General features: G+C 44.8%; 7 protein-coding genes across 13 annotated transcripts; 3 read left to right on the top strand and 4 right to left on the bottom strand.

The window, feature by feature from the left end:
* Positions 1 to 10211: 10211 nt before the first annotated feature.
* On the top strand, positions 10212 to 62992 carry SMG7 (SMG7 nonsense mediated mRNA decay factor). Of its 5 annotated transcripts, none has more exons than XM_054833341.1 (24): positions 10212 to 10595; positions 31535 to 31566; positions 32842 to 32959; positions 34017 to 34149; positions 36483 to 36654; positions 37455 to 37526; positions 38338 to 38488; positions 38836 to 38971; positions 41094 to 41256; positions 42323 to 42479; positions 45390 to 45460; positions 45797 to 45857; positions 46525 to 46644; positions 46890 to 47325; positions 51031 to 51175; positions 52379 to 52519; positions 52637 to 52767; positions 53494 to 53859; positions 55401 to 55550; positions 57715 to 57795; positions 58385 to 58544; positions 59883 to 60053; positions 60158 to 60309; positions 60828 to 62992. In XM_054833341.1, exons 1-24 carry the CDS (start codon positions 10567 to 10569, stop codon positions 60939 to 60941), a joined length of 3462 nt encoding a protein of 1153 aa, XP_054689316.1. In that variant the 5' UTR covers positions 10212 to 10566; the 3' UTR covers positions 60942 to 62992. The 5 variants fall into 5 exon arrangements, with proteins under 5 accessions (XP_054689316.1, XP_054689314.1, XP_054689315.1 ...); XM_054833339.1 differs by adding an exon at positions 18264 to 18412 and having other exon boundaries at positions 52379 to 52767; XM_054833340.1 differs by having other exon boundaries at positions 42323 to 42476; positions 52379 to 52767.
* A 1010-nt stretch (positions 62993 to 64002) lies between these two features.
* Positions 64003 to 74662, bottom strand: NCF2 (neutrophil cytosolic factor 2). 3 transcript variants are annotated; one of them, XM_054833343.1, is made up of 15 exons: positions 74360 to 74654; positions 73802 to 73884; positions 73385 to 73493; positions 73026 to 73160; positions 72563 to 72670; positions 71533 to 71592; positions 70307 to 70350; positions 69950 to 70091; positions 69578 to 69640; positions 69111 to 69189; positions 67540 to 67583; positions 66639 to 66790; positions 66449 to 66560; positions 66054 to 66216; positions 64003 to 64242 (listed from the first exon to the last, which is right to left on the bottom strand). In XM_054833343.1, exons 1-15 carry the CDS (start codon positions 74531 to 74533, stop codon positions 64145 to 64147), a joined length of 1566 nt encoding a protein of 521 aa, XP_054689318.1. In that variant the 5' UTR covers positions 74534 to 74654; the 3' UTR covers positions 64003 to 64144. The 3 variants fall into 3 exon arrangements, with proteins under 3 accessions (XP_054689318.1, XP_054689319.1, XP_054689321.1); XM_054833344.1 differs by having other exon boundaries at positions 72563 to 72667; XM_054833346.1 differs by lacking the exon at positions 72563 to 72670 and having other exon boundaries at positions 74360 to 74662.
* Positions 74663 to 78389: 3727 nt separating this feature from the next.
* On the bottom strand, positions 78390 to 83321 carry ARPC5 (actin related protein 2/3 complex subunit 5). The gene is made up of 4 exons (XM_054834246.1): positions 83130 to 83321; positions 82178 to 82250; positions 80199 to 80375; positions 78390 to 79676 (listed from the first exon to the last, which is right to left on the bottom strand). The coding sequence occupies exons 1-4, from the start codon at positions 83270 to 83272 to the stop codon at positions 79614 to 79616; spliced, it is 456 nt and encodes a 151-aa protein (XP_054690221.1). The 5' UTR covers positions 83273 to 83321; the 3' UTR covers positions 78390 to 79613.
* A 2932-nt stretch (positions 83322 to 86253) lies between these two features.
* On the bottom strand, positions 86254 to 87273 carry APOBEC4 (apolipoprotein B mRNA editing enzyme catalytic polypeptide like 4). The gene has a single exon (XM_054833722.1). The coding sequence runs from the start codon at positions 87271 to 87273 to the stop codon at positions 86254 to 86256; it is 1020 nt and encodes a 339-aa protein (XP_054689697.1).
* Positions 87274 to 122283: 35010 nt separating this feature from the next.
* Positions 122284 to 204152, top strand: RGL1 (ral guanine nucleotide dissociation stimulator like 1). The gene is made up of 19 exons (XM_054832965.1): positions 122284 to 122490; positions 123463 to 123573; positions 151093 to 151301; positions 162583 to 162660; positions 177191 to 177375; positions 181814 to 181938; positions 182629 to 182844; positions 186611 to 186714; positions 187876 to 187960; positions 190243 to 190332; positions 192190 to 192276; positions 193375 to 193407; positions 194909 to 195030; positions 195870 to 195959; positions 197883 to 198069; positions 199612 to 199642; positions 199835 to 200040; positions 201238 to 201352; positions 202003 to 204152. The coding sequence occupies exons 1-19, from the start codon at positions 122464 to 122466 to the stop codon at positions 202188 to 202190; spliced, it is 2289 nt and encodes a 762-aa protein (XP_054688940.1). The 5' UTR covers positions 122284 to 122463; the 3' UTR covers positions 202191 to 204152.
* A 2894-nt stretch (positions 204153 to 207046) lies between these two features.
* COLGALT2 (collagen beta(1-O)galactosyltransferase 2) lies at positions 207047 to 260574 on the bottom strand. The gene is made up of 12 exons (XM_054832960.1): positions 260001 to 260574; positions 226646 to 226756; positions 225049 to 225166; positions 224160 to 224294; positions 219594 to 219798; positions 214854 to 214973; positions 214303 to 214379; positions 212249 to 212355; positions 211331 to 211463; positions 209833 to 209960; positions 209179 to 209385; positions 207047 to 208720 (listed from the first exon to the last, which is right to left on the bottom strand). The coding sequence occupies exons 1-12, from the start codon at positions 260270 to 260272 to the stop codon at positions 208444 to 208446; spliced, it is 1890 nt and encodes a 629-aa protein (XP_054688935.1). The 5' UTR covers positions 260273 to 260574; the 3' UTR covers positions 207047 to 208443.
* Positions 260575 to 264859: 4285 nt separating this feature from the next.
* TSEN15 (tRNA splicing endonuclease subunit 15) lies at positions 264860 to 276764 on the top strand. Its single transcript, XM_054832961.1, has 4 exons — positions 264860 to 264957; positions 265747 to 265828; positions 267071 to 267206; positions 276330 to 276764. Exons 1-4 carry the CDS (start codon positions 264940 to 264942, stop codon positions 276532 to 276534), a joined length of 441 nt encoding a protein of 146 aa, XP_054688936.1. The 5' UTR covers positions 264860 to 264939; the 3' UTR covers positions 276535 to 276764.
* Positions 276765 to 277629: the final 865 nt, after the last annotated feature.

Below are 277629 nucleotides of genomic sequence, written 5' to 3'. Positions count from 1 at the left end.
GTGTATGAACATACACATGTGCACAGGAACACACATCCACCTCCACAGGCACAAATATGAGCACACGCAGTTGCAGAGACGTGCACCTACCCTCCCCACATGCACATACATATGGGCACACATCCACATCCCTCTATATGCACACACACGTGCGCAAAACTTCACACGTGCACACACAGAGATGCATCTCCCCCCTCCAGAGATGGCTGGGGAGATGTGGCCTGCACACAGGCACCCCTGTGCACGTACACGTGCGCACAGAGGGGCTGTGGCCCCCCCCCCAGGCAGCAGTGACACGTTGGCATCCCCAGGGCTGAGGAGGTGTAACACACACCCACTTGCACACACAGCTCGGTGTTCAAGAGCAGCCACGCTCTGCGTGTCCCCCCCCGGTCCTGCTCAGATGACCCCAGAGACCCCAGCACCCGCAGCCCCGGCCCAGGACCCACATGGGTCTCCCAGCTGCCCCATCCCCAGTGCAGCACCACTGCAACACCCTTCTCTGGGGGTCCACAAGGGAACAAGTTTGTGGGGCTCCAGCTTCACCCAGCACCCCCATTTCACTGTCTGAAGGAAGCGAAGATCACATTGATGCTGTGGGTGTACAGAAAACCAGTCTTCATGGCAAGGTAAACCGGTACCAGCCTGACTGACTAACGCTCTTCATTTCTCGTTTGTATGATTGCAGCGTTGCTGTTCTCCGCTGAAGAAGCTCCTCTCTCCAAGAAAGGGCCGGCAGAGCCCTCTCTGCTCACAGCCACTGCAGGCAGAGCTGCTGGCAGCTGCCTTCAACCACCTCCCAAAGGCTGTCTCTGGCCTGTCGCTGCTCTCCGGCTCCTACACACAGCCTTTCCTCCCAGCAGGGAGTTATTTGCCACCAACAGGTTTCCCTTTCTCTTCCTTCATCTGTCCTCCTCCTTCTGTCCTTAAGGGGCAACGATCGCAGGGCTCCGCAGCCACCGTTATCTCCTCTCTGCCTTCCTGGGGCAGTGGCTTTCAGCTCTGCCTGCAGCAGCAGGGTGCATTTCTCGCTGTCCTGCTAAGAAGAATTATTTCCAGTCCTTTGCTTGAAAACTTTTGCCCTGCCAGCTCAGCTGGGTGCTGGGATGCTCATCGGTCCTATCTTTGAGCAATATGAAGGAGTAACACCCCCAGATGAGGAACCCAAGAAGATATTGAGTCCATTTGCTCAGGGAACCGTTAAATCCTGGCTGTGGTTGTACCCTCGGGAGCACGCGACAGCAAATGCTGGTCTCTCTCATCGCATAGGAGTGTGGTAACAAACCCTGGCGGGTTTTAATGCTAACTTTTAATTCAGACTAAGCTGGCATTGAGGGAGAAGGATGGTGAGACAGCCGGTGTGCTCGGCCCCTGCTCCTGGTCTCTCCCCTTCATCCAGATCCCTAAGGAGATGTGGGATATATTAATGGGGTGCTGCTCTTTGCCAACAAGCCATCTCAAAACCCTCTGGTGTTTGAGTACTCACAGCACCCTTTGAATAGGTTTTGCAGAATTTAAGCAAACCATACAGCGCACGCAGCATGGAAAGGTGAAAGCAGTTTACATGCATTAGTCAGAGGTTCTTACAGCCAGGAAAAAAATAAAAATAAAAAAACACTAGGAAAATATGCTCAAGTAAGAGAAAAAAATGGTGTTAAGATTGTAAATGTCTGTCTACAGGCAAAAATCCTCCAGGGAATCCTTTTTTCTCACCAGTGGAAATCCAGGCGGGGAGCTTCCTACAAATCCCAAATTATTAGGGTTCTCAGAGGTTGCTCTCGGTGTCAGTCTCAGAGCCAAACAAACCCCACGACAACGTGCTGGTAGGTGACACGGACGTGACAGATCAGCTGCAGGGTGGGCTGAGCCGGGGGATGCGGTGGGATCACAAACGGCAGCCCAACCACCGCCCTGCTGGGGTGGTACAGGTGCTGCCCCGACCCCTGCCAAAAACGGGCTCGGTGGCAACGTGACCTGGGTGCAAGTCTGAATGAGGTCAGCCATCAAATTAGATGTGCACCGTGGCCTCTAATCCATGCGAAGGCCTAATGATCTCCAAAAAACATTGGTGTCACATTTGCTTGCTCAGCTCAGAAAGGCCAGGGGAAGCAGATCCATCTTTCTCCATCGGCTCCGCGGGGAAATGGTGATAAATAAATGAATAAATAATGTCAGGTCAGGAAAGGTACGGTGCATTTTTTTGTTTTCTTGGAAAATGGTGCTCTACCTTCTTACTAGCTCTGTGCGCGCATTTGATGATTCAATGGGATGAGATTTTGGGGGTTGTGCTGGGATTTTTTTATGCTGCTCCTCTGAGCTTACCCCAAAAGGGAGAGATTTGCTGCTTTAGGAATAACTGTGGCTCGCTGCAGTTTAACACTGGTGCTGTGCTCAGTACAACTCTGCCTCTAAAACCACAGGCTTTAATTAGCATTCATAAGCCTTGGGGTGACAGCAGGGAAAGAGGACATTCTTCAAACCTCTCTCGGTCACACGTGTGTGCTGACCGACCGGTCCTCTGTGTGCATGTATCTCTCTCTCTCTCTCTCTCTGTTTTCACAAAATTTGTTCTCCAATTTTGTTAAAAATTAGCCAACAGGTTCAAAAGCTGGAGTCTAATACATCGAGGGACAGAAACCTCTTTTCCTTTGGAAACCGAACCGAGTTGCTGTGGTTTTGGTGCTGAACCTCAAGACGGTTCTGGGTAAGCTGGTTTCCATGCTAGCCAGGTGAGGATAACGGTGGTTGTTTTCCACTGTGGATGCTCCAGCGTCCTCTACCAGAGGGAGCAATCGTTGCTCATGTAAAGCAACGGAGCAAGCTGCAAGCCGCCACAGTTCCTGCACAAAGGCTGACCTTGGGCTCCTCTCAGCTCAGCCATCTCCCCTGGTGATGGGCCCAGAGCTCCTCGGCTCACCCCGCTGTACGTCAGCGTGGGTTTTGGATGAGAACGGCATTGCAACGCTACCGGTTTGGCTCAAGCCCAGAGCTGTGGGAGGTCTTGTCGATGGGGAACATGGTGCTTCTCTCCTGCACGTCCCCACCTAAGGTGGTGTCCTAGCCCCTTCCCTTGGGGTGGTATGAAATGTGGAGCTTTGCCCTTCACAAGAAGAGTCCTTCACTAACTCCTTTCGTATAGAAGAAACTGAAGCTCAGGTGAGACGCTTGAAAATAATTTTTTTGTTAATCCTAACCCTATTCCTCACTAATTTTGCCTAGGAAATTTTGCAGGGAGACATATTTTCCCTTCAGCCTTCCACAGGTTGCACCACCCACAGCCATAGGAGCATCAGGGGATGCTGTTGCAGGAGAAGGCACCAGAGAAACACCCACGTGGCCGAGCTCTTCCGCTGCCTGGTGATCCCCAGCACAACCCACCGGGCCCCTCAGCTCCTGGCATGCACGGCCAAATCTCTCTGCCTGCTCCATTTCATGCTGGGGTTTGATCTTAAACACCGGATAATGAAAGGTTGAGGTGGCCTGTCCAGACGTGGGTTACGCGCTGCGGCCGTGGCAGGGATGAAGTCTGGCCAGCGCTGCCTGTACCTCTTCCTCTGCTTTCCTGCTGCGTGCCGGAGTGGGTAAGTGATGTGGTAAATCAGCTGTCACTTAGCAACGCTGCCGGTTCGGGAGCGGCGGCGGGTTTTGGCGCGGGAGTGATGCCCGCCAGGCTGTGCGGTGGATCAACCGGCCCGAGGTTCCTCACCTCCAACACAGACTATGTGCACGAGAGGAGTTTATTTCACCTTTTTCCCCCAATATTTTCCAACCCAGCCTTTATTTGCTTTTCCTTTTGCTGCTTTCCCTAAACGTGTAGGTGCAGATTTCCCACTGGTGAAGAAAACAGCCCCAGCCGTAGGAGCCAGATGCTCCCTGCCAGCCCCCACTATGATTGCCGTGCTGCGCAATCGGAGCGCCCTGAGACCCCCCAGCCAATTTGGGCTCCAACCCAGCCCATGGTGGCAAACAGCCATCTGCCATCTGTAGAGCTGGTACAGCAGGACAGACAGAGGGCAGAAGGATGATTAGCTTGGTTTTATCCTCCGAGGAAGAAAACAGCACAGAGAACGGCAGCGACTTGCCCACCCTGACACAGGGAGCTTGTAGCACCACGGCAAAATCGCTGCCCGCGGGACTTGAGAAGCGAGGCTGGACCTGTTCCACACCTGAGGCATCGCCTGTGGTTCACCTCGAGGGTACTTCTGCACGTGGATCTCCCCGGCTCTTCACCACCTGGACAGCCAGGCCCCACGAGCAGTGGGGATGTGCAGCAGAAGGCGGGAGGATCATGCCTGTGTGCGCTGGGGTGAGGGATGGGGGTTCCTTGGTCCTCCCCGCACCGCCTTTCACCTGGTCTCTCCCCTTGTGCTCGGCAGGAGGAATGGAAACCTTCCAGCTGAAGGCTTTTAAACTGACAGTTTGCAAACTCTGTAAACCAACCCAAATCTATTGAGGAAAGGGGAAGTTCCTGCCGGGGGGGTGCAGCAAGAGTGGGCTGCTCTGCAAGGGCAGGCAAGCCGAAGCCGAGCTTAAGAGCATCTCCTAAGCAGAGGGTGGAGGCCTGGAGGAGGTTCCTCACGTCTCTTCCAGCTCCTCTCCTCGCGGGCTGTGGGGGGGCCTGGCGTATGGGAAATGATCCTGAGCTTGGGCACCCTCTCTCTGGTGCTGGACCCAGCAAGCACAAATCATATCGAGTCCTTTGGTCGTGTTTCCCAAAGCCAAGCGATTGCGAGGTCCAGTCAAGGAGTTAGAGGGGCTTAAACCAGTCGTGAACCCACGCCGGCACAATTCAGAGCCTTTGCTGTCTAGAGCTAACAAGGGGGTTCAGTTCCGCTCCCCTCGTGCTGGGCCTGTAAATTAAGAAATTTTTGTAATGCAACAACACACATATTTTTAAAAAGGCCTTTTCTTCAGAATTAAGGAGCAAAAGATCTTGAATTAGGGAGTCAGTCACTTCACAGCTCAGTTGGAATAAATCCCCTGGTTCCCACAAAAGCAGGTTTTCCATTTACACCCATTTTTGAGATATAATCTGAACGTATCTAGACAAAACTCAGGCCTGCAAAGCCAGCCCCTGGGAGGGAAAGGATTTGCAAACATAAGGAAGCCAGACTGGCCTGGGAGCCTGGGCCAGGCTGGACAAGCCGTCCTGAACCAGTCAATCACGGAGAAACTGCACCGGGCAGTAAGCGGGAGCACGCGGGCAAGGCTCAGGGGTAGCTGCTATGGCGTCAGCCTGGTTGAGCTGGAGGGAGCTGCCGAACCTGCGGCGACCAGGTCTGAGGTCAGATGGGATGGGACAGCCTGGCCCAAAGGGAGAAACCTTCCATTTCTGATGACCCGAGGTATGAGTAGACATTCAAACGAGGAAGGAGTGAGCAGGGCTCTTCAGCCGGTGAAAGAGATGACTTATAACCGAGGTCTGAGAATTCATGAGTATCCTGGGGAGCATGGCCAGGGACCAGCCGGTCACCACCTCTTCCAGTTCAAGACCTTTTTTTCAGGGCATGGTTCATCATGTCCTGGAAGAAGCTGCCAAAAGGCACCATGGGATAAAGCTCCCATGGGCTCCTGGGGACGTGTTGAGGTTGTGGACCTAACACCCTGGTGCGGTGGCCTCTGCGAACCATCCCCAGGCGCTGCGCAGAGTTTCTAGGACACTGGACTGACTTTTCAAGATATCTCCTCGGGAAGGTCAGCTTGGTAACAGATTTCTCTCTCGCCCATATTCAGCAGCTGAGTGTTGGCCACAGATGCAATTAGCTCCACAGGCATTTTAATGTCTCTAATTCCGTCTGAGGTTACAGCTCAGCCGTGCAGGATGGATCGATCTGCACAATCACGATCTGAGCTGGGTTATGCAGGATGGGGGCGCGAGGCGGAAGCACTCAGTGTGGCTCCGCAGGAACGGCTGCTTTCTTGTTCCTTTCCAAGAGGGATTTAGCTTTTATTTAGTGCCAAAGGGTACTTCTTTCCAGAACGTGCGGCACTTACTGTCAGAGAATGAAAAGTAAATCCATTAGATACTTTATGAATTATAAGGATTGAAAGGGATTTCTTTAAGAGATGCAGCCTATTTTACATTTTTTTTCTTTGTCCTGAATGATAGTTGCAAGGGAATAATGAAGACTTGACAAACCTTTGTACAGTCAAAAATCCTGAAGTTTTGCATATACGCTATATTTGGAGAAATGAGGTTACAATTAGGATAAGATGATGCTTTTGCTGCTAACAATTAGAAATCTAAGTAGTATAACCTGGCATGGCAACAAATAAAATTTAATCACGGTAACATAATTACTGAGAGGGACCAACGCAAGGCAAAATTAAGACTGTTTAGGTATCTTCATACTTTGTTTCTTCCTTCAAGTTCTTCAATTGCTTTCGAGTGCTAATTTCCCGCATTCACAATATTTAGATTGAAATAATCACCAAATCTGCAGAGGATCTGGGTTTTTATCATTCAGTTGTTGAGCTGTACTCTCAACTTTCCTTCATCCCAGGTTTTCAGCCTAAGCAGCAGCAAAACGTGATGTCTCAAAGACCTAAAAGCCAAGGTTTGACAGTGATACAGACGGCTGTCAGGTGACCACATCTGTACGTGGAAGCAGGGGGAGAGTTTATACACACAAAAGGGAGACCTTGGACTCTGCAACACGCACAGGATATTCCCGGACAATTAAAGATGCTAGTGTTAATGAAGAAGGATGGGAGCAATCTCCAGATTTGGTCCACCTCTCCATTCTTGTCTTAAACAACCTTGAGTAAATCTCCTCTGCTCCTCTGACTATCTGCTAAGTCGCTCTCCTCTTAGAGCAGGCTGGATCAGTGTTTTGAGGATAACCGTGTCAAAGGTCTGTGAAACGCTGAGCTCCTACAGAGGCTGTAAAACAGATTATGAGACTTTTCCTCCACAGAGTAGAGCAGCTTCGCCCCTGGGCATTTTGGTTGCGTTGCTGGCCGAGGGCCAGGGTTATTCACTGGGTTCAGAGGGTCTCTGGTCTGCTGTCCTCACCTGGGGATGCTCTGTAATTAATAAAATGGTACTGACCCATTAATGATAAAAATGATATGTGTTGACCTCTACAAGAAATCTGCTTCTTTGAAGACAAGACTTTCATCACAAATCTCTTGGAATAAAACTAAGGGGAGATTGACTTGTGGCTCCTCCTTAAATGGAAGGAAATTGGACCCCTTGCTGTATGTGCATCAAAAGGTTTGGAGTAGAATTTAATAAAAAAAAAAAAAAGAGCAGCACAATCAGCAGCAACACCAAATCCTCAAAAATGCCACATGGGAGAAACTGAGGCAAAATCTGGAGGTGCGGGGATGCAAAGAAGGTCTGCGAGAGGCAGGAGGAGTAGGCCGGGGAGAGAAACTCATGGACACATTGTCCTAATGGACAGATCCGTTCCAACAGCACAGAAACTCACAGGGAAGTGAAAGACTCCACAATCCAGAGGAAAAGACCTGAAAAGCAGAGAAAAACCTGCACAGGGTCTGACATCCTTTGCTTCTGTGGCTGGAAGATATTCAAGAGGAGTGAGAAAAGGCGAAGGGAGGCTTTGTGGCTGGGCAGGTTGCCCTGACGGGCCACAGCTTCTCTTGTATAGCTGCCCCGAGGTATGGCTCCACCTAGCAATTCATATTGGCATTAAACGGGTTAAATAACACCGGCAACAACACCCATCAGATTCTCTTGAAAATACTGGGGCTGCCTATTCCCCACTGCCCAAGAGTCAGAAGCCAGTTCTGCCCCATGCAAACCTCTCGAGTCTTTTGGGGTGGCTCTGGAAGGGGACTGGACTCAGACAGGACCAAACAAGACAGCCGCTGAGTCAACGCTGCCCGCTCCTTGCTTCTGCCTGATGCAGTATGAGCACCGCACCTCAAGGGAGCACTTTGCGGCCTCCTGGATGAGACCTCTGTTTCTTGGCTGAAGAGGTACTGCAGAAAGCCAGAACATGCCACCCCCTCCCTGGCCAAAATGCCAAAATCAAGCTTCTGCCTTCAAATTTCCTCTCTCCTATCCAGATGCAAATGCAGAGGTCATGGAGAGGCAGCCCTGGAAACTCCTGTTTGCACAGATCCAACCTGTCGAGCTCAGTAGCACGCTGGTAGTCACAGAGAACAGCCTGTGCTCCAGTGACTTTGTCCAAGGTCCATCACGGTGCTAAAGCAGGCTGTAAGAAAAAAAGCTTTTATTTTAAGCAATAACAGTGCAGGTAGCAAAAAAGCACAGGTTCCACAGGGGGCATGAAACAGAGGATGTGCCAGAGTGCTCCTTGCAGTTTGGTGGCTACCTTATAGTCGGGCAGTATGATATCATTCTGCCTGGGAGGAAGCCTCTGGTGGGGGATCGTCTCCAGAAAAAAATTTTAAAAAAAAGCAGAAAAAGGTGGGAAAGTGAGAGTTTGTTTGGCCAAGGCTAAAGAAGGAAATCCCTGGAACAGTCCCTGGGAGAAGAGTGATGGAGAAGCCAGGAAAATCCCAAGTCAGCTCTATGGGAGGCGGGGAGGCTCACAGGGAGCCTGCGTTCCTCTAAGGTTTTGGCTTTTGCTGCTGCTTAAGCTGATGTAAGCTGCTCTTAGGGCACCACTCCACTGCTGTGGGGTTCCGCAAACATGGCATTAGAGAAGGATCCGGCTGCAAACAGGGGGTGGGAGTGAGTGGCTGGCGGAAGGGGAAGCAGCATCGGCTTGAGGTCCTTCTGCTTTCAAAACTTGGCTTATTCAATTTCTCCATAAGGAGGAGGAATGGATGGAAAACCACGTGAAGAGTAGAAGCAAGCTCAAGGTATCTGCGCAGTAGTACGTACTGCCTGGGGTGTCTCCTCCAAGACGCAGGGTGCCCTAAGCGTGCCAGCTCAGGAACCAGGTGATGAGGCTCTAGATCACGCTGGCAACGTGAAGGGTCCAGGGAGAGTCCTGGACAACGTGCCCTGAGAGATGCAGCGTAGAAGAGCTGCATTTGTGCATTGATACAAGAGCGAGACTCTCAGAGTCCCTCTGGTAGCTGTGCAGATTCAACCTGTCTGGTTTAGCCCAAGACAGGCTCCAGGCAGGCAGGAGCAGCCCCAGTTTGCCCAGCACTGAACCAGTTTGGTCCTGCTCTGCAACAGAGAGACGGGATGAAGGCAAAGCCCCGAGCCCTGCTGCGGTGCCTGCCCGCGGCGCTGCGCAGCGTTCGATGGGAGGTTTGGCAGCACGGCTCGCTGCCCAGCCCCGGCTTGCACTGAAACCAGGAAACCCGATTCTGCAGCCCTGAGCGGCTTGTTTAAATACGTGGGGCCCTGAAAATCATTTCCCTAAACACCTTCTCGTTTCAACCTGAAAAAACACAAGGGATTTATTTTCCAAACACGATCTTTCATTTTGTCCTTGGGGTCACTTACGTGCTCAAATAACACAATTTGCATTAGCCAGCCTCCTCAGCGCTCATCTGATCCCACATTGTCATCTGCCTCATTTCTTCAGCCTGGTCCACGCGGTCGAACGGCCACTGAACGCAGTGGGACTTTTCCTGCCCAAAAAAGCAAGTCTGAGCATAAAACGAGTCACCAAGTCAGCACAGGAGGCGGCACCGCGTGGTGTAAATAGTGTAGAAAGTGTAAATATTTAGATGGGACTGGGCTGCGAGCGGTTTTGGGTAACGGAGGGCTGTTTGAGATACTTTGGGGTGTCCCTCGGGGCCAGACACCTGAGCAGCCGAACCCTGGGAACCCTTCAGTGCGGGCAAGGACAAGGCAGCCTGGTTTACGTGGGCAGTCCAGGCCTACTAGCGTTGCTCCCACGGAAACCTTTTCCGTCAGGGAAGAGGGAGGCTGCTGCCACCGCCCTCGCGCTGAGGGACTGGGGCTCCCCCAGAGCGCCGTGGGGTGGGCCGCCGCCTCTCGGCACGCCGACCCTCTCGCCTCCCCCCGTTCCGTGGAGGGGGATCTGATAAACCGAGGTGCCGCTGCGAGGGGCCCGGGGCGGCAGAAACCCCGTAAGGCGGCGGCTGCAGGCCCAGGCCCGGGCCCGGCCCCGGCCCCGGCGGGCGGGAAGGCGCCGCGGTTGCCGTGACGACGCCCCGCTGCCCCCCTCGGTTGCTATGGCAGCGGGCGAGCCAATCGGTGCGCGCCGCCGCGGGTCGGCGGGGAGGAAGGCGCGGGGGAAGGGTTTGCCGGTAGCGCCGCCGGAAGTGCCGGTGGGGGCGGGGCCGGGCCCGGAAGCGCGGCCGGCGCGGCGGGAGGGTCAGGGCACCTCAGCGGGGCGGCAGGAGGACGGGCGAGTGAGCGGCGGCGGCGGCGGCGGCTGACCGGGGCCGCTGAGGTTGCCCGGACCAAGCGCTGCCGGGGCCGGCAGGGCGCGGGCGGTCTTTGCCCGGCCGGAGCGCAGAGCGGGGACACTCCCGCCCCTTCCTTCCTGCCGCCCCTCCCCCGCGGCGGCAGGCCCTGCACGGGAAGATGGCGGCGGCGGCCGGAGGCGGCAGCGGCACCAGCAGCAGCAGTGGCGGCGGCGCGGGGGCGGCGGGCCGGCCCGGGCTGTGAGACCCGCGGCGGGACGGGGCGGCGAGCGGCGGAGGATGAGCCTGCTGTGTGCGCAGTATCTCCGGTGAGAGCCGGCCGGGAAGCGGCCGCGGGGCGGGCGGGCGGGGCGGGGGGAGAGGTCGCCGCTCTGCCCTGAGGCGAGGCCGCGGCCATCGGCCCCGGAGGCGGCGGGGAGGACGCGGTCCCCTCAGGTGTGAGGAGGCCTCACAGCGGCAGCGAGGAGCTCGGGACTGTGAGGGGAGTGCGGCCGGGGAGGGGTGAGGGGGACCCGGCCGCCACGTTACCGAGCCCCGCACCGCCGGCGGGGGAGCGGAGGCCGAGGCGGAACGGAGCCGCGTACCCGCAGGCAGGCGGCCCGGGTTGCCGCTTAGCTGAGGACGGCCCAGCGCGGCGAGGACTCCCCAGCAAGGTCAAGCCGGTACTTCGGAGCGGCGGGGAGGGCAGGGGAGCCCACCGGCTTCCCCGCCGGGATTTTCCATCCCCTTTCAAGTAGGTGCCGTGATAACCCGCCGCTGCGGAGCGACTGCGAGCTTTGACCCCGGCGGTGAAGCGAAACCTGGGCTCGCAGCCCCGTGAGGTGCTGTGGGAGAACGGGAGTAGCAGGAGTTGTGTCTCACCCCGCGGCCTGCTGAAAAGTCCTCTGCCGAGGCTTGCACGGTTGATGGGTTTTGGGGACAGTCAGCTGTTTGGGAGGGTTTGGGAGAGAAGCCAGTCTGCTAAGGTTGTTGCTTCTTCGAAACACTTCGCTTGAACGGAAACGCTCCCGAGTCCCTGAAGTCGAGAGCGCTAGATGCTGCACGTTGATATGAGCAGAACTTACATTGAGGTGGGGTGAACTGATCTTTTTGGGTACAAAACGCTCTTTCGCTAGTGATTTTTGGAGAGGAACGTTGCGAGGTACATACGGCTTCCTAGTAGCTGTAAAATGCTGAGTACCGTGTGGTCCGTGATGTGTTGTGTGTCTGTCCCCCCCCCAACCCTGCCAAGGCACCTCATGGAAAAGCTGTAGATATGCCAAAAGGACATGCGCACTTTTTCTGAAGAGTTCAGGCCTTGGGGAGGATTTCTAAGGGGTGAATTTAAGGAGGTTTTTACATTTCCAAGACACTTTCTATCCAGGGTTCTGAAACACTTCAGCTGTCTCCCCTTACTGATTCTCCAAATCCTCTTCCTCATCTTGTATTGCATCTCTGTCTGCCTCTGCCTCCTTCTGGTAGTCCAGATCCTGTCTCAAGTTTATCTTTTAAAAAAAGAAAGTAATTTTTTTCTCTAATAGCAAGTTTATGAGCCTTTTTCTCTTCCAGGCTGCTAACCTATGCTGTCTCAGAAACTTCTTCATTTGTTCTTTCCTGTTCCATTATCGAAAAAAGCTCTTAAATGCCGTATTATTAGCTCTCCTCTACCAGTAAAAGACTTGCTTTTATATTTTAGTATATGTCCTAATAATGTTGTAACCTCTTGCTCCCCTCTCCCTCCCCGTGACTACGAGTCTTCGGGTGCCTTGCGTCGTTACAAGGCCGTACTGCTGAAGTCACGCTTGTCCTGCCCCAGTCACCTTCCTGCACCACCGGCCTCTTTCTTAGCATTCTGTATTCTGCTGCACCAAGCTGGAGGTCCTCCTTGCTTGTAAGCATGTGGGCAGTAATAACCTGTTTCTCCTTTATCACTTTTTCCTGACTGCTTTGTTCATGTTGTGCCTAACACAACGGGACTGAAACATCTGGGCACTAATGTATTACAAGTAATGACTCCCAAGAACCTTGTCTCCTAAAAAAAACCCCAACAGGACACTTTTCAAGCACTTTGTAGTTGGTAATCTTCACCTTCTCTCTTTAAAGAACATTTGGTTTGTTCCTCTGTGTAGAAGGTAAGCTTGGGGACGGTTTCCTTAAAAGCTGAAATGCTTTTTACATCTACAGTGTGTATATTTAAATTGTTTGATTTGCATAGGGCAGAAATTGAGCTGCAGATTACTGCAGCCCAAGCTCATAAAGAGAACTGGGAATAGAGCCTCAGACTCTCAGACCAGTTCTGTTAGTCCTTTGCCTTAAGGAGGAGGGCATCCTCCTCCTTACGCTAGCATTAGAAGCTCAATCTCAGTGTAACGATGAAGGAATAAATAGACAAAAGTATAATGATATGAAAGGGCAACTTCACAAAACATTGTGCCAAATGAAGATGTGGAGCAATTAGTCACTGCTAATCTTCATCATCTTAAAACTGAGAAGAGACAGAAAAGTTTTTGTGAGAAATCTTTCTGTGTGTATTTGAAGTTTAGACAGAAGAGAGCTGCATTTCTGAGGTGACCATGCAATGGTTGAATAACTAGTGAAATAATGACTCTGCAAGAATTGAGACGCTGCAAAAATGAGCAGGGAAGAAAGGACTTTTAGCTGGGCTGCCTTAACTCCTCCACTACCAGTTTCTCTCTGTCTGTATAAATGTAGATGAACTAACTGTTTTAAAACGCTGACCTTAAAAGATTGTGCCCCTTCGATCAAAGTGTGAGAACTGAGAAACACCTGAGACTCCTACAGAAGTCTTCCAGAATGAACAAAGAAGGTCAGACTTCATACACCGAGTCTTTCAAAAGTTGCAGGAGAGTCCGTTTTCAAGTGATCTTCATACGTTGTAAGAAAGCGTTGGGATTTTTGCTTTCCTAGTCTTATTCTTTTCAAGGTCACCTTTCAAGAGTACGGGAGTGTCTTCTGTCCCACCTAGTTTCCTAGATACTTCTCTCGGCTCATTGTTTGAGTCACTTCTCAAAGATTTGCATTACATCTGGTCAGGTGAGTAGACCTTTCAGAAGGTTCTTTCAAACAGCTCTTAGGAACAAGAGGCATGGTTCACATCTCTCTGTTCAGGTGAATGTGTTCGTCTCATCTGGCTGAAAACTTGTATCCATATCATTTGTGCTGCTTTGGGAATCTACAAGTACTCTCTGTAAATCAAATTAATATCGTGGGGCAGTCGTCTTACAGTAAATGTTTCATGTGTCCTGCTAGGTACAGAAGACAATGCTTATAGGCAAAGTGTCGCTACCAATAAGATTTCTAATGTAATATCACAGAAACTTCAGAGCACATCCGTTTTATTAGACAAGTATCAAGCTTAAATCCACCTAGTCCACTTCTGTTCGCTTTAAAGAGATGATCTTCATTGCCAATTTTATATGTTAATGTTCAAACCGTAGTTAACATGGATTCAAAAGTTTAGCAGTTTGACTGAGATTTGACTGTCTCACTTGCACTTCACAAAGATGTGAACTCTAGTTACTAGTTAAATGTGGCATTACCCTGGTAAATTGTGGCTTTCAGCATTCTGTAAACATAGAATAAAAAGTGCTTGAATTACAGGGCTTGAACACCGCTTAGAAATTCTAGTGATGACAAACCAGTAGGTAGTTTCCTGTACTCTTATGATGAGGCTATAACCAACTTCATTAAAGGTTTGACTGCTTTAATAATTTAAATTGTGGCTCTCTTTTCAAAGACTCATCAGTAGCTCCATTAACTTCTGCATCTGCTGTGTCTCTTCGTGGTTGCTCCTTTGCTGTCTGCCGGTCCGTGACGCACCTCTTGCAGTGTTTCTTCACTGTTAGTGGAGGAGGGTAGAGCGGAGGTAATTTCGTGCTGCAGTCTGTGTGTGTGAGCATGTTCTGGTACCATTTCCTGATCGGGATGACGCAGAGTTGATGTTTGTCAGTGCTAGAAAGGCACAAACCAGAACACTGTTTGAAACCCAGGATGAATCTCAACAGGACAGGCAGAGTAAGTTATTTCATTATCTTGAGGGTACATGAAGGAAAAAGTTAGTAAATGTAACTTCAATGTTAATAGAGAATCATATAATGCGTGCTTGGAGTCCATAGGATTACAAGGTAACTCAGGCTGGAGGTGACCTCGGGAGGTCCCTGTCCAACCTCCTGCTGAAAGCAGGGGCAGCTCTGGGGTCAGACCAGGTTGCTCACGGCTTGATCCACTCAGGTCTATAAGCCTCCAAGGACAGAGACAGCTCAGACTTTTGGGGCAGCCTGTGCTACTCCTTGACTGTCCTCATGGTGGAAAAGATTTTCTTTACATCCAGTCTCAACCTCTCATATTTTAACTTACACCCATTGTCTCTCGTGCCACTGCGGAGAGCCTGGCTCTGTCTTCTCAGTTCCCTCCCCACAGGCGGGAGGCTGCTGTGGGTGCCCTGAAGCCTTCCCTGCCCCAGGCTGACCGAGCCCCACTCCTGTTCCTCCAGCCCCCAATGCAAGTGCTACAGCCCCAACCGCCCTGGGGGCCTCCACTGACCTCGCTCCAGTTGATCCGCATCTTTCTTGATTTGTCTTGATATCCGAACAAGACCAGTCAGTCTTGGAAAGTGTTCCCTCCAGCTTTTTTATGTTCTGAAATGATTAATGCTACTTTCATACGTTGTTTACTCTTGAATTTTAAACAGGGAAGGAGTGGTGGAGAGATCAAATGCTATGTTGGCCTTTCGGGAGCCACCTCTTAGCACAGTGTTTTCTTTGGGAGAACATAAAAGGAGGACGTTCCTTCTTCTTTTCTTTTTCCTCCATACAGTGTGTTTCTAGCATTTGATAACTAGAACTGCTGCCGATATTTAATATGAGCAACACTTATCCCTCTTCGAGGGTGAGGGTAATGGTTTAAAAAGGCAAGTTAGATTGATGATTACTACTTACTACTGATCAACAAGCTTTTTGTGGTGACCTATGAAGTAAAAAGAATTACAATTTTAAGTGTTAAACAATTCCTCTCTGAGCTTTCTGCTGAAGGAATCTATCTTACTGAGAGCCCAAAACATGCACCGTACCCCTTGGGTCTCTGGGCTCTCCTACTGTCGTGGAGATTGGGTGATTTGGTTTACTGAGCATCTTCCTGCCACCCAGGGACAATCTGTGCTGAAGTCACAAATTGACTGGGTGTACTATCATAGCTCTGATTTTTTTTTTTTAAAAGCCTAGATTCCAGAGGAAACAAGGCTTGTGTGAATCTACTGCTTATCACTTTCTCAAATGACTTTGACAAATTTTAACCATCTTCTACAGGGGGATAGAAGTTTCAAAGTTGATTGTTGCCATTGACTTTATGAAAGTTAGCTGGTTGGAATAGCGATCCAAATGAGCACGCCTGTTGAGAGAGAAGCAGGCAGAGCTCAGCTGGTGTAATTCAGCACATGCAGAGCTTCACATCAGCCGTGGCATGTGCACTTTTCTGTGCGTGGAGTTTGAGTTTGCTCCTCTGGATGGAGTTTGAGTGCAGTTGGTGCAGTATGTTAAAAGCGTGGATAGATACACACCCTTAGTAACGAGGAGTTGAATGCCTATGCAGTTTAGCAGGTGGTGGGCATGTTTTTCTGCTGGAAGGTGACTATGTGTGAATGCGTGCTGGAGGGAAGAGGGCTGCAATAGTCCGAGAACTTGACCCTTCTTGCTTAGTACTTAGCGAAAGCTTGACCGTATAAACAAAGGGTGTGTTTTAACCTTGAACTGCTTCCCACCGATGTGTCCCACTCTTCCTTTCACCCTTTCCTGCTCTGGCCCTGATTTGATGGTCTAAGTTTATGGCCAGGTCTTCAGTGAACTGGACTGGGGAACTACGCTAGGTTAAAACTGCTATTGGTTTGTTTGTTTGTTTGTTTTACCCAGGGAGTTTAGCCTGAGTTGGTTTCCTGATCCCATTCATCATGTTACCACACATGGGCTGACAAAAGGGGTGAGGTTGTGTGCAGCAGGAATGAGGCACTAATAGTAAGGGCAGGGTGGACTGTTTCTTCTAGTGATAGTGCTCATTATCCTTAAAGTGCTCACTGACCCGTGACACTAGTAAATAATGCCACATTTCCTAGAACATACAACCCTTGAATGCCCTCGCATAGCTGGCATCACTGTCGCAATTACTGCACTTTCTTTGTGCTCTGCTTTGAGGTTACTTGCAAAATTGTTCTAGTGACCTAGAAGTGCAGGTTAGTGTAAGTAAAGTTACAGCTGTATTTATTTATTTATCTTCGATGGCAGGGATGATTCTTGTAGCCATTAGTTCTTGTTCTAACCTGCATATTCCTGTGTAGTTTGATCTTTATTGAAAAGGAGAAGGATCTATTGTGGCAGTGAAACCAGGTGATGCTTATATGAAGTTTTGATGCGGCACTTAAGCTGCACCAAAGCATTTTGAGAAGGCTGCCCCCTTCCCTGAATATAGGGGTTTGGAGGCGTTTTGCTGAATTTTTTCATATCAGTGCATGGTAGGAAGATACATTTGCTGGGTGAATGCTTAGCTATTTTATTTAAGTACTCAATATAAAGTATATCGTGACATTCAAGCTACTCGAAGATCTCTTTCTTCTGTCCTAAGAGTCCATCTTCCATATAGCGGTTTCATAACATGTAACCCTAGCCTGTTCCAGTGAGATGGTTTTTGCCTCCAAATAAGCTGATCTGGGCATGGAATTGTATCACTAACTTTACCTCAAGCAACTTAAAAGCTTTATTTAAATCAATCTATATGGAACGTGAAGCTGCCCTGCTCTTAAATTTGCCACGTTGGCTATTGCACACATTTTCAGAAGTTTTGATGCTTCCCACTTGAGAAGAAAAGGCTGGCTGCAGTCACTGCTCAGGATCACTTGGGCGATGGGAGAAGACAGTGACTTGATGGATAGATGCCTTGGTGTCTTCCCTGCCCTGTTCAGCCGGCAAAAATCAGTGTGGAAGAGGAGTAATTGCAGTTCAAGTGCATGGTGGCCGGGGAGGGAGGAGAGGATAGTTTGCTAGTGTCTGATGTTGTTTGATGAGGAGCTGCTGGAGTTGTGGAGGTTTAAGGGTCCTTCTTCACTGCCACTGGATCTTCACAGCAGCAGCGGAGATCCACTAGTAGGAGCAGACTCCTTGGAGTAAGGAGTGGTGGAGAAGCAGTGAAGGAATGCAGCTATAATGGATAAGGAGTATACGTGGGAGGACATAAGTTATTGCTTTTGTTACTTTGAACTTGAGGCTTGTCCTCATCTCACTTGAAAACTGCACAGCTGCTGTCAACCAGGAGAGGAATAAAACAACAAATTTGTTTCTTTAAAATGATTAGCAGAATTGTATACCTTGGTCCTGTACTTTTTATTATATTACTAGGGAGGTCATGGATTTCAGTGGTGTTTGGTGCTCAGGGAGGGATATGGCATCTGAACTCCATTTCTCCGTCTTCCTGCAGCAAAAAGAACAGAGGGCTAATATTATTTATTGTGGAGTGACACATGGAATCATGGAGCTGACTCGTGGGCTGTAGTTTCTCACTATTTCACCCAGGAGGGAGGGCAGGTGGGTTGTTTGGTTTTTTTTTTTTTGTATGTGCCTCTTGAGCACTCGTGTTGTTGCATGCAGTATCTTGTTGAATGTAGCTTTACAGTTGTACTGGTTTCATCATCAGCTTCCAACGATGCAGCCGTGCTCAGAGTCCTGCCTTTAGGCCATGTTTCTAGACTTGTCTGGCCACCGCTTTTCTTCCCATTTGAATATAAGAAAAACTTCTGATCGTAAGCTTGGGGACTTCCTAGACAACCAAATGAGGGGGGAATGGCTTAAGCAGTGTTTTGATACTGTGTATTTCAATTCCTCTGAGATAAATCAGCAGCTACCCATTCAGATCAATGTAATGCTGTGAGTTGAGGTGGAATAAGAGCTTCTTGAGTAACATTAGGCCTGCTTTCTCTTCTTTCTGTATTCCGGTAGGACTTTTCTCGGATTATTCACACTGGCTTCTGCACTCAAGGGATTATCATAAGGAACCAGAAGGCTGAGGAGTCTCTTGGGATTGTTACAGAGCCGTGGGCGACAGACTGAATTTCACTGATGGGACTCAAATCAGAGATACCCTTGAGGTACTTCGGAGTCCTGCTAGAGTTAATTTTCTTTTCCAGCTTTAGGGGGGGAAAAAACCCCCTCATTTTTCTGAAAGTGCTTATGATGTCTCTAACACATCAGCAGTCTGTTTCTCATATTTTAATTTCATTGTCTGTGGTGTTGAAAGTATCCTCTAGTGCTCAGCTCTATTGAACATTTTTCTGCTTCATCTAATATTGGTATGTGTAAGCTGATTTTTATTTTATTTCCTCCCCCTTGCGCTCTGAAGCATTGTCTGTTTTGAATCTGCGGGCCCCACTTGTCATATGGCTGAATTATCTCAGAGAGCTGCTCTCTAGCTGTTAGGAAGTGAGAAATTAATTCTGAATGTATTTCCAGTGAAACCTTTAAGATTAATTCTGCCAAATAAACTTGGGGAAAATTTCTTGAATTAAAGAACCTTAGGCAGAGATTAGACTTTTTGTTTGGATGCAGTAAACCAGACCTTTTGGGCATTGAGAGTCTTTATTCAAGGCTGGCTTTGGTGTTTCTTGGTGCCTTGATTTAATGAGGCCTTGATAGTTGTTCCTGTTTGATCAGGCTACAGCAAAGAGCAGTTTGTTTGGAGGCAGCCTGTTCTAGGGCCCCCTGGACTCCCCAGTGGTCTGTGCTACGTTATTTATCGCAGTTTGACTTCCCTACACGTGTTGTCAGGAATAGAAAGAAATGAATTTTTGATAAATCTGTTGGGAAGGCCATTTTCCCCCCTTTTTGTTTTATGATAATCCTATAAATTCTGCTACTGTATTTTCTGTTGCAGTGAAATTGCTTTGCTGTGTCCTGTCTTGGTCTCAACGTGATTTGAAGAAAGCATGTGGATTTTGCTATGTGTCAAACAGCTGCGACCGTGTGATAATCTTTTTTTAAACCAGAGTTTCCTATAGCCAGCAAGGAACCTTTGACAGACTCTAGCTTCAGTTCCTTCTGCAGTCAGTACTGGTTTTGGCAGTGCCTTTGAGCGTTCGTACTCTTAATTTGAGGTAGACCTGAGCCTTTAAGAGGGGTCTCTAGGGTAGTCTTTCCAGACTAGCCTAATAATAACAACTAAAAATAGAAATGCTAATCATCTGCACCTAGGAAGAGGGGGAGAAAGAAGGATGGGATGAGACTTTTGTCTGTTGAATAGATGCTAGTTGTCTGTCTTGAAGTAGTGTCGATACTTGTTGAGGACAATGCCATGCAAAACTTCTGAGCATAGAAGCTTGATATAGCCAGCTATTTGCCAGAAAAAGCCGATCTACTAGTGAGTCTGTTTTTTTGTGAATGGCAATAAGACTAGTGTCCAAAGGGTTTAAGCCACACTTTTTAATATTAAAGAAAAACCCCAAACCACCAAGAGCGTATAAAAACATGAAAGCCGGAGCAGGCCTTAGAGCTCCAACGTCCAGCCGCAGTCACTAGTAAAATAGAGGAAATGTTATTTCAATATGAAGAAAATGGTGAGGTTTCTATATGGGTTAATGATTATAAATTAAATTATTAAAAGATGCGGAGTGAATTTGCAATAAAAATCTAGAAGGTGTTTCAGTTTCACTTAATACCATCAGTATGCACGAAGTTGAACATATATCTGATATCTTTAACTAGAAAAGAAGTGATACACTGCCTAATATGCATTGTGAGCATTCATTTGAATTAATACAGAAGGCCTTAATTTAGGAGCATGTTGCATAGATTATTCTAGGGCACGAACCTCTGGCAGATTTTCCACCCAGTGTGTATGTACCCATACTATTTTATTTTAGATATTTATTTGATTTTGAGGTAAGCTATAGGACTTATGGGGTTTGGGGCAAAGACAGTTGTAGGGGATTGTGGCTTGCCAGGTAGGTGTGCAGTCCAGCTTCAGCCGAAGTACTCATCTTCTCCTGATTTTTTTGATATCAAAGACTAAAATAACCTCTAAAGCTTGAAACTATCTGGAAAGATACTTCCAGTATCTTTCTAATGAAGGTGTCAAATGCTTGCTGATGCTGCTTGTGCAACTACAGACTATTTTGGTAGCTTCCATCATAGGTGGCTAGGCAGAAGTGAGGGCTAAAAAAAGTGATGTGTCTATCTGTAACTTTCTTATATACTCAGAATTTTGGGATAGTCTCTCAAAATCAGGTAAACTTCTGCACGCTTTGCTTTAAAGATGGTTATACAATTGTATTTTATATCATGTGTAAGTGATTCTGTTAATTCCTAAAATAATTCTCTGAGGACCACAGAACTAGAAACTGCTATGCTGGAGTGGCCCAAGAGTCCTTAGGAATGCCAGATCAGAAAGATGTGAAGATCTTTGGGCCTTTAAGGACTCAGCTGCGGGAAATTTTATCTGTATGGTTGAAAGTGCTGTTGAACATATGGATTTCAGATTTTGGGGTTAGAGCAGCGTGATTCATGTAGTTTCCATGCTTTATTGTAAAATGCTGAAATACAGTGCCAAAATTATTCTATTTTAAAATTTGTTTTGGACATGCTGATATACTATACAAAACATTTGATGACGAGATCCAAGCTGTTGTGGTTGCAAAGTGAAATGCCAGGGCTGAGTTGGCTTGTGCAACCTGAGTAATGCACAAGTGTTGAGTTAATAACCGGTAATTGTGTAGTCACATGCTGAATCTTTTCCCAGCATCGTCCCTCCTTGCTTAATATGCGGTCAAGATTCAGAAAATGTCTTCTCAGTCTAACCAGGTGAGGATGATCCCTGCCTCCTCACCACCTTATGAAGTTAGTGGTGGATTGAGCAAGGCTGGTGATGTTTGCTGAGGGATTTGGTGGGAGGAAGGAGCCAGAGTGGGTGAACCCAAGGCATACTGCAGTTCTTTAAGGCAAGATGTAGTGCCATGCGGAAATGGTTTAGCAAGGTGGCTGGGATGGGCTGCTTTGGGGTATGGAGGTGTCTGCCTCTGGAGGACTTTGAAAACAAGCAAGGCGAATGTTTGTTAGGAATAACATCAGAGTGAGGGAATGGGCTACGTAAGCTTTTGAGGTCCTTTCCAGCCTTAAAATTTGATCTTCAGGCTGGATGTGTTAGTCCATTGCTAGGCAGCCTGTTCCTCAGCTGTTGCAGAAGGTAAAATGAATGTCATGAGAACAAGTCTGGCCTGACTCTTGAGAGGGAGACTGCAGTCTGGAAAACTGTGTTTGGGTTTATGTTCAGTAAAGACGTGCTAAACCCAAAAAATTTTCCATACATTATTCCTAACGCAGATACTGATTTGTAGTTGGCTGAAGATCATGCGAACTTCTTTTAAAACAGTCCTTTTTAGTTCTGCAGCTAAGGTATTGAGATTTAAATTTGAAATAAAATTATCTTTATAAAAATGTTTAATCCCCAAAGGCAGGATTAACCTTGGAAGTTATAAACTTGCTCAGACACTTGCCCCATACCAATTCATTAGTTTTTAAAACGGGAAAGGTAGGTTACTGGTTAACTGCCAGTACCTGATAGCACTCTGCAGGGCAATGGCCGCGGCGTCTGCGTTGGGAGGCAGTTTGGACCTGCTGCGAGCAGAGCTGCAGAGGTCAGCTGGACTCGGCTGAGTGAGCTGCACCACTTCAGCCAAGTTGGTTTTCCTCCAGGCTTGTTTGTGTTCAACAGGGCTCAAAAGCTTCAAGCTGCACCCTTCCTAGAGAGGGGCCGTTCTCGTAGTAGCATATCCATGCTGCTTCACTCCCGAGCTAATAAAATGTGCTAGATCTGAGCTGGTTGGATTGGTCATAGGTTTTTCCTTCAGCTGAACACAGAGTAATTTTTATGTGTTCCAGGAGTATGTGTGTTTTGGTGGTGGACTCTCAGGTTTGGTAGCTGATAGCCCATCTGGATGAGCTGCTCCTGAACTTTAGAGAACCAACAGGAGAGGAGTATGGGAGAGTTGTGTGTTGATAAACCAGAAGCTGAATCTGAGCTTCAGTAACAAGCTCTCCTTCCCATAGCTCCATGCAGCTCAAACAGGTATCCTTGGTACCTTGTGTCACATTCATGCTTTTGTTGAAATACGTAGTAAATATTGCTGGTTGTGTTTGAGGCAAGAATGTAAAGATCATGCTCTCCCTTTCCATTAGAAATGACTGTATTTGATAGAGCTGCATTAAACTTGTGGTGTTAGAGGATTCCGCCTCTTTCTTACTTCCATATTTTTTCAGGAAAAATTACTCAAATATTCTCTCGTTGAAAAGTAAGTATTTTTCAGAGCAGCGCTGCCTGTGTGTTTCTGATAGAGTATGGGGTAATGAGACTCCCGTAAACTATTGGCAATGATGCACTGAGTACCCATTTAATTATCACAAATGGACGACATAACTCTCCCTGACTGGTGTTCAGCCTTTGTGCCATTGCTGTGCTTTCAGAGCGCATTCAGTTTCAAGGTGGAGAATTGAAAATAATTTTTAAGGTGCAGCTTGCAATTAGGACCATACTCGGATGTAATCTGAGTTATTTGTCATGGCTTGTCTAAACCATGCAGTGTCCTTTCGCACTGAAAAATCTCTTAGTTATGAAAAGCTATTTTAAAACTGCTGGGTATGTCACATTTGTGCATAGATACGTGTTTTGTGTGATGTTTACATGATTGTGAGTTTATAAAATGAATGGGGTAGGGCAAAAACCAGCTTTGTACAGTTGTTGAATGACCGCAATGAATAATTTAAATATCGATAATTTTGCTTTAGGCCTTATGTTTTTGAAGGTCTTGACTATCTGGGCATAGATCTCAGTACTAGTGCTTGGAGAGCACATGTTCAAAATGCTGAACTCCACTGTCTCTGTTGTAGTTAACTTACTACAGGCACAGTATGAGGGGTTACTTGCGCTTTATTTTTGCCACCTCTGATGGCGATGTCTAATATATTTGCTCTTTCTCCATCTGCTGCTTAGCAAGGAAGACAGTGTCTTGAATTCCCAATCACTGAGTTGTCTTTAATGGTAATTCTTCCATCCACGTGAGTGGTTTTCAGCTTGGCTGAGTGTAAGGATCAGAAGGGGGTCCACAGAAAACACTGAACATCAGTGAGCTATCCTGGTTTTATATCCCAAGCTATTAGTGGAGGCTAGAGGCAGCAGGAAGCTGCTCGAGCTGACAGTCCGGACGTAGAGGGCTGCAGGTATTGCCCTCTTCATGCAAAGTGGGGTGGACTTTCCAAGGGGAAACGTGTGTCACCTTTGTAACCAGGTCCTAGCTGCAGGTGCTCTGCTCTCCAGCTCCGCAGGCAGGCGCGAGGGCATATTTTATCCGTGTTGCAAGTGTGTGGCACTAAACTGACTGTGTGATTACCAGCCCTTGAAATGAAGGCTGTACGCTTGCCTGGGAGATCCTGTACAATGTCCAGGGAGGGTAGGCATGTGCTGCCTGACCTTAGCTGATCTGGCTTCTGCGAGGCTGACTTAAACAGCATAACTTTCTGGAGCAGATGTGATGATATCTATCCGAACCAGATCTCGATGCTCAGATTTCTGCGTTTTCCATAATTCTGGACATGGTTTTCATAATGCAAAAGCTGTTTAAAGAAGTTAAATAATGTTCACTTATTTTAACATCTATTATCTGCTGTTTCCAGTTCTTAAGTTTTTACCAAGTCAGGAACTGTGTATGTAACAAATGAGTAGTGGTGTTACTATTTATCACAACTGAAACCTGATATTCTGTGCACTCTAATCAGGGTGGATTTGAAAGAGCAAAAGATAGTAATATTACAAGGGCATAATTTGTTGGGATTTTTGTTTTGTTTTTTGTTTCAAAAGTAATTCTGTTGCTTTTCCTTGCTCAGTCTCAAAACCTTGTGGGAATTGCCATGGGAAGTAAGGCGGTTCAGATGCAAACTCTTACATCCCGCTTAGCACCGTCATTGTAAGAACTAACAACTCTTCTGTGTGCTTACCAAAAGTTCTTTCTTGTGGGCAGCGAGCGAGCAGAGCTTTATGATTTTTCTCTCTGAGATCTGTACCTTTTCAAGGGAGCAGGCTGTCAGTGCTTGAGTGGATTGCAAGACAAGCTTGAAGAAGTTTTTGTGCCTTTGTACCTTTAAGATTAGTCAAGCTAGTTTTTAAAAACTAAAGCAAAGGATAGTGTAAAGTTTAAGGAGATACACAGATTATGTATTCTATGATAAACATTTTGCCATTGACTTGTTCTCAGGTCAACTGCAAGGGTGATATTGGCTGACAGCATACAGTAAATGTGTTACTGTATGGATACTGAGAAGGAAACAGAGTATTCCATAAGCGTATTTGTTTGTTAACTGTTTCCTATTAGAAACTTTCATTTAAAGGTATTCCTTAAAATATGAGGACATCCGTGTCTTGAAGTGCCATGCATATTAAGTATCCATTTGTTCTTTCCTGAGTGTGCCTTTTTTATAGTTATTAAATAATTTTTAATCCTTTGTTAATTTGCTCTTAATTTTTCTGTATCGAAAGCACTTTCAGCACCCGTGGAGCTACGCTGTCAGCTCCTAGAAGGTAAATGGAGTAAAGGTGACTGGAATTCTTGTGCTTTTCTTTCGTGGCCAACATCCATATAGAGGTTAGGTTTTTTTCCCTAATGGCTCCAGTAAAATTACATATAAGTAGTAGGTCAAGATGAAAGCTAAAGAACAGCATAGAGAGTATTTTAAAAATATCTTTACAAACCAAAGCCTATGGAAAACACAGTTGAGCTTTCCTGAGGTAGTCTTAATACTGTGCATTTATTCCAAGCTATTTTTGTGTGAATTGATTGTAGTTTGCAGGTTACTCTCTTAACTTAAATTTTAAAACTCTAAGGAATAGACACAGGCATATTGTTGATCCTGAATGACTGCCTACAGACCAGATCCTGTTTCTGAGGCATTTAACTCATATTTGCAGCACTACTCTTCCAACAAGGCTCAGACTCGCTCCTGTGCTTGATGTGAGCTCTAGGCTGTAACGAGAGGGAGAGTGGAGACTTTGATGGAGGCAGTTTAACGCTACAAGCCTCAGCAGGGTAGGAGACTTGTATTTCCCTCCTGTAGATTAAATCAGAGAGTAAGCACGTATAAACTTCCCTTAGGGTAGCTTTTACCTGTTGGGCACATCTTTTTCAAATTTTGAGACAAAGGAACTGACTTCCATGAAACTGGAGGAAAAAAATGAGTTTGAATGAAGCTGACTGCGAGGGTACTTTTACTCTTATCCAGGGAGGAGGATTGTCAGTTCTGATCAAACTTGGAAAGAGTTGCTTTTGGTAGTTGATTTTTGAGGATGATTGTTCTGACGTGCTTCTAATAGAGCCTGTACTAGGAGAAAGGGGGAAGGTGGGATTAAAAAAACATCCTATTCTGTGTCCTCATTTCTCACCATCCCTCTCAGCTGAGGTGGGGACAAGAAGGTAATAGAGCAGAATTCCCTGTGGAGAGGGTTTGGATTCAGGTGGTGATTGCCTTGGCTTTAGCATCTGCTTGCAGAGGTGGTTTTTCTACTTGTACGGTTACACTGATGCTGAATTAATTCTTTGTGTGGCTTTAATTTACAGCTATAATCTGATAAAACCACTGGTCAAAGAAATTAGCTGTACCCTGACTTCAGCTGCCTGTAACAGGAATAATAAGCTTTAAACTAGTTAACATGTAAAATTGACAATAAGGTGGTACTGTTAAAGGTGTTTTTCATTGCCGTATCTGTGACTGCCCTTTCAGTCTGAAAGGCACATGGAGCATTTAACTCCATGACTCACTGCCCGAAGATCTCTTGCTATGTCATTAAGAGCTGACATCACCAAAACCTACCTTGCTCCCGAAGCAAGTGATTCTAACACTTTATGAAAACTACGGTCATTTAAATTAGGTGGCAACACTTGCAAGTTTGAAACATTAAGGACTTGTTCAATAAAGTTAAAACTACTTAAAGTTGTTAAACTGTACATATCTGATGCGCAAGTGAGTAGGTAAAGTCTATACAGAAATAAATAAGTAAAATCTAGATCAGACCCAGCTCTTTCTGGATGTGAGCCTTGCCATGTATTGGAATGATTAGAATAATAATTTGTTTTAAGTGTTAAGTGTATTTGACTTTCTTTTTAGTATGCTAGCATAGGAATTTACCTTCCCTATCCAAAATAAAAGGTTTCCTACATTTATTCTACATACATTCTATGTCTTCTTACTCCCTTTCAGGAGAAGGAAAACTTCTTGGCTGTGTCTTTCAGCCTTCCCATCAGTCACCTCCTGCTAAGTCTTGCTAGGCTGCGGGCACTTGTCATTGTGGTACAATTTCTGCATGTACCTCTGGGGAAGAGAAGTGCAGGAATATAAATTCCTGCTTGAAGTGAAACTACTGTGACCATTTAATATGTTTTTTTTTAGTTTGTAGAGTATTCACAGAACAAGTGATTGGATTCTGATTGCTTTTATTAAGCCCAGCTGCCTGGACTTGTTACCCATTACCCATTTTAGTACTCTAAATCCTCAATTCCTTATCGGGGGTTTATGCTACTGAGATTCGGTAAGGGAACTGATATAGCTGCTGATGCTTCAGGGCTGCCAGGGGAAAACCGAGTGGAGTTCCCCTTTAGGCATGGTGGAAAGCAGAGTGTTGTGTTCAGTGGTTGTTTTTTTCCATGTTTTTTGTAGAACTGTTGTGCCATAGCAGATCATGCCGGGCTCATCCTTGCTGTGTAAATGAGAGGAGTGTGGTGTAAGTGAAGCTTGACTTTGACCTGTTGGACTTTCTCAAATAGCGGATATTAGCTGGGTAACACAAGACTGCTGCTTTGAAAACTTGGGCTTAATTTTATTTGCTTTTCTGTGCTTGATAGTGAAGCTTGTTAGCAAAACTGTGCTTCTGTGGAACTGATATTGCCCTCTTACGGATGTGGTATATGCAGAACTGAAAAGCTGTTATTATGCATGCTTTGAATTATAACAGAACTGAAGAATACATATTGAAACAGAGATGAGCTGTTTGAGGGGCAACAGTAAAATAGATCCATCTTTAGTGACATGTGAATAGAGTTCGAAGTTGGGTGGCAATAAGAGGATTAGAAAACTTAATTTATGAGAATCAATGTTTTAGCCTGTGAGAGAGAACTGATGGTTCAGAGTATGGATTTAAGCCTTTGGTTTTCCAAGTGGCTGTGTACAAGGGCAGTGATCCGGAGCTCTGCATGGCAGCTGGGTGTGCTGTGGGGAGGGCTTGGGTTGGTGTTTCAGGGAAAAAAAAAACAAAACCAAAAACCTTCTGGACTACCACTGAGCACTAGAATAGTTAACCAGGGAGGTTGTATGATCTTTTTTTGTAGGATTTTACAAGCAAATTAAGCAAACTTGTCCTGGTGTAAAAGCGTAAGTGGGACTATGTGATCTTTCGACGTACCTTTCAGCCTCTCAATGTGATGGTTTAAACACTTGAAAACGTATATGGGAGAGACGTTCTGATATTTGTGGGGCTTCCTTTCTGTAGTGTGTACCAGCTTAAGGGGAACAACTTGTTTTCTTTTTCTGCTTAGGGAAAACTTAATTGATCAAGAATGGTAAAAACTTGAAAGTGGAAAAACAAAATGTGTCTGTCTTGTCTTCCTTTGCTAAATCCGGTGGTTCATTCCAGGCTAAACATAGTATCTGAGTTCCCCTGAGTTACAGCAAAACTGGACTTTAGATACTGCCAAGTTCTTAAGAGAAGAAGTTTCCTTTTGCTGTTTGTGGGTACTTAAATTTTCATATGTGTTATGCTTTCAGAACTTCAAAAGAAAGTCCTGACTACTGTCTTTTAAAATTTTGAGACTTTTCAAGTATTTGAATAAAATGAAAAATTCCTTTAGCTGTCAAACTATCTCACTGAATTGGGTGGAAAGCTTTTGTATTTGAGTTTTGAGTTGAACTAAAGCATGGGCTGTATTTATATTTGGTTAGGAAATTATAAAGAATAGCTATCACAATATATCAGGATGATATATCATCTAACAGATGCTTGAAATATAATTTTTGAACTATAGTTTGTGTGTGTTTGGCTTTGGACCAACAAACTCAGGGAAACTTGACTTGACGACTGAAGTGCTGAGGCCAGCTGGGCAAGGAGGCACTTGAGAATGTTCTTGAAATGATAAAATGTGTAAGCAAGTCATACCAAGTTTGCTGGCAGGCAACATATTTTTGCATCAGAATGAGTCATTCTAATGCAAATTCAATATGAGGCTGTGCAAGAAGATCTATGGACGAAAAGGCTTGTTAAAAGATGCTTGACGATACGAGGAGCCATCAGAAACTCTTGCTGTTATCAGTGAACTCCAGTTTGTGCCCACTAGGAGTCTCTGAGCGCCAGCAAAGGCTCTCCAGTAAAGTCTGTCCAAGGAACAGGCAATGCATCTTTTCTCTCGACATGGTATTAGTTTGCCCCTGGTGCAGAACAAGTTTGCTAACCAGACTGCCCTCTCTTATCCTGGCTTAGCTATGGTAGATGCAGTTGTTTTAAATAAAAGTTGGGTTTAGGTGGAAATGAGAAACAGAGCATGCTAACGTTAGACCTGCTTTACTAATTCCTTTTGCCCCTAGGAAGTGTTGAAATAACTTCTATACGTTTTACTAAAAATTATAGTGATAATCCCCTCAGTGTAGCTTGTTGCAAGCTTATAAAATATAAAAGGCAGTTTCCTTTACAGCTAGTGAAGAGATCGACACTGAAGGCTCTCATTCTGTGAGCCTGTGAGCGTTGCCTTCCAAAAAAGATGTTACAATTTTTTTTTTTTTTTTTAAAAAGTTCAGGTCTGGCCATATTGTTAGGGCATTTACAGAGCATCTGTCAGCAGTTGCACTGATGTAAGAGTTGAGGTTCTCCATCTAAATTCTCCAGGCAACAGCTGGTCAAAACTTTATGAAAAGAAAGCCTTTATAGTGGTGCTATTTCTCCTTCCCCCTTAAAAGATTAGTACTTAATATAGTGGAAGGTAGTTCTGCACAAGTAATTTTCAGAGGAGCCGTTCTTGGCTTTTAAAGGGCAGAGCCTTTTTGCCTGGAGGAGAATTTTGGGCTCGTATTTGCCGGAGCAGCGCTGCATGTCCTGCTCAGGCTGAGCCTCTCGGTAGGATTCATGGCTTTGGCAAGGCAGAGCGTGTTCTCAGCTCAAAGAAAAAGTTTGCACAACTGGCAGGTGTTTAAAGCGCGAGCCAACCTGTATTAACTTGGCTGGCCGTTCAAAAAAGAGAGACTTCAGCACCTGAGCAAGTCAGCTTTTCCCTCTGAGCAGTGGCATTTCTAGCTGCCAAGTCATAGCATTGCAGAATTTGCTCAGCTTTCTTTGCTTGACTAGACTTGCAGGTCAGCATCGCAGAGGCTCCTGAGGCACAGCAGGCAGAGGAGATTGCTGTCCTTCGTTGGCTCTTCGTAGCTGTGTGTGGGAAAAGATCTGCTCTTTCCCATCCTGCTAGCTGCAGCGATGGGGAGAGCATCGCTGAGGTGCCTTTTCTTATCCCATGTGGACGAGGCATGCGTGTTTCTTGGGCTTTCAGCTTTCTCGTGACACAATATCTAAAATTTTCCTTGCTTCTCTGTCGGTAATAATAGGTTATCTCTTCTTCCAGTGTACCCTGTTGTTAGGAGTTGAAAAAATGTATTAAAACCTTCTTGAAAGAAAGAAAATTTAAAAACCATATCTTTTTAATAGTTTAAACTTGTGAAGCAGGTGAGGAAGGTACAGATTTACTCTGGCTCCAGTTAAGATGTTCTTAACTTTTTAATTAAAGCCCTTAGAGCATCATATTGCTTCTTGGATGGTACATGGTGGTGACTATGGTGAGTTGCTATAGATAATTCTTACATTTAAGAAATATAAATTTTGTGAAGGGGCTTTGTGAATCTTCCTAGTGAAGCAATGGCACTATTATGATATCTTTTTAATCCTGATGTGGATCTCAAAACCTTCCCTATAATTTGCGACCAGTAGGTAGAACCCAGAACAACCTGAAAAACTGTTTTTACAGTCACCACAACTTCACATTGGGAAGGGAGAGTATATGCTTGTTTCTGAAGCCTCTTTAGGGATTAGGTGGTGCTTTCTCCTGGCTCTCCATTCTTTCCTAAGCTGGCATTTGACTTTCATGTTAGTCACAGTGCGACTTTCATCTAGTTAGTGGTTTGGGGTTTTTTGCTGAGGGAGGCAGGTGGGAGTGGGTATTTCATGTGCTAGGAGGATTCCAGGTCTGGTATGGAAAGCTTGTGCTCTTTGCAAAGATATGTAAACCTTTGAGTGTAGCAAAAGGAAAGGGACGTGTTCCACCAAACCCCAGCCAAACCAGGCAGCCTTGTGTCCTGCCCCGTGTTAATTCTGTGTCGGTCAGGCAGACCAGCAGTGCTGCCCGTCTCTCTTATGTACCACTCACACAGTGCTTAGCTGTAGCATCTCGATTGCCTGCTCCATCCAGCCATTGATGGCCATTCGTAAATATTTATTTAATGAGGACTGTGTCCTGGTGTTGCTCTATTTGAGAAACTATTTGCCAGCCTCCACCAGCAGCAGGGATTTGCAGAGCAAAGGAGCGATAGCTGGTCACCTGTAGTTGCCATTTGTTCTATATGTTCTTTCTTTTCAAGAAAAACCTGATCAAACCATGGATTTAGGGAGGCCATGCAAGGAAGAAAGGTAATTGGGGAAGCCATAGTCTTTATCACCTGTCCTTAAGGAAAGCTAGCGCAGCACAGAGGGGCAGGAGGGCTGTAGCAATGTGCTGGCTGGCACCAATGGGAATTTGCTTTGCTCTGACTGTGGTGGCTACTGGATTTCACGTATGACAAAGTTAATACCAAATTCCCAGTTACAGGTAAGCAGGTATCACTAATGTTGGCAAGATGCTGCTGCCGGGTAAAGCTTAAAATACAGTGTAAGTGTTTTTTAGTTTGTCTTTTTTCTGAAAGAGACTTAAACTAAGCAGGGAAAAGTGAACAGCTGACTTTTGTTATGGTATGAATTAGAAGAAATCGTACTGTGGAACAACAGTAGCTCAAATCCATGCTGCATGGGGTAAACTATAGCGGTGTAGGTTGTAGGCAGCCTCTACGGAGCTGGCCCCACTTTCTCTGCTCACGCTTGCATGAATGTGCTTTAGCATAATTCAATTATTTTGATCAGTCTCTTTCTAATTTATTGTTTTATTGCTTTCTTACAGGCAGGCAGAAGTCCTGAAGGCTGACATGACAGGTAATTGCCTGTATTTACAGTTGATCTATACTTGGTTCCTGGTTTTGTTTTCCTTTTGTGTTCCTTATGCTTATCATTCCTAAGAATTCTCTGGAAAGTGTGTGACGTTATGATAAAGGTTTGTCCTCTGTATATATAGAACATTTTAACAACTGTGCCCCTCTCTCCTACGTATAAAATACATGTATTTTTAAAGTTGACTTTGGGTGTTTTAAAGCATTTGGAGGTCATGCCCCTACTCCTCTCCCAGAGATTCCTGTCCAGACTACCTCAGGAACTGCTGGTCTTGGGATCGGCAAAAGGATCTAGATGGTTTTGAGAAACCTGGGTGATGGAAACATTGATCTGAACACTACCACATGTTGTGAAAGTGCAGCCTGTGGATGCTATAAAATGCTACAAGCTATGTTTTAAGCTGTATGTATTTATGGAAAATGGAAATGGTTTATAGTAACATATCAGCCACACAGTACAAGCAGCTTGCGTAATGAACCGATGCGCAGCCTTGCTTACCACCTTGGTGTAGTACACATAGCAGGTTGGTTTAGTCACCGCAGGAACATTTTAACTGCCTGGATCTGTCTGACCCAGCAGGAGTAGCTACACCATCAGCAGAACGGTTTCCCTGGGGTGAGGCCCATCCCTTGTGCTCTCACTGCCCCAGCTCAGGTGATTTTACAAGGCATGGGAAATTGGACTCTGTAACTCGAGATAGCAGGGAGCAGTGTTTGCATTTGCTCTCTGTGATGGAAAGCAGATGGCTACTAAAGAGTTAGAAAATGGCAAGCATGCAGCAATACTTGCCCACAATGTTTTCCTAAATACCAACAGCATTGGCTCCAGGGACTGTCCTGTTTAGCATCCCTTGATGGATTTCTTTTCTGCTAATTTTTTCAGGCTACTCTGGAAATTTTTCTAAATTCATCCAGTGGCAAAGAAGTTCTGCAACTTAATGACTTGCGGAGAATCACCTCCTTCTGTTTTTTTTTTTTTTTTTTTTTAACTTGCCAGCTGCTGACTTTGCTCATCTCTAGTTATGGTGTTGTAGGAGACTGATCAGTTAATCAGCGATCAGTCAATCCCCAATCCATCTGTAGTTCTTGTATTTCACTGTTCTGATGAATCTGTGATAAAAGCGGGTGTTCGGCATTGGATATCTTACACTGTGCTGTGTTCTTTCATTTGGGAGGTGAGTGAAAAATCAGTTAGACTAACTCTGTAAGTTTGAGTATTACAAAAACTGTTGTATCTCTGTTTTTTCTTTTTGTTGCTCAGATTCGAAGCTGGGTCCAGCAGAAGTCTGGACATCCAGACAGGCTTTACAGGACTTATATCAGAAAATGCTAGTGACCGATTTGGAATATGCTTTAGATAAAAAAGTGGAGCAGGACCTGTAAGTATCTCAATAAATTTGTACATATATATGTAATCTGGGCTGATGAGCAGGAAACCCTGAGACTTACAGAAAAGCAATTGTCCTATGAAATGGGTGTCTTATTTCCTTTAAAATGAGAGCTGTGCTGTGGGTGAAACATGAGAATGCACTGCAGTCGATGAAGAGCATTCAGTTAGGTTAGTATTTTACCTCTGGCCATTAGTAACAGCCATATCGTGCAGGAGTGGGTTTTGGTGAGCAAGATGGAAGGGAGGGAGCTAAGAAACATCAATTTTCTGTGCTGTCAGGGAAGGGCTGAAGCTTGGGGTTTCCAGAAAGGAGGAAATTTGCCTGGTGTCACCTGGAGCTTTGAGCAAGGTCTAACAGGAGTTGAGTAGGTGCCAAAGACCGTCATGTTAAGCCCTCTGAGGTGGGGCTGGGCAGGGGGAGGAATATCAGGAGAAACCTCTTCTTAATGTGCCATGAGCACCCCCGTATCAGGGGAAGATCCTGCTGGGTTTTCTGCGTGCCCTGAGTCTGTCGCTTCTTACTTAAGATGCGGACATGGGTTGTAACAGGTTTAGTTAACGGAAGCATGCGTGCCCCGAGTCTGTCGCTTCTTACTTAAGATGCGGACATGGGTTGTAACAGGTTTAGTTAACGGAAGCATGCGGTTCTTCCAGCACTCTTGAGGGAAGCCAGATGAGTAGGTTGGCTGAGTTGTCCTGTCCATGCCTCCAGATGCTGAATGATTTTTAACTCAAATTTCTATCCCCCCCATCCTATTTTCAGAAGAGCACGCTATGCTGCCTAAAACAAAACAATTACAAGCAAATATTAATGCTGTTACACTGTTAGCTCTACAGTATCAGGATTGGTTTCTCTGGTTATGAGAGGTGGGAAAAGGTAATGCTTCCATATTTAACATTATTCGTAATCTAAATGTTGCCTGAGTTTGAATGTACTTCATTTTCATGTCTGATGCTACGTAATTAAACGGTTCTTTCCTCTTGCTTATGCTGTCTGTATTGACAGTTCCAGAGTAAAAAAGGGAAAACGCTTATTTTGTTTTCAGTTGGAATCATGCCTTTAAAAATCAAATCACGACGCTACAGGGTCAGGCGAAAAATAGAGCAAATCCAAATCGGAGCGAAGTTCAGGCGAACCTTTCTCTGTTCTTAGAGGCAGCTAGTGGCTTCTACACACAGGTGAGTTGCAAAAGATGTGTTGGCTGTGGTATATTTGCATAGTCTGGAAGCAAGTGTGCTTCAGCATTATGCTGCTGGTGTGTGGGTCCTTTACAAAGCTTCAGCTGTCAGGCCTGTGCTGCTCCAGCAGCTGCTCATGAGAGATGAGTTCTGATCTCATACCAGCACGAAGAACTAGTATTAATGTCTTTGAGGAAGAGCAGGAGGATTGGTTTTACGTGGGTAAAATCTGTTCTTTCCCCTTAGCACAGGAAACTATTGCTGTTATGGATCAACCAGTGTACCTTGCTAACACCGATGCTCTCAGTAGAACGTGTCTACAAAGCTGAGGATGTGCTTTCAATTAGCTGCCTTGCTATATTTTTGCTCAAGACTCACAGGCTTTACAAGCGCATCTTCAGTCTTAATTCTACGTTTTGTCAACAATTATTTAGAATTGCAAACTTCAGCTACAGGAGCTTTTCTTCCCCTTAAAGTTGTATTGTTGAGCGCTCTTGAGCTAAGTATCTTTTGTGACATTTTCAGTTAATTGCAAAATGGGTGTGATTTATTCCTTACTGCCAGTTTTTTGCCCATACTCTCTTTACAATGTTAGGTTTCAGCTTGTGGATTACAGAGTATAAGGGTCAGTGTGTGATAATGGCCTTAATGAAGATAACTTGCCTTTCTTTCCTTTTTTTTCCCCTCGTTTGGCGTATGCTTCAGCAACGTTGTCACTGCTGAATCCTCTATCTCAAGTAGCAGTCTGCCTATACTTTCTGTCTTGGCTAGTTTGCACCGACTTCAGGGTACAACACGCACAGTAGGTCATTCTTACTGTATCAATTCCTAGTTTGATTCTGAACATCTGCAAGGCAACCCCAGTTTTTTTCCCAGAATCTGTGTGATTATCTTTTTTTATCCCTTCGATGTTGTTTTTTGGAAAGCTTCTTATTTGAAGCAGCCAGTTTGACAGGTTCTGGCATGGTTGCCAAGGCTTTTGTACCATCTCCACCATTTGTCTTGCAAAAGCCTTGTTCTCCCCTGCAGTGCATCAGGGAATTTTGCTCTTTTTGTGTATGACACCACAGACTGGGTCGTCTTTCTCTGTTTGCTGTGATGTTAATCGTCCTGTTTTTAGTGTAAAGATTTTGCTCAGGCAAGGTACCTGCTCTCCAACTGTGAGGTCTGTGTAGATGACATCTTTGAAGGAGAGCACGAATTCTCCTAATTCAGCATGTTGGAAAATGTCAAGTTTCTCTCTTTTATCCAGCTTTCATCTGTGAGATCCCTCTCATTTGGGGATTTTTATCTACTGTATAAAAGATAGAGCAAAAGGGGAGGGAGGTGTAACACAAACCTTTTTCTGCAGCAAGCGAAAGCACCGCATCGTGTGTTTAGGCGTTGACAGAGTGTGCTTCTCTGTCAGCCCTGGGCTTTCTGTATGCCTTTATCTGGAAGCGGAACGCTGCTGCAGGTCTGTTTTATTTGGAGACTGAGTGTGTTCCCAGCTGGGAGAAAGTCTGTCAATTCTTACTTGCGTTTTTAACCCTGTAAGGCAGTGGAACAAACACTTTCCATCACTACGCGGTGACTATTATTTTCCAGAGTGTTTGCTGGAGTCCATTAGGAAAAACTTCAAAAGCGCTAATTAGAATGGCAAAGTTCAGGCATTCCTTGAATTGGCTTTCAAGGTATTTGATCAAGCAGCTGATGCCTTGTTCTTTGACAGTCTCACTGTTAGCTTAGCACAAATATTTACTGACAACTCAGCTATTGAACTGTCGGCCACCCTTGGCTTGCGTTGCCTACAAACTTGGTTTTGTTCAGGCTTATATCTAAAGTTTAAGCCAGGGTAGTGCTGTTGCTTATGTTGGAACAAGCTGCTTCGGAGGATGAGTGGCATTTCTTTCTCTTATTTTCAGAGAATGGTGTCACTTCATCTAGATATAAAAAAGACTGTGTTCTTCTTAAGAGTGGTATTTTACAAAAAAAAAAGAAAGGCAGCAAGATGTTTAGACCTCTGATAGTCAGTCTCCACTGATGCGTGCTTGGTAATTTAAGTATCGTGGGAATCGAGTTGCTTACTGGTTTGGGATGCACAGGTCTTTCTTACAGAAGAGAAGTAAAACTTATTTTCATGGTTCTGGGCTGAGTAATGCAGCATGGAGGTGAATGACTTCCTTATGGAGAATGTAATTTAAAGTCTCACTTTCAGTAACTTAGGCTTGTTCACTTCAAATATATTTAGCTAATCCGTGCCTCTAAGTGATGTTCTGTTAGTTTGGTCTGTTGTTTCAGCGCTTTACTGATTACCGTCTCTAGCTGCTACTAAACTAGACTTGTTTTTTTAGTTATTACAGGAATTGTGCACAGTTTTTAATGTAGACTTGCCATGTCGTGTAAAGTCTTCCCAGCTGGGAATCATTAGCAATAAACAGACGCACACCAGCGCCATAGTGAAGCCGCAGTCTAGCTCCTGCTCTTACATCTGCCAGCACTGCCTTGTCCACCTTGGAGATATCGGTGAGTTTTTGAAGGAAAAAGAGATGGGACAGTGAGTTCTACTTGTGTTTAGTCCTCACGGAGAGAGCTGAACTCCAAATTAGTAGCTGATTGTATGTTTGCTGGTTGCTGCAGGGGGAGAGGTCTGGAAAGTAATGCTGTTAGACTTCTCTAATGTGCGTTACACGTTAACACATGGCGACAGTTAATCACTAGCTTTCTAGTGATTTGCTAGAATCTGTCTTCTGGCATACTAATCATGTTATAGCTGGTAGGCATAGTGAAATGTTGAAACCGGTAACTATTAGAAAAGCTTGTTGCGGCAGGCTAGCAGACTTCTCCATTTCAGAACTTTACTTTTAAATCTTATATACAAAGGCAACAGTTAGAAATCCAGCCTTTCATAAACAAGGTTTCTTTTTTTACATTAAGTTCAACAGGTTTATTTCTTTGTTGATTAGAGTAGAACTATCTGTTGTAGAAAGTTTTTTCACAAGAATCCACGATTGCTTTTGTAATAACCTAAAACCAGATTTAGTTGCTGATTGTGCAAAGAAGTACGAAAAATATTTGTAGCTCTCTGGATGTGATGCTATTGGCACAGCAACTTCATAAATAAGAACTGATAAGCTGTGCCAATAGGATCTGACGAAAAACAAACACCTTAAAATTCAACGTTTTGAATTCGTGTAACTGTATGTACTTCTGATACTTGTTTCTAAAATAATAGTTAAATGCTCTTCAGATAAACTGGGTTGTATTAAAGTAAGAGCAAGAGTTGAATTTTTTGTCTTAATTTGGGTTTGGTTTTGTTTTCTTAGCTCGCTATAGGAATCAGACCAGCCAGGCAGAGTCTTACTACAGACATGCAGCTCAGCTTGTCCCTTCTAATGGTGAGTCTGGGATACCTTTTAGGTTCATAATTCCAAAGGAAGATTTGGAGTATTGCTTTTCTTGTGTGGCAGCTGGAAACCTGGGATTTTTATATCAACTTCCCTCCCCAAATACCCAAAACAGTCTGTGCAACAAAGCCTGACCCATTGGTACATCATTTAGATAATAGCTATTTGCCTAATCTGTGTCACTTGTCTCCTTTTTGTGAAGATTAAGATTGCAATTTAAGGGCTTCTTTAGTTCAGGGATCTAGCTTCTTAGCTCTTGGCTTACAGCGGTCAAAAATGTAGGGATGATAATAGAAGAATACATAATTTTTGAGCCAGGCTACAGAAACCAGTGATTCAATTTTTTTAGCCCGTTATATTCTAACTGAAAAATTCTCCATATTCTAACTATAGAAATTTTTACTCTATAGGCAAAAAATATGAACAACTGTTGACACTTAGATTTGCCTCATGAGATAAAACTGGGCTAGATTTTGTCCAAATAGATGAAGATAAATACATTGGTGGTGAAAGCTTGGTTTTGACAGTATCTTCTTATTTAGACAAAAATCTTATGACGTATTTAAAAATTCCACACCAAACCAAACCCAACAACAAAAACTGCAAAAAAACCTGCACCACAAATTTGGAAGCTTTTTCATTTGAGTGGTACTGATATGAGGCTGGAGGAAAAGGGTCGCAGATGAACCTGAACCTTGTCTGTTGAAGGACTTAGGACTTTGTGCTCCCTTTTCAAGTGAACATACTTATTCTGAAATCTAGCACGCTTTGCTCCATGACAACTTGTCTTTTTTTCCCTTAGGTCAGCCTTATAATCAGTTGGCTATCCTAGCTTCCTCCAAAGGAGACCACTTGACCACAATTTTCTACTACTGCAGAAGCATTGCTGTGAAGTTTCCTTTCCCAGCTGCCTCCACTAACCTACAAAAAGCACTTTCTAAAGCACTGGAAAGGTAAGACTAAGCGTAATGTATTTCTAGTTGGATAAGATGGAGGAGACTTCTTCCAAATGTACCTCCCTTGCCAGAAGTTTCATATTTGGTAGTAGAAACAGAAGTTCCTCAACCCCCTTCCAGTCAGAGCATCCTTACACATGTATGGAACAAAGAATATTTTGTGTCTGGGATGCTCCTGAGTGTGACTAGCGAATGCGGGGAATAAGTATATTGTGCCAGCATGAAAAAGTAGCTTTGCGTGAACTTTCCTCCTCTCTTGGAACTCCATAGAATAAGTTTGTAGTGTTTGTGCAACTGCATCTAATTCCAAAGACTGAAGTCGGGTGTTTCTGTTCTGAATGTAGTCGTGATGAGGTGAAGACTCGATGGAGCGTGTCTGACTTCATCAAGGCGTTTATTAAATTCCATGGCCATGTGTACCTGAGTAAGAGCTTGGAGAAGCTGAGCCCTCTTCGAGAAAAGCTGGAAGAACAGTTCAAGGTTAGTTCTAACAACATATTAATTAGTGTATTGAGGAGAGTATTTTTAGCAGCCGAGTTCTGAAATGACAGTCCAATAATAACTTTTTCACATGTTAAAATACAGGAAGCTCGAGTAGCCAGTTATGGAAGGTTTGCATCACAGCTAACACTGGATAGTTCTGTTGACTTCTGCAAATTGGGTTGGTTTTTTTCCTCCTATTTGACATGTGCTGCGTTACTGGTGGAAATACAGGAGAAATCAGTGACTATAGTTGATTTTCTGCTCTTTAACCTGGATGATTCTTGGATACCTGTGAAAAGCACTTGATTCATCTGGGAATTCTTGGCTCAGTTGCCTGAGGAATTTTGAGAGCTTCATTTTTGGATGGCGTTCACTCACTCCCGCTGGTTATTAAGGTTGCTTTTAATCTTCCTCAGACAACTTGCCTCTCCTGTCAGCGGTTTGCCTTTAAAAACAATGTTCCGGTACACCCTTAATTTGTGTAGACTAGAACTATCCAGAACACATTTCCTCTAGAAAATCCAGGAGTACCCATTAATTGTGCAGCCAGTTCATTAAGTTGGACGATATAGCCAAGATTGAAACAAAGAGAATTTTGTAAGGTACAGGGTGGTACAGTTGCAAAGTGGACATTATATTAACTGTAACGTGCCTTTTTGAAACTGCTCTGCTTCAGCATCTTCATTTGTGGAAAATGAGCAGGCAGTATGGATATGTTGCACAGAGCAAATGTAGTAGCTTTTCCAAATTAAGGAGGAGGGAGGTGGTCTTAGCAATGTAAAGAATTACAAATGTTCCTTATTTTGCATTTTTGCAAAATATGTTTGCATTTTTGCACTGAATTGGACTGCTAGAGCTAGGTCCACGCATTCCTTAAAATGAAACACACACACACAAACCCCACAACTTGTTGTGAATTGTGTGAGCTTTGAATGTGAGCTGCTTGAAGGCTGGGAGTTAAAGTAATGTTGTTTCAAAATTAAATAATTGTGTATCTCTTTCTCTGTGTGATGTTGGCTGTTGAACAAGTACCGCTTTTTCCACAATGCTTATAATCAATAATTATGAGCATTGCTCAGGCATGTGGAACAGTCTTATTTTTCTGAACTGATCCAGGGTGTTAGAAGAGAGCTAATTGAGCCCTGCTTTGTTGCTTAGATTACTTTTTTGTTTATATTATGCAACATAAGGCTTAATTTACTAGAGAGCAACTCTTCTGACTTAAATGGCTTGAATGTGGATGTGAAATTGGCTGTATGGTGGATAATCACTTTAACTGTGTGACTGATTTTACCTCTGGATGAGGAGAGCAGTCGTAGGGTTAGGAGTGTTCAGCCAGGCACACGATTCTGCTGCCGACAGCTCTGCCGGTTCGAGTTGTTGGCTGTAGAGTGCTTCATGCCCTTAACTAAAAATCAAGGTTGAACATGGAGCTCAAACCTTTTCTCCTGATGCTTACACTGGTTAATCCACTTGTCTCCCTGACTGTTGTGCATGAAGATAAGTTGGTTGTGGTTTAGGATATCTCTTTTTTTTTTTTCCACAATGCTCGGAACACCTGTTCCGAGAAAGGTGTCTTTTACAGCATAGTTACCAAAATGCATTTGTAAATAGCTCGCTCTATTTTAGTTCACCATGGCATTCCATGACCCATGAAGACAGATGTGGAATTAGTCTTTAATACATAACCACACAGTAGTTAAATTTTCCTGGAGTTTTTTAAAATGTCACCTTCTCCGTGCTGTTTCTTCAAAAGACTGAAAACTACAGTGAACGTGCATGCCTCTGCAATTCTTGCAGTTGCATTGCAATGCTGTCATTGCATGTGAAAGTCACCTTTGCTCTGAAAGAGAACCATATCCAAGGGGGTCTTGATTTGTTGTGCGTATAAGTTGGTGTATGAGCAAAAATCTTGGGCTTAACAGTGGACACCTGCCCACGTTCCCCTGGGAAGCCCAGTGCTGTGCTAATAGGGATGGCCTGGAAATAAAATCTAGAACAAATGCTGCCTTAAGGGCAGAAACATTAGTCAAGCAGTGAAGCAGCGACTACTAATCCTTTGAAGTGTGTGCCATACCATGTAAAAATACGTAACATCGTGCATGTGTCTTTGTTGCAGAGGTTGTTATTCCAAAAGGCCTTCAATTCTCAGCAGTTAGTACATATTACTGTTATCAATCTCTTTCAACTACATCACCTGCGAGACTTCAGCAATGAAACGGAGCAGCACAGCTATAGCCAGGATGAGCAGCTCTGCTGGACACAGTTACTGGCTCTCTTCAGTGAGTATGAAAACTAATTGATTTTTGTATTTCTCTTTCATACGGAATCCTTTAGTAATTTGCTGTCAGCATCTAGCTCAATGGTGGTGTGAGAGAAGTGATGAGAAGGGACGTTACGGGAGAAAGTTGAGAGGAGATGGTTGCACAGGATCGTTTACGTCTAGCGGTGCTGGCTAACACTGGATTTATGTGCCCTGGACTTACTTCCATTTGAAGCCTTACAGAACTCTGCATCTTTTTCCTGGTTCTGAAAGAACATTTGAACTTGGGTGCACGGTTGGATCTGATTTGGCAGTGGATAGGACCCCGCCTGGGGGGCTGCAGTGTGGTTTGAGTTGCTTTGAATGGAGCTGGTTCTGCTTCAACAGGGCTGAACTAGGACCTCGGCGGCTTCTGTGCTCTTGATAACATCAACTAGGAGATAAGTGGGAATTCATAGCATTTTAGATTGTAACCACGTAATGCTGATTTGCTTAACCTGATCTGGCCCATGATCGGCTTGGCCTTGTTTGTAAACACCTAAACTTTTGAATAGCAGCATTTTTCCAGGTTCCAGCTTGGAGCTGATTCTGGAAGCACCATGGTCACACCGGTGTGGTTAGCTTCTCAGCTTGTGTACCCTAACAGCTCTGAGCTGGGTGCCTGCCTGCAGAGCTACCTCCTGTGGATTTGTGTGCCTGCTGACCTGGGAAAGCGGAGAAAATGCAGATAGATAGTTGAGTTGATAATTTCTAATAAATAAATGAATGAATAATTTTGGAATGGGTTTGTCTCACCAGATTTTGTTAACTTACTGAAATGATTTGCCATGACGCTTAAAAAGGAGAGGGTGGGGAAAAACCCACCAATGTTCTGCTTCACGCTAGAAAACTCTTTATTGAAGAAAAATGTTCTGATCTGCTGGTGGGTTTTTTAAGATCAAGTAATTGGACTGCATTGTTCTAAAGAACTAGTCCTTCAAAATAGGGTTTTATGGGTGGGATGTGTTTGATTAGGTTATTTAGTCAGCTATAAAGTGTCATTCCCACATTGTTTGGGTTTTGTTTTTTCCCTGCTCTGTTTCTAGTGTCCTTTCTTGGAGTTCTGTGCAAGTGTCCTTTACAAAATGACTACCAGGAGGACTCTGGGGCTGCATATCCTCTTCCAGCTGTGAAGGTTTCAATGGACTGGCTGAAACTTAGGCCCAGTGTTTTCCAGGAGGCAGTGGTTGATGAAAGACGGTAGTGAGTGTTAATCTTTCTTTTGATACATTTAATTGCATAAAGTAATAATAACCGATGATACACAAATTAGTAATGGGAAAAATGATCCTATAACTCATTATTACAGGCATCAGAATGATAGAGAATGTATGTGCTAAAAAGTTCATAAAACTTGTGGGCTACATGAGCAAATTCACAGTTTTAATTGGCTTTAGGTTTGCATGTAACTTTTTTTTTTTTTTTTGGGTTAAGATCAGAGGAATCTACTTCATAAGGTCTGACTCAAGCATAACTGAGTGTACCCTTAGTCTAATCTGTTGTAACGATTTCTCAGATTTATTGAAGTAGGTGGCAGGAGAATACTTGCCTTAGTTCCATGCGCTGAGCCGTTTCTTGGGCAGTGCTGGAATCCAGTTTCCCTGGCTGCTCATTCAGGAATTAAATTGAATTTAGTAGAGTGGGTCTCTAAATGTCAGCACAGGCATTACTGTTCTGGACTGTTGCTCTAATTTTTCACTTCTGCCTTTAATCTCTTAAATTTAGGCTTAAATAGTCCAAAATTCACCAAGTTTTTTTTATAGCCTGTTAACTTTTCCTGAGTTATAGCTATTCAGTAAAGTGTTTCTGACCTGTAAAATGTTTTTTCAGATCAGAGTGACTGTTACTGACATGGTTGGATGAGTGTTTTTCGTAGGCTTGGCACTGTAAGGAAAACAGCGTGCTTAGCTGATCTTGTGTGATGTGCCACAGTGGTTTCAGCGCTCTCTTGGCAGTGTGTGCTGTAAGACGCGATTCTAGCCAAGGCTCACGTTTTCTGTACGTTGATGTATGGGGAGCAGGGGTTTCTATAACCTTGGTTTCTAAGTGAGTAATAAGACTCACTCAAATGTGTGCAAAAGCCCCTGGAGCTTTTGGGAACTTCAATTCCAGAGTTCCTGAAGGCAAGATTAAGGACAATAAAGAGTTCACAAATTGTTTTGAGATGGTAATAAGTATTACTGTATGCATATTCTGAAGGATGACTTTATACCAGTATTTTAATAGGGGACATTACTACTTGATATCAAGTAGTCCTTGCAGAGAGGAGACACAGGCAGTACTTTATGGAGTATCAGAATGAATCTTCAGGTGTGAATGTATATTTGAGTTAGCCAGAGCAGGTCCTTCTGCCCGTAAAACTATCAAGCTCTCTAAAGATGATGCCTGGTTTTTAAATCTGTGGTGTGATAACAGGATGTTCTCAGGTACTCGCCATACAAAGGAGTTGTGAAGTGGGCAGCAAACAGCTTAAAATGCACAGCTGAACTTGAAAAGAATGTTAAGTACTGCTAAGATTTGTCAAAATGGGCATTAGTTAGTAGCCATTACATGTGTTGGCTCTAAGAGATTGAAGTGACTATCCATCATCCCCATTATTTGTAAGGATGAGAGTTTTCGTTTCTTTTGGAAGTTCTTAATGAAAATCATTCTTTGCAGACTACACACACACATGCCTGCCTTTATTGGCCTCTGTTTAATAACCTGATATCTGTTTTACTCTGAATTCATACTTAATTGTGCTCTTGGTTCAAGAAATAATCCTTATTCCTTTTTAAACTTTCAGTTGTCCCCACTCTATGCTTATCATTTTCCTGTGGATAATTAATCATATCCCAAACTGTACAAATGGCTGAAATAGGAAGGAAACGTGTTTACCTGGAAAAATAGATGAATCTGAAGGCAAGAACTGAGGACAGAAATGACTATAGCAATGCTAGTGTGTACTCTTTGAAAATGAGTTCTCCAAACCTGCCCTGTGGAAGCCACATTAGGTCTAGGTTTTTACACGTGTGACTACATCACTCTTCTTTAGAGATCTCTTATTATGAAATCTCATTATTTTAAATGTTTATGGGAAGATTGCAGTTTACTGTAGGTTGCAGCAGACTTGCGCTCTCCCTTTTTTTCCTCCTGTTCCTTACCAGTCATGGGAAGGAGCTTAGTTTAGAGAATAAGTGTACACATAATGTTTCCAGTCCCTGCGGCGATGCAGGAAAGCGGCTGACCTCAGGCTTTCAGGTGCACGTTGTATTCTCCAATCCAGGTGCTGATGATGACTGAAAGCCTTGCTGAGGGAGGATGGAGATTCATTTCACAAACACCAAGCACAGTGGGCACCTGAATATAGTTTGCCTGTTGCCTCCAAGGAATTCGTGCCTGTCACAAAAGCAAAAGCAGGATGCTTAGACTTTTGGCTTGGAGCTTTTAAAAAATAGGAGAAAGCAGCCTGTTGGTGGCAGTTAAATGTTAACCACCTATGAAGTGATCGTTGCGATTTTTAAATTATTTGCTCCAGGGCCTTTGTAAAGAATTTCCAGTCCTTGCTTGTACCGGTATTGTGAGTGCAAGGCAGGGAGAGTGCCAGTTAACCTCTAGTTTAATGGTCTTACTCGATGCAGCCCTTACTTAGACCTTCTTGCAAAGGTAACTGTTTCAGTGCTACAGTACTGTGTTAAAGTCTGCAGAACAGAAGTACTTCTGTACAGCTGTATCTTAATAATTGGTTTAACTTCCCAACTGAGTAATTTACTGTGCCTTGAGAACAGTCAGCTTTGGACTGGAAAACATGAATTGCAAATGGGTGCTCTGAATGTTTGCTCGTGCAGTAGGTTTGTCTAGTTAAATTCATAGCAGGCTTTCTGGATAAGGAACACTATGCTGTGAGAGTCTGGCTTCCTTGGTAACTTCAGACTGGCTTTTTAAAAATACTAATTTTTTTCAAGAAAGTGGTCTTTTCCCTGACACTTGAGAGAAACTTTACCTTTTCGTGGGAATCAGAGGATTAATGGAAACTGTGACTGTGTAACAGAGTTCAGTGTTTTCTTGGTAAAGCGAATAGATTCTGTGTTTTGTAGTTATCACTTATGGTTTGTCTGTTTTTCTGATTTGTAGCATATGGCCCTGGCTGATTTCTCTTCTGAACAGCTTCCAGCCTCATGAAGAAGATCTATCCAATAATAACGGTAAGGATGCTTCTAGTCTGTGCTGTTAAGAGCCGGGAACGATGCACGTTTTTCCTGATGTTCTGGGGAATTGCAGTTGAAGAGCAAATAAGGGAGCAAGTTGTCTTCTAGTATTAGTGTATGTGAATACTTTGCAAATGCTGCTTTCTCTTGCTGAGCAGACTTTGCTCTACTTTATCGTTCCTGAGCTGCTCGAATTGCAGGGTGTACCAGTACAGATGAGCACGTTAATAGAAGGCTTTACTATGTATAGTGACCTTGCTGAGGTTATCTGCTTATGATACTGTACTCAATGCTTTTATGCTTTCCTTACACTGTTTACTGTCTATTCACCAGCAACCCCCCTTCCAGAAGAATTTGAGTTGCAAGGATTCTTGGCTCTGAGGCCCTCATTCAGGTGGGTGACAGCTGAAGGAGACTGTACTCTTGCTGATGTCACTACTTTGATAGACATTGACCTGTTCTCTATGATATCTTATTTATGAATACTTACTACTGCATGTATTGATGTAGGTATCTCTTCACAACAACTGTAATAGAGAATGTAGTAAAACTCTAAGGAAAGTCATGAGCTTATAATATTGCTCATGAATTTTTTTTTTTTGTTTTTCTTCTGTAGTCTTCAGAGTAGTAAATTGAAAGGGAAAAATTTAAGAAGTGAGGAAAGGAATACTTTCACATGAAAGCTGCTTGATGTGTTTTTGCTTTGCTGGTTTTTACCCTGTTTTTAACTGTATCCCTGTACCTAACATCATGCACAAATGCTGACTAAATATTGGATTTATTCGTTCGACTATTATTTTTGTGATTTTGATTATCACACAGATGAGTTTTGGCCTTTTGTTTTTAAAAAAACCCAAACCTCTTTTATGTAGATGCATCTTACCAGAAGAGAATTCCATCTGTAAATCAGACATTTGTACCAGTCATTTTCTGAATAGTATCTGGTGAAATTTCACAGCTTATAATAGAGGAATGCTGACCAGTTGTATTCCTAAAGAAATATGGTGTTGCAGAGGCTAATTGTGTAACTAACATTATTCCCTCTCCTATGCCAATACTAGGAACTTGGATTTTTCCAAAGGCCACCAGGCAATTACAGGAGATAAGGAAGGGCAGCAGTGTCGGATACGGCAACAGCGTCTGATCTTCACAGGCAAATGGATTGCTGATAACCAGCCAAGGTAATTGCAAATAGCTTCTCTCTGTTTCACTTGCTGCTCTAAGCTTCAGTAATGCAGGTGCCAGAGTTGAACATTATTTTTCTCACTATTCAACACAGCAGTTAGATATAATGTGAATACAAGATGCTGACAGCGCTAGTAACATGTTCTGTGGGTCATCATGCCATTGCTTCATAGACTGATTGTGATAAGGAATGTATTTGGAGTAAGGTGTTTGCTTTTCAACTCCTTTCTGTCTTTTTCAGGTTGATTCAGTGTGAAAATGAGGTAGGAAAGCTGCTGTTTTTGACAGAAATCCCAGAACTATTACTAGAGGACCCTAGTGAAGCCAAAGAGAGTCTCGCCTTGCAGGAAACATCTATTGCAGAGCCGCTATCTACAGATGGGAGCCCTGGACTCAAATCAGTTCTGTCTTCTGGCAGAAGCCTAAACAACAACTGTGATGCAGGAGAAAAACCAATGGTCACGTTCAAAGAGAACATCAAGCCACGGGAAATGAATAGAGAGCAAGGGCGAATCTATCCCCCTAAAGATGTAGGTAGGGAAAGACGGGACTATAGCAAAGGAATAGTAGCCAATAAGAATGATGGAAAGAAGGATAACAATAAAAGAAAGAATGAGACCAAGAAATGCGGCTTGGATAAGATGCAGGAAGCAGGAAAGCAAAACGTGGCAGTTCAGGTAAGCCTTTAGACCAAAGGGATACTGCATCTTAGGCTGTACAATGTTTGTGTCAGGGCTTGTGTAGAGTACAGTAGAGTCGAGGTCTCGCTATGTGCCCTGCAAGTACAGCTAATGCACACCAAAACCAGAAAAACATCTATTTCAAAGACCAGGTATTAGTGATCTGTGGGTCTCTGCCCTTTTTCTTGATGCTGTCTCAATTTGTTGGGGAGGAAAAAGGTAGGGAGCAATGAAAGGTGATTTGGCTCTGTTAACTGTCTTCTAAAACAGACTTCTACCCGTCGTTCCACAAATTATTCGGGCTACCGAGGCAGTTCACATGGCCAGGTCTGAGTCATGCTCTCACCCATGCTGTGATCTGTTGTGAAGGAACTGGGTGCTCTGCATTTTTGGTTCAGTTGACTTCTGCACAGTCAATAAAAGGAACACACTGCAAAAGCACCCGGTTGTTTATGTGGAGTAAGATCCTCTGTACTGTGCGTGCAGTCAGTTGACCCTCTGTAGAAGTAAGGAAAGCCACACTGCTCTTAAACCATAATTGTGTGCTCAGATGCTTGCTCAAAACGTTGGTTTTCACAACAGCTGCTCTTTTATCAGTTGTATTTTTCGAGGGGCATGCTTTTTTCCTCTATTTTTGTGAGCATTGTGTACAAAAATGCTCACCGCCTAAGTAGATAGTGAATTCACTGGTCTGGCTTCCATCAAGCTGTAGTAAATAAAGGTGTAGAGTTACAGGGTTGACCTGATCTGTACGTGGATAGTTTGGCTGCATCTCAGTCATTCCCTGATGACATCTGGAGGCATTTAACAATAGTGATGGAGACTCTATTATTTCCCTAGAGAAAGTGCGTCAGTTCTTCACCGTTCTTGCAAATAGAAATTATCTCCTAATGCACTTCATCTCCCTTGCCTCTGTGTAAGCCCATTACTGCTTCCCAGGACAAGTCTGCAGATAACTTAGCTCTTCATCTTTGCAACTGCTCTGAAGGCCTGTGTAATTGAGGTCTTGTTTTCCCTAGGCTAGACAAACCAGCTCTTTCAGTCTGTCCGGCTTGTGGTGTTAGGACCCTTGGATTGTTCTTGTTCTCCTCCCGATTATTTGCTGTTAAGCATCATCGTTATGAAATGGAAGGTCTGAACTGGGAGCGTTAGGCAGTTGGTTTTGCAGGGGGTCCTACCAAGGGGAGCAGCCTATAGAAACCATGTGGCAATCGTTCATGACTCACTGAACAAGAGTCTGGTATCTGAAAAACATCTTAGGTGGGTGAGTTAGAATACTAGGTTTCTTATTTATTTGTTGAACACGTCTGGAATGTAGTTGCAGGCCTGAGCACAACTCCCAATTTCAGTGTTCGTGCCCTTGTCTTGCAAAATAAGGACTTGAGGCTGATAAAAGCCACTGGATCTTCTGAGAAGTATCTGTAGATTTTTTTGGATAGGAAAGATATTTTAACTTTAACCCAGCTAATTTATCAGAAAGTTGCTCGTCTTAGTCTCAAGACATAACAAACCCAGGAAGAACTTAGTTCAAACCTGGCAGTAGCAGAACCTGTTCAGATGTTGGTCACTCTTCATCTCTTGTTGAGTAGAAATTAATTTTGACTTTTTAGTTATGACAACTATTACAATGAAATGCCTTTTGTTTTATATAGTTTGGTGGACTTACTTATCCAGACCTACTCCAGGAGATGGGGAAGGTTTGTTTCCCCCAGATAGGGAGAAACCAGTGTGGGTTTGGCATCGACTGGTGGTCTTTTAACGCTCTGCTTTGGCCTTCCTTGACATTTCAGGCTTTATCTTGTCCATAGCTCATTGCCTTCTAAAGCTTAAATGCTGCACACGTTGCAGCTCCTACTTTACTTGCATAAAACATTCTTAACGTTTTTCTTATTTGTCCTGTTTCCCAGATAAGTGGAAAACTTGCACGCTGAGACAGGATCATGAAAATGTGACATAGGTTGAATCTCTGCTCTTTAGGGAAAATAACGTTAGGTGCTGAGGAAGGTTTTGTGCAGGCTTGCTCAAGTTCTAACATAGTCTTAAGAGGTCACTGTGATGAGATGGTGCTTCTCCCAAGCGCCGTGTAGGAACCCTTGAGACCACTGGGCAGGTAAAGATTCGGTCGTATTGACGCTTTTGAGGTGAGCTCAGGTAGAAACAGGGGAAGCAATTGAAGTTTGGTTGTCTTGATTAATCTGTTTTAGTTATTTAGCTTTTAATAGTTAATGATAAATCATGTGGTGGATCTTTTGAAAGCCACTTTTGGAAATGTTTTATAGCAGCTTCAAGTTTATGATGGACTAGAGCTCATATTTTGATACCCCATGGCAGGAAGAGTGTGTCTGAATTTTCGACATTGATACAAAAGAATGCATAGCTCTCGGTATGGGTTTTAAAAATATTTGGCTCATTGTGGAGACAAAAGGGACAGCACTATATAAGTTGAGTATACTGGATGTGATGAAGGGCAAAGGTGTGGGCACTGAATAGATGCAGTGTGAGCAGGGGTTGCATCATTTATGGTGCTTAGCATCAGCCAGAACCTTGAGGTGGAGTTCCCTCAACTTTTTCTAGCGGGAGATCAAAAATACACCCAAGTCTTACAATCTACTTTTTTAAACACACACACACAAAAAAAGAAATTACAGTCCCATAATTTCTAAATGGGGAAATCCAGAATTATTTGAAAAAGAACTTAAGTGTTTGAATGCGTCTACCCCTTCACCACTGTATTTTGGCAGAAAAGACCTGCCCTTTAACTCCTTTTAACTCAGCAGCACTAAATGTTGAAATAAACCCCACACAATTTTGGTTTGTTTGGTTTAGATTTTTTTTAAGTTGGTCCCTGATAAAACCCCTTTCTTTCAATCACCTTTGAAGCTTGGCATCAGGTCTGCTCCTGGGCCCTTTCTGTATTGCCCGGGTTCCTTGCTTGCTGTCTTTTTCCTGCCTGCTCCATCTTGCATTCCAGGCAGTTCTGCCGAGCTGAACAGAAAGGGAAAGTAGTCTTCCCCTCTGTCTTCCTCTCCAGGAAGACCCAGACCGCAGCAGACTCAGAATCAGGTAAACATTACATTACATTCTTCTCTCTGCCTTTAACTGGTGCAGCTCTTTTAACAGAACATACAGCAGTTACACAGTAAACTGAAAGAGGTTAAGCTCTACTTCTATTTGTCTTGTGTGCTCTCTGTCAAAAGAATTTCCTGGTATGCAGGAGTTTATGCGTACACTGCACCATGTGGATTAGGCTGAAGGAGCTCCCTAGGAAGAATGTGGTAGCGTTTGTTTTTTAAGGTGCTGCAGGTAAGAAGTATGAGTTAGGTTGAAGCAGTGCCCTAGGAGAAGCGTAATAGCATCTGTGCTTTTTGTTTTGTTCTTAAGGCACTGCAGGCGAGCAGCATGGTAAGTTCTGTGTATGGTCTGAGGATATTATGTCTGCTTCCCATCCTCTCGCTAGAGGAGGAGCCTGTTGCAGTCTTCTGGGTAGATATCCTTAGAGTGCGTTTGGGAGGCAAGGAGTGCTAACCTGCCTGAGGTCAGTGAGGAGGGAACTGGGTTTCTGTGTTCCAAACCTCTCCCAGTTACTCAGGGAAAAGAAAATAATCTCTCAGACAATCTGGGAGTTCATTTTTCAGCTTGAGACATGATGTGGGTAATGACAGACAAAGTTATCTAATTTCTTCTTGCTTTCTTTTGCATTAGGTGAAATCCCAGACGGAGATGAGGAAGACTCCCGTGTCTGAAGCCAGGAAAACACCTGTAACTCAGACTCCAAGTCAGGCCAGCAGTTCTCAGTTCATCCCCATTCATCACCCAGGAGCCTTCCCTCCCCTTCCTAGCCGGCCAGGTAATTTGCGTCGTTCTTTTGAAGTGTGATTTACTGTTGGCTGCAAGGAAAATCCTGTTATAGCCTCTGAAGGTAGGAGCTGTTTTAATGAACATGCGTTTTCATGTTGAGAATCTTCCAAAGTAGTAAAGAAGGGGCATAGCAGAGCTGAAATGAGAAAAATAAGATTCCTTATGCTTTGGAATCAAGGTCTGTCATGAAATCTGCCACCTTCCTTCTTGGTTAGTGGGTGTGAGATCAAGGAACTTCACAGTAGGCTGTTTCTGTAGTTAGTCAAAACATGACAAAGTCTTCTGCTAGCTCAGGAGGAAGCGTCCTCTGTGCATAGGGCTCCATTACAAAAGATCAATCGCACTGCTTTCTTCTTTAAAGCTCAGTTTCTTTTGTAGTGATGCTCATGTTTTAAGCTGTAATTTGTGCGGTCTTATTTGCAGTTGTTGCCGCATTATGTGGTCCCATTTTGTTGTGGAATGTTCCTGTCATACCTTGCTGCCCATGTTTGCTCACAAAATAGCTGGCAGCTGTATCTTCCCTGCAGCTATTACGTGTAGTTGCTCAGTATAAGATGGAGGGACATCTTTCCTGTCCCAAAGTCAGCATAAAATCTGGCCTCAGAGACAAAGAATTAAAGCTTGCCTTCCAAACCTGGCTTTTCAGCATGAACTACAGGAAGGAAATTGATCTTGTGGCTATGAGGATTTGTTTGCTTACCATCTGTCTCTTTACCTAAATTAATCCAGAGACTGGTGATCCTCTGGGAGGAGGCAGTAGACTTACTGATTGCTTCTGTCCATTGCTCCAGAAGTTTAGTCCCCAAAAATTTGTGTTTGAGGGGGTGGGAACTTTTGGGGTTAAAGCATCAAAAAACCCAGAATGGTGAAGGAAAAAGGTAGTTGGGGGCAAAAAAAAAAAAAAAAAGGTGGGAGAGGGGGAATCCTGTGACTGACTCAGATACTGCCCTGGCTGATTCCTACCAGTGCCTGCAAATATTGCAAGAACGCTTGAGAGCAAACTCTGAATCCCCTTGCAAAGGTGAGAAAGGACGTTATAGTGCACGTGTGCAAACTGTACTATGGTGTTTCCTGTCCTCGTGGTCTAAATGAGCAAAATAGGAAGAAAATAAGAACAACCACTGAATGTTTTCTGGAGGGAGCTATCTGCTCCGCCAAATTGCGAATAGAGGTGCGTTTTTATCTTTTCCAGGGTTTCCACCTCCAACCTATGTTGTCCCCCCTCCTGTGGCTTTCTCCATGAGCACAGGGTACACCTTCCCAGGTGGTGTTTCTGTCCCAGGAACCTTCCTCCAGCCCACAGCTCACTCACCTGCAGGAAACCAGGTGCAAGGTGGGAAACAGTCCCACATTCCTTACAGCCAGCAACGGCCCTCCGGACCGGGGCCAATGACCCAGGGACCTCAGCAAACGCCACCTCCTTCCCAGCAACCCCTCTCATCTTTACCAGCTCAGGCAACAGCACAGTCCGCAAGCCAGTTACAGGTCCAAGCTCTGGCCCAGCAACAGCAGCAACAGTCCCCCACGAAAGCTGTGCAGGGCCTGGGGAAGAGCCCGCCACACCACTCCGGATTCCAGCAGGTAAACCTCACTAATGCAATTGTGCTAAGCTTCATTTAAAAAATAAATGGCAACGTTCCTGGATTAGCTTTTAAAAAGTGTCGTTAAAGACTTTAATGTGGAATTTTGATCTGTGAACTTCTGGGCAAATTTGAAAAAGAACTGAAGTTTAGTGGATATGAACATACGATCCTCTAACTAAGAGGAAAGTGTCTACAGGAATGGGTTTTCTGTGTGTTTCTGTTAACAGGCAAGATGTGAAGGTGGTATTTCTGATCGGGTATTTCTCTTTTAGACCTTTGTCATTTTCTCGTTCAAGTAACGAGGACTGAGTCCAAACCTTCACGCTCTCCTTTTGGCTAACTGGGCTGCAGTGTCAGTTCCCTCACAGCAATAAGTTCCGTGCTCACATCATGTTGGAGAAAATCTCCCTTCTGGCACGTCTGCATTTGATGGAGAGTCCCTCTTGGTGCTCTGGGCAGCAAAATGCTGGCTCAGTACCTTAATAAAAGTGGTTATAGGGTACTGGATTCGAGTACGGGTTATGCTTGGCTGTTGGCATAGAGCTTGTCTAGGGAGTATTAGATGCTTATCAAGATTGTCAGTTTTGGTGAATAACATAGTAAATCAGAATGTTTGTGGAACATCTATAACACGCAAACCAGACTGACAATTGGAATGGAGTTAGGCATTCGGTTAACATTAATTGTTCCTACCCACTGGTGAAATCATGCATCTCTGCCTCAGTATCCGCAGACAGACTCGTCAAAGCAGCTCTGGAACCCGCCTCAAGTCCAAGGCTCACTGGGGAAGATCATGCCCGTAAAGCAGTCCTATTACCTGCAGGCCCAGGACCCTCTAAAATTATTTGAACAGTCGTTACAGCCTCCTGTCATGCAACAGCAACCTCTGGAGAAAAAAATGAAGCCTTTCCCAATGGAGCCATATAACCAGAACCCCTCAGAAGTCAAGGTGCCAGAATATTACTGGGACTCTTCCTATGGCATGGCTGACAACAGGGTGATGGCACAGCAGTCTAACATGGACCGCAGGGGAAAACGGCAAGGAGTCTTCCGCCCAGAGCAGGATGCTGTCTCCAGGATGACCTTTGAGGTAAAAGATCCATGCTAGAAGTGGTGAAAACCAATGAGGCTCTGATATTCCTGACAAATCTAGGAGTTTCCATGTTTCAGGAATGCCCTGTAGCCCCAAGTAGGTCAATGTGAGCTTATTTAGTTGGGAGCTCGGTATCAGTGAATGGGATTCCAGCAGGCAGGGATGAATCTTCCATTTTAGTTGACTGTGTGTGGGATCTGGCTGAAGATTCGGTTTCAAGTATGTGTAAGTCTCTTGTTCAGCGTAGATGTGACATTGATCTCTGCACTGGGTCTGTCGGGTTGAGAAACATGGCAGCTGATAGTTTTGGGGAAAATTCTTGTCTGGCAACTGATGAAAACCATAAAAGCCATCCAAATAATTGCAGTTGAATTATTAGCCTTTATATGAACTTTTAACACCCCTATAGTATCTTGTGTGTGTTGGACGGCTGAGGCTACAATAGATTGAGGCTGGAAATAGAGGATGGTAGGAGCGGTCTTGTCTTGGATTTATTTTTTTTGTTTTTCCCACAAATCCCACCACTCAGCAAAAGAGCTGAACGATTTCCTTAGCTCTTGGTTGCACTAATGGAATACTTTGCTTCTATTCATGCAGTTGTGCTTCATGTTGCTGTTTATAAAACCCACAATCGTTGTTATTTATTAACAGTCCTGGAGTTGTTTGTGAGTGATTTGGTGATGTTTGTAAGGAAACTTAAACAGAGGCCTCTCTAAACCTTTGGTCAGATGTGCCTCTGTAAATGCACTGAGGATTTTCAGGTCAGCTAAGATCACTTGGCTTATCCTTCAGAGAGAAAAGCCAGACAATATACCGGAGTTTGCCTCTACCTTGATGTCAGGTTGTGGTTTTTAGATGGAGACAGGGTCAAAGCCTTGTCGTCATCCCTAAAAGGGAAACCTTGCCTTGGTGCAGGCACAGTGCAGTACGGACAGAAGCTGTGCCCATGATGCTTGTGTTTAAACATGCCTCACACAAGTCAAGATGTCAAGTGTGACCAGCGCTTTGCAGGGTTTTTTTGGTCCAGTGGTCTGGTCAGCTGTACGTTGGTGTAGCAGCCAGTAGCAGTGGAAATAAGTCTCGTGTGATTTGAACTCCACAAATAGAGGAGGGAAGAAGATGCAAATGTAATTTTACTTGAAACCTAAATTACTCGCAGGTCAGCTATAGAAGAATAATTGTAAGATTTTGTGTTCCTTGTCCTTGGATGTGAAAACAGGTTCAGTATTTGGCATGGATTGCAATGGGAAGCACACGCTCCACTAATTACAGCTAGCTGCCCGTCACTTTGATGATGCAGTGCTCCTCCCAGTACGCCTTAGACCACGTGGCTAGTTCTGTTTTCTGCTCAGCGTTTTCTCTCTGTGTACCTCAATGCACTTCTGCTGCACTGCTTCTCACCTCGCACTTCTGCATGCCGCCTTCTGCCTTCCTCTTACTGTTTTCTCTCGTCCTGTTGTGGCTTAGCCTCTCCTCGCCATCTCTTGCTGTTCCCTTTCTGCCTTCTGTTGTCTCACTGTGCTCATTTCTGTCACTAGGACCCCAAGAGCTCCCCTCTGCTTCCTCCGGACCTGTTAAAGAGTCTGGCTGCCTTGGAGGAGGAGGAAGAGCTGATTTTCTCTAATCCTCCTGATCTTTACCCAGCTCTGCTGGGGCCTCTCGCCTCTCTTCCTGGACGAAGCCTCTTTGTATGTATTTGATGTAATACTGCTGCTTCTCACTCTTAACTGGCATCTCTTTCTTCTGTGAAATGATAAGAAAAGGGAAATTCCTTTCTCTCCCCCATCCCTCCTGTCCACTTCCCTGCCTCCCCCTTGAGCTAGTCTTCATGCCAGAGCTTAGACCAGCTGAAGGCCCACGGCATAGCTCTTGGGCCGAGTCCAGGCCTGCTAATTTGTTCAGAAATCAGAATAACAGTGGGGGGTTTTGCAAGTACAGTCCACAGGAGAGATGTTGATGCATCATTTAATGTACTCGCTCTTCTGCAGTGGTATGGGCTTAGTAATAAAGGCAGCGGGGAGCAGAGATTCAGCGGTGGGAAGTCATCAGAGCAAGTGTGGCTTATTATAATCTGCATATCCAGATTCCATAAAGGCAAGGGGAAGCTGTCCTACTGAATGCAGAAGATAATGTAAAAGAGCAAGGTGGCTTTGGAAGAAAATTGGAAACAACTAGCTAAATAATAAGTGACTCCTATATAAATCTCTCAGTCTGTCAAAAATGACTGTATTTCTATTCCTTTTCCTACAGTTATGTATTAAAACCTTCCGAGTTCACTAGCTGGAGGGTCTTAGAGCTGCTGAATTTGTAAATTGCCCCTGAAAACACAGTGCGCCTTTCTAGTATGGCTACCAGCATGTTCATTAAATACTAGTATTTCAGATTAGTAGCAGTAACAAAGAAGACTTATTTGTTGCTCTACTCAAAATCTCTGATGAAGTCTACTCCTCAATTATTTTACATGCCATCCCAAGGAGTCAGTAGCAAAATAGATACCCATTTCTGTCTCATTAGATAGCTTTGCTAAGAAACTAATAGCTGCTTCTTCAGCAGCTTCCTTTGAACCTCCTACTGTTGCTGTCTGCTGACAAATGGAAGGAAATTCTTCTCTGTGCAAGCTGTGTGGATATGCAGAGCGTGAATTTTGTCTGCCTTTTAAAACGTGCTTTCAAAGTAATGAGTTGTCACTTTGAAAATCTAACAAGCTAGGAGCTGCTTGCCAAGAAAATGAGGCTGCTTGTCTTAGGTTTACAGGATAAAAGCAAAGATATTCCAGATATTTGGACCATGTTAAAGAGAGGGATGCTAGTTCAGGTTTTTGTCATTTGAACAATAAATTTAAAAACATCTGACGTGCTGAGCTGGTATGAGTGCAAGAGGGCTTTTATCTGGAACAGGACTACAGCCTTCATTTTGGATCACACACAGTTTTACTTATGGCTTCGCTAATTCTATGGCTTGGTGATCCCGATCCTAAATTTGGTGGTGCTCGTTCTCCGCCAGCTGAGCTTTATAATTTTTCTTTGGTTTCTGTATCGATGATAACTGATCCTATTTCTTCCCTAAATAGGCTTGTTTCAGAGACACTGTTTTTCACTGCTTAATCATAGTAAGAACCGAAGAGAAAGCTGAGAAATATTACGCTGGAAATAACAGCTGTATGAGAGGGGTTGGCATAGATGATGGAAAAGGTCATGGTCCATAATATCTTAACATGGAACCCCAGGGAAATTTTGGAGCCTCTGTTTTAAACACTGGGGTATTTTTTTTTCTTCCTCTCTACAGTCATTTATAATGAAAATGAGAGAGTGCTAAATGAAACTTGGACTATTTAACCCAATTAAAAAATCACAGCACTTGACTGCTCTTACTGTCTAAGAATGTCTGTACAGCAGGAATGCTCTCAAAATTGAAAAATATTCTGTCAGTAGCAACATACAAGAGTCTAATCATGTTTGAAGGAGGCCCCTGATGGCTGGGAAGGATCCTGTCTCATTTGTACAAGGCGTTACACAGCCACAGGGTTGGGGGTTTTGTTTGGGTTTTTTTGGCAGGAATCTCCCCTCTAGATGTATCGGACAGAGTATTACACTTAGGATTTGAAAAGCTGTTCTGGCAGTGTGGTTTGCCTGAGACTCTCAGCTGTTGTGATGATTTTTTTTAAGATAATAATTACAATTATTAGAGAAACTACTGATTTTCTGCTTTTGTTAGTTTGCTCCCCTTGTCCTCCGAAGTGCTGGGGCTAAAATGCAAGGAAAGTTTTAAATGGGACCACAACCACCTTGGAAGTTTCTGATAGCATACTTCACTGAACACTAACTGCTCTTTTTCCCTTTTTGGTTTCTGAAGAAGTCTCTGCTGGAAAAACCATCAGAATTGATGTCTCAGTCATCCTCTTTCCTGTCCCTCAGTGGCTTTTCTCTTAATCAGGTAAGCGATGACCAGACTCTGCAGCCCTTTGCTGTTTGAGCTTGCCATTACACTAGATAATGTGGCAGAAGTATGGGGATATCCTTTAGTTTAAACCAGTGGAAAACCTGGGAGAAATCCATCTGGGCGCTGAATTTCAGTTTGTATCAGCAAGATTATATTTGTCTTTATCGGTTGTCTTCCCAAATTCATCCTGGCTATAGTTCTGCAGGCGTACTGTTGAATCTTGCTGAGTTCACGGGCTCCTTGCTCTTAGCGGAATTGTGGAGTTGACTGAAAAGGTGCATCTCAAAGTGTTACAGTGTGTAGGATTTCTTTTCTGAGCAACGGATTAGCCGTTCTCTTCCAAAGAACTGAGCAGGGTCTTGATCCAGTTTTCGTGAGCATGGGGAATTTAAAGATTTTGTGAAGGCTTTGCAGTCCGGCCAGGAGAAACCTGTCCTGATTCAGAATGTGATGGACTTTATGCTAAATAAAACAGTCAAAGAAGATGGGGCTAAGGAGTGAAAAAGGAGTTAGGACAATATTTTGATCGATAATTGTTTCCTTTGTACAGTCTCAGTGTTTGAAATAAACACAATTTTTGCAGGAAAGATATCCGAGTAACAGCATGTTCAATGAGGTATATGGGAAAAACATGAATACCAGCACAAAAACAGAAGTCACCCCTTCAGTTGCCCATCAGGAGACTTCACTATATTCTCTCTTTGAAGGGACTCCATGGTCTCCATCCCTTCCAGCCAGCTCAGGTAATCCTGGTATGATTTTTCTTGTGATTTAAAAGGATTTGAGTTAATTCTGAACCCTACTTACTGCAAGGTAAATGTAACTGGAAATTAGAAAAAAAAAAACCCCTGCTTGACAGTGTCTGAAGGTTTCTGGTTTTCTTTATATATCTTCAGAAATATGAGGGGATTCTGTAATTAATATAGCGTAAGAACCCGGATTTTAATTGAAGTAGTTGAGCAGGATAAAAGTTGTAGGAGGTATTAAATCCTGAAATCTCTTTAACTTGGATTCTGGACAAGCATTTGGGAATAGGGCTTTATCTCAAAAATCTGCGTATTTTCAGTGTTGTTTCTTTGAAAAAAGTGGGAACAACTGGATTTCATAATGTAGATATTTGAAAGAAAGAAACTATATGATTGAAGAGTACATAGACGAATATATGACAGTTTGGGGTTTTTTTTACTGTAAAGCAGCCTGTGCAGCAAACTTGCTTTTTCCTTCGTAATTTTCTTAAAGGCAAAAACATTATAGTTATGTCATGATTTTACTCTAAAAATCCAGAAGAGTGTGAGGGAAGGAATTGGTTGAATCTAAGAAACAAGTGGATTTTAAATACCATCTGCACTGGATGAGATTTTTTTGGTCACACTTAAGACTTTTGCAACCAATCAGGAATAACTGTTGTGGGTGAGCTGGAAGGAGTTGCAAAGTGCTTTTACTCTAGCAGGATTTATGGCTCACGTGGTTTCAGCTTTCTCTCCCTTCACGTCCTCATTCAAGAGCGTGTAGACTCCTGCAGCCCTGCTGTGTCGTCTTCAGGCATCGTTCTGTCCTGCCCTCAGAGAGGCTTTTCCATCCTTGCGGTCCTCTTCTGCTCAGTATTGGGTTCTGGTCTGAATTGCTTCGAGATGCGTACAAGTGTAGAACATTCACAGACTTGAGAGTTAAAGTGGTAAACTTGCAAACTCCCTGGAGTCTAACTTTTTTTTTTATTGGCTTGTCAAACTTGGAGACAGATTATTATTATTTTTTTAGTTTGAGAAAAGATATTCAAGAAACATGGGGAAAGCTTAGTTTGGCTAGCCAGCCTTCTTGAGGTTTTCTGGATTTTCATTTTCTGGCAAGCACGTGCGCACGTTAAACACAGTCATTCTGTTCTTGTATACACACAAAAGTGTTTTTTTCACTCAGAACTTGGGAATTTGCATTACGCTCATGTGACCGAGGGAATAAAAACTGACCTTCAGCATTGGAGAGAACTGGGTGATGGCAGAATTCGCAGCAGCACTGAGAAATTCAAAATTGGGAGGCTCCTGCCATTTCTGTTGACCTTTTTCCTCTTGCCTTGTAATCACCAGATCATTCGACACCAGCCAGCCAGTCTCCTCACTCCTCCAACCCCAGCAGCTTGCCAAGCTCCCCTCCAACCCATAACCACAATTCTGTTCCCTTCTCCAACTTCGGACCTATTGGGACTCCAGACAACAGAGACAGGAGAGTCGCAGACCGCTGGAAAACAGATAAGCCAGGCAAGCGCTGGGCTCCGGGCTTGCGTGAAGCCGGTTGTTGGCATCGTTTTTGTTTTGCGATGGTTTTGTTACGTTCCTTTGAACTTGTCTTTCTGCTGTTTTAGCAATGGGCGGGTTTGGTCTGGATTATCTCCCAGCAACATCGTCGTCTTCGGAGAGCAGCTGGCACCAGCCCAGCGCTCCCAGTGGCACCTGGGCAGCCCAAGGTCCCCCCGCTATGGAGGACTCCTCGGCTGTGCTTATGGAGAGCCTGAAGGTATGTTTGACTGGAACTCTGCTCAGGAACGCGTGCTGGTCTGTGGGGCTGCCAGATCCGGCGATGGGCTTTAGCCTGTTGCAAGCATCAGAGTTCAGCATCAGAAACCGAAGGTTTTTTCCCCACAGATTCGCTTACGCAGGCAGTGTGGGAGGTGTGACCGGTGCTGGAAGATGTCACCGTTTTCCAGTTCTTGCTGTTCTAGAATATTTTGCGGAACAAGACCAGGCTGGCAGAACTGGAAGAAATTATAACATTTGCTTTGACTAGTCTAAATTAGTAATCGTTAATGTGGGATGCGTTTTTATGGTAATGAGGATTCTGGAGGAGGAGGAGCTCCTTCCAGGGGAGCCTCTCTTTAGAAGGCCGCCTTTGAAGTCTGGCTAACTTTCGTGATAAGCCAGGTAATGAGTGATAAAGAGAAGAGGGAGAATGTAGAAAACTGTCTCCGCTTCCTCATATGTAAGAGGAGGGCTGTCTGATACAAGGCGGTACTAGTGTTGGCTGTTTGTTTTTAGTCCATCTGGTCCAGTTCCATGATGCACCCTGGACCCTCAGCCCTGGAGCAGCTGTTAATGCAGCAGAAGCAGAAGCAGCAACGCGGACAAGGCACCATGAACCCGCCGCATTGAGAAAGAGGTGGCAACCCTTGCAAACGAAGGCTCCATAAACCATGGCATGTTGGGTTTGCAGGACTGGCCCACACAGTCCTGTGCAGGTGGCAGCCCTCTCTTCTGTTCCTTGCTGTCAGGAGGGCGTAAGTGCTCCACCGACCCGCTGAGTGTGCACAAAACGTCTGCAGTGCAAGAAAACAACATCAGGAACTCTCCCATCCCTGGGCCCTCTGGAGGGAGAGAGGAACTGCTGTTTGTCTCGCTCAGTAACCCGATATCACCGCCTCTCACCTTCTCCATCGTGCATGTCCCCAGCCACATGGGAAGTAAAAGCTGAGAACGAAGGGCAGATGGGAGAAGCCAATGAGAACTTCTCAATCCTTTTCCTCTCTTTGGGGAGATAAAATAGGAATCCATTAATGATTGCTTTGCTGACTGAGAATGTAGTTGAAATTACTCCTAAACATCTTTATTACTATCTCAGTAGTAAGATCACACTGAATTCTTCCGTACACAGACGTGCTTCGTAGTCAGTGTGTAGCAATGAAAGCCCCAGTCGCTGCTCCGGTCAGAGGTGGTTGGTGGTGAGGTGGGGCTCTATCTCCTGGGCTAGCGAAGGAGTTTCATGAAGGAGAGTTTGGCACTTGACACCACTTCACCACTCGCCCGAAGGCTTTGGCCAGGCCACGGGTGGGTTAGAGACTCCAGCATGAAATGCCCTCCTCTCAGTAGGTGTTTGAGCTACAATCGGTGACGTGGGGCATCGCAGCACTCTGCTGGACAAGCAAGTTAACTGCTATGGGGTTTTAAATTAATGTTCGATTCCTGTACATTTTACTGTAGCATAGTGGCTAGCCCCACAAAGGGCGGGCTAGTCTGTGCATTCACAGCCTGACTCATTTTAATAGGTAGGTAGAAAGCTTTCAATGGTTTTTTGGTTTGGTTTTTTGTTTTGGGGTTTTTTTCTTTCTCTCTCCATCCCCTCATCTTCGCTGGACGCTAGTAGTTTCATTATCAACGTGCGACATCTCGCAGAAAATAATCAGGGGTCCAGCAGGGCTGGGTAAAGCCGACAGTCGGCCTGGACGGCGCGGAGTGTCCGCACCCCCGCAGGCACGCGTCAGCTCTGCAGAAACCCGTCCCTGTCCCCCTGCCCCCAGCTGCAGCCCCAAACTTTCAGTTCCAGAATGAAATTCAAGGCACCCGTGGACACACGTGTGTAACGCGCACACGGAAGAAAGCATAGTGCTGTTCATAGATGAAAAGGTGCAGAAGGGAAAAGGAAAATGTTTTATTTGCTATTTATTAGGGGGGAAAGGAAGACTGGAAGCTTCGTTAAAGAAAAGGACGGCATTTTTGTTAGGTTTCCCAGGGAAGTTACGGAAACGATCTCAATGTCCGTTTGCTGTGTTTAGCAGTAGGGGTTTGTGTGATGGTTCAGGATCTCTGAGCTGGAAGTCAGCTGCAGAGCAAAGCACACGCAGGAGCCGAAGTGACACTGGAGTCTGGGCAGCCCCAGAGAATACCGAAAGGGAAGACGGAGGAGACACAGTACCCCTCCGGGGGGGACGAGCAGCTCCCCCACAGTCTCCACCTTAGCAACATCACTGTTCTTTGTTGCATTTTGAAGCTGTATTTCCTTTAAAAAGTCCAAAAAGTGAAGTTCCCACCCAGTGGTAAGATGAACCAAACCCCTCTGTACTTCTCTCCAGTCCCCCGGTTTGTGTATCGAGCTGTGCACCCAGGCAGCTGCGACATTCCAGTCTTTGAACCGTCACTGACTCTTGCACCCTAGACGAGCTAACCAGGTTCGCCATCTCGCTCCCGGCAGTGCCAGGGTCCCAGCCGCAGCGTTCCACTTGTGCATGAGCATCCGGCCTCAGGAATGCGTCCGACTCTCGGCTGGGACTCCCCTCCCGTCCTCCGATGCCTGGGGGAGCAAGGGAAGGGGCCCCCAACAGAAACTGGTTTGTGTCGTAAGCTTTTTTTGTGTTTTTTGTCTGTCTGTGCAAGAACTGCAGCTGCTGAAATCAGCTTTGCCTTTAATTAAACCATGTTCTCTCCATCCAGGTCTGTGTGTCGCGTTTATTTCCTGTGTAACTCAGCTGCAGGCTTTTAAAAATGCGTTATTTTTCTGGAGAAGTCAGAAGGTTTGAAGTTGATTTCACACACACACCCCCACTGGAAAGAGAACTAAATAAATCGCAGAGATTCTGGCTTGGGCTCAGTGCAAATAATTGGATGGTGGTTTTGTGTGGCCTGCGTGCAATGCGTTTTACGTACCGAACCAAAAAATCTGGGCTGGGAGAAGCTTGCAAAGCCCTTCTTCAGTTGCAGACTGGAGCATTTGAACCTGGAACTGCACAGGCAATGGGAGCTGGAGGAGACGGATCCTTCTGCCTGTAAATCGGGGTGCTGGGCTGTTTGCAGCCAGTTTCTAAACAGCATGCTCCCCAATGTGTCCCACTATGGAGATGCTCTGCTTTTTAAATGACAGGTGTTTATTTATATCCAAACAACTCTTCAGAATAAGTTCCTTTAAAAATAAATAGGAGATTCCGGGGAAGGTGAAATACTGTGATAGGGCTGTGGGCAGAGGGGAGCAAACCTCTTGGCTAGGGAAGAGGAAATCCAAGTTGTGTAGGCTTTTCTGTAGGGAACAGCTGAAGGACCTGCTGCGATTCCAGATTCCAACCTACTGTCTCCTCTGACTGCTGCGAAAAAGCTTTGAGATACGGCCCCCAAAGGTGAAAAAGACTGAATATTTGTATTGTTGGGGGGGTTTAAAGGCGCTGCGGTTTTGAAGTGGATTGTCAATTGGAGCAGGGGGCGAACCCGCGTGGTGTCTCTTCAAGCTCTTGGGGTTGGCAGAAGTGTTTTAAGGAAGCAAGTGGTGTTGGAAGTTCAGCCTTTCCCGAACGGCAGTTCCCCTTCTGGATCTGTTGGCAGGGCTGTAAATGCAAGCGGCACTGCCTGCTCCTGGGCTTTCCCGGCTGCTGGCACGTCTGTACAAAAGCTTTGGTCGAGGTAGGGAAGTCTCTTGGTAAGCACAGGGGTTTTTAGAGAACAATGCAAAAGGTAACATAAAAAATAAAGCCTTTAATACAAGTAGCAATAATATTTTAAGTCTGTTTTCAGATGCAGTGGTTAATATGGAAACTTATTAATTGCAACAGTTGAATTCTTAATTTCTTTCCACGACTCCTCAGGCTCTTTTGAAATCACATCTCCGGGTTTTTAGTGTTAGACACTTGAACAAAAGCGGATGGGAAGATGCCGATCTTCCCGTTGCACTGGCCTTCTAACCAGTCTTCGTTCACTGCAAGGTAAAATCAACACCATTTTTGTCACCCTAGGGATGTGCAGCGGCATAACCACCCCCACGTGCTACAGACAGAGATCGCCATTTTAAGGTTTTTTTCCTGCTGAAAAACCTTTTAGCCACGCTGAAGCCTGGCGGAGAGGAAAGTGGAGGAAAGGGGCTGAGGAGGGATGAGGCGGAGAACAAAGCTGCGAGGCAAGAAAGAACCCACTGCCAAAGGAAGGTGGGAAAAGTAGATCAAAATAGAGACCAAGGGACTCCGAAACTGCCTTGAATAGAACAAAGTGAGTGTGGAGAGCAAGGAAATGATCTGAAAGGTGCCAGCTAAAGTGTATTTTCACCTGCTGTTCTGTGTTCATATCAAAAAATACCCTAAAATGCTAGCCTGGGTTGAGTAAAGTTTAGGAGCTCTGAAAACTCTTGCTGTGGGCAACCAATGAGGTGAGAACCAACTTTTTAATGGGAAACACTGCTTGGCCAGGAGAAGTAGGATTTTGGGGTGGAGCGGGAGTCATCAATGTTGTATGGTGCTTGTGTCACCGGTGGTTGCTGTAGCACAAATTGGTGATGGAGCTACATCTATAGCAAAACACCATAATTTGTCCTCCCGCCTGTGCGTTCTGCACAGGCTTGAAAGGATCCCGCTCAAAACCACGTACTGGTCTTGCTGAGATTTAGGCTGCGTTTAAGCCTCAAGCCTCACAGAAGCACTAAAGGCTAATATCCCAGAGGATTGAGGCTAACGGAAGATTGTACCCTTCAAAAGAAATCAGAGAAAGGTGCCAGGTGAGAGGAACGGGAGAAAAAGCATCCGGGGAGGTAACTGCCTTCCTGCCTAAGGTAAGGCGGGGTGCGGCGGCCAAAAGGAGACATCTCCTTTACAAAACAAACTGCCATCAGTAAAGTTAAACACAGCTCAAGTGAAACTCTCCTGTTTTGAAACGGTGGGGAAGGGGGTGGCAGAATCGGGGCCGTGATGACAATACGTTGGAGGAAGCGTGTGTGACACGGAGGCTTGGGTGGGAAGCCCCAGGAAGAGCTCTGCCTGCGCTGCCGCGCACAGGGCAGTGGCAGTGGGCGAAAGCAGCCCTGCAGACTCTGTCCTGCTCCTCTCGGGGCTCTGGAGAACTGCCTGGTGAGCTGAAACCCCTGTCCTGCATCAGGAGCGTGCAAAGCAACGTCTCAGTAGGTTGGATTTTTTTTTTTAAAACCTTCGTGGGGATGGAGCAAATTTGCCCCTGAATTTGGAAACTGGAAGCTCAGTGACACAGCTCTTAGCGATGCGAGGGAGAGGAACTCTCCTACGTGTCCTTAGGTTGTCCTTTCCCAGGCTTCCACTGCCACCTCACGCACTCTCTGCAAGCTGCTTTTCTAACCTGGCTTGCACAGCGTCGGCATTCAGCGCAAGCTGCCTCGGAAGCGCCCTGCGGCAGAAACCCGAGCAGCCCGTTTTCCATCCGAAGGCGGCAAAGCGCAACGTGCAGGAGAAGTTTGCTGTCGGCGAAGGCCGCCTGAGCTAGGCGGCTGCTCTGCAGGTCCCCAGCATGAAGCAATTTGCTTTAGAAGACGGGAGGATTCGGGCAGAGAGATCAAAGTCCCTAGTGAAGCTCGTAGGCTCCCACCAAGGAATGTGCATCTGGTGTCTGACCAAATACCCAGAGTTTTGGCCTGACTGGCAGACGCTGGGAACCCACAGCTTCCACGGAGCTGAGCAGCAGCTGCCGCAGGCGCTCGGCACCTCGAGGTCAGGCCCGTGCTCTCGCCAGAGCCGGGAGGTCCCTGCCCTGCCGCAGAAGGAGCACGATTACCTTTGGATAAAACGAGTATCACGTCTCCTGCCTGAAACTCCAGGTCTTCGGGCTGGGTGGCTTCATAACTGTACTGCGCTACGACTTGGGTTGGTCCGATCTCCTCTGGCGTTGCCTCCTGTGGTGCCTCCTCGGGCTTGCTGTCCAGTAAAACCCCCTCTCCCTAGGGCAGGAAATAAGCCCGTAAGGACACCTTTTGGCTTCTTTTTCTTCGTACCAGGCTATGTGAGACAAGCTCTGCTTCTCCTTTTCGCCCCTCTTTGCTCCGCTGCCTTTCTCTGGCTTTGAGAGCCACAAGCCTGCGCTTGCAGCAAGGAAAGCAAAGGCAACGTCTGCTGAGGTCCCTCACCGGGAGCGGGCAGAAGAGGTGGCTGCCACCGCTACCTGTCACTGACCTCCGTGATGTCGCACCAGACTGTCAGACTGTTGTCCCTGCTCTGGCTCCAAGCCGCCTCCAGGTTCTCCGCGCTCAGAGCCACCAGCGCTTGGCTCCCCGCAGGCTTGTACCTGGGTGCGGGGAGGACGCGGGGTAAGGGTGGGAGCCCTGACAATGGCTCCAGCTTCCCGCAGCAGGCAGCGCCTCACCTCAGCTGCGTGTGTTCCGGCTGGAGGTCCAGTTTCTTGCAAACCAGGTCCAGGAGCTCCGCGTAGGAGAGATCTGGCTCGAGTTGTAGGGCGACCGTGTACTTGTAATGCACCTTGAGGATGCGAGGGCTGGAGGCGGCTGCTTCGGCCTCCTGCGGGCAACAAACTGGTTGTCAGCTCGTGTGGTGAGGACAGGGAGAGGGACCGGGACGTGGGAACTGCAGTCGCCTGAGTCAGATCTGAGCTGCGGGACGTCAGCTGGCTGCTGGTCAGGGAGATGTCTCTGCTAGCACACGCAGCCTTTGGCACTTTGCTCAGGGCAGGACAGCCGTCGTGCTGCCCAGCTGTGGCTGGACGTGTGGCCGGTTGGCAGCCCTGGGCTTGTCCCAGGAGAGAGCGGGGGAATGGATTAGGCACTCAGTGACCATTTTGGGGCTTTGGGCAACTGAATTCGAGGTGTGTCTGCTCCCCAGACCCCTCATTCTTTTTTTTCTTTTCCTTTTTTTTTTTGAGTTGGGATTGTGTTTTCCCATCTCTCTCCCCGGTGTGACCTCCTGATGTGCTGACCCTGCCCGGAGGCACATGCATTACAGCCAAGCTCTCTCCTGTTTCTCCCTTCTCAAGTGCCACAGGTCAACCTGGATGAAACGTGTACAAGGGCTCTGCCACCAGCCCCAGGTCCTGCCGGGAGCGGATCTGGAGAAGCCCTGGTCACCCAGTTGGGTCCTGATGACGTGCTGGCCCCTCGCCCTGCTGTTCCGCTTTGGAGAAGCTCCTGAAGGATGAAAACCTGAACTGCTCCCAGGGCCGTGGTGCTGGCCGGGCATGGCAGTGCCTTTCAACATGCCCTAAATGCGGGTTTGTAACACAGACCTCGGGGTCTGTGTTCGCAAGGAGTTACCTTGGCTGCTTCTCTTGGCTGCGTCGCAGTAGCAGGAGCATGGTCTGTGGAGGAAGAAAGGTGGGACTGGGTAAGCGTTGCTGCTCTGCGCCTAAATACGCGTTCAGATCTCCCACAGCCCTTCTCCTCGACACCCATCGCTGTCTGCAGCAACGCCAACCAGCCCTGCAGCCAGCGGTGGTCCCTTGAACAGAAGCAGCATCAGCTGCGATGGGATTTGTCTGTAAGATTTAGATACAACTACCAAGCAGAGGTTTGGGCTCTGTGCCTTCCCTCCTGCAGGGATGGGAGCTTTAGAGGTGGGATGTCTTTCCTGGGTGGATTTAAAAAAATTTAAAAAAAAAAAACCAAACGTGAGCTGCTGGTTTTAGTGTCTTTGCTCTTCTGGTCTCCCCAGGTCCACACTGAAAACCAGAGGCAATCCCTGTCCTTCACTGGGTTGTAAAGCTAAATTCAGACCTCCAGGTAGGGTGATTCGATGCAGGTTTGTTGGTCTCTGCGCAAGGATCTGCTCTACTTTTTGACATGACTGTGCTTGTTATGGGAAGAGACAGAGCTAGGCTGTTGAATACAGTCCCGCTGCTAGATCTGCGATGGCTTTTGGTGCTGTAAAGATGCTCTCTGAGGTTGTTGGATCCCTCAGATGTTTGTCCTTAACTCCCGTGGCCCACAGCCATTTTCTTTATCAGCTTTATCAGCAGACTCCATATGAGGCTGCCTTGCTTGGGACATGAGCCCTGTCCTATTTTTTTTCTTTTTTTTGGCAGATTACCAAACGATAGTAGGAATAAACTGCAGCAGGTTAACACCCAGGTAAAATATCTGCAGGGTGATATTTTCTACCCCAAAGGGTTTTGTCCTGCAGCAGTGTGGAGCTTGCAGCTCAGCCACAGGCTCCAGCTCCGAGCACCCGTGATGTTTTCTAGAGAGGGTAACTCGCCATGCTTCCTCCCAGCTCTGCGTTTCAGCTCACTTTCTCACATGCCCAGGACACGCACACCCCCCCAGCTTTAAACCGCAATTTTGGACGGTGCAGAGGAGCCCTCCCGCAGCAGCGCCCCGTTTCAGCTCCCCGGCGTCCTGAGCCAGCTGTGCTTGGGGCCTGGGACACCGAGGAGCATCGTCCAGGAATCCCCTTCCCAGGGCAACCGCAGCTCCTCCACACCTAGCCCGGCTCACAGCAGCACCAAAACCATTGCAGGTGCCCTGCTCGAAGGAGAAGCCTGTAAGGAACCTTCTACTCCAAGACAAGCTGGTTCACTTGCCCCATTCCTATCCCCAGGCCCTTTTCCTCATTAGTCGCTGTGCTAATTAAGATCGTGGAGGGACTTGCTTTCCTCAGGGACCCGCGCGCTCTGCTTTACTCCGCCCTCAGCACTGCAGTTGCCATCTCTGCCTCCTGCTCTAATGCCCCTCCAGCCTCGACTGCCAACGGGCCCGGGAACGAGATGGAGATGAACCCCGGCTCTGGTCTCAAAGCGTGAGGACGTGGCACCCAGGAGACCGTCTCAAACCTGCTGCTGGGGTTTTGTCCCTGAAGCACCCCCATCCCTTGGGCTCCCCTCACTGACCTGGCACTGGCCGCCGCGGCTTTTCCGGAGCGGTGGAGCTGGGTGGCTCTGGGATCTCGGTTTCAAGAGGAACTTCTTCCTGTGCCAGACAGGGAGAGGGCAGTGCTGTCAATGCCACCCTTCCTAAGGGAGCTGGGGTGCTGCTGCCTCGTGGAGCCTCCCCTCAACCCCTTGTTTTCCCAAGGTCTGTATGGGGTCTTGAACTGCGGAGGGGTGACTTCACTACTCCTTCATCTCCCCAGCTTTGTCAACCACCACCCGGGGGGCCACCAGCACAGCATCTGCCCAGGTTTTGCAGGTCTCTGAGCTCACGGTGAGGTGACCATGATCCAGAAGAACCAACCCCAGCGTTATGAGGGACAGGGAGCTGCAGGTATGGGTCCTGCTGGAAGGCCCAGAATAGGTGGTGGGTGAACATGTGGGCATCCGCTCTCCCCAGGACACCATCTCCTCGTGGACCTCCTCACCTGGATGTGCAGCTTGTTCTGGAGCTCCACAGGCTCGAGGTAGTTGCAGGGGACGATCCCTTTCTGTGGGGGAAGGAGAGACAAATGGGGATTCCTTGACAAGGAGGCAACCCACTGCTGGAGGATGCAGCGGAGCTTGTCCTGGCCCTGCCCTGGATCCGGGAGAGTCCCTGAGGCTCAAAGCCTGGTTAGTTACTGCAAGTTGGGTGGGTTTCACTGAACTCTGTGGCCTAAGGCAGGGTGGACATAAGGAACTTAAGTCAGAAACTCATTTAGTTGCTGATGGCAAGGCTTTGCTCTCCAAGTCCTCTGCAGAACCTCACAGCATCCACCCTGTCACCCACCCCCTCCTGCCGAGCTCGCCCCTGGTACCTTTCCATTGAACATCACCGTCGCCCAGTTGTCCTTCTCTTTCTTCAGGACAAAGACAATGTTTCCTGGCAGGACCTGCAGCTCCTCAGTGGTCTCGGGGATGAACTCGTACAGGACGCGGTGCGGCTGCCCTTCAAGGGCCCTGGGTGCGGGAGCGGTGGCCAGGTCAGGAAGGTGGGTGACATTTTTGTTTTACTTCGTAGGGAAAACCCAGACCTCTGTCTCCTCGCTTCTGTGATCCCTTCCCCGTCCCGCCTGAGCTTTGGGTGCTGGCTGGACGCTCAGCTGCAATGGTGCAGGATGGGGTTGGACCTGCTGTATGGGTTAGCAGCACTGTCAATCCTTCATCCAACCTACCTGAGGATTTCTGGGTTCTTGGGCCTGGGTGGAGGACCAGAGGCCTGCCAACGAGAAGACAAAAAGAAAATTATCAGTAATCTGGAGTGAAGATTTCAGTTGCTTTGCAGAAATGTCCTGCAGCCTTGTACCACACCTGCCATCACCCCTACACGGTTCCTTCCTCCCTGGACTGGGGTCAGGTCAGATGATTTGAACCTAAAGGGAGATTTTTGCTGCTTTGCAGCTGGCTGTAGTAGGTTCTCAGCGCTCTGCCACCCTGATGCATAAAGCAACTAAATGCCTTTTGTGCCGTTAGGAGTATCACTGGCTTTGCTCCTTCAAACGAGCGGTTTCCAAATTCTTCTACTTGCGGTTGGTTTTCAGAGGCACAATCCTGTTTTCACTTGTGATTTTGGTTTCAGCTCGCAGAAGGTTGAGATCATGGATTTGAGATCAGCTGGTGTAAGCAGTAAGTTGTGCTTCCCCGTTACCTTCCCAGTATCATGCTTGTAAAATCCCTAGCTGTCGCCGTCGTGCTTTATGGTCTCTCCTGCCTAAGTAATTTAAGGTCTCTGGTGGACTTCTCAAGCCTCTTAAGAAGTTACTTGAAATAGTCCTGACTGCTGCAGCGAGGTGTCGACTCTTGGCTGCGTTGAGAAGAGTGTATTTTATCTTGCGTAACGGTGCCGTAGGCTGCAGCAGCTGCGCTTCCTCTTGAAAAGCTCCTGTAAAAACTCTCAGGAGCCTTGTGACAGGGAAAGATGCTGCTACGTCATCAGGAAAACAGCAATGAAAATGTGAAGGGCTTCAGGAACTGGGAGGACGATGGACAATTAAAGCAAAACCACTCTTGCTTCTCCGATGGCTTCAGCTGAGTCAGGTGAACCCAATGAATCTTACAGGGAGGATCTGAGACCGCTCCCTGCCGAAAGCCATCACCCCACAGCAACGGTGGGGGCAGAGGACGTGCCGCCGGGCCGCGACTTCCCTGTTCAGGGAACCGGGTTAACCTCAACCACAAACGTAGGTGGGTTTGGGCCACGCTCTCCAATGATGGAGTGAGCAGCTGATACGTGGGGGCAGTGTCCGCCTCCTCCCCGCGGCAGTGGCAGGAAGTTTATGGTGGCAATGCTGCTGTTCACTCCCCACTCTGAGCCAGAGCCCTCGGCTCGCTGTGGGATGATACCCATCCCCACGTCCTCCTGAACTTTCGCCAAGGATGCTGTGCGTCGGTGGTGCCTTACCTGTGGTTGGAGTGGAGCAAATCCTGAAAAATCATCCCTGTCCACCACGGATGCCACCACCTAGAGCCAAAGACAGACGGGCAGTGACTTAGGGCTCATAGACCTCTCCAGAGCTCTTGATGTCCACCCTCCTCCTTTGCTGTTGGCCAAGCCAAGCTCCTCAGGATGCTTCAGGTTCTAGAGGGGCTGTGGTTTTAGGCTAAGCATCTTTGACTTTGGTGCTTCTGGCACCAAAACTCACCTCTCAGCTGTGGCAAGGTCTCAGCTCTTAGCCTCACCTTTACTGCAGTTATAGTCACTATAATCTAAAAGTTTCCCTTTATGTTTTAATCACAAATGTTGAAGGGAGTTGAAGAGTCCAACTCAAGCCCCTACCTCCAATAGACAGCTTTAAGCATCGTTCAGAAAGTTCATAAATGCTCGTGTGCAAGTTTCTGGGGATCCCCTGACACCCGAGGAGCTGCTTGGCTCTCGATCAATGGATTCCCCAGTGCCTGCAGAGCCGATGGGTTGCTCTCCAGAGAGCACTGCCTCCCAGGACCTGCGCCCAAGGGTGGCATCCCAGCGCTTGGATTTTGCAAACTCATGAGAGAAAGGCTTGCTCGCTTATCTGAGCTGATATTTTGCAAATGGAGCAGGGGAAGAACTGGAGGTCATTTGTGGATGTCAGATATTAAATAGCTTCTTTTCCCCTCCCTGAAAAAGTCTTGGCTCGAGTTGAAGCTCCAGTGGGATCCTTCCAGCTTGTTGCTGACTGACTGTGCCTCACGTCTCACTAAAGAGAGAAACTAAAAATAGGCCATGCTCTGCAGAAACATGCTTTTAGCTCCTCTGTTCCTGCAGCCTCCCTGTTTCCCATGAGACCCCGACATGCCATCCCTCCCTCCACGCCTGGGGGGATCCCCAAGGCATGGACCAGCTCCGTATCTCCGGCCGCCCACCAGACAGCAGCTCAGAGGGGCGGTGAGAGGGTGGTCAGCAGCTCTCTTCAACCCACAGGCTTGGCCTGAATAAGTTATTTCTTTCTTACCATAGCTTTTCCCAGGTAGTCCTTCTTCTCCAGCTGAGCCACTTGCTTTTCATTTGGTCTAAACAGCTTCCCCGTGGGAATGGCCACCAGCTCGTAGAGCTTCTGCTTCTGTAGCACAGAGAAGTCAGCGCTCTTCAGAGGTGAGAGCAGGGACTGCTTAATGTCCCCTTCCTTCTACTTGTGGGGTTAACGTCTCACTCCATAAAGTCAAAACGCCACTATGACAGCCCGACCCCAGCCCTGACATGGTCCATTTAACCCGGTCTTAACTGCCTGCCCAGTGACCCAAAGCTCTTCCCACCAACTCGAGTCTCATTACACCACCCACATTTTGCTCAGCCCACTGCATTTTCCTCCTGCTCTGCTAAAGCTATAGCTGAAAGGTGGTTTCTCTCTCACTGGGTTTTTTCTTGTCAGACTGCTGTGAGCAAACACGGCAGCTGTAAGACCTGCTCCTCCTTACCAGGATGGCTTCCATCGCCCTGTCGATCTTGTTGTGCTGGGGCTCGCTCTTCATGCTCATGGCCAGTGTCAGGTGCTCCTCAGCTTTCTTCCAGTCCTCCATCGTGGCGTACACCAACGCGATGTTATAGAGTATCTGCCAGAGGGATGGGAGCAAGGAAATGAGCTCTTAGAGCTCACTGGACCCTTGCCAGGAGCATGGTGAAGGAGGGGACAACAGGGTGGTGGCACCACGCAGAGCACTGCACCAGCTTGCTTGGTTTTTTTGCAAGGCACGAAGAGAGGTTGGCTGTCGTCTTAGATTTCTTGAGACGGTGAACAACCCTTTGGGATCAAAACTGCCAGTCAAGTCTTTCTTACCTCACAAGCAAAGAGCCTGTACCGCAGCCCCAGGATCTTGTAGTCGATGAGCTGGTTACCTCGCAGCTGGGCCAGCGCCTCTTTGAAATCCTCGATGGCCTTTTCATGGCTGTGGAGCAGAGGACAAGGGTGTCACCACCACCTGGTACCACTTGCAGGTGCCCCTAAGTTTTTACTTAAACTTGTTTGAGTCTCTCCTATCTCCTCGTAGTGTTTTCAGACACCCCAGGGGGAGGAGAGATGCTCTGAGGCTGGTGTTAATCCCAAGACTGAGCTGCTGATGAGCAGGAGCCTGTTTTACCTCAAGGGGTTGCAATTTGGCCCCTGGGGCTGTACCAACCCACCTGGGGCTGTCCTCAGCCGAAGGCTGACATCTCCGCAAGCGGCAAAACCGAAGCATTAAAGCCCTCCACTCACTTTTGTCTCCGGTAAAACACAGTTCCTCGCTGGAAATAAGCCACTGCCAGGTGCTTGTCGCAGCCGATGCTCCGGGTGAATGCCTGCACGGAGGTAGGAGTGGGGCAAAAAGGGGGTGAGAAGGGAAGACCTTTAAAAAACCAAGGGTGTAAAGCGGTTAACCTTGTCCTGCTTTAGCCAAGGGGCTCTGGGGACTACATCTCCCTACAGCGTTGGGCACTGGGTGCTGGAGTCTGTACCATGCTGCTAATGTTTTTGAGCTGGAACCATCTGCCACCGCTCGCTCGGCAGCTTAGTGCCCTGTGGTCACTTCTGGGAGGGAGAAAGCGCAAGCAGCAAGCCATGCGCCTCTTCTGCTGCTTCGCCTCTGATTCACCGAGAAAACAAGTTCAGCAGGAACAGCCCAGGGGTGTCACGCTTCATCCCAGCTTTAAAAGTCCCGAATCCTTCCCTTAGTCAGACCGTGGCCCTGATTTCCTCCCTTTCCCACCGCGTCCATCTGTCTGGCAGGTCTGCATGCAAAGTCACGGGCGCCTGCGAGCAGGGGCTGTACCTTACCTCCTCCGCCTCGGCCAGCTTCCCCAGAACAAGGTGGATGCAGCCGATGTTAAAGCAGATTTTGGCAGGGGGGTTCTGGACGGCCGTGAAGGCATCCAGGGCTGCCCTCCACTCCTTCCCGTCTGCCGCACACACCCCTTCTTGCCACAGCCGGATTGTCTCCACCAGGGACATGGCAGAGCGGGAGCAGGATGCAGGGTACCCGGCCGCGTCGTGGGTCTCGTCCCTCTCCTTGTCCTTCCTTGCGGCGCTGCTCAGCCTCTCTTCTAGCTCCCTTCTGCCTGTACTTCTGCCTTCCCCGCTGCCCGTGTCGCAAACCTGGCAGGAAGTGGCCTCACTCACGTCAGTGAAACGCGGCCCCGGGATGGGGAAGTGGGGCAGAGGCTGCCACCACTGCAGTGGGTTGCCAGGCTGAGCTGCCACGGGTTGCGTGCCAGGTCCTCTCCGGCAGCGGCTCTTCACCTCTTCGGCTTTTGTTTCTCTGGGTTTTTCATGAAAAGCCGTGGATTTTGTCAGCTGGGTGGTTGATCAGGTCAAACGTGGGGGTGCAAAGCCAAAGGGCAAGCGCTGCAGCCGAGCCCCCCATGCCCTCCGAAGCGTGTCCTTTGATGGAGATGCTAAATGGTTCCTGCAGGCATCTCCTGGCAGGCATGGCTGCCTGCAGCTGGGCTGGGGCTACCCTGCCTGCCCAAGCAGGGTGGTAACTCACGCTCACCCCGACATCACTTCTGTCGCGGTGTTTTATGGCCAATGGAGGGTAACCTGGCTCTGGAGCGCTGCTGGGAGGACGGGGACAATGAGCACGTGGCAGCCACAAAGGTGGTGATGGCAGGGGTCTGACCTGCTGACTCAGAAGTTTGGGAGCTGGTGCTCCACACGTGGTTTTTAAGTAGTTTTGGAATTACTTTGCCTCTGCCTCATCTACCAGTGATGCGATGCATATTTTGTAAGAGCTTAAAATGTGTCAGCAAGACTTGGCCCTCGTGTGTTTACTCACACTTCCCCAGTAAATTACATAAAGCCAACAACGGGAGGGAGACGGTGGAGGAAGACCTCTGTTTGACTTCTGCTGGGGAAGAAACCCAAGCCGCTGCAGAGCAAGGACTTAGTTTTCAATCAAAAGTAGGACCGAGCACATCACCAAACCTCGGGCTCTCGTTGGTTCTGCAGTTGCAAGAGTGCCCTCAGCATCCCTTTGCACCCAGCCAGCTCCCACGGGCTTCCCACGGGAGCACGGAGGAGACTCTGACCTCCAGAAAAGCAGAGGGAAATGCAGCCAGCCAAAGTGCTGCTGAAGGACGGGGTGGGAATAACAACATGGTGAGCATGAAAACACCCCTCTGAGATGCCTCTTCTCATTCTTTTGAGGAATGGAAGACCCTGTCTTGCAGGAAATGGTTCACGTTATTGTAAGGATAACTTTGTGCTCGTTTAATTTTCTGAATTGGGGCACTGCTGGGTCAGGTTGATCCCAAAACTGCTATAAAGGGAGCTGGAGGAGGATGCAAGTGGTGTTTGTTGGGTTTTTTTTTTTTCCTTGCATTTCACAGAAAGATGGGATCTGAAAGATGCAAGCACAGCAAATGTTCAGAGCAGCTGTCCTTCTGCTTGTTTATTTTTAATGTCAACATTCCAGCAATTTCAAAGCTTCATTTGAAATTGTCCTTCTAGTAAGAGTGAGTCTTTTGTTCCCCTTTCTCTTACCAAGTTGGTTTAGTAGGCAAACTTGTTTCTTCTACCATAACGTCCAAGAGGAAGTGAGTAACAGAGATGGTGACGTCTCCCGTGGGAGATTCTTGGAATCCAGCACAAATGCAGATCACCAAGAGACGGATAAGAAATACGTAGAAATGCCCCAAATCCAGCTAAGGTGCAGGAGTAATTTTTAAGTTTGTACAGCAACAGTATGCGAGAATTCATCATAATTTCTGAAGAGACCCCAAAAAAAGACTGATCTGGGCACTAGAAAATATTACACATGGAGAAAGACCGAGGGGATTGGTCTTGTTTGGGAGATCTGTAACACAGGAGGAGCGGAGGAGACTGAGCGTGTCCAGCTCCCTCCCCGGAGGGCAGGTCTGAGCGCTCTCTCTGCACAGGACCTGAGGTTTTGGCTCACTCCCTAAACGGTGGCAGGGAGCGAGGCAGGAGCCTGCGGGAACTTTGGCCAAGTGATGGATGACTCAGAGCCCAAGGCTTGGCGGGGGCTGCAGCTCCGGGCAGCGGGAGGACAGCAGTTTCTCTCGGCTGTTACAAAAGCAGGATGTGACTGATAAGGTGCCGTTGCCACACGCTCTGGCCAAAGCCAGAGGCAGTGGTGGGAGGTTTGCGAACGAGCCTCAGAAGCCCTGAGCCTTCCTAGCAGAGCTCTGCAAATGCTGTACACCTTTGAGTAGGTCTCATCTGCATGTGGAGTATTTTCATGGAAGGCTTCCTTCTCATAATAAGGGAAATGTTTTTTGCAAAGTTGGTTAGGGATTTTTTTTTCTTCCCTGCCCATCTTTCTCTGTTTTCATCTTAGAAACCTGTTGTGCCGTATTATTCAAAGGACTAAAACACCCCCTCTGCCTGGGTGCGTGCAAATGGCCGCTCTGCTGGGGTGAGTGGGGTTCGGGGCCAGGAGCTGAGGACGACCTCCACCAGCCCCAAGTGCTGCGAGACGGCTGCTAGCTGGAGGTGACGTCCATGGCAAGCTCCCCTCTGTCATACGGGCCGGTCCCATTCCTGGGCTTCACTGCTGGAGCTCTTGCCTATGCCACGCTGGTGGATTTTGGCTGTGCCAGGAACCGTGTGCCTGCCGTACCAAGCTCAGGCTCTGCTTTGCGGTGGGATCGCGTGCCTTCTCCCGCAGAGCTGGTGCCTGAGGATCTAAGGCTGCTCTGGACTCGCTCAGCCGGGGGTGCTTGCTCCCCGTTGTGGGATTTATATGGTCCGTGAAATCGAGCAAGGCAGGATTTGGAGGAAAAAACCTAGATGGACTTTTTACCTTCCTATCAGTTAATGGAAGAGGTGCCTTCCTGCAAATTTTGCACTACTACCCCCTTGTTGGTGCATGTCTCTTAGCACATCCCTGAACGCAGATGCAGAAGACATGTATGTTTTTATGTAAATGTTTCTAAATACATCATAGCCTAGCCCAAGGGGAAAACAGAGAACCTTAAGGTCATGCTTCTTGTTGCCTTCGTTTACCTAATGCCACCTAGAGGCAGCTGACCTGCTTCGACATTGGTTGTTTTGGAAAATGTTTTTCACTTATCTGGGATTACAGCTTTTTTTTTTTTAAAAATGAGGATCCAAAAAAAGGTTACTACTGAAGCTGTTGGCTTACCGATTGCCGAGTGAAGGCAGTGCATCAGGAACGCTTTGGTTTGAGCCGTCTGAAGGCACTACCTCTGCTTTTGCAAAGCAATGACATGGGTAACGAACAGGAGCTGTCCTTCAGATGTCGGAGTGCTTGACATCAGGTTTCTGTATGCTCAGGCTCTTCAGAAGTTCAAGCCAAGTACGTGTGCCATTAGCGATGATGTATGCACACAGTCATTCCACCCACAGGAGAAGCCCAGGACTGTATCTGTGCTTATATTATTATTAAAACCAACGATTACACATTTAGTCTCTTGGAGCTGGGGCAGGCAGAGACACAAACAAAAGCCCAACTGTGAAACCAGGAGCTTTGCTCCACAGAACTGCCCTGCGAGGCCATTACCCTTTTCCTTCTTTTGTTCTTGAGAAAGCATCTAGCATTAATGGTGGTGACGATCCTGTGCTCTGGCTACAATTTTAGCCTGCGCAGAGACATCTGTAGTAGTTCTGGTTTGGAACATTTCTTGTTTAAATATGTAGCTGAAATAATCTCAGATTTTCTAGTTGGATGAAGCTGCGCAGGTATTGCCACTACATACAGGTACAAGTAACTGCTAGAAAGCAAGCCTACTGAGAAAAACAATAGTGGGGAGAAGTTTTATGACTTTTCTACTGTTCATCCTGGAATAGCAGCCTGCGGCAACTTCAAAGGCATTTCAGACATGGAGTAAATATTCAGTGACGATTTATTGTCTGGTCTTTATTATTATTACAAAAAAAGCGGATATCAAAAACCAGCAAAGATTTCACAAGTTCCCCAACAATTTTACACAACTGAACTGCAGTAAAATGATGAACGTAAAACACACGTATTTCAGTCCTGGCCCTGAACCTTCAACGGTGATCTGTGGTCCGGGATGCCCTGGGCTTTCCTAATTCTTTTTTAAGTACTCCTCTTTATTTTGGAACCTGATTCACCCACTAGCTAACACGCTGTGACACAATACAACAGGAATGTGAACTGTCTGGTATCCTTTAAGACCGTATATATCTAGAAAACAAAATATGGGAGCTTTGCAAGGATGGCACTGATACCAGTATGCATTTCTCAGATTACCCCAGGCAGCCACTATGTTGTGCTTGACAAAAATCAAATCACTTTCAAGTTGCTGAAATGCGATTTGTTGTATGAAAGCTGCTGCTTCTTCTTCTCTTCAGGATCTTTGCTTCCCAAAATAAAAAAAACCAGTTCACTGGGCTGGGCTCCAGCATAAATGGACCATCAACTTTTTAGATTCTACCATCCAAACTGCATGACAGACAACTTCATCTCATTGTGACTTTCCCGCTGCGGACCCAGCATTTGACTGATGATGAGGAACCGGAACAGGCCGCGAGATGTGAGTTAAGGAAAATGCTCAGCTCTCTGGAATGATAATCAGGGTCGGAAGGGAGCCTTTGCTTTCTGTCCTATTCATGGCTGTAGATTCAGAGGTTGACCAAAGGAAACATGGTCCAGTTACCTGTATTAATAGCTGCCCCACTTCTCAAATATAGATCTTGCATTGAAATACTGCCTGGCTAGTGAAAAGAATTAAGACATTGCCCTACGTCCCTCAGCATTTGCTCAGAAAGTCAGGTCCAAATCTGCCACAATTGTACACAAATGCAAATCACCCTAAACATCAAGTTGTATATGTTGCTATACGTGTCACTGAAATGTTCGCGAGTACCAAGTATTCCTGTTAGAAATAAAATTGCACCTTCATAATTTTCCAGAATTGAACAAAAAAAAGAGATCACGATATGCATTATTTGTCAGGTATGAAAGAAGTAGCGAGAAGGCAAGCTGAGAGACAGGCGCTGCCCACAGGGCAGCAATGGCGTTTGGTTGGGTTTTGTACCAGCATTTCCCACGCTGTGGATGGCAGACAACCACTCACTGCTGGATTTAAACCGTTTTCCTGGCAGTCAAAACGCGGACAATGGACCCCACTCCTCCAGCAGCCAGGGCCTGGGAAGAGAAACGTGGTAATTAACACCAGGTCAAGGTAGCTACAGGCTGATCGGAAAGGCTTCCCAACTGTATTTCAGATGAGCGTCTCCTCGCTGTTTACGTTAAAAACAAAACAGTGGCACTCAGGGTGCTAGGAAAGGATGATCGCATTTGCTCTAAAGACAGCTATCTAATGAGCTTTTATTTCCCTGCATAACCAAGTTGCAAACTTTGCTTTCCTCTAGGAAGAAAATTCTACTTCCACCTGCCTGAATCATGACTGAACCATTTCGTATGTCTCAGTCTAACAGAAAATCAAATTTTAACTGTAGAACCTTTACCCAAGGAATCAGAATAAGCAGGCAGATGATGTGACTCAGCTGTGAGCTTTCAGGACTGTACCCTCCTCATGGTGTTAAATACGGCATTTCAGTTTTACCAGACAGAAAGCTGGCTCTTACCAGGCTCAGTGAGCATGCCTTGGACCCAAAAACCTGCTACCGCGGATAACCTAGGCAAGCGCACACCCTATAAACGCACCTTCTCGTGCCACTGCAGCAGCACAGCACTGCTGTTGTCAGAGGGGCTCTCAAAGCCTTTGTAGATGTACTTCATTAGCAGGTCAACACCGTTCTTGTCCAGCGACTGCACTGCCTTCTCGATATCGTTGGCTTTGAAAGAGATGAGGACCTTCAGGACAATACTTTCTGCACGATCCTGTCAACAAATAAGGAAGGCAGAGAAAACATTCATTCTCCTATAAGGTGCGTTGAAGTATTATTTGTCTCTCCAACAAACAAAACTAGATATTTTTTTTAAACAACTGTAAAATCTGTTTGAATAGGGCCGTTTGTGCACAAATCTTACGATAATAATGTGTAAGTCCTCCCAATGATAAAAAGCTTAAAAGAGTTTAACGTGTTTATCCTGCTCTAAGTTTTCTGCCTCTCTGCTTGTGTTTGCAATTCTCCACCTATTAAATGAGGTTACAGCTAGAGACTAAATTTTCGTATCCAAACTCAAGGTCTGGCAAGTTCCAAAAGAACTATAAGAATTAAGTACTTGTCTGGCCTCCCTTGCCACCGGAGCCTTTTCCATGCCTTTGTACTGTTTAATGAGACAACACTATTCTATTCCATGGAAATGCCATTGGCCAGCCTGGAAGAGGTGACTGCTGGAAGCCGCATGTTTTCCAGTCAACTTGTGTCCCAGGCACACAGGATGCAAACTGGCAGCATTAATATTTTGCATTAATAACTACTTGCAAGTTGATCTGGAAGTGATTTCAGGCCCAGGAATGTGTATGGCGTGATTACAGCGGCAGATTAGCCATGTAATCAGCAAAAAGCAGCTCTTCCTGTTCATCCATCGCTAACTGAGGGAAGGTGAAAGAAAAAGGTCTCGGGTTTGTTGGGAATTTGAATAATTCCATTACACAAATACTTCAAGCAGCTTCCTTCTTCAGAAATGATGGATGATAGTTTTTCTTGTTGAATTTAATATCCCATAGCTGCTTGGCTTAGCGAGACTCCTCACATGAAGAACTGTAAGTAAAACCATAAAAGTTCCAGGAGACCAACTAAAAATGAAAGCAAACGTATTAAAATTCAGTCACTCTGTCCTTTTCAATTCCACTGCCTTCAAAGTGTATTCTCCAATCTATCAATACAGAGCTAACAGAAACAAGTCATTAATGTGAGGACAAAGCTGTTCACTCTCTAATACAGCACTATCCGTAACAAACAGCTGGTTCTCAAAACCCTGTGAAACTCCTCAGGAAAGGTGAAAAAAAATCGCCGCTGGTGAGGACAGCCTGGTGCCAGAGCAGCACAGAAACGTGCCCGGGGGACATTTCTCCCCCTTAAGCAGGGAGAACAGATCTCTCTGCACGCGCTCGCCAGCTGGGCAGTTCCACGTCTTATCTGCCTCTTCCTCTCGTCACTGCAATTGTGAGCCATTCAAGGTTTATTCTGGGGATATTCAGAAATACATGCATGCAGCAGGCTCCTATATTCTGTCACAGGGGGAGTGCTTGTGTTTTCTGAGGTTTTAACAGCTTAATTTTGATTGGATGCAATAACCATTGGTTCTTCCTTTTTTGTAGGTTCACAGTCTGGCTGCACTAGCAGAGTTTCATTAGTCAGAGGTGACTACTGAAGTTGTGGTTCCTTGATCGCTCAGTACCGACTACATCTACGTGCTGCTTCCCATCAGACACGGGCACCGGGTGATGCGTGGAGTTAGCCAGGGCACAAACCATACGACTAATGGGGGTAGGAGAACACACAAAACCTGAACTAGCACCAACCTAAAGGTATGTGGACAGATGACATCAGAACTAAGGTATTTTGAACAAGGTTAAAACAGAGGTCATAGATGTTTCGACATCAGGGAATACCCTAAAAGCAGCTTCCTTGGCTTCCTCAAAGCACACCTGGCAGGGTTGGCGGGGTAGGGGCTACAGAAAGAAGAAAGGATTTTTAAGGAGTAACCCATAAATGAATTATTTGTTATTTCACCTTCACTGCCTGGTTCTTTGTGTTGATAGGAGGGTTCTTCAGAGCCGCCTGTAGTGCAGCCATCATGTTCCCTGTGCCAGACAGTTAAGGACCAGACACCAAGTCTTTGTAAAGCAACAGAACCAGCTCCAGGACAGTGATACTGGTAGCTGGCTTGTGCATGACTGAAGATACTTAAGGTTCAGTGGATGGAACAATTCCCTCAACAGATAGCACAGATTGCAGTGTAAGGTAGCACTTAGCAGGCCATTTGAGGAAGAAGCAGCACCAGCAGGAAGCTGTACAGTTCCAGTATTGGAGAATACTTCTTAGGCCCTTTGTTGAATGAGGATCCAAATAACAGAAATTATTCTCCATCACCTCTGTAATTTGTAGCCCTCGAGGACAGGCCTCACCTCCCACCAGCCATCGGGAAAGCCGGCAGTGGCAGCGGGCACACGGAGCCTTCCTTTCCGCCACAAGAAACTCCCGTCCCCCCCCATAAAGGCACCTCCCAGACACCGCCGCCTCTGCTGTGAGGGGAAGGAAGTGGGGGCCCCCTTCCTCCTGCCGGCCCCGGGCCCCCTTCCTCCTGTCGGCCCCGGGCCCCCTTCCTCCTGTCGGCCCCGGGCCCCCTTCCTCCTGTCGGCCCCGGGCCCCCTTCCTCCTGCCGGCCCCCGGGCCCCCTTCCTCCTGCCGGCCCCCGGCCCGCTTCCTCCTGTCAGCCCCTTCCTCCTGTCAGCCCCTTCCTCCTGTCAGCCCCTCCACCCATCAGCCCCTTTCCGCCCTCCTGTCAGGACCGGGCCGGGTCGCGGCTCTCGGGCCCTCGGCGGCAGCGCCGGGCACGGATGTTCCCATAAAAGGCAGCCCCGGCGGCAGCCGCCGCGCCCGGTCCCCGCCCGTCCCGCACCCTTCCCCCCCCGCCGCGGCCGCTCCTGACGGGACTCTTTTCCGTCCGGCGGCGGAAGGATATTGTCGCAGGCACGAGTCCACCTCGCCCTCATCGGGTCCCGCTTGCCCGTCGCCTCCTTCTTCCTCATCCACGAACTTGTTCTCGTCGTACTCGTCCACATCCACCCGGCGGAACCGCGCCGACGACACCGTGTGTTTCGCCATGCCGACCGGCTCGCCCCCGCCCGCCGCTCCGCTCCGCGCAGCCGCCCCCGCCCGCCTGGCCCTGCGCGCACGCGCGAGCCGGGACGTTTCCCTCTGCGCATGCGCGTCGAGTAAAGCCCTCCCTCCCGCGACGCCAGGGGGCGCAAGAGGCAGCTGAGTGGGCGGAACGGTGCGGGAGGCGAGCTGCTATTGGTCGGCCGGGAGTTGTGTAAGCCCTCGAAGTGCGTGTGTTTGGGGTAGTTGGTTGCCACGGTGACCGGTGCGGGCATTACCGCCTGGGCGTCCGTGGGCACACAGCGCCCTCGGCTCTGGCGAGGCAGCCCGGTAGCTGCGGTTGTGTGGCCTCCTTGCAGAGGCCCCGACAGCGAGTTCTCCCGTGGACTGCAGACTGTACGCCATGTGGCACAGGATCAACTTTAGAGTTTTCAGACGGGTATGAGCAAGGCAGGGCCCCGCTGCCCTCAGAGGCCTGGTGGGGACACAAAACGGGGGCGATGCCATGTAGTGCCCATATAACGTACGCCCCGTGAGCGATGGGCTTGGGTCTGGGCTTGGTGGAAATTCCAAGCTCAAACGCCGCTTCGTTACTACAAAAAGTACAAAGCATGGCGTTGGGTTTACGTTTCTGGGTAAAAGAAAGTAATCGCCCCGCTACGACAGCGCAGGTGGCTACTTGCGATGGTGTTAGTTAACGTTTTATCAGAAAGTGCAGAATGAGTGTGATCTAATTCAAGAAAGCTCTTCTTAAAAAAGCTCCTTGGCCTTGTAACGGTAACGGGCCTAGTGAGTTCTAGGACATTTCGGCCTCTGTTAGGTTGTAAGAGACTCAGAAAAAAGTTTGAGTGTCCAAGTGGGATCACCTCTGCTGAAGTGAAGGGTGCTTAAGGTCACCCTGGGAAGTAGCCTTTTTTTTTTTTTTTTTGTTCCTTTACTCAGGTACATAATAGCTGTGACCACAGAAGGAGTGAAAAAAGCAGCAGAAGCACTGACTTGTATAAAATCAGCCATTGTGTTTATTCACAATTGTTAGCTGGGAAGGAACCCCTGTTTTCTGGGAAGCAACATGTTCTTGACTTCAGTTGCCCCATTCTTTAAAACCTTTAGTAAAATAACAAATACACTGAATCACAAAGTGGAAACACTGCTTTAAATGATAGGATTTTTTTTTTCCTTTTCCAGTTATCCTCGGACTGTGTAGATCTGTGTTATCTATATTAAGCTATTACATATTTCTTACTATTTAGAAAATCACATGGCTTTGAGTTTCCTCTGAATAGAAGGCAGCAGCCTTAGAAAAAAAAATACACACACATACATGTGTATATAACCCCCCCTATTATTAAGGAAACAAGTGGTGGGAAAACTTTATTCGTATATCAGCCTTACCTGCAGAACCACCTTCTCAACAGAGGAGAAATTTAGGCTATGTCATGTGTTCCACCAAAGTTGCCTCAGCTGGGAAATGGGTTGGGTTTGCGTGGCAAGGTTTTGGTAGCAGGGGGGCTACAGGGGTGGCTTCTGTGAGAAGCTGCCAGAAGCTCCCCCTGTGTCTGACAGAGCCAATGCCAGCCGGCTCCAACACGGACCCGCCGCTGGCCAAGGCCAAGCCAATCAGCGCCTCTGGGATAACATAGTTAAGAAGGAAAAAAACAGTTAGAGCTTTTGCAGCTGGAGAGAGGAGTGAGAAGGTGTAAGAAACTCTGCAGACACCAAGGTCAGTGAAGAAGGAGGGGCAGGAGGAGCTCCAGGCGCCGGAGCAGAGATCCCCCTGCAGCCCGTGGTGAAGGCCATGGTGAAGCAGGCTGTCCCCCTGGACCCCCCCCCCCCATGGAGGAAGGATGAGGGGGTGTAGAGATTCCACCTGCAGCCCGTGGAGGACCCCACGCCGGAGCAGGTGGAGGCACCTGAAGGAGGCTGTGGCCTGTGGAAAGCCCACGCTGGAGCAGGCTCCTGGCAGGACCTGTGGACCCGTGGAGAGAGGAGCCCATGCCAGAGCAGGTTTGCTGGCAGGACTTGTGACCCACGCTGGAGCAGTTTGCTCCTGAAGGTCTGCACCCCGTGGGAGAGACTCACGTTGGAGCAGTTCGTGAAGGACTGTAGCCTGTGGGAGAGACTCACGCTGGAGCAGTTCGTGAAGGACTGTAGCCTGTGGGAGAGACTCATGCTGGAGCATTTCGTGAAGGACTGTAGCCTGTGGGAGAGACTCACGTTGGAGCAGTTTGTGAAGGACTGTCTCCTGTGAGAGGGACTCCATGCTGGAGCAGGGGAACGATGAGAGGAGTCCTCCCCCTGAGGATGAAGTAGCAGCAGAAACACCGTGTGCTGAACTGACCGTAACCCCCATTCCCCGTCCCCCTGTGCCGCTGAGGGGGGGTGGAGGTTGAAGCCGGGAGTGAAGTGAGCCCGGGAAGATGGGAGGGGTGGGGGGAGGTGTTTTAAGATTTGATTTTATTTCTCATTCCTCTACTCTGTTTTGCCTAGTAATAAATTAGATGAATTCCCTAAGTTCAGTCTAGTTTGCTCGTGACGATAATTAGTGAGTGATCTCTCCCTGTCCTTATCTCGACCCACAAGCATTTCGTTATGCCTTTTCTCCCCTGTCTAATGAAGGAGGGGAGTGAGAGAGCGGCTCTGGTGGGCACCTGGCCCCAGCCAGGGTCAACCCACCACAGGAAGCTACAATCAGGCTGTAGTTGTGGTTGTAGCTTGTGAACTGTTTACATTTTTCTGGTAGAAATTGGCTTGAGGGCAACAAATAAATTAATCACAGGAGGCAATCAGAAGATGCCGAGGTTTTGGGTTTACTGCTATGGGTTTATGTTTGAAAGGTATGGGACTAAAATAAAAGCGTGTTCATAGTTATTTGAGATCCACAGTTATTCTGTGGGCTGACTTTTGTAGGAGGTGACTTTATTGGTGGGGTTTTTTGCCATTTGTGATCTCAGTTTTACAGCCTGAAAGCAGTTCGATTTGTATCATTTTCAGAGTAGGTGCCTGCCGCCTGGAAACATTTCAGAATTACGAGTTTCATTGAATGATTCCTTTGGCATTTTTAAATGCCTTACGATATTTATAGGTCTGGGGTATAGCTGTTGCTTCGGAAAGGGCAGAAACATTTCTGGGAAAAGGACCAAGTGGCTTGGAGACATGGGAGGTAGCAGACTGCCTTTCATCGCTTGGAGAGGCTGCTGGGAGGCTGGGCTAGGAGAAGAAAAGGCTAAGTTCTGCCCAGCAGGCTTTCCCTGCATTGCTTGTGGAAAAGCTTTCCTAAAATACGGTCTAATTGCCGTTAAGTTGTTAATTTGATGTGGATTTTGTCCATCCGCTAAGGTTCTTGACGGTGGAGCTGGGTGATAAAGGGTTGATGCTGGGATGCCGTATACAAAATTGCAGAGGAGGTAATGCCACATCCCCCCGGGCAGTCTCTGCAGAGTCACCCGAGGCCCCAGGCTGGAGAGGCTCCACAAAGCTTCGCGGTTCCATGCGGCAGCAGGGAAACCGTCCTCGGTGTGATAAAGCTGAGAGAAATAGATGCAGAGCGTGATTTCTGGATACTTCAGCAAGCAACTGTAGATTTTACTTATGCAACAGTGGTGAGCCTCGTTACAAGGAGAGTAATTTGAAAAGAGGATGATGTATCCAATGTTTTCATAGGCATCTGTAACTGCATCCAGATAACCGCCCACCTCAAACAACATAGATTCTGGATGGTTGCCTTGCTCAGTACAGTTTGTAGCGTGGCCTTTTTGGACTACTCTGCCTGAGAAGCTCCTCAACTCATAGAAGAGAAGGTGTTTCTTTGGGAGAGATTCTGTTGATCTGTATGGGAAGCCAAAGACCCTGTGAAATTCTGCGTAAGGGACTCTCGCTTCTTCACCAGTCCGTATGTGGTAGGGACACTTAGCGCAGATGTGGTTCTGTCTCTGCCAGAAATAGGGCTTTACCACAGTCCCCCGATTTGTCAGATATTCTCGGAAAATTGTTTTCTCTCCCGGATTCATGTTCTGTTGAAAAATCTCCCCATTTATGTGCTATATAGCTGACAGTCCTGAATGAAAAAGGAAAGTAATGTTTTCATTTAACCCTTCAATTTGTGTGGCATTTAAACTGCAAAAAAGAATGGGAGGTAGTCCCTTAAAAAATGTAACAAAACTGGTAGCAGGACATAGAAATGTTGTTGATGACACAGAGAACAAAGCTCTCTTGCAGCCTGGGAGCATTTTTAGTTTTCACAAACTAGCCGTTTTGCTAAAAACTTGAGTAAAAAGTATTTCTCTGGCTTCTGCCCTCTTACCTTAGACAGGAGAAAGTGCATAATAAAACCAGCCATGCTTTTCAGGAATCGATTAGCAGATGAGCCTTATGCAATCTGGCAAAACAAACAAGTAAACACCAACAAAAAAAAGAGGGATAATTACCATCGCAGCAGTTCCAGCTCAGGGTAACAGTAAATATTTATCTGATTTCCTTCACTGGCTTTTTAGGATTGGTTCAGAGATCCCACTTTAGTGACTATTGCAAGCTTTCTTTTCAAAATTAGGTGGCGCAGAAGAAAGTCCCTGTTGCCTCCTCGGTTTTGGCAGTTTGGCTGTAGAAGGATCTTTCCCAAGTGCAGTAACTTTGCTCCGGCTGTAATGGTGACGGCAGGCAGGCTCCTTTAGGTGTTTACAGGTGCCAAGTGCTAGGAGACGAGAATATAAATAGGATTTTCTTTTGTGCAGCCAGCCACCTGTGGTAGTTAAGCTTGTGTTCTTTGCCTGTCACTAGTTGTTTCCTATCTCAAGTGATTAAGTTTCCTTTGTTTCTTTAGTGCTGTTTTGAGACAAGGTTTTTATAGCTGAAAGATGGATGTGGTTCTAACAAACAGGTTACTGAATTTGTTTCCAGGTGATTGTTATTTCTGTGTGTATCTGTCTGTTGTGCCAGCTGGGCAGAAAGCTCCAGTTGTGCTGCTGCTCTCCTACGCAGGCAACAGCGCTGTCCCTCCTTTAAGAAGTTTGTGCGTGTCCCTCACCGAGGCTGTAGTTCAAGCGAGCAGCGGGCCGTTTCATGAGCTAAATCATGCCTGCTTTGCTTGGGCAGGGTTCCACATGAGTGCAAACACAAGTTTTGTGTAGATGAACAACTTTTGGCTCAAGCACTGAGGCAGATAATTATTTTTCTTCACTGTTGCTCTAATTGAGCCACTCATCATCGCTGGATCCGGTTTAATTCTGTTACTGCCTTTCTGACTATGAACAACTTTTCCATCTGCATATTTTATTACAGCTTGCTTCTGCATTCCACATGGTTTTGCCCTCTGACTGTCAGGATTTCATTTTCGTCTTAAGTTACTAATTTGATTCATTTGCTTTGTTTTCCACTCCTGACTCTATGCCAGCTTCCATGTATTTTCCTGTGTTAGAGCTCTTTCCTGATCCAGGCTATTGTGCTGTTCTCATTCAGATTACTTCTAAAGATTGGCTTCCTCGCATCGCAAATGCTCCATTTGTCATTTTGGAGGTTTCTGTACATTTTTTGATGTTCAGTTGTACTCTGTACTGTGCATTGCAACATAATCGTGGCAGTGGTGTGTCCTGGAAAATGAAAAATACGTTTGCTACCTGCCATAAAAAAAGAGCAGGTCTGAAGAAGGGAGTGCTTTTCTTTGTAGAGGCATGTTATGGAAAGTTATTGCCACCCCGCCAATTCTCCTGTAGGTTGCCAATATTATTAAAGACAATTTAAAAAGCTGCAAATTTGGGGCGAGGTTTCGATTCCTTCTGTCACTGCCGGTACTTTCGCAGAGCTGGAGAGGCCGCATGATGGCAATGTTGTACACCGGAGACGTATCCCGTTCTATGCTTGTTGATGGAGGCAACGGCTTGAACTTTGTTTCAGTGCGTTTGAAGGGATGCCACTTAGAGAGACATGAAATTTCGTATCTCTCTTTAAAACTTGCCTTTTTTTGTTTGTCAGTATGGCCTGATCAAAACCCAGCAAATATTCAGTCCTCTCAATTAATAGTGTCACATCCTTCCAGGGCAGGAATCAAATCCCAAACTACCCGGTTTGATGGATGAATTGGAAGAGCGTTCCCACAAGCCGAGCGCGTTGCTGTGTGCGCTGCACCGGCTTTTGGCTCCTTTGCTAGCGCTGTCCCCGTGAACCTGCTGGGGCTGGCAGTGACAAGGGCTGCTCGCTCCGCCTCTGCGGGCTCCAGCCTTCCCGCCAGCCTGAATCCTCTGCCAGCTCTAACGAGCAGAGAGGGCCAGGGGAGCAGAATCCCAGTGAGTATGTGAATATAAATGGCAGAGGCTTCTCATTTGCCACGTACGTCAGTCCCGTAACTGATCATTTTGGGGGTACAAAGAGGGACAGTGTTTACAAAAAGTGCAAGTCGAGCAAAATGGAAGGAAGCTGACCACTCATCGTGTTCTCAGAATGGACCCATCTCTGGTTTATGAGAAAGCAGAAAGTTCTTTATTCCTTCCTTTTTTTGCACGATTTTTTTCTAAAGTAGGAAAAAAGGTGCAAACGTGTTACACAGGATCTCTTAAACGGATGTATGGATGCACATACACATGGATGCGTGTGTATGTATACGTGCGTGTGGATTAAGCAGCTAATAGGAGCACTCATCATTCAGCTCTCTTGCAGAAAAGGTCTGTTCACATGCACAATTTTATTCAGTAATACTGAACAGCTCAGTAGCATTTGTCATCTTCAAGGTAGTTCATAAATCTGACCAAGTGGTTAAAATATAGACTGGTCTAAATGGCTCTTTTTCTGGTATCTCTGTTGTCTAGTGTCACTTAGATCCTGTGCAGGGGAAATTGTTAAAGTGGCTTCTGACTTTCAGGGTGCCTAATTTGTCACAGTGATCCTGATGCATCTGCAGAGGTAGTAAATGCTGCAGTCTTTAGCTGAAGTTAGTAGTTTATATAAGTCTGAAATTTGGAACTCAGATGGTTTCAGGCTGGAAGATAAAAAATGAAGGCACTCAAAATCACTTCTCCCTTTTTGGTAATTTTTGTCTTGATTTCAGTGTTTGCAATCCTGATTGAGGGAGAGGAAGAATTTTACCTAATCAGGTACCTAGTTTGGTTCTGTAGTTCATTATAAGATGGCTCTCCTCGTCCCCCTCATCAGTTGTGAATTGCTTTGAGATCTTCAAAATACATGGTGGACTGCAGCGTTGTATGGTGACGTGTAGCTCATTCCTTAATTCTCTTTGTCCTTTAAACACAACACCCCAATCAAAATAGTCAATGCCCTGCTATAAAAGCAAGATATCCAACCTGCTCTTGTGCTTTGTCTGGTTGTCCCATGTTTTTGAGCAGAAAACTTGCCCGTATCTTCTCTGATATTTATCTTTTTCATCACCCAGCCCTTCCTGAGCCCACAGGCTGTTCCACAATCTGAGAAGAAATGCTTGATTTTAAATATCCTGTATGGACCTAAGGGTGGGTCTTTTAACACTGGAAGCTGTTAGGAAAAATACCATCTTCATCTATCGATTTCATTGCGTGAAAACATCATCCTGATAGAAAAGATCATGTCTAATGGATGTGATTAGGAACTCAAAATACATGTTAAGGAATTAAACAGATCCATGTGTCCCCCCCACTTATATTTAAAATTATAATTATATCCCAGGCTCTCCCAACTATATTTGGAGGGGACAGGGATATAATTATAATTTTAAGAAATTGTTTCCCTTATTACTAAAATGCTGGCATCTTTGGGGCAGAGGGCAGTAGCTGTTTAATAGCACTCCCCAACAAGGTATAAACGTTCACAGGAGGAGCTGGAGAGGAATGCTTTATCCAGTTAAAACCGCTGGGGAAACTTATGTGGTCAGTACGTAATTACTCAGGTTGGAAGCTAGCCAGGATGCAAACCCTATGTTCTGCTCCTAGGGAAAAAAAAGTGTAATGATCAGGCCTGTAATTTTTTTTAATCCAAATATTAGCTAAAACCTGGTATCTCTTCAGGCTAAAAAAACATACAGAAATTCTGCTCCATCCCAACGTGGCCAGTTTGGAGCTGATACTGGTTTTACTGATTTAAACGTGGGATACTGAGATTTATGAAGATATCTTTTGGAAGCAAAGTCGCACACGTTGATTAGGCAAAAGCTATTTTTTCTGCTGTGTGATTATACGGAAGTATGATGACTTTTTTTATTCCCCAAACTAAAACATGGTCTACTTCCATAGTCTAGTACAAGTGTAGCTCTCTTTATGTGAGGGGATCTGGTGCTTCCCCCCAAAGCACTGCACTCAGTACAAGAATGGTTCCTTTTTTTGCTGCTGAAATATGAGTGCTGAAATTCTGTTGCATTTCTTAGTACGGCTTGGTTCAAAATAATCTCTGTTGGAAAGCATTTTACACATGACTTCATTCAGTAAGAAGTTTATCTGAGTTCAAAGTACAGAGGAGTCACGTGGTCCTTAAACAGCCAGAGACTTGACGTTCTTGTGCACTCCTAAGATTTTAAAAATAAGAAGCAAAGGAAGTGAAGGAAGAAGCAGAACACTCTCTGAAACTGCTAAGAAACACGTCCACGCAGACAATTTAAACCTGAGGTGTTGTGGCATGACTTGCCTCCCTGCTCAACAATCTCAAGTTCATTTAACACGTGCGTTTGGGATATCTAGTACTGCAGGAACGCTGGCTCACAGCTCCGGAGCGGAGCCCTGGTATTTTGCATTCTGCCACTGGGCTGTAAAGATTAGCGAGGATTTAGGTCCCGAGTTTGGAACAATTCCTGCTTGAGCTCGTGTGAAAGTCAGATCTTCACAAAGCTGTTCCACCAAACTTTCCTCACCTGTCTTGTCCGGCCTCAAAGTGATTTAAATTATCACCTCGCTTCCAGAGATTTTTCCAGGGCTCCACTAAATTCTTTTGTTTGTTTCCCTTTCTCTATCTTTATGTCTAAAAATAAGTATTTTTCCCTTGTCTGTCTATTCAGAGTGGAATTTAAAACCACAAAGTTTGGTTAGTTTTAAACCTTCCATCCACTGATAAATTTATGATGCCTCTGATAACGAACAGCGTAATGAATCGTAGCTTGCCTTCCGCTCCCTTTACATTGGCACGTGCATCAGCTAATGGTGATCATGAAAATTAAATGCAGAGCGTTCTGCTATATCTAACCTAACTGTAATCCTGGAGAACTCAGTAAGAAACCGTGTTTGATGGGCAGCAGGCCTCCTGAAGTCTGTAAGGTACTACAGAGTTCTCTGTAGTATTTATTCCCACCTACTTGCCTGAAAATTACTGCTGGGGGTTTTTTTTTGGCATCAGTTATCATCTCACCCCTAATACCACTCTCTGTTAGCTGGGCAGGACAGGAGGCTGGCTGCAACGACTTTCAAACCGTGTGGGTCCTTTGCAGCTGATGGAGGTAGCCAAGCCGAGCAGGTAGCAGATGAGTTACGCTAACAAATTTTCCTTAGTGGGAGCACTTTCTTCTGTCTCTGCGTGCTGATTTTCCAGAAGTTAGTAGGAACCTGACATACTCGGCGTGTTGGTGACCTCAGTTCGTTTCTCGGCTGGGTTTGATGGGTTCAAGGGAGTCAATGAGTTCAGAAATCACACAGGATGGAGCGGGAAGGGAGCAGAAAGAAAGCAGGATTGCATAAGCTTTGTTTCTTTAGGATTTGAGGCTAATAACCCTACAGAGGGAGTGTATATTAAAAAAAAAAAAAAAAAAAAACAGAGGCGGCCTATTTTGTATCAGTTGAGTCAGAAGGTCTTAGCATGAATTGCCTGAAGTGCTTAAGAAAGCTGAAAATAGAAAAATAATGGAAACTTTGGAGATTCTTGTTGAAGATCTTATTTGTTGAGTACTATAGCACTACAGAGGTGAGCTCGCTACAGAATTGTTCTTTATGCCAGAAATTCCCCTACTATGTTTGTGAACTTTAGGTGGGGTAAACTTTATGCTGTGGAAGTTAAATTGAACGTGTTTGAAAATGTAAGGTGATTAGAGCCGAATGGCATGTCCACAGAGGTGTAACGGCCTGAGACTGTAACATGCAGAGGGCCAGCAAGCGATACTGGGTATTTCTGCATTTCAGCTATGTCATTTCTGGTTTTGCTGTATTGGAGGAATTGAGATTTAGGCCCCCTGGCCTTGGCATCAAGCAGGGGAAAATCTTTTACATGTTGTGGATGAATCATGCAGACTGCGATAAAGGGCAGGGGATCTTTTAGCTCGTGTGCTATTAGTCGTAGCAGCTACAACAGGCAGTAGAATAAACGGCCAAGGAAAAGAGTTACAACTAGAAACTGCATGGTCTCGAATCAGGAAGACCAGACAGGCTTACCCGACATCTCCAGCACTCCTTGTACTTCAGCGTTGGTTCTCTCCAGAATCCATTGCACTAATGATATGATTTATTACTGGTTTTAATTAGGTAGGTGCTGGTGACCTGCATGCGGCCATTAAAGAGAATTTCGCTGTTGAATGAGACCAAGCTTAACAAAAATAGATATACAATATGCTAGGCTGGTCCGTGAACCACTTACCCTCTGGTTCATTTAGTTTAAATAGTATATGTGGATCACCATTCAGCGAGATTATAAAACTATTGAGGCAAACAGCCTCAACTGATACTCAAGTGTTTTCTTGTCAAAGAATCGTGCTGTTCCTTTTAATGGCTTTCACTCGTAGACAGGAAGACATCCAAAAGAGCCCTTGAAAGATTTTCTGGGCTTGGAGACACATATTTGAATCTAAGGCCACTTGAGAAGGCATCATGAAAAATGGGAACCTAAAAACACAGAGTGAAGCAATTATACTCGTATTTATTTCAGACTTGGATTTTATTTGCTTGTGAGAATTCTAGGCAATGACCTGCTGCTACAAAGTTTAAATTAACAAATGTGAGGGCTCTTGCTAATGTCACCGGGACTGTTTACATGGATAAAGTTAAGCAGATGTATAAATCTTTGCAGGGTACGGGACTAAAACAGTAACAGCTGGCCAAAGATGATTTAGTCATTGTGTGAGGGAGGGTACGGGCTGCTGAGGGTGATGGTTAATATTGTGTGAAACTGGTCAAATTGGTACCTGCTGTTACTCTCACGGATATGAATTTAGATCAATATGTGGTTGGATGAAAAAAACGTAAATAGGGGTTAGAAAAAAGATATGTCAAATGGCAGCTACAAATGCCTTATTTCTTCATGCACGCCCCAAATAAATTAGGATCCAAGATTTGCACTGGTATCATTGCCAACCTTCAGCACTTCATGAGGCCGGTGTGAAAGTTAAGCTCCATTTAGTGAATGAAAGGGCTCATCTGCCTTCCAACACCAAATCTTCCAAACTTTGAAAAAGTTTTCAGAGTTTGTAAAGGTGAAAAGCACTGAGGTTGTTCAGCAGTAATCTGGTTTTGTTAGCTGGGTTCCTGTCTCGAGGGCTAAATATGAACATTGCTATCCAAGACTGAGATCGTCTGTACTTTGTATATATTTGTACGTCTCTCTTTCAGGTAGGACAAAGTGTTTACACTACATCCGTGATGCGAGGACATTAAGGTGTCCAAGGTAATTCTGCATTAGCTGTGCCTTGTTTGTGTGGCTTATACCCACGTGTTTCCTCTTCCACCTCACTGATTGTGTTTTGCCATCACTTTTTCCCTTTTGTCTTGGTTTCATCTGCAGCAGTGCAAACAATCCGATAACCTGAAGCACTGGCATAATTTCCTACCTTGCTTTCCCTCTAACAGAAAATGCAGTTTTAACTGGCTTCGGTGGAGGTCTAGCTTGTGCAAGTAACTGCTGGTATCGCTTTTTTGTTGGAAAGAGGAATCATTTTATTTCCTAACAGTGAGGATACTAAACCTGCCTTCTTGTTTTTGCAGATGTAGGTGAGAGGAAGGATGCTGTCCGTGTCAGGGAGGTTTGCATAGGTTTGCATGTAGAGGTTTGCGTGTAGAAGATGCCTCACCTTGCAGCGTGAAGCTTGGTATAACTCTCCTGTCACATGCCCCCTGCTGCTCTGGGTTTTCTGGTCATCCATCTTTTATTGCTTTGTCTTCCCAGCCACATCGTGCTCTTCTCCAGGGCTTTTGGAGTCCTTTAGCTGATCCACAGTATCCTGCTGTCATCATCATCTTATTTACATTTCTTTTCTCCTCTTGTCAGAGAGATGATTCTTTTGGTGCCTTCCTGGAATCACAGCAGTGCTCAAAAGTTCTTTTCCAGATCTGCGGGGTGACTGTCCTGGGACCTTTGTTGTCCCCTTTGTCAGGACTCAGTCAAGCGTTTTTGCTCATGACTTCTTCCAGCCCAGTGGAAGGAAGGGGAAGTTCATATCTATATTTCCTCTCTGACTTTTACTCTGTTGGTTCTATTTGTAGGCACGTGATACTGATAGATTTCTTGGCATTTTGCTCATCCTTTCTTGAGTAAGTTATGGTTTACACACTCTGACATGGGTGCACGATCAGAACCACGTATTCGTGTCCTCAGGTTTCAGGGAACCATGGGGGTACAGTAAATGGGAGAGGTTTGCTTTATTCTCCCATATAATAATCTCCATAAAGGCTGTTGTGTCTTCAATTTATGAAGCTCAGAACATATATATGTCTGTCTTTTGTGCTAGAAAAATACCATCCTTGTGTATGCATTCTCCTAGGGAATATAAAATGAAATTGCAGCAATTGAATCTAATATAACGGTTTTCATGAATTTGCACACAGCTCTTTGACTGGAGATTGCTGAATAATACGTGCTATTGGCATTAAAGGCAGAGTGGAAACTTAACATGTTAGTTATCAGTATCCTAATTTCTGGCCATGCAGCAAATGTTCTGAAATGAGTGTGAATTTTGCCGGACAGAGATTGGCAGTGGTGTGTGTTAGTTTGGTTTTGGGGGGGTTTTATGGTTGTTTGGGGTCTTTTTCTTTGTTTGTTTTCCTGGTTGTTATGTAAAGATGAATTGCTGAAAGTTTGGTTAGTGGTTTGCCAATTTTTGTATATAGTCCATATGTTCCAGTAGGTTACTCCTGTGCTTGCATATGGGAAAAATCTGGCCCGATTTTGATTATATTCACAGGCTTAAAAAGTGTAACTAACTAGATCATAAAAATGAAAACAATATATTTCATTGTTAACTGATCAAAAAGTCCATCTGTCACATTGTTTCCAATGAATATTGAAGAGAAGGCAAGAATGTTATTATGTTATTTAAAAAAAAAGAAAAAAAAAAAGATTGCAATTGTCTGAATTGGACAGAGGTAAAACCAGAGAAAATGAAAGACAAATGCTTGCTGGCTTCGGAATATTGTCCATCTTGAATAAGGCACGAAACTGTTTAGTCAAGAATAAGCTGTAAGTGCCATAGAGCAGGGAAAGCCAGCAGTCTTCCTTCTTATCTCATGCTCTTTGTATAACCTTGAGATACACACCGTCGCACCCATTCGGATAAATTAGGGAATTGCATTCATCCTCCTCCTGACACCTGTCTCTTCAAGACCCATTTCAACAGTTTTCCTATGCTCTTCCTACTCCCCTCTTCCTGAAATGTGAGTTCTCTCCTCCTGATGACTCTTGGACTGGGTATCGCTTCCCTTGGACATTAAAATTGGGCAGTCTCCTCATCAGTCGTATTCGAGGCATGAGGGAGATACTGCAATCTCTTGTGTTGAAATGCAGATTTGTCCCGTAGCAGCAAGCAGTCTGTGAGGTGAACGGCAAATAAGGAACACTTAAATGTCCGAGGCAGGGTGACCAGTTTAAATTTTAGGACAGCAAAAAGTATAAGTAAAATTTATAGATGAAGTAACCCAGGATTTTTCTTGCTTTTTGATTATTTTTTTTTAAAATCCCATTCTATTGAGTGAGGTCGCAATACAGATTCTAGGTTGAGAAATTCTTCCATAACACTTTATAAACCGTTATCAGTATGCGTTGTTTGTCAAACAATTGGACAGATTTCCTTTTGACCTACGAAAAAGCCAGTGAACTTGCCAAGAGCCTGTGTTTGTAGATAGAAAATATGAAGGACCAAAACATAAGTTTAGAGATGGAAGGAGAAGGGATCTTGTCTTTTTATTTTTTTTAAGGCAGAATGCTACAGCTGAGTTCGGTTCCATTTAACTATCAGTTTTTACAGGAGTGAAAAATGACGCAGATCTACAAAACTGGCTGCAATTCACATGGACCACATGAAGCAAGTAGAAATAAATTTAACAAAAAATTATTGAAAACAGTTACTGAATGGCTGCTAGTACTATGCTGCTTCATCTTCTTTCTTTCCGTTTAAAGTGAAGATGATTCTTGGGACTCAAAGAGCTGTATTTCATTCCTAGAAAATATCACTTCTGAAAATAATTTGAGATTTAGGATCAAATGATTACTGTGTACACAGATTTGCTTCAGCGAAGATCAGTAGAGGTAGGCCAGTTTCCAGAAGCAAAGGGCCAGAGAAAGTTTTACCAACTACTTGCGTAAATGTCATGAGACAGGCAGAAATGTTTTAATTTTTGTATGAACTATGAACAGTGTACATGTAGAATATTGCACCAATATTCAGCCCAATTCTGATCTCACTTCCACTTGTCTAATTTAGGGCCCTTCTTTTGAAATAAAGGGAGTTGCACTAGCATAAAAACCCGTTTGAGCTGTGACTCCACTCTCTTAATGGTATAAACCAGGCAAATCAAAATTAGTTAATGCAATAAGGGATGACTGAACCTATCGAGTCCTCCTTCCGAACTAGCTGCCTGGTGATTCAGATCAAACAGACTGACAAATGCTGGCTGTATGTCAACAAGAAGAAAGAGGAGGCCAGAATTCTTTGGGAATACCCAGAGATGCCTGGGGATATTTTAACTGTGGGCTTTGAGCCTGGGCATCCCAAACAGCCTCTATCTACGTCCTTTGTGACTTTTGGGGTTATTTATAAGAACAGTCATCAGAGAACCAATACATAGGACTGTTTGGTGGGGCTGAGTGTTGTTGCAGTCCAGTTCCATCTCGAATCTAGTCATTGAAACAGTAGAAGAGTGGAGAAAGAGTCACAAATATTTCTCTATTTAGATGAGCTATGTTCTTTCACTATGCAGAGATGAGTGTTCGCTAAATAACACAATTTAAGATCTGCTGGTGTCTAATAGAATAAGACTTTTTATAGTGCAGGAAAATCTGCTTTCAATTTCTATTGTTAGACATTATTTTAGTCAATGAAAACAAAGTGTGCTTGGGAAGCTGCCTAGAAGACATGTGATTTCAGGGTATTGCTATTTTCCTTTTTATGAGAAAAGAACCAGCTTTTTTCTTTTATGTCATGGTTGGATAAAGTGATGTATTCAGTATGGATGATGGGAATTCACTCAGACTCCTTTGATATGTGTAGGGCAGCTCTACATGCTTGCCGATTGAATAGGGGAAGCTATTTCTGTGTACAGCACTGAAGTCTCTTATTTGGTCTGATTAAAACTCATATAAACTACCTAAATTCTGTTTGTCATATCAAGGTCCAGTAAAAACTGCAATAGGAATATCTGATTTCTAGATGTGTGCATTGTGCAATTTAAGCTGTTTTTTGTCAGAATCATTTAGGAGAGAACGAGGTGTTTCCCGGTATAATTGATGGTATTAAGACAATGGGAAGTTTGAGTTTCACGTTATTTTGTGTTAGTTGCACTGTTGATTAGCTTGTGAGGAAGGGGAAAAGTAGAACAGGAAAATGGATGAAAACAAAGAGAAAAACGTGAGAATATCACTAGCTATGGAGTACGTTGCATTTACGGGATAGCGGACTTCCTCCTTCTTCCTTCTCTACGCCCTTCTCCCTTTTGCCAGTGTTAAACTGCAAGAATTGCATGACCTCATTTTGTTGCCTATCAGTTGAGGTTTCCTGTGTTCTCAGCTTGGTGTCATGTTTAGTGGTGGTGGGCGAACCTCAGAAGGTTCAGATTGCAGATGTAGATCAGATAAGTAGTGAAGTTATCTCTTCAAATCAAACCTGATGGGTCTGCAGCCTGGTCCTTCCTGCTTCTGGTTATGTTGAAAATACCTCAAAGCCCCTGTTTTGATATTTCTGTCTAGATATTTCAGACACTCCAGGAGGTTTAATGCTTGCTAGTCTTTTAGATGGATGAACTTGAGGGAGAGGAATGTCTTGTTTTCTTTATTCTGAATGTGACTAAAGATTATCTTCAAAGTATTGTTGCCCTGTTCTGCTATATGACCCTTGTTTCAGGACTTCTAAAACACTTTTATTAATACCAGTGAAATAGACTGTGCAGTTCTCTGAGCTAGCTAAATCTCTGACGTCACTGTACCAGTAGTATTTAGTGTAACAGAATCAGAACCCTTTATGTTCAGTGTATAGAGCAAGAAACTGAGGTACAGGTGAGTTACTGACTGAGCCAGGAAAAGAATCCAGATTTTCTATTTCAGCAGAAAGACTAACTTTCCCCAGAGAAGCAGTTTCTTCCAGTGCCCTGATAGTTGTGTGTGCCAGCTGTTCCCATTACAAGCCAGATGTGCTGTAGCATAAGCCAGATGTACACATTATTGGTAGCCTTCTCACGTCCCCCTAGAGTTGGCCCTTATAGAAACAGATCAAAGAACTCTGTCTAGATCAGCATCACATCTGCAAAAAAAAAAAAAAAAAAAAAAAAAGAGACCAGTTTCAGACAGTTGGAGAATCCCAGACTTGCCTGGAACTCACTGAATTACACAGTACCATCAGTGGGCAGGTCCTGCCCAGAAGCTGAGGGTCCGCCAGCCCATTTGGTGGTTGTTCTAACGAGTGTACTGCAGCTGTGATCCTTATTCATATCGATGTTGAATTTCTGTGTGAAGCTTCCTGCTCCTGCTTCTTGCAGCTGTGCCTTTGAATGGAGTCAAACTGCATAGGTGAAAGCAAGACATATTTTTTTCATATATATATATATATACACACTTGTGTGTTTGCTTTTAATGAACATGTTTCTTTACACAGTTTATTATATTTAGATGTTTTGGATTTTTTGTTTTGTATTGCTGCTTATGTACAAAATAACAGACTAATTCTTTCCAGGTATTGCTCTGCTGACTCCTGAGAGCATGTTTACAACGCCCTGTGAGATGATCTAGAGGAATCGCTCTGTCCTATACAATAGCTGTGTATGTGGCCGATTGCTGAATGTGTGGTGAAAAGACGGTCAATGTGGTGTAAACACATTACCCATCTCCCAGCGCAAACTGGAGGGCTGGATCTCATCATAGTTTTGGGTGAGCTGGGAGAGACGAGCTGCTGATTTCCTAGTCTATTCACCACAGTCCCAAAGGATGTGGTCTTTTGGGAATGTACCTCAAGGACTCCATTTCCTTGCATACAATATTTTTTTCTTTCTAAGTGACACCAAAGTGTTCTCCTGATTATACCCCACTCTGCTTTCAAGACTCATTGGCAGAAGCTCTGCAGAAAAGGAGGCTCTGATCTTTGCTGCCTGCCTCCTTGTGTCTGGCTGATACATTAGCAAGGTGGATAAAAACTCTGAGTGGAGGACTCTGGCCTTAGGAGGCATGAATTCAGGTCCTAAGTTAGCATTTGGGCTTAGACCTCCCTCTGACACTGCACTGCATAATGTACATGGAACAGTAGCCTGAAAAATAAATTTTTAAATCAACATTTCTTCAACTGTTAGCTCCTAATTGCCATTCAGGTAGCACTGTGGAGATCTTACAGGGACAGGAGTGCCAACTGAACCTACTGGCTAGAGCAAAGAACTGCAAGTCAACATTTTTAGGATTTATTCCTGGCTCTTGCGCAGAGACAGTCCTTCCCAGTATTTTAACTGCCAGCGGTTCAGTTCCTGCTCTGTAATATTCATCCTTGTAACATTTCTTCCTTGCTTTTTAGAGAACTGTGGGATGTTCAGTTCAGTAAAAATCCATGAAATGTGAGGAGACCTGATAAAGGATGTAACAAAAGTGCTAAACATTACAAAAAACCAAGTTGTAATGTCTGAAACTGTGCTGGAGTTAACAGTGGGTCCTTTGTGCTCGTATGGTTTGCCTACAAGGTCAGATCATAATTGAAGGTAATTCATTGTTCTGTACAAGCCTTTGATGCGCTTCAGTATGAAGGCTGTAGGGTAAAACCATATCCTTCGAAAAGAGAAATTGAAACAGATTGGATTGGGAAAAATGTACATCTGGTATAGTCATGCCTCTTGCAAAGAGCTCAGGCTTTTATATCCCGGAGTGGGAGAAAAATCTTACTGTGATATCGGAAATGCTTAAAGAACTGCAATTTTCAGTTGGTTTTCAAATAAAGGTTTTCAAATGCTTTAGCAGGGCTGTGTCTGGATTTCTCATCAGATCTTAAGAATACCTTGGGTAATTCTTAATAGCACTTGCAAAGACAATGCAAGATGGCTTGTATGTGTTTGTTGGGTGTTGGTGCTTTGATCTCTGATTTTTATATATTTTTATGTGTGTTTATATATATATATAGGTGAAGGGTTAAAGTTTGACAGCTGTGGCTGCTACCTAATGGACCTCTTCTTTCTCTCTCTATTTTATGTACAAGTGCTTGACAACTGAATTTTTAAAATGCCACGTCTCCATTTTGATACCAGTTTGGAATACCACAGATGAAATATTCTGCTGCCTCTGAGGTTCTCAGTTTGCACGGTGTGTTGTATCACTTGCTGTGCACAGGACACAGGGAGATTTTTGCTCTGTAGTACTGTAACTCATTGTCTCACTTTCCATGATCGAAGTTTTTATTCTTGCCCTGAATATAGGTTAGATGCATTAAAAAAAAAAAAAAAGTTGTGTTTACTTCTTGTATTCTCCAACCCAAGTTTTTTGAGAAGGGCATTTTTTTACCCATACTCCTGTGCAGGTGATAATTTTCTTTTTTCCATTCTACTCTTCTAGGGTGATTTTTTTTTCCCCCCTTCTCCCTCTGAATTTAGCAGGAGAAGGGGCACTCTAAACATCTGTATTTTTTTGCCACTAAGAAAGAATACAATTAAAATTATGTTGTTAAACAATGAAAGTAAAGTAAAAATACAGGACAATAAAACTTGCTTTTAAAATATGAACAGAAAATAGAACTCCGCACAGGAAGAATGTAGCTGTTTTCTGGTTTGGGCCAGGTGTCATACTGAGTCATGGAAAACCTGGATTTCCACCCAACATATGGTTTGTGTTGTGATAGCAAAACATAGTCCTTTACATGGAAGAAAACCTGCTGGTTTAGTTGCTTTTAATATTTTAAAAATAATTTAATATCTTTGTAGTACCTTCAGTCTAATGGCTTCAAAGTTCTCCACAGATGTGGAACTAAACTTCTTGGGGCAGGAAGAGTCCTGATGTATTTATTTATAAAGTGTCTGACACAGGATTAGCTCTTGGTTTTGCTGTATGGATTCCATCATGACACGTATAAGAAGCAAGTGTATTTTCTTGGTGACCGTGAATGGGAAACCCATAAAGAGATTTCTTCCTTTGTGGGGATGTGGTCACAGCTTCTTGCAGACAGATGGATCTCTGGGATGACATACATACTTGGTCTGGTTTGGAAGAGGGAAGGGATGGTAGAAGAAGGACCATAACCTGCTCTGAAGTAACTGAGGTTTCATACTGTCCTGTGTGAGGAAAGAAAGAGGTGTCTAAAAAATCAGTCTTAGTTTTATTTCAAAACTTGATTTTGGTTCAAACAAACTTGTTCTCACATTTCACATAAATGAGAAGTCACCTGCATCCTGCAGGATTTTTTTAGGTTTTTTTTTTTAAATTGCCATTCACATTTCTATTAATTCCATCAAAACAAATTTATTTCAGCAGTTTACTGTTTCTGGAGTCGTGAGCGCTAGTGAGCCTCTGGCCAGGGACAAAGGTGGTGGGAATCTAGGGAGAATTCTGCTGGAAAGCCTCTCATTTTTGGGGCAAGATGTTTCAAACCCAAGGTATTTCAAATCAACCATGTTGACTCAATAGGTGACAGATTTTCTGATTAAAAAAAACCTTAACATCTGAAAAATTTTAGACCAGTGCTCTGTGTTATCCATGTCTTAAACATAGGTAAACACAGAAAACTCTTCCTAAAATCACGCAAGCTTCTGAAAATTATGTGAGGCACTGGCAAAGCCTTGACTCCCAATCCTCAGCAATCGATTATATTAACTTCCTGTTGTACTGGCCTCCTTTCAACCCAAGCAGCTTGCCAGTATTTTGAGTTCTTACAGGCTTCTGTAAAAGTTCTGTAAAAGCTTTGTGAAGGTCTTTATTTTGACTTTTGGTTGTTTCCAGAATCAACTGCATCTTAGATTGTCTTCATCTCTTTTAGTCGATATTGTATCGTATCCCTTTCATGCCTAAGATACTTTTTTCGTGTTGGGGTTTTTTTTTGGTTTTGGGTTTGTTTGGGGTTTTTTTGGCTACAGTTGTAGAATCAAACCATCTCTTCTTAAAGGTTTCCAAATTTTACTTTGCTCCGAAACTTAATCTCATTTTGCAAGGATGTTTTCAAATTCTCTCTAATCTCAAAGCAATTTTATTTATTGGCCTAAGCAAGTGAGGTTTAGGTGAGTATGCCTTCTTTTAGCCTGTATTTCAACTGAATCTTGAATAGCTTTGCAGCTATCAGCTCGACCTAGCAAAACAGTAGAGCTTTCCCAGGTAGTAATGCAAGTATCATAAAAATCAGCACTTGGATAGAGAAGAGAACTTCTTTCATGACCCCGCTGTGAGAAGGGCTTCCAATAGGGGCTCCAAAAGATTTTCCTCCACTTTCCTCTGGCATGCCAGTTGGCATGGACATGCTGCTTGGGCAGTCGGTGGTGGTGGGGACCAGCTACAACATAAGCTGGTTTTTGCCCGGGGTTCGTAAGAAGGTGGGTAGGATTAGGGTGTTTGTAGGGGTGTTGGGTTATGCGGAGGAAGGGATGAAAGGACTTAGGTCACAGAGCAATGGGAAGCTAGGCTTCATTCATTCTTTTGCTCACAAAACTGATTTGTTTCAGGTCTGCGTTATGGGGTTTCAAGATAATCCAAGTCTCTGAGTTTCTCTGTATCTGTTCCAAAACTCCACATACAAGGTTTTCTGAGATCTGTTGAATATGCCCTGCTATGTGTTTTTAGGCACTCTCAACCATGGAGGCCAGACCTAACGAAGCCTGGTTTTCCTCCAGTTTGTGTTTTGTGATTGATTCTGGATTCTAAGACACTGCTCAGAATGAAGTGTTTCCCAAGGTTGGGTCCATTTTTATCAATGAGATGCTAGAAGGGCCTTTCCTCCTTTCCAGATGTAGAAGATTTCCATCAACCGTACAGCAGTTTAAATTTCTGTTCGACTTGGCTTGAATCCACTGGTTTAAGGGGGAGGCTGGCAGGCAATGTGATTGCAGGAACACAAGGGAAATCAAGCTGAAAAAGAAAGAGTATACTGATCTAATTCCTTCAGTGTTGTTTTACAGAGTTAGCCAGCTGAGCCCTCAGAGTAAGGCTGATCCTTCCCACCATCTCATCAGGTTCTGGCTGCTGTGGTTAGGGCTTTTATGACTTGCTACTAACTTATAAACCTCTGGTGTTAGAGTTTCTTCTTCAACACGTACATAATGCATTCTAGCTTCAGGTCTAATGAAGAATCGGTTTGCTGTTGTCACATCCTCTCAATTCCTTGTTCAATAAATGTTGGGTATTTGGGTAGATTATATGTGGCAAACAAACACTGTTTGCTGCACCTCAGGGAAAGGTCAGTATTGCTTATCCTGGGGGCCTTCTAGAGCTACTGTTGTGTAGGTGCTCTCTTGGTTTTAACGGCACCTTTCTTTGCAGTGGAAACATGATAAACTGTGAAAATTCCTCTATGGTCTTCGCTAAATATTGTTCAAGATACTGTTTACCCTACTCTGGGGTGTATTGTTGCTGGCCTGAATACTTAGATCAAAGGAGGCTGTAAAACAATTCCTCAAATAATTGAGCAGGAAAAGGTAAAACAGTGACCCAGATAAGAAACATTTTCACAAGCACAATAAGCATAATAAAGTCCTGAAGAGGGACTCCACAGCCCCCCAGTGTCTGTCTCCCACAGAGACTAATTAAGTTTTGCTGTGGATTCTCTTTTTTTAGCATACCTGTTTAATATCTGTATTTAATCTGGGTGTTGTACTCTGTTCTTGTATAAGCATAGGAGACCAACAAAGATTATGGAGGACAGGTTAGCACAGGTAGAAGATTTGTTGACATATGGGAGATGGCTAGCACTGTATTCTGATCCTGGAACTAGTCATAACTTGACTGTGATACATGTCATGACTTTTTTTCTTAAGTCTTTTGATTAAACATGTAGGAACAGGCAAGTTATATGCCCTGCATGCTACACGCAGGGCACTTTGTTTTAATGTAGTTTTATGTTCATCAACATTTGTATAATTAGTTGAATAGTATTTTGGAATATTTGTTACGATTCTCCTCTTCTAAATACTGTTGGAAGAACTGCTTTCCTCGTCCCTCAACTGCAGACTGCACCGGACGAATTTGTCGTTTGTCCACTGAGTAGGCTGAGAGCTGGCAACAAGGTTACAGTGAAGGAAATCCAGGGTAATTTAAGAAAAGGAAGCATGGAGAGAAAGAATGGGACCCATCCTGCCATTTGGATGCAAGCAGTGCGAGTGTCGTGACGACACAGCCTCAGGAAAAGGACAGACCTTCGAATTGTAAAGTCTATCACCTAAGAGGTGCAACACCGCTCTCTCCTCTCCTTCTTTCCCCCTCAGTAAACCATTAGTAGTACACCAGACTATTGTAAAGGGTTAGTTAGTATTAGCTAGATGTGATTAGTGATGAGAGGCAATTAAAAAGGTCACCTTTCCTTAAAAGGAAGAAAGGAGCAAAGCTGAAAAAAAGAGAAAATGCAAGGCCGGAGTGTTATCCAGTATCAGTGTAGTAAAAAACAAATATATATCCTTGTCTGAACCCAATTATCAGCCTTGCCTGACTTCCCTGGAGATTTAACTGTTGGGTCTCTTCCAGAACTCAGCTATGATCTCAGATGCTTTGCATTTTGAGATTTCAATGTAAGGAAGTTAGCAAGTAATAGATGGATTTTCAAATTAAAGCCCAAGGAGAGGTCTGATTTAGAATACCAGGACTTCATGGCTGTAATCCTTGGATGCAGTGTTGGCTTTCCCTACACATGTAAATGGACATTGTGTTTCTCAGGAAAAAAATAATGTCCATCAAAATAATCTTGAAGCCTGGGGAGATGTGGTGATTGCTGCATACTTAGTATTGCTTTCTACAGAGTGGAAAGGGATTTAAGGTAAATCTCTTGGTGTTCAGATTAAACTGGACCATATCCTTCTGTGTCTGGATGACACCTGTTAGCATTACAGCCACATAATTATCAATCCCATATGGCAAGCTCCTCCTTCCCTGATATGAGGATGACATAACTACAAGACTTAAAAAGTAATAATGTTTGCATTATCTTCATTTTTTAGATGTTAAAGGAATTATTGGGTGAGCCATACTGAGGTGTTGGAATATAGAAAATTATTTGTAGGTAAATGAAAGGCAAGACTTTTCAGGGAGTAAACAGGAGGGAGGTTCTTCAAGCAAAATGCTAAATGAGATGAAATCATTACGTAAGGCAAGATTGCTGCCTGGGTCACTTGTATTCGGACGCATCTGGCCTAGAAAATGTGTGCTCGAGCCTCAACACATTCATCAGGTGATGATATAGAACGTATATCTGTTGCTTTGCATTACTGCAGCTATTTGTGAGTAGTGGAGACTGTGTCTAGGTTCAGAACGTTGCAGCAAGTGCTGCTCCAGCCCATTGCCCAGGTCATTACTGCAGAGTCTTTACAACAGCTCCATTTTCTTCATTTAAGTTGTTGTTCTGGTTACCACTTGATATGAAGCTTTTCCACAGCTTTGGTGGTAGCTGGATCAGGTCGTTAATGAGTTCAGTGTTATTGTGAGAGACTGAATGCATTCATTTAAAAAAATAAGCTGAAAATAACATCTTACAAAAGTCATCGTGCGTTTCTTTGTCAATGATTCTTTGTTGGTTTCAGCCTCTGTTTCTTTTTGTAAGGATTTGTTCCTAGGCCACCAGGCCTGAATGGAGACTAGGAAGTTACTCCAGCTGTTTTCCTCGTGTTGGCACTCTGTGCTGAACAGGAATTGCTGAGCAAAGAACATCATTTCCCCAGAGAGGTTTGCTCGGGTAGCACAAAGGCAGTCTGGATTTTTTTTAATTAAAAGTTCCTGCCAAATACTATCATCAAGGGTTGGGGGAAGGAAGGAGTGAAAGAAATACATGACGTCTGGAGTCCAGTTGGAAGGGCAAGAAACCTGCCTGGGAAAGCAAAAGAGTAGTGTTTTTCTCTGCCCAACTCTTGCTTTTTAAACATATAACCACTTATCCAGAAAAGAGGACTGGGATTTATTTTTTTTCCCACTTCTGTGAATCTTGGTTCTGATTATTGCTTCTCCAACAAAGTTGGAGGGATTGTGCAACTTTGCACTTGGTTTTGGACTAGCTAGTGGAACAGAAAATAAGCAGAATTCCTTCTCTTAAGTGGGCGCCAAATTATCAACTGGCACATCACGCCACATTATGGTGATAAATGCACGTCTGGTCGTGGTTTGCAGTAAGCTTAAACTCTCTATATTTTTCTTTTTTTTAAAAAAAGATCATACAGCTATGGCTTCTTTGCTTTCTTTTTGCTTTGCTTAAGAAAACAAGCCATAAAGAATAATTAACACATATCTGAGGAAAGAGGAATATCTAGAGTAATTTCATTTCTTGCTTGCAGCTTAAATCCAGGTTACATCTGTACTGACTGAAACATACTGCCACCTGATGCTTTCTGGTGCTGGATGGGAAATGCATCAGGTGGTTGGTTCCAGCCCTCAGTGCACTGGTGACCACTTTATAAACTCCTTTATTGTATTTGACACTTTCTGGTATTCTTGCTGGCAGCATTACTAAAAAAATTGCCTTGCAGTTTGAATAGCCCTCTCTAGCAAGGCAGTCTCAGGTAAGAAATCCTCTGTGGATGAAAAGACTGTCTGTTTTAGCTCATTCTTTGAGGATGCTGCAAAATCCCTTTAATGTGGAAGGCAGCTGTGGTTATTGCCAAATTGCCTGTGTAGTGACAGTTTAGTTGTGGACAAGTATGGAGAAGTTATAGGAGAAGTTCCTCCATGGATCCTATCAGTGTTCAGCTTATAACCCAAAGTGAAAGAATTTAATATTCCTTTGACTTTTTTTTTTGTGTGTTTTAGTGTTTTTTAATACGACTGCATAATTATTAATTATCTGCTCTAGGTTTTGATTTCCAATCCATCTCCCTGAGCACAGTAACATATTGCACAATTAATTTGCTGTTTATAATATTCCCTTGAAAAGAGTATCTTCCATCCTGTTTATTGGTGTGTTTCCAACTGATCTCTGGAGAACAAAACAGTTGGCTTCTGCTCGAACTTTTGTGTTACAACCTTCAACCTTGGCCAAGTTGGAAGTTTTTACTTGTTTTTTACTGAGGAGAAAGTATGTTTGACTTCAGCTAGATCTTTGTCTATGTAAAAACTTCAAAATACGTCTGTAGTAATGTCATCCCGATACAATGGATAGGGTTTGAGTTTGCTAAGTAATGCTCCGTTGCCAGTAAGCTGCACAAAACTGATCTACAGTCTGGCTTGCTTGTTGGTAGGTTTTCTGAGCTTTTCTCTAACACAGTTGGGTTTTTATGTTCGTGTATTAATTATTAAGAAGGCATATATAAGCTGAAGGACACTGCTGAGCTTGTGGAGATCTCAGAAGTGGATTGGATGCGAGGCTTCATGTACCTAAAGCATTTGTGTACTATGTTCAGCTGTCACCGTGGTGGATACTTTGAAAATACCTAAGCCAAATATCTTGTTAATGTACCCATCACCAAACACAGTAAATGAAGTTTTTTGTTTGTTTGTTTGTAATTTTATTGGAGGCAGACAATGGGATTTCTCCAAGTGGTACACAGAATCATTTGTTCTTGTTACGTCGTTACTGTCATGTCACCGTACCATTCCTACTTTTATATAGACAAATTTTTTCTGATATAACATTCTAGACCTGGATTTTCTCTAAAATTTTCCACTATACTGGTGTCTGAATACAAGAGGATTTCCCCTTCACAGGGTTTTGTTTATGTTTTTATTTTGCTTTTTGGACTTTGTCTAATTCTTCGGTAAAGATCATCTGGAAGAGAATTGGGGGAACTGTCAAAACACGGGCCATTTCCTGTCATTGTCTAGAATCTCAAGCATTGTGGACTTCCATCTCCTTCCTGTCTTTTTGTTTCTGGGTTGATAATGTTGTCTTTAAATAAGTTCAAATAAAAATAGATGTAATAGAGCTGGAAATAGAAACTAGTATCCTTAAATGAATGTCTCTGCTGTCTGAGCACAATGTGCCAATAATAATAAAACAACGTAATCCCAGAGGGTTCTGAAGTGTTTACAGCCTGTGGTTCTAATCCTGTCACCTTTCCTTTGCTAGTGAATCCACTGAAGTCACTAGCAGCACTTCTTCAAGGAAGTGATATATGGACTAGGGCAGCAGCCAAGTAGCAAGAGCACATGTAGTAAGAGGGATTTCTCTTTAGCTGAGGATGCTGGGGCATACTGCTCCCCAAAGTTCACAGAATTTTTTAATCTAAATTTGTTCAAGTGGGTTGTACTCTATTATTCTACATCAGAGTGGCATCGGTTGGCATGACTGTTGGATATTGGACTCCGTTTCCATCGTATGATCTATTTTTGCATTGTAACAGTGCCTAAAGGTCACGGCTGGGGTTTGTATCATCTTGTCCTGGAACATTTGCAGGTGGGTAGAAGTCTGTCTCAAAGAATGTAATGAAAATGAAAAGGCAGAACATAGGTAGAGCGAACAATGGGAAGGATGTAGGGCAAAGTATGAAGGTAAATACCAGCGACAGCATTTCTAGATTATTAGTGATACGCATCAATTGCAGGCTGTAGATCATTTAAACTTTTGTTAGTAGAGGAAATGTTGCTTGTGTCCCACGGGATCTTTATGTCACCGTTGGGAACTGCAGATGCATTTTTGGCATCAGAATAAAGGTGCATCTCAAAGCTGGGTTTATCAGTTTGAAAAGATTACCAAGCGTATCTTGGTAGCATATAAAAGAAAAAGCCTAGCAGTGAACTTTACCACTGGAGGCTTCTGGCAGGCATTGATCTATGAGAAGAAGCATCATCAGAGGTGAGAAGCTTCTAAGAGATGAAAACAAGGAGATTCAGAAGAGAGATCAAGTTCTGAGGGATCTTAAATGTGAATATTAAATAACTGAATGAGAAGGAAAGTCAGTGCTGCATCTGGAGGGTAGGAATATGGGCTTTGGAAAGCTCAGAGTTTGCAATAGGTGGAAGACAGGAGTCTTAACAGCATAAAGGGAAAAAGGTTGGAGCTGACTTATGCTGGTAAAAGTATCTTTGTCTCCTCTAACAAAATAGGTCACTTCCAGAAACATGTTTAGTACCCATTTTCTTAATCTAGAGGTGTCCTGATCGAGGAAGTCTTAGCACTGCACTTACATCTGCAGTGCAGTCAAGAGTGAGAAGCAGCTGTGCTGTCTAGGTTACTGGTTTAGGCCACTGCAATAGCTGTACTTACTCAATGCCAGAGAAAGCAGAAATCTAAGCGAGCTAGGAAGGGGGCTTGGACATATGTAACCATGGCATTGGTTGTCAGTGGCTGGCACTGCATCTAATGAACATGACTGAGCATCTTCCTTACCTGTGTAATGATCATACTCAATTGTTATGTTTCACCAAAGAGTGAGGAACACAATGGACATTAAAAGTAACTGTATTGCTATCTGCATTTCTAAACTGCCTTTCCATTGTTTTCAAACAGGCACTGAATAACTCCTTCAAGAACGTGTGTCTTTGGAGATGTATTGGACAGACCAGCTCAGCTGAGAAGCCTGTGGAGTCTCCACAAAGCCTGCAGAAGGCAAGTCACTGGTGTACAAACTGTTGTGTCTGACTAAAGGGATATTTTAGAGATGGAGGAGGTAAAAACAAACAGAAAAACAACTCAAAAACCCCCAAACCTCAACCTCACCAAACCTGGATTTTATTGCACTACACTCAAAAGATATTCTTTTTAATTTAGAGATTTCTGTGTTCAAGCCTGTGGTAGTTAGTAAAGCCCTGAAATTGTAATTGTTCCTCCCTGCAAATCTAAACAGCGCTCAAAAGAAAGCTGTGGAGTAGGAATCTGGTTTAATGGTGCCTACTTGGCTCTGTAGCAGGGCTATAAGAGGGTAATGAAATCTTTGTAGGATTTTGTGAAATCAGATAGAATGATTGTAGCATTAAAGAATACAAGAGACCCATAGATAAGCTGAATTCTTGCTTCACTTCAATTATTTCCCTTGTAACCCAATGAAGAGAAAAAAGAGATGACAACTCTGGCTTCCTGTTGCTTGAGCACTTGGGAAAAAGGTAGGGTCAGTAGCCCAAGCCAACTGGAAAATGAGATTCTTTTTCATGTCTTCGCTCTGAGCTGAATTGAAGCCCATGTTCTGTTTTCTGTTATGCTAGTGGGAATCCTTTGTTGGCTCGGATTAACAGCATTGCGATCCGAGACCGGAGAATTGCACAGAGTGCCCATCTTACACGAAAGCTTGGTTTAGATCTGGCTGAGAAATCTGTCCGTGGTGTTCAACAGTCTTCAGCATCCAGAAGAGCTCTCTTGTATGACCGGCATTCAGCAGGCTTCTTAAAACGGGATCTAGGAATTTCTGAGTATTTTGAAGTATGTCCCACAATAAAGTGGGACATAGCTTTTAAGTTTAATATGAGTCATTTAGATTAAAAAAGCAAATAAGATAAACTATGATAGTAATACAAGGATTTATGATTAATTTATCCCTGTTATTTTAATGACCTCTTAGAGGTTAAGAGAGTTGTGTTTGTGCACAACGTTCAGAAATGCCAACTTGGTTTTGGGGTTCACAATTCACAGGATTGCTTTATGCAGATTTTCCTCATGTTGTAAGTCTAAGATATGGAGTTACTTTTGTACATTTTAATAGCGCTCTCTAACATATAATGCTGTTGAAAACGTGATTACTAGGATTCGTGGTAGGAACAGCATTTAAATTGAACCTCTTCATTTACTCTTTCTGGAAACTATGTATGCATGAAGTGAATAAGTCAAAATTAAGACACACCATCTGATTATAACTCAATGGGTGGGAGGGACAAAGTCCTTCGGCCTTGAACTAGTTAGATATAAATACAGAGCTAGCTGGCAAAGGTCTGTTCAGAGGAACGGGAGGCCCCAGATTGAGTGGGAAGTACTGCCAGTATCCTAAATAATAGACACTCCAATATAATTATTAAGCCCAGAGTCCTCTGAGGAGTGCTTGGATTAAAGGATACCAGAGTGATACAGACTTCTAGGGGAGGAAATATAATTCTTTTTTAAAAGGAAAAATGAAAAAGATTCTTAAGTGATGTGTTGGGTTTGCATGGCAAGGTTTTGGTAGCGGGGGGGCTACAGGGGTGGCTTCTGTGAGAAGCTGCCAGAAGCTTCCCCTGTGTCTGACAGAGCCAATGCCAGCCGGCTCTAAGACGGGCCCGGCGCTGGCCAAGGCCAAGCCAATCAGCGCCTCTGTGATAACATAGTTAAGAAGGAAAAAACCAGTTAGAGAGAGAGAGAGCTTTTGCAGCCGGAGAGAGGAGTGAGAAGGTGTAAGAAACTCTGCAGACACCAAGGTCAGTGCAGATGGAGGGGCAGGAGGAGCTCCAGGCGCCGGAGCAGAGATCCCCCTGCAGCCCGTGGTGAAGGCCATGGTGAAGCAGGCTGTCCCCCTGCAGCCCATGGAGGAAGGATGAGGGGGTGTAGAGATTCCACCTGCAGCCCATGGAGGACCCCACGACGGAGCAGGTGGAGGCACCTGAAGGAGGCTGCGGCCCGTGGGAAGCCCACACTGGAGCAAGTTCCTGGCAGGACCGGTAGACCCGTGAAGAGGGAAGCCCACGCCAGGGCAGGTTTGCTGGCAGGACTTGTGACCTCGTGGGGGACCCCACGCTGGAGCAGTCTGCTCCTGAAGGTCTGCACCCCGTGAGAGGGACTCCATGCTGGAGCAGGGGAACGATGAGAGGAGTCCTCCCCCTGAGGAGGAAGTAGCAGCAGAAACACCGTGTGATGAACTGACCGTAACCCCCACTCCCCGTCCCCCTGTGCCGCTGAGGGGGGGAAGGTTGAAGCCGGGAGTGAAGTGAGCCCGGGAAGATGGGAGGGGTGGGGGGAGGTGTTTTAAGATTTGATTTTATTTCTCATTCCTCTACTCTGTTTTGCTTCGTAATAAATTAGATGAATTCCCTAAGTTCAGTCTAGTTTGCTCGTGACGATAATTAGTGAGTGATCTCTCCCTGTCCTTATCTCGACCTGTAAGCATTTCATTATGCCTTTTCTCCCCTGTTTGGTGAATGAGGGGAGTGAGAGAGCGGCTCTGGTGGGCACCTGGCCTCCAGCCAGGGTCAACCCACCACAAGTGAAAATTAAGGAGATGAAACTCCTCATAGGCAACAGAGATTTATACTGTCTAAGCGTACTGTAAGGGGGCCATAAAAGGTATACGTGCAGTATATCTGTAACCAAAGCAAAACGAAACAGAGAAGAAGGGAACAAGACAGTTATGTTTGTAAATGGGAAGTTTTGAAAGGTCATTTAATCAAAGAGTTAAATTTCTGGTTCTGGAAACTGAAGCTTGCTAGAAAAGAACATGAACTGTGGCAAGTAATTTGGGAATGAAGGGGAGGATTGAGTATCAGCTAGCCAATAATATAAATAACACATTTGTAAATGTATTGAACAGAAGAAGCTTCTTACGGAGAATTAGCCTGTTTATGGAGACAAGAGAGCAATTAGGGAAAATTAGAATTTTGCGAAATCAACCCAATACATGTTTGTGCCATGATCAATGTAATTATTAAGCCTTACTTAGGTGCAAACAAAAGATCTGAAACACAGAGAAGGCAATCTTTTGAGTGACACTTGTACGAGAGCCATTTGATTCACAAATCAGGACAGGGGTTTTCTTTTCCTTAATTCAGTTGATGCAAACAAAATGACCCATTTTTATCACAATGTCTGTAAGATTTTTTTTTTCCCATGTTTGTTGGACTTATTTTATGATGCTGTCTAGGAGCTGTGGCAGAAAACCTTGTGGTTACAATACTGATGATACTAAACTCATGTACCTCACAGGATTTCAGGTATAACTCCACGCCTAAACTATCAGCTGAGCAAGATGTGGGCTGTGGTGGTGCAGGGTCTGCAGCAGGAGCTGTCCCTTTACACTGCTTTTCATGCATCTTGTGACATGCAGATTTTGGTATGAAGCTTAAAGGTTTCGGCATTTTGGTCTGCTCTTGTATGGCGCTGTTATTTTTGTCACTGTTCTTATAGGTCTATAATGCTTGCTGGATATATTAACCTTCTCTTTTTGGTCTTCTGTAACTTTTTGTTGGAGAAGGGAGTAATAATTTTTATTAGTTTTGCGTAGGCAGCGGGGTTGATTCTGGTCTCATGACAATGTAAATTGGGAGAAATGGAATTGTCGTCAGGAGAATTACCCACAGTCAAATTTGTAATTGAGCAATGCCTTTTTATATGATTAAAGTATTTATTCTTTGCAGAAAGTTTTAAAATTGTTCAAATGAGGCCCCTGGACTCTGCTCAAAGGTAAATTTTTTGGAAAGTTTGAGTGAAAACATTTCATCCATGTGTGAGTATGAGGAGAGTGGAAAACTATTTTTCCCTTCCATAAAGACTTTTTGCTGCCTTCTTTTGAACAGCTCTGCAGTGTGAGTGGCTGAGGCCTGTGTGCTAAAATTTGGCATTGAAATAGCCACAATTTTGAAGTGTCTTAGTCTTGGCTTTGATTTGACTGAGTTACGAGCCTTAGAAAACCATGTACTCAGCATGCACTTCAGAGGTTTGTCTCTTCCTTCAAAACTTGTGAAGGGTGCAGTCAAGAGGATTTGCTGTGAACACCGGAGTAGCTACACAGCACGGAACTAGAGAAAGATAGCGCTTTGAAGCAGCAGGGACATGTGGGGCTGGAAAAGGAACGGAAGACCTCATAAAGCGCTTATGGCCTAAGAAAATTTTCTCTGTGTTTTGCGATATGTGCGACTGAGACTCAGGTTCCTGGGACCTGCTGTCTCTGCTCCTACAGGTAGTTTCCAAAGAACCGAGAGAGGTTTCTGCAGACTGAGCAGGGAGCAAGGTATGAGACCAGACTCTGAGGTAGACCGGCACTACTTACACTCCTCTTGAGCCAAAAGGGTCAGGAGATAGGGAGTAAAATACACCCTTGTTTCTCCATATGATGTTGCAGGTGCTGCAGTTAACCAGTGACATGACCGTGGTGTTGCAAGCAGCATTGCTTTGAAGGCTTAACAAATGGAAGTCTAAGGACTTGCTGTTCCTGGAGGAGGTATGCCACCTAGATCTGAGATTGTACAAAAGCGTGCCATAGCCTATTGGACAGCATAGTTTGTGAACCAGGGCATGCCTATCTAACTGCAATCACACGTGAAATGAGAGGTCAAGGGAAGGCTGGATGTGCTTCCTTAACTACAGGATTTTTTTACTTGGCATTGTTAATTATGTAGCCTTACGAATCATTAATTTAGTTTTATGTATGGGAGCTCTGCTGCATTTCCTCTGGCATTTTACAATGAAGCTGGTTAATATTGCCGATTACTTGAAGGCCTCTAGTTCTAGTGTCAACAAAGACAGATTATGCTGAACTTGTGTATCTGGCTCTTTACTGAGCTGCTTCTGCATTGTCCGATCTTTCAAGGCTGTTCAGAGTGAGTGGGGAACATTGTTATTCCCTTTTTGCACAGGAGTAGCGATTGCAAAGGTTGCAGACAGTGGAAGATCCGACATACAGTGTGTAATGTAACATTTCTTTTGCTTTGATTAGTTAGTGGTTTGAAATTCAAATTTAATTTTTGATCCCAACAATTTTTCTTACTGGCTGACATGTAGTGACAGTGCATCTCATTCATTTAAAGAATATAAATATCCAAGTTAATTTATTTTCAAATGAGGAGGACGGAGGACCTGACTCACCTCTGTTACCCTCTACATCAGCATGCAGCATGCGCAAAGTATTGCCCCTGCATTGTACTGATGGAAATGACTGCACGAGGTACGTGCCTGCGAGGTGCTTTGTGCTGTAAAGGACCTTTGGTGTAGGTGAGATTGTAGCACGCTGAATGTTAAGCAGATTTAAAGCACTCCCTGACAAACTAACTGTGTAATTGAGAGGAAAGCAGGAACTTGGGTGTGCACGATGCAAAAGGATACTATCGGGTCATTTTCCTACGGTAGCTGTGGTAAAGAGCTCTCTGCAGCCAAGCTACAGGTCAGAGTCCAGAGTCATTAAAACAGAATATAAAACTGATTTGTGTTTGCGTTTCTATAGTCTCTGCATTCTGTAGCTTTTGTGGCTCATCTGTGTGTGATTTTTTTTTTTTTTTAAATAGTTTCAACCTCAAGAACGGTAGTCTGCAGCACCTGTTAGTTATCAAATTGAGGGCATGTGCCATAAATGGAAAGCAAGAACTAAATGTGGTTATAAAGAAACCAGACGAATAATAATTAATGGGATGGTCTTAATAGAAACAGTATTTATTTCCTTTTGTAGGCATGCACTTGTAATGCATCATCCATTGCAGGGGTGTCTCTTTGGACAGGCTTTATTCTATATGATAGATTCTTGTATTTTCTACAGGATGAACAGCCAGACTGTCTCATGGATTCCTCTCTTCCAAGTCACAGTTGCACACATATAGGTAGTGGCCTTGATGTGGTAGCCATTGCTTCTTTAAAAAAAAAGGTAATATTGGAACAATGTCTAATGCAAAAGCATGGTTACTAGGAAATGTCTAGCGTATCCAACATGCAAACAGTTCTAGCACAAACAAGCACCAGGGAGTGGAAAATGCTTGAACTGGCACTGCCATTGAAAGGAACATCTTGAAAACATGGCCTAGCTTACATTTTTTTTGTAATGCAAGGAGTGTTTTCCCTTTTTTGGAAAAAAAAAAAGTGTCGTGTGTTTTTCTTTCCCATCTCCCACTGCGCATCCCTTCCCAGTGCAACTAATTTGCATGCAGATCTCCGGTACCTGGCTTCTTTTCTGTTAGGCTGCCTGATGCCTTTCTCTCATGAAGCAGCTGTCTGGGATGATTCTTACATCACCTGATTACTTTGTCCTTTTCCTTTGCTCTCCCCAATATTTTCCTTGTTTGGGTATCTCTGACTTCTGCTTCCTCCTCTCCTTCTGTTAGGCCCCTAGCAGAGGCAGTAAGACTAGCTGTTCTTTATTTCCAGCTGGTTTATAGGTCTTTTGCTTTGTCTTCTCATGAAAGCATCTGCATGCCAGCTGTAGCAACAGCTGAAAACAAGGAAAAATCATCACTCTGTGACTAACTTATTTCTCTGTGGACAGTCGGCAAGTTCTTGTTGGGCTGTAAGTGGTCAATGATCTGCAGTTTGAGAACTTTCCAGACCTCAAAGTATTTTCTTATATATAATATTTCACTCTGAGAAGTGTAAGGTTGCATTCACAAATCAATTTGTATGTCTGTCTTGTTGTGAGGGGGAGGGAATACATGCTCAGATTTATTATTATTCCTGCTTGATTATGGCAGGAATGTAGTTATTGCATGTGAACATGATTTGGAAAGAACCAAATATTTAACACAACGTTGACCATGAGTGTGGTTCATTGGTATAGATCGGTATTGTGGTTAAAGTCTGTCGAAAGAGCGAAATAGCAGTTCCACTAAACTGAGTTGCAGACTGTTCTTACTCATTTTCATGCCTCCTTCGGTCCTTGAAATCTTTACAGAACATCTTTTAGAATAATCAGAGCCTGCTTTGTCTTCATATTTTCCTGTGCATTCTGATCCTGTCTCTTGGTCTCAAATAAGCAGTTGAACACTACATAATGGTCTTAGAATGCAGCTAAAGGGAAGTTAAATGTTTCATATGCTTTTCCTCCTTTACGGTATTAAATAATCAGTGTTTGGATTTAAGGCAGATTTTTAGGAGCCTAGACTGAGTGACCAAATAAATACATATATGGTATGTATACATACACAGACATGCATGTTTTGGTAAAAGTTAATGACAGGAGTCAGAGTTGAAACGTGTCCTTCTGTTAAATTTGTAGTCAGTACAGTATGTTTCATTCACTTTGAAAGATTCTACCAGTCCCAGAGAAATTTCTTGTACTCCGTGTAACAACATTGTTGTAGCTATGAGATCTGATGATAGATATACAGACAAGCTCTGCCAAAAGAGGTAGTATATTTAAACTGACCTCTTTGTTTAGCTGGAAAGAAGCAAATACTGTGGCATAAGAAAGGCACCCTATGTTGGAAAACACTATCCCATCCCCTGTCAGCTGCTTTAATGAAGATACCACCCCAACCTACAAATATCCTTTTCCTAGTGAGATGGTTATCGGTAGAATCCAGACTTCCAAGGAACTAGAAAACTGCAAATATTAGAATTGGCAGAGGATTTGGATGAACAGTTTTTCACTGAAAATCTGTTGAAAATGTGATTGCTGAGCTTTTTGCAATGCAATGTTTGATGTAATTCTGGTGGGGAGAAGACTCGGTCCCATGGAGGTTTGAACCTGCGATTCACTTTGATTTCAGGGTCTAGGCTCCAGTTCATCAAAGAATCTTAAGAATTTAGTTCCTTTGATGTGAGTGTTTCAAGCTCATGCTAAGGTAAAGCTACTGCTTACGTGCGTTTCTGAACTGGCATACTCGGTAGGGGCTAAAGAAAGATTAAATTAATTTGCCATTTGTTTGTTGTCCTGGCCATCTTGCAGTTTTCCTCTTGCAGCTAAACTAATTAATGGAAACAGTTTCTAGAAGCTTAATCATGTAAACTATTTTAAGGGATGAGTAAACAAAATAACTAGATTAAGATTTCAAGACAGACTATTTTAATATTGGGGGGGGGGGGTTGCCTCATCTTCCAAGAGCAATATCTCTTAGCACAGACAATGAATTTTTCCTTCAGGCTAATTCTGATATTCCCTCCTGGATGAACTGACAGGACACCACAGGACCAACTATCCCATTGTAAATGCAAATACTTTGTAAAGGTATCGTCTTCGAGGCTCATTCAGAAATCCGTTAGGCTGGGAAACAGCTGCCTCTTAAGTATATCTACCTTCACAAGTACATTTAGCACCCACGACAGCAAAGGGTAGATGATGCTGGAAAAACCCAGATAGCAACAATTTGCCATCTAGACCTCATCAACTTGGCCAAAATGTTGCCTCCCCTTATTGCCCGGCATGCCATGGTGTGCGTTGCAGGTTCTTGTTCAGCAGCCCAGGCGTGCAGCTTATACAGTATTGTGTTCGTGCAACCCTCGCGGTCTGTTAGGATGAAAGACAACATGTAAATTCAAAATGCTGTTACAAAAGGAGGATACTACAGAATCGTGTGCCTGATTATTGCCCCTCCTCTAACCTTTCACTGTGATTTAGGTTTGGGGGTTTTTTAGAAAGGTGAATCTGTGTTTAATGTTACAAAGTCTGGGCACCGTATCTCACTAAAAATAATCTGGAAAATAGTCTAACTCTAAGCAGGACTGATGGCAAATCTGATTAATAAAAAGGGTGGGTTTTTGCTGCATGCTAAACTGGATGAGTTCATCTGGCATTCCTTCCTGATGGAGCTTCTCTCTGTCACTTGTCAGTGACCAAGAGGATTCAGAAACATCATCCATGCCCTACCTTGAAAGAAATGTCCCAAGCTTGTCTCTCCATGAGAAGGTGTTCCCTAAGGACCCCGTCCGAAATGGGTGATTCAACAGAAGCTACATTGGGTCGAATATGTGTGCTCCTTCCCACTGTATTAACTCTGCCATTTTCTTCCTATTAAAGGAGTAGTTAGAAATAACTGCCGGGTTTTGGTGACCGCCATCCAAAATAATGGTAGTGGCACTAGTGCGCTTATTGTGGCACCGACGAAGCTTTTATTTAAATGCAGAATAATTATTTGGTGTTATATTCCTTGTAGCTGGATATCCATTTTCATACGGTAACATATGTTTGTCCTGTTCAATAGCAATTTGTTCTGAAGCTGCTTGCACGCCTACTGGGCTAGCTACACGAATTCAATGCAGACTCTGGGTTTTGCACCTAAAAATTATGATGTGGAAAATGGGTTTGCAAAATCTAAAGCATTCAAAATGCTCTGTGCGGTTTTACAGGAGAAGCCAAAGGACTTTGGAAAATCTAGACTTTGATTTTGATGCTACAAAACATTTTAGTCAGATTATTAAAGTCTGTATCTGCCTCAGCATATTCTGGATCACTTCAGTATTACACAAATAAACTAAATGCACAGCCTGGCAAATAATCAGATCAGTTGACCCGTGACAACACAATTCAATCTTGGTTTCGTAGCTTAAAATAATGTTCTTTGCTTTCATATACTTCCTCATGTTAACAGCTGCAAGTGATAATGGTCTCTCTGAACCAGCACTGCTCCTGAGATAATTGGTAGTAACACTTGTGGATAAGTACGTTAATATACTGGCTGTTAGCACTGAGGTTCAGGAGACTGGAACTTTCTGGTTCAATTCTTACCATTTTCATTGACTTACAGAGTAATTTGTGTGCTCAACTCCTCTCTGCTTTCATTTATAAGTCCAAAAAACCAGGTAACTAAAGACAGCTCAAGAGGCAACTGAAGTTAGTGTTCTGGAGGTGGTCTGAGAGCCTTGTGTTAGCGTGCTGATGTCTGCAGCTAGTGCTTGTACAGTGCAGAGGGTCGTGGTTTGTACAGGCTTGTCTGCGAGCAAGGGACTCCCACAGGAGAAAAATAAGGATATTGTGGGTTTAGCCTATATAAAGTAGGTGGGAAATACGATAGACTATAATTTATTGATTACAGAATCAGTATCAGAAACTTTTCTTCTTGAAGAGGAAGAGTCATTCTCTTGAGGTGAGACAGGTGAAAAGCGTCGGGCTTTGCTTCCTGATGCCAGCTGTACAGGTCAGATGAGTCGGAATGCTTTCCATCCCTCCTGTTTCCCATCACCCTTAACCTTATCTCCCCAAATCAGGAACTCAGCCCTGTTCCCCTCCACATCTCTGAACATGTAGCCCCCATCTCTGCTCCTTGCTCCTCATGGCTCTACTGTTTATCACGGGTTTCTTACCTGGTACCACAGATCTGCACATCCCCTGTCCCTGCTCTTTGTACCTCCCTGTCGGGGAGGTTTTCTGCTGATGATCACAAGGTGAGCTTGCTGGGGCCTGGGGCTACTCCCCAGCCAGGCTGTCCCAGGGCAGGAGGAGGAGGCAGAGGAAGGCCCTTTCTCTGCTCCTGAGCCACCTGAATTGCGGGGTGGGCGAGTGCTAGGCAGGCTCCTCACGCCTCTGCGGAGCAGGACATCGACAACGTAAGAGTAGCGCCGCTCCCAGCGGTGTTGGGGTTTACTATGACGTTTAATTTCCTAACTTTCAAACTTGTAGAAATAAGTTTTTAAAATTAAGCCTGGCTTAAAATTCCTGCCGCTTATGTACTTGGGTTTTTTTATTCAAAACCCTCCAGGAGCGGGCAGGGAGCCCCCAAGGCGCCCCGTCCCGCGGCTCTCCGCACCTGCCCGGGCACCGCCGCTCCTCTCTGCCGTGCCAGGGCGCCGGTGCGCGGCTACACCCGGGCGACGGCTGGGAGGACGCGTTTCCTTCGTGCCTCGTCCCCGCTGGAAACCGAGCAGGACGCTCCGCACCTTGTCCCTCTTACAGGGACAGCGGGGCGGGGGTGGGTGAACGCCCCGCTTCAAGCAGCGTCCCCCGGGGAGCTGCCGCTCCGCTGCCGGTCCCGGCGCGGCTCTGGGCACTGGCGACTGAACCCTCCGTAACTTTTCGGCTGGGGCTGCCCGCGATAAACAGGAAGCCCCTCGGCGGGGCCGGGCCGAGGCGGGGCCTGGAGCGGCCGCCCGCCCTCCCGCCTCCCGCGCCGCGGAGCCGAGGGGCCGCACGGCTCGGCACGGCCCGGCCCGCGGCGGCGGCGGCCGCTGACAGGGCGGAGCAGCAGCGGCGGCAGCGGCGGTGTGCCCCGTCGAGGCGCCCGGGAAGGCATCGAGAATGAAATTGCTGTGGAAAGCTAAAATGGTAACCGGGTGTCCCGTCCCCCCCCCCCCCTCCTTCCCCTGCCCGCGGGGTGCCGATGTCGGCGGGGAGCCGGGGTGGCCAGCCGCGCCGCCCGCTGCTTCCCGGAGCCGCTCTGCTCTTCCTCGCTTCCGAGTGATGCTTATCTTCAGGAGTAACTGTACGTGTGCCTGACCCGGGGAGGATGAAGAGAGTGCTCCAGAGAGGAAAGTTAGCCCTTTGGAGAAACTCAGATGTATGTTTTCTGTCCGCGGTGCAGCGGCTTGTGCTCTTTTGTACGGTTAATAATCTAGGAAATGAGGAGTCATTGCAGCACATGTTCGGTTAAAGTTTGGAAGACGTTGCACTTCTTTTTTTTTTTTTTTTTTTCATCCGCTTTCCATTATTTGTGAGTTTTAAAGCCGCGACTCTGTAAAGTTTTTTTGTAGCTTGAAATAATAGGTTTTGGAAAAGCAAACCACAAGCGCTTTAGATCCCTCCTGTCAAAAGAAATAAAGGGTTGCTGTATTTTAAATGCTTGTTAGCTTCAAAGTTTAAAGGCTGTCTGCCTAAGTAATTCAACAGTTTTAAAAAGTGCAATTCCTTCCATAAATGAAAGGCCAAAGAGATTAATTGCTTTAGAAAAGGGGGGAGGGAGAGGGAAGAGAAGACTGCTAATCAAAACCAAACTATTTCCTTAGAAAAGACTTTATGCAACTATTTAAAATATGTGCTAGTCTAGGAAAAATAGTTAAATGGAAAGTCAGGGTATCTTGATACCACAGGAAAGGACAGCTTGCCAAGAATATCTCCAGTGTCCCCTCAATCTAAAAGTATCCTGTATTGCTTTGATTGTCGTATTTACTTTGTGCAACCCATCTTCTGCCCTCAGCTCTGCATGAAGCAGTAGAGCACCTGGTATAGATTGTGGTTAGTAGAAGAGGGGAAAAAGTTCCTTTCTCTCTTACTTTTTTTTCTCTCCCCTTTTCCTGGCAGAGCACAAGTCAAGACTGGGGTGAAGAGGTGGAAGAGGGAGCTGTTTACCATGTCACCCTGAAAAAAGTGCAGATTCAGCAGGCTGCCAACAAAGGAGCAAGATGGCTGGGGGTAAGTAAAGCTGGCGCGGTGGCGTTTTGGAAGGCTGCTCATGGACTTTGGAGCCTGCTCCAGGGAGCTGAATTCCACGTGAATTGTTATGATATTAACTTTGAGCACTGACTGCTCTTGCTATTCAAAAAAAACCAAAACACTGAAGTCGTCTGTCTGGGTCATCTGAAATAACTCTCTCCTTGTGTTCTTCCTCTTTTCTTGGCACGTGAAAAGATTTGACCAGTTGTGGCCATGGATCGGATTGTACTTAGTGCAGAAATAAGGATCTTAGCTTATGGCCTGAGAAGCTGAACGTTTAACAGTTCGTTCAGACTGGGCTATGGCTTGTTTCTGCTGTTAGGAACCTATCTCAGGTCTTTCAAACAAATAGTCCTGGTGTTTTGACTAATGAAGGTCTCTCAAAAGTTAGCAGAAACTTCCTCAAAACTTAAGTGAATATAGGTTTGGGTCTTGTTTTTGTATTGCTTTCTCAGCCAGATGAGAAATTAGTTGTCTGCAATTCTGCAAGAATTACAGCTCTACTGTTTTTCAAAGGTGTATTTCAAAGCATGAGGGCTTTAGTGGTAAGTAAAATGAGCTTAAACGCACATGCACTCCACCTGGCATGCTGCTGAGTGCCTTCACCTTTGTCAGGCCAAGTCCCCAGCTGATATAAAATGTCCTCACTTTGTTGGAATCAGTGCAGCTGTGGCAGTTTGAGCCAGATCTTCAGGAGGTGGCTATAACTTTCACATTATTTTGTTAGGTTTATGTATTTTCTTTGAGATCAAAGGCAACGATATAAGAACTTGGTTTGATGTAGCATCCAGATTGGTATTTTAAAGACTTTTAAAACCGCCCAGAGATCTATACCAAATAGTTTTCTTGTGAAGTTCCATGACAAAGCAATACAGCAGTGCTGAAACCACAGTCAAGAAAGATAAGCAAATTCTGTCCTGCATACAGATAGTGCTTAGAATCTCCCCTTCCCGTGTTTCCAAGAAGAACATAGAGTTCTAATCAGAACAGATAATTTTGAATCTGCTTCCTTTGAGTGGCAGATTTCCCATCTCTGCCTCCTGGTTTTTTTAACCAGGAAAAATATTAGCAAGTATTTCTGAGCTCCTGTAAATTTCCCACCTGGTGGTTTTGTGTAAGAGGTGGAGATCGTTTTGAACATGTCTGTGCCTCATAAGCATACTTTAGTAAAGTAGAATTTTATCCTGTTTTGGCTGTGTTGTTCCATGTATGTAGGAGTTTGCCAGGTCTTGGTCATATTCTCAAAGGAAGAGTGCCTGTGTGTTCCTGAAGATCATTGCTGCAGCTGATGGTGCCGATCTTAATAGGAGGGTGAGGGACTGCAAGGTCACGGAAGTGACTTTTGACTTTCTGTGGCTAGTGTTAGTTTTTTCAGGCCAGAATCAAGCCCTGTTTGTGGGGAAGGAGGCGGCAGAATGTCAGAAGTCTGCACCTGTTCAGGGCATAAATTGGTGACTTCAGCTTCCAGGCTGGTGTCTTTCATGAGCAAAAAATCTCATGTGTATTATTTAAAAATATTTTTAAACATATGGGCTGCTTGTTTCCCTTAAGCTCTTCAGAACATAAAGTATTTTAAGCTCTTTTTGTGATCTTGTTTTATTAATGGCTTTACTGTGGTTCTGAAGTCAATAAATAGCCTCTAACCCAGAACATTATTTATGAATAGCCAACCCTGCCCCCAGCAGTTTTGCCTTGAAAAGCATAATTGTCTCTCTTATAATTGTCATCAGGTGATTTATTTATTATTTTTTTTAATCTGGAGTTTATAGGGTTTTATAATATTTTTTTTCTATGCTTTGAGATTCGTAGCACTAAATTAATAAGCTGTTGGGTTTATCAATGTTGGTCTTAATTTTTCTGATGATGGTCTAAGTCAGGCTTAGGTTGAAGACTCAAGGTCAATTGAAGAGTACAGGAACAACCTATTTGTACATCAGGAAGTATTGAGCCTTCATTGTAACAAATATAGTAACTGTTACTGATTATATGCAAGTGAGGATTTACTTTTTAAGAAGTGACTTACTTTTTCAATGTCAGTTTGTGTCCTGTAAAGATCTACTGAGCAGTTTGACCTTCTCTGAGGCACTGAGCTTCTCCTGGTTTATTGGTGCAGGTCAAGTTCCTTGTGACTTGGAAAGCCCAAGTCTTTTAAAACCTTGATGTTGCATGTGGATATTAAGTACTGTGTGGTATTAGTGTAGGGGTTTGATCCAGTGTGGTTAGTTCTTGGTGCATTTGTAGAGTGATTTGGAGGCTTTTCAGCTGAAGTGGTAAATGATTTGATGTGTCTGAGAGAAATGCAGATCTAACTGAAAATTTCGTAGAACTTGTGTTGAAAGGAATATAAAAGGTCTTATTTATTCTGAGTGTGTTGGGATTTATTACCAATTCCTTTAGTTACTGAGAAGCTTGAAATCTTGCTTAACTACATTCTTGTACAGGTACCAGTAAGTGAATGAACCTTGATCTTTTATGTTTCAAGAAGTCCAATAAACTTTTCTCAAAATTCTTTATCCTAAGAACCCATCCAGGGTTCTTGAATGGTTGGCCCTGTTATGAGAGAATGGTCTGTTTGAAAGCCAATCATAAGATTACATCTCAAGTACCATAAGCACATGTCTATTTAAATACAGAAATGTCTGTCTTGTGTTTCAAACTTCTACAAATAATAAATGAAAAAGACAAACAGGCTATAACTTACACGGTCATTGGCAGTTCCATAACTTTCAAAAGCATGAAGCTTTTGTGTAAACACCAAATTTCCTAGCTTTAAATTAATAATTATTTAAATTTAAATAATAGCTACTGGTTTTGTCCCTAAATACTTAGTCACTAAATATTTAATGAAGTGTAAGACTTTAGGTATTACAGGATTATGAAATATTAAAAGCCCTAGTAGTAGTAGCTCAGTATTGTGATAGATGCTGCACAAAAGCACTATCCTGACTAAAAAGAACTTACAGACTAAATATCCAGTGAGGCTTGTCTGTCCACATATGTTGTCTCAGCTGATGATTGGTATCCGAGGCAGTGATATCAATTTTGCAACAGCCTGATTTTTCTCAAGTTATTTGTAGACATCAAGGCAATGGAGAGTCTTAACAAAACTTCAGAAGTCAAGTGTAACTTCTGGAGATGTTGAGAGAGAATACTTCCCAAACACGATAGGCTCGACAAGAGAAAGCATGAAGGCGTTTTTTGAAAACAAAGTGGGTTTTGGTGTCTCCAGGACAGACCTTGAGAGGTCTGCAGGATCTTGAGAGAGATGATGTGGAGACTGGGACCAAGCCATGAAGACCATGGAAACCAAGATACCTGGCCTAACTTTATTGTGAGAGAGAAGGATGGAGAAGTAGAGATTTGTATAGATGGACGATACCCTCAAAAGAGAGGATGAGGACAATGCTTTCTAGAGCAGGCTTCTGAGTGGACATTCAGCGTCATTTTGAATGGCATTGCATCATGCAAGAGAAAAAGGGACAGAAGGTTTGAGAGTGCAGCAAGGAATTTAATGACGTGGCTAGAAAGAGAAGGTTGTATTTTAAAACTGTGACGCAGAAAGAACCTGAAAAATGAGATTCAGCTTACCTCTGAGGATGTAAAGACAGCCCGTAGGGAGGCTGGCACCCTGTGTGTCAAACAGGATGGTGCTATTGTCCATGAAGAAAAGACAACAAAGCAGAAAAGGCAGGTGAAAAGTGTAGAGTTCTGTGGGATTTTTTGAACTGACACCCATGAAATGAAACAGAGACAAGCTGAATCGTACCATAGCCAGAAGCAGATAAGAACAGTAAAGCAGCGGCTGTAAAAATACATCAGCTGCTAAACACCTGAATTTCTGTTACCAGGAGCAGTGTGCTGATGGAGTATGAATGACATTGGGAGAGGTGAACTCCAGTCAGTGATTTATTGTAAACAGTAAACTGAAAAGCAAACAGGTAGTTGAAAAGAAAAAGCAGCAGGTAGAGAAGTAAGTGGAGAGATGGGGGGAATGTTTAAGAGGTGAGAGACTGAAAGAGATTTTGACTAGGAGAGTGATGGGATATGGGAGGCAAAAGGTACAAGACAAAGCAGTATGAAGTGGGATGGGATCCACCAGACAAGTGACAGGATCAGAGGATCACCACAGGAAAGAAACTCCTGCACTTGTGGCATGATGGAAATGAGAATTGCTCAAGGGGTCCTTTGCAAAGAGGAACAAGGGCTGGAGAATTTGAGGAGCTGGGATTGCAGATGTGGAATGAGATTAAATTTAAATACTGAAATTGCTTGACTATGGAGCGGACAAAATTGAAGAAAGAGGAGAAGGAAAAAAGGCCTTTCTAGTGAAGGTAATTGGCCTGGTGGTTGTGTTTGTGCCAGATGCCAGCAGAAGCATACACTGAAGCTGCACCACAGCTAGGGGCTGGCAGAATGGGCCTTACAGTGATGGAATGAGAAAAGAATGAATGGCTTAAGACAATAGGGCAGGAAGAAAATGAATGACCATATAAACAGCAAAGAGGCAAGTGAGGGGATGGTTTAAGGCTGCCTGGTTGGATGAATGTTCTTGGCAACTGGCAAGAATTGAACCAAGGCAGTAGATGTTATTGCCAGCTGATTCCCTCATCAAATACGAGTGATCCAATAGGAGGTGATGCTGTGTCAGTGGAGTTTGCCTTAAATTGGTTTTCAGGAAATGATTACATTCTGCAGAAAGGTAAGTAGAGGAGGTCTGTGAGATGCTTAGCTTTGACTTCTAGTCAAAGAGACGCTACCTTGACTTCTAGTTTGAATAAGGGGAAAAAAAACCCTTTCAGAGAAGGGTGCAGGAATAACCACCTAAAATATATTTTTTGATTTTTTTTAATTAGGTTTTGACAAATAGAGAAAAGCTCTTGTCAGCAGAGAAAGCTGCATCTGAGAGTTAAAATAAGAGTTGCCAAAAGTCAAGCCTTACAAAGCAAATGAGAACAAATGGCTAAAAGTTTGTCAGCCATGTGAGAACAACAAAAAAAAATAGGTCTGCTTCACAGAGCGATTGAGATGGGAATTAAAGTTAATCTACATATAACCCAAGAATCTAAATAAATTTTTGTCTATTTTCTATAAAGATGACAAAGGTGAACCTGGAGGTCGATGGTAGTGATGGCATATGGGGCTTTTACTTGTCTTTATGTTTTGTCTTTGCCTAAGAGCTTGATGTGTGCCCATGCTGGGCAGCTGGTAGTGTCCAGCCCAGAGCTACAAAGGAACTGGTATATGAAATGATAGTTGAGCAGCAGGGAGTTTGAATTCATCTGTCAAGTCAGAAGTGACATTGTATGGCTGGAGGACAGCGGTGGCGCCTGTATTTGGGTTGGAGGAGGTGTGAGGAGGTAGGTAGGAGATACTTGTCTCACAGAGATAACTGATCCTCTGGATTTTAAAAGGCTGTTTTATCTGTTTGTTTGAAAGTCTACTCTTGAAATCACTTGAAAAAATTAATCTCTGGAGAGACTGAGGAATTACAAGGTAGGTGAAGGAGAGCTGCTGCTGCAGCTCAAGATGAAAGAGGGACTGTTGGTCTGGAGAGAGGTGCCTACAGGAGCTCTGCCTGGGTCAGTCCTGTGACTGAACTGCTGTCATGTGTTCATTAGAGTCAGTGACATAAAAGCAGAAGCATGCTGACAAAATCCAGTGGTCTGGCAGAGGAAGAAAACGTATCCTAGAGGCTGATGTTCAGGATTATTGTAACGGAAGTGGGTTGAAATTAAGTAGCACAGAATGAAAAAAGTGTCTTTGTGAATGAATTAAACTAATTTCTGCTATAGGATGATATTTTTTTGTCCTCATCCCTTCCAACTTTAGGTGTATTAGTCAATCACAGGATACATGAGCCACGAGCGTGACGCAAAACAGAAATGTGATGCTCAGTTGTTTTAGATTCTTGGCAGCAGAGATGGGAAGTGCAAACCCCCTTGTAGAGCATCCTGGCTCACAGTCTGTAACTCTGGCCATTTTTAAGAAAGTTGATTTAAAATGGAAGGGAGACAGGAGAGGACTTTTGGGATCATCAAGAAAATGATGTATATGTCTGATTATAATTGGAAGACTATAGCTTAGTTAACAAAATGAAGATTTAGGGAGTACATGAATAATACCTATTAAAAAACCCCATGAAGTAAGTACGAGGGAGGGCAAAGAACCATTCACACCAGCTGTAGACTGGCGTATAAATTGTTAGAAATTAGAAGAAAGTTTCAAGTTGTTGGGGCAATGAGATAGTGGAGTGGCACTCCAGCAAGAGTGAAGGAAGCAAAGAACCCAACAGCGTCACCATTGGCGCTGGATCAGTTGGTGAAGAGGATTATAAGGTAATTTCCTTTGATAGCAGAACACAGCATCCTCCAATTGTATGTTTCTAAGCCAAGAGGAAATAGAAGAGCAAGACAGTGTGCAGCAAGGGGGAGGATTGGGATAGGTCATTGATAAGGAAGTTGCATTTTTTGAGGGGATAAATGTGGGAGTTTGTGACAAGAGAAAAAGAGAGATCCAGATGTGTAACCAGAGAGAAGGAAGTTGATTCTGCAGAGCTGGTTGTATGTAAGAGATGAAGATGAGAGTCTGGAGAAGACAGACTGCAGAGGGGAATGTTTGGGAGCAGCTACTTTGTAGTAGAAGTCCCCCATGGTCTTATCCAGGCTGATGAAGAAAAAGTGTGGCTGTAAAGCCTCGGTTAATTCAAAGTAGACGGTGGTGCTGGTGTCTCCTGCTGCTGGAGAGACCAGTATGTGAAGAGGAAGTCATGGACAAATTTTAGATTTGAAGTTGCTCTTGAGACAGTGAGAGAAGGGCAGGTGGGAGTAAGGAGTACAGTGGGGATGGGAGGAGATGGATGAAGAGTGCCTTGTTTGTGCGGACGTCTGAATACGCACTGGGAAGAGGAATATGGACAAGTGGATGCAGAAAAGTAGCAGAGAAGTGTTAGAAAATGTTGGTGTGGAATTGGAGGAGGGTGGGAACAGTGGTGTAAGAAGAATAGAGTGGATGCAGTGCCCAGGAGAATGAGTGGTGAAAGGCATGGGTGTGGCACGGCAGATGGACAAGAAGATTACCAAAATGAAAAGCAAACAAGAGTTTTTAAGGTGCTGTGAAGTGACACTTGTAGACCTCCCTGTTAACCAGCTGGAGTGCTTTATCTCACCCTTCCAGGGGTTAGGGAGGGGTGGGCCACCAGTGTCCAGCCCTCGAGTAATCTGAGGGAAGCACTGAGGAATGAGTCTTTGAGACAGGAGGGGCTCCCTAAGGCTTGAAAATGTTTTTCCTATCGGAGTCCTTTATCCAGGAAGGAGTGAGGAACTCTGCCTCTGGAGTTTTTATTGGGGCAGGTCACAGGAAATGCAGCCAGGAACGGGAGTTCCCCAAACCTATAGAGACTCTTATCTCCACATGTTAAATGATTGCTAAGCTTTCAGAGCCAGAACTCAAGCATCAAGTTTCTTGCTCTACTGATAGATGACACAGACTACTCTTCCTTTGAGTTTTAAATATCCAGAGAACAGAGAAATACTATGCTCCTTCATGGTCAGCAATGTCCAGAACGTCAGTAACGTGTCTAGAGCAGATTTTAGATATGTGTTCTTTTCTTTTTCTGCTTTCTTTTTTTGGTCACAGCTGAACTTTTGGCTCTGGGGTTTGTTCAGTCAGAGATTGATTCAAAATGTAACTTGTGTCAAGATGTCTTTAATGCTATAGCATTGGGTATACAGCAGAACGTGTTCTTCCAAAACTATAAATGAACTGCTGTAGAAAGGTGTTTTAAATACCTTCAAAATTCTGAAAGGGGAAGAGCTGAAAAGTACCAAATCTATCATTAAATATTTTTGTGTTTTCTTAATACTGATATTATTTGATAACAAGCTTTTCTGACAATTTTATGGTGTTTCAAAAATCAATTTTGAACAGTTGTCTTGCGCTGCACACTGCATATGGCCACAAGTTTGGCTTCTAAGCACCTCTACAGTCACATACAGGCAGGAAGCTTGTGTTGGAGAGTTCAGTCAGAAATACATTACAAAAACTTCTAACTAATCTGTATCCCAGTTAGGACCTAGGGCATAACCTTCTCTCTGACTCAAACAGTATGTCATAAAAGAAGTTTCAGTTTGGATTTTTTTCTTTCCAACACTGACCTCCTAAATATGAGTTGAGATGTAAATGGTGCCTGGAACCATCAACGTTTTTGGAACATGCAAAACCTCAAATTTTCTCTGAGCCTGCTCCTGCCCTCCCACGTGCCCTTCTGAGCCAGCTCTGTGATTTCTTTTTTATCTTACTCTTAGGTCCCAGATGTTCTGGTCAAGTGTAGTTTCCTGTGCAGCCAGCAGGCAAGGACTTGGCTGATCTTGGTCCTTGCTGCAGCTTGCTGTTTTGTCTCGATTTGTAGCATATGTTGATCCCGTTTGGCTAAGTCAGACTCTTTGGAATCAGGTTCCTGCAGTCTGTCCCGACTGCCTAGACCAGGGCAAGGGTGTAGTTCTGACTGTATGTTTGGCAGAAGCAGAAAAGTGGTTCCCAAAGAGCTGACAGGCTCCCTACAGAAACTGGGTTGCACTATTGTCTGTTCTGAATGCTGTCTTCTCCAAGGAACTGTCTTGGAGATGGACAAGGAAGAAAGATGGGGTGTGCTCACATTGATTTTTGCATGGTGGAAGATGCCTGTCAGCTGCTGGAGACCCACAAAGAAGATAGATAAGAGATTTCAGAGGGAACCAAATGATTTGACCTGTCGACAGGTGCATAGTTATCAAAAAGAAAGCCTTGGCATCTCATTCAGCTTGCCTTTTGGTTTTGAGTAGGCTCTTTCCTCCTCTCCTTTCCTGCAGTTGTGGGCATGCTAGTACCATAGCATCGTAGCCCTTATTAATGACTTCTTAAGGAATATTTTTCTCCTTGCTTCCTGGTTCAGGCCCAGATCTCTGCTCTAGGGATATTCCAAGTGGCACTCTGTGATGCGGTCATCAGCTGGGTAATAGATGGTGTGTGTGGAACAGACACTCAGAAATGAAACCTGAGCTTATTATGAGTTTTAAAATGGAAGCCTGAAAGATTACTGTCTTTTACTTTCCCAGTTCCAAATACAAAATACATAATTAGAAGGGTAACTGGTTTTGCAGCAGAGTATCGTGCTCTCAGTTCAGTTTTAAACCTCCCATTCCAAGCTGTCAAAGGGTGACAGGGTGATAGTGCTTTAATCTTGCGGTGTTATTAACACTGAGTTGAGGCTGTAGGATACTCCTGTGAGGCCGCACGGAAGTAGGGAGACACGGGCAGCCTCCCTTCCTATAGGGCTCTGCAGAGGCATCTCTCACAAATGATCGTTATATTAAGTGGAATAGCAAGAGGTAAGGGAGGCCTCTTGAGCAAAAGTTGCTGGGGACTGCACCGGTCTGTTTTTGCACTGGTTGTGTGTGACTGCACTTCAGAAATCTCATAGCCAGCCTGCCTGTGTAGGAAAACTTAGTTTTGGCATACTCTCAGTTTACCTGTGACAGGTAGGCGTATAAAGCCATCCTGTGCTATAATTGATCTCCACTGGGAATCCCTCCGATAGCCAGGATGCCCGTTCTTAAACTATGCTTCTTGGATGGTGGAGGTTCTCCCTGAATTGTAGCATCTTAACTGTTGCTGCTAACATTGCTGAATGTCATCTTGTTGAGGAAGAAATAAGTGAAAGGAATTACAAAACAAAAAAAAAATCAGCTTGATCTGCAAAGAAACTGGCATTTTCTTTCTGAATGCTAGAAGATCTAGGTCACTTCTTGGGTTAAAGAAGTGTTGGCAAGGAATGTGGCTATGTGTCATCGGAAAGCCTGGGAGAAGCAGCGTACGAACTGGACTGAGATGCTGTAAAGAGAATAGCCCTGGAGCAACCATTAGTTTTCCAGTTTTGGTTTTGATGTTTTCATTTAAGAAACAGGCTGAAGCATTGCGAGCGTGTTAGTCACGCTTGGATTTAAATTTAGCCTTGGTAAAGCTAATTAAAAATATGTTTGGTGACAGTGTGTAAATGCATGCTTTGAACTTGCATCTTTTACTACTGCTGTAGAAATCTATTTTCTAAATATATAGCTTCCTATAGCCAGCACTGTAAGGGAGTGCAGCTGTGTGAAGGAATGAGCAACGAGTGAGCAGATCATGGTCTAGCCCCTGGAAGAAAAAGGGGATACCTTGTGTGAAAGGGGTAAATGAATGCTAACTCAGTGTCTTTCTGTAGCCAGTGTGTAGTATCTTGTAAACCGGAGGCAAAAATGCGTATGATGGCTTAGTGTTGCTAAGTTAAGATAGTATCAGAGATTGAAAAATATTATCTGTATGCATAAGACTTTCTTTTTTAAACACCAGGAAAACAGAGTGTCCCTCTTGCATTTGAAATGGTATATTCTTAGCAGATTGCTCAGACAGCATCAAAGCTGCTTTTGTCCCGTGGATGTGGACCGGGTTGACAGACCATTCTTTGAACCCCTGGGATGGTATTTTGATACGTTTTATTTGCATACTTTTCTGTATCTCCTCATAGTTAACACGGATACATCTGGACCTCGTTCCTAAAGGGCTGAGCAGCTGACCAGTACTTGTCTCCCGGGAGTTGTCACGGTTTGCCCATGCAGTCTCCCAGAACTTCTTTTGCCCTTGATTCACCCCCAAAATGCTCTCTCTTCATCTTCAGTGGCCATACAAGCTCTTGAGAAGTAACTCATAGTTCTTCATGGGTGGTACACCGGTGTTTAGGTTTAGGGCTGAACTGTAAAGTCTGTGTTACGTTTTTGCACCTTCTGGAATAAGAATTTTATTGAGATGTATGAGAATGTGTTTTGTTTTGGGTTTTTATGAAGTTTTAAAGCTATAGTGAGGAATTCTATGTTTTGGACATAGAAATCCATTTACTGTTTATGGAAATCGCTCTACCTTGGACCAAAATAAACTCAGCTGCTCTGTAGTTCAGTTCAGCACCTTGCCACCAATAATTTAGGGACTAGAAGGAAAGTAAAAACATATCCAAGTGAAACGATAATGATCTTGCATTCTTACGGGATCTTTCATCCAAATAACTTTCAAAGCATGGTCACAAATTTTCACCAGACAATGTGAAATATGTTGTAATGTAACATAGTACAAAAGTATGATTTGGGTGGGGCTTAAAACTCAGGAGCAGTGCTGTTGTCTGGGATTTGGTAGAGTTCCCCTTTATTTTGGAAGATGGGAAAGAGAGGATGAAAAAAGTGTTTCTGGGACAATGTGACTTTAAAAAGGCTGGTTTTTTTCAGGTTGCTGAAGAGGTTGAAGCATTAGAAAAAGTTCTGAGGGAGAGGAATTAGCTGTCAAAGTTGCATGGTAATATTTATTTAGTGGCTTCATAGTGTTATCATATGGATATCTTCTCCACATGTGGCATATATGCTGCAAGGAGCAGCTGCTTAACAATACACAGCAGCACATTGAAACAATTTAGGACCAGAAGTGAATTAATTAAAACCACTTGCGGAGAAGACCTGGACTTCTGAGAGTCCACAGTTCTGCAGAAGCATTTGCCCACCGTGCAATAGCAGTTGCAAAAGCAAGCTCAAATATTAAGCTGAAGCGGGGAATGAAATTAAGATTAGAAAATACTACTAAGATCACAGTAGCACCTCGCTCATTCCTGATGCTTGTTCCCTCAAGTCAAAGGTAAGGGAACTAGAAAAGAGATCCACAGATCCCACAGATGGGAAAGGATTGTCAGCATTTGGAGACACTGAAAAGGTGAGGACTGTTAAATTCATGTCTTAGTGCAACTAGGGTTGACGTGCAGGTTTAACAATAAGCGCATTTGTTAAATCTTCACAGGATTGAAGCTCGATACTGGCAATGAACAGGAGGATATAGCAACGGCATTTAAAACAGCGAGTGGAAAAGGGATGCTCCAGGGAGTGTTTGGTCATTTTGAAAGCAAGGAGGGGGAAAAAGAAATGTGTAGTTTTACATTGCATGTGATGAACCTGAAGGATTCGCTGCTGGAAGAAGTAATTGAGTCCAACTGAGTCTAGAAGGATTCAGAAAGGATTAGACGTTTATATAAATAATGAGAACAAATGCATGAATACTATATGAGATTTTTAAACACAAGATGTGTAACATTTTGTAATTTAGGTATAAAACAAACACCTCCTGCGGTTGAGAGGAGTCTTTCCCTTTAGAGTGGTTATTCTGTAGGTTATGGGTGTTATTTCTTCACCTTCCTCTATAGCATCTGGCCATTGTCAGAAGGAAAAACCTCTAGTTTAGTTTAGAATGACAATTATTATGTGTTGCTGTTTATAAAGTTCTGGTTTCAATTTGTTTGCAGCAAATACTTAACAAGGCAGAATAAAATTGAACACAGGCACTCATAAAAAGAATCATGAGAACTTTAATGTCCAGAAGATGTCAGGGCCATATTGCCACATAGTATGGGAGTTTGTTGTGGGCCTGTTTTCCAGCAGTCCTACAACCTCCTCCTGGTCAACGAGAACTCTGGGTGCTGAGATCCTGCCTTTTTGTTGTGCATCTAAAACAAAAGTTTGTGTCCTTGCTGCTTCAGACTCTGCAAACATAGGAATCGTGTGGGTTGCCCTTTGCTTTACCCCATTCAACTTCATAATAGCCGCTTTAAAAATAAGGCAGCTAGAACAGAGTATGGTACTCTACATGTGGTCTCATCAGACCTTTTATGCAGTGGAAGAATAATGTCCTTTGACTTGCTTTGGTACCCCTTATTTATACTTTGCAGAATTGTTTGCTTTTTGTTGCCACTTCCAAGTGTTGTGCTGAAAGATTTAATGTTCTGCCTACTCTAACCCTTCAGATCTTTTCTCTGATCTGTGTGCCACAGTGTGACCTTTGAGGGTAGGACTTTCAACAGACTTTTTTGCTGGCCTCTTACATTTCTCTGCATTTCCTTGTGTAAGCCATCTGTTGCCCATCAGAGTGTAGCTACCCTTTAACAGCTTTGGCAATCAAAATGAAACTTTGGCAGCCTCCACCTTAGGTGTGAAGCTTTCTGCCTTTTGCATGGTAGCACTCATTAACCTTTTGCTCTGTCAGGTTACTGGGTTACAGTCTGATGGAGTTTTCACTTGTTCCTCTTTGCCACCAATTTATGTCCCAACTTTGGCAATCATCCTCGTGTAGCTCAGCCCTGCATCGGTGCAGAAATTATTGCATGCTGCAACCGCCACAGAAATATGTAGTGGTGGTCCCTTAGCTGCTGCTGCTCCACTTGTGTCCCATGGAAGTGAAATCTTCACTGAGAATAAGCTAGTTGCTGCATATAGTTTTGAGCACGTGAATTATTATGTATAATGGCCCAGTTGTACCAATTTGAGGACAATTGTGATGCTGGATTTAGAAAGGTACTGCAAGTCAGGAGTCCCGTGCTCAGTATTCATTTGCTAATGACTCACTCTATGGCTTGAACTGACCAACTTCTCTTCTGGGGGTTTAATTTTCTCACCTGTAATATACTTAGTATTTTGAGATTTAGTGATCTGAGGAATGTAGAGGCAAACTCTTGTGCTGTAATACGACTGTATAGATTCAAACCTGTGAGAGAGAAAACTCTTCTACTGTGCCGGACACGCAAGAAAAGTTCTGTAGCAGAGCAAGATCCTCCTGATATGCCCTGTGACTCTGTGGTATGATCTTTACCGTTGAAATTTTGGAGAGCAGTAGACTCTGCTGCTTATAGATGTAGAGGCTTGGCTCTTCTAATCCCTTCTGTGAAGAGAGATGAGACACCAGAGTTTGTCTCCTCCTTCCTAAAACCTTCCAGCAGAACCCTGGGAGCGTGCCATGCAGTACGCGGAGGTGTGCCTCTCCTGTGGAGTGGGTCGTGGTGTCCGAGTGGGTTGCGGTGGCTTTGAGCGCTGTGTGGGTCTCCAGCTGACGGCCTGTGGACTACAGCTGGCAATGCTGCTGCTGGGCCACAATGGCACTAATAAGGTGTAGGAATTTAAAATGCTTTTGTGGGGTGATCCTGTTGTTATATTCTATTCTTTCATCTATTTTTCCTCTTATGTTCTTCCCACCTTTTTGTTCTGAAAGCAATTTAAAGGATTATTTTCTTTTCCCCTCCCACGTCCTCAGCTGCTTTGTACAGTTGCCTTTCTCCTTGTGAAGGCTCAACCTTCCTCCCAGTCAATAGCTGTTTCTTCCTTTCTAGGGAGTCCATGGGCTCTTTGTGCAAGTAAAACAACATGTTTTTATTATAAAGTGACATTTTCTATTGAAAGGTCTCAGAATGATTGAACAATATGGAATGACTGAATGCTTTGAGATGTGTTCAAATTATCATAGCTGTTGGGCTTCAAACTGGAGACTTGTGATATTTCTCATGTAGTGGCTTAGACTTCCTGATCTCAGTGGCTCCTTCCCGACTCTTAAAAACCAGTGATCTAAACTTCTGAATATCTATACATCCTAAAGCAGAAACAGACCATCACACGTTGGACTTAATGATCTTAAAGGTCTTTTCCAACCAAAATGATTCTATGATTCTTTGTTAAAGAGCTATCTAGGGGTTTATTTCCTCCTATGTTTAGTTTATGCCCCACATAAACTTGCATAAAAGCTTGCATGCACCGAATCATGTTGAGGTTCTGTTTTGACTTGAACCAAGTGCAGAATGTCCTTCAGTTGTTTATAGTATTCACCTGGATAAAACTTATTAGCTGAGGTTGGTAACGTTTCAAAGCTTTGTTGGTGTTAGGATGCAAATTCAGTACACCCTTCAGGATTAACTGTTGTCTTCAGTGCAAAAGAGGTTAGTTAACTAAATGCTCCTGAGGTGTATCTGGAAGCCAGTTTAAATATTACATGCAAATACAACAAGAAAATGATTATGAAGATATTCCTACACATCCTTTTGTCTGTTTGCTTGGTTTGTAGTAATATCTGGCTCTACCTGTGGTGCATTTTGTATTTTTAGAGTCAAAAAACCCTTTAGGGCAGGGATGGCGTCTTACGTTTTGACATGGCAGCCATTGTGCTGCTGTTGGAAAAGTTTCATAAGAACAATAATGTATTTCATTTGGAAGTCAGATCTTACGCTTTTGCATTCCTCCCATTGAGTGCTTCAGATTGATTCTGGCTGTGCTTTTGGTCTGCTGGCTCCCTGTAGCATACAAAATGTGAATGAACTCTTGCACACTTACTTAAACCATGAGGCTTGCATTCTTCTTCATGCAAAAACAGTCGTCTCGTTCGGAAAGCATCAGGTGGCCATAGAGTGAACAGGACGGAGAAGAACAGAAGTATGCTATTAACTCCTGACGGGTAATTAAACAACCACTCCCCAAAAAAAAGAACGGACAGTAAACGTGGACTATTGCTGTTTCATCTTACAGCCTGACATTTTTTGCTCTTTCTTTCCCCTTTACTTGCAAGCTATACTTATTTTGCATTCTGACTCAATACTTCCACATAATTATGTGTGTGTTTTGATTTGTGTCCATCGCCTAAGGATTTGAGTTCAGCTGCAACATAGCATTCTTAAACCAAAATACGAACGTCTGCAGCGGGTTCAGCGCCAGCTCACGCAACCCATGCTGCTTTCTGCTGTGTCAGAAGAGACGGGTTAATGGCCGGGTGCTGTAGCTACGAGAACGCAGTAATTTGTGTAGGTATGCAATATGTTTAGTTGCCATATGCTTATGCAGTTTGTCATACGAAATGCAGAATTTGTCATAGAGAAGATACAAGGATGTTGCCGTCACAGGTATGGTACATATAGATACACGTGTATTTATACATAGGCACTCCCTCTCTCTGTGCGTGTGTGTATGTGTACAAGAGAAGAATCCGAAGAGATTCCACAATCTGATCCCCTGTGATGTCTAGACAATATAGTAAAAATGCAGTTTGGCCTGAACTAATGATTGAACTAGTATTTTTGGACTCTTTCAGAACTTAAATAAATGTTCAAGCTGGTAACTCTTAATATTAGGTAACATTAACTTACTATTACTGCTGTTTCTACTCGGGCCCCACCCTGGAGAGGTCTCTTAGTTTCAAAACAAAGGGTAGTAAAAAGGACAGCCGTTGAAATGAAGTTTGTAATGTGCTTTAGGTATGTATTCATGCTGTGGTCATGAAAGTGGTTTACTTACTGCTAACCTATTTCTTTTTATAAAAGATTAAAAAAGCTTGGCAATGGAGCTTGCTCACAGTAATTATTATGAAACATGTAACAACATTTCCTTAATTTTTTTTCTTCCACAAAAATACCTTGTGTTTCAAGTTCAGTTTATTTTAAAATCTGAATCAGTCTTCTGCTAAATATTTTCTCCTCTGTCAGAATGCATTTAATCTCCCCGCACCTACAGTTTTATTTTCCAGCTATTGGTACTATTAAAATCTATCACTCTTGCCTTGTTTATACTGCGGGAGCAGTTTACATTGATTTCCTGAGTCTGTATAATTTTAATTTCGGCGTACTGTTTGAGCAAGCTTTGCAGTGTGAAAGGAAAGCCAACGATACAATCAGGATGAATAAAACCATTTTGGGTTATGTAATGTGCATTCATGCTACTATTATGCAAGAGAATTATTACTTGTGGCATCCTTAAATCCATTTTGAGTTCAGCAGTGTTGCCTGCTGTCTCATACAGGACGTTCTTTGTTTCTACCAACCGAGCAGAAAGTGGTGATGAGCTCCACAATTAAATTACATTACATTCCTGGAAGGGGAAAAAATAGTGTGACTTTTCACAGGAAAATTATCACAGCTTTTGACTACCAACAACGTAGGTACTGGTGAAAAATGGCCTTAATGTTTCTGAATGGTCAAAATACAATTTTTTCATGTTGACGTATAATTTTCATAAAATGCTGTGACTCTTGCCATAGAAAATCTGTCTGACTGCGTTAGTGGTAATATCAATCATCCCTTCTCTTTGCTATACTTGGCATTCATTAAAAAATGACAGCATATTTTGTTCTAGCATTTTTCATGAAAGAAGCATGGCAAATGGCTTCACTGACCAGTGTTTCACAAACACAATTTGTATAATAGCTTTCCTCTGGTATTTCTTAGGGTAGACATAGAGTTGCTGTCATCTTTAACATCCAAGCAGTTTATAAATAGGAGGATAAATGAGAATTTTCAACTTCTGTGCAGGGGTGATGTCATTAGGCTGATACTATAGCAGTGTTAAGTGGCATCAAAATTCAGTTGTACTGGAAATAATCCTGTGATGTCTAGCCTTGCGTCAAAATAATCAAGGGTCATATAACAATAAAATGGGGGATTTAGGGAAGTGGGAGGGGACACAATATTAAAATTGCAGTTATGCAGTAATTGTAGCATAAGCATTGAAGTGGATGACACCAGGAGATGAGGCTTGGGACAGGGTTGCATACAAAGACTTGAAGGACAAGGCTTTCGATTTTAAGGCAGACTGTGAGCTATTTATGGGCTTGGACAATGACTTTAGCAGCTGCATTTTTTGGGTTTTTTTTGTCTGGGAGGATATTGATGTGAGTGACATGGGGAGAAAGGTCCAGTGTTGTAGGCCTTTGAAATCTAGATTAGTTTAAAATAGGAGAAAGTATTCTGCGTAGAGACCACGGTATCATCACGTCGTCAAATCAGGTAACCTGACTTCTACTAGCTTATACAGCCTGCCCTGTATAAAGTTCTTTAATATTTGCATACAAAAGGAGTCCTGAAAGGACAAAAAGGGATTAATATACACTTTTAGGGCAGTAATTTAGCCTAAGCTGCGTAACCTATCGATGCGAGGAAGGTGGGTTATTAGCCGTGCATGTTCATGTTTGTTAGAAATGCTCTTAAAGTTGGGAAGTTGACACGGCTTTAGCCGTTTATGCTGTGCTTTCAGAGTTTCGTTAGCTCTTCTGTAGGAGATTTACACACTAATAAGTGAATTCCTTCACGTGTATTCAGCCTGGCTGCTTACAATGCATATCAGCGTGTCATGTAGTTTAACAAAAATATCACAATGATTTTTGACAGTATTCTTTTTTCAAAGTATTTGTTTGTACTACTCGCTTGCTGTGCCCTTAGTTGTTGGCTCGTGACAGTGTTCTGCAATCGCTCAGTAACAGTGCAAAAGCTAAGGCCACGTGAAGGTCTCTTCTGTCGAACACTCCGGTGTCTCAACCCTATGTTAAGATCTAGACTGACTGGTATTGTGTGACACTGGCGGGTGACCTCTCCAAAGACGGTAAAATGGGTGAGGAGCTGCTGGGGAGAAGTTTTCATTTTGGTAAGAGATGGGTTGTTTTCAAGCTCCCGGTAGACCTTACGAAGATCTGAGCTGGGATCTGGCCTTTTGAGTTGAATGCATGGATTTGTCACGTTTTCAGTTGCCATTTCTAGCTTCCGACGTCTGGTTGTTGCAACAAAACTGGGTTGGGTTGGTGATTTTCTACATCTGCTACGTGGACTCGGTGTAGAAACGGTACTGCTTAGTTTTATAGTGTGCTTGTCATTTATGGACTGTGAAGTGCTTCATAGAGGAGGTCAGTGTTAATCCGCCCTTCCATAGCTGGAGAAACCGAGGCACACAGAGGTCTTGCATATGGCTCTGCCCAGGGCTAATATTACCATGGCCTGAATTTCCTGGGTGCTGAGAATCTCTTGAGCCACCTTTAAGGCTCTCCCAGAAGGGATCCTTCTTCCTGCAAGACTGTCACCTGAAGAGCCAAACTCCCCACCATCCACAATTAACAGACGTTTTGCTTTATGCAGCTAAAATTTTTGAAATTAGTTAAAATCTGTGAGCGGAGAAAATAGTCGCACTTCTTGCAAAGAGTGGCCAGTAGTTTTGGCTAACCTTAGTGGTGGCCAAACGCATATTTGGCTGTGTAATCTGATTTGTCTTAACTTTTTATAGATATGGATATTAACTTCTGGGATGGTGAACAGTAGCAACACGCTGCTCGATTATGCTATGTTTTCAGATAACCATAATTGAGGCTTGCACTCTGTGTGTAAATACAGTATTTTCTGTGCTGTGAACTTAAAGCTCTAAGTATTCCTCGGACGGAAGGCGCGGTATACCTATCATTTTAATCTATAGTCAGGATTACTGAAAGCCATTTCAGAATCAAGTGAAATATTTGAGCTGTTTGCCACCTTTTGTACTACTTTTTCCCCGCTCAACACCCTTTCCTTTCTCCTTTCTGGTTCCCAGTACGTAACTCAGGCTGGGAGCTGTAAGCAGGCTTTGGCACCTACAAATTTCCAGGACAGACTGGAAGCAGAAGAGGAAGAGAAGTTAAGATAAGGGTAATTAGCAGAAACAGTAATTACTATTTGTTGTTTCTGAGGCACAGGGGAAGTGCCCAAGCTGCCTTTTTCCCCTCTCTTAGGGACCCTCTATAATCCATACCTGTAAAAGCTTTTATTGGTTTTGACAGTTAATCACTGACTGTTTTATGCAAGTCCAAAGACTCTATGTAGAGCTCTTCCCTCATGGAGACACTATGTAACGCTTCCTTCGTCTCCAGAAGTCAAAATATTTTACAAAATGGGCTGATTTTACTACCAAAATGGGCAATAACACCTATTTCCTTGCCTTCGTTCTGGTGCCCTGCTCACTTAGCTGCTTATTATTTTGAGTATTTATTTACTGCTGGGTTTGGTGATTGGACATTTTGGTGTTCCTAGGCACTGAAGAGAGGAGGATGCTGAGTTGTACGGACATAATTCTCCTCTAAAACAGAAGGGCTTTGGAAAGATATTTAATATGGGACACGTTGTTTGCTGGGTTAGAAGAGTGTTTCTAGTAAATGTCATTTGACGACAGCTATTCCTCAAACAATGTAAGATGCACATGACTACAAGTCTTACTTGACTTACTGGTTTCTTTTTCTTGCTTTTTCTATTTTAAATTAGGAACTTGCTAAGCTTCGATGTCCGATCAAAACCACCACAAAGAATATTTATACATACTGACGTATTATGAAAATAATATGTCCCTGGCATGCTTAAGAGAGAACGAGATTGTGGTGAACTGTAGAACTGTGAAACATGACAAACAAAAATGAAAAGGGTTTAAGTAATCCAGTGTTTCAGGTTCACTTAACTCAATGAAGACAGTAAGTCAGACAAGAGAAGAGAGTGGGAGGGCTTGTCTTGATTTTTGTTAACAGGTCTTCTAGCGAGAGAGGTGAGAGGATGAGAAGGAACTTTTTGTAGGTAGGAAGCAATGAGAACTTAAGTGCATAAACCATACAAGCTAGCTAGAGATGGAGATTTGGGGCTAAGCTGTTTGGGCAATTTGTGGTCTCTTTAAAAAGCTGGTACACTGCATAGCGAACCTCTCGGACGACTTGATTCTTGCTGAATATTATGGCTACGTTCCTTTGCTGCACACATGCTTCTAAGAAGTGGGCCAAATTCAGCAGGGGATTTTACGTGTTCCCATGGCTGAATAAGTTCCACCGTTTGTAAGAGCTGGACAATGCCATTTGAACGTAGACTTCTTTGAAGATTCAATTTCTTAATGCACTTGCTTAAACTCCTTTAGATGCATGCAGCGAGAGGTGATGTGTAAATTAGGGGTTTTTGCTTTGATTCATTTAGAACTGGTGCCACATAACTCACTGATACCCAAATGAGTCTAAATTTGCATAACTTCAGAAGGTGTGAGAATGCCCAGCTCAGCCCCATGGTATGCATGTTGTTTCTTATTTTCCCCAGAGTGGCTTTAAGTAGCTGCAAGGTGCCTGAGTGAAAGGGTTCTAACTGAGCAACAGCGTTTGTAAGAGGCTTTATTTTTTTTTTTCTTTTCTTTTTTTTTTTTTTAACCTCTAAATCTGACCCACTGCTTTTGTTACTGTTTGCCAGCTCTTCAGACAGATACCAGCCAGGCTGTGAGCTCTAAGGATACGAGAAAATGAGAATGCCTTTTGTATAATCATCATGGAATTAATTGGTCCTGGAAACTCTGGGTTGCTGCCAAGAGAGGTTATTTATGTGGTAAGAAAGGAAAGGAAAAGGGTGGAGCTTTGGAAATCCAGGAATACCCCTAGCTGCCAGATCATAGGAAAGAGCTCATAAAGTTATTTTGGCTTCTGAGTTTTTGGTGCAGTCAACATGTAGAATTCTGATTTTCAGCAGCATCCCAAACGGGGAAATGGGAGTTAGTGAAGGGGAGAGAGCTCTGCGGAGAGCTCTATGTTCATTTTATTTCCAAATGCACTGTACAATAAAAGCAGCTGCTCTTGCAAAGGCAAGCATCTACGCTGCCTGGAGTCTACAGGCTGCAAGAGATCTGGCCACCCAAATCCTGCATTTCGAGCCACGCTTTCCTAGACTGGAAATTCTGCTTCAGATTCAGAGTCTTATCTCATGCAAGCTGTTTTCCAGGCTGACAGTTCTACAGAGTGAAGGACAAGGACAGACAGGAGAGTGGTGGGATGCAAGGCTCTTAAATACTACCGGCATTGCAGAACTGCCTGCAAGAGGAAGCATGGATGTGTACAAGTTTGAGTCAGTTCGGCATGATTGTCAGCTGCCGTGGGTTTCATCTGTCAATACGCGTATGGGACAATCTTGCTTTCTTCCTTTTAAGAGGAGCAGGCTTAATTATAAAGTTCATTAAGGTCTCTAGTGCAAGGAAATGCTATGTCAAATAAGTTGTTCTTCACAAAAATACTTGACTAAAATGAGTAGGAGTCTTATGGAGCGTCCTGAAGACATGTTCTTGAAATTCTGTGTGGTTTTGCCATGGAATCCCGTTGTTCTTCAAGCAACTTTTGTTTCATCTTGCCACTTTCTTGAAGTGACGTGTGACTGCATGTTAAATGAAGGATGGCTTAGGTTTTTCTTCTCTCAGACTGGTGTTATGGACGTTTGTGTTTCTGGAGCTTTTGAAGCTTAATCATTCTGTGATTATTATTTTTACTTTTATTTTTATTTTTTTCCCAAGGGTGATTGTAGATATTGAAGGCTTATGCTAGAGAACCTGTGTATAAGGAAGCAATGTCAGAAAAATAAGGGCAAAATCACAAAAAGCATCTTATTCCTACTTTCAGAAGGTTAAAGCTGTTTCACATTTAGGCAAACAGTGAAAAGAAACAGTCCTTCTTGATTAGAGTACCTTATTTTTAGTTAACTTGTAAGTTACTGCAATTTAGGCAGTTTTGTTCCAGCATAGGGTGTCTGTCCAGTGAGTTAATAAAAAGAGGTAGAGTGGAAAACTCCCCATCTGGAAAAGCTGCAAGTTTCAAGGAAAGTCAAAAGCATTTAAAAATCTGTCAAAATCAGTAAAAATGGAGTTTAAGAGACACTAGTTAGTTAGGCACTCTTGCAAATAATTTTGCAGAATTTCTAAATAAAACAAGTCTTTAGTAAAGTGGTAACGTTTTAAATGACTAAGCCTGAAGAATATTTGATATCTCATTTATTGTTCATCCCTGTTGTTTTCTTTTGATATTTTTTTTCCAGTTTGCCTAATGAAAAACAATTACATTGATTTCATTCCATGATTCTTGCTTTCAGAATCTCAACAGATAATATTTGCATTGGAAAAAAAACCTGCAGACCAGTGGGGGTTTTTTTGTGGTAAAAGCGATTGTTTCCAGTGATATTTCTGAAATAATGACTATACTTCTGTATGTCTTTATTTGAGCAGCAACCTATTTTTGTACTGTTCAGAATTTGAACTACTTTTTTACCTCGAGTCTCTACTCCCTCTTGCTAGGATGGATCATTACCTTAAGAGATGGTGGAGTTTATAATTAATTTATAATCCCACTGAAAGTTAACAGGTAGCATTTGGCCCATGAGGCTGTGGAATCCAGATCTGTATTTTAGCTCATAAACTGAGTGAAATACCTGGCAATTTGGGGGCGCGTGCAGGTTCTGCTTTATTTTCCTGTCATCGGTAGGCAAAATGGCGAGACACCAGCGTATCCCGGCCAGTTCTTGCAGAGAAGGACTGACGGGAAACGGAGATCGCGGTATCAAAGCTTGCACGTGGTGTCTCACCAGATTCATAAAGGAACGTTGCTTTTACACACCTAGCAACAAGCTATGGCAGTAACAAGCTGCTTGTAACTTAGGAGCTGCTTACTCAAGCCCTGTGTTGGTGGCTGTCGCGGGGAGATGATGTTTGTTGGATATCGCGCTGATACTCCGTATCTTTTCCTCATCCTGCAATTGTGCGTGCGGCTATCGTGCACTTTCACAATGCAGTGAGATTGCGGGGTGGGGAGGGGGGGTCAGGAGCCAGCCTGTGTGGGGCAAGGTGGGGACCTTAATTGTAACCAGCTTGGAACCAAATCGTAGCTCCCTCGGTGGGCATCTGCAGCTGGTTTTGGAGTCGGTTTGTGTTTGAAGGAACTTTGTAGCCTGAATGTTTTTTAGTCTGCGTGGAGCTCTCCTGTTTCAGCAAGAACTGTATACGTGGGTAATGTTTTGTGCTGTATAGCTGTAAGATGATCGCCTTAAAAGAGAGTGGGCCCCTCCGAAGGTACAGCGTTGCAGAGGATTAGTAAAGATGTTGGAATTACACTAGATCAGTGCCTGCGCAGCCTGAAAAAATAAGGACTCGCAAGAATATACGTCAGTTCAATCTTTCTACGTTTGCTTTTGAAAGATGCTGGCTATCTGGTAGGAAGCTATTTGCTCATCAATTACACTTGCAGGTTGTGGAGACCGTAATCCATTGCCTGAAAAATCAAAATGAGACTCTTTAAAAAACATAAAATACATCAGACTATAAAATGCCATATCTGTTTATTTTTAGCCTTGTAGAGGACCAGAAAAGCTTACTGGAGCCCAGAGATGTCGGGGTCTGGTACCTTTGTTAGACTACTGGACGCATCAAAGGAGAAGAACGGAAGAAGCTGGAGAGCCTTTTTTCTTTTTTTTCTCGTTTTGATGCACAAACCACTGCAAAACTTCTGGTGGCTTTAACTGACACCGCATAACAGCAATCGCCAGGTGCCACTGTCAAAACTCGCAAAGAGCTTTAGGAGCATCTTTTACTAGCAGTAGATCCAGTATTCCTCTGAGCAGACAACACAAAAGCAAACACAAAAACTCTTTTGCCTTTGGGTAGCCTGGTTATGTCAGAGAAGAGATGGCCTCTTGATTAAATCCAGACTGAGTGGTTTCCTGTTAGCATGCTAACTCAGCCCACAATGTCTTACTCTGAAAGTCTGTTATTGAGCTGCTCTGCCAAGTCCTTTTTCCTTTTAAACTTACAGGCAGAATTGCTAAAATAATACAAACACAAACAATGCCTAAAAGTCTCTTAAAATGATTTCTAGCAGTTTAATGTTTTGCTGACAAACTCAGTTTTGGATTTTCAGGGTTTGGGGTTGTTTTTTGTTTTGCTTTGTGTTTGGGTTTGGTTTTTTTTTAACATTCTCCCAACATGATGTCTTGGGGAAGTTGCAATGTTGCAATTAACGGAAAATTTTGTGCGTGTATCAATCTTGGAAGCAGATTCTGCCCTTGTTTGGTACACATTCACATCAGTGAATGCGAGGTTTTTACACACGCTGAGTAGAATATGGCATAAGTCAATACACTGTGGAGTTGGGGAATCTGCTGGCTAGAAAATTAAGAGTTAAATACGGTGGTGCAGAATGTCTTCCCTGTTTGAAAGCGGTTGTATTGTGTAACTAGTTATTTTCAAAAGTATATTTTAATTGTAAGATGGAAAGTCAGCAAGAAAATGTAATTTTTTTTTTTTTTCCAAGCAAGTTTTGCGTAGGGAAAAATTGAATGGAGGAGATATATAATAGTGGTGGTAACAACCCATCCTTTTACTGTTTCTGTCATGGTGGTGTCATATATAATTCTATATACACCTTCAAGTCGCGTATATAGCAAATTTTACACCTTTAAACTAGCCCTAAGATCTGCGCAACAAAATTTTGCAGGTTGCTCCGGAGTAATCCCCTTCATTCCCCGTGGGGTTGCATTGGGGTAACTGGGGTTTGGTGCAGTAGTACCGTGCGTTGCCGCATCTAGTCATAAAAGGCATTAATGGGTTCGTGACACGAGACCCCGGGCTGTTCGAACAGATGTAAACCTGCAGTGCTTCTGGAAATTGTCTTACAGCTTGCACCCAAGCTTATTTTCCGTGTCTCTGCCCGCGTATTTCCGCAGCCGTGAGGTGAACAAGGTTGGGCAACTTGTCTGGGTTAAACCTGACCCTGCTGAGGGAAGCGAAGGGCTCGGCTTTGGCTAGACCACTTTCCCAGCCCGGTTTGCTGTAGCAGGTGGGCAGAAAAGGGCCTCTGGGAACAGCTTATTTTAGTGGCTTAAACCCAATATGAAACGGAGCCGTTTTGCAGTTGGGATGTGGCTGCAGGTTTCCTAGGAGCTCTGCTTACCCGCTGGGTCGGTACTCTTTACTGTCAGCTGACAGGTCCTCGTGTCGTGATCCTACGAGATGCTCCTGGCTCTTCCAGGTCTTCCCACAGACACAGAGGCACTTTTCTGCCAAAAAAACCTGTGTCAGGGCCCGCTTCTCGTTAGAAAGTCCAGAACATTATATAACTGCTGTTATTCCTATTTTTTCTTTCCCTGTCTAGTCTGGTTTGTTGGGGTTTTTAATACAGCAGGCAATATTTTGATGTAACAACAAGAGTTTGTTGGATCTCGTCAAGCTGGGAAATATGTCCTCGTGCAAGAGTAGCAGAGCTGTAGAATAACATTAAAGACATTATATTGTTTAAAACAAAAAGGGCTATCTATTATAAATACATCACTACCTTCCATTGCTTTTAAATTAAATATGAAGCGGGTAGGTGTTCTGTTCCTAATTATTTTATGAATAGATTAATTCTTTTTCTTTGTGTTTTGTCAGTATACCAAGCCAGAGTCGGTAGTGACTGTAAGTCATTAATGTGCAGTCTTTGCATCCTCAGTCTAGTACCAAGGTATTGTGTTGGAATTTTGTTAGCCGCCTTGTTTCTAACTCATACCTCAGTAGCAATTTCTGGAGCATTACTTCTGGTCAAAATGATGCCGTTTCGTCAGGATGAATTTGAGACGTGTTATCAAGAAACCACGGAGAAACCCAAAATATGGATTGTATTGTTACTTAGGGGAGTCTCTTAATCTGTATAAATACTGACTCAATATTCAAAACCCAGAAGAGCTGTTAAATTATAAAATATTACTCTAAGGCTGGGAAAATCTGACTTAACGATATACTATTACTGTCTGGTATCGTGATACAGCAGAAGCTGTTACCCAGGAGGGGAGGGTTGTGATTCAGAAGAGAACCGTCACAGCAGTCCCAGTTGCAAGCTTGCCATGAGTGCGCACGTGAGGAGGAAATCTGCAGTGGGATAATGCTGCAATGAAAATGGGTTGAACTCGTTAGTTTGTAGCCTGAGATTGCAGAACTGGTGATGCAAAGACTAAGCTAGACTGTTGTGTGTTCATGCCCAGTACAAGTTTATTTCCTGTAGTATTTTTCTACTGATATATTTAATCTAGCTTAAAAAGACTGAAGAATTTTTTTCCACAGGCGTGAAATATTTCATGTTAGCCTGATTTTTTTTTCTTTGCATAATCTCATTACTGCTAGCTAGATACAAGGCTTGCTTTAAAATACTTTCTAAACTCAGTAAATGTGAATAAAAGTAACTCCATGCTTTCATTTCATTCTTTCAGATGACCTTCCAGTAGTTTATTTACATAAATCATAGTGATGTCTGGGGAGTTTTGACAGGGTTTTTCTTTTCGCTCATGGTTGCAGACACTTGAACGGGCTCAAGCCGTTTCTTTCTCTCAAGGAAAATGACACTTTTGTTACTGGAATTTTATTAGTGCTGGTGATACATCATTATGGTGATTAAATAGTGATTGTGCATGTCATGTTATTGCAATCAAGGTAAAACACACACACACCACCAAACCCTAGATTTGTTGACAAATATTGCGCCAAACGGAAACTATAAGAGAAAATCGAAATGTTGTAATGGCATGTTTGCAGGATGACTTTGACATCCTCCCCGCAAACGTATCGTGAAATGTTTCACATCCAAATGTGTTCGTGACCTTAGGTTCTGTGCGGCAACCCAGAGTTGGTATTTTCAGCAAGGGAATCACAAGCGCTGATGCTAAAGTTGTGGTCAGTTTTCATGTTTATTCAGAAGTTAAGTGAGACACTGAGTTACCACTGTTGTTCCCTCCGGTAATATTCTTCTTTGTGGGATAATGGATTTTCTTTCAGATAATAATATATGATGGGATCATGAGATGACTCGATAGCAGTCAGACTATAAAATATTTTGTGGAGCACGTCAGGGAAATGTCTTAAAGATAAACTTACTAAAAAACTCCATTATTTGATACAGCATTTGGTGTTTGGAGAGCCAACGTTGATGACATTGTTTAGTAACTAAAGATGGACTTTTTTCCTGTGAAAAGATGGAATGTAATCTGTGTTTCACTGTGAAAGCTGTGCCGGGGATCTGGCTTCTGTCTGATTTTTGTGTTTTATTTTTGTTTCAACTTTGTAGGTTGAAGGGGACCAGTTACCTCCAGAACATACCGTCAGCCAGTATGAAACGTGCAAGATCAGGACAATAAAAGCTGGAACTTTGGAGAAACTTGTGGAGAACCTTCTGACAGCTTTTGGGGATAATGATTTTACCTACATCAGTATCTTCCTGTCAACTTACAGGGCCTTTGCTTCTGCTAAGGAAGTACTGGAACTTCTCCTTGACAGGTAAGAGCCAGAATGTAATGGAAACTGAGCCGTGATAGGGGGATGTTGTCAGGAATTTCTTCCATTACTTTTAGTGGACATGGACTTAACCCGATGGACAGATGTCAAGAATAGCGCAAAATTCAGAATTTCAGCGTAAACATAAAATGTGGAAATGCATGCTGCCCATATCCCAACTCTCGTTAAAGCGTAGTCACCAGGTAGGGAGAGCATGCCATGTCTGACTGTCAAGGAACCAAACTGGGACCGACACGAGAAAATGAATGCAGCTTCCACCCAAAAAAAGAAAACACCCCAGAATGCATGGGCTGCAAAGTCATACCTAGAATAGATTCCTGTGTTTTGCTGGATACCGATATTTTCAGACCTAACTCTCCTGTTTGGGGGCTGCTGACTTGAAACAGGGATTGTACAAACATAAGAAAGAATTCACTGTCCCCTTCTATTACTTCACACGAACATGCAGTCATAAATTTTTGCAGACAGCACAAGAACCGCTTAATGTCACAAGAGTAACTTTTATGGTAAGACTGTTAAATCATGGCTGATATGCCTGTATAAATGCTTAGAACCCGCAACATTAGTTTTCTCACCCTAAATTCTAGCTGAGACATGACTGGGTCAGAGGTGATCTTATTTTGGGGAGTATCATATTTATTGCATTTTCAAAATCAAGCGATGTACAGAAACAGTTATTCTGGCATATAGTAATTAGAGGAGTAGTGTAAGAACTCCTAGATTTTAATTTTGGCTCTCCACTAGGTAGATAAGGAACAAGGCATGGGTAAGTTATCTGTGCTTTTCTTTTGTATTTGAAAAGGACTGTAATAGTACTTGCTTTGTAGGAATGTTACGTGGCTCAATTAATAATGACGTTGAAATGCCTAGCTGCCAGGCCTGCTGTGATTGTAATACTAACTGTGGTTACTCAAGTGCAGATGAGGAAGGAGCAGATTGTACAGTTAGATTTACTACTGTGAGCTTTACCTCTGAGTCCGTACCAATTCTGATACAGAACATGAGGAGCGATAAAAATTGTCAGTGCATATATACAAGAATATAAAAACATTGAGGAATTGAGTAATTCTTTCTGTACCCTCAGTTTTGGATTCTATGTTTTGAACATGTGTATAAAATGTGAAAGGACACCAAGTTTGTGTGGATTTGAGTAACCTTAAAGAGGAGCTGAATTGCAAAGTGACAGTGTGTCTTGCTTCCTAAGCATGTGAATTGCCAGAGCGCCACAAATTTCTAGGAGAAACCAATAGCTGTGTGCATGTACATTGTCACTTTTAGCTAGTAATGCTTCGCGTATGATTTATTTTACTCACTTTTATAAAGATAAATTTTTAACAAGAAAGGTTGGAATAAATAAAATAGTAGCCTTTGCAAGGATGCTTTGCCCAAAATGACTATTTTAAATATAATTCACCTAACAGTACCGTTCTTGTTGCTCTGTGTTGGTGGGTCTGCTCTTTCGGGGTTCTTATGTATCAATTGGTGTGTATCTGGGGAAATTTTCTTTCTATAATCAATAAGAACTTGCAAGTAGCTCAAATAACGTGAGTCAGTCAAAGTTGGCTCTAAACCTGACGATACACATCTTGCTTTTCAATTAAAGGCTTTTAAGTTGTCATAAGACAACTTATTTTCTCTTAAAGTACATTCATGTATCCTGTTTAAATGCCCAGAAAGCATCTTTATGTGCGTTCCCCACCCAGTTCAACGTAGTTTTGATTTTTACTAGTTTCCATTCTTATTTCTCTCTTAGCGAGGTACTTCAGTAATGCAAATAAATGTCCCACCTGAGACTGTGACCTCATTTTACAAGTCACCGTACAAACATGCCTAGAACTGTTTGCAACAGCCCCCACCCTGAAGACCCTCTACTGTCAAGAGGTGATAAAGAAAATCAGTGAGAGGAATAGACTACGATGCAGATACTCTTTGCCTTAGTACGCTCCTCCTAAGTAAGGGTTTAACTCATAGTGACAGTTTTGGAATTTGACCTGGGTTTTCATGTATCCATATTTTTGCATATCCATATCTGGGGGTTTTTTGCTGTCCTCAGGAGGCAGAAGACTGTTATGCAAAGAGCAATTTGTATGTTGTGCTTATTTAATTGGTATAAGTATAAAAGATTCCATGTATCTGACCAGCAAGTTTGGAATCTACTATCAAATCTGTTAAGGTGGGTGATCACTAAAGGGATGTTTTTGGAGAAAAGTGCTTGGTGCTGGGATGCTGCCTTGGGTCCTTGGTGGTGTGCTGGCTCTTTGTCGGTGCAAAGCCCCTGGGCAGGACTAGGAAAGGGCTGTTTTGGGTTGGTTTGTCCTCCTGCGTGCTGGGCAGAGGACTTTGTGCATACAACCCTCTGTGTGGGATGGGTTATTATTTTATGTGCAAGTGTCTGGATCTTTTCCTCTTGGTCGCTTCACCTGGCTGGATTCAATGGGTGCTCCAGGTGCTTCTGCCCAAGAAGCCAAACTCTGGATGCTGCTGGAGGTCTGGATGGGCCGACGTATGGGAAGGCACATTCAGCTGCGGTGTCCCTGCTCGTGCTTTTCCCTCTTTGCACTTAATAGGGATGTCACTCTCCAGAACTGTCAGTTCAGCCCTTCAGTGACTACTGAAATAATTAAATATCTCTGTAAATGAGGATCGAAGCATTTTAGATTTGGGGCTGAGGCCAAAGGGGTAATCCACAAAAACAGCAGTCCATCTTACAGTCAATTAGCCTTGTTACAATTCTGATTGTTTTGTGGCATTTCATCACTAGCCATTAAAACGTGCAAGCTCTGTTAGGCTGCACTATTTTAAGGATGATGAAAAAGTCTTTTGGGAATCTTGCTTTTGCAGTGAAGTTTGCAGAGTCCTCTAGATAAGCGGTTCTGTTCTCTTCCCGCATTTTCCCCTAGCGAAAAGGATCATAGCAACCTAAAAATAGAAATGTACAGAATTAATGAAACCTTGAGTATCTGATTTTATAACTTCAAAGATCAGGAATTTGAGAGGGGGAAGAACACAAGGTCTTTGTGAAGTTCATACATCATGGGCTTTTGTTTCTACTTCTGTATTGTTTTCTTTAATGCAGATATTAATGATAGGATTTTAAAAACAGCCTGAAGAAAGTAATTACTGATTCTCTGAGAATCATTGGTCATAAGACACCTAAACTCTTTGGGCTCCTGTGAAAATGCCAACTCCATGCAGTAAAGGGTTCTGTAAATTGTATGACTGGTGCAATTTAGCTCAGTTAACTCTGCAATTAAGTTCTTAATATTTTCATATCTGGGAATTACATCTGTAATATTACAATTGGATTGCAGCCACAAAAGAAGTGGCAAGTCTGACTTGGGAGTCTTTCTTGCATTTTCTCAGGAGTGTGTCAGAGGAGGGAAAACCAGCCTTGCTTGGAAAAGAAATAGAGCAAACAGGACTAAGTCAGCTTTGAAATTTGTGCATAGCCAGTTTAGAACGGATTTCATCCGAGCATTCAAGCAGGAACGAACAGGAAAATAGACGTCCTTTTCTAAAGATGATGTGCTTGTTATTCACGGCATCGTTGGCTGCTGATTGAGGGGAAGGCTCTTGGGCCAGACTCATGCACTACTGTGTCCTTGTGGTCTTGAAGAGACCGAGTTCCTGTCCAGTTGGTTTTTGCTAACGTGCGGGAAGGGAGAATAAGGGAGGTTCGGGTACTGCAGTTTTGCTTCAAACAAATAGCCTAAATGATACTTATAGCAGTGTCTCAGGTAAGTTTGGGTAGTCCGGTTGTTTAGAGCAGCAGCAAGTTGGGGAGCGTACGTGGCTCTACGGAAGTCAGCCCTGCCTCCTCCTCTGATGCTGCTTTAATGAGGTGAAAATGTCAGGAGAGGGCAAGTACGCGCAGGGGAAAAGTCTCCATAGAACAGAATTTTCTTTTCTGAGCCCAATTCTGATCTTACTGGCTTGTGTACCTCTGAGCAAGTTATAAGGTCGCTTTCAGAGGAAGGGCACGTAGGCTGCCTGACCTTGTCAACATTATCCCCAGCCTTTTATAATAAATGATAGAATCCACAGGAAATCCTAGGAGGTCACCACTTCCTTCCCCTCTCACAAATCTTAGGAGCGTAGTGTTTAAGAATCCGTGGATGTTTCTCTTGGCTTTTTGAATATCATGGATAATCTAGAATTTTATGGCTTGGGACAAAATATAGATGAAACTTAAGCTATAAAAGTTAGAATGATTTAGATGCAGCTGTGGAATATGGACTTGTGAAGAAAAGCAGACCTTATAAGGAAAAATAAAAAAATAAATGGATAGTAATTGAATTTAACCAGCTTAGTTTTCATCTCTGTGTTAATGTAGAATAAGTAGCAGAGAGTTTTGCGACTTTCTCGTTAGTGATACGTGTTAATTATAACAGTACAGAGACTAAAGGGTGTCGGTGCACAATCTATGTTTTATAAGTACTTGTCTCTTGTTTCCAGTGAAGTAAAAAAGCAATGAAAAGGGCAATCTCTTAAAAAAACAAGTAAGATTTTGGCATTAGTTGTCAATTTTAGTTTTGTGTGAAGAGCTTGAGCTCTGTTTCTTATTCTTGGTGATAGAGCAGGATTGTGGAGTAAGGGAGCAATCATGAATGGCGATGCTCAGCTCTTGTTCTTTGGTCCGAGGGAAAACAGCGATGTGGCCAGATCAAAAAAGGCCCTTCCAACTTTTTACAGGTGAGCAGCTCCTTGACGTAGAGTAGGAGGGAACAGCATCTGCATCTCCCAGTTGTAGGACGTATGTTTTTGTAGGAACGTACACGTTGACAAACTTCCTCCAAAATTTACGTGTGGAAGCTGGATCTGCCCTCAAGTCCAGAGCATTCAGTTTATGTTGGATTTGCTGTGAATACGCTGGGATTTGTGACAGACAACTCACCGTGATTGCTGCAGAATTGTCCGATGTATGCATTAGACATACACAAATCCAGATTAGACAAAGAGAGTCCTGGGACTCTTGGGAAAGTGTCCTGGGAAATCTGAATATATTGTACCCTAAGAGTGTGGGGATACCTGTTGTCTGCAGAGTATCCAAGCAGTGCAAGCGTTAACTGAATTTGGGGCATGGAACATTTATTCTGTCCAAAAAAGGGGAGATGCTTTTCTGAGTGACAGAGGCAAATAAAAAAGCAGATGCTGTACTTAAAAGAAACTGAAGTGTTAGGGCAGGAAAAAAAAAAAAAAAGAACTTTTAAAAGGTTTGAATAATGTGTGCTTTAGTTAAATCAGTCTGCGCTGTGGTGAGGTATTGTGAAATCTTCCGGGCGAAACCTTTTTCCTGGCTTGGGCCTTAGTCTGTGATCTGCCCTGTGAACGTGTGAGGCTCCGCAGCCCTCGGTAGCTCCTAGGAGGCCTTTCTGGACTGCACGCTGTAATCTTCATTTCCTGCATGGCTGCGGAGGAGTTGGTAGTCTTTTCTCTCTCCTGGCACAGTAGGATGGACTGAAGGCACACGCACGTTGCTTACACTGCCTTTACTCCTCTTCGCCTGACATCGGAAAGCGGGAGGAAATCTGCCCGAAGCCAGCGCACGTGGCTTCGGTTATGTCACGGCAGGAATCGCACAGTTGCATGGTGCGAGTCCCTGCGGTGGTTTCGACTCCCATGGCTCGTGCTGGTATTTTGTCATCGCAGAAATGCACAAACGGAGCAGAGAGGAATGTTTCTAAAGGCAGTTCTGCCCTACGATACATCCAGAGCAGTGAGGGGAGTTGCACAAAGTATTGAACAAGGCATACAAAAAGATTTAAATTGTTAATGTACAATTCAGAATATTTTAAGACCAATGCAGTTCCCCATGTTTCAGTCAGAAGATACTTACTGGATTTTTAGCCCTATGCTATTTATTGTAACGGACTTTAAATTGGGCCCTTTGATAACTTCGGTCCTTAGTAAAATCAGAGATGTGCTATTTGCTCGATGAGTAGCTTTTAATACTTCTTGGAGATTGTGAATAAATCTGTTCTCCTCCCCCCCACCCCGGACTTCAGACTAAGCTTTTGCTTTTTATTAAATTTGAGACTGGAGCCCTTATTCATTCTTTTGGCTCGATTCAGCCTATAAAGGTTTTCTTTTAACATAGAGTAGAAGTCAAACTAAACAAAATCTTGGGCATAAGCTGGTGTGTTGAAAAGTGAGGGGGATGACTTGTATTTTCAAAGCTGTTTAAGAGTAATTGGACATCCCATCCCTTTAGTATTCATGGAAGTTTGGCATCTAAACGCAGCAGACAGCTTTGAAACCCTGCCAAGTCTTTAACACTATACATTCTGCTGTTTTCTCTTTGTTTGGTAGAAGTGGGTAGGGAGGTTTAAAATAAAATAAAAAAAAAAAAATCTTGTTGGCATTTTGATGTGAAAACCCTTGATGGAAGTTCCTGGAGAGAGGAAAAGGAGACCAGTTCCTCCTGCCCCTGGGTGCAGGAGTAGAGCACGATGCCTCCGCAGAGATCCTTTGGTATCCCCAGTGTCGCTGGGCCCGCTGTGGAATTAACTGCTCACAAGTGTGATGGAAGCCAAAGATGTTTAGCTGTCCAGATGAGAGCAGAACCGGGCCAAGTTCCTCTTACGTATTTTATTTTGTCATGGTAATAGTGTTCCTTGCAACGGAGCTTAAAAGCAGGGCCATGCTGTGCTTGGCACAGTCGCATCGAAAGTAGCAACCGGTCCCTATCTCAAGGAGTTTACAGAGAAGGGAACGGAGACAGTTTGATGGGAGAGCCAGAGCTGGATAATGACAGCAAATAACAAGTTGAGTTTATGTTTTCAGTTCACTTTTTCTGCTGGAGGATGGCTCGATAGAGGGTAAATGGAGAGGGAAATAAAGAAGGAGAGGGGACACTGAAGGAATGGGTCCTTTGTAGCAGACTATGTTTTTAGGGACTAGCTTTATATAGCATTTGGCTCGCTGTTGTTGCTGTAGCACCTATTATTTCCTCTGTTGTTTTCCTGTATACCAGGTGGTTTGTCTACTCAACTGAAGAAGCAACTCCATTTCTGTGATTCTACGTGTGTATAATTCAAAACACCTTACAGTTGTTGCTAAGCGTCTGCACTTCCAGTCACTAGTTTGGATGCTTTTAAGCCTTATTTAGGGATTTCTTTAGGGCTTTTGCAGAGAGCCACCTTTCCTTATTATTTCTGAATCATTCAAAGAGTATTTTCCTCCCTTGTCTTCCCTTTCCTTCTTAGCAGAGATGCAGAGGTGCATTTTCTCCTTTATTTTTCAGTATTTAAATATTCAGTGCTACCCATTACATTCTGGTCTCATTTGCTTAGTCAGTCCCTTTGAGTGGAGTCTATAACTTTCCAAACGCCGAGCAAGGCTGAAAAGTTCTGTGGGCTACAGGATCCTTTTGTTTCTCATGTCTCTTTTTGTATGCAAAGCATTCATACAAGGCTGGGTAGTGAATGGCTCTTTGTCCACGAGCTGGTGAGAACAGAGCAGTGGAAGTCTGCAGAAACGCTGTTCTTTATATCAGATATATCATTAACTCCTCCTAACCCGTATTTAATGACCAGTTGTTCACGCAGAGCTCTTGCGTTGAGAGGTAGGCAGAGGTTTACATCTGGCAATATGACGGAGAGTTATATACTCCAGTTTTGTACAGAAAATTGCCTGCTCTTTATTATTGTGTTATGGATTTATATTCTAAAAATCAGTGCGTATCTCTGGTGGGATTTAAATGCAAATGCCTAATATTCTGCAAATACATATGTTGTACTTCATACAGTACTAGGAGAGTGATATTGAGCGTCACCTCAATACACTTTGCTCTAAGAAATGCAAGTTTTGAAAAACAAATATAAAAATTTAATTTTTATTCAAATCCTGAAGTTTTCTTTGCATATTTCTCCCAGCAGAGAGAAAAAAGCATCTTTTGTCTACTGGCTAAGATGCATTGTAGTCATTTTAGCTAGCAGATGGCAGTGGAGAGTGAAATCCTCTCCCTTTAGCAACAGGACAGGAGCAGCCGTCGTAGCCTGTAACGTACATTATATCAGCAGCATATCTTGATTCTGTCCTGGGCAATCTCCACTGAGAAGGCATCAGCAGAGTTCTCTAAATCTCCCCCCCCATGGTCTTTTTGTATCTTTTTGTTAAGATGGTATGTTACCTAGTATTATTTGGAAAAGCAGGACAATCTACAGGTCTGCACGAGCAAATATTGAAACCGATAGAGTTGAATCAAATAAAAATAGGTTAAACTTTACACTTCAGCTTAGCAAAGTGATGGAATTCACCGAGGCGTTTGGCAGTATTGTTCTTAAGGCGTCTCTGATTTATTCTCTGAATTTATTTATTCTGCAGTAAAGCAGTGGGAAGTACCTCAAATAGTTAGTTGCGTTTGATATCCAGCATCAAAGTTAAGAGTTAATCATGATTCCATAGCTAAGAAGTTACAGATAGTTCTTCATAGTCCCATAGTTAGGAATGTCACAGATAATTTTGCAAATAGTTGCTAGGTACTGCTAAGGATGGCTATTGTACAGTTCTACCATTATGTTAGTTACTATTCACCCAAATAATGTATCAATTAAGACGTGATTGTTAAGAGGTAGAAGAAATCATTAGTCTGATCAACAGACCCTGAAGAACCATTTGGAAGTGCCAGAAATATTGAGAAACTAGGGGAAAGGTAATTTGGGCCAGGGTCTCCGCGACCACTGACCCATGAGCCCCCTACCCAAATTACACCACCTACCCAAACGATAAGGGCGGAGAATAGAACCGAGCGTGCGTTCTAGTTTGCATACGAGGCGAAGAAATACAAACCAAGCATTGTAATTGGGAGTGTACTAATTTGTAACTTTTGTGTATAAATATGACAAAAGAAACGGAGTTAGGTGTGCTTGATTTGTGAAAGTCTACTGAGCACCCAGGCTTGACTAAAAAGCAATATCTCTCCTGCGTGTGTGAGAATTGACCTATTGCACACCAGGCAACGAGTCCGCTTTTCGGACAACGCGTTCAGTTTGAGTTGCAAAGGCTAGTAATGAGCATTTAGGGTATGACTGAGAGAGGCCAGGTAGGGTTAAGTGGTGAATTTGGGTATAGCCGAGAGTCAGAAAGAAGGTATCTGTTCAGTTTTACAGCTTCAGTAGTGCTGGATCCCAATAAAAGGGGCACGGGCAGGGTGTGAAATTGCTTGGGAGAACATAGGAGAAAGCACAGAGACCATTGATGCACCAAAAAATTTCAGAGCAAGATGGACAGCCCTCCTTGTACCAAGCAGTGGCTCCTCTGTGAATGTTCCTGTTGGGATTCACTGTGACCACTGAGGATCGAGGTGTTACTCAGCGTGTTTAGAAGTGGATTCTTACCCCGTCGTCAGTTTAGCTAAGCATATTTTTCTTTAGGTGTTTGGGTTAGCTCTGTGAAATCGCAATGGCAAAAGGGGTTATCCTGTATGTACCTCTAAGGACGCTTTCTGTTTTAAGGAGTCCTTAAAACCTACTCTCATACTTCTGCTGTCTTATAGGACCAGCAGAACTCTTTCAGGATAACTGAGAAGAATTTGGGCCTTTTAAAACTTAAGTCTGCAAGTTTTTATGCATGTGGTTTGGGTTTTTTTTCCTGGACAGATAAAATGCTGAGATTTCCAGTCTTCACCACTGATGTGAGAACATAGGTTGAACGATAGTTTATTAGTCAGACTAAGCTACTGGGGTCAAGCAGTCATGGTTTTGTGCTCAGCTTTGTCACAGATATGCAGTAACAACTGGAGCAAATAATTTTTTGTTATGTCTATGTGCAATGTAGTTGGAGATGCAAAATCTGCTTTTAAATGAGCTGTTTGAGATAATGCAAGTGGCCTTACCGCAGTACTCTCAAGGCTAAGTAAGCCCAAGCTGACCTCGTTACAACTGTGGCTACGCTGCCGCTATCAGAGGGATTACTTGTTTGCCTTTATTAGTTTGGGTTTACTTTGCAGTGCACTGGAATGTATGCAAACCCTCAGGCTCTGCCCCAGCTTCCCCGTCCACAGTGGAATTGTCCAACATTAAGCCCTGGTCGTAAGATTGCTGCAACTTAAGTTCTTATTTTAAAGTATTGTGGGGCTCTGAGGTTGTGAGCCATGGTAAGGCAGAATGTCGTTATGAGGGTGGCGGATGGTGGTGCTGGAACATGTTCTTTACAATCTAGCAGATCTAGAGTGGATTTGAATTCGGTTGCCCTAGCTGACTTTCTGTACAGATCTGGGATTGGTACATATGAAGCCTTGGACTGATACTTTAGAGGAGCATAAAACTACCACCTCTTATTTTTATCCTTTTGGATAAAATAAAAATTTTGGATAAAATTAAAATAAAATTTTGCATGAATTTGTTACAGTTCTGACCTGAACCTTCTGGACACAAAGCGACAGCCTCCTGTATTTTCTCTGTCTGATGTTACTAGCATGTTGTAGCACGTACAGTTAAAGATGCACTTGTTCTCCTAACTATTCAGATTAATTGCAGGTGCCCGACAAAATTAGTTGAGCACAGAATGTGTAAAATCAGCTTGTCTTATTCCAGACTGTGAGTAATTGTCCGCCTTCGTTAAAGCTGCCTTTAAGGAACCATGAAATTCTTTATGGAGCTGTATATCTGAAACAGTAGGCACTCCCATTGAAAATGAAATGCATAATCCTGCCTTCAAGGCACATGCCTTGCCTACGTAGGTAAGAGATTTTGCTTTGTGCTGTTGGAGTTGTGCCCATGGTTTCCTCTTTCCCACTGGCATTTTCCCAGTGCCACAGGGCATTCCCACTCGTGACAACGGTGTCCGTGGTTTTGGCACAAGTGGACACTTGCCACCTAGAAAACTTTGTGCGAAATCACACTTGGAGTTAGAAGGAGCGACAAATACTAGAGAAACAGAAGCTGTATGGGAGAAAGCGGTTGTGTTACAGCCTCGTTGCACGCTGGAATAGTGCTCTGGGAAAGGATGGGGTGAAAACAGATAGAGGAAGGGTCTTGGAGCAGTGAGCAGAGAAACTGTTCTGGTTGATGCCTCCTGTGTGCAGGCTGCTTCGTATAAATTAACAAATTAGGTTGGGAGATACTGGCTGTCTCTTCAGGATTTTTTTCCTCCTAAATGAAATAATTTTCAAGCTCCTTAATTTGCCTAACTGTTAGATTCCATATTTGTAGTTTGAGCTGGAAATGCTTTATAGTTTACGATAATTGTGTATGAATTAGGCTATTTGGGATTTTGCTTTTGTTCAGTAGAGGTTCCTCTAAACACCCATCTCATTTTCCAGGTATGGAAACCTGGAGACCTCAAGCTGTGAAGAAGTTGGAAGCCAGAATTCCTCCGAATCCCAAACAGTACTCAGGACGTAAGTGTGGTTTTGCACTGTACAGTGAGCTCCAGTCAGGATTTGGTATTGGGGGAGGATGTGGGCAGCATAGCTGTTGTTTCCTTTGAAAATTCACAGCACTGCTTGCTTGCTTAAACAAGCTTGTGTAAAGGCTGTCTCATAACATATCCAATAATGTAACTCAGAGGTCTTTCCATCAGGGAAATTGTCTCAGAATTAAACATGACCTGAATGTATTTAGGCCAATATTTTGTTGATTAAACACACAGGGAGTGTTTGTTTCCCCTTCCTTATCTATAGCAGTAAATGATTATTAGGACTGATTTTATTGTGCGTTACGACAGTGTCTGCAGACCAAAGCTGAGGTTGTTTCAGGCAATGTGTGTCCATTAGTGCCCCTGTGATTTACAGTGTTGCTTTTAGAGTGAAATTTAAATTCTAAAGTCATCCTAATTTGCAAGAAAAATAGCAAAGCTATTTTGAAATGCAGTTTAAATGGGGAAAAAGTGGTTTGGTTATCCTCCTAGCATCATATAAAACTGCGTTTTATCTTTAGACATTGGGCGTAAAATGTGCCTTAGGTCATCAGCATTTGTACTTTGGCATCTGTATGATCTGTGGGTTGCATACATCGTGGCAGTAAAAAGTAGCTGCGTTGTTATATTTAATTACAGTGCGTGGCGATGCTTGATTCTTGTCAGTATTACTGAAGATTGTTTTTCTATGAATTTTTCTTAACTAGTAGAAGCTGAGATAGACAAATTGAGGGTAATCAGTGCACTGGTTTCTCAAGGTGTAATTGAAGAAGCAGCCTTTAGTTTCCTTTCATTTTGAGATGGAAGAAAAACATTTAATTTTTCTATCATGAGATACGCGGTCCAATCAAGACTGAGAAATACACTGCAGTATTTTCATTCCTGCAATTCAGGCAGAGTGTCGATTCAAATCACATTCTATTCTACAATATTGGGCCTGCCCTTCCCTCTGCTTACCTCCAGGCTTGTGTGTTGGGATAGGGGAGTTTCGAGTCTGGCTTCAAATGGTTCAAATATCCCCAGTCCAGCAATGTGCCATTAATTGAACACCTTCCTGTCCTCTGTCGTCTGAATGGAGTGGTTAGACAGTGGGGTCGCTTTGCCTTCTGTCATCCGTGCGGAAACCGTTTTGTTTAACCACCAGAGTAGAAATTGGTAAAAGCTCCTTGGCTGTGAGCGTTTCAATAGCCGTCTCTGAAAACACAATGAATTATGCTTGCTTGACTGCAGAAGAAATGGAGAGCTTAATTAATGTCTGTAAATGATACAGGATTCTCAAAGGCTTTACTTAGTAACAAAATGTTATCGCTTGTTCATTTTTAATTATTTTTTTAGCGCTTAGCAAGGACAGAAAGCTACAAGCTCTGGTGATTTGGGCTGGTTCCTCTTGCCCCGTGAGACTCCACATGGGAGCTCTGTTCTCCTGGCCAGCGTAACAGAGGGCTATCGATGTTTTTTTCTCCCACTTTGCCATGAGAATTCCTCAAAGAACAGCTGGTAGTTAAAACTTGGTCGCAAGCACCAAGGCGGCAGTATTATGTACAGGCAATAATAGGCAGCCAGCGGGTTCCCACACTCCCATCCAAAATGAACTCGAGGGTCTCTTCCAGCTTTGGGCACACTGTTTGACCTCCCCCTATCTCAGTCGGTCCAGCCATAAAATATGAACTAAAGCAGTACCCTTCCTGCAAAATAGAGTAAGGATTTATATTGGAGACGAGGAAGATAATTTCACCAGTATAAATCATGTTGGGATTAATCCCCCAACTTGCTTTTTCAGAGACCCAAAGGATCTTGATTATGAGATGGAGAGAGAAGGGGTGAAAATAATCTTGATATCAGGGTCACTCAGGCTTTGGGCAAAATGCATCCATTTTTTGTTATGCTTGGAGGTGAGCGTGCAAGTGAAATAGCATTTAGTAGGAGCATGTTTGTTTCATAATTTTTTCAATGTCATTGTTTTCCTGCTGACACACACATAGGTTATCATACACACCCTTGCCCAGTTGCTTCCTGCTGCATCAATGCTGCCTTCCCCCTTGGCACGTAATTGCCATGTAATGGCTTTGCACAGCCCAGGGACTGACAAACGGATGGAGTCTGGGGTCCTATGCCTGTCCTAGCACAACTTCGGATGAGTTTATCTGACATAATTTTCATGAATATAGCCGGCACTGCTGATTTTGATCCTTTGACCCTCATAAGATACCTGTTATGTCTGAATTTGATACCTGTTACCCAGCTACTTACTTACAGAAAGCTCAACAATGAGGTTGTCAACAAAGTAATTTGTCGGGTATACATGTTTTAACAGATCCTCTATAAATGTGAATTCACTTTCCTGCCTGAAAAATTTCCATTGCTCTTGGTTGCTCTGGCTACTTGTCTCTTAGATATGATTAATGGTATCTGGAAAAGAGGTTGGCTTTGTAGTCCTGTTGTGAAACACGTAGTTCTAGTAGTTCAGGTTTTCTCTTGTCTGGGATAATTCCAATATAATTGCATTTACCCTCTTTTCTCATAGAACAGACACATGATATAATTGTGCTCTCAGATTTATATGACTTGGAGAAATACGGGGAAGAAACAGTAGAGCCATGTTAGTTCCTGCCATTAAATCTCTGTTTCTCAGGGGAAAAACATCTCGTGGGGAAGCCCGTGGTCTGTGGCCAGAGATCTTCTGCATTTGTCAGACTGCCGTTGTGACGGTTCGGATGCTGTAAAAATCCATTTGGGGCATTCGAAATGGGGATGCAATTTAAAGCATTTCCACTGGTTACACACACACACAAAGCTACAGAAGTTAAAAACAACTGTAGAAGAATTTATGGCTCTTTAAATATCTCCTGGAGTTTTTAAAGGAGAGAGGGGTTTTTTGCAAAGTCTTAAGGTATGTAAGGGAGGAATATTATGTCATATGTGATGTACTGTAAGCCCACAGGTTTACTACTGTCTCTGTTGAATTTCTTTGTAATTTTTGTACCTGTAGCATAGACTTGTGATATATTTTTGTGAAGGAAAATGTCTGATGTATGTAAATTTTTTTTTTAAAATTATTTTAGTATTCCACCCAGTGTTCCTGTAGCTCAGAACCTGCAAGCCCTACGCTAGGACTTGAGCGCACTCGTGGCACAGCCTCATTTGAGAGACTGGTGGGAGCTATAAACCTCTCCTTGTGTTTCCAGATCCTGGGTCCGAGCCAGCAGTTACTTCTCACACTTGTTGCAGTGACATATAGTTGTTACTGACCCAAGATTAGTTCAGCTATGTTCGGAAACATGCCTTCTAAGGATCCATTCTGCCATGGGGATTTTCTCCTGTTCACTTAAGCATCATTCCTATCATTTTTGGGCCACTGGAGTGGACAAAAAATTATTATTTTTCAACAGGGATCTGACTTAATTATATCTAATACAAAATGCCTTTGGGCTTTTTATTATTATTGCCCTTTTCTTTAAAACTGCATTCAGTAATAATGCACAGTTTAAACAAAAGTACTGTAATTTTGTAACTTTGAAAATACAGAGACAGTTTGGACCTTAGAGTTATGAGTAAGCCATCAAAGGTTTTGTGAGCTTAAAAAACCCCCTGTCATGCATGACTCTCAACTTTTTGTGGGGTGGTTTTTTTTTTTTTTTTTTAGTATCAGGACCCACCTTAGCTTTTCATGTTTAGTAGCTTGCTTTCCACTGTTCTCCCTATTTTCAGTCAGTCAGAAAGCTTGTGATTGCAAGTAACAGAAGAATAAAGTCCAGAAGAGGTCAGATATTCTAGCCAAATGTCTGAGTTAGATGGACTTCAGCCTGTGTTTCCAGAAATAGGATGCCATGCCTCTCTTAATTGTCTGATAAGGGAGTTGTAAGGAGTAACTTACTTGACCCTCTGTCTCCTCCTATAAGCAATTCTTTTTGCTCTTCCTTGCATCATATAAACGCGATTGCCTGGTGCTGTTTCTCACTTCTGCATGTTTTTGTGTCGAGGTGCGGAGTTCTCGCTGTTTGTTACGTGTTTTTTTAGCTTAGGACTTCTGTTGACTTTCAAAAAGAGTAGAGTAGATCTAACACACCAAGACACACAATGATTCAGAATAAAACCATGCATATATTGAACAGAAATAAAAATTATCAGCATGATGAGCAGCATTAAGAATTAGAGAGGTCCATATGATAGTGCACATTGCATGAACTGCAGAGAATTTGTACTATAATTCAGTTACGTTTTTGTTTTTAAGCGAGGTTATATAGTTCAAATGTGTGGTTTGGTACGCATCGCCTGACAAAAAGCAAATGAGGAAAGAAAGTGGAGCAGAAAGCAATAAAGTACTTCCTGTTGCTCATGTCTGTGTGACTCTACACACCTTGCCAGCCAGGAGCGATGGGGAATTCAAATGAGATAGTCACATTGAAGAGATCTTTACATATGGTGGGAAGGGGGTCAGCGAGCCAAGCACCTGATGCTGTTTGGGGACTTCAGTCCTCCTGAAAAGGTTGTGTGCATTGCCTCCGAGATAGGTAGAAACAATGCTTTTGGTGATAGGACCTGATCGCTGTGATCTCTATTCAGAGCAGGAGAGGTCCTCAGTTAACTTTTAACTCGCTGTTAAGAGGTTGAGTTTTCTACGCGGAATGATCTGTGAAATAACTTGTGCCCTATTTCCCTCCCCCTGCTGAAAGACGGTGTTAAATTGGATCTCTGGGCAGTCCGCCGCCCAAACCACAGACTCCACGAATTTAAAGAGGTGATGTATTAAAGGAGCAGAACACTTGTTTCCCAGAAGATAGGCATTAAAGACCTGGCTGGAGCTGGCTGAGGACAGAGAAAAACCATCAAGCCTTTGAAATATAAAATATAGTAGCTGCTTGTACTACTTGGAAATCAATAGCTTCACTGGATACTGAGATGCCTCTGAGTAACGTGAGGGTCCGAAACAGTGCTGAGGCCATTTCACTGAGATGACTTGCTAGGCTTGCGAGACCCGGAGAGCTGATGCAGCACATCACACTTCATAGATAAAAGGTGCTGAGCTTGTTGCCACGAGCTTTAAAGATTTGTGTCGATGAAGTTCCCAGAACTGATTCATTCCTGTTCAGCACACGCAAAAAAATGTCCAGCCTGGTGCTCTGGGCTTGCCTACAATGTTTGCGTTCAGGGAAGACTAGTTTAATGTTAACTGAATCGAGTTATTTGAAGACCTCGCTCAAAAATATAGTAGTATGAACCTGAGATTACCTGCAGGAGAGGTTTTTCAAGAGGCAGATGATGTTGCCATATTGGTCCGTGGACTTGGACCATGATTTTTTGTTTGTTTGCTTTCCAGAGGTCTAACATTGGTACGTTTTCTTTAAAGATACCCTTTAGGCATGTTGGTAAATACAATGGGGAGAGGAAAAAGAGTACCATGTCCCCCTGTACGTAGAAATAACTCTCTTGCATTTGTAGCTAGTAAGAGACTCCACAGCCAAGGCAAAGGCGATGAGAAGGAAATGCTGTGCTGTAAACTGAGAGCCGTGTTCTGGTCTGTCCACTTGCATCTCTCCTCCTGATGAAACCAAAGAAAGTTTAAAAGCTTTTATAAATCCCAGTTCAGGTTATATTTCTCAAGGATGCTTAAGAGAAAGCAGTAGAACCAGAAAAACTGATCATCTGGTTGCAGTATGAAGTTTCAATGGGGATTTTAATTATCTTTATTTTTTTTCCTGGCTACATTGTATACTCATATGCCTAGTGCTGTAAAAGCGAGGATTCTTACTGAAGTTGGACCAGCTGAATGAGAAGCAGAAACACTTTATGTAGTACAAAAAGTAAAATAGCTTTACGCCCCCAACCTCTCCTCCCAAGCACTGCCATGGCTGAGTCCTGAGGCTTTTAAATCCTAAATGAGCTTGAGTTAACAGTAAAAGTGCTTTCAAGCCTCCTTGTGGAGTGTAAGGTTGTGGTTTCCTCTTGCTACTGGCTTTGGCTTGCTGATTTGGAGTAGATTGGTGGTGCTCTCCTCAGATAAATAGCAGGCTACAGAAATGAATCAAAATACTTGGGGTTTTTTTGTTGTCTCGAATGTCAGCTCCTAGTTGTATCTGCTTCATTATCAAAATGTGGAATTTATTTGTTATTAAAACCTGCAACGTGGTGCATTTGAAAACCGCAGACAAAGCAACTTGACGCTAAACTGAAATCTCCTCCTTTCATTCCACAGTAATTGGGTAAAACACTTGAAATAAAGAAAATTAAGGAACTATTTGGTTATCACACAGCGTGGCTTGCATGTTTACCCCTCCTCTTCTGCATTAAAATAGCAAATACCAAAACCTTCAGTGTAATACTGCAACATTTGGAGTTTCTCATTGCGATAAACAAACATTGTCCCATGGCTTCTTGTGCATTTAGACCTTCCCAACAGAAAACTTGTCTTTTGTGTTGTACCGAAGTTAACAGTCCTGCTGGAAAACAACGTGCACAGTTACGGTGCTGCAGAAATAAAACTGGTCCTGAAGCGTAGTACTCCAGGAGAACAGACACCAAAGGAATGTGAGACAAATGGAAGAAAATTGGCTAGGGAAAAAAAAAAATTGCCTGGGAAATCCATGGTGGGAAGCAGTTAAGATGCATTTGGGAGAGCAACAATCAGCATTCATTCCAGTAAAGCCGATTAAGCTAAAACAACAGCAGAAATCAGTGTGGTTACGTGAGAAGCGGAGTCAAACGCAGGGCAGTATAAGCAATGGAAGAGTGGGAGAGTTATGAAAACAACCAGAACCAAGCAAAAGAGAATAATTAGAAGAGCAAAGAAAAATAATGATTGGCATCTCAATTAAAACAAAGAACAGCTAGCAGCAGAGCTATTCCCTTAGTGACTTTACATGCGTTCCAGCAAAAACCAACCCCGTGTGCTATTCAACCAGTTCTTCCCAAATCAAAAGAAGAGCAGATCACTTGCTGGAAGCCATCAGCACTTTATTTACAAAGGGACGGGGTATGAGAAGCTACCCTTACATCAACCTTTGCTTGTGCTTTACATAGATTGTAAGCCTGATTCAAAGCTGAGATTTAACTGCCTGTGGTGGTGTTTAACAAGCAAAACTGAGAAAATACAGCTGGCTTAATTTAGTCTGTGTGAGCAAGCCTGGAAGCTATTGCATGGACAGCGGAGGAGAGATAATAGCCGTCTGTAAAGATTATTCCATCAATGGTCTTAAGTATGTGTTTGGCAAATTACAGATAGTTTTGTGCATGTTCCTGTCTAACTTCATAAGAAATCAGTCATTTAACCTCTTTTTGCAACTGAGGTTTGCCTTATTCTCCTTAATTGTTGAGATTCCCTTCTACTCATTCTTTAGAAATAATTGTGGTGGGAAAGAAAACATTGCTTTTGCCTTTTTGGCAAGAAAGGATCTCTAATTCATACGCAGACCTCTTGTGGGACCAGTACTATAGCTGTCTTCCCAGTTGAGAAAAGACTACGCAGAATTTCGGTGTAATCTATTGAATCACTTGTGGCTGTGTGATATGAAAGCCTCATTTTCCACCTCCTCTGTGCCCTGCTAGCTCAGATAGCAGAGATGTTAGACTTGGAGCTGCCATGGTCTCATCACGTTTTGTGGTACCTCATGGGCAAACGTGAGTGGATGAGTAGTTCTGTGTTCCCAGCTTGTAAACAGTGGAATCGGATACGCGTCTTCCACCTAACGGTAGAGAGATTTTGGAGACCGAAACCTTCAGAGACGGGCTTCAAGCAAAGGTGGTACGGAAATGAGAAGACTTTGTGATAGATGTGAAACTTGAAAGCATTGCTGACCAGATCCCAGAGCCTGTGGTTGGCAGGACAGGAGTTAAACATTAAAAAGATTTTTATTTTTTTTTCCTTATAGACAGGAAAGGAAAAATTTATAGCTCATAATCAGCCCATGAAAAATGTAGTCTGTGATGTTTCTTTCCTGTCTGAAATCTTGGAAGGCTCCCGTTCCTATCTCTCTCTGGGTCTGTCGAGTACAGGGAGTTTCTTTTCAAGGGCAGCAAATGTAAAGCTACTGCAAGATATGGGCAATTCTCCAGCCTGATTTCAGAAAGCTGCCCTCCCCGACGCACCAATTAAACAGGCGAGAGGAGGTCAGTAGGGCACAGTGTACCTTTTTTCTCTTTCCTATTTCCCTTCTTGACTGAAATGATTTTGCTGGCAAAAATCAGTGTCTGTAATGGCTGTGAACTCTTCACCCTGCTCTGGGAGACTGGGTCTGTCTTAAAATCTGTTTATTCTTCAGCTTATGAAAGTGGCCATCGACCAAGCCTCTGGAAATTGAGCTTAGTATAAGGAGTGTGTGAACAATATTAGTACAAGAAGTTATCCTGTGGAGAGGCTCCTTCTTCCAAATCATTGCTGAACTGGTAAATGCTCATAAGAAAAGAATACCCAACCTAGTTTCTGGTGGTGGAGCCAGTAGGGATGGATGATGGTGAATTTGTGACGTGAGTGGGGAAAGGGGGTACAGAGCATGAGAAAATACACTCTTAGGGCATGGAGCGAGGTACGGTGTTCCCCTGCCTGCGGTGGAAAAAAAAATGAAAATAGAGTAGATGTAGGACAGCAGCATTTGTGGCTGTAAGTGCCGCTGTGATGCAGGGGGCTGGGTATGTGCAGGACCACAGGAGATGATTAAAAACGCAAGGGCTTGGGAGCATCGCCGTGGGCATCTGTTGTGGTCTTTCTCGGCCTTGGGACACGGAGCTGGTGGCTTCACCACAACGGTGGTAGAGCACTGGCTGTCGTGTGACGCCCATCCTGACTGCGAAAAATGGTCCTGAAGCTCCAGATAGAAAGTTTGGCTACCATGGGCCCAAAACGTAAAGGTCTGTCTTGTTGCACGTAAGGCGGAAGCTTGTCTGAGCAGAGCTGTGAAAATTCATTCCAAAACATTTTTCAAATGTGAAGAGAGTTTTCCAAGCTGCACAATCTGCGTTTCATGTTTGCAATGAAACCTGAAATACAGAACATGTTTGCGTGTTAATTTTTGGTCGTAAATACTTTTTGTACCTTTAAAATTGTAATTCCAGAGTTTCTCCTGTCAGTAAGCCTAACCAAACAGTATTACTGACAGCTTTCCAAATACTCTTGCTAATTAAACGTCTGAAGTTGCCACAATATCGGAGAAGGAAACAGAAGAAACAACGGACTAAAGTGGATAGAACTTGTAAAATGACGTCTGTGTGGGATTAAAAGTTAATTGAGTTTTGAGGAAAAAACCCCGTATGGTTAAAATGAGACAAGGAGAGTGGGAGAAGCTATCTTTACTCTTCCTTAACTATTGGTTTATTCTGAGTTCCCCTGAGCGGCTGAGTTAACCAGATATTGCTGTGGTTTCCCTACTTGCAGAACAATTGTGCCAGTATTTGTACGTGGCTCTGATATGAGAGCTTTCTGGGTTGGCTTTTGGGTTCCTCCTTGCCTGCATCTGAAACCTCTCTTCATATTTGAATTCTTCTCATGACCTCATAAATTGAGGAAAGAGAGGTCCTCCTTGCAGGCTCTTTCCTTTCCATTTTGCAGCTATTAACATGATAGACCTGGAGCTACTACATCCCTGTTTTTGAGGATTTGAACTTTGAAAGCCAAGTGCCTGACTGTCCTGAGTACCGAACACAGATGCTCTTTGAGCCAACACGTCAGCGTCTCTAACTGGATACTCGTGGTTAGAGTTTATTTTTGCTGAAAGCATGGCTCTTCGTGGAACAGCGTTGGGAGTGTGGGATGCTGTTAGTGCATGAAGGTCTTGTGAAACAGGGTTATTGCAATAGGTCTCAGGGAAGGTTTCTGTGGGTGTGAAAAAGATGGTCGTTGGAGGGTTAAGCTCTCTCGGCTAACTACGCAGCACAGCCGTAAGCATTTGCGGAACTGAATAGGACCTGCTGCAAACCAGGGCTGCTGCCGCTTGGTCATCTCAGCTGTTTTTCTGGTGGCAGTGGAGCTCATGAGTTCTGCTTCCCTACAAAACTGTCTGAATTCTCTCCTAAACATCTTCCCCTCCTTTCCGTGTAAGTCACCTCTTGTGCCTGCCACAGCATTTATGACTACTGGCTGGAAGAGATTGGAAATACAGGGATGGTTTCGGTGTCGCAGAGGAAATCTTCAGGACTTCCTTTTCTCCAGAGGTTTAGATTTTTTTTGCGGATCAAGGGCCTTTCTCCCTGTCACATTATGCCCTGCTCTGAACACCACAGTAGGTGATCATGAGACAGTGGCCATGGCCAGTGTGTCATGTTGAGTCACTGCTCCCAAAAGTCCTTTTTTCTAATCCCTCTGTCAGCTCAGGTAAACAAAATTCTTTTTCAAAAGCGTTTTGAAATGCCATCTGTGTCTTCTCAGCCTGTGATATGTGCTGTGGCCAGTGCATCAAAATATACGTGCTATATACCGTGCTGTGAAGAACCGAAGATCTCGTAGTCTTTCCTGCAGCAGAAAAAAAAAAATTAAGTTGATCATTATTTTTTATCCAGGCTTGAATTTTCTTCAAGCTTGAAGAAATTTGGTATTTTTCCAGGCTTTTTCCAGTTTTTCCACACTTAGTTGAAATTTGTCAACAGCATTCTAAGTTATTTCTGGAAAAGTCTAGCATAAATTCGAAGTCTTATTTTCTTACAAAATCAGGTTGAAATGATGACAAATCCCTGCAAAGACAGGATTTAAAGAAATTCCCATAAGCATACATTTGGGCAGTATCTAGGCACCAATCTAATATGTGGGTGTGGGTTAAAACCAATGTAAAGCAGGAAAAGTAGATAAACAGATCACTTCCCTCTGTTTCAGGCAGGGTGGAAACCGTGTTGATTCATGAGCTCTGGTTTCCCCTCATCCCCCTCGGTCTGTAGCAGGATTGTCCCTGGGCAGTTCTCTGCAGCCGCTGTCGTTTTAGCTGCGTGGGTCTAAGAAGGTCCGGGATAACGAGATCCAAATCTCCTATAACCCCTTAAGCATCCTTTTCCTGCACCACCAGCATGACCGAGATCCTTTCTTGCGTGGTATAATCTGACAGCCCGCCCCTGTCTGTGGGCTAAGGGTAAAATCCACATTCTGCTGATCTGGTTTTTGTTACGCATTTCATCCTAAGATTAGCGAGATAGGTTCAGCTATCTTCAAACTTGATGCTGGGCGGTGGCGGCATAGTGCTGCACGTGTTGCGATTAGGGTTTTATCCTCACAGATGAGGCAATCTCACTAACTGTGTGTGCTCGTGGGGGGTTAGGTTCAGGCTTGGACTGCTTTTTCGTAGAACCCAAGGTTTCATGAACAGGCAATCTTTCTACTGAGAGAGCAGATGATGAGTAATACAGCGTGGAGGAATATGCAGCTTCAGTTTGGTCCCCAGCCTCGCCAGCAGCGATTGATGAGAGGAAGGGCACCAAAGGAAGCGTTTGATTTAGCACTTCCACTGGGAAGCTGCTACCCTGAAGGAGCCACAAATGCCTTATTTCCTCCCTGCTATTTTCCCACATCATCCCAGGGAGCGGTAACGGAGCAAACGTTGCAGCCTCGCCGGGCCACAGCTTTTCCCACTGGCACAAGAGGGAATTAAGAAATTATGTTCTGCTTTTGATTGTGTGCATAATGTTGGGTAGTTACTCAAACGCGGTCATGGTACAGCTAAGCAAAGATACTTCAACTGATTAAACAAAGCGTAACTCCGAGGTAATTTGCAAGTCTTGCTTTGATAGCTTGATAAATGGTGCAATATGGGGAAGCAGGATCATAGCTAAATGCCAGTAGTAGAAAATGATTTGTTTGCAGCTGAGGTGCTGGCTTTACCTACTTGGGAGAGGGCTATTTCTATTATTATTGATTGCAACGGACGTCAGAGCAGCGCGAGGAGCACCGGCGGTGGCGGCAGCGAGCAGTGGTGGGACACACGAGGGATACAGGTGGTCAAGCAGAGGCAGTGTGGGAGATTTAAACAGGCTAAAACAAGCAGCCCAGGTGATTGCAGTAGATGCTGGAGCACGTACATTTCCCAGAGGGCAGGCGTGCGGCAGCATGGCGACAGGCCAGCAAAATGCAGTGTCCTCTGCTTCTCCTGAGCTTGTAGCACCTGGTAGAACCAATGCAGCCACACAGACAGAGCTCCCGTTCAAGCATGCCACCACCCAGGTTTTCGGCTGTGGGATGTATGAAGGCATGTTTCTAGAGGTGGAAAGCGATCGCAAGCAAGGCTGTGGGAGGTGTGACCGGACTGATGAACTGCTCTGCTTGGTGGCTGAGCCGCAGGAGGAGGTGGGCAGGCTGAGGAGTATTTTAGAGTCTGAGAGGGAGACCGATCAATGGAACCGTAGTCTGCCGTCTGTGATGCATAGAAGCCAACTCAGCACGGCCACTATGGAGGCAAGTCCTGGATCTGCTTTGTGTCAGGAGGAAGGCAGTGTCACAAGGGATAAGGAGGGTTACAGCACGAAGCAGGAAGAGAAACCCCTCCTTACCCTCTAAGATACCCTTGCAGAACAGGTACGAGGCCCTGGGTACGGTAGATGAAGTGTGTAATGAGAAAGAGGAGGAACCTGGGCAAGCAGTCTTGCCAAGGCCAGAGGGACCAACCCCCTTGCAACAAGACCTGCATTAAGGCCAGCACCGAGAAGAAACAACGGTGAGTTATGGTTATTGGCGATTCCCTCCGCGCCTGTTGCAAACTTGAGCTTCTTTTCAGGCAAACTTGCTGCCTCCTTGGGGCCCAAATTAGGGACGTCACCACAAGACCAAGGAGCCTAGTTGAACCTTCAGACTACTATCCGTGTCTGCTCTTTCACGTGGGTACAAATGATGTCGCAACAAAAAGTCTGAAGTCAATCAAAAGAGACTTCAGAGCCCTGGGAAGAATGCTAACAAATTCAGGAGCATAGGTGTGTTTTCTTCCGTCCTCCCAGTAATAGGGGGAGACTTTGGAAGAAACAGGCGAGCCCAGGATTTTAGTATCTGGCTCCAAGGGTGGTGCCTGCACCAAAACTTTTGGGTTTTTAAACCGTGGAAGAACCTTTGAGAGACAAGGTATATTGGGGTCTGAGGGGATCCATCTGTCCCGATGGGGAAAATGGGTCTTTGGGTGTAAGCTGGTGGGGCTGATCAAGAGGGCTTTAAACCAGAATCGGTGGGGAAAGGGAATCCCATCAGGACTGCAGGGGGTAAGCCAAGGGTTGGCGTGGCATCACCTGAGGGTGGCAGTCCTAGTGGGAACATTTACACCACTCCTGGGAGCGCAGAGGGCTCAGGAGCATATCTGAAATGCTTGTACACCAGCACACACAGTATGAGAAACAAATAGGGTGAACTGGAAGTGTTGGTCTGCTCCCAGAGCTACGATATCATATTGGTATTAGTGAGACTTGGTGGAACGAGTCCCACGATTGGAGTGCTGGGGTGGAGGCTGTTCAGGAGGGGTAGCCAGGCGAGGCGGAGGTGTTGCACTGCATGTAAGGGAGAGGTTTGGTTGCACAGCCCTTACGGTTAGGGATGATGTGGTTGAGAGCCTCAGGGTAAGGATTTGGGGGAGGGAAGACAATGGGGATGTTGTAGTGGGTGTCTGCTGCTGATCACCCAGTATCCTTCTGGACAAGTTGTCCGACTGCGAGGTGAGTGGGTTCACAGTGTGCTGGGTGAAGAACTGGCTGAAGAGCAGGGCTCAGAGGGTTGTAGTGAATGGGGCTGCATCTGGCTGGGGATCAGCTGGAGGCTGTGTTCCTCAGGGCTCGATCCTGCAGCCGGTGCTGTTCAATGTATTTATCAACGATCTGGATGCAGGAGTTGAACGCACGATTAGCACGTTTGCTGATGATACCAAACTGGGAGGTGCTGGTGACTCTCTTGAGGGACAAGAGCTCTTCTCCCTGGGATCTGGGGACAGGACGCCTGGGAATGGTTCAAAGCTGTGCCAGGGGAGATTCAGACTGGACATGAAGAAGCGTGTCTTTACCGAGAGGGTGGTCAAACACAGAACAGGCTTCCTGGAGAGGTGGTCGATGCCCCAAGACTGTTGGTGTTTGAGGCATTTGGACAATGCCCTTAATAACAGGCTTTAACTTTCGGTCAGCCCTGAGATCGTCAGGCAGTGGGACTTAGATGGTTGTTGTAGGTCCCTTCCAACTGAAATAGTCTACTCTGCTATCTTAATTGCTTTATCTATCATTATTTGATATTTTGAATTTAATAGAAGGGTCTCAATACACCTTAAATGGCTTTGATTCTTTATTAGTTTGCATTTTGAGGCTTTAATTGTACTCCACTTGTAGGAGTGCAAATCATGAGCAACTTCACTGAAGTCCCTGGCAAAATCTGAGTGCTATCTTAAGATTCCATGCATAAAAAGAACAAATTAAATTCCTTGTTCAAAAAAGTCTTCATATAAATTTCGTGTTCAAAAAAGTCTTCATACTGCCTTCACGTGGGGTATGAATGTCTCAGTGTTTTTATTTTAGATACAAATACATGTGATTGCATCAATACACGCTGTATACAACCAGTGTGTTCTCTGTGTATTTCCTCTTAGTGCGATAGCATCAATCTTACGGGCCTGGCTCGATCAGTGCTCTGAGGATTTCAGAGAGCCGCCCGACTACCCGTGTTTGCTGAAGTTGCTGGATTACCTGAAGAAGAATATACCCGGCTCTGACCCGGAGAAGAGGGCGCAGAACCTCTTGGAGCAGTTCCAGAACCAAGAAGTTGAAAACGATGGTAAGTTACTATTCCTTCTGTCTTTCTGTTCTCCCAAACTGTATGATACCACAGGGGTTTACGTGGCGTACATCTATCAACTCTCATCACAATATTGTGAGGCTCACCAGTGGCTTTTTTCTTGTTTCTTTAAAAAAAAAAAAAATCTCCTGTGTTGGGTTTGTGTGGCAAGGTTTTGGTAGCGGGGGGGGCTACAGGGGTGGCTTCTGTGAGAAGCTGCCAGAAGCTTCCCCTGTGTCTGACAGAGCCAATGCCAGCCGGCTCCAACACGGACCCGCCGCTGGCCAAGGCCAAGCCAATCAGCGCCTCTGTGATAACATATTTAAGAAGAAGAAAAACACTTAGAGGGAGAGAGCTTTTGCAGCCAGAGAGAGGAGTGAGAAGGTGTAAGAAACTCTGCAGACACCAAGGTCAGTGCAGATGGAGGGGCAGGAGGTGCTCCAGGCGCCGGAGCAGAGATCCCCCTGCAGCCCGTGGTGAAGGCCATGGTGAAGCAGGCTGTCCCCCTGCAGCCCATGGAGGAAGGATGAGGGGGTGTAGAGATTCCACCTGCAGCCTGTGGTGGACCCCACGCTGGAGCAGGTGGGGACACCTGAAGGAGGCTGCGACCCCATGGGAAGCCCACGCTGGAGCAGGCTCCTGGCAGGACCTGTGGACCCGTGGAGAGAGGAGCCCATGCCAGACCATGTTTGCTGGCAGGACTTGTGACCCACGCTGGAGCAGTTTGCTCCTGAAGGTCTGCACCCCGTGGGAGAGACTCACGTTGGAGCAGTTCGTGAAGGACTGTAGCCTGTGGGAGAGACTCACGTTGGAGCAGCTAGTAAAGGACTGTAGCCTGTGGGAGAGACTCACGTTGGAGCAGTTCGTGAAGGACTGTCTCCCGTGAGAGGGACTCCATGCTGGAGCAGGGGAACGATGAGAGGAGTCCTCCCCCTGAGGAGGAAGTAGCAGCAGAAACACCGTGTGATGAACTGACCGTAACCCCCATTCCCCGTCCCCCTGTGCCGCTGAGGGGGGGAAGGTTGAAGCCGGGAGTGAAGTGAGCCCGGGAAGATGGGAGGGGTGGGGGGAGGTGTTTTAAGATTTGATTTTATTTCTCATTCCTCTACTCTGTTTTGCCTAGTAATAAATTAGATGAATTCCCTAAGTTCAGTCTAGTTTGCTCGTGACGATAATTAGTGAGTGATCTCTCCCTGTCCTTCTCTCGACCCACAAGCATTTCGTTATGCCTTTTCTCCCCTGTTTGGTGAATGAGGGGAGTGAGAGAGCGGCTCTGGGGGGCACCTGGCCCCAGCCAGGGTCACCCCACCTCATGTCCCTGTGAGGCTGGAGGTTCTGTGCAGGATGAAGTAGTCGTACAGTGTAGTGCCTACGCCTGTTCATTCTGGGGTGGATTGGGAAATCCAGCACTGCACTAGCATTTAGCCAAAGCTTTGAGACCGCTGCAGCAACTAAGTGGTTAATTGGCAGCAGACTTCCCATGTCATTGAATTAAAACACACAGCTGCTCTTTAGCTGGTCTTCTCATTTCAACACCCCCCTCAGAAAAGCCCAAACCAACAAACCCCAAAATACAGAGCTGTGACAAAATACAGCTTGAGTCAGAAGCCTTGTTGTCATGAAGCTTTTCTTCCTCGTTACCATCATGTCAAAGGAAGTGGCTGTGGCTGTTTTTTCCTATTTGAGTGGCCGGCTGCTGGTATTCAAGGACAGAGGAAAAACTTACGTTATTGGGGGTCACAATCTACTGAGACAATAGTGAACTGTAGTAACACAAATACGCTGTGTGCAGCGTCAAGCCTGACACATGCCCTTATCCTGGTCAGAAAGCTTCCTGCGGCATAAGCTGAAAAGTCATAGGAGCTCGCGTAGTGTGTGAAGGAGAACTAGAATCGACTTCCAGCTTTGGTAGAGGGGCGAGAGGGAATAATTTGTGTAATAAAGGATAAAGGAAATGACGGGGGGGGGATTTCATCCCATAAAAATCATATCTGCTGGATATTCCAGAAATACTACGTCAATGCATAATATTGTGAAATGCCAAGTTAACTCGGTCATTAACACATACATAAAAAGGCGTGCCACACAGAGCCCAGGCGTTTTCCTTACTGAAGCCAGGTAAGCGAGCAGGATTGCTAATATGTGCCTATTGACGTCCCTTCCTGGGTTTGGTTCCCACAGGTCAAACAAAGCAAGCGCACGAGAGCTATCTTTGGGTCCGTTTGTTGTTCAAAGTGAGCAGAAGTTCCCAGGAGCTCTGCTTCTGCATTTGTTTCCTCGAATAACAGTTGAAAGGGTTCTTTTCTGAGTTATGGATGGGTCAATTTGAATGATAACATTTTTCAAATTGTGGCAGAATAGAGGCTGTTAATTAGAATAAAATCAGAGGAGGAGAACACAATTAACCTGCAGGCTCTGCAGAGAAGAGTTCGAGAGTTGTTACTTTATCAGAGCCCCACCTTTGTTCATTTCAGAGGTTTCTTTCAAAGCTCTTAATGCATTGTCTGCAATCAAGACTCGCTGATAATTATTGTTCTAAAGCATTCACACCATGCTATGAATTTACAAATTTCGGTCCTAATCCTACAGATTTGGGTAATCAGACCTCCATTCAGTGCTGCCATCAGCCATGCCAGCAGATTAGATTGTAGCACCAAATACATAGATAATAAAAGCTGTTCCTGGCCTCAGTTCTTGCAGCTTGAGCAATAAAAAGCAAGGTGAGTCAGAAACTGCAAATTCAGAAGGGGCGCGTGGCTGCTCTCACTGAAGTCAAGAGGGCAGTTGGGCTTTGAGAGGGCTAAATGGATCAGAGCGATTTGAAGAGGACGAGATACTTGAGTACCAGGGGATTCCAGCTTCTTGGGGAGTAGGGAGAAGACTGGTTACACATTTATGAAGGTGAGAGAAAAAAAGGCATGAAAAAAAGAAAAGGAAAATCTTGGATTGTACTCCAGGACCTGATTTAAAGGGCGCTGTGAGGTTTCGAGTAGGCTTGCAACTCAGCGATGAGGATTTTTCGGTTGAATTTCAAGAACTGAAAGGAAAACGAGGAGTTACGTAGCCAAAAAGAGAGGGGAAAAAAGTGTGACTCTTGTAACAGTTCAGTAGAAATCCATTTAATTATGCATATTGTTACAAAACAGCCACAGAAAAATGAAGCCTGAACAGAGGTCTCCATTTATCGCGTTTAGCTCTGTCAATAAATTGTGCAATTGGAATGTACAGATGGAAATCTGGATACAGCCTATAGTTATAATTTGTTACATCAAAACTGTAGCAGTTTACATTGATGATTAGACATTGCTAATTAATGCAGAAAAGAAGAACGAAGTATTTCAAAAAACAATGATGAAGTATCACTTTATCTCCTTTTGTTGCTTTAATGTCCGTTCTGCTTTAGTTGGATATGAAGTATTGCATAACGTGCTCTGGAATGCGCTGCTTGCTTTTGTTAATGAAATCTCCCTAGTAGTAAACTCATACTTTTGTCGTTAGTCTTCAACAAGTCTGTCTCTTTTTCTATTTTTCTCCCAGTTTTTGGAGTTAGCATCGCCTTATAGTAAAAGGGATTAGGAAGAGGATTTATTTTCAGGGATTTTCTGTTTGACTTCCTCCTGTACCATGGGAAACAAGGGCATATTTCTTTGTGTTTTAATGTGGCTTCGTTCCCAACCTGTGGGAGCCAAAAGGTGACATGGGAACATCTGGGAAATCCCTTCTGCACTGGATCGGGTCCCTCGATGAGGAGAGCTCTCCCCTCTCACCTCGTCCCCGCTGCCCGGTGCAAATTTAGAAGCAGCGTTCAGCTGAATGCTGCAGGTGCTCACTGTATTGCCTCTTCTGGGAAAAATTCCCAGAGGGGGAAGGTGAGGGATGCTGGAATAAACTCTCTTCAATATAGTCCACGTAGCCCTGCGAAGGCACGAATGGCACCAAGAAAATCTGATACCTCCTTTTATTTCCACACGTGGGAGATGAACTCTGGATATAAGAGCATTCCTAATGCAGTATTTTGGGAATATAATTGCAGTCTCTTCCCTTTGCAGTTTGATTCCCCCGCCCCGATTATAAAATGCATAATTACTGAAAAGTAGACTAACAAAATACTGCAATGTTAATGAAGAATTTTTGGTGGGGGTGGTATTTTTTCTTCCAGAAGAATGGTTAGCGAATGGATTAAGCCACCTCTCAGCTAAGAGGCCCTGAACAGCTCAACTCTCTCTAACTCTCTTTTTCTTCCACCTTTTATTTGCCAATTTAATCTTCTGCTTGTCATCTTTCTAACTAAAATATGCAGCACAGTGGGGCCATTACATCAGGCAGGACCCTTTGGGCGTTCTGTTCTAAATATACAGTGATGTTTTAAAATAAACATCTGCTTTGATTCACTGTTTGCTGGATAAATTTACTAAGTCGTGTTTTTCACCCTGGACAGATGGATTCCATATCACTTCCCCCTGTAACCTATCCGATGAAGAGGAACTGGAGATCACCAGTCCAGATGAATTCTCCTCTTTCCAAGAAGACCTTGTGGCCGAACAGTTGACGTACATGGATGCAGTACGTAGAGTATATTTACCGCTTGAAATGCTAGGAGAACTAGTGCTGGGCTTCTAAAATATTTTTTTTTTTTTAAAGTTATGTCAATATAAGTATAATGTTCCAGAACAGGTCTGTTGTTGGGACACAGAACACAGCTCCGCTTGGTTACCCAAACTTGTTTTGTTCATTGGTTTTTTTTTTTTTTTTCTTCAGTCATTCTGAAGGTTTTTTGGTGGGGTTTTTGTTGTTGTTGTTGGTTGTTTTGTTTTTGGTTTTTTAAAGTATGAATGTATACTGTGTAGCCTTTTTTTGTGAAGTTTAATATTTGACACCTGAGAATTAGCACATTTTGACTACATTGCTGCCTGGCCTAAAGATGTATATGCAGTCTTAATGGTAGTGCTCTCGCTTGCTTTGTCTGTATCCATCTCCCTCAAAATATCATTATGTAAAAAATTTTCCCTTTGGTTCTGCAACTGATACAAAGGTGTCTCTTATTTTCCCAGGACTGTTTAGCTGACAGTTCCTTTAGGGCATCAAGCCTATAAAGAGTATGCCAAAGTGTATACTTCAAGAGACAACAAATATTTACCTTTTAATACCATATTAGATTTAGATCCAATTTGTACTGTAAACATGCATTTCTTTTTGTGGACAACAGAGATCTCGGAGAATCCTGCTGACTTAGATACCTCTATTTCACTCTAGATGCTCTTCAAGAAAGTTGTGCCTTACCACTGCTTGGGATGCATCTGGTCTCAAAGAGATAAGAAAGAATATAAGCACCTGGCACCTACCATCAGAGCCACCATTGCTCAGTTCAACACAGTTACCAAATGTGTTGTCAGCACTATCCTGAAGAGCAAACAACTCAAAGGACAGCAAAGAGCCAAGATCATTGAGAAGTGGATTCATATTGCACATGTAAAGCATTTATTCTAGACTGTTTAATGTTCCTTGCGCGGGTGCCTTGGAGTTGGGAGGGGAGAAAGGGGTTGTATGCGTTGGTCCCAGGCCAGTGAACATCTTTGCTCTAATTCTTTCTGGTTTTGACTGACTTTCTTTGTAATAGCAGATGGATTATTGCCTTTCCTCTCCTTAGTTCCTTCCCCACCATGGAAATGGGGTTGAGGCACATACTGTGCCTTGCAGGTGGGGAGTGCCATACACACATATACATGTAATGGTTGTGGTAAGACAGGTATAAATTCAACCAGTTCACCTCCCTAGGAATAAAATACTGCTCGTATCGGTGAAAGAAGCAACGGTTGGTATCATCCAAAGGTTAGACTTGTTTTCAGAGGCAAGTTCAACAAGAACGGATTAGGACTGGCAGTGGTGCAGGCAGCGGCACAGTCAGACTAAGCTTTGTGCTTTATCTGCCTTCGGCCGTTCATGTTCGGTCAGCGAGCGTCGCGTCAACACCATGAGAGTTGAAATTGGGTATGGTGGAAGACAGCACAACTGTTAGTGTTTCCATACATTTATATACGTGTGTATATATGAAAGTAAAGTAAATACAAGGTTGTAAGTAAGCGCAGACAAAGCTAACTTGTAGGAAGCCTCTCTAACATGGAAAAAATGAAATTATTGTTTGTACTCTTTTGTTTTGAAAAATTCTTGAGGCTGAAAAGTCATTTGCCTACTGAGTTATTCACAGTTTACATCGGGTATACAAAGCAGCTGGGTTTTGAGGAGGTGAGAGGCGCAAGCAGTGACCAGAAAAAGTAGGTAGAGTTGCAGTATGGCACCACTCTCCTCATCTTCTTACCTTTCTGCTGTATCACTGTCTCACATGATTCTCTAACGCGTTTTTACTCTCTGCTTCAATTCCTTTGTCTTGTAGCAGATTGTGTGTTTCTTAATCTTTTTGCGAAAGGCTTTTGCATGCCTTCTTTACGTAACTCTAGTTTGCTAATTTCTTAGATTTTATCTTTAATATTTTACTGTAACCTTTTTAACTCCCCTCAGAGCCCTGGGCAGCTGGCAGTAAACTAGATCTCTCTTTTGAAGAGAACATTTCAAACGCTTTCATAAGGCTGCGTGTTGACTTTTGTTTTAAGAATCACACGGATTCTTTCCGAGCTATACAAAAATAAGCAGTCGTAAAAAAAAACCTCAAGCCAAACCGAGGCTTTCCAACCTTGACAATGCACTTCTGTGCTTCCAGAGGCGGTATTGTTAGTCCTGGCACCTAAGCTCTGGCAACTGCATAGTTCAGGAAACTGGTATGGGGAAATAGGCTTTCACCTCTCTTTTGGCACTGACGCCGACTCGGTTTTTGTTATCATCTGATGGCTGCTTTATAGCCCGTGTGAATGGATTGGGAAGTTTGATGCCTATTTGCTGCGCACAGATCTTTCGGTTGCAGAGGGAACCAGTGCCCTTATGGGGCAGACTGGTCTGGGCGAGCAAGTAGGAGCAGCTTCCTGCTCATCGTGGCTCAGCAGGGAGGCTCGGGGAAGCCGGGACAGGCACCGTGCTCATCGTACTTGTTCTGGGGATGGAGAACTTTGTTCTCCACCTCTGTTGATTCAGTGCTTCTCCCTTTACTTAATTTATACACATAATTAAATACTCCAGTCTTAGCTAAGCACTTGAAAAATGCATGTGCACGCTCTACAAAATAATTGCACACGTAGAACAGCTAGTTGCATATATACTTAGCCACCCACTTCTGAAGAAAGTTGCTTGCTTTGTGCATGCAAATGAGCATTTTGAATAGTTAGATGCCTGAATTAGAAAATAATCCACTCATTAAAGTGCAGTTATTCACTGACAGCTAACTCTGTAGCTTAGCAGCATGGAGTTCCATGTTTGTTATCTCTTCGTGACTTTTGGATCCAGTTTCTTGGTTTACAAGATAAACTGAATACTTTTTCTAACTGCCAGCCCTCTCCGCTCCACCCAGATCTAAGGTTCCTGAGCAGGAGCAGCCAATTTCACTCACGCAATATTTTCTTTCAAAATAAAAAGTAAAAATGAAATCATTAATGTCCTGTTATGCTAAATTTTTTAAAATCAAAGTTGCTTCTGCACAGGATTCTTTCTGGTTTTCCCTTTGTGAAGGACACAGCAGGAAACCAAGTTATTCAAAGCAGCCTTAAAAATTCTTCTTATATACAAATGAAAGCTTGCTGAAGTTTATTCTGCAGTCAGTTAAATCATTGAGAACACAAAATCCAATACCGAATTCCTAATGTGCTTTAAATTATGCAACATGCAATTAAGATGCTTCCAAATTGGATCTTCCAGTCCAAACTCCTGTGGTATTTGGGGGGAAAAAAAAAAAAAAGAAATGCTAAGAATTTGTGCCTCTTAATCTATGTTCTCCTCAGCTTGAATTTCAAGTTGAACATAAAGAAAGAAGGATCTTCCTCTCAAATGTGTCAGTCTGTGAAGAAGAGCTGTCAGGTGGCTTCTTTGGCCCCAAACCATGCAAAAATAGCTCTGAGGTCTCGTGTGCCCCACCACATGATCTTGAACTTGGTCTTTATCTAGCCTCACTGCTAACCTGCTCCACGTGCAGTCTTCTTAAGCCAGACTTTGTTAAATGTAGCCTCCTAAGTTGCACAGAGATTTATTTATTTTGTTTTAGGTAAATAAATGGGAGTAAACATACTTCCCTTAGTTGTTCAGTCAATTTTAATGCAACTCCTGAACAGAGTGGCTGATACATTGAGGGCCGACTAAGGTTGCTTTCCATTTGTTCAGTCCAACAAAGGAAATAAATTACGTCTATTTTCACTGTAAGGATCCTTTACATAATCGACGTTATTAGTGTAATTGTCAGCCCCATAAAAATTTGCAGAGGTGGAATCGTAGTTTGAATACGTTCTCATCTACACGCACCAGTCAGATTGGCATGTGTTTTTGTCTGCTTCGTTTGTGTACAGACACCTGTTTGTCTGAGCTCGTATTTGCAAGAGTTTAAGTCTGTGGTGCCTGTGCTCTGGTTCGTGAGCCGCCAACAGATTTACAGGAGTTCCTTGAAGACTTCCCCTCCTCTCCTTGCTTCCATCTGCTTTACCAGGAATCTCTGCTTTTTTTTTTTTTTTTTTTTCTTTTTCAGAATTAAATGTTTTCAGTGTCATTTTCCATCAAAGCTTTTGCCACAGAGAAGCCGCATGAGAAATGTCTATGAACGAGTCTCTCTGTTAGGATTTGATTCCACCTCGGGAAAAGCTGGGAAGGTTTTTCTCTTTAACAGTGTGCACATACTCGAATAACAGGTTATTCCTTTGCATGTCTTTATTTTTAATTGACACTTAGATGATTGAGGGTTTACATTTTAAATACCACATACAAAGAGGCAAAGCCTGGTTTTTCCCCTAAAGGGTAGAAGGGATTGGTAAGTATAAAGAACTTTTTAAGTGTAACATTTGTGCTTTTAGCCTGGCTTCATGGACTCAGTTCCACTTTTATTTTTACTAGGAGAACTGGAAGCTGTAACACTGCAACATCACCACAAATACATGAAAGTGAGGAAAACAAGATCTAAGTGCCAAAGCCCATAAAGTGTTTGGTGGCTGTAAGGGGGAGTGATATTTTTGATGCTCAATATTTGTACAGCTGTCTGCTTAGCAGCGAGAACGTGTAGCAAGCATGACACCGGTCAAACGGAAGAGCACTAGCGTATTTGTAATGCTGACATTTAATGCTCCTGTATTTCTAACCGCTCCTTTCACAGGAATGTAGGATCCTGAAGAATTTTTCCTCCTTGAGGGCCATCATTTCAGCACTGCAGTCCAACTCCATCTATCGGCTAAAGAAGACCTGGGCGTGTGTTCCAAAGTAAGCTTCCCCCTCTGCTCCTCAGGCTAGCCTCAAACAAAGGCAAAAAGCTCAGTGCTCCCTCTTTTCATCTTGTTCTTCTCAGTCTTCCTATTCCGCTCCTTCGTGGACATCTCTTCTCTTAGAAGAACATTTCATTCCTGTGACGCTCAGACCCCTTTTTGGGTCTGCTGTGAGTTCCTCTCACATTAAGGGGATAACCTGTCCTCAGGGATAGTGGGTCTCTTCTGTCCTTTACAGCATACAGAATCTTCCACAACCTGTGTTGAAAAACGATGAGGCTGGCTACTCACCCAGCTCATGCACAGCGCTCTCAGAAGGTCAGAGAAAGGGCACCATGATGCTTGCCTGTTGTCTTCTCTTCCATGAAGTTGGAGGAGGTCTAGGTTACTACAAGCCCTCGCTAATCCTCTCCTGGTCCTGACATTTCCTTAAGATACATCCCCAAACTACAAAATCCAAATCTGTACTGAAGCCAACACTTCTTACAGGGGAATACCTTTTTGTGCAATTGGCCACACAGACACCAGAAGTCTCTGTGTAGGAAAGATGGTGCTCTGCTTGTTCAGCTTGGGAGGAATAGATTTCTTTCTTTTGCCTTTGAGAAACAAGGAAAAGCGTGACTCTGCCATGCACTATACATCTGCATTTCCCCTAGAGAGAGGTGGGGCTTTCCTTCGGCTGCCCTGCGTTCCTGTTCCTGATCAAAATATTGCCGTCTTGTGTTTATAGTGTTGGGCAAGAGAAAGGGACTTGTGCACTTAAATGCTTCTAGCTTTCCAGAGTGCATGGAACAGGGCAAAACCGAAGTACTTGGGATACCTCTCACAGCTATTGTCCTGTTCCTTTGTACACATTTATCGCCTTTCTTACAAGAATCTCATACCCCTCGGTGTGTTCGCACACCCTGAGCAGGGTTTCCATACCTATGGCATTTCTTTGTGATGCTGTCGAATAAAGCCTGACTTTACTGGGAGCACCAGAATATCCCAGGAAGGTTCCTAGTAGACGTGCAGCATCTCATTGGATACATTGTGGTGGTGGTGGTATCTTGTATATGCCCAACTGTTAACAATTCATGGGAAGGAAAAAAAAATAGTAATCAGATCTGATTTAGAGTGCTTACTAATAACCTAAATGATTTTATCTTTTCCTGTACAGGGACATAGTGCTGATGTTCGAAGAGCTCTCTGATATCTTCTCAGACCATGACAATTATTTGACAAGTAGGGAGCTGCTAATGAAGGTGAGAATTGGCTCAAGTTGCAAGACTTGTGATCAAAGCTTTTTCTAACCAGCTGCCAAAGCTCATCTCTCCCTGAGCCACCGTATGCGGTGCTTCAGGGAAGACAGGTCTGTAAAACTTGTGCTTTTCTGCGGGGATCAGAGGTGATTTCGTTGTTCCTGAAAGAACCCACGCTAGCCTTAGCCTCGACGCTGGTAATGCTGCCTTGGGCACGGTGATGTCTAGCTCAAGAAGAACTCTGCGCGCCGTGTCTGGGATAGCGCTGGAGCCACAACCAGAGTGAAGAGGTGCCGCACAGTGCCATTGCGCTGAGTGACAAATCAGCGCTTTGGCTTTATGCTGCTCTGCACAGGGAGCTGAACTGCCAGCTCGTGCACCCTCAGGTTTGCACCAGTGAGTGCAGAGCAGCTCCAAACGAGATTCTCGACTAGGTTGCACCACTGTAGTGCTTTTGACTTCACTGGAACAATGCCACTTAGCTTCAGCTGAGGAATTAAACCAAGATGTTTATCCGACTATCCCGTACCTTTCTTGGAACTAGAAAACAGGGCTGGGAATTTCGAAGGAACAGGCTTCCTGCTCTGTGTGTGGCCAGATGGACAACAAAGCAGGCTCTGTCTGAAACAGTTTGACTTGTGCGCTCTCCTGGGCGAACCCCAACAAGCTTAAGAGCTTGAAAGGAGTGGGGAAGAATAGAGGGAAAGGTTACGTTCTGTAAAAACTAAGGAATGTTTGTAGCAGTTTTCTCTGTTTACATACAAAAGTTTCTATAAACTGGCTAACCAGTTTAGGTTTTGGCAATTCCCTCCGGTCTGTCTGGTGTTTGTACCTTACCCCTCGCCTTGGTATCTGAAACGCTGTGTTTTGCTCAGGAATGATGGGTGAGCACATTCAAACCTGTCGGTCTGTTTTGTTTATCATCCATTTATCAACATCTGTAGCTCAATTTTAAAGCAGGTGAGACAATAATAAGCATAGAGGGGAAAGTGTGTGTTCAGAATAGCTTATTTAACTAACTATTAAAACCACAAAACAACAACTCAATCTGAGCCCAGACGTTCTGGCTCCCACCAAATCACCCTCTCCAGCTGCTGTAAGTAGATTTACAAAACAGTTTGAAAGCAGCGAGAGGAGAAAAAATTCCACAGAATAGCTAGAACCTCTCTCCTACTTCTCGTCTCGGACCGTTTTGTATTGATCGGAGGGTTAATGTCCACTGACTCCTTAAAGTCCTTGTTTGCTTTGACTATAAATAGTCTCTCTAGGGAAGCCGTGATTGACCTTGCCTATCCATCCTGAAAATTTAAGCGTAGAGCGGAGAAAATGCCGTATGAAACAGGTTGGCCGGCACGGAGAGGGAGCACTGTGTTCTCTCCTCCCCAAAGAAGGGCTCTGCTGCGAGCTGCAGTTTCAGCTTCTGCGCCTGCCCGCCGGCTGCTGTTAGACAATCTCGAGGTTACCTTTCGGTATCTTGAAGATGTTGAGACACCACTTCTTTTTCATTTGCTCCTGGTTTTCAGCTGAGGAAGGAAATACAGAATTTGAGTGATGCGTTCATTAACCGTGACTGAGAAGTAAACATTGTAATGAGAGGATCTTTGCAAGTCTCTTGAAAAGATACTGATAATGATTCATGCTCCATCTATCCGGCCACTGGAAAAAATAACAGTAACTCCCAGCATCCCTTATGGATCCAGGGAAATGAAGGCTACAGCTCTGTTGTGAAATAGCTCATCCATTCATAGGAAAGCTTGAATTGTGGAGATGAAAACCTTTTGCTTCCATTTCCTGCGTGGTTTTGGATTAGTCAATAAACCACAGAGGGCAGTTGCTGGATCTCTATGTTGCGGCGTAAGAAAAACAACAAAGCGTTACGTAAAATAGAGATGTTTACTCGTAGCAGTCCTGATTAGGAAATTAAACAGAAATCCTGAGGTCAAGAGTGTCAGGATAGAGTTCAGAGAAGCATCTGGACACCTGAAGTATATCTAAGCTTCTCGGATTTAAACCCTCAGGAGATTTTCAGCAGCACTTAGCTTGGCTGGAGTAGAGTTATTTTGCAGAAAAATTCCCTTATGGTCATCTTGTGGGATTTTGTCCAAAATTCCCAATTAGAGTCCCAGAAAATTAGCACGTGAATGTATACCTGCATGTACCTGCACAGCAAATATTTTTGCTGGCCTAGCTTGCCTAGTTAAGTGTATTTACAATTATTTTACACAAAGGTCGTTGCCAGCTTACCACTTGGCTCCTCCATTAATTGCCTTTTAATTCCTTTACAGGAAGGAACATCCAAATTTGCAAATCTGGACAGCAGTGTGAAAGAAAATCAGAAAAGGACACAGAGACGACTGCAACTTCAAAAAGATATGGTGTGTTTGGGGTCCTTTTCTGACCCTTTTTGAACTGCTAACATGATTAACCCTAATTGGTGAATTATATAAGAAGCAAAATCTGGAAAGGTATTTGCCAAAGCGAGCGTGCAGTAGGTAATGCTCTTGAATGTGCCCTCTGTCGAGCAAAACAATCACATCGATGCTATCGATCAGCTGATACAAACCAACTGAACCGAAAGGTTTAGATAGAACGTGCAGTCAGAATATTCGTCCCTGTAAATATATGCATTTCCCTTATGCTGCGGATTGGAGTAAGCAGGTAACACTATGTGTGCGTATATATATAATGCGCATAGCTATAAAGACGATCCCACGCGTGCTTACATCTGTACATATAAACAGCTACAAAGTGGGATTCATGCTGCACCCAGCTCAAGCTGTATGGCCCGCGCCGAGCCCTAACAGCTCTGGTTTTTAGCGCAACCCAGCTGTCCTTTTACGCCGGTAACACCCGCCTGCGTACTGCAGCGCTGGAGGAAATGGCTATGCAAAGCATCAGCGTAGCTAGTGCGTTCAGCGAGCCGACTTCAGGATCCGGTGGCTGTACGCAGGGGCCACGTTACGTTCCCTGGTGCCGGTTTTCCCCCCGTCCCCCGTGAGGGGTAACTGGGTGTATGGGCTCCCTGCTCCCGTTCCCGCTCGCATTTGCTTCGCATCCCAGCCAGCTGTTGGGGAGGGACGCTGAGCCAAGGGCTTGGCCTTAGTTTTAAGTCTTCCAGAAATTTACTAAACCCGTCATATAAAAGGGTAATAAATGATTGATGACTATAAACATGTGTTCATCGTTTTCAACTGTCTTGTTTCTATCCTACAAGAAAGAATTCCATTAACTACTCTTGTTACCCTTTAGACAGAACTATGGGAAAAGCCACTCAATTTTCATGTAGTAAAATATGTAACGTAAATACTGGAATTCTTGTGATAAAGAAAATGAGTTCTGGCCAGAGCAGAAATCTCTTTTAAACAGGCTCATGAAGCTTCTGACATACCAGCTTGAAAATTGCACAGACTTCTACAGAGATTGCTTTGTAAAATGTGTCCGGTTTCCAGTCTGCTGGTGAAAATGGCTTTTGTCTCAAAGTTGGCAAAGATTTAAAAGGACGAGGGGAGAGAAATCTGGGATAGGGAGGCAAAAGCACTGAATATGATTTTTTGTTTGTCTATTTGTTTGACTGAAAAAAATACAGATTCTTTGGGATGGTAGAAACAAGCGTTTTCTTCGCAAGCATAGAAGCAGCCTGAACTCTACAAGTGCTAGCAGTCTAGAAAGTTTAAAATGTGAATAATTACTATTAAAATGCAGTGAATGGCTGGGGAAAATGGTCACTTGGAGGAAAAAACCCTTGTGACTTGATTTGACTTGACTGTCGTCACATGGTATAACAACATCATTAAGTAAAAATCCTCTGGAATGAAGCAGAGAGAGAAGCTGCTTACAGAGGCCAGCCAGCAGCGTGCCCCAGCCCCTTCTCCTGTAGCAGGTAACCCATGGACCCTGTCCCCAGGGCCCAACGCTGCTTCCACAAGCAGGTTTCCTGGTGACCCACGGTTAGAAATCAGCGTATGGTCGTGATATTGTAACATAAAGCCACTTGGCAATATCTGTGAGAGCATCCCGCTCTCATTAGGGTTGGATTTAAATTCTCGATTAGATACTGAGGATGATGTAATGAAAGAAAACGTAATTTATAAGACCACTGCTTGGTTAAGCAGCCTACTTTTATTTCATTTCTTTATACGGGAGTATTCTAGCATCCTAATTATTACCATTTAGCATTCTAATTACTGCCATTTCTCAGTTAATTAATCCAACATTGCTCTGATCATTTGCAGGGAGTAATGCAAGGCACGGTTCCTTATCTTGGGACCTTCCTCACTGATCTCATCATGCTTGACACAGCCCTTCAGGACTATATTGAGGTAATTTGGGGCAATTTTTTTCAATCTTCAATACCCTCCCTGCCTTCCCTGGCACTGAGCGTGTTTGTTCCTGTATCTCCTACTGGTGTTCTTAGCAACAAGCATCTTGTGTGAATTTGAGTGCAGTTATCTCAAGGGACAAGCTTAGCACTGTATTTTGTCTTGTTTTCTTAGGTTAGAAAACGTGAAGAAAGTAGGCTTTCCGTTACTCCGTTTTATTTTTCTGAAAACAACTTTTTAGATGTAAAGATTTCTGTGAATAATTGGTAAAATACACAGAATTGTGAATTCAGCTCTTCAGACTGATCACCGACGTGCTTCAGTACTGACTCAGACGCATCTTTGCCCTAAAGTGATTAAAGACTTGGGGTTTTTTGGGTTTTTTTTTTTTTTCATTTCTCTTTTGCTGAACAAGCAGGGGGAACCAACCTAGCATAGGAAGGCAAAAAGGATCGCAAGAGAGTCTGGGGCCAATTTTCAAAGGTTTTGCTTCAAAGATTTTCAAGCACCTTTGAAAATTGGCCCCATTAAAGCGGACACTTGAGGAACCATCCTGCAGACCTCAGCCTTCGCTGCGCTGGGTTGGTGTTTATGACACTTCTCCCTGGGCTGGTAATGGTTGCAGGTTGGTTTGGTGGTTATTTGTTTTGCAAAACAGCACTAAGGTTGTTATATATCCATTTTCTTCGTGGCAGTTTCCCTTCTCTGCGTGCTTTGTGTTCAGCTGGTGTTTCTGAAAGTCACTGGGAACGCTGCTGAACGCACAGCACAGGCAAAAGCCAAGTCTGTCTCTTGCATGCAAAATCCTGCTGGCGTTCTTCGGCCCCGATCTCGACACAGCTTGTATGAGCATTCTTGTATTGGGCTTTTCTTCTTGGGCAGATTGCCATTTAGGCCACGAGGACAGAGATCCTTTAGAGACTGGGATAAATGAGTGCTGGGGTTTTTACCAGACCTGGAAACAGGTATTTTTAGAAGGTCCCTGCTCAGGGCAGGTCTGTGCTTTACATTAGCTTTGCTTACTTCATCCTGTTTGTGATTAAATTCAAGTGAGCATATGCTCTTCTACTCTGATCCCTTCTTCCTTCCTTCCAACAGGGTGGCCTGATAAATTTTGAGAAGAGGCGAAGGGTAAGTTGAATTTTCTGTGATTTTTAGTTTACCGATGCCGTCTTTTAGAGCGTTCTCTTGGCGAGGCCATTTGTCTTTGCTCAGGCACATACAACCGCCGCTAACTTTAACGCAAGTTGGCGAGGAAAGAACAGATCCCTGAAACACTGTAAGCCTCTGCCAGCCTGTGCGGGGCGGCGCAGGAAGAGAACCCACCCTTTAGGTGTGTGCGATAGGGGGCCGGGAGCTGCAGGCCGCTTACTTCCACGGGATTTGCATCCAGGGCGCGCGCATTCCCTCCGCTTGGTGTTCGTGGGAGTACGTGACGCGTATGTCCTACGTGTTGAGAGTAAATCAGACTCGGTGGCATGAGACCTTTGCTTTCCAGTTTGTAAACATCTTCCTTCTGCTGCAGTAAACTATTTGTAGGTAGGAGGCTGCAGAGAGGGAACTAGGTACACCAGACTGAGAAATAAATGGTATCAGTCTTTCCTTTCAGCCTGATCCTTGCTGGTCAGAGATAAGTGACGCTGCGTAGGAGTAAAGGTACTAGGGTTACATCCGTCTGAATGAAGTCATGCCAAATCTCCCTTCTGGGGTCTGAAAGCAAACTTGGATTTGGCTGTGCTGGAGCTATTTCCTTCCCTTAACTGCTCCCAGCTCTACAGACCACTTCTTGGACTTGCCTTGGATGTATAACTGCACGGCTCGGGACACTAATAATGAGAAACACGAGTTTCTCTGTGGTCATCAGTCCAGCTTCCTACAAACCGGTGGCAAAGCTGCCCTCTGAAGCGTGCCGAGTGCTCGGCTCCATTCCTGCATCCCGATTCTACGGCCCGCTCTAACACAAGGAGTTTTTAAGAATTAATTTGGCAAAGCGTGTACGTACGTGGAGTTACAGAAGAGCAGCGCATTCTGGTCACACCTATCAAGGGTAGCATTTTACGTTCCTCCGGTGCAAGTGCACAACGTGCAAAGCCGGGGAGGATCAGACACTGCTTTCACCGCAAGCAACCCTAATTATTACCCTTGCTTGCTGCCTGAGAACCACCTAAGCACAGAGCATGAGTCTTCTCTCGGAGCTGGTCCGGCCAGCGCAGGGGGGAGTGGGTAGGGTAATCGGAGGAACTTGTGACCCTTTGCTACGCCGGCTCCTAGAGGAACAACCGGCGGTGCTGCCGTTGGGTGGGTTTGCACCAGCATTCCAGTTCAGTTAGTACTTGGGAAAAGCTCTGCGGTCAAGTAGGATTCCTTGCGTTTGTCTTCTAATTTGAGCGTGTTTGATAAAATGTTCGCATTTTGGTGCACATTATGGATGCTGGAGGAAAAACGAGGGAAAAAAAAAAAGGCTTAATTGTTTGAAAAACTGGTTCTTGAAATAGTCGCTCAACTGAAACTGAACTTCAGGTCAGACTAAGGTTGTCCTGGATCTGTTGTTGCATGTGGTTAGTATACGAATGAGTCTGGCTTTTTCGTGTTTTCTAATTAGAATTCCTGTATGATTTTTTAATTTTCTTAGGAATTTGAAGTCATCGCCCAAATTAAGCTCTTGCAATCTGCATGTAACAGCTATTGCATGACACCAGACCAAAAATTCATCCAGTGGTTCAGAAGACAGGAACATTTAACTGAGGAGGAGAGGTAAGTTCTCCATCCACGTGGCAAAGCAGGCTTTTCTTACCCCACGCCTGCCTGCGGGGAGGTTATGGCAGCCTTTCGCTATCCTCTTACAGGAACTTACACATACTGCTGCTCAAGGAGAGTGGAAATAATCTGCCTTCTGCTAAACAGCTGTAGAAAACCTGTTGAGCACTTAGCAGGGTTTAGTTTTGAGATTGGAAATCAGGTTTTTGACTTTGAAATAGGATAGTCTGTTGTGTCTGGGCTGCCTGTGTGCCCAGACGCACGCTCAGAAGAGGATCCGAAGGGATGTCACGATGCAGTCACTGAGCGTTCGGCCGGTGGATGCGGGCAGCGGGTAGCCAAGGCAACGCAGAGCTCGCACCGGATAAATGTCCCCCGGGCGCTTGGGGTGGGTTTTCCAGCCCTGCTGAGTTCTGCGCTACTGCACGTGCTGCTAGGCCAACCCAAGAGAATTTATTTACAGCATTTTAATCTCTTCGCTGGGTGTTTGAACACCACTCTGCTGCACTAAGAGTGCAATCACAGATATATACTGAGTGGTCGTAAAAAAAAAATGTCCACTTATCCAAGATTCACATTAATTATTTTCTTGATTATTTTTGTTTTCAGTAAAACATCATCCAAAAAACCACTAGCTTTTAAAACTGTTATGAAGTGAAATGTCCCTTTCACCATGGTAAAATGCGGACAGAGCTAAGTTCCTCTTTGTGGGGTTGCAACTTTCTGTGATGTGAGAATAACTGAAGGTTTCTCGAATTTCTTGAACATTGCTACTTTGAGATCTATAACTAATAGTACTGTCAGTAAAATTTAACCCGGTGGCCTCTGTTCTGCAGTTACGGCCTTTCACGTGAGGCTGAAGCAGCTGCTAACACTAGCACCACATCGCCAAAATCTCGGAAAAGCATGGTGAAGAGGTTCAGCCTGTGAGTACGACGGGGCAGGGGGCGTTCGGTGTGTTAATACGAACCTGAATAAATCAAACAAGCAGTATTCGTTTCACCAGCTGAAAAACCTGGCTGGGGATCCAGACCACTGCATTACTTTAAGGAGACACTGTCAGCTAGAAATGCATACTTCTGTCTGAAGCTGTCCCTTTCTATTGTTATAAGTAGTCACGAGGATTATTAATGATGGAAGAGATTAGAAGCAAACAAGCTTTCCTAAGGTGTCAGAAAAAGGAACAATTTTAGTGCTGGATTATAAATTGAACATCTATTGTGTAATAACTTCCCTGAATGCAGTAGCAAAACAGAGTAAATGAGGATAAAGTCTGGCCTGTTATTAGTCTAATTTGCTATACACATGCAAAAAATTCCTTGCAGGATTTTAATATGAAAATTAAGGTTAGCAAAAAGGCATTTGGTAATAGAAACAATCAGCCTAACTGCCTTCAAGTTAGAGAAGGAAAAAAATCATGGGGATGCGGTCCAATGTAGACTAATACGGCAAAGATTCAAACAGGAGGTGGGTGGAGAACAGGGGCAGGCAGCTAAGCACACGCGGGAAACAATACGCTAGCAGGAATTCAGGGAAAGCTGCAGGGAACGAAAGCAGAGATCAAGGACCGAAGTAAAAATATCTTAAAGGTGAGAAATTTGAACCTGATGGGAGCAGAGGTATGGAGGGACTCCTACACAGCAGTGGCACGATTGAGATGAGGGCAAAATGATGAATTTAAAAGCACTGTCAGCTCTGAACTCTCCTTTCCTGCTTGGTCCTTGTGCAGGAATCAGCCGTTCACTTCACGGCAGCGCTACTGCAGGTTAGGCTCTGGAGGAAGAATAGATTTATTTTTTCAATCCAGAGTTTTGAGTTCTAATACGCCAAAAAAAAAAAAAATCCGGGCAGCTGTTTGGAAAGCGTTTCGATTAGTCCATCCGAGTCGGTGGTGATACGTCATGAGGACGTGAGCTTTGAAGATGACAGCGCCTGAACTCTCGGTGGCCTCTCGTTTCTGTCCCCCTTGGCGCGTGCCTAAGCCGTGCGTAGGAACTGTCGCTGCCGAGCACGGGCTTTATTCTCTCGTGTCTGACAGCGTCTCGGTGCTGTAGCGTTGTAATTTACCATATCGAGTTTGTTCGCGCTGTGCAGTCTTTGTCTAAAGAAGTGTTTAATCTGCACTTTGAATGTGTTTTGCAAATTAATATTGTAGAAAAGACTGGCGTAATTCATCTTGGAAACAGCGAGCGACACGTCTCTAAATGGTTTTAAATCATTAACTGCCTGCTGACATAGCATCTAATTCACCTTGCTTCTCTGCCTTACACATTATATGAGTTTGTTTCCTTTGACACTCCTTTAAATTTACTTGACCTGCATTTAGAAATGAGTTTCGGAGAGGGAGAGCCTATAATTGACACTTTCTTGTGATCTCCTCGTTGTGTACAGCTCTGTTCAGACTCTTAAAGAGAAACTGGGGTCTGTGGCACCTTTGTTGAGTGAAAGAATTTGCAGCGGGGATGAATCTGCCTCTGCACGTTAGTGCCTCTAACGTGCCCCTTGTCCCTTGGTTTGTAAACGCATCAAGTTTACGATCAATCATTTCCTGGCAAGTGAGTCTGAAAATTAATAAAATTAAGAAAACAACGAGGAGTCTCATTTGTGGGCATCAGCTCTGGCTTTGGCCTTGCAGCTGGTGGGTACGCTAGGTCAAGAAGGTATTGTCTTAGTGTGCAACTACCTCTCTTGACAACCCGTATAAACAACAGAGGAAATTAAAACAATAGGCCACTCCAGATAGGAAAACAAAACAATACGTAAGCTTTTTGAACCAAGCGACAGCTTTGCTCAGCCCAGCTCCGTTCTGCTTTCACTCACGGGCTTTTATGCTTTCTCTTCTCGCCTAGGCTGTTTCTGGGCTCCGAGGTGATCGCCAATAGCACACCCATCAAAGAGCAACGCAAACCTACTCCAAGTGGGAGCTCTGGTGAAAGCACGGACTCGGCCAGTGTTTCGTCATGTGAGCTTAATCACTCTGAATCTGAAGATGCCAGCGTCGCTCCTGTAGGCACTCCCGACGAGTCGCAGAACAAGGTACGGTCTGGGCAGCGTTGCCAGCGTAAATGGCCTGTGAGGGACTGTCGGCACTGCTGGTCTCGACTACAGCATGGCTTTTAGTGGAATGGAGGGACTCCAGAAGTAAATGTGTAAAAATGGAAGCAATCTGGTCAGGATTTCTGCAGAATCCCTGCTATGTTGCTGAGCTACAAGGCAGACTGAAGTTCTCCTTCCTTGAAACCAGGTTTTCCTGTGGTGTCCAGCAGGGCTTTTGGTTTAGGTGAGGCCCTGGAGAAGCATGAAGTTAATTTTGCTTTCAGTCCCTTATGGTGCTTTTTTGAGAGGGAGGGGGCGGGGTAGCGGTGTTCCCACCTTCGAGCCTGTGGGAAGCGGGGCGAGGAGCCTGAGCATCGCGCTCGCACACAGCACGCGGCAGCACGACGTTAGCAGTGACGCGGACAAGAGGATTTATAAGCCCCCCCCAAACAAAACCAAATGAAACAGGAGAAGAAAGATCAACAGCTAGTCATTTCCTCCTTGAAAACCTCAGGTTTGAGAAGTTACTCTCCTGTTAGCAGCCCGCTGCCGTGTCCATTGTGCTCAATCAGCTGTAGCTGGAAAAGGAAGTCTGAGCAGCGGCGTGCTCACGAAGGAAAGCCCAGCGGCAGTAAAGCTGCGCCTGCGCTCTGGGAAAGGTGGTTTCTGGGTGGGAAAGCACGTGTCCACCCATTAGTAACAGCCCAATCCTGGGGAAGGCAGAGCAGCCGCAGTGCACCAAGCGATAGGCAGGCAAGGCCCGAGCTCGCCAGCGTGCCGGGGAATCCCTAGTTTTGCAGAGAAGGCAAAGCCCAACACCCCGCCCCCGGCAGCTGGGACGCCCCACAGCAGAGCGGGTGCCAGGCTGGAGCCGTGAGTGTTCCTGCCGAGAGCGCCCGGGCCGGACGTGCGCCGTTACCTGCCCAAGAGAGAAACTATACAGGCAGGAAACAAAGCACGAGGTCCCAGGCACCGGCATCCATAAATGGTTTAAACTGTTTAGCTGGAGCAGTTGTTAGGGCGGTTTTGGTGAGAAGTCGGAGAGGGAAAGATCCTCACGGCAGTTTTTGAGCAGGGCAAACCCCTGAGCAGCAGGGGAAGGAAGGGGCCGTTTGCAATGAGGATTCAAGAAGTGGCAAGACGGGGAGGCGTGTGTGTGTCTTCACTCGTGTAAAGGCTCCGACCTGGAGCAGGAGCAGCGGTGCGCGTGGTGCCCTCTGCTCTTTCCCAGTTGCTCCAGTCCCTGGCTGGTTGCCCACAACCAGGTTCTGTTCGTTGTATCTGCTGCCACCTCCTGGCCTGCTCTTACTGAGAGGCGAGAGCAAGCAGTGCACAATTCCACACCGAACTGGGAATCAGTTTTCATTCAAATGGGGAAATTAATCAAGTGAAGTTCACTTTTTTTGGAGGCAAGGAATACCAGATGACAGAGGTTGTGTACGTGCCTTCACCCTTCTCAAGCTCTTCCTACAGAGTGACACATGCAGACATACAAAATGTCCAGGTTTTGACAGTGTTTTTTTCTTTCTTTCTGTTGTGTAGCTGTCTGAATCATCATCGACCACCTCCTCCACCTCCACCACCACCTCCACCACCACCTCCACCACCTCCACCACCTCCACCACCACCCCCTCCACCCCCACCCCCCCCTCCTCCACCCCCACCCCCTCCACCCCCCCCTCCTCCACCACCCCCCCCTCCTCCACCACCCCCCCCTCCTCCCCCTCCTCCCCCTCCCCACCCTCCTCCACCCCCCCACCCTCCTCCCACTCCATAGACACATCTTCCTCGGGGGTGTCATCTTTAATCTCATCCCGTCCCTTGCTGGCCGCTAACGACGAGTGCTCCGACTCCGTGACACCCGTTACCTCAGAAGCAGTGCCTCCTGTTTACAACCAGCAGAACAAAGATAAGTGCATCATCCGGATCAGCATCGAAGAAAACAACGGCAATATGTACAAGAGCATCCTGGTGAGTGGCGTGGAACAGCAAAGCGCTGTTACCGTTGGTGCTTTCAGCCAGGGTGGCTGAAACAAACGGTGCTTTTAGTTTTGAAAGCACCGGCTCACCGAGCTCACTCAGCCAACCTGGCTTGAAAGGGACGGTGACAAATGTTACACGTCAAAATACGTGGAGCATGGTATGAATGAGAGGTTTGAAAACAGTGTCTTTGTGGAAGTTTCTGGTCTTGGAAATTCAAGATTGTATTCTATCAGAAGGTTCAAAGTGAAGCATTCTGATCAGGTGCAGGCTTTGCTGCTACTCGCTGCTTTTTTCTCTCGCTTGCAATTTGTGTGTGAGTTTTGACACAGGACGCCATGTGCCAAGTTTTGCCCGGAGCAGCTTTCCCCAGGAGCTGGTTTCTGGGAGCAGGGTGCAGTACGCGAGGAAGCTGACAGGCCCTTTAATTACGCAGCTTCTCTCTCTGCGGCCAAGGGTGCCAGACCTGTGGCAACCAGCGTTCACGTGTTTCCCTCGACGCTGGTTCCATGGGGGATTCTGGCAGCACTGGACTCGCCCGCGCATGCCCTCTGCAGATGCTGAACAAACACTTCAGGTCCCTCAAGGCCTGGGGGGGGGGAAACAAGCACCCAGGGGGTAGTTTTTCATCCGTTTAGCTGCCTTCTCTGATTTTAATGCTCTGAGCTCCCCAAATTGCAAAGAGCCATTCTCTGAGGGCCTGATGAATCCTGCCGCTGCCGAGACAAATCCTCCTTTTGACTGGGTACGGCTCTGGAGGGAGCCCTGTGTCTGCCCCGGGTGCACGGCGCTTCCACAGCAGACAGTAAACCAAGTTACAGGGCCAGAAATCTTTGCAGGATGGCAAAGAAAGTATTTAGCACAGGAAACTGCAGATTAATTGATGTCTGCGAACAGCAGATGGGGCAGCTATTTATGTGGACTTTTATGGCTAGCGAGAACAAATTCTCATCTCTCAAAGTGTTTGCTCAGGAGAGCAGACACTGAGTTACTGCTGTCTCTTCTACTGCAGTATCTGTCATCTTGAACTACACTGTTTTAGTACCTTTGTTACTGACCCATCATATTTTTTCACTTAAATCTTTTCCAAGACCAAGTGGTCTGCAGAAAGGCAGGCCTTTGCTAATTATTAAATCATTATCTAGCATGAATAAGCAGAATCTCTCATTGCAACTCTTATCTTTCCAGCTAACTAGCCAAGACAAAACTCCTGCCGTCATCCAGAGAGCGATGCTGAAGCACAACCTGGAATCTGATGCAGTGGAGGATTATGAGCTGGTGCAGGTCATCTCTGAGGACAAAGGTAGGGAGGCAGAGCCCTGCTGCTGCTTGAAAAGTTCTGCTGGATGTTGAAGGAAAGAGTAAAACGTGAAGCAAGGTTAGAAATGCCACGGGCATGTTGTCACCGCTGCCAGGGAGAGCAAACCCTGTTGAGCAGGGGTGCGCAGGGATGATTTATCAGGGCCTGTCAGCACGTTGCTTTATAGAGGCAGAGCTCGCTCCTGGGTTGGCAGGTAGACTGGTACGGGCACTGCGCCGGCAGAGCTATCGGCCGAAGAGTAGCTTGCTCTCTCTCCCCGAGCACAGTCTGGCAGGGCACGGCCTCCCCAGGGCTCTGACCGCGGGCATCCAGCCCTCGACCAGAGCTCTGGGCACGGCTGCCCCTCGGAGGGGCTGCCAGGGCCTCTGCCAGGCTGGACATGGTCGGGGTTTGGCCTCCATCACCTCCGCAACCCTGCTCTTCCCGCCCCACCACCCCCAACCCCCTTTTTTTTTTTTTTTTTCCCCCTTGTGGGGACAGCTGCTGCGGGTGCCACCCGATGCAGTTTGGCAGAACAAGGCAAGGGGCCCAGCACTGCCTGGTCTGTTCGCCCGGGCCCTGTTCTCGCCTGGCTTTCCTTCCGCTACGTGCAATACCACAAATTAACACGCCTGCTGGTCCCTCTTTTGCAGAGCTGGTGATCCCAAGCAACGCCAACGTGTTCTACGCCATGAACAGCCACGTGAACTTCGATTTTATCCTACGGAAAAAAGCCTCGGTCAAAGGGGAAATGAAAATGAAGAGCCGTTGCAGCCTGACATTCCCCAGAACTGCCAAACGGGGGTGTTGGAGCAACAGGCCCAGCAAAATTACACTGTGACAGTGCCGGGCTGTGGGGAGGAGAGCTGGTTGAGAACTGCATCTTTGCTACCATCCAGTATTACAGAGTCACAGCAGATGAATGTATCAGTATTCAACTACGAAAATATTTGAGGCTGAAATGCAATGTGAGCATTTGGAAGATCTACAGCCAGAATTGTGTCTCTCCTTCCTTGTAGCCCTATACACAAAACCAGACACGGATTTATGGGACAGTACGGAGTAGAATTTGTTTGTTTCTTTGGTTGGTTGGTTGTTTGGTTGTTGTTGTTGTTTTTGTTTTGCACATTAGCCTAGGAGGGTGAGAGCCCCAATTAAGAGGGGAAAACAGGACTGCAACATTTGTCTTAAGACTACCACACAAGCCAACTCTTTTTACAAGAAACCATTTTCCTTTGTGCCAGTATTACACAGAAGAACATCTAAATTTATTTTTATAAAAACTGGAGAAGAAAAGCCTCAATCCACCTGACCCAAGGAGGAGGTCCCAGCCAGCCTCCAGCTGACCGCTGAGCACTGGTTTGCAGAAGGTGTGGGTGAGCCACGTGCCACAAGCAGTTGCTGCCTCCAGGAGACATTGGTATTCATGGCAACGCAGCGTGGGTACGTCCCCAGCCAGAAGAAACTGCAAGCACGTGCATTGCTTTCACACTGCTGGCAAACTTTTTTTTGCACTTGTTCCACACCAGAAGAATTACCTATTTTGGATTTTTTTTTTCCCAAAGAACTTTTGAAAGACTTGGACTGCGCTTGCTTTTGGATGAATGTCATAGTTTGTTCATGAACAAGGCAAAGAAACACTACTTGTCTGGATTTAGGTCTTGTCTTAACGCCACTCCAGGGTGGTTTTCCTTGTACTCCGCTAACTCATTGAACAGAAATCGATGCCTTTTGCATGTACTCTGAACTGACTGACGTACCTCTTTGTAATGTGCAATCACTCTTCAAGAGCAAAACTTTTAATTCACATTTTCTTTCGTGCCAGGCCTACATGACCTTTTGTTTTAAAAGTGGGCATTGAGAGGAGATAGCCAGGTTTTAAGCATTACCCCAAACCACCAGAGATTTTATATCCTACATAATCTACAGGCACCTCCCTTGCTCTATATCTACGTCTATCAAATGAATTTCCTGACATGGTACATCCTTTCAGCTGGAACAAAGCATTCAGCTGGAATAATTATATAATTATCTGTTCTGTGAAACTTCAAAGAATGTACTTCTTGAGTCTCTTCCCAGAACACAAGGCTTCCTTGAAAGGACAGTTAGAGGGGTTTTTTTAGTTAAAAAAGCCATAAATAAGACATTGGATTGTAAGCACCCTTCCTGAACAGGCTGTCTTTGAGATACATTAGTATTAGTGAAAATGAACTCGAATACTGAATTTTTCACCGTGCCTGAGCCTTTTTTTCCCCCCCAGTTCTGTAGCACTAATTTTCAAAACTGGGCTCAGGTTACATTAATGATTTTTAAGTGTTAAATTCACATTGCAAATAACGTTGGGTTTTATTACGTTTTACACTACGTGAAGATTTATCACCTCTGTTTACAAGTAGCACCATGCAGGTCCTAGTCTGAATAGTTTAAGTACTCTTAAGTGTAGTTTTGTTAAGAGGGGGAAGGGGGTGAGTTTGTTTGTGAGCCTTAACTTTTGCCTGGAGTTCGAACTTGTTGTTACGTGTTGTAATCCTGTTACTTACAAGTTGTTACTTGTTGTAATCCTGTTACTTACAAGTTGTTACTTGTTGTAATCCTGCCCTGTTTTTCTTTCTTTGCATTTCAGTGTTGTTACGGTATCATTAGTAATGTTCAGTATTGCTCAGAGGATGTATGTCTGTGTTAAGTTGAAAGGTTGAATGTTCTTGATTTTAAAATTACACTTTCCAAAAGGTTATATATGAAAAAGTTTTGTTTAATTGCTTACCTGTAATCTTTATACAATAAGTATATAAACTTTTTTCCACTAATATTTGCCTGGCATTAATCTATTTTCTTCTCTTAGACTTTATTACTGTGTGTCAGGTGGGGGTTTTTACACCTCGCACCACTTCCCTCACTGTCACACTCTTCAACTTCATCACTTTTACTGTTTTAACTGCTCTCAACTTCTGCCAGCTCCCACAGCTCTGCTTCCCTGCCCCCCAAAGAACCGAAACACCATGTTTTGGCTACATCCTTCCTTCAGCATCGTTTTACTCTCCACCATCACATCCAGGAACAGATTTGTACTGTTCGTAACTGTCATGCTCTTTTTGAATTCCTAAAAGTTTTTACGAGGACAGCTTCTGTGTTTCTTCAGCTCTCCAAGTGAACCAGTCTCGCCTACGTTACCCGCAGCAGTTCATCGCGAGCCATACGTGGCCCAGTCACGCGCTGCAGGGGTGCAATGAGCTGGTGGCGAGCTCAAGGTAAACACCAGCAAAGCAAAAGCTCTCCCAGAGCATCGGTCATGCCCACCAACCTGCTACTGCTATGGACTGTTGCGTGATGGAATAGTGCTGCTAGTGTTTTGGGCTTTCAGTTTAATGATTTCTGTTGTTACTAACCAGGTAACTTAGGTTATATGCACGTTTTACAAATATTTCTCCATGAAATCATTCTCTTCTGGGTCACTGAATGATTTCTGCAGCCAGCTCCCCTGCCATGTCACACAGCATGGGGGGAGGCTCCTCAAAGTGCCCCACGTCACCCCATCAGCCCCTGAACGGTGGCCTTGGTCACTGAAGGGCCTCTCACCTTACAGAGCAAAGGCAACAGAAAGATGACCCTGAGTTTGAGCTGCCTCCTGTTTTGTTTTGTGGTTTTTTTTCCTACTTAAACTACCTAGGGAGCCAAAACACAACAGCTGGTGCTCCTGCTTGCACTTAGAGTTGAAGTCTATTAGACCAAAAAAAAAAAAAAAAAAAAGAAAAAATAAGTACATGGAAAGTGGAAAAATATCAGAAAAATAGTTAAGTGTTTCCACTGGCTCCTACTTTTCCAAAACACAGCTAAATCTGAGTAGGGCAAAGCTTGGGCAACACCTGCCAAGGAACTGAAAACAAACACAGACAGGGAAAAACAGCACTTGTCATAGCAGGTACAACTACCAGCCAGCCACTGCAGCGTCTGTGGGTCAATAATTAGAAAATTGTGTCTGTATACACACATAGGTAAAAGCAATCAGCTAGATTAGCACAGACATAGTCTCAAAAATGAACAATTTAATTCATTACATATTTTTAATTCTTAAATTCCCCCCCCTTTCCTGAAACTGCCACCAAACCCTTTGTACTACTCCCAGAGTCAACTAAAAGGAAAAAAAAAAAAATGCCCCCCACCAAACCCAACAAAAACAAACAAACAAACAAAAAAAAAAAAACAACCCCAAACCTGTTGTCAAAATGTTTTTAAGTGCTACTGCTATACTTAGGAAAGTCAAAGTCAGCTAAAAACGCAGCCTCCCTGAGCTGACCCAGCCCATGGGCAGCACGGTTCCCAGAGCACCGCGTTAGCCAGCAGCTCCGGGCCACCACGTCCCACCTGCAGCTTCACCTGCTGGCCAGTGCCAGCCGCCTCCCCTGCCACCACAACGGCTGCGGCACTTGCTGTCAGCCCCGTGGCTCCCATGCAACACCTGTGCGGGTGATGCAGGGACCTTTTCTTGTTCTATCACTTGAATCAGCTACATTGAGGTTAAAAAAAAAAAAAAGCAGAGGGCCTCAGACCCCATTATTTTTTTAAATCCATGATGTATTTCCTGCATGGGCAATGCAGCGCTGCTCCTCACCTCCCTGGGGAAGAGCCCAAAGGGGCAGCTGTGCGGCTCTAACACAGCCCCATCCCCACCCGAGCCCAGGTGGCAGCCCCGGGATGCTGCCCCCCCCCCCCCCCGCAGCATGTGGGTCCCTTCCCTCTGCAGCCCCCCAGCAGGAGGAGGGCAGTACCCTGAGGCACACTGGGGGCCCTTTCAGCCACAATGTTCATGGAGAACCTGCTGTGACAGGACCCAGAGCTCATGCTGACACAGGTACATCAACTCCCTCGGCCTCTCTCAGACACAGAGGTGGGTCTATCACAGAACAAAAAGCACATGAGGGTGGAAGAGATACGCAGTGGTGACATGTATGAGCACAGCATAACCATAATGAGCCTTGACCTGGAAAGGCAGCCACAATATTACATCAGCAAAACAATACATGGCCAAAGGGTCTCACCCACCCAGGGCCAGCGCATCTCAGCTGTTCTGTGGGACCCAAACGCACGTGCACGGCCGTGGGACTGGAAGCCCCCACAGGTGCTACGCCAAGCTGGGACCTCTGCTCCTCTGGAGCACCCTTCTCACCCACCCAGCCCTCAATCAGCATTACCAAAGGACTGGGGAAACAGCTACACTGCAAAATCAGCCCCCCCCCCCCCCCATCCCAAGGGAAGTGTGATGTGATAGAACAACTCGGTAACATGGTACTCATATCCCCAGTGACACAAGGCAAGACGCTGGATGCTCACCAGTTCACAGCTGTCCTGCTCCTCAAGGCCACACCAAGCTGCATACCAACATCTCCGGGATTGCTGTGCTCAGCCGCGTGTCAAACAGGTCAGACCTGTGGAGGAAGTAAGGGGGGGTGTCAGAGAGGAACGACCCAGGCTGCGCATGGTGGCCCGTGGCTGCTCTCCATACTCACCGTGTCGCCTGGGCACCTGCTCCAGCCTGGACAGCAGAAGGAACACGGCTGTCAGGGGGCAGCTGCAGAACAGGCACGTTTATACGGCCGGTGACTCCACGGTAGAGCGACACAGCTGAAAAACTCCTGAGCTGGCCTCTCCCCACCAGGGCTACTCCCACCCAATGACAAATACACACGGCTGCTCATCTTGCACCAATTTCTATGTATTATCAGACCGGCTGACAGGTAATAACACATCTTCTTTAGCAGAAAGCACAACATTGATCAGTAATTATTAAAACCAAACAAAAAATAAAAAATAAACCCCAACCATACAACTGTACAGATCTGCCAGCAGGTGAGTCTCTAGATTGCAAGTCCAGGAGGACATCCCCCACGGCAACAGCCGCCTGCAGGCCCAGGTCCGTGCCAGCTAACCTAAGCAGTGTAGTCCATCATCACCTGGCCGCCAAGAACAATTTTAAGGGGAAAAAAAAAAAAAAAAACAAACACCAAACACCATACTCTGCTGACATGTCAGCCAACAGCAAGTACAACAGAACTCATCCAAAAAAAAAAGACAAGTTTGCTCCTCACGTGAAAAAAAATATCAAGACAAGTTGCCTTTCCGTCCTATAACGCACAATTCTACCCAGGCTGTCGGGAACAGTACCGTTGACACCACTAACATTTCTGCAGGTTGTTTTGGTTTTATAAGGATAGAACCAAGCATTTCACAACCAAACTCTTTTAAACGTTAAGTTCCTAGAAGTCCTACACTTGGGTTTATGGCTTAATTAAACAGGCCTGCAAATAGGTTGTCGGGCTTTGTTTTCCCGAAGGAATACATTGAGGCAGGGGGTGACGCAGGACATGACACGACTAACTCTGCCTCTGCTCCCTTCAGGCAGTGCAGAGACAAATAAAACCAGCACCTCCGCTGTCTCTGCTAGCTTCCAAGATTTTAGACATGCCAAGACACCAGTTCTGGATTGGGAGGCCTGTTTAGGTGGGATCTAGCAAGTTCTGAGATTTGTGGAGGGGAAGCCAGGAATAGTTTTGTACAGAAGCACGATGAGGGGGAGGACACTGCAGAGGAGCACTGCTCCAATGCACTCAACAGTTTTGGAAACCATCTCGATTCTGACAGGGATCCCTTTGAAAAACAAAATCGAGTAACCCAAACGCTTGCCTGCAGTTTCTCACAAACCTACAAGGAGTAACAGTTACACAGCAGCCCAGTTACACCTATCCGGAAAGGTTTTAACACTCGTACACCTCTATATATTAATCTTTATAAATACAGTATTCTACATGAGGAACTGTAGAAAGACGTCATTCAAGGTTGGTTTTTGTTTTTTTAACAAAAGCTTGCGAGGGCTTTTGTTCAGATCTCTGCCTTTTTTCTGCCAGTCTGGAACACTTGCTCTTTTTCCTCCTCCATCTCCCATCCAGTCCTAAGCGGCTCGGTTAGCTGTCAGGTCCAACCAGTTTGCTTCTCCATCGGAAGCGGCGGGAAGGAGACCACATGAAGAGCTGCTCTACAACTTTCAAGGGCGAGAAGCTAAAGTGTGAGGCAGGTTCAGCTGTCCTGGGCGAAGTGGGCAGTCATAGCTCATCCCTGGAGGACGGCACGTTGAGAGACGACTGGGAAGGCAGGGCATCCTTGTTCTGGGCATCGCTATGGATCTTGCCTTGCTGCCGGGATTTCCAGGAGTGCGTTCTGTCCCAGTCCGTCGACACAGTCTCGTTGTCCCAGATGGTAGAGGTCTCTGTGTCGCTGAGGTAGCCTGGCTGCCCCGTGTAGTGGGTGGGGTAAACAAGCAGGGGTTCTGCTGAAAAGGCTTTCAAGTCTCTGGACTCGTAGTACTCCATGTACTTTGCTCTAAAGAGGAGAGAAAAATCATCAGTAAGAGAGCAAACGTTCATCAGTGCCACTGGTGGTAACGGAGACACAAACCAATCCACTGAGCAAGCAGGTCCCAGGGAGCAGAAGTAGTTGCTGGGGGTGAGTCCTGACTCTCTACAGCCAGAACCACGTGCCTTACCACCACACACCACCTAAACGACCAAAACCCCCCTTACCAGAGATAGCAGAGCATCTCAGAACCAGCCCACAAGCGTCTCAGAACCACCCCCACACCAGGCAGGGACAGCCACCCCTCTGCAGCAGGTCTGCCTCCTTTGACCAGGAGCTCTGCTGCAGACAACCAGAAAGCACGAGGCATAGGCTGTCCCCACCAGCCAGGCTACAGAAGCGAGACGCACCAACGTGATCCGACTTCAGATCACTCAGCAAGACGCAGCTCACCTCAACCCGAGCAACAAAGGCATCCTACTTACACAGGGTGCTTGTTGTACATGACTGGCAGAAATTCATCTACAGGCAGCATCTTGCTGAAAGGTTCAGCTCCAATGAGTTTCTGAGCCCCTTGGAAAGAGATCGCGTAGCCCAGGGTCCAGTACGAGTAATCGGCTTCCACCAGGTTCATGACATTGGGAACTGCTTTCTCAGGCTCCTGCACCTGCATCCTTTTCCGGCCAATGTAGCTTAAAAGGTGAAAAGATCATGGAAATTGGAACCAAAGCCAATCTGCGGCAACTAGGACCATGTCAACCAGGGATGGGCAAAGGGTCAATCCAAGAAGTAATCCACGACCAGGCTTACAGATTTCTATCCCACACCACTCCCAGACACCCATGCCTTAGCCCAGTGGGTGGTATAGCTGCCAAAGACTTCCTAAGGGAGCTAAGGTGCCACAGTCCAAGCCTCAGGACTACGCCGTGTCAGTTCCTCTACCACGGCAGCATCTCCAGATGCGGTTAAGACCAACCAATACCCAACGGGCATTCCGGCATCAGCCTGCCCCGATGATGGGAAGAGCCACATTCCCCTGCACTCCAGCATTAACCTGCATCTCTCCCATGACACAGCAGGTGCTGCCAACCTCCTCTGCTGCCCAGGAGTTCCCAGATGGCTGAGGGCCTGTTACTTACATAAGCTCCCAGTCTAGCTGGGCTTGTTCAATGTCATCCATCAGCTTCACGAGCTTCCTTTTAAACTGGTGTTCAAAGCGCACATCGTCCTCAATAACAAGCGTCTTCTCCAGTTCTCTGTTCACCACCTGAAACAAGAGGGTTCAGGAGTGATCACAGTGGCCCACGTGAGCCACTCCCCACACCCTGAAATTGTTGGGGTCATCCTGACCTGGCACTGCCTTCTAGAGCAGGCAGGTAGGGAGGCTGGAGAACCACTCCCAGATTCACAGCTCAGCTGTGAGAGACTGCAAGAGCCAGTGAGAACAGTCCTGAAAATACCCTGTGGCTGAGCATCTGCAACCTAGAAAAATCCTTCATCTGATGTCGCACCATCTGGAACCGATGAGGGTTCCCAGACCAGCAGGACCACAGCAACCACCTCCTCAGAGGAATGTGCAGCTGCCTTTGATGCCAAAGCCCCTGTTCAGAAAAACCTCTGTGTTGGAAAAGTGTTCCTGGAGGCTGGGAAGGAGAACAACCCAGCATACCCAGAGTCTGGCTCTGATGACTCAAGAGAACACACATGCAAAAGGCACCTGCATCTACGTTCTCATGTTATCTGACTGTTGGAGATTTAGAAATCTCAAGCCTGAAAGCAAAGCCTGACTTCTCATGACTGCAGTCCCTCCTGCGGGCTCTAAGCTGTTTGGATCAGTGCCCTGCCGAGTGTGCTGCACCCAACGCCTCTGTCTGCTCACACATCTCTACAGGACCCTGCACCAGGAGGTGCAGCCCTCGCTGTTGGATTTGGGCAACCGCTGCCACTGCCCAGTCTTCTTTTGGTACCAAGCACCCCAAGTACCCTGCCTCCACCGCATCTCACTTGAAACAATCCCTCCTGTTGATGTCAGGCTGTGGAACTCCTGCATCTCTGACCAGCACAGCCCAGATCTTCTCTAGTGTCACTCCCCAAGTGACCAGAGACAGATGGAAGGTACAGCTTTTACCACCCAAACAAGATCCCTTAGCACAGGTAACAGAGGTCCCTAACGTTGAGAATATTTATGATACGCCAACTCAAAAAAGCCAGAGTCACTGGACCTTGCTTCAGCACAGATGCAAAACCAGGAAAAAAAAAACGCACAAAAACACAACACAGGAGGTTTTTTTAACACCACTTGTTCTTCAAAACCTTCTTGCCTTCTCCTAAGCAAATTCACTCCAGGCAGGCTACTGGATGCTTTGAAAAAAAGAGTCATGACAATATTCTGACTAAAAAAAAATAAATTAAAAAAAAAAATCACTCAGAGCTGTTGGCAAATAGAAAGCAGAGATGAGAAAGCTGAACACCGTGTTCAAGGAAAAACCCTGCGCATGATCCCCTACAAACCAAGGAAAACTGTTCCACATCTTACACTTCCAGAAACTGGTACTTGATGCTCTGCCCTACGTCTGGCTGTGCACCTGCCCACAGCACCTTCCTGCAGGAACCCCGAGGCACCCACAGTCTCCTTACCTCCTTCCAGATGTAATAGTGACTAAGGAAGCAGCCGATCTCTCCCCTGGTTAGTGGCCTGGAGGAATATGGGTCCCGGTAACCCGGGAGCATATCGATGCTGAGAGCTTTGAGCTGACTCGTGTTCAGTGTTCTGAGAAAGAGAGGATATCTATCACCATTTAATAAAAAAAAGTAAATGTAAGTCAGACACAGACACAACATGAGAAATGCTGCTGACATTCGGGGAAAAGCCGCATCTCAAGAAATTCCTGCACTCGTTACACGCAAAAACCTGGACAAAAATTAACTTCTTGATTTACATTTCTAAATCAGGCTGACAAATCGTATCCTTAACTCTGCCAACAACTTCTCATGGGACGATCAACTTGTACACGCTCAGCTTAAATTATTTTTCCGAAAAGGTCCTGATGGGTACCCAAGTCTGAAAGACCACTAGATGGCATGTGGGTTCCTATCTCCCTGTGGCCTTTTAGCTACGCCCAGACCAAAAACTCCTGCCTTGCTTTCTCATTATAAAAATGTCTTAACACACCTTAAGAGTAAGCTTGGAATGGGCTGCGTCAGGGTTAACGCTGTAGCACAACAGCTTTTGACAGTCTTCCTAGGAGATAACTGCTCTCCAACACTTTCACTGCCAGCTCCTTTTAACCGTGGTGCAAGTGTTCATAGAAATCAGTACGATTTTAACCCGATTTTCATCTTAGTCTGAACCACACCACCCTGGTTCTCTCACAGAGACCGACTAATTGCAAAAGAAAAACAGAGCAAAACTGCCCCAGACAGACTGTCAGGTGAATAAAAGTGACTTCACCTCTCCCCTCAGCCCACCCTTCCCCACCAGAAGGGAGGTCAGGGTGTTCAGCAGTTAACACGACCCACGCTTTGCAAACACCAGCAACCCCGGCCGAAACTCACTTTCCATCCACAGCCTCCACTACCTTGACTGCAATCTCCTGCTCGTAGAGAGTCCGCAGCATCCGATCCCGCCTGTCTTTCCGACGCTTCAGATTGATCATGAAAATCTGGGTAGAAGAGAAAGACATCAGCGTCCCGGCTTGGGAGTGAGGAAGAAAAGGGAGTCGCTGATTCACTCTTCTCCAGCAGCCCCACTGGATAGATCCTACTAAAATGCCAGGTGGGGTTTTATTCCAGGTTGTTTAGAATATGTCAAAAAATTGAGGTTGGTTTTGAATTGAAAGGTTAGAGGCTCATTCTTTGTCTAACAACTATGTTTTATGGATGTTTTATGTCACAGGGAAAAGGTGCTCTTCAAGGATGAAAGCAGACCAGTTACAGCCAAGTCTATAATTTCCAGAGATATAGGATGTTTTGCTTTATATTAAACACAGAGTAACATGGCCATTTCCAGCTCCACTGCCAGAGGAACACTGACCCACGTTTCTCCACAACACTGCCACCGCCTGTATTTAGGGATTATCAGCGAGACCACCATCCAAGTGCAAGGACATAGCAAAGAGAGGATTTTTGTAATTACTTCGGGCACTGAAAAATCCGCTGCTACCCCTGCCAGAGCAGAAAGCCTAGCGGAGAGCCAAGACTGGGAACAGAGATGTCTGGGCAGGGCTCAGTCCAAGCCTCGAGGAGACGGACTCTCTGGTGGAGGGCGCGGGACCAGAGCCCTCATTTGCAGGTAAACTGCAGAGGGTCAGGGATATTTTTCAGTCCCAGGCAGACAAGTACAAGTGCAGCCTTGTAGCCTGTGGAGCAAAACCTCATCCCAGTAAGAAGCGGATCAAATTCCAGCTCAGTACAAATGCAAAAATAATAAATTGGATAAATAAAGCGCAGCCACAAAGGACAACATGGAAAAAAAACCCTACACCAGCTGTGTCCTAAACACAGACGCTCAAACACACACAGCCAAATCAGGCTCAGACTTTAAGAGTCATATAAACAGATGTAGCAGAATACGCCACGAAAACAAAGGCTCCCCTGATCGCCATAGCTCCCTCGGTCACGGTGCCACTGCCACCCTGGCAGCTGCACACACAGGGCTTGCTGGCTCTGTGAAAAACACGGACACGGGTTAATTAAAGCACAGCAGATCCCTCTCCAGCCTTCTCCCCTCAACGCCTGCTCTCTCCACAACGCGAGGCAGAGTTCGGAGAGGAATTTTCTGTGGGGTCTCTGGGCCGTACCGGTGTCAGCAACCAGCTTTCTCGTTCATTTTTACACCTTAAGTAAAAGCTTCCCCCCTGCCATAGCAGAAAAACGTGGTGACCAAACAGGGCAGGGGGGAAGCTGCTGCAGCAAGGAGACAGCACGCGTGATTTTCATTGCTCCTGGACTACCCAGCTTGGGTTAGAACCCAGCTGACAGCCTGGCTCCCCTGGCCGCTCCGGGCTCCCCAGTCTCTCTCAGGCGAGAGAAATCGTTCCCTTCTGTCACTGGAAAGCAGGAGAGGTTTCCCAAAAGACCAGTTTTTGTCACAGAACGGAAGGACTGCCAAGCTGCTCTGAAGAGGCGGATGTGGAGGAAACGGCGCAAGAACCAGGGAGTTAAATAACCCGTTTTTCAGCCTCCCTTCTGCCATCTCCTCCTGGCTGGATTGAAACATCCATACCATCAAGACAGGAATCCCAAAGATTTGCTGGGCACTGCCCTTGCACACAAATCTGCACGTCTCACCAGGGATCTCGTAGCAGGTACTAAATGCCTGCAGACCTGACTGGCCTCATTTCCCCGCAGCAAACACCAGAGGGAAAGACCGTTCCTTCAGCCCTTTCCTTCTGCTTCCCTCAGCTCAGCAGTTCTTCCCAAATACGGATGGCTATTTTCTGCTTGCAAAAGGTTCAAGTCCAAAAGATGAGTGATTGGGATAGAGCTAACGATGTGAAGAGATAATATACTCCAAGGGAAATGGCTGGAAGCTCAGCGACAGGGAGAGCCCAGGTCCTCTAGGTGATGAGTGGGGAGACAAGACAATAAAAGAAAAATAGGTTCCTTACTTCATCAAATCCCATCTTGTCAGGGTGCTTCGGAGGAACGGAGACATACTGAGAGGGTTCAATGGGAGGACGATCGACTGCAAGAGAGGAGAGATCCCAAACATCACCTTCATGTACATGCTGCATCAATATATCTGCATGTGTTTCCATCACCGGGCATAAAGCCCCGGGGAGCTGGGATACGAAGTCAGTGCAGGAGTGGGTACAGCAGAAAGCATCCACGTTGCAAAGCAGAAGCCAGCAGCCATGTGCCAGACAGACATCACGATAAAAACCAGGGTTCTGCAGCATCCTTTCCACATTAAAGATGCATTTTTGTATTTGATCTGGGGAAGTTGAGGGATTTTGTGAATGGGGTTGACCTGACCATGAAGTGATTACATTCCTACGTAGAAGAGTGTTGGAAAATGGAAAACTGCATATCAAAACAGTAAGAGAGCAGTCAGATCAGGATGCAGACTCCCAAGGGGAAAGAGAGCTGGGCTGCTGGCGAGAGAGCTCTGCAAACACTAACTTGGGGGGATCCACCGTCACTGGGCACAGCAACTTACTCATAGCCTCGATTAGTGTGTGCACAAAGTTCTCAGTTTCTTCTTGCAGTGTTTGGTGCGATTTCAGGGGCATGGGAAGAAATCCGTAGTGTTCGTGGTTGCAGATGAACATCTGTATTCCTGGGGATCACAGAAAACCAGAAGTTAGAATCAGGTCTTTTACCAGCGGATTTTGCTGCTCTGTTGCTACATAGCCACAATCAAACTCATGCCAGGACCTCACTCCCAAAAAGTTCTGCTTCATAAGCAAACAATTCAAAACCATCACAGTGCCATTTTGTGTTTTATTTGGCTGGCAGCAAGTGGCCTCTCCTATGAAACCAATTTTCACTTGCTCCCTAACAACAGATATTTTTAACTGCAATCAGTTTTCTCCCAGGAGAGACTGGGAACCCTCTTTCTAGTGCAGAAAAAAGGGTCTTTTTAGGTCTTTGCCTTAACGCTATGAAAACAATCCTATCGCAGAGGGCGGGGCCTTTAGCAAAGCAGTGTACGATCCCCAGCAGACCTGCTGTGTGTAACTGGGGAGCATCGCAGAAACCCCCGTCCCCAAAACCTGCGCTGTTCAGACCTGGCACCTCACCTGACAATCCCTTCACAGAGCCAGGAGCAGGTTTTCACCCTCCGAGTAAGCCAGCCTCAAGCAACGCAGTGGGCTGGCACAGGAGCCGCATGGGTTGCCACCTGCAGTGTGCCGAAGGAGAGGCAGCAGCCATCCTGGGACCCTCAGGGCGAAGAGGGGTGCAGGTCTATCAGAGCAGGCAGCCTCCGAGAGGGAAAAATTCAAAACAAACCCAGCATGGCTAGGGGTGATGGAAGTTTTGGTCTGAGCTTTGCAAGGCTTCTCTGTCAGACCGCAGTAAATATGGAACGTGTCTCCCAGGGTGGAGGAGCACCTGGCTTCAACAGCACGTGCTTGGCCAACGCAGGCCAGGCAGCTGGGCTCCCCCAGGACCACAGGGGATGAAGCTGCAGGGCCCAAGGCACCAGGATAGATAGCTGCAGGGTCTGTTACCAGCCTAGCAAGGGACTCGCGCTGGCTTTGCAGTCAAGCATCCTCCTGCTTCTGTTTGCTTTGGTTATAAAATAAAGACAGTATGTTTTCACCTGTGCTGGCAAAGGACTTTGAGGAATGTATATGATAACCATCTTGGAAGAGCCAAGTCCACCATCAAACATGGTCCTTTCCTCTCCAGGACTAGTTTTTACTGTGCCCTAAAGATTAGGGGAAAATCCTAGAGACAGACACCAGCAAGGAGAAAAAATGCTTTCAAAAAGAGGTGATAACGTTAACATCCTTCTACTCAAAAGCTTTTGGAACTGCTTGTTCAAGGAACTGAATCTGAAGGCGTGAAACAAAAAGAAGATGCAAAGCCTCTCCTGGGAACAGATGCCTTTGCAAGGGAGAGACCGACCCGCTGCTGAGCTTGTTCACTGGGAACGTCCCACCAACGCGTGATCAGCAAAACGCTCTTCCGTCCGGACTGACAAAGCGTTCACTCGCTCTCGGCTATAACTGTGCCGGCTCCGGGCCTGACCTCACATCAGGCACCACACTCAAAAGCTACATCCAGAGAAGCCGAGGGAAAGCATTTCTCTTGTTTTGTATTGAGCTCTGATAAGGTTCTTTATTAATTAACTGCAGTCTGAAAGCTGCTAGAACCCATACAACTAGCCAAGCAGATTTAAAAAAAAAACCCCAAAAAACAAACCCAAACAAAAAGCAAGTTTCCCTTTCTTTTTCTTTTCTATAATGAAACAAGCACAACCACCACCCCCCTCCCTCTAGGAAATAAATGAAAAGCAGACACTACCTGGTGTGCTGATGCTTTCATGTATTAGTTCCCCTAATCCTTGGTATTTTTAGCAGAGCAGAATTGTCTGCATTAATGACCCCAGCGTTTCTACCATTTTAAGTTCTGCAAGTAAATTGCTGGCTACACTACTTGCCAGAACACATTCAGCTGTCAGCTGCAATTTAGGTAAATGGCAGAATAAAAAATACTACCTGCTGACATTAATGGGTTTGGCACTGATCTAATCAACTAATCTTATCTGGCTCACTGAGCTCCGTTCTTATCTTCCGCTGGCTTAAACACAGTTAATCTGCATAGATTCACGCCAGTATTTCTGTTCCTTCTGGGATAAAAGCTACTTTAAAATGGTAAAGCTACCTTAAAACAGGGAGGGGGACTCGCTCTCTAGCTCTGTTTTTATAATAAAATTAAAAATTGCTACAAGGGACAGAAAAGCTATAGATATTTGTAAGGCAGCAACCAGGATTCACAGCCATGCCCTAAACCTTCAGGCAACCTAAATTTCCCCCCGTTACTGTGACCAGAGCTTCCTGCTGCCTGGCTCTAGGTCTTCAGAACCTCGGCCTGAAAGGAAGCTCAGGAGACCTGGCTGGCTAAATGTGATCTTGCAAGTGCAAGGGGCTCCGCAGAGCCCGCCTTTGTCACTAAAACAGCTGCCGTGAGTCTTGTCCTGAGTCAGTACTCCCACCACAGGCCACGTCCTCTCAGCAGGAGTGGGACGGTCTCTTTGGAGCATCACAAAATAGTTGCTTCAAGTAGTACGTTCACTGGTGAAAAAAAAATATTGGTGATTCGATCTGAGGCATTAAGTGCAGTACTTGGCCTGGACAAAAGCTAACATCATTTATGACTACAGGGAAGTAAGTGAAATTACTCCAAAGAGAAGTTTACCTCAAAGTCCATACATTTTTCACATTTCTGAACTTGGACGTCATCCTTTTATCCTGGGTGACAAAACTCAGCCCAGGACACAAGCCAACAATCCGAGCAGATCAATGGGCCAGACAGCTGAAGCAAAGCCTTTCATGTCATGGGTCAGTTCTGGAAAAAGCTAAAGTGCTCTAGGATGGAAGGAAAAAATGATGGGTTTGAATCCCCGAAATATTTCTTAAGCAGCTGGAACTAATGCAATGCAGTTACCACACTCACTGGATGCTGCATTTCTGGGAGAGCTGTCAGAGGGAACAAGCAAGGCAGGTAGATTTGAAGGAGCCTGCTTTGCTATGCAGATTCACACCTCCATTCTCCTCTAGAGCCCACATACCGATGTCCTGACCGAAAGTCAGGGCCCCAAGGGTGCCCTGCAAGCTCACGTCTCACCTCTGCCTCCCAAGGGCTCTAATTTCAGCTCTTGCTACCTCTATCATTCGTCTTTCTCATTTGATGCCCCTCATACTCTCGTAGCTGAGTTTTAAAAAGCCCTGCTTAGCCTGCCAAGGCAACACCATCTTTTTCAGTGCTGTCAGAGAACTTCAAACCAGAAACATCACTAAAACGAAAGCTCCAGACAGCTGGTGGCTGCTATGCTGGTCTGGAAACAGCGGGAAAGGCAGGCTTCTCGATCCGTCTCTTTGGCACAAGAGACTGCCAACAACAACAACAAGTTATACTTCTTCATTTTCTCTCTGCTTGGCGGTCCCCCAAGAACAGCCCTTCCTCCTCACCTTAACTCTTTTTACAAACAGAAGACAGGTAATACCAACTGCACATCACTCAGAGGACCCACAAAACAGCTTTTCCCTACTAATCCACCTCAGTAAGTCAGCAAAGCGGTCACGAAGCTCTGACCAGAAATGCATTTCACTGGTACTGCTGAGGTTTCATCAGTTCCTTTTTCCTTAGAAGGCCCCAAACTTTCCCGTTTCTGACACAGCAGGACAAAGAAGAACACAGATGGCCATTACAACCATGTCCTCCTTCCCAGGAGCTCCTCAGCTCTGACACTGCTACATACAGGGCTGCAGCCAGGACTTTAGCAGAGACAGAAAACTAAATGGGACTAAACATCCTCACTGCAAGTACAAGCAGCAGTACCATGCTCTTAAGAGACAGCGATTTCTCTGAGACAGTGATTTTGGAGCTCTCTGCAAACACCAACGGTCATTCCAGACAAAGGAAGAGGACACTGAGGTTGTGACTTGGTGAAAGGACCCTGTATTTCAGGTCTAACCAAAATCCTCTCACTGTCCGGGAGGAACTGATCCCAGTATGAGCTGGAGCGGTACGCACTGTCTCTCCACTGTGCCCCAAGGGTCTCAAGGCAGCTCAGTGCGCAACTGGTTCTCCCAAAGTACCAACGACACAATGTCAAGTACGCAGAGATTTTACTGCTCACACGCCAGCTCTAACCTGCTCCGCACAGCCCACGGACTCCACATCACTCCCCTGAAAACCACAATGATTTTGCTTTCCCAAAAAAAAAAAAAAAACCCAAAACACCCCACCTCTCGGACAATTCCTGCTGAGCTGCCCTGAAGCAAAGCCTCACCAGCACTGTGGATAAGCGAAGTGTTTTTTGTTCTCCACAAGGGCTGTTACATCTAAAGAGAGTCTCTTGCCCTCGCCCCCTTCCTCACGGCATCTCCGCAAAGTGGTGACTTTAGATCACCTACTTTAGACCTACAGACTTCAGAATGCCTTCCACTCTGGCAGCATTCACCTGTGCCTTGCTGTGACACCAGTCAAGGGGGGATGCCACCCATTTTGTCTCTGAAACACTGCTCCTGTCCCACGAATGGCTCCCATGTCCTTTGAAGATGCACTGCCAGTCACTTGCTGCTGGTCATCCCTGACCAGATCCAAGAGAGGAAAGGGAACAGGGTCTTAACTCACCACTGAAGCCAACACATGACTTTTGGCCTGTGAACTCAAGAGATCTGCATGTATACTAGCGAATCCTCCTCAGCAAAGGCTCCAGACATACCTGCTTGGCGACTGGAGAAGGCAAAGACCATGATATCATCAAAGCTCCAGGTGTAGTCCTGGTGCGGGGGGTAGAACATCAGCTTGGTGGACGCCTCTTTCCTCAAGTCAATGAGGAATGTGGAATGAATCATTGGGACAGCAAAACAGCCTGTCCTCTTCCACTCCCGAATCAGGGGATAATCCAAGGTCCTTTTGTAATAGCCCTGCAATCACAACGAGGAGGCTGCTTGTTAGAAGAGGTTTCTGTTTCATAGATGCTCCGTAACAAAAGCTCTCACCCTTAGCCCCTGCAGCAGAGATGGATCAGTGCTCAGTTCTCAGATTTTTTTAAGTGTCTCCCATTTGGAAAGGGCTCAGTCAAGTATTTAGACACAATCTCCACCCCAAAAGTTTGACCTTCTCTCTCCTTTTTAGCAGCTATTGGAAATCCAAGCCTTTCCGTTGCAAAATTCCCTTGCAACAGAGCTTCAAACCTCCGACTATTTTCTCCTGGTTCTTCAAAAACCTTTTTTGCACATAGACTCTTGGGTCTGATCCTGGAAGCTGCTGAGCATCTGTGACATCCTCCACGTTCAACAGGCACAAAGGACATTCAGCGTCTCACAGAACAGGACCTGCAAATTCTTTCTGACCATGACTTAAAAAAAAAAAAAAAATCATTTGCTTCACTGCAGCGATGGCAACACCTCAGTCTTCATCAGCTGTCTAAGAATCCCTGCTTCCTCCATCCCAGGGCAAGCAGGTTTAATTCTCAACTCCTGAGCTCTCCCCACAGAGCCTGTCTGTGAGTCAGCTCATTTCTCTGTGAGCATGAGCTTTGCTAGCCTTCCAGCACTGTGGGTGCAACACCCACCTTGTGCAGCTCACAGCTGGTTTTGCAGGTGCAATGGCTAAAGCTATCAGATTTGGAAATAAATACACTGAATTCCCGCAGAAAGAAAATCCTAATGCACTAATTAGACATCCGGACACGACTGACAGTTGAATCCAAAGCAGATTCTGGTCTTTACAGAAATGATGAGTCACTAAAATAAGTTAAGAGTTACTTTTACGTTGTATTTTCCATGAGCATCCTAGCAACAGCTGAGCAAATCACTGCAAAACCACTTTACCCTGGTTTTGTGTAGAAGCGTGGTGTGGTGTGTTTGTCTTTATGGGTTGACCCTCCCTTCTGCCCTTCGGATCTAGTCCTCACAGTATGGTCAGAAGGTATCTCAAACACAGCCCATCTGATTTTCACAAAAAGGAGTGAGTGGGTAGAGACCTTACTAGCATTCCCACTGAAGGAAGGGTTAAGATGTTCAACCTTCAACAGACATCTGAGAATGCCCACAGGTAAAAGATGCTGGAAACTAATCTGTCCTCTTCCAGTCACTCACTGTGCAGTTTTGGGGCTTTTCACTGCTCATAAATCACGTGTAGTCAAGAAAGACTCCAACTCGTCAGCACCGTTGCCATGCTCTCCTAAGGTTAGCTTCTCAACAACAAAATGTCAAGCTGTCTGGAGCTGGGTTTGGCACGCCGTTGCTCGGTGCCGGAGGCTGTGTTTCGGGGCGTGCTCCAGCTGTTACTCCCTCCCCAAATCCCCAGGGAGAACAAGGCTGAGAGCATGAAGCTGTGGGACTGCAAGCACAGAAACAAGAAGCAGCAACTAAAAGAAAAAAAAAATTATAAAGTGGGAATTTTCCTGTTTGTTTGAGCAGCTTTTTTTCTTCCACCAAATTCTGCAAGATGCATTTGCTGCTAGGTTTTTGCCTCTCCTTTTCTCAGCTAATCATGGAAATTTACTACTGGAGAGGTAGGAGTAGGGGCCAGGGCTGAGGCTGGTGCACACAGGCAGAGATCCACTTCAGGCTGTGGAGCAATGCTGATTTACATCAGTGGAAAACCTGGCTGTCTCAGGACTTAACCTTAAAAACTTAAAGGACAATGCCTTCGCTATCGAGTTTGTATCTCCATTTTAAAACAAAAACTGAAACAAGTAAATACACCCACACACACACTTTTTCTTATCTGTATGTTTATTTCCCAAGAATTTGGAAGTTCAGGACCTTTTCCTGCTATTTTTACTCAATTAGATGGTCTGAACTGTGGAACTCCTTGCCATAAGATGGTGTGGGGGCAAAAAAAAAAAAAAGATTCAGATAGCAATTTCTGTAAAACAAACAAACAAACAAAAAAATCACTGAGAGCTTTAAAGACAAAGACCTTCCTTAAGAAATCCTAGAGAAGGAAATTGCCAGATGATAGAAAAATATTTGACGGAAGTATTATTCACTTACTTGTTTGCCACGTTCTTTTATGATTCCCTAGGCATCTGCTAGGAACTGCTGCTATCAGATGGACCTTTGGTCCCACCCAGTACAGTTGGTGTTTCCCCCTGCCTGTGGTACCTACTCGTGCCCTTGGTAACACTGGGAAGGAAGAACGATGTTTTACACCAGGTAAAGAGAAGAAAAGGGGAATGGAGTTTGCTTTTTGTTTCACTGTAGCAATAGTAACAACAAGTAGTATCTGGTTAGCTCTCTGGAATAGCACAAGAGGGTAGGGAAGGGCAGGACTGTGGGGAATCTCTAAAGTACTCCTATTCAGATGCCCCAGGAAGCTCAAGGATGTATGTGTAGCTCAGGCCTAAACATGTTTTTCTATGCAGGACAAGCTGGTCTTTACGAAGAAGGAAACACAAGATTCAAGTATGGAAGTAAAAAGGAAATCCTGAAGCTTTCCGGGGCAAACGTGGGCAAAAAGGGAAAATTTTCAAGAGAACAGGAAACCTCTTCCTATTCTAGGAGATATGCAGGTTAGGATCCTGCCTCCTCAAAGGATGACTAAACACATGCCGGCAGCAGGCTGGAGAACAGGTCAAAAAGCTGACCTCATTATTGAGTCTTACCTGGGAGAAAGAAAGCATGAACTACAGTCCCCATTTCAGCTGGAATGTCTTGGAAAGCCCATCTAGAGCTTGGTCAAGAACACTTCAAAGGAAAAGAGTGAAACAAAGGCAAAAAAATCCTGTGACAATAGATTTGCTCTTCTATATATTTGATTCTCTTACTGAAATCCTTTTATGGACAAGGTGCTTGTACTGGGTTTGGCTGGGATGCAGTTAATTTTCTTCATAGCAGCCCGTACGGTGCTGTCTTTAGACTGGTGACCAAAACAGCATTGAGAACACGCCGATGTTTTACCCACTGCTGAACGGTGCTTGCACAGCATCAGGGCCTTCTCTGTTTCCCACTCTGCCCCCGCCAGTGAGCAGGCTGGGGTGGGCAAGAGGCTGGGAGGGGACAAAGGGACATTCCATACCATATAACATCATGCTCAGCAATAACCCTGCCGGGGGGGAGTTTTTCCAAGGTAGCTGGTGCTCAGGGAATGGCTGGGCATCCGTCTGCTGGTGGTGATTGGTTTTGCATCACTTGTTTGTTGGGTTTTTTCCACCTTCGCTTATTAAACTGTCTTTATCTCAACACATGAGGGTTACTTTTGGGTCTGGGGTTGGTTTTGTTTTGTTTTGTTTTTTTCCCTTCTGCTTTTGCCCTTCCAATTCTCCCCCTCATCCTGCTGGGCAGGAGCAAACAAGCAACTTTGTGGAGGGTCACCTACCAGCCAGGGTCAACACACTACAGTGACGTGGACCAACTTGTAAAGTGACAGCTCAACCTCGTTCTGGCTCTAAAAATAATGCTATTTCTACTACACATTTTTGTATCCGATACTTTCCACAGTATATGTGACTTGAAAAGGTAACATGAAACTCTAATTTCTAGGCTTTGCATTTCTGTCCATTACAGCAGTACCCTTTACATACTTGCACACACATGCTCCCTACAAGGCAAAAGGTGTTGCCCCACTACATAAATCTTGTTCATATGTGAGAAAAATAACCTATACACAACGGAGAGCTGTAGAAAGAAAAGCAAATTCCTCTCAGATTAGCATCACTATACAAGAAAGCTAGTCTAAAATGATGTACCAAGAATTTTAAGGCCATTACACAAACTTGAATAAGTTCTGGTGTGTATTTTTTACCTAGTTGGTGGGACTGTATCACTTCCCAGGACTTTTGGCTAAGCAAGCTCTGCTTCGTCCAGATTCAGCTTTGTTCACAAAGTGAGGAATCTCAGATGAGGAAGCAAGGTTCAGTTATGTGCCTGCACATCCAACACAGAACCTGCATCGCTTTGCTCATACCTACAGCTCGGTTAGAGAGCAAAGCCTGAAACACATTTATAGACTGCAATGTCCTCTCTACCCTTATTCCCAGATTCCCTATAAACATACGGACCTTTCCCAAAGATACGCACCCAAGATTTGGGATGCCACCACTGAGAGAGGCACAAGCCAAGATGACTGCATGACACCACTATCCTCACTACATGCTAACATCATCTCTGCACACCTCAGAGCTACAGCAGCTTCCTTTCAGGAGGAGGACACTACAAAAGCAGACGGGAAAGCCCGCAGACCAGAAACAATGCCCACAGCTTCACAGACACAAGGCAGGAGGCCTTTGAAACAATAGCTTGCACGGTCATCCAGCACCGTTCATGAGGTCACTTGCCTGGGGGGTGATGCCACACCAGAAGTTAGAGTAGAGAGAGCGGGACTCGAGCATCGGTGCCACCAAGGTCTTGTTTTCTGCTATCATCAGGTTCAGGGTTTGTGGGTTGGTCAGTAAGTTATCTGCATCAATAAACTAGAGAAGGAAGAGGCAAAGAGAAAAAGAAATTTGTTATTAGATGAAACGATATGCTTCCCCTGACACTTTCTCAGGAACAAGGCAGCCAGAGGCATGAGGCTGGCATAAAAAAAACCCCAAAAAGCATTGAGCTGGTGGGTTTGATACTGCAGGGTACATCACTGTTACAGGTAAACCCAGGGGTGGCTGCACTACAACAAAGCTATGAGATGGGAAAAGAACGCGAGCGTCCCTCTGACTCCACATAACGTTACTCCAGCACAGGGGTAGGGGAGCTGCAAGGGACAATAACATTGCTGAAATTTCAGGGCAGGTTTATTCTGTGAAGAGGATCGAGAACAACTGGCCTCACACCCTCGCCTTGTTCAGAGGCTGGGAACACTGCCATTAACCCCAGCTGTAGTGACTGAAGCCATGCATCTTTCCACAACTGTTCTGCAGAGCTATTTCCCTTAACATTTCACCAATAACAGTAGGGTTTCAATCTGGGGGACCCTTGCACGTACCTACCCACCACCAGGACTATCTTCAATGCTGAAGCCTGTGGAGAAAGCCTTGGGCTTACCCAGGGACTTACCTCCCTAGCTGCAAAGTCTCTTGCTCGTCAGACCAAGAAACAACACGCAGCATCTCACTGCAGAGAGTTTTGGCTTTAGATGGAGAAGAAACCTTTTGACAGCCCCAAGTATCAAAGTGACTACCTGAAAAGGTTTTGCCTGAGGACAGATGATAAATCAAACCTTGTATTTACCAGGATGTAGTCTGACCACTTCTCCCGCGCAGCGCGCAGGGCAGCCTGTCGGAGTTTCATCACATGAGTGAATCGGGAGCTTGGCCAATGTTTTGGCCCAATTTCTTCTGGATAAGACCTAGCAAAGAAAAAAAAAAAAAAGTGACTGCAATCCATGTCTGGGCACTATTACAGTAGTAAAAAACCCCAACAACAAACAAACCCGAAGAAGAGCTCCCTTGCTGCCTTCTTTCCAAAAGAAAAACAGTGTTAGAGTCACCTCAGGCAACCCAGGAGAGGTTTTGAGGGAGAACGATTCCAAGTTTCGTGCTGGCATGTGTACACAGGGCACTGGAGAACAAGCAGAGCTGCAGCATTTCCTGCCAACCAAGCGACCACGAGCAAAATAGCACTATCAAACCCAGGAGTTTCTTCCGCATCAGGCAGGCCCTCGCCTGATGTAAGCACAGGTTACCCCACCGAAGGGAACTGAAGCTGATTTACCTCATCTGACCCTCTGGTAGAAAGTCATCTCTCCTCTGCTAGGCTTTACATTTAAGACTATAAATACAGCTTCCTTAAGGCCAGTAGAATCAACAGAGCTGAGGATGGGAAGATGAAGGCAATTTGGATTCCCTCAGGGTCTGGGCATTATTAGGAACTGTTAACACGTCCAGATAACAGCTCTTAAATCTACAAACACCCAACACCCAACCCCACAAGCCCAATCATGTGAGTAAAGTTATCCGCATGTCTCTCTCTTCAGGATTAGGTCCAAAAGCAGATGCTTCGTAACAAAGATGGAAGGAAGTTTAGGGACAGATAAATAAAAATTCAGGACTTTGAAACAGTGCCAGTGAAGGAGCTAAGAATTTCAAAAAACTTTTTACAGAACTTAAAAAAGCCAAGTTTGACAGGATTAAGAAAACTCAACTCCAATGAAAGGATTAAAAAAAAAGACAATAAAACAAGCATTCTCCATGGGTTTGTACCACAAATGCCTCACCACAGCAGTGAGGACCCTGAAACTAAAAGCAAGCCTAAAGAAAGGGGAAACTGATGTAAATTTTCCCTGATGGAAAAAATAGAAAACAGAACAAGACAGAAACAAAAGGAACAGCTGATCTTAATAAATAAATAAACAAAGCAATAAAACCCCAACACACCTAACACTGTATTTCAAAGCAAGGATCCTACAGGTCATGCAAAGGCATAATATACTGAATTAAACAGAGTTCTCTGGCTCAGAACTTACTGAACATTTGATGTCTCGGACAGAACTGTGGGAATGGGCTATGATTTCTCTGCTTCCTTGCAAATAAAGAATGACAGTTTTTATTCCCTGTAGCTTTTGATGCTATTTGTTTACCATGCAAAGAGAGCAGCTGCAGATGCTAAATAACTGAATGGAAAATGCTTTCTTCCCCGAAGTTCTGCATGAGTTGTTTCACTGAAGTCAGAGACCTTGCTATGGGAAAGACCCCCTTAAAAAACCCCAACATATTTTAATGCTTGGACATTTTGTACATCTCCTGGATTGAAAACAGAAAACTGAAAACTTAGAAAATTTGACATATACCCCAAACAGCTTCAGTCAGCCCCTCACTGCAGTACTCACGGTGGGTCTTCCATCGGCCTCCACTCCACATCGTGGTAGAGGTTCTGCACGTTCTTCAGCCACTCTCTAAGGACTGCTGTGGTGTTATCAACATTGTGGTCAGTGGCCACCCTGGGAAAATGAGATCAGAAAGAGCCCCGTTAAAACAAGATTTAGGTCCTCTGCCTTTTCCCAGCTGGTAGATGAGTCAGGGGCAGAACCTATTTCCTACAGGCACATCCAGCTCCTGGCAGAACTCAGGGTCCTATCTCTAGAAGCACCAGGATTTTGCTCTGCTTACTGTACCATCCTGCAAGCCCAACATTTAAGGTGCACAGCCCAGCTGCGAGCACGCATACCCTGCTGCATTGCCCTATGGCTCAGGAATCACTCGTGCCAGGATCGGGGGCTCTGCACCGAGAGGAGCCCCCACTAACACACTGCTAGTGGAGGGAAGGAACCCCTCACTCGCTGCTCTACAGCACGGATAATCGTAGCCAAGCCCTAGAAAGCCCCTTGCCTCCAGTTTGCAACTTGCAATTAGCACAGCCCCTCCCAGCAGCCCTGCGTACGGCCAAGCTGGGCACGGAGGCAGCAGGGGAAGGCAGGGATGCTCGACACACACCAGGATCAGCATCAGACCTCCGTCCCCCCACCCTGCTACAGCCAGCAAGTAAGCTGAAGCTCAGAGAGAGGCAGCTTGCTTTCTTACTATTTCCTGACACAGAGGTTACAAGTTTGTGAAAAGACACAGAAGAGCTGTGTGCAGATGCCATGTTCTGTTAAAACACTGTAATAGCACTCAGTCTCAAACCATGGGGCAGGAGAAACCCGCCTGCTTCCTCTATGGTCTCCGCCATCCTCCCCAAAAGCAGCATCCGACAAATGGTTTTGGTTTTTTTCTCTTTCGTGCTGAGCAGTGTAGCTGCACAAACTGGAATGGGACACACAGATCCATGTCTCTGACAGTAATCATGTGGAGATGATCCCAAAGGAACCACCAGCTCATCTCCACCTGGGATCCTCAAGCCTTCGGGTTACAGGGCGAGCGAGCCAGGTCACATCCCAGCTGCTCCTTTCCAGCACACTGGGACCAGGACTTTGCACATCCAACACCTGGTCGCTCACGTGGTCATGGCAGATCCCACAGCAAGTTCCCTTAAGTGAAAGGGCTGCTCATTTTTCCTGGCCAGAAGGTAGAAAAGCACAGCCCCGTGGTAGGACACAGCTTGTGCAGCCACAGCTGGGAAAGCTCCACGGAGAATTTACAATCCATTTGTAGTCCTCAGGGAGTATAAATGCTCCCGAAATAGCAAAGATGGTGTGAAACATGTCCCTAAGGGGAGCACACTGGAAGGTCATGCTGAGACCCCATCAACTGCCATCAACCATGTTGTCCTCCGGCTCCAGAGACCCAAAGGCACTTCCCACAGCATCCTCCACCCTACTTAAAGCCAGAGATACCTGCTGTTAGGGGAGGGCACACGGAAGGGAGAAAGGTGGCACATCCCAAAACCCTAGAGCTACTCCAAGCTATTCCAGGAAAATACTTCCACCTCAAGTCACCATATGATCCTCCAGATGAGAATGAGGGCATGAACCCTTCCTAGTTCATGCAACCAGAAGATATCATTCCCACAGGGTTTAGCCTGGTTTAAGTTAAAAAATAATCGAAAATTCAGATGTTAAGTTTATTTATAATCAGAACACAATCACTTAAGGACAGGAAGCTTGTTTGTTGTGTATATATATTCCTGTCTATTAAAACAATAAATAATGAAAGTTCAACAAGTGAATGGAGGCTGGTCTCTGCTATTAACTCCTCTCCTACGACAGAGCAAGGCTTGGTTTAGTCGTAACTTCAGGGTTTGCTTTTGACCAAGACCCTGGGTCACACTGCACTATGGATCTAGTTTGCAAGGATGTTTAACTGGACTAAATGAGCTCTAGTGCTGACTTGGTAGAACAGACTAAGTCAAACTTGCTCCAAGTATATTATGGATTGCAGCTCGTCCACTCAAGCCTCTGTTTTAGCACACTTGCTTGGGTCTCCCACAGCTGCTGTGCATTTCACCACTCTTGTTCTGCTTTCCTCCCACGCTCCAGCTGCACAGGCAGTGAACAACAGCTCCAAAATTCCTAAAATACCAGAGAACAGTGAAAATGGATTTTTTTTGTCCACGGTCATCACTGGAGCTGCAGTGGAACCAAGAAGGTCCTGCCATACAGTGGGACCACGCTGCAATTAGGCATCACGCAAACCAAACGTAGATGATGGTGGCCATCCTGAAGAACATCAGAGTCCATCTTACACCATACTCTTTGCCAGGTCCAGGCTAGTCTTAAGGATCCTGCAAACCCGTAAAGTAAGCACCCAACCCCCACAGAGCCCAAAACATATTGGTAAGGGAGCTGTTTGCAGGGATGTGCAATGGAAACCCAAAGTTCACAAATTAAATGTCGTTTCCTTGACAAAAAAAAGTAAAAATCTAGAGTCATTCAAGCTCAGAGAAAGTTATTAACATGAGAGAAAGCTGTTTCCTCAATCACTCAGAGCTGCTTTATGAAGCCCAAAACTTTGACTAGCAGAAGAAAGCTTAAAGTTTAAAGAAGTGCTTGACAAAAGTTACTGCAGCTCTACCCTCAAATGCTAGCTGCCCTCAATAGCTAGCCCATCTTTGCTTCCCCGGGCAAGACAAGGGGGCTGAAGGATGTTCCTTGTGTCATCTCTGTCTCCAGCTCTTGTAAGGTCAGACCACACAAGTTTTACCGCATGGACACATCACCATCCCAAGAGAAGTGCACAGCCTACCAAGACCGCCACTACCTGATCTTGCCCTGCACCTAGGGAAAGAGTTTCCCAACAGCCAGTCAGACCCCTCGCACCCAGGGCTCTCCATCCTGTTCCCAGTAGGGCAGCACACCCTTGACAAAATTCATCCCAGAAGACCCCAACAGCTAACAACCTCCAGACAGAAGTGAGACGCATGCATGGGATCTACCCACAAGGAAACTGCTAGAAGAAAAATGGTATTTTACTGCCAAGGCTGTAATGGTGGTGTTATGTAGAAGGTAAATTCACATCCCAGCAGACCTTTACGAAGACATTGATGAGACAAAGCTCTGGCACAAATAAAGGACTGAAGTCTCCAGGACTATCCACCCAGCAGCATTTCTAAGCCCAAAAGTTCTCAACGGCAATAAAGTTTGTCACACCCTAGATGAAACATGCCCTATGACTAGCAATTTGGCAAACCTTTGTTTTTCCAGCTTTGAGCCTCAAAAAAAACCCCAACAAAACCAACAACCCAACCAAAAAAACAACCCCAAACAACCCAAGCCATTCCCAAAAGCAATTATCACTAACAATTAGCACTTACTCATATTGGAGTCTCTGAACCAGTGCGCCTATCCCCCCAGAAAAAGTAGCAGCTATGGTGTTTGCAATACCACTGTATGGAAAAACAGGGACACACTTTTTTTTTTTTCCAATGACAACCCCTGCACAAGAAAAACAGGCAAATAAAAATATGACCAGGACTTCCCACTGGCAACAAGAGCACCTCGAGCCAGAAAAGGCACACCAGGATATTCCCTGTTACAAGCACTTCTGTAATAGTTCGTAGGACTTCAAAAAGTCAAGTTAAAATTTCAGTGCTCTAATTCAGGTGGATGGACCAGTTCGACTCTGTTCATTCTTAATCCATTTTCAAGATGCTACAGCCATCTCTGCTGCAGATACCACCACCACCGGTGGTTTGCTGCTCATGGTGCACACTTCCCCACTTCTGAAAAACTGACTGTCCTTTTTAAGGGTGATGACAGTCAGGAGACAAGGCCGTGGGATGAGACCATTCATGTGATAAACTGAGGGTAAGAAAGCATCACATGGAAGATGCTGTGCTGGCTCCTCTTGGAACAGGCTTACAGCAGGTGAGGTAAAGCAATACCTCCAACACCTGCAGAAAAGCAATTTCAGTCTGCACCAACTCCTCCTACAACAGCGCTAGTGGAGAAGCAGCACAGGCCAACAGGTCTTCTCTGCATGTCCTGCAAGTAAGCTTGATGGTGAGATCATGCCACATAAGAGATGTTATCATCCCTCCTCACCTGCCTCTCCTGGAAAAGTGATTTACTACATCATCTGATATTTACTGGTCCATGGTATGCACTTGATAGGGTGAGGAGAGTGGATCACCTTAACCCGGCTCCACTTAGCTCACCAAGAACACAGCTTAGGAGTCCACATGGCCCTCAGACTAAGGCAGTGACTAGATTTATTTTTTACATCTATCTTTGAAAGCAGGCTGGTGAGCACAGTACTATTATTTGAGATTGACTCGATCAGCATTATTCTTGGCCTGCTATCAGGTTCCAACCACCCCCCCCCCTTTTTTTTTTTTTAATTGAATCAGTTTGAAACATTTGTGCAGTCAAGACTAAGCAGGAGCCACAAGAAGACAGGCTAAGTGCAAGGCCACAGGAAGAGGAGAGGTGAGCTGGCTGGCAAGGAGCACAATCCTTACCCATTGTTTTCCGACATCTCATTAACTTCACAGTCTCATCACCTTCATGGGTCTCTGCTGGACTTGGTCATGCTTATTCACATCTTTCTTTGCCAAGAGGGCTCAAAACCAGACACAGTACTCCAGGTACGATGAAACAAGTGCCTAGCAAAAGAGGAACAACCCCTCCCCTTGATCTCCTGGCTATACTTCTGCTCACACTGCCCAGGACACAGTTGACCTTCGTTACCAGGGCTCACACTGCTGGCTCAGGGTCAGGTTGCTGTCCACCATAGGTCCACAGGACCCCCAAGGCCTTTTCAGCAGAGCTACTCCCCAGCCTGCATCGCTGCAAAGGGTTCTTCCTTCCCAGGTACGGGACCTGAAGTTCAAGAGATTCCCTGCAGGCAACTCTCAACTCAAAGCCAGCAGTGAGTAACTGGGGGAGAAGACTTAAACAGTGGGTTCCTCTCAAAAGGGACAGGTTACATCGACCACCTTTGCACTAACAGGGAAGCAACTTCACGTTCAAGAGCTGATTAATAATGTCTAGAATGGAATTAAAGAAAAAAGGTCTCCTGTGAGATTTACAACCTAAAGCCTGTGCAACACAATCAGGAAAGACTGGTGGAGTGACAAGGAAAAAAATTTAAATTCCTGCCACTCTTTTCAGAAAAGAAAGTTTAACAAATTAAACTGGAACAGACCTCCAGATGGACACTCCTATTCCAGTAACATGGCAGCTTTTTACACTCAGATTTAAACCCATTTCCAATAAACAGAAGTTAAATTTTAGAAAAGTTTGAGTGAGAATGTTCATATAGGGGCTTATGTCGGCATAACTATAACCACTTCAATATTTACTTTGGCTTTAACCAGTAGTCTTACCACGGACACAAGCCCTCATTGTCCATGCTCAGCAAGTACCCCCTCCCAAAAAAACTCAACTACCACGAATAGTGGAAAAGTAAGCCCAACATTAAGCAACTACTGTTTTAATTAAGTAACATGTGAGTAGCAGCACACAAGGAAAACCACTCCTTTCACAGACTGCTCATATTTTTAGCCTGATAATGTCTTCTCACACTATGTTTGCAAGAGAGAGTTAGTTTAGGCTTTGATGGTTGTCCTCTTTTCCTCCCCAGAAAAGGAAAAAAAAAATTCACCCTTTTTTAGTTCTTTACATCCCAGCCTGCTCCCCCAAGCTATTTACAGTTTATTTACCTCAGGCACTGGGTCAGAGGAGAAAGTTTTCACCTTCACCATCTGTATAGGAAAAGTACTACAGGACAAAACCAACACTGTGTGCCTCTGGCTAGTCGGAGTACGGGTCACGTTGTAACACAAGTTGTGGGAAACTCCATGGCCAGGGGCCTGCAGTAATTTTCCTACTGAATTTCACATTTACCCACTCTTCCGTTTGGCAAACATGTAGGAATGAAGGGCTTCAAACAGCGGTAAGTACTTCACGTTCAAGAAGTATATACTGCAAAGCGGAGTCGGAACTGGAAGCAGCTAGCTCTCAAAACGTAAAGCTATAAGGAGGATCCTTTCCCCTTCTGTCAGCGTTTTGAAGACCGTAGGGCTTGAGGAGGGTGTTGGGTTCTCCCTTTATCACCCTGCCAAGCACATCTCAGATGACAACGGTCCAGATGCTGCTGATGGTTGGGGTTGCATTGAGAGCGGCTCGCAGGAAAAGGATGTCCAAGGCTTTCCAGGGTTCCTGCTGCTTCTGCATGCTGCAGCACTGAGTTGGGCAGATAACCAAATCCCAGGAAAACCCAAGGATATCCATTTTAGCTGTCTTGCCTTTTCACCACTTGCAGCCAGGGATTCAGTTTACCCACAAGGCTTGCTATGGGATGTAGTCCAATACCAAGTTCTGCTGAAACAAGAGCCATAAGTTGGCCACATGCCCTAAACCCGCAGTGTCTCATCCAAAGCGAAGCCCAAAGTCCACGGGCTTCGTAGATCATTCCTAACAACTGTAACATAGAAACTGGTGACAAAAGCACCAGTCGCTCATCTTCCACAGAACAGAGCAGCAAGCAAGTGTTCAGAGAGAGGTTACGTCTCAAAACAGTGATGGAGGGAGCATATTTCTGCATGCTGTGTTCCACAACTCGTGCTAACTGAGGTGCCCGAACACTCGGGCTGGCCTCACACGTTGGAGGCAGTGAGACCAGAGAAGTCTTGGAGACAGAAAGGTGCTCTCACCAAATGACTTGGTCTTTGAGTCAGCAGAGCTAGGGAAGACAGGAAGGTACTTCTAGCTTTGTAAGGCTTGCTAGAGGCCTCCAAATTGTTTAGATCCTGCAGCAAAAGCCCACTTCAGCTTTCAGTCACTTTGGGCAGCTCAAAGAGCTCCCTGGTCTGAGCTCATTGTCACACAGGCTAACCTGACTGATGACTCTGCTTATTTTGGGTGTGAATTCATCCCTGCCAAAAATAACTGAAAAAATAAAATCCAGCAATGGAGTCCTAATATGAGTCAAATACAAATTTGCCTTTAGATTTCCCAAAACAAGCGGTAAATAAAGTAATAGACAAGTCATTTCTTCCTGCCCTTTTGTTTGAATGCTGCCAGACTTAGAAAACCAATTCAAAAATATAAAAACCACCAAACTGGCAGTTTTCACTGTGAACCAGTGATGAATTACCTTGACTAGGAAACAGTGCAGCTGGGAGAGACTGGAAGAGAAGGTACGGATCCTAAAGGAGAGGAAAAAAAATAATTCAAAACAAGACAGAGACAAAACACTTCTGAACCCAGTGAGAGGGACGCTCCCAAAGCAGCGGAGAACTACCAGAAAGCAGCTGTACCATTACAACGGCCTGAGACAAAGCTTTTGTAGCTACGGCTCGATCACCGTCCCCCCCGAGGACCACAGCATGCTACCCACCCCAAAGCAGCTGGCTTTTACTGCCTCCAGCATGGTTTGACAAGTAAAAAGCTGTTCAGCACCCAGTTGGGCTGTACAGCCCAATTTCCCAAACTCTAGTGTTTTCATTTCAGCTGTGAAAATGTCCTTTACCACAGAGGAGCAAGTGGAGTTGTTACTATCAACTACTTCGTGGTCTCCTGCTCAGGATCTTCCCAAAAATGCTGCAAACCAAGCAGGGCTCACTATTTTTTTCAAGCACTCCACCACCAACAAGCAGGTATGACTCTTGTTCACCCAGCACTGAGGAGACTCAGTTAATAAACCATTTTCTTTTCACTAGAAACACTCTGTTGCTTCGCAGATATTTGTGCTGCTCCCTGGACTAGCAGTCCTACCTTGCATCTATTAATCCAAGAGTCAATACCTCAAATCTCACAGATTTGGATCAAAGGATAACCCACCATGAGACACCACCGAGCTAGCTCACAACAATACGGTTCAGAGGCTGTGAAACGATATTAATCTTCCTTGCCACCACTTATTTTAGCACAATTATGCTCAGACACTTCATTAATATGTATGCATAAGACTTTTTGGCTTCATAGGGACTTGGCATTTGTTCTAGGGTTTTCCTTCATTAAGGACAGACTTTTGGAAGTACCTTCTTTTGTTTTTTTATTATTTTAACTTGGTTTTAAGATATCAGCTCCCAGCAGAGAGGCGGTCAGAGCCCAGGTCAGTGGCACGGAGCTGCATGGAGCCAGTAACAGGAGCAGCGACCCTCTCTGGGCTGGGCAGCCGTACAAGAACAGGACCTCACAGCACAGGAATGCAACAAATATATCTCTAACTCTTTCCCCGTACCTTTCAGCAGCTTGTGGATAATGGATTTTGCTGGCAGCAGCAGTGATTTTAAAACCTTCAATGATCTTCCAAGCCCAAGCGAGAGAATGATTCACAGATGTATGGAAGCGCGTACATACATTCGTACACGCCAGGATCTCTGCTCTTGCCACGCTACCTCAAGAAATCTCTCACTTTCTTGCCTCTCGCTCCCCAAGATCCTCAGGTTGTCTCTGATAGTACTGTGCCATGACAGGTACGTGTTCAAGCCCAGTGGGCACAGACACAAGAGGGGAATCAACATCTCCCCAGAAAAGCCATCAGGCTTGGGCTGCTTGTGGCTGCCTCATGCCAATAGTCAAAAATCCACATTTAACACCTTTTCTGGCATCTGTGTATGGGGAATTCTCTTGCAGGGCAAAGGAGGTTCCTGCCACTTCAATCCCAAGTCCCCTCTCCATCTTGCTTTAGTTCTCCCTGTGTTCGCCCCACTGCGGAAAAAGCTTTAAAAGAAAGAGAAAAAAAAAATGTGCATCTGGCCTTGCAAATATTTCCAAGCAGATTTGGCTTCAAGGGAACAACTCCCACAAGGGAAGCCCAGGAAATCGCATACGCATAGGATCAGACCTGTGACTAGCCTCTGAAATCAATTTGCTCAAACAAGGAATTAATTGCAACAGTTCTGTAATTTCTGAAGGGATAGCTTGTTCCCACCGATGCTAATTGAGACACCAGCTAATACAGCTGTTCAAGATTAATGAAAGTGTGTAAGCCACTGGGAAGGAACACTGGTATTGAGAAATATTCTTGGCTCTGGTAACCAAAAATGGATAGGTTTTAAAGGGCAGAATCTGCTCAAATTTAGGTGCTCAGTACCACTGATTTTTCAATAGGCACATTGAATATGGGCCCATCCCACATTACCAAGGGTCCCCCAAAATAGAAACATCTGAAAAGCTCTCAGTCTCTGTACCAAGCTTGCAGAAGGATGAGTGCAAGGCTCCCACAGACTGCCTTGCCTCCAGCAAGACGACCCAGATCATGGACTGCTTGATGCCCCGTACTGGAGGGAAAAGCAGACCTAAGTCATTCCACTTGGTGCCTTACTTTTTTAATTTAGGTTGTTCACTTTTTTTTTGCCTTCCCCCCAAAAAAGTTATAACCCTGCCCTACAAGTACCAGTAAGCACACAGTGCCTGCCTCCCAGCCCCTACACCACCCAGCAAGAGCTTTCATCCAGAGGTGAATCTTTTAGTCTTTACAGTTCCACAAATACAACACTGAGATTTTCAGAATCATAGAATCATCAACTGGTTTGGGTTGGAAGGGACCTCAAAGCCATCCAGTTCCACCCCCTGCCATGGGCAGGGACACCCTCCACCAGCCCAGGTTGCCCAAAGCCCCATCCAACCTGGCCTTGAACACTGCCAGGGAGCCAGGGGCAGCCACAGCTTCTCTGGGCAACCTGTGCCAGGGCCTCAGCACCCTCACAGGGAAGAAGTTCTGCCTCACATCGCATCTCAATCTACCCTCTTTTAGTTTAAATCCATTACCCCTTAGGTTTTACAACATGCCAGGAACGAATATCTAATACCTCTCTACACCTTCCTTTCCCTTCCCCACCTTTCCCTGAACCTCATCTCCTTTCCAAGCTTATGATAAAGGTCCAAAGCTTGCTGTTACAACTGCAAACCAAAGATCTCTCTTTTGCCGAGATGAAGACGAAGCCGTTGCCCACACTGTAGCACTGGCATGGATTGACAGGCAGCTTTTCCTCTGAAGCAGGTAAAGGATAATGGAATACTTATCTCAGGATTATGCCAATTTGAAGGGAAGAGGAAAATTCAGGGTTTTTTACCAGTTGAGATCTAGAAACCAGCAGGATGTTTTATGGGACACTAGAGTGAGTTTTACACAATAATTGACCCTTTCATATGAAAACTTTGCTGATATGCAACAATAAAGACATTCTTCCCAAAGGTTTTCAGGCAGCTTTTCTTTGAGGCTCTAGGAAATAAAAAATAGGAACACAACAATTTGCATCTCACACCAGGACAAGACAGAGGAAGAACTCAATGAGTGCTAGTAACAGTGTTGTCGGTGATGAAACCCAGATTTAGCATTTGGAGAAGAGGTCTGCTTCAAAGTAGGGAAGAAGCACAACAGAAATGTAAGAAGAGGCCATAAACTGTCCTTCCTACAAGCAAAGTCACAAAGGATGCTTGGCTATGCAGAAAGCTTTTGCCTGTGGAAAGAGAAAAATAGATAAGTTTAGAAGGGCAGGAGACGCTCAAAGTTAGGTAGTCACTGAGAATCAATGGTATTTCATATTTTTCACACCAGTAGGAGACTCCCTGGAACTTCCAGTCTCTGCATGCAGCCTGACGCAGACATCACTGAAATACACGGAGGATTTTTTTCTTTCACCCCCAGTGACCATCAGGTTACAGCTCACCAGCCTTCTGAGGTTTGAGGAAAGCCATTCACTCTATTCAGTAGTTTACAATTTTCATTTATCTTTCCAAAAGCGTAAGCTTTCCCTTCAAGCGCAGCTATGCAGGTGGAGCATAAGTAATAAAGACATGTCGCCAAGTCCCTGGGCTGCATTCATTTTCAAATCAGACTTTCTCCTATTGAAAGCACAGGTATGAACTCAGTGTAACGAAACCGCTGGGAGTCCCACTAGCACATGAAACAGGACTGGCAGGCTTCAAACCAATAGTCAGGGGGGCAAGGAACACACCCCAGCAAGAATGAATGGAAGAGCCATCAGGCAAACACAATGTCGAGTCTCCCATGCCCCTGAACTGCAATGCAAGGACCTACCTCCTGTCACTTGGTCAGCCTCCAGCCTGGTTTAAACAAACGAGGGCTGCTCTACAGCAAAGTCACTACTTTTCAACAAAACCCCTGTGCAGACTAGGCAATAAGATTGCCACTCTGATGTATCCATTCAAAAATCAGCTCTGCATTTAGAGCCGATTTCCATCCAGACCTTGCACCTCTCCATGGGACCAGGAATTCCTCTGCTGTTGCTGCAGGCTGACTAGGACTGTCAATAGGAGAACAGCACCAAGCCCTCCAGACCTAGTCTCCAACAAGTTGCTACCTGCCTACATACTCAGGTGTACAGAGACATCACAAAGAAAACCTCAGCAGTGAAACATCTCATGTATGTGCAGCGATTTCTGAAAAATGTGGCACAAATGCCAGGAGATATCTTCCAGTTCAGCAGGTCTGGAAGACGTTGAGGATTCAGGTACACAGTCAGTGAGCAACAGCTTGCAAAATTCCATCTCTGTAGGCTCTTGGACAGCAGTTGCGTTACACCGCTCTGTATTAAACCTCTGCAGCTTAATGGAGGACCTCATGCTTTTCTGCAACCCTGAGAAGGCTCCCTCAATCAACACCTGCACAGAGTTAGAAAAAGCTGAGACATACACATGCCCCACGGGTACACATCCATTCCACCAGAAGCAACAATCTAGCTTTACCCATGAAGGCTTAGAAAAGGGAAGCTACAGGCAGGAAAAAAGCCAGGACCCAGCCACCACCCCAGGTTCAGGACTGCCCGAGCACAGCAGCCTGACCAAAGAGTCTCCCAGTGGCAACGCCAGCAACCGTGAGAAGTATCCCACCAACTTCCCAAGGGCTGGGATTCTTCTTAGCGCTACTGGGGCACGCAGGCCGATGAGCCCGGTGCAAAGTGTTCTGTTTCTGTTGCACCATCCCGTGGAAGGGTCTAATCATGAAAGACGCTGAGACAAAGTGGAAGACGCTCAGTGTTTGGCTGAAGAACTCTTGGCCCTCTGCATAACCTGCCCTCCATCAGACAAGGGCCAGCCCTCAGCTCCTCTGTCTGCTGGCAACGTACACACCAGTACTCGCTCACACCTTCCCTCTTCCAGCTCTGTGTGGTTCACTCGCAGCGTAGCTGTTGAGAGAAATTAGCTTGGCCGAGCCTACACTACAAATAAATCCCCCGGCCAATTTGCACTCAGAAATATGACTCTGCACTTCTGCTTCGTGAAAGGACTCACTGTCTGGGCACAGAGAGGGCTGTGGCAGGAGCATGTACCAGATGAATAGATCATTAGAGACACATGGAGAAATCCCAGCACCGCTGTCAAAGCGCAGAGAGTATTGTTGTCAAACGCACAGCTCGCTCTGCCATGCTCCCACACAGAGTTTTGCCAAGTTTAAAGGTTTAGACCCTGAGATAGGGCTCCAGGCTTGCCTTGCACAGGCAAAAGCAGTTACAACAATTTAATTTTTTCCTCATTGCTTACTCATGTGAATCTCTCTCCACCCTGGTGATCTGCAATGCCACCACCAAGAGTGGATGATACAAAGACAAATATATACCCAGTTGGGAAAGTGATTCCTTCCCCACTCCTAGAGCAGCTTGATCTCAGGTACGTGGGTGTGTTGTATGTAGCAGGTATCAGATTTACAGAAACAGACAAAGTTAGCAAGACTTTTTCAAAGGAATTCAACATCAGGATGGCTCAAGAACAGCAGTTTTCAAACTGTGATCAGCAGACATCTGTGGATTAGTTCTAGTTTGTTTGCGAAAGGTAACTAAAAAAACCCCTATCATACATAAGTCGAAGTTTGCTATGCAGGCGTCTGCATTCCCACAGGAAAAACGTGTTGGGTTTACGCTCAGCTGGCAGAATACCATTCCCCTTTCACTTGTGCTAGAAGGATCAGTACCAAAGCCCTCACCAGAACCAATGCACTTTACTGCACAACCTCAGCAGACAGCACAGTAAGTCATCTGTCCGCCTAGAAACTCATGTAACTTTTGACACTAACAATAACTTAAGTTTATTCTTACAGTGCAAGATAACAGGCTCAAGGCTGGCACGGGCACATAACGAACACTCCTGCTTTCCTGGGAGGGCTGCAAATTACTGGGTGTCTACAGGCAAACCCAGCAAGCGCAAGGACGATAAAACCCCAGGTGCTTGTAACACTTAGTACAGACACAGAGGAGTAGAAACAGAAGTAAATTTCTTGACTGCTTCTCCTACAGCCTCTGTACTAGCAAGTCAGCATCCTTTGGGATGGAAAGCATTACCACAGAATCTGGCCAGGAGGAACAGCAAGTAAAAGTCAAATTCCTCACAAGGAGGAGAGCTGCCATGTTTTTATCTTGTACTTCACCAGGGATCCAGGCACAGCGCAGGTCACACAAGCAAATCTGTAAGCAAGCTGGCCTTCCTCCTGCCACCCGAACACCTCCTCTTCCAGAGAGCACAAAGCACCGAGCCTTAGAGCTGTCCCAAGGGGCACCCCACTCCAGTGCTTCTGGAAGGATCAGTCCCAGTCTGCAGAGGGAAATGTTATCCTCACTTTTACAGCCAGAAGACGTGTCAATTAAAGGCTTTGTCTAGAGCACAGCGCGAGGTAGATTTTGTGCCTCCTCAGAACGCGTCCCGGCACTGCTGGGCACCCCCACGCCAGCCTGCACACCAAGAGCACTGGTGGAAACCAGGAGAGCTCAGAGCTCCAGATGAGTACTGGAGATAGCACAGCTCCACGGCTAGGATGAGAGCTTCGGATGCCATCTCACAGGCATGTCACACCACAGCTGACCCAGGATTTGCATGATTTATTCCATTTAACATTGCCATGAGCTGAGGCTCATTCTTAGCCACTCGGGTGCATGGCTGGTGGGAAATGTCACAACCCTCCAAGAAGCCACAGGGCTAACACCTCTCTCCACCAAAGGAAAAGAGTTTCTGCTTTTTAAAACACCTCTGAATCTGACCTGCGGTATCAAAAAGCAAAGAAACTTCAAAACACAATAGCAGAAATTAGCTGCATACCAGATGCTCCTGGGAAGATGGAGGCACAAAATCCACCCAGCACTATCTCCCCATTCTTCCAAAGATATCCAAGGTGTTTACAACAGCTGCCGCTGATGGGAGCCACATGAAAGCAGCTGAAAACACAGCTACAAAAAAGATCATAAAACGTATATCCCAAGATGTTGCTGCTTGCCATATGGTAAGGAAATGAAAGGACATGATGGGTGCAGGCCAGGACAATCTGTCTTCAAGGCAAGGCATGTGCACTGGCTTTATGGTTTGCATTAACATTATAGAGAACCATACAGAAAAGGTAACGCAGGAAAATAAAAAATAATAAATCAAACATCCGACATGGCTCCAACTGGTTAGTTACTGTCTCCAAATGGTAAAATGGCAAATGGCTACAGAGCTCTCACCTCTGCAGGGGAAGGTCTGGAAGTCAGGTTGTCTCTTCACACACGTGGATAAGCCTACGTCTTACATTGTATTGCACTCGCCACTCGGGCTTCAGGGACTTACTCACACCACCTTCATGGACTTAATTCAGTCCCCGTTTCCAAGCACTTCAGTGACTCCAGGAAGCTGGGAGTCTTTGCCACATCACGACTTCACTGCTCTGTTAAGTTTGACTTTCCCTCTGTGTCCATCTTCCGAAGAGTTAGAATCATAGTATTGTTTTGGTTGGAAAAGGCCTTTAAGACCATCCAGTCCAACCGTTACCCTAGCACTGCCAAGTCCACCACTAAATCATGTCCCTAAGCACCACATCTACGCATCCCTTAAACACCTCCAGGGATGATGACTCAACCACTTCCCTGGGCAGCCTGTTCCAGTGCATGACGGCCCTGTCAGTGAAGAAATTTTTCCTAATATCCAATCTAAACCTCCTCTGGTGCAACTTGAGGACATTTCCTCTTGTCCTATCACTCATTACTTGGGAGAAGAGATTAACACCCACCCGGCTACAACCTCCTTTCAGGGAGTTGTAGAGAGCGATCGGGTATCCCCTCAGCCTCCTGTCCTCCAGACTAAACAACTCCAGTTCCCTCAGCCGCTCCTCATCAGACTTGTGCTCCAGACCCTTCACTGGACATGCTCCAGCAGCTCAATGTCCTTCTTGGAGTGAGGGGCCCAAAACTGAACACAGTACTCGAGATGCAGTCTCACCAGCGCTGAGTACAGGGGACAATCACTGCCCTGGTCCCGCTGGTCACACTATTTCTGATGCAAGCCAGGATGCCGTTGGCCTTCATGGCCACCTGGGCACACTGCTGGCTCATATTCAGCCAGCTGTCAACTAACACCCCCAGGTCCTTTTCCACCAGGCAGCTTTCCAGCCACTCTTCCCCAAGCCTGTAGCGTTGCCTGGGGTTGTTGTGACCCCAGTGCAGGACCTGGCTCTTGGCCTTGTTGAACCTCATCCAGTTGGCCTCGGCCCATCGATCCAGCCTGTCCAAATCCTTTTGTAGAACCTTCCTAACCTCAAGCACATCAGCACTCCCACCCAACTTGGTGTCACCTGCAAACTGACTGAGAGTGCACTTGATCCCCTCGTCCAGATCATTGATAAAGATATTAAAGAGAACTGGCCCCAGTACTGAGCCCTGGGGAACACCACTTGTGACCGGCCACCAACTGGATTCACCACAGCTCCATTCACCACAACTCCCTGGGCCTGTCAACCCAGTCAGTTTTTTACCCAGCAAAGTATATACCCATCCAAGCCATGAGCAGCCAGTTTCTCCAGGAGGATGCTGTGGGAAATGGTGTCAAAGGCTTTACTAAAGTCCAGGTAGACAACATCCACAGCCTTTGCCTCATCCACTAAGCGGGTCACCTTGTCATAGCAGGAGATCAGGTTAGTCATGCAGGACCTGCCTTTCATAAACCCATGCTGACTGGGCCTGATCACCTGGTTGTCCTGTACGTGCCATGTGATGGCACTCAAGATGCTGACCCTCCTCTTCACCACCTGCACTAAACTTGGTCTCCACCACCACCGAACCATGCAGAGGTTATACAAGAGGCCAGCCAGGGCTATGACCAGGATGCAGTTTGTTCCAATAACACTCCACAAAGTGACATAGCCAAAGGCTAAAGCACTGCAGTTAGTCACAGGGTCAGGAATAAAAGATTTTTGCCTTTTCAGGATTATCAGAGCTTCAGAGAGCATCCCTGAAAAGGAACACAGTCAGAAACAAGCAAGTCATTTAACTTCTTGTATTCTGGGATCCCGGAATCAGCAATAAAAAAGCAAATCCAAAGTGTTAATGCTGGAGATACAACCAGCCTTTCCCTCCCAGAATAAACAAGGCCCCAAACAGTTTAATAGCCCAACCACTGCATCATCCCTGTGGACCTACAAGATGAAGATAATCATACGCAGCATCTAACGACATCACACTACACATTTCTCTTGACCTACTGCAAGTTGGCAGCAAACAAACACAGTGGGTTTTGTTATCTTCTCACTGGCACAGGTTTCACTTGGCGCAAAGGAGTTTATGCCAAATTTTCTTTCACCGACATTAAGCTAAAGCTTACAGTCATCAGCAAGTTATTTTAGTCAGACTTTGCTGAAGCCAGCATGGAACTTAAGACTTCATAATTTTGCCCTAACCTTTCTCAAGTAGCCAGTTACACTGGAAAGTGGAGATTGTCTGAATTGCATGGAATGGTACAGTGCTTCAAAATAAATGGATTATGTCATATTTGCTGGCAAATGGCTGAAAATATTTTATACATAATTAAGAGATTAGAAAAACAACCACTGCAGCCAAGCAGGGAAAGAAAAAAAAAAAATTCAACCTTTACATATGAAGTAGAGTTTTTCTGGATGTCCTTTGTAATTTTGTCCATCACATTTCAGATGAAAAAAGAGCTGAAAAAGTGATAACACCTCATATGCTCAAGAGGGTTCTGAATGTCGGGGGGGAGGGGAGGAGAACACAAACCAAACAACACTTTGCTAGCATGAAATAGTCAACTTGTCAATTAAAATTTTCTGGATTTCTACCAGAGACAGATTTTACAGTGCCATGTCTTTGAACAGCTAAGCATACTCACCCTCAACGTACCTCTGGGAATTAGGCAATATAAATCAGAGAGGTGAGAGGATGTGCCCAGAGATCCCTGAAATCCACTGCAAAGGTCTCAACCTCCCGGAGCGCTGCGTTGAGGCAGCATTACAGCTTCATTTTACAGAGAGGGAAACAAAAGCAAAGAGATTAATGGATTTTCACGAGTCACAAAAAAAGGAGTGGACATCAGGGCTGGGAATGATAAGCCTACACTCCTTCCAAAATACACACTGAAGTAAACTACAGATATTCAGCTTTTGTAGAACAGTTTACTTAACACATTCACAGAGTATTTGTCAGGCTAGTGGTAAATTTGTGGCCATGGCAATCGCAAGAACAACTTTTCCCTCCATGTTGCTTTTAAGAAACTCTCACAAGCTCTAAGGCAAAGTCTATTCCTGTCCAAGTATTTTGCCTTCATCACGGGGAAAAAAAAAAAAAAAAGCCCTGGGTTTTTGGAGATGTGGTTCTAGATAAAGTTTTTAAAGCAGTGAAGCAGTTGTACTAGAGAAAAACTAAACTAAGAAAAAAAAACCCACCTAAGAAAACCCCAAATATCTCCAGGATTAGAAATACTTTGCACACACTTGTAAGAAACAAGTGAATGAACTCTACCCAGGAGCTGAGGTCCAGACTCCAGCCCCCCCATTGCTAACATCACTTAATACTCTTGTAGTGTCTTAAAATTAGACCCAAATCCATCGAGTTCCTTGCTCAACAGACTGCTTCCTTTGCTGACGTGGTGATGTCTCCCCAGCTCCAGCCTTGCAGGCAGAAGGGGTCGGATAGCAGAGGGCTGTGATTCCGAGTCAGTTCATTAACTGCCTTTCATCCTTCTGAAGGGTGTGCTTCTAAGCAAGCTGTCAAACCAGGCAGCTAAACCTCCCTTTCACTGCCTTTTTGAGCACTCAAGGTGGCAAAAAACCCCCCCAAAACAAAAAAAAAATCCCATTTTTCTGTCGTCTCATACAGACAACAGCACAGAATAACACGGTCCTCTGAACTAGCACTACACCATTAACCCCCTTAACAGAGCTACGTGTAAGCATTTCTACTTTTAAATTCCAAGTACTAGCTAAAATTTCTGAGTCTGAATCTCTTTCATTTGTGATCTCGTGTCATTCACAGGTATAGGAATCCACACGGCTTCTCCTACAGAGGGAGGCATGGGCACACATGTGCAGGACACATGGCTGCTCCTTGGTGAACACGTGAGACATACTATGGATGCCAGAGTCAGAATACATTTTCTATTGGAAAAAGACCAACTCTGGACTCAAACTGATGGAAAACTGGTGCTATGCTGATGACTGACTTAAATCTAAAGAGAAGAGAAAGAAAAACAGTTGAGTTCTCAACATGTCTCTAATCTTGTAAGCTCATAGCTCTGCAGCCTTCTGCAAGTAATGCTGTGTTATTTCTCATCCCCAACTGAGGAAAATGGATCATGGAAATGAAGTCACATTTAAACAAAGCATGGGATTGCTGCCATTATAGTACACAACATTGCAGTTCGCCCATCTGCTGGTCTGTCCTCTTCATGCGGGTTTCAGGAAGCATCACTGGAGAGGTGCAGATTTCAGGGAGAGCCAAGCACCGAAGGCTGCATCAGCAAGCGTGTAAATGCACAATTTATTTTAACTACTTAAGGTTTAATGCTGACCACAGATGCACAGTTTGAGGATAGCTAATTTTTTCCCCTTCACTGCCTGGATGTAAACAAAGAGAGGAAATGAGCGCTCACTTAATATCAGTCACTACTTCCTAGTGTATCAACCGGCTAATTGGAAGCCCCACAAAAATACACGTATGTCTGTATTTTGCAGAGCGTGGTTCCTAACTACACCATTTCCATTGCCGGTGGGTGAAGTGCCCAAGATAAAGTGCTCTCTAACCTCAGTGCAGAGACTCCCCCCGACATTTTGCAGGCATGAGACTTGACTGTCCCCGCAGGGACACTCTCTGACCCAACCAGCCCTTGCACACACCCCAACGCTTGTCCAGCAGCATTCCCATGCCTGGATATTTGAGCTCCCTGGGGCTTTGAGGCAATTTCAAAGGCTAGAAAACCGGATTTTTGGAATACCTGATATGTGGTAGGGATGAAAGAGCGGAGAGGAAAGTGCCTGAACCCACAGTCCCTCAGCTGAGCATGCAGGAACCAGTCCCAGGCTGTCAGCGTTAAACACCGTCCTAACTATGATCCTGCTACTGCAACAGGGAATAGTAGATAACATGCCACAACTGTTTTAATGTGTTACAAAAGTATGTATCCACTTCATAGAAAATAACATAGCCTGTCTTTAGAGGCCTTGGGATTTACATAGATGTGATGTATAAGGAGACAAACTGAAACCTAATTGCTTATTCTAACTTATTTGCTGAAGGTATTAAGTTTCTCAGAAGTTATGCTCAAAGGTGTCCAACAGATCACTTAATCTGACCTACTACATACCACAGGCAAAGCATCACTTAATGTCCCTATACTTAATTCAAAGATTTTAGCATCACCTGCTTGCCACTCAAAAAACAAAACACCACACCTTTTTTTTTTTCTGGTTTTCATCTGAAACTGTCTCAGGCCCTTTTTCTGAAGCCTTTCAAACAGTCCACCAAGAGTTTCATTTCAAATCCATACAACAGCAGCAACTGATGTGCAAGATCAGCTGCAAGCAGCCAATGTGTCATATAAGTAACTGGCCACTAGAGGGATTTCTTAAATAAATTAAAGTTCATTTCCTCATGGAAAAACTGAGAAACTAGTTCTGCCTCATTGGAGAAATCATTCTGCTCCCTCCAACATCTGCCAGTTGTGGTGGCCTGGGAGAACTGACAGAGCAGATAACAGAGGTTTCTGAGGATGCTTTCAGTTAGCAGCCCTCGTTTCTCAGGCTCCAAACCCAACCACCCGAGACAGGCGGCAGACACCTCACGAACCATGTCAGCATTAAACTATTTCTGCCCTGTAACAGTTGGGTCGGACTTTTGTTTTAAAGTGTTTCATTAACCTACTCAGATTCTGTAACTTGAGACAAGATTTAACAGGCTGAAACCTCAGTTTCTTTGGTTCCTTATTTGGTTTCTTCCAAGTATATTCGTAACTTCTGTGCCAGAGTTAATTCCATCTGCGTTGTTGGTTCAAGAAACCTGGAAGAAATACGCCTTTGTTGGTTCAGTAGATCTGGAAGAAATATATCTTCCAGAGCAGAAAAGGCTGGAGTTTTGGTCCAGCTATATGCCCGAATTGTTACAACCAGATGTTTTTCTTTATCCGTGGGCTGTCCCAAAAGCGTATGTGTAGTAACCAACTTGGCCACGCATTCGGCAGCAGCAACAGGAGCTGGTCAGATTTGTCAGATTTGCTGCTGTTAGATGTAACGCGCGATTGCTTTCCCTTAGAGATCTCACTCTACTGGAGAGGTAAAAATAATTGAGAGAGATTTGAACCACGTTTCTCCTCAGCAAATCTCCTCTGAACACACCGAATTTATGCTCGCTATCAGTTGTGATTTAGATCCACCCGCTCCGCAGTGGTTGAGCGGTCTGCATTCAAATAAGGATGCAGCCTGTAACCAGAGAGCAGCAACAGACGCTGCACCTCGCAGCAGACAACATAGCAAACCTGACGGCGACTGAAGCTCTCCACAGGTATCACCACTGCACTCGCTTTGCAATCGTAGAGTACAGAAGAAATTACTGCTTTCCTTAGCCCCAGTCTAGCTCTGCACACATATTCCTCCCCCCTAAATTTGCATCTCATATATAAAGACAGGCTCGTCCAAAAAGGCGGATGTGAGGTTTTTTAGTCAAAGCTGCTGGGAAGACCACTGATAGCAGTTCGATTCTCGTTCTGTAAAACAGAGCTTCCTTCAGGGCTCAGGTATTAGGCAAAAAATCCTGGCAAGAGCCTTAGTTTGTATGAAGTCAGAGCAGAGTTCTGCCAGCAGACAGCTATGAGCTCACTAGTCTGAAATAACAACTCATTGACAAGACTTTTTGTGGAAGCAACAACTAACTTGTTTGTGTGAGAAATAAAGCGGGGGGGTGATCGAGCATGTGCTAGGAGTGATAAAAAGTGTACTGCAAGCCCAGTCCGTGGCTTCACAATGACAATTTCCATTTAAATCCTGCTTCAAGTAAAAAAAAAAAAAAAAAAAAAAGGGGGGCAATTTAAAAACCATAAGTTAAGAGAAGGTATTTAGCAGCAGTGACATTTTCATATTCTAGTCACACACACTGAACTTATTTCAGATTAGTGTTTTGAAAAATGACCGTAACCAAAGTGTCTGACAGCCAGAGCCAGAGGAAAAAAATATTTGAAGAGGCAAAAGACCCAAAAGCAATTATTATTCTCTGCTAACCTATTTAGAAGAGTGTGGGTAGGCTCCTCCAGAACCCTGGAGCCAGTCATCTCGCAGACAACTAAATGGAAACTCCATCCAGAACTTCCTCCTGAGGAAGCATGTATCATTCAGAGCAAACACCGGCAACTGATCCATCCAGCAACTGATTTATGTGAGTCAAGTAAATCTAATGGCACAAGACTGGGAAAAATGAGCATAGCGCCGCTCTACTACTCTGCTGTTCCTTGCTTGGTTACAAGAACTGGTTACGCTGGTGCCTCTTCCCAATGGTTACCAGGACTGCCCGTTTCAAGCCTTCTAGTTTGTGAGGAGAAGGTCAGGACTAAGCCCATAGCAACTCCTGGCCTCTTCCTCATTTTGTCAGCTTTACAGAACATCTTCAGGATCTGGAACCTTTGCACTCTTCATCCCTAAAACAGATACAGACTCTTGTCCCTAAACCAGATACAAACAGGGTAGACACCAACAGCACAAAGGAGCACACGGCACTTGGCTCCTGTCAGCAACAGACCTCTTTCTAAACCTCCAGGACCTAAATAATCTGCTTTCATCTCAATTTGCAGCAGCTTGAAACTCCCAAAACCTAACCGTGAGCTAAGCTGTTCCATACAGCAAAAGAGAACGGAAGGAATTCACCTCTACCAACATCCCACCTCAAGAAATAACTGGAGTTATTTCAAAGTCTTCTGTAACTTCAATTCAAACCCCTACCTAGTAAGGGATCATTTCCACGATAAAAGAGATTATAAGCCATTGGCCCCTACTGACACCACTCCTCCTGACTTTTTAAGCCTGTACAACCCGTCGGTAAAAGAGGTCCTTGAATATTTAGATTTCAAAAGCTGAAAGCTAACCTCAAAGCTATTCCAGCTGTGGTACACAGAGGTCCCCCGTATACATCAGACCAGAATACACTGCTGCCCACTGACGCCAACCCTCTTCTCACCTCCTGTTGCTGGGTTTCACAGGATCTGCAATCGCCTCCAACGCTAGCCTCAATTATAACGAGTAGACCCATTCAAAAAAAGAACACACTGCAGAACTAAAATAAGTAAAAAGGCTATTGCTCATAAAATCCAGCAACAAGACGGGACTCTCAAAGTAGGGTTTGGATGGAGTTTGTAATATAAGTATTCTAGACACAGAAACCCCCTCCAAACTGTAAAAGAACTGTTAAATTCCCTAGCCGTAACCAGAAATAACAGTGAGCTGGACCATAAAGGAGAATATAAGGTGTTGCCCTCTTGCTGATCACAGACTCCTTTCCAAGCCTGCAGGCCTTACTGAATTCAACAACCTTGCAACTCTACATTCTCCAACCATATATCTAATCCCCCAACCAACTCATAATCCTACTTGCACAGAGTAGAGCAATCTCTACAGTAAAACAGAGCATGAGGCATCTTTCCCAAACAGCAACAGTTATTCCTGCAGGAAGAATACCCACAACAAAAGCAAACAATATATTGATCCAATGTAACATTTTCCCCAAACAGTAACCTCACAATAATTGACGTCAGGAACTAATTCCTAGACTATTAGGCCCTCAGCAAGGCAAACAGACTTCCCAATCCGTTTTTCCCTAACCCTTAAACCCAACTCACCCCTAGGGACTAACCTTAATCATAGCCAGGGGATGGATCTGTACAGAAAACTGAATGTAAGGCCCTGGCCCCTGTGGACACCAATGCATTTCTTCATTCTCACAGGTAGGGCTGAACACAACAATAATGCCAACACTTTATACTCTTTTTCCTCTCCCCAGACCCTAACTCAAACTGTAACTCTGACCAGGGAACCAATGCTACATTAAGGACCAATGTACGTGCCTTGTGTTATGAGCAAAACCTCTCTCATCTATCCAGAAGGCATTTAAAACTGACTCCTCAAGCTTTTTTCTCTCAAGTAGTGACTGCAATCTCAACCCTGATCACTGCGGTTGATCTAGTCTGGCCCTTCAAGTCATCCTCCCCCAGACTGTCATCTTAACAGGGGGACAAACCCAATACTAAACCAGAAGATACAACACTGACTCTTTCCTAATCCTGCAGGCCCTACAGAATCTGAAAAAGTGGGTTACTTAAAACCGCAAACTTTATCCTTTGCCAGTTATCTGTAACCTTGATTGAGGTTCAGCAGTCTCTGATGGAACATCTTCCTCCTGTTCTCCAATCCTATACCCGTTCTCCAACCGCAGAACCAGAGACAAGGAGCCTCCGTTGTGCTGCCAGAGTGCCAAGCTTCCAGCACGTCTTCATCCACTGCTCCTTCGAGGGAGTCTCCAGCCGTTCCTCCTTCCCTGGGGTTTCAGGATCCTTGTTCAACACCAACGTAATACTACGTCAATACTAAACAAAGTCTTGGTGAATCCACTAATAAACCAGACACGTCAATCTCCCTTTTCCCAATCCTTATCAATAATTCCAGACAAGAACTAAGGAGAAATAAAATGCAGGCTGTCAGAACCTGAAGACACCAGAACTCTTTTTAACCCCTCAGTTTGCAGAAATGAGAAATAGCATTTGTTGTTTTCCAAAGTAAAAAAAAAAAAAGTGTTCACCCTAGTCATACAGTTCCCACCCTGACTTTTCATCTTCCAATGTGTCTTTTTTATTGGGATTCTTGCTATTCTAGTGTAGTGACTTGTACATGCAGCCGCTGTGCTTTTCACTTGGCTTTAAATCTTTTTGTCACTGCCTTCTTGGGTTATGGCATCAATTATCAATTCTGGTGAGACTACGAGAATGGAGACTATTCATTTAAGAATTTTCAAGAGCAAAAGTACACCCCTCAATAAACTTCGAGGGGACTTAACAGCATTAGTATGCACCCCAGCATCGAAACTCCACTGAGTAGCAAATCCACAGCTAAATCTCAGGATCCTGGGATTTCACGCTTACACCAGCACCGAAAACAAACACCCTGGGACCTTACAAAAATCAGTACACCAGCCCGCCCTCCATCGCTCCTCTCCACGGGCTGTGTCACTGTGGCAGCATTTATTTATCTTCTCACACAGAGCTGCAGCTGGGAGACAGAACTACCCCAAAAAGTCACTTCCCTACTGGCAGGCAGCAAGATGAAGCGGCCAAGGACCACACTGCACCACGCATCGCATCGGGGAAAACAGCTGACTAGCTGCAATAGGCTGAGGCAGTGCAGCCAAGGTCAAGGCTAGGCACCTGTCCTCTCTGCAGCAAACATTAAACCACAGAGGCTCCTCTCCAATAAGTTTTTAATCTCACTTAAACACATTGGTTTATTTTTTCAGTGCAAAGATGACGTAACATCCCTGCATCCTTACGTAAATTGGTGAGTGCTGATGATTAAAGGAGAGAAGTCTTGCTGCAAAGCAATGCCATGTTCCTCTTTGCCTCCTAGACACAAACTACAGGAACAGAAAAAAGTTTCTTACAGCCTTTCCTGGTTGTCTAAAGCTCACACTTCCTAGTTAACCTCTTTCTAGGACTTGTGACTATCTAACAACACAGCGTGTACATTAGTCTGACTTGCTTAAGTTTACTTGGCTGAAGTCTGGCAGGGAATAATTCATGGATTCAAACCAATAAACAGTGAAAAAAGCAAATCAAAGGATTTGCATTTGGCAGTTTAACATTTAACTTCCATGTCATAATTAGCAGTTTGAAGTATGAATGCTGGAAAACAGCCTTTTCCTCCAATTTTCTCAAGTACCTTGTAAGGACAAGAATGACTGAAAATACTGAGGAAATAACTCAAAGTACAGCCTTAAATTCCTATTCAACCCCCAAAAGTACAATGCAGTATCCGTTTTAAGAGCAGCTGTTGAGCAAGTAGCAAACCTGAAATTCTGATCTGCTAACTAAAGAGATAACCACCTGCTATCAGCTTCAGGATATAAACTAACACTTCACCATTAATGCAACCTATTTTTTGCCACTGGGCAAAATTCAAACCAGACTGCAGCCACGCATAACCTTTCCTCTGCAGAAGGATCAAAGAGTAAAAATAAGCAAACAACCCTTTTAGAATCAAGGGAAGCCTATACCTGGTTGGGGGGGGGAGGGAATAATGCATAAATAAAAATGTTTTTCTTCCTTATGGGTGGGGGGAATACATCATAATAATAATAATAAATCAGAACTGAAGCCTTCCAAAACTAATGTGAAAAGCTTATATGAGCCCTACCATGGCACTGTAGTTTACATGGACCCCTATCATCATCTGCTTCAGCATGAATTTCGATCTTCATGAACCCCAGGGCCCAGCCTCAAACTTAAAGTATTTTCTGGTCCAGATCAAGATCTGCTTATGTTTATAAGAGGTGCATTATTCCTATCAGTGCATACAGACAGAATGAGAGGCAAACAGTTGGAAACCTGTTCACTTCCATGGATCACAGCCACATGGGCATCGGAGAGAACACCAAAGCTGATACCTCTAGCAGTGCCAGTGTTTTAAGAGTCCCTGGAAAAGGAGCGAGAACAGATTTTCATAAAATCTTATTCCCATCCCAAAACAAGATTAAAAGCTGTCATGCTGTTTTACCTAATGGCACAGTTATATGTTGGTAAGTATTTATTTAGCAGTGCCACATCTGTCAAGAAGAGGATTAACATTACAAAACACTACCACAACCAAAGTGGTTCTCAGAAAACTTTGGTGACTAAACTCCATTTGAAAGCATATACCAGTTCCATAGTCAGCTGGAAAAAGTTTAAAGTCGCCATATATTTATTAGGTCCCCTGTTAACTTTCCAGGAAGAAAACCGGAGTCATTCTAAAGTAACAAAAGTACTCTGGTCCAAGGGCAGACACAGATATATAGATATGTATGTGTGCAGACACACGCCCCCTCAAAATCAATCATTTCTATGTTTAAAACTGTATTCAGACACATAATGAAGCAAATTGTGCAGTTCCATTAAAAAAAAAAATCCTTTTTTCTTTACTGATGAGCCTCTTAGCAGTGCCATGTGCCTGTCTGAAGGAGTTGGGGATTTTGGCAGAAGGCAGCCAAAACTCCGCCTTGTAGAGAACACTAACAAGTTTTTTATTCCTATCTTTCTTCAGCCTGAAATTTTGATGCATGTGGGCTCCGTTGAGCTGTAATCCACTCTTGGCAATGAGCATCATCAACGTACACTATGCTTCACTAAATTAAAATAAACGAGATGCACATAAATAGATTGAAACAATATTAAGTCTGAGACCTCATCCTGCAGGAAGGAAATTCCAGGTTCCAACACACATGACCCCGCATCACCTCGGTCCTCTCCCATATGGTCTTTGGGAGTCCCCCAGGACCAAAGAATGACAGTGAGCGCTGGCAACGGGCAGCTCTCAGTGTTCTGCGCACCATGTGTCCCACAGATCTATTTTTAGAGAATCCTGACCCAGTACGTGAAGACTTTCAGTTCCAGGGGACTCAGATAAATACTTGCAGGTGTTGTGATACTTTACATAAAAGATCAAAAATGCCCTTCAGTCTACAGCTCTGCAAGACAAGCAATGGCTAGCTGTCCTGCTATCCCCTCTCTGGTCCCTCAAGCAAGAACCCCTTGTTTCCCTCCCCTAAGGCAGGCCAGGCCCATGCTGTACCTCCCAGGAACCAACTATGCTCCAGCTGTGCTCAGACACCCAGGGGCTCTTCATCAGGTGTCTAATTAGCAGCAATCATGCAGCTTTCTCAAAGGACAACACACTCAATTTAGCAGAAAGAACACGCAAGAGAAAGGAAAAAAGCTGTTGGAACAACAGTCTTCATGCAAGTCTTGTCTTTATCCCACAGGTCTGCCACCCCACTTAGACTCACCCTCAGCTGCCATGAATTTCTTTGCCAGTGATGATCTTACTGGAACAGGTTGCCCAGAGACTGTGGAGTCTCCATCCCTGGAGATATTCAAGACTGGAACTGAAATAGTACTGCACAGCCTGCTCCAGCTGAGCCTGCTTTGGGCAGAGGCTGGAACTAGGCAATCTCCAACCTTAACCCTTCTAGGATATCCACACATCCGTCTTGGGACACCCCAGTTGGAGGAGCGCTGTGAAAGGGAAGAGGCTTTTGTCCCTGTAAGAGGAGAACGACCACAGGAATTGGGCAGGCTTCCCCTGGATCAGACCTGACTGATCCCTGCTTCCAGGTTCACCAGAAGGTAAGGAGCTTGTTTGCCAGGAACGTACAGATGAAATCGCAATTTTATTTTTTCTTTAAGGGACAAATTAACTCCAGTACTTTCCAGCCAACATTGGCTGCAGCTGGCCCTTTGACACACTCCCACAGCTGCCTCCCATTTGAAGAGCCTTCAGAAGACGTGACAGTACACAACCTTGACAGTCTGCAGCCTTGACTGGATGAGGAATCCCAACCCCGGGCGACAGACAAGTCAGGGATGAAGCGGGACCCTGCTCTGAGCAGGAATGAACCCCTTGAGGTCTTTTCACCCCTACTTTGTACATATTTTTAAACAAAAAAAAAAATCTTGAAAACTAGTTCTCCCTGATCTTTGAAAGCATCCAAAGGCTTGTAATAAACAGCAGCCTCTGATATCAAACTCTGTTCCACTGTTTCTCTGTGACAACATATTATTTTATTGGCATCTAGCCTCTAAACACACCACCTGCATTACAAGGCACCAGGTAGACAATTACACAAGCGACAGACAAACGGGTAACAGGGTAGACCTGTCTACAAAACGTGGTTGCGGAAAGACAGCAGCCAAAATAAATGGCTGCATTTTCAGAGATACATAGCATGCAGGATCCAGACCAAAAAAAAAAAAAAAAAAAAAAGACCACACACAATGTATTATATTCACTAGTCTCAGAGAATTCCTACACATTTCAGGATATAATCCCCTCGCGTCTGGAGAGCTACTCGTTCATTTTATTAAAGATCCCAATATTCATATTCATGTCTAGAGACCTAATACCAAGCATGGGACAAGATGCACTTTAATGATATCAAAAAGGCATCAGAATCCGGCAATTTGTGAGCACAGCAGGAAAAATCAAGAAACTACTGCTACCCAGCGAACAGCCACAACAGAGCTGATGCTTCCTTTAACGTTCCTCTGCAGAACTGCAAAGTTTTTAGCCGAAGAGCAGTTTAAGTCTTGCCGTGCAGACCTCAGCGAGGCAACAGCAGTAATTTTCGGCTTCCCTTCCAATGTTCCTACTGAACAATTTAATGATGTCATTTGCTTAAGGTTGCCAAGATTTAGATGAGGGAGACAGACCCAAAGGACCAAAAAGTTATAGTGGATATTGGGATGGGATTGTTTCTTTAGCCTTCCCTGGTTTTCCATTTCTTACATAAATTTACTGCACTTTAGTGTAAAAGTGACCTCAGTAAGAAAGAAAAATCAATGTCAGTGATGAATGCTATCTCTGGTCTTAATAAATTCAAGAATCTTGTGTAGGTTACTTAATCTTTCTTCCCCAATTTCCCGAGCTAGAAAAATGGAAATATCTTTTGATGTAGTCATCTAAACGCAAGTTCTTTGAAGAAAGACTCTATGCAACATCTTGCACAACAGGAACATCACTCCAAGGCTGTGCAGGTCCTGTTTTACTCAGCCCCACTTAGTCCATGACTATGTTATTAAAGCTGGATAATAAATAAATTAGAAGTATCTACAAATATGAGTGGGAAACTAAATCCCACAAGTTTAAACTACAAGCCAAGTGAAAAGTCAATTTCATTTCTAAAACTTCAGCTTTAATATTGTCACTTGGAAGTCACAGCACAGGTAAGCAAATTTTAAACAGCTACAGAACACCAGTGGACAGAAGCAACAAAGCCAGCAGACTGGAACTTCAGCATTCCTAAGTGATTAATACTGACCACGAAGATTAAAGTGACCTCGTTGCACAAATGGAAACAAGAACAGAAAACACAGCACATTTGAAAGCCAACACTTACCAGGGAGTAATAACACCTATTAAAGTTTCAAATGATCCCTGCATCTTACCGGAAATTGTCCTGGAAGTAGAAATTTTCACATTTGAGAAGTAAACTGTTGAAGAATAAGAAAATGCTCAGCTAGACTATCATCAGCTAGTTCTAGATTAATAATATAGAATTATGAAAGTTAATTATTGTACTGATCTCATCAGCTTCTGTTTTCAGCTACAACTAGTTCTTTTAAGTTGAAACCATTCACTTACTAGAGCCAGCGTTACAGTACATCGTCTGATCTCTCATCTGGGATTTATTCCAGCTTTCCAGTCTCACCTATCGTTCATGTTATCATTTCTGAAATAGAAGCATACTCTGATCTGCAAAGCAGGCACAGATTTTCAAGCACAAAAGAACCTAATTATTGCTTCCAAGCACCAACTCATTTATGCAGGCACTTAATCCCCAGGTTAGTAAAAGATGAGAGAGCAGATGGCCCACAACTATGAACTAGCAGGTATTTAAAGATTAAATTACAGACAACTTTCTTTGCTATATCGTCACTTAATGCAAGGCTAAGGAAAGAGTAAGCCAGTGTGATAAACTGCTGAATACACACGCTTTTACCTTGCCTACTACAGCCAAGATGAACCTGACAAACACACACTCCTTACCTATAATTGAATGGATCCAAAAAAACCCCACAACGAACCAGTCAGCATTGCTAATGTTCAAAACAAAAAAACCCAACCCTGAACCACCCAAGAGAGAGTTGGGACATGCTGACTACGTAACTTCTGGATTATTTTCATCCAAGATAAAGAACAACCTTTTCCCCTCCCTTTGCAGTTCTCCAACACAACGCAAGTAGTAAGTTCTCCTATCGTGCCCAAGGATGGCTGGGGTTAATCCAGGCCAGGGACCATCCCTAGAAGGCAGTTTGGATGAGGCTGCCTGATTCTTGGAGGGTGGAGGAAGAAAGGAAGGAAAGGTTTCACTGAAAGGACATGGGTCACAACGGGCCAGTTGGCCTCAGACCAAACGGCCTGCTCCAGTCATCAGTAGCCAACAAGTCCTTCCCAGGTTGCTCACAACCACAGCAACTGAAGAAGTCAGAATTAAGACCAAAGGGAAGAAGGGAGTATGAGACTGTGCAGCGTACATCTTTTGCTCAGCATCTGGCTAACGAAGATTGAGATTAATTGATGTAGGCTACTGTCGTGATTTAACCCCAGCCGGCAACCAAGCCCCACATGGCCGCTCACTGACTCTCCCCATGCTGGGATGGGGGAGAGAATCAGAAGAGTGAGAGTGAGAAAACTGGTGGGTTGAGAAAAAGACAGTTTAATAGGTAAAGCAAAAGCCGCACACACAAGCAAAGCAAACCAAGGCATTCATTCCCCACTTCCCCTGGCAGGCAGCTGTTCAGCCATCCCCAGGAAAGCAGGACTCCATCACGTGTAATGGTGACTTGGGAAGACAAACGCCATCACTCTGAACAACCGCCCTTCCTTCTTCTTCCCCCAGCTTTATACGCTGAGCATGACATCATATGGTATGGAATATCCCTTTGGTTAGCTCGGGTCAGCTGTCCTGGCTGTGTCACCTCCCAACTCCTTGTGCACCCCCAGCCCACTCACTGGTGGGGTGAAGTGAGAAGCAGAAAAGGCCTTGACTGTGTAAGCACCGCTCAGCAGAAACGTCCACCCTAGAAATCTGAGGAATCCACTGTTGAATTTAAGCCCTCAAGCAAGACAGAGAGCACATGGGAGTTTAAGAGATGATACCTGTTTTTAATTTTCATTCTCAAGACCTACATTTGGGCCTTTTAAAACCTTGACTTACTCAAGAAAATTTTGAAGTAGAATATAAGCAGCAATGAAGGAATGCAACTCTGACAACTGCCACCGCACTGCCCTTCACTCCGAGCTATCCCGGTAATGCAACGGCACAGGGACACAGGTAAACCCTGGAATTTGTCTGTTGAAAGGATGCTGTCAGGCACAAAGTCTGAAATGCTTCCAGAAATGGATTGTATTGTTTCATTTGGTCTCAAGAGACTTGATAGATACCATCTGTGAGCTTCCTCTCGGTGCATACTTCATGTTCTGAACACCCCCAGCTCTGAAAGAGCTCAAGTCTTCCTGGGGAGCTGAAGTGAACAGGACTAAACCTCCCCGAGGGATCGCTGCCACCCTACAGGTACTGCTCGCTCTCTGTGGCAACTCGGAGCATCCACAGAACTTCCTTTTCAGTTGCCACGACATTTTAATCATTCTCATTTTATAAAGTTTGACATTTTCAACAGCAGATTTTCCAGTTTAACCATGCTTTGTATCTGTGCACAATCCTCTCAAAAAAAAAAAAAAAAAAAAAAAGAGTGCCATTCTGATTAGAATCTTAGCACATTTTAAGTTATCTTACACCGTTATTTCATGAACAATCCCCACAAATACTTCCACACAATACTGCAGAGACCTTAAGTAAAGTAAGGATAATGCAAGCAATATAGTAAAAAACTTGTAGAGCCAACCAATGCTCTGCAGGACTTCACAAAAAAACCCAAACTTATTTTGCACTTCTACAGCGAGAGGCATTTCAGGATCCACCCTGCTTTGGCAATCAGGTCTGCACTTAGAACTCCCACTACGTTTTATAAATGCCAAGCTTAGCTGAATTACAGTCCATACGCAGGGTCTGATAATACCCACTCTTACGCACATCTGCTAAGATGAAATCCAAACCAGCGAAATTCCTACCCATACAAACGAAAGCCGAGTCATGGACCTACACACAGGTGAGTCTGGCATCCACTCACTGCCATACACCAGCTTGTAACTCCAGATTCACATTTGTGTGGCATGCCACGTTCGGGCTGATATCACGATCTGTTTTGTGCACCCTAAATTCAAAAGGGGGAAAAAACCAACCAAACAAAAAAGCAAAAAAGAGCCATGCACTGATTATACCAGCCACTGATTTTCTGCAAAGACCTGTAGAGTACTTGAAGACAAGTGACAACCACGTTCCTGAAGCAGATACAGAAATATCTAATGTAATGTGGGAGAGGTCCTCCCCACATCCCTTTATAAAAAATAATACTTATTGACTTAACAGGAACCTCCCCACTGAGTTCACTGAACTCTAGATCAGGCCCTATAACACCATTTCTTATTTTACACAATTACCACACTTAAAAAGAAAATCTGTTTCGGGTCCTTCCAAGCAATTCCTGCTCCTCCCAACATTTGTGTTAGGTTAAGAGGGAAAGATTATTTTGTTTTCACCCTTATAAATAAGGGCAGATTGACCAGTTCCCAAATTGGTCTAATTCCTCCATCCCGACACACATTTGATTGCTACAGCTGCCCCCATGCTGTGATTTCTGAATACATCTTTGAGTCCATCTTTCAGACTACAGCCTTGCAACAATGCTCCTTTTCAATGCCCATCCGCACCTACTCAGCACGGCTGCTCTCCAGCCCTGGCAAACCCTGCCTTTCTCCCCACAAAGCCCGGTATTTACCAGCCAGGGAGCGAAACCCCACGCTCCCACCCCGGCTCTCCGTACTGAGCCACGAGTTTTTCGTGTCTGTGGATTTGGAGAAATGCTAAGGCGGTGAATACTCCCAGGCTTCGGGCCAGCTTCGCTCGAAAAAAAACTCATCTCCCTACCACACCGCCTACCGCGACAGCAAAGCCCTCTCGGTGCCGTGGGACCGTGTTTCCCGAACACGCGGGTCGTGGGGTCGCCCTCAGGGGTACCGCGGCCGGGTGGGCGAGCTGTTCCCCGGCATGCCGAGGCCAAACGCCGGTTCTTCGGGTTTGCTGCTGCTTTTCCCTCCGTGCTTCCACCCGCCGGCCCGACCCCCGGCTACCTGCGCTGCGGGGAGGCAGGGCGGCCCTCCGGGCACAAGCAGGATGGAAACCGAGGGCTGGGGCAGCCGGGGCTCAGCCAAAAACCCCTGCACCGGGGTCCCGGCCGTTTCGCATCGCCTTACCAGAGGGCGATCCTGCTCTTGGGGTAGTTCAGCCTCTCGATGCAGCCGAGGAAATGGGGCAGCGTGTGCGCCGAGTTGCGGGCGATGATAGCCAGGAGCACGGTGGGCTTCTGCAGAGCCGACTCGGGCAGGGGTTGCAGCTCGGGGCTCGGCGGCGGCGGTGGTGGCGGCGGCGGCTCCGGGGGCAGGCTGGCCCCGCAGCCGCCCAGCAGCAGCAGGAGGAGGAGGAGGAGGAGGGGACGGGGGGCGCGGGGCCCGGCGCACGCAGCCATGATGGGCGCGGGGCGGCCGCGGGGAGCCGGGCCGGCAGTGCGGGGCGGCCGCTGCAGCGTGCCCGGCGCCGCGGGGAGCGGGAGGAGGAGAAGGGCGAGGAGGAGAAGGAGGAGAAGAAGGAGGAGGAGGAGCAGCAGCAGCAGCGCGGGCCGGCGCCCCCAAACCCAGCCTTTGTGGGCAGCACGGCTCGCCGCACCTCCTCCGGCCCGGCCCGGCCCTCCCCCAGCAGGCTGCCGGGCGAGGGCGCGACCCCGAGCCCGCAGTGCCCGCCGCCAGCCCCGGGGCGCCGGGGTGACCCAGGTGGGATCCTCTCTGCACCTGGGTGGCTCCAGCTAGCACAGCCTGTACGCACCTGCGGAAGTTTGGACCCGGTAAAAGTTACAAAATTTAGATTTATCAACCGAGTTTTAGTTAGGAAAGAGGCGTTTGGCAGCTCCCCTTACAGCCCACCTTCCGAGTGCTGCTGCTAAACGCAGGGATCTCTTAGCTTGCTGCTCACGTGAAGATCTCCCCCTCATCCTTCCCACCCGTTAGAAAATGAAGGTTACTTTGTGCTTTTATGTCAAAAAGCATTTTGCAAGCATCCCCAGGATGCCGGAGCAAAGCCGCCTCACACACAGCACCTATCCCACGCTGCAGGGGGGATGCGCAGAGTGTGGTTGCTCCAACTGGAACGTGGCTGGAAGATGAAGATATTCCCTGTATTCCATTGACTCACCCTCCACAAACATTGCCATGAATGGACCGATGACAATTTAACAACAAAATAAAACATGTTACAGCAATTAAAATTATTGGCTCATGATCTTAAAAGGGGCGTAGTAATCACAGCTCTCTTAGAAGTTAATAGGATTTAGGCATGTTAAACCCTTTTCAAGATTAAATCTCTAATTAACTCTAAGGGCCCCATTGCGGCATATCTTGGTTTTTACTGTGGGTAGGTAGTACCTCCAACATGAGCAGATCCACTTTAAGCAGGCAGCACTGCTGCCTGTGTGTTTGCAAGACTCAAATAGGAAACATTTAGCAACTGAATAATTGCTTATTAATTATCCATAATCTCATTGTGAATTGTTTGCAGCCCAGGTAGCATATATATAGTTCATGCCTGCAGTGTTCTTTGTTTATAGAACGCAATTTATCACCCACACCAAATTATATTGTCTCAGTTTCCTGATCAGATAACTCCCAAAAAAACTAATGCAAAAAGGAACATCCTAGGAAAACAGCGAACTTCCATAAAGAATCTCCAGAGGTCGAATCATCTGCACTAAAATTTGAGAAGCTTCTGCAATTTGTAAGCATCTTCCTGAACAATTAATAAAAATATATTCTTCCTGTTTGCCCTTCACAACACCTTTATAATTGTCCTTCTAGAATGATACGTTAATGAGGCTTTTCTTTCATGGTTAGCTTGCCACATGTTGCTTTTATGCTTGGATTCACTAACCAAATAGAAGGAGCAGCTTTGTAGTCTGCACGAAGTGATTAGGGTTTTGCAGGAGCCAGCCGAATGCACATGCACATAATGCTTCTGTCATCCACAGGACCCCTCACATTTGGAGGATGGGGACTAATGCTACATGGAGGGCTCACAGCCGGCTTTTTCCATCCACTGGATGTTCAAACTGGGTCACAATCCCGTTTTTAGGAGGCTGTGTGGCAGCTTCAGGAGAAATATGCACCTCCTTTTTGCCATGCCTCCCCTGCAGATGCAGGTGCAAACACCAGAGGCTGTGTACCAAGCGCTGCCTTGCTCATGGGAGGGAATGCAGGGTAGCCCAGAGCCAGCACGGCCAAGTCAGCGCAGGGTCAGGGCCAAGCAGAGATTATTTCCCCCCTCAGAAACAAAGGAAGAGCTGGGAAGCAGAGACTGCAAAGCCACAGCTTTGTCCTATGTGCAACGCAAAGCGTAAAGATGCGATCCAGTTAGGTGTTATTGCAGTCAGCACATTTGCAGAAGGTTGAGTGTGATTTTTTAGCCTGTGCAGCTCTAGATGTCTTCAGTGAAATCTAAAGTACCCTCAGCTCTTTTCAGACTACTCCCTTCTTTTTGTTTTGTGAACAGCATCAGAACCATAACAATTTGCTGGGGACAAACGCACTGCCTCCAGCAGCATCCCGCAAATGGTAATTTTCTTTTCAAAATTACTTTCCCCTCACTCACAGAACTCACTTTGCTGGCTGCCTCATGTTGGTACAGAAAAGAAAAAGTCTGTCCTTACCCTGGAGAGGGGTAGGTGCCTGAAACACGAGATGTTTCTTCATGCATAAGAGACAGGAGTCAACTCAGCTTCATTCCTTATTCCCAGCCGCACTGCACGGGTGAAAGTCTGGAAAATTCAGGTCAACAGTTACCCTTACAATTAATGTAATTCTTACATCTATCAACGCATATATCTTTATGTGCACATACAAAGAAATATGTATACATTTTTGACTTCTTTATTAGTGGCCAAAATTATATCCTGGTTTTTGTTTGTCTTTTTTTTAAGCCATGACCCAATCCTGCTGTGACAGGACAATTAACCACTCTGTGGTGAAATATTCTAGCTTTGGGGAAGAAACAGGTTTTTGTGGAGGTAAGTCCCACAGAAATAAATTAAGGCCATTTGTTTCAGCCTCTTCTAACTATCCACACCAAACAAAAGCAGTCCAACCATGAGAACTATCTCTGACAGTGGCATACTCCCTCGGTTTGGCAGGTAACAAATTCTCTCAGAGGCAGCTTTTTTCTAATTTAGACTTGTTTCCCACGCAGTAGAAAACAGAGGATCCATCCTTCTGATAAAGCATATCATATATATTGAAAGTATTCTTTCATACACTTCTTCACCTCTGAGGTCTCAAATCCATCCAATTTTTTTCCCAGCAGTCAAGAGCTGTGCCAGCTCTTCCATGACAGTCTCAGAGACTGGATTTCCTCTTTTCTTTTCTTTTTTTTTTTTTTAATTTTGTGCCCAGGGAATTGAAGTGCTGGCTAAAACCTCGCTTTTTAAACAGGCCAACCTCTTCAAAATTGCTTGAGCAAGATCAGTCCCAATATGACTTCCTGCAGCTACAAACCAAGCGCCAATTTATGTGCTCAATACATACAGATTAATTTTCATTGATGCTTTGTTTATAGGCTTAATTATTATTATATAAGAAGAAGGGTTAAAGACAACACCGTTCATTTTTCACTAGGCCCTGCATCAATTTCATCGTCTCAAGATCAAACTTGGTGTTTCCTCTCATCAGCCTAGCTCTTTGGCAGTTTCCAACATCAGCCAGATTTTTCTTGGTGCAGCCTGAACAAGAACAAGCGCAGCGCACAAGCGAGGGCTTTGCAGTTTCTCATCCGATGTTACAATATGCTCTATATACCTGTCAAAAACAGCATGCGGCTTTTTTTGTGCATGGACACCAGCTTGAAGCTATTCAAAATGCCATAAGAGACAGGCCTGACTTTATTTAAGCCAGTGTTTGAAATTTAACAAAAGAGATGCCAAGACAGATGGAGCTGGTAAGCCAGACCTGGGACACTTTGCATTCAGCAAAGCATACTCAGACTGGAAGTCAGAGATATTTCTAGGTAAAGCAGTCCAAGATGCTTTTAATAACAATACCTTGAATCTAAATCTCTTAACCAGTCTATAAAAGCTTTGGACACCATACATTAATAACATATTCTTTGCTTTTGTTTCTATTTTACTCTTCTCCTTTCATACTTTCCCTCAAGGCATTTCTCTCTCTTTCCAAGGTGACTTTCACTCAGATTAGGTTTTGTTCAGTTCATCTGCAGCTGGTTCCCCCCACGATTATCTTTGCTTCTTTTCCCTAAGATTAAAATCTTCCTTCTTTTGGACAGACACCCCCCAGTGATACAGAGATGGCTACCTGCCTCTCCCCCTCCACCCCAGCTCCCCAGGTTTCCCTCCACAGGCCCACCTTTCTCAGGGAGGTCTCTCTGGTAAGGGCATGACTGGAGGGAACCACAGACAGTCCTTTGGTGTCTGTCTGTCTGTACGGCACCCATGAGTGGTAAAGAAAAACCTGAATGTGGAGGTGCTCTGCAGAAACCTATGTGTGAAGTATTGCTGAAGTGCTCCCCACCTCCCATAGAAAATATTCTAAACTCAAACAGGCTGAAATTTGTGCCTAGGTTATAAAACCTTGCCTTGTTCCTCTAAAACTTCTCTTCTCCAACCTCCACCTCTCGTGGCCTCCTCTCTCCCACCAGGCCTCTCCAGCAGGCAGGGCAGCTTCTGGCCCTGCTTTCTGGGCTACCTCCTGCTGCTGCTTGAGGTGGTTATCTGAAATCCCCAAGCCTCCTTGCGAAATAACACCTTGCAATTAGAAAAATGGGCTGCAAAAGGTCCCACTGTGATAAGGTATATCCTGGCCGTAAATAGGGTTTAACTCAGCGCTTCTGGCCGTGGAGCTAAAGCCTGGGCTCGGGGAAGGGGGAACGGGGCGGAGGCGGAACGCGAGCGGCGTCGCAGTTGCCGGGGGAGCGCTTGGTTGCGTGGCGCCGTCCGGAGCGAAGCCGCGTTACACTGGGGAGCGCATGGAGCCGGCGGCCGGCCCGGCGGAGGGGGGCTGCGGCCCGGCGGGGGGCAGCTCGGCGGGCGGGAGGGAGCCGGGGGGCCAGGAGGACTGGGCGGGGGGGGCTGCCGGCAACTGGATGGCGACTCACCCCACGGTAGGCCTGTGCGCCGGGCGGGGGACGCCGAGCTCCGCGGCCCTTCATGGCTCGGGCGCTGAGGGGCGGCGGGCGGGCACCGTTATGGCCCACCCCGCTGAGGCGGGGGGCCCGCAGTCACGGGGGGGGTCCCGCTTTCCCGCCTGTGCCCGTTGCCCCGGTCCCTGACAGGATTTCCCCCCACCATGGCTTTGGGGAGCATCTCGGGCGGGGGGCACGTAGGCAGTCACGGGTGCCCCGAGGCCGAGGGGCCGGTGAAAAAAAGGGGTGCTGGAGCAGGAGATTTTAATGTAAAGTGTTTCATTATATTGGGCCCCTCTTGAGGGGGCTCTCCCAGCCGGTGGGTTTGTGGGGGAATGCTGCTTTTAAATGATGAAACCACGGCTGGGAAAACACAAACGTTTTAAACTTTGACTTGCATCTTAACTTTTAGTGTACTGAAAACACGGAGGTATTTAATTTGGCTGTCTCCTTGTGTTGATGTACTGCAGCAAAAATAGGTAAAATTCATAGCCATTCTCCACAAAGCTAGAGCTGTTCCAGAAATAGTTGCTCTTCCTTGCTTGTTTATTTGGCTTGTTTTCTTAAGCAGCGAAATCAGGGGAACGTGGAAAAAAGAGCTCTTAAGATACTGTCAGAAAACAAGTCATGGTTTTTAATTGCCTGTTAGTCCTTAAAACCAGTCTCAGACTTCAGCGGCTTAGATAGCTGTACAGATTCTGGGTTTGATCCATGCGTTCTTAACATAACTTCTGCATTCCTCCACCAATGTTACTTTTTGGGTTTCAGTTCACTGAAATGATGTCTCTCGATATATCTGACGGTGCTCAAATCTATGCTGCGTTTGTGGTATACCTGGACCTCTTGGAAGGTAATTCAATGAAGTGGCTGGATAGACATTTCAACGAATGTGTTCACCTTTAGGTGCTGTTGAAGTTTGTGCACTAGCAGGACCTTTCCTACAAAAGTTCTTGGTGTTCTTTTTGAAACTTAATGCAGCGATGGTTACCTAAGAAACAGATGTGGTTTGGCACTGAAGATTTCTATCCTGTGCCTACCTGGAGCCTTTACGAAGATTTGGGCCCATTTTGTCCAACAGTTACAGGTGCAGGTGTTCCAGGGGAAAGACACTCAGCGGGGCGGGGGGGGGGAAGCAAAAGAGGCATAAGGGAGGGAGAAAGCATGTTGAAGGGTGAAGTTACAAGTTCAGTGGTTGTGCTGCTCATAGAGTCCTTATTTGTAGATTAATGTCAAGGTCACTAAATCACAGTGTTTCACTAAGGTTACCATTTAGCAAATGGCTGATGTGCGCTGGCCTGATTCGGATGCTAGTTTTTGGAAAGAGCAAGGATTCTTCTAGGAAAGAAGATGATTTGGAAGCCTGGTGGCAATAACTATGACAAATGCAGTGTAGTCTTCTGATGTCATGTAAGACTGGAGCAGAGTTATGTGATATATCAACTTCTGCCTGCGATTCTCCCATGTTGGCTTAATTGAAAAGGGACTGTGCGTAGACAGGCAGCCAGCCTAATAAAAATAGTTTCTCTTGGAGGCTGGTGGTTCTCAAGGTCATGGAAGAGAGGGATTTTACAGCCCAGAAAGTACTGTGTCTGTTATTGTTACATCTCTAAAGAAAATCCTTGAATAGGCTTTAAGAGAAGGCTCCTGTAGTTTTGCAATGCAAACTTTTAGCCTTATCCCCTCAAGCGGAAGGGAAGAGCTGGGCATCATCCGTAATCATGCTTTTAGCACCTGCTCCTTCACAGTTTAGGGAACTGATAAAGTCCAAATTTGGATTACAGTTTTATGCTGCAGGTGACTAAAGCTGCCTGGGTTTTTATCTTCTTTTTGCTTTTTTGAAACAAAGCTTTGTTGGACAGATCCCTATTCACCATCAGTCAGCGTAGCTCTGGAGAACTGTTCCCGTGGGTTTCTGTAACAGGATTGTTTCTCAGAAAGGGAACTTGACAGTTGAATGGGGTAGTTGTCTCTCATGGAAGGAGAGGGAGGGAAAACAGAAGCTGAGACATTAACTGAAATACCAAATTTGATATCTGAGTGATTAAAACTTGTGTTTTGTCTTCTGGTCCTTATTGATGGTGAACCTTTCTAGGGAGAAACTGGTATGAAGTGAAGCATGTCGGAGTAGCAGAACTGCAACTTGTATGTTTACACGCACGTGAAAGAGAACAGGACAGTCTCCAAGTGATGGTACCGGTACCTGTGCACATATCATTAAGCCATGAGAGGTGAGGATGTGGTCATGTAACCAATAAGATAAAATGAAGAACTGATATTTTTAACAGGCTGCTGATGACTTGGGCGAGAGGGGAGGAAACAAAGCAATAGCAGAGGAAAGCAATATCTCAGCCTGTGAGGAGAGTTGTTTTGGGTGCTGCAAACATACATGCAAAGTTGAGATTTCTTTAATTTTCTAAGCCGCATCAGCCTCTACTTCTCCCTCCCTGAAAGTTGTACGCCTTTCATGTCAGCTTCCCACAGCAACTGTCTCCTGCTGCTGATAAACACTTCATGTTGTTTAGAGGTTGCATATGCTCTAGGAGATAACAATGGATATCAAAGCATGTGTTTGAGAGACAAGGTTAGAGTACAAGACCTTCACAGATTCTGTTTTGAACATTCTTGTGCTCCTTTTGGTAGTCCGGGCAAGAAACCCCCTCAGACCTGGCTGAGAATAAACGGGTTTTTTATTGTTGAATCTTATGGATAAGCCTGGTGTGTTTGGTTTGCTTTTTGTTTTGAAAATATAATTTGGCTACTTTCAACTGTAAATTCCTCTTACTTATCCAGAATGTAATGTGTAACTGTCCTTTGAGCTGAGATTTTGAATTACTTTCCTTGTGCGTGCAAGGCTAAATAATTCTCAAGCGAAGGACAACAGAGCTATGACTTTGTGATATTACAGATATTTGCAGCTTACAGAAATTCCACTTCAGTAATTCTACAGTATATTTTAACTGTTTGAGGCTTAGAGCAGCCTCTAACACACAGTATGGTTTACTCTCTGATAATGGCCACCAAATTCTCTTGCTGGTATTTGCCATTCTTTCCTATGATGTCTCTGAAGACCTGAACTATTTCAGCTGCATTGTATGGTAGGTAGCACATTGTTCAGTTTCTGCTGTTTCTGCTCTTGGTAGGAGCGTGTGCTCAGGGCTGGCTTTACAAATCCTGCTGGTGTTTGCTGTTTCCTCTTGCTCTGAGGGCAGCAACATGCTATGGGTTTTGCTTTTTTAATTTTTTTTATTTTTTTTTTTAGGTTTTAGACGTGACAGATGGGTCTCTTGCAAACACACTTCCATCTTAATTCTGCTATGTGTTTTCCTAAGAGGATATCTTCAGAAGGAATTAATTTGTGAGGGGAAAGAAAATGACTTACTAATATTGATGTACAATCTACTTGCTGAAAAATCTTCCATTTGCAAATATTGGTCGATCACTCTTGTGGGCTTGGTCGTATAGAGAAATACGGTGTGACCTCCACAACGGAGGAAAGCTCCTGAGAGATCTTGCAGGGTGAAATGCTGAGTGTCATTTGGCCTCTCTGCAAGAAGCACCGTACATGTGTGGAAGGGACACGCTGCTATTCACAGTTCGAACTAGATTTTTAGGGGGGAAAAGGCAGCAGCAAGTTAGGATATGGGATCTTTGAGAAATTACACCTACGTGCTGAGTTGCTGTGCTTGTTTAATGTAGTAGGTTTCCACCGAGATTGGAAACTTTGATTCCTGGCGTTGGATCAATGCCAGCAAGTATGTTCTAATTGGCTTTTAATGACAGTGAGATATTGCACTGCATGTATGTCCTATCTTACTGTTTCATTGGAGCTTTTCATTTGGAGCCTCTGAACTTGTTTGTACTGTGGTGATACTGTTTGCTCTGCTGCTGGCACCAGTGCAGATGGAATCCATTACTGGAAGGATGTGTGTTAGAGAAGCAAAGAGTGAATGCGTGACATTGATTAAAAGTACAGTTTGTGACTAGGTTTTGCTACGGAGCAACTACATAGAGTGTATTGTCACTAAAATGAGCTGAATACCAAGCTGTAATGCTGGGTGAGTCCATTAAAGCCTGTATCTACTTGATATCTGTAGATGTTGTCAGGCAGGAAGATCATATGTGCTTGTATATGTGCAATTGAACATGCACATGCGTATGCATGCTTGGAATTTCATTAGCAGGTCACCACTAATCAGAGGGACCTGGTCTGTCCTTGTAGAGAAAGGACAGCATCAACTCCTTGGCTCCTTTGCTGGAAGCAAAAAACCAGAGGATACAGACAGTGATTGTAGCTCAAAGTTACATAATGTAGAGGGAGGCCATTAAAAAAGTATCCTACAGAAGGAGTTGGAAACAGTATTACAGTACTACTGCCTCTTTGTTCCGACAGCGATGAATATTTTGTTGTTGTGATTGCTGATAGCAGGAGGCTTGTTAGGTATCTGATGTCTTAAATGATGTTTTCTCACTTGACTTACCAAGCTCTAGGTAGACAGGAAAGCTTTTGTACTTTGCTACTTTGCCGTTTTGTTCAAAGCAATGCTTTGGGTTTTTGTGTTACCTGCTAAAGGTAGAGGAAGAGGTGTGACTACAAGCAAATGCAGCTCACTTGATGTTGAAAGTAAGCCATGGGAGGGGATTGGGAAGGTGAAAACATTCTGTCCTCCTTGCTGGTCCTGGAAATGCGCTCACTGCAAAAGCAGCTAGCGAATGGTAGCATTTATGGGCAGCATTTCCTTGCTTAACCAGTAAGGCCTGGGCGGGGGCTGCAGGGGGGGTTTCCTCCCAAATCCACTTCATCCAAGCTCTGCTTTCCCAGGTGTCTCATGAAGATTCCTGCTTGGCTGACACTCAGAGGAGCTTGTCCTTAAAAACCTGTAGTACAGTTGCTGTGGAAATGACAAGCAAGACACCTAAGCAAATGATAAACGTGCTCTACAAAAAAATAATCTGCTCAATGTTTTTTAGCCTATTATAAGATTTCTTCATGTCCAGTTTATGCATGACAGTTAACTGCTTAAGGCAAAAGCTGTTCTGCTTACTAAGCTTGTTGTCCACTTCTACAAACAGCTTGATGGAAGTTGATCATCCTGCCCTGCCGGCATAAGGCTGCACAGTAACGCACTGAATTGCAAAATTATGGGGTCTAGAGCACTGACCACCAATGTAAGTGGTAGTCTCATACAATCAGAGAAGCGGCTTCGTGCTGTGCGTGCACTGCACTTAAAATGAAGGTTGCTGAATCTTCTGTGAGTAAAGACCTGGAGAATAAGATGCAGCTTATTCTTGGACCACTCTCAAGCACACACAGCTGGCTGAGGTTTGGAAAACCTTGTGTTTGTACGCCTTTGAATTTAGCAGTGATTCTTACTTAGAGGAAGAATTTGTGAAATAGATCTTCTAATCTGAAGTGAGTTTGCTTGTAAGAAGTACTGTTATTTTAAACGCTCTAGGAGTGTGATGTGCTCCTTATCTTGCATCCTTTTCATGGTTTTGTCAGTAGCTCTTCTGCTATAAGCATTATTTGAGTTTACTCATACAGTAAATTTCATTGAAAATGTAATTAGTGGCTTATAAGCACAAACTCTTTATTAATAGTTTAAAAGTGATTGATGTGGCTTTGTCGTGGTTAACCCCAGCTGGTACCAGGACTCGATCTCAGCTGAAACCAGGACAGGCTCATACAACCGAGTTAGTTATGCACTACTATGAACATCCTGTAGTTGGTGCGTCTTGAGGAACTTTGCTGAATTCTGATTCTTCCCTTTTGCATAATTGGTCTTGTTTTCTTTTTGCAACTTCCATGGAAAAAAGGACTTTATATTCCTTGGAGTTTCAATTCCTTTTCCTGACCAGTGAGGCATGTGGACTTTTCTTTGATTTTATTCTTTTTTTATCTTTTTCCCATTACAAAAACATGAGTTTCATCTAGCATCCTGTGTTCCTGTAGCTTGGAAACAAATCCCAAGAAATAGTGGTGTCCATTTACACCTCCATTTACCACTGCGTGCTTCTTCCCATACATTTCAAGGCACTGAGTTAATGTCGCTGCAGGGCAGGCAGCAACGTCTGGAGCAGTGTTCCTGATGGTGAGCCAGGCTGCACCATTTTTTGTACTGCGAGCTAAATTCAAGGTGTTGTGCTTTATGAGAGGTTTCCTCTGCCTTGGATCTCTTGTCACGGGGCCTATCTGAGCAAGTCTGGTACAATGGCACACCCCGCCGCGCAGAGTGATGATCTCTGTAGCGGTACAGAGACCAACTTGTGTTGAGTCTCCAGCCCTGCCTTGCATGGAGGGGAGGGAGCTGTTTGGGCTGGCCAAGCCTGCAATGAATTATTCATCCAAGTATAAAGGGCAGATTGAAAGCCTTTGGCTTTTATGGTAGGGAAGGCAGTAGTTCCATTTCAGCTCAATGGAGCACTATGCAACCTCCATAAAATTGCTCTGAGCTTTCAATGTTTCCACTGCTTCTCACAGATACTTGCATGGGATATATCACTGAAATACTCTTTTGTTTAACAGAAAATTTTCCACCCGTGTTATCTTTCCTTTATGATTCTGTTCTTTTTTAGCTTTTGGACAGTTGGTTAAAACCTCAAGCTACAGTTGCTTGAAGTTCACCAGTTGTATACCTGTTTCTTTCTCTGGAGCGAAAAGGGCAATGTTATTTTGTTAGGAGCAGATCATGAGGAAAGCTGGTACAGATTTCTGATGTGTGTTGAAGACCTACCTAGTACCAAAGTCTTTTGTTAATAAAAAATTAAGATGAGGGAAGGATGGAAAATTCCCCTCTTTTCTTTGGATTGATTTGTATGCATTTCTTGGTTTTGTTTTGTTGTTGGGTTTTGGGTTTGGGCTATTAATTGCAATGGTAGTAGAAGTCCATGTAAGTTCACTGTCGCCATTTAGTTTGAATGCAGCAGTAAAGGCAGATGCAGGATGACATTCATAGTGCTGTTCCCTTAGCTGCAGTGGTCCTTGCATGATGTTAAGTAAGTTAAAGCTGCTCTTACAACTAATTCTTTGGTAGAAAAAAACAACCTCTACTGACTGTAGTTTGTAGGTATCTAGAAAGCCTTTTCTGAAGCCCTTTTTCTGATGCAGAGGGCTTTAGCAATGCAAGCTCTTTACTTTGGATAACAGTGTCTCCTTCCGTGCTTGAGATGAAATTCTTTTCACCTCCTGCAATGTGAGGTGAATGTGAGTTTGCTTCCTAGGTGGAAACTGAGGGCATCATCCTACTTGTGTTTGGCTTGGTGGAAGCAGATCCTAGCCTGCAGTGAACATGCTGCCCCATCAGTTTTTAGAGATGGGTTTTCAAGCTATTCTGAAAACTTTGGACAGATGAGAATTCTTACTAAAAAAAAAAATTAGTCTTATTCTATTTACGGGACTTAAACAAAACTTTCCAGTGTTTCTTGTGGTGTCTGTATTCCCCTAGCTTATAGATGTTATTTTACTTTCATAGTGCCTTAGTTCGAGGCATACCTTTTTGTGTGGGGAAACCAAAAGCTTCTGTGTTGCCTATTTTAATATTCATTGGCTTTTCTTCATGGGGAGGAGGAGAGAAGGGAAAGGAGCAGTTGCAGGATATTTTAACTTGTAGACTTCCCGCTGTGCGTGCAGCAGCACACATGCTTGATTGTTCTGTGCGCTCTCCTGGGGCTCAAGATGCCTTTTATTTTTTACCAGGTAGTCATTGGCATAAATTCTGAGAAGGTGGCATGTTTAGGGTTGGCTGTCCCTGGTGTTTCTAGCCAGGCTGAGCCTGTGGATGAGCAAGTCTGAGGCGATGAACAAGGCTGGGCCTGTGGACGAACACGTACTGAAGGTGATTGAGTATTGTGTTGTACAGCGTCCTTCAGGAGACACAAAGTGAAAGGGTGCATTCCTCCAACACAGGAGGCTTTACTGGAGACCGTATTGAAAACAGGCTAAGCTTTTATTCAGACGCTGCAGAACAGTATTAACTGTTTCTCAGCTGCACCTTTTCGCATATTAAGTCCCTACGTTCTGCTTAAAACTTGACGCCTAGCCAGTGGAGTGGGCATAACCTGAATGCCTGTTGAAAAGGAGGAACCAGGTAGAGCTGGTTCATGCCAAATGCTTGGCACCATGGCTTCTGCGGGCTTCACGCTGTTGGAGCATGGCCTGGGCAACCAAAACAAGAGTCATTGTGGCCCCCTTGGTATCAGTAGGAGCAATGTTTGCAGAATGCGTCCTGAGTTGTGAGTCATGAGCAGAAGGCTGGTCAGGATGCTGGTGAATGGAGGTTATCAAGACTGTTGGTGGAGTATGCCCAAGTACTGGATGTATTGAATTCCCCTGTTCCAGTGGCTTCTAATATTTGACACTTGCAGAAACATTAAATCCACTTTTACTTAAGCAAAAGTCATAGAATCTTTTGTAACTGACATTGCTTCCAGGGCGTAGCAGACCTACTGGTCATTAAGGAGCTTATCTGTAACCATTAACTTAGTAGATGAAGTCAGCTAGCTCTGTTGGGGGAAGGTGTTACATATGGGCTTCTTGTGGAGGACTTCATTTTAGTCATTGAATGCAGCTGCTGTGTGAGGTGGGCAGCCTAGAGGGCTGTATCTCTTGAAATAAAGGCTTCTTGCCTTGTTTAGGAGGTCCAACCTGCATTCCTTTGAATTTCAGAAGGCCAAGAATACTTCTTGCTTTTTTTTTTTATAGCCAATGTTAGATACATCAAAAGGATTAAAAAAACCCTATACCTTTCCTGCAATATTTCATCTTTCTGTTCAAGGCAGGTAGCAAGTGCAGTGAAATCAGCACAAACCCAGATGTTCTCTGACTCCTTTGAAATGTCTGCTGCTGCGGAGAAACTTTGCGAACGTGCTGGATGCGGAGGCTAACAGTGATGCCTTCAGGGGAGAAGAGGAAACGCGGGCGTCTGATACAGACTTCCTGAATTCCGAAGCTTATTCTTTTAAAAGATACCCTCTCACTAATCTGCAGATGTGCTGCATTGTGTTATGGCTAGTTGTGGTATACATGAATGAGAGCTCTTGTTTTGGGGCTGCCTCTGAGCAAAGGGAGAAGAGGAGGATCTCGCAGTTGTGATTCTTTATGGCGATACAGGCTGATTCTCCACGTGCAGTGGAAAGCGTTGGACTCTGTGGGCAGCAGCATTAGCAGATTGTCCTGAAGCAATGGTGTATCTTTGTGATCTTTAGGTAAAGCCTGAAACTCGGAGTTCTGAAAAGTCAGCCAGGAATGCGAAGAAATGTCATTAACCTGTTGTCAGGACCTGGCCACTTTTGGGATCATGGTGCATCTTCTAAGTGCTAAATAGGGGGAAGTAAAGGTTCAGATGGTTGTGCTTGACAGTATAAGAAGAAATCATGAGTGCTGGGAAATCTAGATCTAAGGCCTCACTGTTAACATCCATCTCCCCAATAGACAAGGAAGAGAAATGGTAACAATTATTAAAGAAAATATGAAGGAGCTTCTGCCCTGGCTGACAGGTGAATACAGGCCACTGCCTGAGTCTGCTTCCAGATTTGGGACTGTCCACATGCAACACAAGTTTGGTTTCTTTGGGTCCCAAAATATCTCTCCCAGGTAGCTGTGCCCTTTTATTTGTTTTGGGCTTTTTGTTTGGGTTTGTTAATTGTTGTTTCTATTTCACATGCCCAGGAGAAAGACAGAAATGAATATCCACTGCTTCATAAAAGCCATGGATAGTTCTTTCCTCACTGGGTCTCTGCCAGTAGATTGACAGCTTACTCAGAGCTTCCTCCAGACACGAGCTACCGAGGTGTGACAAGTGGATTCTTGCTCTGTGCACGTGTAGCATGTCTGGAAGGACATCTGGAATCCTTTCCCAGGCTCTTGTCACCCACCAGAGCTATGGCAAGACATTGCCCTAAGGCTGGGGTACCAGCCAAGAAAACATGCGGACAAAGCAGTGCCGAGGTGGCAGGGAGCAGATAATGTCACGTTCCTTGAAGTACGAGTCTTTTGCAGGTGTCTCTCTTCTGCCATTGGCCAATATAGCATCTCTTTGCTTATTTGTTCTCTTGTTATGAAATGTGCTTGATGGTGGGAGGACCAGAATGCGGCTTTTCACAGCCTTAGTATCTCTGTTGCGTGAAGTGACTAACTATATTGTATTGCCTTGCCTTGCATTATATACGGGCCAGTAGTGAAAGCAAATGAACAGGCACTACTGAATTTAGCCAAGTTGAATTATGAACAGTTCAGAACACAGATGGATGCTTCAGAGGGTCATGGGCTTAATAGCACAGGCTTTCCAGGCTGCTGCTTATTCTCTGCCACTTTCCATTTGGCTTTTATTAAGGGATCAAAGAGATTTGGAAGGCAGATGATGATTAAAGTTTGAAAGCTGATGCATTTAGAGTCTTATTTTCAATTACAGTGCCCAGCTTCAGAAATGCATGTTTTCTGGTGAATGAGATCTTGGGGTCACATGAAGTGAGGGGCGATTTTTCTGACCTCTCCCCAGAGCATAACCTGTCCTGGCAATCCCAGATGAACCTTCTCATGCCCCAGCTTTAAGTGGAGAAGGAAGCTTCCAGCTCCAGGTGGAAATGCTTGCTATGGGGGGTGTTACTGTTCTGCCCCAGGCACTGCCCTCCTTCAGTACTTACTCCCCAGTCAGAACAGTAGTACAAGGACTCCAGGAATCAATGTTGTCCTCAGCTCTGAACTGAAAAGTAACTGGCATGTTGCTCTTAAAATGAGCTGGACAGGAAAAATTGCATAACTTTGTCTTGAATTTTTAAGGAAGACATTATTTATGCTGTCTTGAAGAAGAACATCAGTCTTGTGGCTTCTAGTCTAGACAGGGAGGTAGAGAAACCTGGCTTTGGTTCCTGGGTCTTCCACAGGGCGGCAGAGAACTGTAGCACAGAGACTGGAAGACTTACCTCTACAAATGGAACAAGTCTTAATTATTTTGTTCTCTGATTGAACATATGTTCTTCAATTAGATTTATTTTTTTTTAAATCTAATGAAAACAAGGCCACTAGAGATTGCCATGCTGTGATTGTGGTAGTTGAAGGATGTTTGAGGCATGTGCACAGTAGTACACCTAAGCGAAGCTTAGAAGCTTGTGTTGAGCCATTTCCAGCAGAGGTGTTTGTAACATAGTATGCTTTTATAAGAAACTCTGTTATTTGAATTTGATGCTTGTTTATACAACTTTGGAATTCTATTAGAACAGATATTATGCTTTCTTTAGTGAAGACACACTTGCAGAATAAAACCAAGCTGAATAAAACTAGCAGTGATGCACTTCTACCCTCGTGCCATCGTTAGGTGGTTGCAGACTCATTTCTAACCGACTGTTTCCTCTTTTAGGATAAGAGAAATCATGAAGAAAGCCTCTCTCCCACAAGATGATCCCAACACCCCGCTGTCAGTTACCTTGGCTATAGTTGAGTCAGATTCCACAGTAGTCTACTATAAAATGACTGATGGCTTTGTAATACCAGATCCTCCTGACGATACTGAAGATGTGGACAATAAACAGTGGAGAAAGAAAAGAAAGAAGCTTTTCAAATGATTAAGACAAACAGACTTTTCTTGAACTACTGTCCTCAAACCTAAACAAATCCAGGAACTTATGTATGTAAATAAGTAGTGGGCTAAAGTCTGCCTTCTGCACAGCAAGCATCTCTTCAGGGAGAATGAAGGCTTGTGCAGCTGCACTGTAATGAAATGCCATTTAAAGTATGAAACCAGTCACGCTTTCAAGACGGATTGCTCCTGCCTAATAAATATACTTGTTCCCAAAGCTAATCTCTCCTTTCTGTCTGTTCATGTACCTAACAGAATAAATACATCCTTACCCATACTGTAAATATTGATTAAAGGTAAATCTTAAGGGTTTCTGGCAGGAGTACTGATTCTAAGTTAAGGGCTTTGTAGTTTACAGAGTGTCTTTGTCTTAACACTTCCAGAAGCGCTCATGCTGCCTCCCAGGTTCCATTTCTGAACGCTTACCTTCTTCGCCCTGCGTGTGGAGAAGAGATTTGTCCACGGAAATACGTTATTTTGAATTTTTCTCTGCAGAGGGAAAACTGACTATAGTAATACCAGAGGCTACTAGAACAAAGCTTAGGCTAGTAAAGAGGAGTCTCTGGATCTGCCTGAAGAACCTAAGAGCAGAAGCCAGCCCTCTGAAGAGGAGTACGACGATGGGGCGTCTTTTTATCTGTCACCGAAGTATGTCACCTTCTGTGCTACAAGTGGACACTAACTGTTACCTGCTTCTTGCAGCAAGCAGGTTTCTAAACCCATTGTAACTTCTAGGATTTCTTTTTTGGTTTTTTTTTTTTGAGGGGAGCTTCTGCTCATTAAGCTGGCTGCCCAAGAGGTGCTTCAGCTAGGAGCATGTTAAGAGGAAAAAAACTTGACTTTCAGTTTCTTGTACAGGAATTTTCCATGGCTTTCACATAGAAATCTTCAGGTTAAACTTAGAGATTCTTGGCAATCAAATACCATCCCAGAAGCCATTTCTTGAGTACAAAAATGTCCGTATGACATCTGTGTGGCCAAGGACCACACATTCAACATTTGAAGCATGAGCACTTTTTTTTTTTTTTTTTTTTTTGCATGGGTAGAAGAACGGGAGAGAATCCAAAAAAACAAGCTGGAA

Source organism: Grus americana, chromosome 8 (genome assembly GCF_028858705.1).
Source record: "Grus americana isolate bGruAme1 chromosome 8, bGruAme1.mat, whole genome shotgun sequence".
NCBI lineage: Eukaryota > Metazoa > Chordata > Aves > Gruiformes > Gruidae > Grus > Grus americana.
This window is presented reverse-complemented; position numbering and strand designations above follow the sequence as displayed.

Excerpts from the sequence above, each read along its gene's own strand:
- SMG7 (XM_054833338.1), top strand. The coding sequence starts at position 10,567 with ATGAGCCTGCTGTGTGCGCAGTATCTCCG. Across the intron at positions 47,326-51,030 it reads AGCAAAACGTGGCAGTTCAG|GTGAAATCCCAGACGGAGAT; the intron begins GTAAGCCTTTAG and ends CTTTTGCATTAG. Across the intron at positions 53,860-55,400 it reads TCTCCAGGATGACCTTTGAG|GACCCCAAGAGCTCCCCTCT; the intron begins GTAAAAGATCCA and ends TTCTGTCACTAG.
- NCF2 (XM_054833343.1), bottom strand. The coding sequence starts at position 74,533 with ATGTCCCTGGTGGAGACAATCCGGCTGTGGCAAGAAGGGGTGTGTGCG. Across the intron at positions 72,671-73,025 it reads GGGCGATGGAAGCCATCCTG|AAGCAGAAGCTCTACGAGCT; the intron begins GTAAGGAGGAGC and ends TCTGTGCTACAG. Across the intron at positions 66,791-67,539 it reads AGCCAAGAGAAGCAGCCAAG|GAGGCCGAAGCAGCCGCCTC; the intron begins GTAACTCCTTGC and ends TGTTGCCCGCAG.
- ARPC5 (XM_054834246.1), bottom strand. The coding sequence starts at position 83,272 with ATGGCGAAACACACGGTGTCGTCGGCGCGGTTCCGCCGGGTGGATGTG. Across the intron at positions 82,251-83,129 it reads GTGGACTCGTGCCTGCGACA|AGGGAACATGATGGCTGCAC; the intron begins ATATCCTTCCGC and ends ACTGTCTGGCAC. Across the intron at positions 79,677-80,198 it reads TGCTGCAGTGGCACGAGAAG|GCCCTGGCTGCTGGAGGAGT; the intron begins GTGCGTTTATAG and ends TTCTCTTCCCAG.
- APOBEC4 (XM_054833722.1), bottom strand. The coding sequence starts at position 87,273 with ATGAATCCGGGAGAGAAAACAATTTTCCGAGAATATCTGACAAATCGG.
- RGL1 (XM_054832965.1), top strand. The coding sequence starts at position 122,464 with ATGAAATTGCTGTGGAAAGCTAAAATG. Across the intron at positions 182,845-186,610 it reads AGTGGATTCATATTGCACAT|GAATGTAGGATCCTGAAGAA; the intron begins GTAAAGCATTTA and ends CTCCTTTCACAG. Across the intron at positions 195,031-195,869 it reads CATTTAACTGAGGAGGAGAG|TTACGGCCTTTCACGTGAGG; the intron begins GTAAGTTCTCCA and ends TCTGTTCTGCAG.
- COLGALT2 (XM_054832960.1), bottom strand. The coding sequence starts at position 260,272 with ATGGCTGCGTGCGCCGGGCCCCGCGCCCCCCGTCCCCTCCTCCTCCTC. Across the intron at positions 214,380-214,853 it reads CACACTAATCGAGGCTATGA|TCGATCGTCCTCCCATTGAA; the intron begins GTAAGTTGCTGT and ends CCTCTCTTGCAG. Across the intron at positions 208,721-209,178 it reads ATGTACAACAAGCACCCTGT|AGCAAAGTACATGGAGTACT; the intron begins GTAAGTAGGATG and ends TCTCCTCTTTAG.
- TSEN15 (XM_054832961.1), top strand. Across the intron at positions 265,829-267,070 it reads ATACCTGGACCTCTTGGAAG|GGAGAAACTGGTATGAAGTG; the intron begins GTAATTCAATGA and ends GAACCTTTCTAG. Across the intron at positions 267,207-276,329 it reads ATATCATTAAGCCATGAGAG|GATAAGAGAAATCATGAAGA; the intron begins GTGAGGATGTGG and ends TTCCTCTTTTAG.